Source organism: Prionailurus viverrinus, unplaced genomic scaffold, assembly GCF_022837055.1.
Source record: "Prionailurus viverrinus isolate Anna unplaced genomic scaffold, UM_Priviv_1.0 scaffold_73, whole genome shotgun sequence".
Taxonomy (NCBI): Eukaryota; Metazoa; Chordata; class Mammalia; order Carnivora; family Felidae; genus Prionailurus; species Prionailurus viverrinus.
The window spans coordinates 300,786-555,522 of NW_025927635.1; the positions used below are offsets into that span (position 1 = coordinate 300,786).

Genomic DNA, 254,737 nt, shown 5'->3' on the forward strand with positions numbered 1-254,737 from the left:
GTGGCCCCAGCCCGTGAGCAGAGATCGGCTGACCTCCGATCCAGGGGACCTTCCTGTGTGCCTCAGTCTCTGGCCCCTTCTTGTAACGTTAGACAATGCCTCCTTCTGAAGACATCTCGTAGAAACGACAAGATCCAAAAGCCATGTGAAGGCAGAGGTCCTCAGACACCCCGGCTTCCACGAACCGCGATCGGGAAACCAACTGGAAGCGTCAGCTTGGCCCCTGGGCTGCAGCCTGGGCGTCATGGGAACGGGCAGCTGAGGGCTGGCCCTCAGAGGGACCACCAGCCTTGGTTCTCAGAGGAACCCTTAGCCGAGCCCCTGAGGGACCATTCCTAGCTGGACTAGTCCTCAGGGGATGCGTCAGCAGTACTGCTGGTCCCTGGGGGAGTTTGAGGGCCCAATGGGGGGACTAATTTCCCTTGATGCCTCCTGGGGCCCTCCCGTGGCGCCGATGGGAACAGTGGGCCCAGAGTGGAGGGAGCGACGGTACCCGTAGCGGTCAGTGGACAGGCTGCTTCTGGTCTCCAGGGAACTCCTGAGGGTGAGAGAAGTGAGACAGGGTTACCGGTGACCCCCGACACACAACAAATGCTCCCGGGGGCCGTGCCGGCTCAGGCCACACTGGGTGGTCCCAGGACAGGTCCTGGGGTGGGTGAGCAGCCCCGGGAAGGGTTTGGTGCCCACATGCAAGAAACCATGTGCTTTGTCGCCCTCTGTCTCTCTCCCACAGCCCCGCTCAGAGAGCTCAGTTACAAAGCATCTTTAGCAGCATCAAGTCCAGCTGCTCTCTGTTCGCTGGGGAAGCCAAGGCCCGAGGTCCCCCAGGGAGTCTCCCAGGCCGAGGCTCTTTGTAGTCAGAGACCCAACTGGGGCCTTGGCCTGCTAGTGTGCAGCTCTGCTCATGGGCCCCCCCCCACCCCCGCCACTGACAAACCCTTGCCACGCAGAAGCTGGCCCCTGCGTCTGCACCCTCATCTCATCCTACCCCTTTTTACAGAAGTCGCTTGTTCAGGATTCTCAGCCGGCGAGCAGAGCCAGATTTGACCCCAGGTCCTGCTGTGAACACTGCCCAAGGCCACAATACACTCCTTGCCCCCGTGGACACACCTCCAACCAACCTGCCTCCTTGCTTGTTCCTGCAACATGTTCCTGCCCCAGGGCCTTTGCACTTGTTCCCTTTACTTAGGATGCTCAGTCCCCATCACTCACTTGCCAGAGAGGCCTTTCCTTGGTGTCTATAGTGGCCCCAGCCCCTTATGCTCTCCACTCATCACTCAGTTTTATTTCTTTCAGAGCCCTAGGTAAAAAGGGCTAAGCCATTTATCTGTGTGCTTGTTCACTGCCTTTTGGGTGTCCCTCCCCAAAGGCAGGGCCTTGTGTGCCCTGGACATTTTTGGCTCCACTAAGGGCAGGTGGGTGCAGTCAGATGAGAGGAGGGGGCCCTGCCTGAGGTCCCACAGCAACCTGCAAGGCAGCCTCTTAGCCCCCATTGTGGGTGAGGAAACTGAGGCTCAGAGGGGTTAGCACCATGCACAGAGTCTAACAGCTCTGAGAGGCTGGGCTGGGATTGGGACTCAGGTCTGTCCGGCCTGGGACCACTGTGTTCTGTCCCCAAAGAGGCCTCCCGGCCGAGTCCTTGCAGACCACAGGCCAGGCCTACGATCTCCATGCCCAGAGCCCAGAGGCCCGGCAAAGAGACTTGATGTCCAGCTTTGGATCTGGCCCCAGAGACAGCCCAACCTGAGGTCAGGGCCCGTTCCACCCTTGACTCACCATGGATTTGGTACAAGTCCCTTCACCCCTCTGTGCCTCAGTTTCCACATTTGCAAAAGGATGGTAAGTAACAGTAAGTCACTCACAGGGGGAAGTAATGGATGTGAAATGACTGTGGAGAAAGAAACAGGAGCCTCTGTTTGCTACGCACGGTGGCATGGCCAGTGTCTGAGGCCTTTGGGGTCTTAGGGTGTGCCTGTCACTACTCGGTGGCCTGGCTCCCCCTGCCCTGTCCCTGCCTTTCCAGGCAGCGGCTGCTATGACAGCCGACACAGCCGTGGAGGCACTGTCCCTGGACTCCACCTCTCCTCCCACGCCAGGCCGCCTTTCCTCATGGGACACCACCTCTCCCCACTGGGGTCCCCTGCACACCTCTCCCCCACCCAATGTCTCAGAAGCCCAGGTCCCCTGCTTCCCGTGGGCCTGTGCTTGGTGCTTGGGCTTTGCCATTCTGAGCCAATGCTGGGTGCTTACCACGGGTCATCCGAACTTCGGCCTCGGTTTACCTACTTGTCCTTACCACAGCCTTGATGGAAACTCTCCCTGCTGGAGGCTGACCCCCCGCCCCTTCCACATCCCCACTTCCGGTCCAACGGAAGCATCGCTGGTTTGCTGGGTCCCGTATTCAGCAGATTAGCTTCCCCAGAACCAAGCCCTGCCCCAGGCTCCGCCTCCTTCTCCATCCCTGGCTGAAGAGGCCAAGGACAAGCTTCCCTCCCCCCTGGAGACAGAGCCGCCCCAGGGCCTTGCACTGTGCCTGTGTCAACAGCGCCTTGCCAGAGCCCAACGAGAAAAGGGGACGTAAAGGACGGTGTCAGGATGCCACCCCGTCACTGTCCCAGACTGTTTGCTGTCCTGTGCCTGCCCCAGTGAGCGATGGCTTTTCTGGGTGGGAGAGAGGGTGGGGCTGGCGAGGCAGGCCTCACCTCCCTGCCACGCCAGGACCCTCACTGGCAGAGGCCAGCAATTCCTGCCTTTGGGAAGCCCCTAGTCCAGACAAGGGGACCCGGCCCTCAACGCCTGTCGCCCAGTGACTGGCCTCTCCAGTCAGGTGAGGAGATACCAGTACGAGAGCCCCCTAGTGCCAGGTGCATTTCTCATCTAACCCTTGCATAAACCTCATGAGGCACAAGGAATTTACAAACGCTACCAGTGCAGCTCAGAGGCACTCTATACCCGGAACACCACTCCACCCCCTGCCTCTTTATCCCGCAGCAAACTCCTATTCACCCTGCAAAACTTTGCTCAAATGTCAACTCCTTGGTGCAGCCTTCTTTGCCCACCCTGACCCCCCACGCAGACTACCGTCTCCCGTCCTTCCTCCTTTCCCCTCTCCCTCCTTCCCTCCCTTCCTTCTCTCTCCCACTCCCCCAATGACCATGAGTATATTTTGAGCAGTTCCTGTGTGCTACGAGGGAGGCGTTGCGGTTAACACTTTATGGCGATCAACTCATTCAGTCTTCGCCGGAGCCCAGGAGGGAGGTACAGTGACACTCTGCTATATTGTGACACACGGGTCCAAGATGTTGAAGGGTGCATGAGATTTTCCAAGCAGATAGTACTGTCACTGATGTATGCATGTGAAGATGGGGACTGTCTGTTGAGCACCACCTGCCCCCACAGGACTGAGGGGCCCTAATAGCCATGCAGGGCTGACCTGGCCTGCCGTGGCCCAACCCTAAACCCTGTGGCGGGTGGTGACCTCTGCTTGGGCTCTCCACTACTCCCCACCCTCTCTGCCTATCCCTGGGGTCCCCTCGGTGGCCTGAGCCCCTTGGCGGTCCCCTTCCTGCTGTCTCACTGACCCTCCATCAGCCCAGTGAGGACTGGCTCTAAGAGGAGAACCAGCCTCTGCCATGCACCCTGCTGGGTCCATGCAGCCTTCTGGGTCCATGCAGCTTTGGAGTCACAGATGGAGGCCCGTTCCGCTCACCACTGTCTGCTGCTCAGCCCAGCGGTCAACAGGAAAGGTTTGGGCCCGCGCAGGACAGGCCAAGGTTGAGGGTGCTCGGAGAACACGAGAGACCGCCTGGCTGAGCATACCTGGCTTTGGAACCAACCACCTGAGCTCACACCCCAGTCCAACCTTGGGGGCGACAGAAACTCGAAGCCTCGACCTCCTCCTCCGGTGATAATAAGAGCTCCACCTCACACGGATGATGCGAGATGAGGTGGTCAGCACAGAGCCCGATGCAGGGCTTGAACCTATGAACCGCGAGATCATGACCTGAGCCGAATCTGGATGCTTAACTGACCGAGCCACCCAGCCACCCTATTGGTTTATACATTTAAAGCACTTAAGACAATGCCAGATACAGAATCAGCATTCCATAAATGCCAGCTATCATTAGTATAGATAGGATTCAAAAGATTTGCGTATTACTCAATATATCTTATGTTATATAACATACGATATATAATATATTAATGCCTCACACCAACAGTATAGAAGTGAAATATTAATGTGTTACATTAACATTGATTCTACATTAGTAGATATTTGTGTTATTCACATATATAAAATCCTCATTTTATATGCAGGGAAACTGAGAGGTGGTTTCTTCAATGCCACCAGTCCTACGTGAGGACTGGTGCTGCTGTACCTCCCCCTGCTCAGGGGCCCCAGGATCTTTGGGGGACCCTGGACCAGGTTCATGGACACAGGGCTCTCAGTCAGCCAGGCAGGGCTCCAGCTCCTCTTCTGGTCTCCAGTTCTAGCTCAGGGCATAAATAGCCCATTCCGGCCACCCTGGACAAGGAAGACCGCCCCGGGACAGTCCTTCCACTGAATCCCCCACCCCCAGCCCTCCTTTATGGGGCTCCTGGGGAGGCCACTTCCTTTTCCTTCAGAATTAACTGGATGCTCCAGTCTCCCCTGGCACAGCTTCTAAACAGCACCCAACTATTTACACAAAGTTCAGGAACAGGAAAAACTCCTCTGTGTGTTGTAAGAAGTCAGGGGAGGGCTCCCCTGGGGGATGGGCCAAGACTGGCAGGGCCCCAGGGGGGCCCCAGGGGGCTTGATCATGAGTGGGGTTCTAGAGGGGGCCTGGGTCATCTTGGTTTTGGGGCCTTGGTGCTGATTACATGAGTGTGTTGTTTGTGACAATGCAGTAAGCTGTACACTGTATTTTAATAAAAGTTTACTTGAAAACAAACTGCCTGGTTCAGTCCCAGCCCGGGGCAGCAGGAAAAACCTTGGGCCGCTTGCAGCTGGATGCCATCCCCTTCAGTCACCCTGCAGCAGCTCTGTGGCCCTGGGAAAACCCCTTCCCCTCTCTGGCCTCAGTTTCCCTCTGCTGAATGAGGAAGTGGTCAGTGTGTCTATTCTTGGCTGTACAGCAGGAACGGAGCCTCTGAGAAACACTGATGTACGGATGCCTGGGCCCTAAGACGGACCAATTAAGTCATATAGCCTCTGGGGGTGTGTTTCTGCACCTTTGCTTTGTTCTAATTCTTTCCTTTGAAAAAACCATAGCTTCACAGGAAGCTGTAAAATACAACGTCCTGGGAGGTCCCATGAACCCCCATCCCCAGCCTTCTCTAGCCATAACCCGTTGTGCAACTGCAGACACCATCCAGACCAGGAAACTGACCTAGGTAAATCCGCCGAGGTTATTCCGACTTCACCAGACGAGCACATGGGTGTGCGTGCATGTGGGTCTCCATGTAATTTTACACCCGGGTCGCTTGCGGTAGTCCCCCGCCCGCCGTGATCAATCACACAACTGTTCCATCACCAGGCTCTCGGTGCTACCCCCCCAGAACCACGCCCACCTGTCCTCCGCAGTCCCTCCCTGCCAACAGCCACCAATCTGTCCCCGGGCTCCACCATTTTGCCCTTTCAGGAATGCTATACAAACGAAACCGTAGACTTTCACTCAGTGTCCCTGGAAGTTCATCATTACTTCCTGCCTCTTGACGGCTGCGGAATACATGCCCCTCGGCACAGATGCACCAGTTTAGTATCCATTCGCCCCCCGAAGGGCATCTGGGCACCTTCCAGTTTGGGGGCTGTTCTGAATAGAACCACGATGACCATTCGGATACAGGATGTTGTGTGACCATAAGTCTTCATTTCTCTGGAATAAATGCCCAAGAGTGCAATAGCTAGGTCATACGAGAAGCGTGCATTTACTCTGAAAGGAAACCGCCAAACTGTCTTCCGGAGCAGCTGGACCGTCTCACATCCCCAACAGGGAGGCAGCAGCCGTCCGGTTTCTCCACATCCCTGCCAGCGTCTCATGCTGCTACTATTTTTTTTTTTTTTTTACATCAGCCACTCTCATAGCTACGGGGCGAGAGCTCACTGTGGTTTTGGGGTGCATCTCACTGATGGCCCATGTTGTTGACCATTATTGTTACGTGTGTTTACCTGCCAGCCGCGTATCTTCTTTGGTGAAATGTCTGTTTGTGTGCACCTTCATTTTTAAAAGCTCCCCGGATGGGTTCGATGTGCAACCAGCTAATCCCCTAGGAGCTTCCGAACTTGGGAAGTTCTGTCAGTTTTAAAAAGAACATGGTCGCTGCTGTAAGAATTCTGGGCAGCCTGCGCTTTCTGGAAGGGCTACCTGCAGAGTTCTGTGGTGGGGTCCAGGCTGCTACAGGTGGCTTGGAGTTACTGTATCTCAGGCCAGAGGGGGAAGTTTGTCTGTTCCTGAGAAGGAATGGGGAGAAAACAGAGAGCAGAGACAGAGGGGAGAAGGAGGCTCTGGAGGCCACGTGGCATAGGAGGGGACCCCTCCCCCCCACGGGAGCCTCTACAGGTATTACTGTCTCGTACAGAGCAGTGAGTGGCTAAGTCCATGTCTAGGGCGAGGGCATGACCCAGGAGGGAACTTGAGGCAAGCCAGCTCCAGACTGTCGCAGGCCCCAGAATGGACCTATTTGTGGAGTTTACATCAGTCTCCAAAGGGGTGGGGAAGGCCGTACCCCTCCAGTTATAGGGCCCACTCCCTCTCATTAAATAAGCAATAAATGCCCACTGCACCAACTGTAGAAATAACAGCAGAGCACAACAAGGAAATAAAATCATCCGCCGTCCCAGCTCTCTAGGGACTAACCAGTGTAACTATTTGAGGGTACTTTCGGGCTGGGCCTTTCTCTAAATGTGTGCCTGTGACTGGGCATATATATGTTTTTTGGTTACACAGAAATACATTCTGTTCTATAAAATACATCCACCCTCTCACCCCACACTTGTCTCAAGCATGTTTTTAGGTCTTCAAACATCCCTCCACGTCACCCCTTTGGAAGCTGCCTGGAACCCCTGTGGGTTCCTCATCGCCCCAGGTGGGCGCTGGACTTAGGTCCATCTCTCCTCTCCTGGTAAACAAAGCTGTGGGACCGTCCCATCAATGCGGCCTCTGTGCAAAGGTTGGGATATTCTTCTAGGACCCATTCCTGGAATTTCTGGGTCACAGGGTGGGAGTGTTTTGATGTCTCTGGGTACACATAGACGCTGACCCAAGAGGTTGGGCCAACACACCTCTGGTGGCAGTGATGGTGAGTGTTTGGCCATCTCAGGGCTCCAGAAGTTTCTCTGTTGGGGCAGAGATGAGCTCAAGGTGCTGGGTGGCACTGTGCCCCACGCAGAATGCCCTTACTCGACGCCAGGTCCACAGGAATCAGCCGTGAGACATGCCGCAGAGGCTGTGTGACCAATGGTGCACCAGGTTTGTGCTTCTGACCCCTCCACTGGCTGTCGGGGAGAAAGTAGCTAACAGCCAGGGCCAGGTCTGGGGCTCGCCCCTCACCACTGGCCTCCAGAGTCAGTAAGCAGGGTGCCTCTCTGGGGGCATGGAAGCAGAGACACAGAGAAGGTGCCCTTATCCCTCAGGCGTGAGGCTTTTTGCCCACCGGCTGGGGTTCCCAGTTCTGGTCTCACAAGCGAAATGACTCTGCCCCAGTCTCTGCTTCCTCATCTATGAAACGGGGCTGATCTTCCCACCTCAGAGGCCGTTAATGAGGCTCCTGGGAGCTTACAGACTGGAGGTGCCTTGTAAACAGATGGATGTGAAGCGTTGCCATGCTGGCTCATGCCCGGGCTGTCCCGCCCAGTCCCCCAAACCCCACCTGGGGCCTCCCTATGAAAAGGCCACAGAGGGCTCCTGCCCGCCCACCCTCTGCCTTCCTGTCCTGGCTCTGGGCCCCAGACAGCCCTGCCTGTCAGCCTGAGGCCCCACCGCCCAGCAGCACAGTGAGACGATTATCTCCAGGCTGGCCTCTGTGCCCTTCTGTCCTGCCAGGCAGTTCTGCCCAGGAGCTCAGCCTGAGTCTGGAAAACTCCCTGCTGGCGGTGGGATGGGGGTGGGATGTGTCTCTTTGCAACGCCCCCTGGGCAGAGGTGTGGAGAGGGAGATCAGGGTGGCCAAGCAGGGGCCCTGGGTGAGACCCCAGGGCATCTAGTCCCTCTCTAGGCCTCAGTTTCCCTGCCTGCACCATGAGGGTGTTTGTCTAAAGAAGTGGTTCTTCACTCTGTGTGTGTGGGGGGGGGGTGCGTCAGGCCATCTGGGGACAGTGATTCATTCATCCCACTTAGTAACCATGCAGTCCCCACTTTGGGCCAGGCTCTCTAAGAGCTTAGGACTGACTCACATCACCCTCACAGCCAGCCTGCGATGTGGGATGTCCTTATCTCCACTTCACAGATGAGAAAACAGAGGCTCCAGGATGTGATCAGGGGGCATTATTCTGAGCACAGGACGATACGGAGGGAATAAGACAGACCCATCACTGTCCGTGTGGACGGAGGGGGCACACAAGAAAAGTAGATAAGGATATGTGCACAGACAAGGCCGCTTGGACCAGTACAGAAAGTAGGAGCAGCTGCACGAGACAGGAGAGACACCAGCCAAGAAAAGCCCCTAGGAAGAAGTGACCGGTGGCTCTGAAGGGCGGGGCTCCGTGTAATGGACAAGCAAGGGAAGGGCCTGAGGCGGGAGCCAGCTGTGCACGTTCAAGGTGAGGGTCCCTCTTGTGGCGCACGGGGCCAGGCCAGGCATCTGCTGCAGGAACGAAGCCTGGCTTGGAGAAGGAGGCCCACTGAGCCCCCCAGTACCACCACTCCAGCCCAGCATGGAGCCCAGTTCGGGGCTTGAACTCATGACCCTGTGATCAAGACCTGAGCTGAGATCAAGAGTCGATACTTAATGGCTGAGCCACCCAGGTGCCCCAAGCTTCTCAAGGGCTGTAGAGGGCCCCGAAGCCTTAGTGGGGGTAGGGGGGGTGGTGTCTGGATAAAAGGGGAGCCCTAACCTACACCCTCGGTTCATGGGATGGAGGGGCTGGGGAGGAAAGCAGCTCAGTGTGTGGGGGCTTCTATTTCAGGGGTGGCAAGATGCCATCACAGCTCTGTCCCCCACATGGCTGGTCTCTGCTTGGGACACAGAGCACTCTCTGGGCAGATGGCTACGGCCCAGGCAGAAGGCCTTGGGTGTCCTTGGCCCACGGGGTGGGCTGGTGGCTGCAGCAGTAGCAGGCAGAGTCCTTCTGTGGCTCAGCCAAGTGGGTGGATGGAGGCAGTGTCCCCACTGGAGGGTGAGAGTGGGGGTCCAACCCAGCCCCTGACCTCCCCAGACTCCAACCTACAGAACACCCAGCCAGGTCCTCCCCCAGCTCCCCTCTCTTACCAGCTATTCCCATATGGGGGGGCCCATTTTGGTGATAGCACTGCCACCCACCCAGACCCCCAACGCAGACCCCTGAGTACTATAGTCTGTGACCCCTTTGATGCCTTCCTCTCCCTCCCCGCCCCCTTCCCCTCCCCCCCCCCCCCCCGGCCTCGGGCTGACCCTCATTAGACACTCCGCTCCATGAGCTGCCTTGGCCTCCCCCTCGGACCACCTCTGGCACTTCCCATAATGCCTGCCCCACCCAGCCCAAGCCTGGCATGGGAGCACCCTCTGGACAGCGCTTTCTGGGTGAAAGAAAGAGAGACAGACAACAAACTTCAGGCTGAAGGAGACAACGTGGGACATCCTTCTCTCACCTGACAAACACCGAGAGCTGTTCTGCGTCAGGCTCTGGCCTGTCACTAAGGCCTGGCTCAAGTGCCACCTCCTGGGCATAGCTCCCCAGGGTCTCTGGTCCCTCAGTCAGTACAGAGATAGTTGCAGAACACAAAAAGGAGGGAGGTGTGGCTGGAGGGAGCAAGTAGGGGGAGGCTGGAAGGCTCCTAAGGGCCTGGCCCGGAGATCCTATGACCCGATATGTGTGCAATGTCAGTGAGACAGATGTGGCCCTAGGAGAGGGGGTGAGCAACCCTGCTGTCCCCAAGCCAGAGTCCACACCCTGGCTTTCCACTGATGGGCTAGGTGACCCTGGGGGAGAGCTCTGTCCTGTCAGGGCTCATGTCCCTGTCTGGGGCTGCCTGGTAAGGATACCTATCTGAGGCCTGATGACAGGCTAAGCGCGTGTCTACAGAGGCAAAGCCATACACACAGCGTGGCTGGGGAAGGCTGCTGGAGGGGAGGACGCCCTGTGTGTCTGGCCCGTGCAACACCCACCCTGCCCGTGGAGCTCTGGGGTTGGCAGATCCTCACCCCTAGGCTCCAGGAGGAAGCAGCAGCCCTGAGAACAGGAGGGGGAACCCACACTTGGTCCAGGGAACACATCAGCTGAGCGCAGGACCCGGACCCGGACTACCCAGGCCCGAATCCCCTTCAGCCCACAGGGCCCTTGAGGCTAGCTACGTGCCTCCTGGAGCCTCGAGCTCTTCATCTAAGGAAGAGCCTCCAGACCCTGCTCTGCCTCTCTGGTGGCTCTGAGCCTCATAGGTACCTCCTAGTGAGCGCTCTCTAACCTGGGAAACGCCATGGACGAATCTCGGGCCCTGTACATTCTGGCTGCAGAAACCCAGGCCATCTGAGGGCCTCACCCTTGCTGAGAAATTGCTCTCCCCTGAGAACCCTTTTGTGCCGCCAGAAGTCATCTCTGTGAGTCCTCACTCTGGCCTCAGGGGCTCGGGAATGGCCCATTTACAGATGCAGGGCAGGCCTGCCCCACAGCCCTCACTCTGCCTCTCCCCCAGGCTGCTCCCCTCCAGGGAGACAAGGCACAGACAGGATTTCCCCCTCCCTGAGGTGCTGGTTAAAAAGGGTGTGAGGTCGATCTGAAACACAATTTTTTTTTTTTTTTTGGAAATATACGGTGCCCCAGGTATAAAAAAAAAGTGTGTTTTTTTTTTTCTTTAAATACATACTACTGGGAAAAAGAGCAAAGATGAAACGGTAAGAAAAATGATTTCTTGTTTATATGTCCCAGCTTGGCTAAGAAGGATGGAGGTGCGGCAGCCTGGGGTGGGAGGTCAGCTGGTCCCGGGCATCGACATGGGGGTGGGGGGCGGTCCGGAGAATTTATGTAGATACACCCAGGGGTAAACCCTGTCCTCCCATCCGTAGAGCCCCTGGCACTCAGGGTCAGTGAGTCCAGGCTCTGTGCTGGGGCCAGAGGCCAGCCACCTGGGTGAAGGGGGCATCCTTGTGTGTACCTGTGGCTTTGGCAGCTGTGTGCATATGCCCACTACCCAGCTGAGGCTGCCAGCTTGGCCTATGTTGCCCTCTGCTTCCAAATATACTCAGTGGGCTGTCTGTAGCCTCGGTTTACTGCCCCGCCCCCACAAACACACACAAGTGAATCCTTCCCCTACATGGTCAGGTGGGGCTGACCCCACCCGCCCAGCTCCAGAGGCAGCCAAGTGACAGAAGCTAGCTGACTGGCATACAGCCTTCCCTAGGCCATGGAGGTGGTTTTGGGAGTGGCCATGAGCCCCAGGGCTGACCAGTGAGATGGGAGACCAGAACTCCCACAGGGGAACATGACCCCAGGGGCAGACAAACAGGATCGCAGAGTATTAGAGCCCCTGAAACCAGCCACACTGAAGCAGACCCCTGGGCTGTGCCCGGATAGTAACCATTCAAATCTCTTCTGACTCGAGTTTCTGTCCTTTGCCACCCAAGGGCTCCTGGGTTAAGTATGCTCCCCAGCCCCGGCCTGGCTTCCTTCCCTTCCCAGATGTCCATGTTTCTTAAGCCCCAGTGTGTCCCAAAGCTTCTTTCTGTGTGGTGAGAATCCAGAGAAGGCAGGGGACGAGAACAGTATTTTAGGTCACAGATCCACCATGTGCTTTATTACCTCACTGAATCCCGACGGCTACCCTGCAAAGCTGGAATTATTGGCCCCACTTGACAGAAAAGGAAACTGAGCTTCAGAGAGGTTAAGCCATCTGTCCCAAGCCCCACTGCCACCAGGTGACAGATACGGGGCTCCATCTGAGCAACTTCTTGGAGGGTGGCTGGGCCCTGTGGCAGGGGGTGATATTGGAAAAGCCCTCGAGAATGCCAACACAGTGCCCCCTCCCAGCTCTGCTGTCCCCCCACCCCCCGCCCCAGTCTCAGGGAGCTCCTCTGAGGCAGCCTGATCACCCAGCAGCCCTGGAGATTGTCGGGGACTGAAGCTGACCCAGGATGGGGGATTGAGGGACTTGGAAGGTGCCTGCAGCCATCTGGGTGACAACAGAGTGAAGCCGAGTGTTTCTCTCTTGTTCGATAATGAGAGCAAATGTGAGGAAGGCTCTCTGTGTTATCGCAGGGCCCAGCAAGCGTGGCGAGACACAGGCTGTGATTTTCAGTGAGGGCTGTGGTGATTAAAAATGCATCACTTCCCTTATTAACCATTCCAAACAGATGCCGGGACCGTCTTGACGAGGAATGGAACCGCCGAAACCAATAAAACATCTTGCAATTAGCCACACTCAGACGGGCTGCCCGCTAAGCTTTGAGGCTGCTCCAGTGGGACCCTGTCACAATTGGATGATTTGTCGCTCTGACGACAGGCCAATGCACCAGTGTCCAACAAGGTCAGGCGTGACCGGAGACTGGGAGACTTGGGGCATCTCCAGCCCAGGCCTCGTGTCCCCAGCTCATCCCCAGAAGGTCAGGTGGACGAGAGTGGGAGGCCAGAGTCCTCCATCTGGGGTCTGTCCAGGGAGCCCAGCCCCCGAGATCCCAGGTGGATCGGGCCCTGAGCCCACACCACACTCGGTCTGGCTTCAGCCCCACTGTCCCCAGCCTCACCAGTCTTGTCCTGGCTCTCCCTCAACCCATGACAAGTCAATTTGCCAAAATCCCATTCACTGAATAGTCAATTTGCAGGACGACAGGCTCATCAAAAACACTCGATTCCCTTAACCTTTTTGTGTTAGTTGGCCGGGTTACGTTTTTGCTTTCAAATGGCATTTGAACGAAGGTTTGATTTGTGTCTCCCTGAGAATGGGCACAGAAGGACAGAGGGGACAGAGAAAGAATGAGGTGGCTGTATTATCACCCACACAGGTGGCACTGGGTGGAGGCTGAGCGGGAGGGAGTGGACGGTCCACAGGCACAGGGGAGCAGACAGGCCCACTTGGGGGAGCCTCTAGGTGGGGCCGGGCCCAGGCTTTGGGAGGGTGGGGTGCTTTGGGGTTAGGGTCTCTAGGGAGAGCTCCAGACTCTCAACCTTCTTGCCAGGGCTGACCAGGCACCGGCTGGAAGCAAAAGGGGCCTATGTTGTCTTTCTGGGGTAGGGAAGGAAGCAGGTCCCCGTGCCCCTGGCTGGGGAGAGGTCAAGGGGTCTCACCTGTCAGGGAGGGGAGGGCGACAGAGGTCAGTGACCACACAGGCTTCTCCTGGAAGGACCAAGACAGGGGGTTGCTGGTCTTCCTGTCTCGTAGTAGCCCATCAGACCTAGCACCGGTCCTCAGCCCTTTTAAAAAGTCAAACCTGTTATTTTGAGACCCCTGTAGATTCACTGGTAGTTGCTGAAAGTAATAGAGAGAAATCCTACGTGTAGAGGACAATATCACCACCAGGATACTGACGTTGTACCGTCCATCATCCTAGATTTCCCGTTTTACTCCTACTCATGTGCATGCGTCTGCATGTGTGTGTGTGCCCATGTGTGCACGTGTGCGTTTGGTTCCATGTCCTCCCATCGCACGTGCAGGTTCACATACCCACCCTCCCAGTCAAAACACGCAACCGTTCCATTACCAGGAGCCCTCGTCCACCCCTCTCTTTTACAACCCAAACCTTCTGCGACCCCCTTCTCTGTTCTGAAACAGAGCTCACAAATAACGGATCTATCTACATGCATATTTTAAAACACAAGTCAACAGAATGCCCTCACTGTAACAACACAGAAAAGGAGCAAAGTGACCCAGAAGGAAGTGACAGGCATCAGGTGTGATAGCGGTGGGTCTGGCTGTCCCACAGGGCAAATGAGGAAGTCGGCTGCCTGCCTCTCTAGGCAACGGTGGCTCCAACCCAGACGGATGCAGGGGCTTGCCGGCCAGTCGGTGCCACAGGAGATGCTGCCCTCCATGATGGGATCCTTTGAATGGTGACAGCACTTGGCAAAGCTCTGAACATACCAAAGTCTGATCTGCCCTCGACTGTGAGAAGAGCAGTGTGTTCCTGGGAAACTCAATGTATATTAAAATCATATGAAATGCATCTTGTAGCTCGGATGTCGAATGGAGTGAGGTCCCAGGCTCGGTTAATGACGCACGGATTTTCAATCCCGTGAATCTGGGGTTAGACATTCGCAGGTTCTTGGCTGTGCAGGCCTGCCCCACACGGTGCACGGAGCTAGACCTCTGGCCCCTGCCAGCCAGACACCTTTCCTTGAGGCCCCCCTAATGCCTGCTAACATCTCCAATGGCCCCAAGGAGGCAGTGTGGCCCTGCTGAAAGTCCCCACAACTCACTCTCTGTCCCCACACGGACAGTTCCACCCGTATCTGTCTCCCCAGGGGCAGGGGCTGCGGTCCCCCAGGATCCAGCCCAGGCCCGGTGCTGGACAGGTGCTAATAAATGTGCCCAATAGGGCTGATCTGGACAGAGTCAGCCAAGGTGACAATGGTGAAGCTATGATGAACTGGCTCCCCTGAGGCCTGGTGGGTCAGGGCTTCCCATCAGGACACTGCTGCTTCCTTTAAGGGCCCGTTGGTCACCATGTCCTCCAAACTGAGCTTTTAATTGGCTCAAATACGGAACTTCAGAGCAGTGATTGGAAAGGAAACTGCTTTATGCAACTGGCTTGGCAGCTGGGGCATCTCAATAATAAAGCACATACAAGCAAATACACAGAACTTCCCTGAAGGACCCGAAGGAAGCAGACACAGCAGTGTCCCTCTAAGTAGAGGGACAAGGAGGGAGGAATTGATTTTGTACTGTGTACAGACATTTTGAAAAAATGTTTATTTATTTCTGAGACAGAGAGAGAGCGATTCTGTTGAGTGCAAGCCAGGGAGGGGCAGAGAGAGAGAGAGGGAGACACAGAATCCGAAGCAGGGTCCAGACTCTGAGCTGTCAGCACAGGGCCCGACGCGGGGCTCGAACTCACAAACTGTGAGATCATGATCTGAGCCAAGGTCAGACGATCAACCAACTGGGCCACCCAGGCGCTCTTGTGTACAGACAGTTGTGTTCCATGTGGATGAATTATCTCTCAATTATATGAATAAATAATCACCAAAAAAATCAGATCGAAGCAGGTATTACTTGTGTAATTAAAAATTGTTTGAGCACCTACTGTGCGCCAGGCACCCCCAGAGAGCCCATCCCCCTGGAATGCTTATGTTCTAAGGACTGGGTTCTGGATGGAGGGCCCAGAGCCCCCTGAATCTCCCCTCTGTCCTGGGACAGAGACCCCAGTGAAGGCAGTGGAGGCACTGCCAGGTGCCCAGCCAGTCCCACCCCTCCTGAGTCAACGCCAGGGGTCCCCGGAGCTAAGCGGTCCAACAGAAAGTGCGAGGCCTGCATCGCTCAGCCTTTATCAAAGAAAGGGTAGATCAGAACCACAACGAGAGACCACTTCACACCATGAGGATGGCTGTTATGAAAAACCCCAAGCACAAAATAGCAAGTACTGTTGAGGATGCGGAGAAATTGAAACATGTGTGCATTGTTGGAAGGAACGTAAAATGGTGCAGCTGCTGTGGAATACAATACACTGGTTTCTCAAAGAATTAAATATACAGGCACCTGGGTGTCTCAGTCGGTTGGGCGTCCGACTTTGGCTCAGGTCACGATCTCGCAGTTCGTGGGATCGAGCCCCGCGTCGGGCTCTGTGCTGACAGCTCAGAGCCTGGAGCCTGCTTCGGATTCTGTGTCTCCCTCTCTCTCTCTGCCCCCCCCCCCGCCCCTATTCACACGCTGTGTCTCTCTGTCTCTCTCTCAAAAGTAAACACTAAATTGTTTTTTTATTAATCAAATATAGGGGCGCCCGGGTGGCTCAGTCGGTTAAGCTCAGGTCATGATCTGGGCTCAGGTCATGATCTGGCAGTTTGTGGGATCGAGCCCTGCGTTGGGCTCCATGCTGAGTGGAGAGCTTGCTTGGGATTGTCTCTCTGCCTTCCCCCCCGCCCACCCCGGCTCTCAAAATAAATAACTAAACAATTTTTAAAAACTAAATACAGAATTACCAGATGATGCAGCATTTCCACTTCTGGGTATGTAACCAAAAGGATCAAAAGCAGGGTCTGGAAGAGATGTTGGTACACACATGCTCATGGCAGTGTTATTCACAAGAGCTAAACATGGATGCATCAAGTGTCCACTGATGGGTGAACTAATAAAGAAGATGCGGTCTATCCACACAATGGAATATTCTTCACCCCTAGAAAGGAAGGACATTGTGAGAGACGCTACAACATGGATGAACCTTGAGGACGTAATGCTAAGTGAAATCAGCAAGTCATGAAAGGACAAATACCCTACCTATGATCCCATTTATATGAGGTCTCTAGAGCAGACAAAACGTAAGTGGTGGCGGAAGCTGGGGGAGGGGAAAGGGGAGTTAGTGTTTAATGGGGACGGAGTTTCAGTTTGGGAAGATGAAAAGGTTCTGGAGATGGATGGTGGGGACGGCTGCACAACAGTGTGAATATATATATATATATATATATATATTTTTTTTTTTTTAATTTGGGGAGGGAGGGGCAGAGGGAGAGAGTGAATCCCAAGCACTGAGGGCCTGACCTTATGACCCTGGGATCATGACCTGAGCCGAAATCAAGAGGACGGTGCTCAGCCAACTGAGCCCCCTGGTTCCCCAGCACTGTGACTGTATCTCATGCCACTGAGATGCACCCTTACAAATGGTTAAAATGGTAAATTTTATGCTATGCGTGTATTTTACCACAACTTTAAGAAGAAGGTTGTCGGTGCCTTGCCAGGCCAGGGCCTGCAGGGCTGCCGAGAAACAAAGTGGGGCCCTGCCTGCAAGGGACGCCCCGAGTCTGGTGGGGGAGACAGGGAAGCGGGTAGTCGGTGACAACAGAGGGCCCTGTAGTGTGGCACAGGGGAGGCCCGGGGATCCAGGAGCCCAGCGAGGGGACCCATTTGCCTGGGGAGTCCAGAAAGAGGCACGAGCTGGATGTTGGGGCCTGAGGTGAGGGGTGGAAAGGGTATCCCTGGAAGAGGAGCCAGCAGGGGCCAGAATGTGGAGGCGTGAACTCTGTCTCCCAAGAGCCTGGGCAGGGGTGGGGTGCAGCGGGGTCAACGCAGGACAGGAGGAGCGGGAGGCGGTAGGGGCCCTGGAGCCAGAGACGGGGAGTGTGCGAGCAGGGCCACCCCACTGCTCCGCGGCGCCCGTCCCCTTTTCTTCCCTCCGTCTCTCCAGGGCTTGGGCCCCTGCGGCCTTGTTCACCGCCGCTCCGGACCGCAGCTGTTTGCTGCGAGCGCCCCGCCAGGGATGGCACACAGACCGGGTCGGATGAATGAATTGGCGCGTGGACGATGACCCCACGGTGACCACGTATGACAGGCAGACTCGGGTGTGTGCGGAAGATTCAGGGTGTCTGAATGCAGCTTCCCCTTCTTGGAGCCACCGGCCCCTCTCCTCCCAGCCACCCATGCGGCCCGGCACCCGGCAAGAGCTGACCCTGCTGCTCTGCTTCTGGGTGACAACACAGGCCCAGAGAGGGCGAGAGGCCTGCCCAGGATCACAGAGCCAGGCAGGGCCAGAGCTGGAGTGGAATGTCCTTCTCTTGTTCTAGAAGACCCTGGGAGGGCCTCAGAGACCTAGGGGCAGGGGTGAGGTGGCACAGAGACAACAGGAGCCAGAGTGCAGGTGGGGTGAGACACGCAAGGGAAAGTGGCGGCCTCAGATAAGCCTGGTGGGTGCTCAGTCGGCACCCAACAACAATGCCTCCTGGGCCCCTGTTGACCACAACAGAACCGGGGTTAGACCATGATCCAGGGCCATTCTCAGGAGCATCCTGGCTCCCAGCCCCTGCCATTAGCAGACCTGCAGGGAGCAAGCTGCACCCCTGCTTAGCCAGCCTCTGCCTCGCCAGCAGTTTTCCTGGCTGTCCAAATGGGGTGTGGAGGTCCGAGGCCCTAGGATGTCACTAGTCTCTGGGGACACATGTGCCCTACTATGGGCATGGGAAAAGGACAAATGAGAGCCCTGTCTGGCCTCCCCTCCAACTCCCCCCACAGTCCAGCCATGTAACCATGGCCACCACCCCTGATCAGGACCCTCCATGGCTCCCTCCCGGCCACTACCTGCAGAGAGAGTCTACTCCTGGCACTCCAGGTGACTTCTGCCTTGGGTCCTGCCCACATTTTCAGTGTCGTCTCTGTCTTTTCCCTCACGCTCGGGGCTAGGACCAGACGTAGCTGCTTTCAGTAAAAGCCTTTAGGATACGCACAGCACCGGAGCTGGGCTTTAGGGGCTGGCTGTGCAGCCTCAAGCCCTGTGCTACCCCCTCACCGGGTGCCACCTGGGACAAGTTATTTGATAACTCAGTGGCATTGTGAGCACAATAGGGATAATAAGAGCCCCACCTCCCAGGGTCACTGTGAAGGTCAAATGAGCTTATGCCTGCAAAATTCTTGCGATTGTGGCCTAACATTTGTGTACCGGGAGTGTTCTTCCCTCCTTGACCACCTGGAAAATTCCCATTCACACTACATGCCTGCTGTAGGATGCAGTGACCCTCCCCATCGCCGGGTCATCTTCCTGTCCCGGCCCTTGGCCCTGTGTATTGAGAGTGTCTGTTCATGTCTGTCTCGCCCACCGGCCTTCAGGCTCCCAGAAGGCAGAAACTATCTATTACTCAGCAATGTGCCCCACTGTTTAGGGCAGTGCCCACTGCAGATCCATAATTCATTCATTCAACAGAGATTTACTGAGCAGTTACTATATGCCTGTGCTTTTCTAGATGCTAGGGTAGCAGCAGCTAACACACTGTCAACCTCTCTGCACTGGTACATTCTAGCAGGTGAACCAATCAACCAACGGGAGCGGGCAGATGGAGACAGCGCTGGGCAGAGAAGGAATAGAGGAATGTCAGGTGAGGGGCCACGGAAGTTCCAGCCAGAGTGAATGAACGAATGAGCAGGAGGCGCCCCACTTCAGCCCCCAACCCCCCAGAAGCTGTGAATTTCACACTCAGTGCGAACTCCCTGTAGCCCCAGCTTTCCGTGTTCAAGCAGCAGGATGTGACGTGCCCGTAAGACGGTGGTTACCCTGTTAAGTGTAGTTACAGTCTGAAAGGGGCTCACCTTAATTAAGACACCATTAATTAAGCCGTCAGTATGGTAATGATCTCAGTTGTTAGCAAATTTGATTAAGGAGCTGATTCTGGAGGCCTCGCGATTTCCCCCCATTGCATTAATAAATCTCCCGCTCGTGTCATATTGCTGTCCTTTATCTTGTTCACTCTGCCACTGCTGTAAGTGACTGAGCGCCCACCCCCCCGGCGGGTACTCACCCTCGGACAGAGCCCAAATGTCATAACACTCTCTTAGGGTCTGCTCCAGGGGACACAGAGGATGGCCACCTGGACGAGCTCCTCTAAGCCACGGGGCACCCTGATCCTGCCACGCATGGGGACCCCGGAGCGAGTCGGTTGAGTCTGGCACGTGACATACCAGGGGAGGGACCCCACTGTCGAGGATACAGCAGGAAACAGCCACGTGACCTCGGCCACGCTCCTACCCTCCCTGAGCCTCAGTTTCCTCTTCTGTAAGATGAGATCAACAACACCCCCATTCTAGAACAGTTGGTGAGAACCAACAGGGCAACTGGGCGGAAAGGGCTCTGAAGCTAAATGGTACAACAGTATGTCGGCCAGACGCTCCCATGCTTGGGTTTCCAGCTGCCCTGAGAGTTAAACAGCCAGAGACACGCCGCTCCCCATCCCCATCCCCCCTACCGCATCAAAGCGCTGGGAACAAGGGTCGAGCAGCAGGTGCTAGGAGAGCCCTGGTTCTGGGCCACGGTGAAGCGGGGAGCAAACACACAGGGCTCTGTGTCTGCTGTGCAGCCTTGTCAAGCAGGCCTGCTCTGGGTCCCAAGTCTTTCCCTAAAAACAATGGGGCAATGGCTCATCTCCAGTCGCCCCCTCCCCAGCCTCTTTGCCACCTCTGGTAGCCATAGGTTTGTGGCAGCACCTGGGTGCTGGATGTCACGGTACCAGGCTGTAGGAGCCCGAGAGCCGGAGGAGCATAAAAGGACCCACACAAATGAGAGGCAGGGGGCACAGAGCCCCCCAACAGGCCCTCCCTCGGCACCAGCTCAGCCCCTCTCCCAGGCAAGCTGGGCAGGGCAGTGTGGGCTTCGTCTAGGAGACGAAACTGCCAGGAGCTTAAACTGCAGGTTCCAGGGCTCCTGGCGGACCGAACCAGTCTGTACTGGTATTGGGGCAAGTACTGGATGGCAACTGTGTCCCTGGCAAGACCGTGAGCAGATAGGCTTGGGCAGCTCCTGGGCCCGGGCAAAGGTGTGGCAGGAAGAAGACAGCCGCCCAGGGAGGGCCCTCTTCCCAGCAACGGTGGCGGATGCAGCAACGGTAGGGAAGGATTTACTATTTGTTTCCAAAAATACAGCTAGGGCCTTGTCACAGCGAGTGAGAGAGAACACTGGGGTGTCCTGCTCACATCAGCACCGCAACCTGTGGGCTTTTCCACTAAAAAAGCAGATGAACATCACAGCAAACCGTAGACACAGGCCACCTTCACCACCACCCAGGGCTCCTGTCGGGGCCTGCTGGCGCATGGCAAGAAGTATGTTTATTTTCCTTCACGCTCCATTAGCGAGAGAGCTGTCCCTCCACGGAGGGGTGGGGGTGCTGCTTAACTGGGAGCTCCACAGGTCCTTGTCACGGTATAGGGTCGTGAGGCCTTGGAGTGGCCCCCGAGATGGCCCCCTAAATAAGGCTCCAGGCTTCTCCTTTCTAGTCCTGGGGATGGAGCCCAGCCCAAGAGGCTCCAACTCTGTTCTCTAACCTTACAAGGTCTGAGGTCACTGAACAGCCCCGGAAAGCTGAAGTGTGGGGCAAATTGCCTAGGGCAGGTGGAGATGTGGAGCTGTGTCCCACCCTACAGCTCCGAGCCCTGGAGGAAGGATCCTGCAAGGCCAGAGACGGAAGGTTCCTCGCCCCAGAAATGCACGGTGCAGAGCCCCAAGACCGTGAGGCAAGCTGGCGTTCTAATCCGATGCCCCCCCCCCCCCGGGAAGCCTAGCTTAATGAGGCACGGACTTTGGTTTCCATAAATACCTGGACCCGTGATGTCACCACCCCGTGCAGAGTTTAACAGCTTCTGCCACTGGCTGTAGGCCCAGCAGACAAGTGGTCTGCCGCTAGCCCACAGAACACCTGCGTGGCCCAGAAGGACACCAACGCCCCTGCTCTTGATGGCAGGCCAGAACTTCACCTGTCCGTGGAGGACACGGCATCCTGTCCCCACCCCGACCTGCCTGCCAGCCTTCCATCAGGCACGGCAGAACTGCCGGTCACGGATGAGCTGGGCAGGAGAGGCTTTTTCCAAATAGTCATGCTGAGGGCTATACCAAAAGCCGAAATGGCAGTGGTGGCTTTGAAAACCCTGGATATGGATTTGGGGGGATTACTTGCCCTCAGCGATAGGGAATTTCACAGCCCAATGGAGACCTGCTGACTAACAGCCTTTTCCCCGTCTTCACCACCAACAAATACCTCCACTGCAGGGCACAGACGCTGACAACCTCTGCCCGGAGGCCAGCTCCCTCTGCAAGACACCTGCACAGCAACCCCCCTCCCCCCACCAAGCCCCCACTCTGGCTCCAAGCTCAGCTGGGGCCCCTCTGGCCTCCGGCCCGAGTTTCAGGTGTAAACCTGCCACATATACTCACAAGTAGCGTCTTCTGCAAGCCATCCTGTCTGGGGGCAATTTTCCCCTTCCCTCTCTCTCCAGCTGGGAAGGTTCCGCGTGGTTAGAGGAGGAGCAGGATGCTCAGCCCAGAAGTGGAAGGGAATAAAATTAAATAGAGGGGTGAGTCACATTCCCTGGGGGCGGCAGGCTCCTCCGCTGGGGCGGGAGCAGCGGGTGGGGTGTGACAGCAGCAGGCTCCGAGGGGCCCCGGGCACAGCAGGGCTCACACCATGCCCAAGAGCCTGCCAAGTCGTCCAGTCACCATGGTCGCCAGGTTGGGCGGGGGCGTCGGCCTCGCTGGTACCTGGGACCACCTCAGGTTTTTTCCCTCCCGCACATCCGGGGTGGCTGAGCGCGGGGAGGAGGGGGTGCTGGGGGGAATCTGCGCAGGCTTTGCTCTCGCAGCATCCGGAGGAGGGGCGGGCGCTCACGAGCCTCCCCCCCGCCCCCCCACCGCTTCTAGGCGCCAAGGAGCAACATAGTGCGGCCGCGCTGGACCGTGACAACTGCAGCATCAGGCGCGGCCACCCGGCGGCGCCCTCGCGGCAAAGCCACCCGCCCAACGGAGAGCACCCGCACAGCGGGAGGGTGCCGCAGCCTGCCGGGGCCCCTTCCTGGCTGGCTCTGGAAACCTGGAAATCTCCTTGCTAATATGCACGACGCTGTCCAGAGCCTGCGATGACGCTGCTTTCCAGGGTGGCTTTTCTGCCTTTGGCACGGAGTTGTGCAAGCCATGGAGCACAACAGGCTGGCGCCCTGGAGTCAGGCCCACCGGTTCCAAGGCTGGCTTTGACCCCTAAGGACCTCGAGGCTGTGGACAAGCCGCTTCCCTTCTGGGAGCCTCGACTGATGCTATCGTGAAATGGGATCATAATAGCTATGTCACAGGGGTCCAGGAGGGCTTGTCACACACAGTAGCTGCACAGATGCATAGCTGTTATGATGTGTGCTGGCCATGTCCTGGAGCTAGGGAGAATTTCTGCGGTAGCTGTGGAGCCCATTCATTCCTTCACCACTCACTCACTCATTTACTGTTTTTGGACTGGCAGCTCAGTGATGAATAAGGCGATGCTCTCATGGTGTTCACCTCTTAAGAGGGAAACAGGAAATCAACATGCAGTCAAATATATAATTTTACATGGTAAGGAGGAGGACAAAAAGTAAAGCCGAAGAGGTAGAAGGGAGGGGGACAGCAGGAAAGAAGGAGGAAGCCATCTACATCAGATGGGGTGCTCAGGGAAGGCCTCTCTAAGAGGGCACGTGTGGGCTGAATAATGGAAGATCCCGGGAAGGAGCATTCCAGGCAGAGGGAAAAGCTAGTGTCAAGGCCGTGAGGCAGGAAGGAGCGGAGTGGGTTTGAGCAACACTGAGGAGGCCAGAGTGGCTGCAAGTGGTGAGCCACAAGGATGTGAGGGTGTAAATCAGGAATCCAAAATCTACCTCGTATATGTACACACCTATAATTCTTATTTCCATTATAATCTTTACGACGTCAATGAGGTATAAGATTATCATCGTATTCTCCGGGGAGAAAACTAAAGCCAGAGGTTTAGCAGCTGGCCCAGAGCCACACAGCTGGTGAGTGGTATGGCAGGGGAGTCTGGCTCTGGAGTCCCGGCTCTTAAGCCCCTGCAAATCTTCCTCTTTGGGAAGATCACATGAGATAATGGCTGTGAAAAGCCCACCCACCCTGGGCAGCTGTGAGGGCCATTCCCTTTTTCCTACTCTCTCTGGATTCTCAGACTCACTGAAGTTAGGGGAAGGAGGGATCCTGCATCCTTAAGTTTCGTTCCTTCCTTTGGACAGTGGACAAAATGGAGCTCAGAGAGGGTGAGTGATGTGCCTGAAGTTGCACAGCACTGGGTGGCAGAAGTGGGACTGGGACCCAGTTCCTCTGGCTCCATGTCCCTTATGTGGCCAGGGTAGAGCGGAACATCTGAGTGACTGGTAAATGGCATCAGAACAGCACGATGCTTCCTGATTCACCTCCTATAACAAATCTTTGAATGACCCAGCTTCCTACACAGGGGGCTTCCCTCCCTGAGAATAATGCACTCATGGACATAACTGGTATTTCTGTGGGCTTAACATGTTACAGATCCCCCTCCCCTCTCCCCTGTCTCTCCTGGAGTTGGACAAGTTCTTTTGTTTTTTATTTTCGGACAAGACTTTAATAACAATACAAACATAGCAACAGCTACAGCCACGAGGGCTTCAGGAGGACCATTTTGCTTCAGATCTGATCTGATGTTCAGTGAATTCGTAGAGGCACTGTACCAAGTAGGTTGATTTCCCCTCCTACGCAGAGAGGTCTCACCTCTACACAGCAGCAGAGCAGACTCGAAGCCACCTCTCTGTGACTCCCAAGCCTGGGCCCTAGCAACTCCCCGCACAGCCTCCTCCACATGGGGATTATTTTATCACCCCCATCTTCCAGAAGAGGAAACTGAGGCTCAGAGCCCAGGCAGGCCCTGATTGCAGCGCCGGCACCAGCATCCTTTTCCTGGGTTTCCTCTCCTGCCCCAGTGCCCCAGGGAGCCTCCCCGGAGGGCCAGGACACCCCTCTGCATATTAACTGCTCTTTGGCATTTTCTCCTTATAAACAAACTTGCATGTCTGTTTCTTGTATGTTACGCTGTTATTTCGAAATAGGGCACATGGCAAAGACATGACATTCGGAAGCAAATGCCAAGAGCGTAGGCACCTGGGCTGTGTTACAGGACACCCGGGCTGTTTTTGATTTCTGATGGTGGGTGTCCACCACAGGGTCAGGCACCAGAGAGTCCCCAAAACTCGTGGATCCAAGGCCCAAGGCCCGGCAGGGAATCGGCGTTGGACAGCTGCAGCTGCCACTCACTCTCAAGGCCCCTCTGGAAATGCCTGCACACACAACCCCCCCCCAAACACACAGCCACACCTTGTACCTGTCTGTGGCCCCCTGCAAGCAACCCAGACTAGAATGAGAAAGTGGCTGACAAAGAGCAGGTGGGGAAATCTTCCACACCCAGGACTCCCCTCCTGGACTGGAAAATTCCAACCTGCAGGCTGACAGGCAGATTCACACAGGGAATGTCTGGCTCCTGCACCCTGCTGCCCATGTGCCCCCATCTGTCCCCAGCACGAAATGAGGCGCAACGGCATTTGGAAAGAGGCAGGACAGAAAGGGCTGGAACACACAGTCCACAGATCCCCAGGCCACAGCACCTTTCAGGCTGGCAGCCCGGGAGTCCTAGGGATTGAACCTCGTCCACGGGGGCAGTATGGAGCTCCAGTCCTTGTCCTCAAGCCACCAACCGTTCTAGCCGTGGGAACACAGAACTGTCAACATTCTGACTCTTCAAAGCTCAGAATCACAAATCCTTCAAATCCTGGATTTTTTTTTCCCTTTTAGCGTAAGCTTCACATTGGAAAGAAACAGAACCTTAATTGCACAAATAATCTGAAAATCTCTTCTCTTTCAACACAATGAAGTCCCCTTGACCGCACCCCTACATTTCACTCCCTTTGCCCACCTCCATAGAGGTAACTGCTGTCCTCTGTTTGGAGCACATGCTTCCAGAACTTTAGCGAAGTCTCTAGCTAGCTACATTTATATGCCTATAGAAAATATGAAGAATTACATGGACGGACCTTAAAAAATGGCATCATACTAAGTTATGAAAGTTTTAAAACTTTAAATACACCAAAAGTCATAAAGAGAGATACAGTGGGGCACCTGGGTGGCTCAGTCGGTTAAGCGTCTGACTTCAGCTCAGGTCATGATCTCACGGTTCATGAGTTCGAGCCCCCTTCGGGCTCTGTGCTGATGGCTCAGAGCCTGGAGCCTGCTTGGGATTCTGTGTCTCCCTCTCTCTGTGCCCCTCCCCCGCTCATGCTCTACCTGTCTCTCTCTCAAAAGTAAAATATTGAAAAAAGAGAGAGAGAGAGAGAGAGAGAGAGAGAGAGAGAGACAGTAAACTCTGTTGTCCGCAGGGCCTCCTACAAGAATCAGACCATCACGAAGCTGATGGAAGCCGCGTCGCTGCCTCTCTTCTGCCTCCTCCCCAGCCCTTCCCTCCTCACATTTACACAGTGAGTTCACTGCAGAGTGAATCATTCCTATACAGCGTTCCTACTCAGACAGGTGCCCACAAAGGGCAGGGATGCTTGCACATGTTTTTAAACTTCCCACAAACAGAATCACACTGCACGTCGCTTTCTGCGATCCTCTTTCCCCAGTCAACATTCCACTCGGGACACCGACTGATGGAATCTCTAAACCAGACTCTTCTTTGCTGAGTGGCCAAATCCTAGGCTTTTCTGATCACAGCCGTGGGCTGGGCTTTTGTTGCTGAGAGGGGCCTGGCAGGCTCGTGCACAGGCCTCATTTGGTTCTGAAACCGCCTCCCCCACCCATCCCACCCCTGCTCCTCACGTGCAGGCAGCGGAGGAAGGGAGGAGGCAGCTACTGCAAATATCTCAGGAAATGCGTGTGGACTCCTGGAATCTTGGCAGACACCCTCTCTGCACTGCACCAAAATACCAAGGTGCCCTGTCCCCTGTACTTGGGGAGAAGACAAGACCCTGGCCCCTGGACGGCTGTAGGAAGGGGTCCCTGACATGCCGCTAGAATGCAATGGCTGCTGCTTCTCAGGGCCATTTGGAGCCCCGACCGATGGAGATTTGGAAGCCCACAGGGCTGGCATCAGTCTCTGCCCTCCCACTGCTGTGCCAGGCTTGCCAAGGACGGCCCTGGTCTCCGGAGCTGGCTGAGGCCCATGAGAAGCGAGGGGGCTGTGGCCAGGAGGACGCTGCCTTCAGAAGCTCCTGCTACATCTGGGCCGTGCTGGTGCAGGAAAGGGGGTGCGGGAGAGGGGTGCTGCTCCATGTGTCCACTTCTGCAGGGGCTGAGCCTCTGTGTCCCGCTCACTTGGAGGGCAAGAACTAGCAGGAGCAGAGGGTGCTGGGAACAGCCCCTGCCTTTCTGAGCCTCCACTCGTGAGCCTTCGAGAGCCCCCCGGAGTGATGGAGGGCTGGCGTGGCTGTGAACGAGAGGCACCACTGGTCAAGTGCAGGCGCCCTGAGGCCCGTGTAGGATGGACCAACCACAGACCCTAAGCCAGAGCTGATGGGTCTGAGTGTGCCTGGGGTGTAGGCTCCCTCCCTCTCCTAATATACTGCTTCTCCACTCTCCCCCACCCCAGAACCTGCACCTGCTCAGCAGGCAATGTAGCCTGGTAGTCCAGGCTGGGAGCCACCTCTGCCACCAGCCATGTGACTCTGGGCGGGTGACCCAATGTCAGCCTCTGCATCTATGCACGGAGGCTCACAGGGCATCTCCTTCTGCCTCCAGGCAAGGTCTAAACGAGTTACCACGGGCAAAGCCCTTAGACCAGGGCCTGGTACTGCCTCCTTGCCCCAGAAGTGTCAGCCAGGCTGGTTATTGTTCTCGAGCTGGCCGGGCTGCTGGAAAGTTCACAGAACTGAAATTCGCAGGGAACTGGAGCTAGAAGATGGGCGTGACACCTCCCCACCACCCCAGCTGAAATGAGAGCCTGTGGTATACCCCAAACCAACCTCACAGCACCTCCCGTTTCTCACCCTCCTGACGAATTTGACTAATAGTTTTCTTAAATCTAAAAATAGTTTTTATTTAAAAGAGAAACTTCCTGTCACTGTGGTAAATCGTGTACTTGATGGGCTAGTTACACCACAAATAAATACTCAGATAAATAGGGTTATGAAAGAAAAATTGCTCACCTGAAGCCCTCCCTTGGCCTCAGGGGTCTGAATGTCCCTGGCTGGAAAACCCCGGGCTGATGCTGGGGACACCAGGCAGGGTGGGCACAGGGCAGACGTCGGGGCGGGCAGCGGGGATGGCCCTGCTCGTAAGCTGGGTCAGAAAAGACCAGGGATACGTGTGGCAGTGTTGGGGAAGGTCACAGGGCTATCCGTGGTCACTGTGGGGGTGGCGACTCACTTTCCTCTCCAGGAATCCGTCTTGCTTGCCTCAGCTGCGGGGTTCTGTGTGCCTGTGTGTGTGTGTATCCACCTGTGTGTGTGTGTGTGTGTCTATCTGTGTCTATTTTTGGTGATTGGCACCGCTCCTCGGAAACAGAGTGGAAAGGCCTCAGGCCCATATGAAGGGGACAGCAGTCCTCTATGGCCACCTTATGTCATTGCCACAGGCTGGTCTGCTGGGTGGTCTCCTCCTGGGTCTTCATGGGAATCTGCGAAGTCATGCTGGGCTGTGTGTGTGGCTGGGGACCAGCAAGTGTGCCCAGCCCCCAGCTCACAGGGCCATGAGCATTTCATGACCACAGAGCAGCACTAATTCTCTATTCGCTTGTATCTTCATCCATAGAATGCTGACTACTTCTTGCTTTGGGCCTGGCCCAGTCTAGGCAGTGGGGCTACAAGGTGAGATAAAAAGCCATGTGTCCTGCCCGGAGGAAGGGAACACATCTTGAGGCCTTGACAGCCAACACCTCTCCCTGCCCAGCTGCCTCCCCTCCTGGAAATCACCCCTGCATCCCTCTCAGTGTCTGGGGCTCAGGTGGGCCTGACTCTGCTCCCAAGAACAGGCATGGCACTCAAGCTGGGCCCAGGAGAGGCAGGCCCAGACTTCACTGACACTGTCACGAGAGAGAAGCTCTGAACTTGAATTCAAACTTAAATCTGAAAGGTATGAGCTGGCACTTTCCATCGGGCCCATTGAGGAGGAAGCCAATGCAGGGGGAAGCTAGACTCAGAGCAGAAGAGGGACAGGTCCAGGGTCGGGACTGGAACTTCTGGATCTAGCCATGCCTGAAGCTTTGGGGATATGTGAGACTCTCATTTCATTTAGGCCAGTTTGAAGTGGGCACTCTGTCACTTGCAAGCAAAAGTCCTAATACATGTACCTTCTAACAGTTATAATTCTGAATGAATATTTTAATATTGAGTGATTGTTTCAATAGAAGGGTACACAGAAAACTATATGATATGAGGGAAGGAGGGGCAAGTTCTTTGAGAAAAGGGATATAGGAAGGAAAAACGGAAGTTTCCATTTCCAGGATGTTGAAGCTGAGTCTAAAAGGATGACTAGAAGCTTGTCAGGCAGACAGTGCATGGAAAGGCATTACATCCATATGGAACAGCATGTGTAAAGGCGTGAAGGTGAGAAGCACAACAGCGAAAGTCAACTTACTGAAGGGCTTGGGCTTCTTCGGAAGGATGGTGAGGAGGGACATGAAACTAAATAAATCCCTTTGCGGGGTATGGGTTCAAGGGGGAGAGGTTAGAGGCAGGGGGACAGTGCTTCTGGAGAAAGGGAACGGCAGGTCTGGAGGCCTGTGGTGGACAGTCGGTACTTCTCTCTGCCCTGTATACAGCAAGGGGTGGGATGGGAGAGAAGAAATGTGTTGGGGAGACGTATGGGTGAGGTATGACGGCGACGCAGGGTCAAAGTCAACACCCAGATTCCTAGCTTGGGCATTGGATGGATGGTAGTGCCATTTACCTACCTGGGGACCCAAGAAGAGGTACAGGGTGTAAGGAGAGACGACCCAGCCCCTTTTGGATGTGCTGGGGTACGGAGCCTCGGGGATGCTCAGGAGAAGCATCCAGGAGGCTATAAGAGTCTGGCTGGAGGCCCGGCTCCAGGAGGGAGAGGTGGGGAGAGAGTGGGTTGAAGAGGGAAGGCTGGGCAGAGCCCTGGGCATGTGGATATTTATGGGCAGAAGCAAAGGCCAGCAAAGGAGAGGGAGAAGGAGCCACTGGAGCAGTGGGAAGAGGCCTGGCGAGCTCCCTGCCCACAGCTGCAAGCTGCGTTCCGCAGCCCCTCCCCTGCAGGTCCTTCCTGGGGATCTGCCATCTGCCCTGTCCTGCCACAGTGAGTTAGGACCTGCTCCTGCCTCCCCAAGGACCTGAGATAACAGAAGAACGGCACTTCTTAGCAAAAAGGAATCCCAAATGAGCACCAAGCTTCATGTTCAAAGATGTTCATCGCAGCATTATTTATGAGAACAATGAGCAAACCAAAACTCCAAACAAATATTAAGGTAAATGTCCAAAATTGGGAGCTGCCTAAAAATGCATGGCTTTGCATGTGCTACCAGGCAGCCTTTAAAGGACATGTTTACAAGCAATGATGTTAACATTTGTTAGTCAAGCAAAAAGTAGGTTCTCGTGGCACCTGGGGGGCTCAGTCAGTTAAGCGCTGACTTCGGCTCAGGTCATGATCTCGTGGTTTGTGGGCTCGAGTCCCGTGTCAGGCTCTGTGCTGACCGCTCAGAGCCTGGAGCCTGCTTCGGATTCTGTGTCTCCCTCTTTCTCTGCCCGTCTCCTGCTCATGTTCTGTCTCTCTCTGTCTCTCAAAAAATAAATAAATGCTAAAAAAGAAATTAAAAAAAAAAGTAGGTTCTCAAAGTATATATGTAGTATGAACCCTGTAATGTGAGCGCAACACACAGCTAGAAAAATGCCCAGGGGCGCCTGGGTGGCTCAGTCCATTAAGAGTCTGACTTCGGCTCAGGTCATGATCCCTCACGGTTTGGGGGTTCAAGCCCCACATCAGGCTCTGCGCTGACAGCTGGGAGCCTGGAGCTTGCTTCGGATTCTGTCTCCCTCTCTCTGCCCCTCTACCGTTCACGCTCTGTGTCTCTCAAAAGTAAACACTAAAAAATTTTTTTAAAGAAACAGAAAAATGACTGGAAGGACACATGCCAACATGCCACCATTAATTGTTGCCACCTCTGAGTGTTGGAGGTACGGGCCAACTTTATTTCCCTTTTCGTTTTGTTTTCCACAATTTCTACAACATGCTTGAATATAATAAGGGAAAATACCGTTTTCTGCAGGGCCCAGCACATAGGTTCGGAGTCACATGTGCGTTTGAATCCAGCTCCCTGCCCTGCCTCGGCGCTGGGCACCTTCTAGCTCCTTCCAGTCTGGTTTTCCCCCCAAAGGTTCATCCCAGCCCCTCGCACAGGCCTACGTGGGTACCAGACGGGTGGATGTAGGCAGCGCGCCAGGAAGAGGGGGTGCGCCAGACAGGTGTTGCACAAAGATGACCAGCATCCTCAGAGGTCACAAAATCAGGATGCTGTGAAGGCAACCCTTTGAGCACAATGTGTAACTGGCTGGGCGCTGGCCGCAGCCTGAGTGGGTCCTGCTGAACTGAGCGTCCGTGGTGCACAAAAGCGCCACCTTCGGTACCCTGGAAGCCTGGGAGCCAGACCCTGTGTTACCGATGGGGACTGAGGCTGGGCATGAAGCCCTGAGGCCACGTCTGGAGCCTCCCTACAAAACTCGTTCCTAGGCTGAAGGGCGTGTGGGAGTCTGGGCCTAGAGTGAGGCTCCGCTGGGCTCCAGAAGGGGGGAGTGGCTGTCCTAGTTCTTTCTGTCAGGACCCAGACCCGGAGGCCAGGTGGGGCCTGAGGACAGGACCACCGACAAGGCTGACCGTGGGAGCCCGGGCCCTGTGGTCTCCTCTCCCCATGTCTCCAGGTGGCTCTGGGCATGAGTTTTCCTGTCTGTCACCCGCTTGTCCTTACTGTAGAGGGGATTTGGAAGGTGATTCTTCTCTGGGCTGGCTGGGGCTGATCTGGCCGGTGAGCTGGGCTGCCAGTGGGGCCCTTGTGGGAGGGCTGGCGTCTGGAGTCACTCCGCCCAGAGAGACATAGTCTGTCTGGTCTGATGAGGGCTGTTCCCAGGGCAGACTGGGCTGGGGCAGACTGGGGACACAGCAGACACAGACTCTGTTCTCAGGCCTCAGTTCCTCAGTTCAGGTCTCCACCAACCACTTACCTGCTGTGTGACCTTGGGCAAGGGACTGCCCGTCTCTGTGCCTCAGTTCCTACCCTGGAAAATGGGAAAAGCAGACCCCCACTGGGAACAGACACAAGAAGGGTTACAGGAGATGTGCCTGCCACAGCACACACTAGGGGAAGCCTGGGCTCAGGGAGGGCATGCAAAATAGTAGTCCTCGGCCTTGAGAGGTCTGTCCCTGTCTCCATGCTGGTTCAGACTCGGGAGAGGGGTCTGGAGGAGGCTAGATGTGCAGAGACACCCCCAGGAGTGAGAACCAGAGGAATCTCTTCTGGGAGGGTCAGGATCTTTCTCTACCCTAGTCGGGATTACTACCAACTCAGACTGGCACATCATCTCGCACAAACACAAATCAGATCTGTCCTTCTCTAGCTTCCCAGCCCTCAGAATAGAATCCACATGCCTGGCTTGGCATCACGGCTCTGCCAGGCTCATTCATCCCTTCGCCCGCTCTGTTCCATGCCAACCTGTTCCTGCCTTAGAGCCTTTGCACATGATATTCCCCTTGTCAGAACACCCTCCCCGCCACCCCCCCCCCAATCTCTGCACGGCTCACTCTCTAGGTCTCAGCTCAGAGATTACCTTTTTGGGAGGCATTTCCTGAGCACCCTTGGTGAAATGTTCCTCACCCCCTGCCCTGGGCCCATTTTATTTCATCCAGAGTATTTTAAATCAATCTGTTTAGTTGGTTTTTTTCTTCTTCTTCTTTTTCAACATCTGTCTGCCATCAAGAGAATGTTGGGTCCCCAGGGACAGAGTCACTACCTGTCTTGGTCATCACAGCATCTCTCAGTGCACTGATGTTGCCTGGCATACAGTAGGTGCCTAATAAATGTTCACCAGCTGAAAACATAAATGGATGATCTCAAGCCACACTACCTGGCTCATCCCCACTGGATCCGAGGGAACATGGGTTCCCGCAGCTTCTCATTATTTCCACATGTCACAACCTCTGTGGGTTTGGTAAAAATCCCAGCCCAGACGAACGTTCTTCCCACAGTCTAAGTCTGCACAGGGCAATTACTTGCGCATCCGCACTAATAATAGGTCTTATGATTATAGTTTATTTGCTGCGATTTTAGTTAATAGACCGGATGGAATATTTGCATGTGGAAAGTTCCCCTGCTATTTCGGAGAGCTCCTAAATTCACCGCTCATGGGAGAAAAGGCTCTTGGTGCAGAAAGAGCCTCAAGTGCACGCAGGAGGCCTGGAGGCAAGCCCTTTACCTCCCTCAGTCTCCAGTTCTTCATCTGTAAAGTGGGGTGATAACACCTACCTCTCCAGGAAGGAGTCCATGAGCCAATCTCAACCCTCTGCCACCATGAACACTGTGCCCTTTGCACCAGTATCCATGTAATGGCTCACTTTAAGGTGATTTTTTTTTTAACTTGGATGTTTTTGGTTGTTTGTTTTAATTTTTTTAACGTTTGTTTATTTTTGAGACAGAGAGAGACAGAGCATGAACAGGGGAGGGGCAGAGAGAGAGGGAGACACAGAGTAGCTCTCGCTACTCAGCACCTCCATATGCCACCCTGGTCCCGGCCTCCCTCTGAGCTCCGGATGACCGTAAGCCTCCCTGTTCCCCGGGTTGGCTCTCAATAGCCTATCTACAGAGAGCAGCCAGATTGTATTCTTGGGCTAAAAGTAAGCAAGGCACGTTGACTGCTCTGCTCAGCACCCTCCAGGGCTCCTGGCCCTTTCAAGGTAAAAGCTGAAGTCCTTGCAATGACCCACAAGGCCCTGAGTGATCCCCCTGACCTGTCTCCCACCCCTCTCCCCCTCATTCACTCTGCCCCAAGCGTAGGGTCTCTTCTTCCCTCCAGCCTGCCCAGCCCTCTCCTGCCCCAGGGCTTTTGCATGTGCTGTGGACTTTGCCCAGGGGAATATTAAAACAAGGGCACTGACCCTGAGCACTCAGAAACACCTCCTGCTCTGCTAAGTACTAACTCCTTTGTTGCAAGTCCTGGGGATGTGTGAAGGGGCCAATAGTGGGGCTGGACAGCACAGCAGCAGCATGGGGACGTTCTAGGGGCTCAGGCATGGTCTTCAACTCACTGGCATGAAAGTATTTTAATATTTTAACAAAGGTACGTACCTGCTGAACATCAGCCCTGCCTTGGCCTGGCCGCTCCTCTCCCAACTACCTGCTTGTATCTTTGTCTCCTTTGGGCCTTTGCTCAGGGCCCCATCCTCAGTGAGGCCCTGCTGTATGCCCTCCCCAGTCCACACTGCCAGACCCCATCCTTGCCTTTTCTCCTTAGCGCTTATCATCATCAAAACTCTCCCTAGCCCCAAAGTGGAAACAACTCAAACATCCATCAACAGGTGAATGGATAAAGAAACATGGGCTGTCCATGCGATGGAATATTATGTGGCCATAAAAAATGAAGGGCTGACATGTTACAATGTGGATGAACCTTGAAAACATTGTGCTTAGTGAAAGAAGTCACAGAAGACCATGTATGCTTCTACTTATATGAAAGGTCTAGAATAAGTAAATCCATAGGGACAGAGTAGGTCAGTGACTGCCAGGAGCTTGGGGCCCGGGGAGGGTGAGGAGTGAGTTCATGGGTACAGGGTTTCTGTTTGGGGTGATGAGGATGTTCTAAAATTGATTGTGGTGATGGTCGTGCAACTCAGTGATTATGGTATAAACCATTGAGGGGCCCCTGGGTGGCTCAGTCAGTTGAGTGTCTGACTTCAGCTCAGGTCTGATCTCACTGTTCGTGAGTTCGAGCTCCACATCAGGCTCTGTGCTGTCAGCTCAGAGCCTGGAGCCTACTTCGGATTCTCTGTCTCCCTCTCGCTCTGCCCTTCCTCTGCTCACACTCTTTCTCTCTCTGTCTCTCTCTCAAAAATGAATAAACATTAAAAAAAATTTAAACCACTTAATTGTACACCTTAACAAAATTCATGTATTTTTAGTTATGGATTCTAGTGTCTGGCCTGTCCCCTCCTCCCATTACTGTGTCAACTCCACGCAGATAAGGTTTCTATCTGTTTTGTTGACTGCTATATTCCCAGTGGTCGCGACACAGTAGATGCTCAACAAAACACTGAATGAGCGAGTGGATGAAATTTGAGCTCACGGCACAGCTCCATGGTGGTCCCACCATTCAGGCACATCCCCCACATTGTCCCCCACATTGTCCTGCTCTGTGTCGGCATCTGCCTCCCCTGCTGGCTGTGAGCTCTCTCTGCAGGACACGCCCATGAGGCGAGGAGGGTGAGGCCACAGGCCTCTCGCAGGGTAGGTCCTGGCCCAGACCACAGGTCCTCCTCTGACCCACACCTCCTCCCCATACCACTGCAAGAGGCACCTTTGCTCAACACGCATCTCCTGGGCACCTGCTGGGAATTTGGCGATACAGGGCAGGACCTCACACCCAGAGACCAGGAGAGTCTCAATGGAGAGCTCGGATCTGGAACCCTGGGCCCACGAGGTTCACCTCCCCCCCCTCCCCATGCCACGCTTGCTTGGTTGATGACCCCCGGGGCAGAAGGGCTGGGACTATACCCACCATCCCCCTGGCTGCCTTGACCAAGAAGCCAGGCTGCAAGGGCAGCACGTGGACGATACTGTCCTTCCCCTTCTCACAGCCCAGGTTTCTATCTCCTGGGCCTGACGCCTACTGCCTTCCTCCCAGGTGGTTTTTATATAAGATTTAACTGAGGGGGTGTGGCAGGACAATGATCTGAATCAAGGGAGTTCCCTCCTGGCTGAGTGAATGACCCAGACGAGGACAACCTGGCGGGGACGGGTTGGGGGACCGCGGTCACCCACACCAGCCAGGAACCAACTGCGTTTCTGGAATCAAGCTTCAGCTATCACTTCCAGGGACTGCTGAGGGCTGGTCTGGATGACTTGGTGCAGTTTGCTCATGTTAGCTCTTTTCTTATTCTTTTTTTTTTTGGTTGTTAAAAAGGTTTTTTTTTTTTAAACATTTATGTGTTTTTGAGAGCGAGCGAGCACAAGTGGGGGAGGGGCAGAGAGAGGGACACAGAGGATCCAAAGCAGGCTCAGCACTGTGAGCGCAGAGCCCAACATGGGGCTCGAACTCACGAACCAGGAGATCATGACCTGAGCCGAAACTGAGAGTCAGCCACTGGACCGACTGAGCCACCCAGGTGCCCCACATTTGCTCTCTAAAACTGCACTTGCATAGTGTATTTGCAGGATTCAAAACCACAAGATATGAAAGGTTTATACTGAAAAGTCTGGTCCCCACCTCTCCTCCTCCCTTCTCAGCTCTGTGACTCCTATTCATAAAAGCAACCACTTCTATTAAGTTTTCTGCAGGCTTCCTGTGCAGGAAGTCATTTTGTTTTCACAAACAAGCAAATACGGGGCAAAGACTCTGAACGGACATTTCTCCAAAGAGAGGTCCGAACGGCCAAGAGGCACACAAAAAGGTGCTCGGCTTCAGCCCTCGTTAGAAAAACGCAAATCTAAGCCACAATGAGAAGCTAGTTCACACCCACCAGGACAGCTCAAAGGAAAACTGGATGGCAACAAGTGTTGACGAGGAGGTGGAGAAGCAGGAGCCCTCGCACACTGCTGGTGGGAACGTGCACGGTGCAGCCACTGTGGCAGGCGGTCTGGCAGTTCCTCAAATTATGAAACATGGAGCTGTCACCGGACCCGTGACTCCACCCCTAGTGCGCACAAGAACCAGAGACGTGTGGACGGAGAAACCTGTGCACGGATGCTCGCAGCAACGTTACCCAGAATCGCCCAAAAGTGGGAAAGACCCAAATGTCCACCGACTGATGAGTGTATCAACAAACTGTGTCACATACATCCAATGGCACGTGACTTTGCCGCAAAAAGGAGTGAGAGGCTGACACATGTTACAAGGTGGACGAGCCTTGAAGACATGACGTTCAGCGAAAAGAAGCCGGTCACAGAAGGCCACAGATTGTAAGATGCCGTTTATGTGAAATGTCCAGAAGAGGCCAATCCATAGAGACCGAGAGTAGATCGGTGGTTGCCGGGGGCTGAGGGGAGAGCGGGGTGAGGGAGACGGCTAGCGGATATGGGGTTTCTTTTTTAAAATAAATTTATTGTTGGGGTGCTCAGTTGGTTAAACGTCCGACTTCGGCTCAGGTCATGATCTCACGATTCATGGGTTCGAGCCCCGCTTCAGCCTCTGTGCCGACAGCTCGGAGCCTGGAGCCTGCTTCGGATTCTGTGTCTCCCTCTCTCTCTGCCCCTTCCCTATTCACGCTCTTTCGCTTTCCAAAGTAAAGAAACATTAAAATTTTTTTAAAAAAATTATTATTGAAGTATAGTTGAGGTGCAATGTTCTGTTTGTTTCAGGTGTGCAACACAGTGATTTGACACTTCTATGCATTACACGATGCTCGCCATGATAAATGTAGTGACCATCTGTCGCCATACAACGTTAATTCAAGACTCGGACCATATCCCCAATGCCGCACTTTTCATCCCTGTGACTTATTCTATAACCGGAAGTCTGTACCTCTTAATGTCCTATTTCACACCCCCCACCTCCTCCCCTCTGGCCACCACCAGTTTGTTCTTCGTACTTAACATTTTCTCTTCTCCAGCTTACTTTATTGCAAGAATACAGTATAAAGTCCATATAACATACAAGATGTGTTAAGTGCCTGTTTATGTTACCAGTAAGGCTTCTGGTCAACAGGAGGTGATTAGTAGTTAAGTGTTTGGGGAGTCAAGAGTTACATGTGGATTTCTGACGACACAGGGAGCCCTGGCCCTCAAGCTGTTCAAGGATCGACTGTGTACTTAGTACATTGCCCTGGATTTTCACCAGGCCCGTTCTTCTCAGCATGTAGGTGTCTTCTCACAGGGGCTTTTCCTGCCCACCTGTCCCCTGACATCATCCACCCCATCCCCCTCAAGCCACTATCTTTGGAGCACTTACCACTTTCTGAAAGCATCTCTTTGTTTGCTGACTGTTTCCCTCATTCAGGTATAGACTCCGTAAAGGGGAGGGGATTCTGCTTGTTTTACTCACCGGTATAGACTCAAGCCTCGGGACCGCGCCTGGCACATAGTAGGCACGCCTCACAGGTAGTGTGGGTTTGGCTCCAGGCCATGACGATAAAGCTGGTGTCGCAATAAAATCAAACGAATATTTTGGTTTGTGCGTATAACAGTGCATCTAAAAGTTACGTTTACATGCCATGGTTGACTCTCGAACAAGGTGGGCGTTAGGGGCTCTGACCCCCATGCAGTTCAAAATCTGCACCTACATTTTGACTCCCCCTAAACTTAACTGCTAATAGCCTACTGCGGACCAGAGCCTTACCGGTAACATAAACAGTCGGTTAACCCATACGTTGTGTGTTGTATCTATTATGTACTATATTCTTACAGCTATAGCTGTAAGCAGGCTATAGAAAAAAAAAACTTTATTAAGAAAATGATAAAGAAGGAACTAAATTAAAGCAAGCTATAGAAAAAACCTTTATTAAGAAAATGATAAAGAAGGGAAAATACACTTATAGTACTGTAAAAACTCCACACATACGTGGACCCACACAGTTCGAACACGTGTAGTTCAAGGATCAGTCACACTGTTGTCTATCAAGTGTGCAATTGCATTGTGTCCAAAAAAGCAATATATATACCTTAGCTTAAAAATACTTTGGGGGTGCCTGGGTGGCTCAGTTGGTTAAGCGTCCAACTTCGGCTCAGGTCATGATCTCGCGGTCCGTGAGTTTGAGCCCCGCATCAGGCTCTGTGCTGACAGCTCAGAGCCTGGAGCCTGCTTCGGATTCTGTTGTCTCCCTCTCTCTCTCTCTCTCTGCCCCTCCCCTGCTCACTCTCTCTCTCTCTCTCAAAAATAAAACATTAAGAAGAAATTTTTTAAAAAGTAGACAATAATGCATTGATTGAAGCTTCCTTTCACAAGCCATTTCTCTGTAGCCTGCAATGCTGTTCGAGAACATTTCACCCACAGGAGAACTTCGTTCAAAATTGAAATCAATCCTTGCAAACCCGGCCGCTGCTTTATCAATTAAGTTTATGTAATATTCTAAACCCTCGGTTGTCATTTCAACAATCTTCACGGCATCTCCACTAGGAGCTCATTCCATCTCAGGAAACCACTTTCTTGGCTCATCAGTCGGAAGCAACTTCTCATCTGTTCAAGATTGATCATGAGATTCCGGTAATTCAGTCCCATCTTCAGGCTCCACTTCTAATTCTGGTTCTCTTGCTCTTTCCACCCCAGCTGCAGCGACATCCTCCCCTCGAGTCCTGAACCCTTAAAGTCCTCTGTGAGGGTTGGACTCAACTTCTTCCAAATTCCTGTGAAGGTTGATATTTTTGCCCCTTCCCACGAATCACGAATGTTCTTAATGGCACCTAGAATGGGGGCGAATCCTTTCCAGAAGCTTTTCCATTTACTTTGCCCAGCGCCATCAAAGGAATCAGGACCTATGGCAGCTATAGCCTTATGAAATGTATTTCTTAAACAATAAGACTTGAAAGTTGAGGGGCACCTGGGTGGCTGAGTTGGTTGAGTGTCCCAACTCTTGATTTTGGCTCAGGTCACAATCTCGCGGTTCGTGAGATCGAGCCCCACGTCAGGCTCTACACTGACAGAGCAGAGACTACTTGGGATTCTCTCTCTTTCTCTCTCTCTGCCCCTCCCCAACTAGTGCGTGTGCTGTCTCTCTCTCACAGTAAATAAATTAATTTAAAAAATTTGTAAATGTTTATTTATCTTTGAGAGAGGGAGGGAGAGAGAGAGAGAGAGAGCGTGAGCAAGTGGGGGAGGGGCAGAGAGAGAGGGAGAACCAGAATCCGAAGCAGGCTCCAGGCTCTGAGCGGTCAGCACAGAGCCCGACGTGGGGCTCGAACCCACAAACCGTGAGATCATGACCTGAGCTGAAGTTGGATGTTTAACCGACTGAGTCACCGAGGCACCCCAATAAATAAATTAATTAACACATATACACATATGTAGGGGCACCTGGGTGGCTTGGTCAGTTGGGCATCCAACTTCAGCTCAGGTCATGATCTCACGGTTTGTGGGTTCGAGCCCCGCGTTGGGCTCTGTGCTGACCGCTCAGAGCCTGGAGCCTGCTTCGGATTCTGGTTCTCTCTCTCTCTCTGCCCTTCCCTGCTCACGTTCTACCACACTCTCTCTCAAAAATCAATAAACATTACAAAAATACTTAAAAATATATAAAAGGAATCTTTTTGTCTGAGCAGCAGGTCTCAACAGTGGGCTTAAAATATTCGGTAATCCACGTTGTACACGGATGTGCTGTCATTCAGGCCTTGTTGTTGCACGTAGAGAGCATTGGCAGGGCAGATGAAGCGTAATTGTCAAGGGCCCCGGGATTTTCTGCATGGTAAGTGAGCACTGGCTTCAACTTAAAGTCACCAGCTGCATTAGCCCCTAACAAGAGAGGCAGCCTGTCCTTTGAAGCTTTGAAGCCAGGCATTGACTTTTCTTCTCTCGTTATGAAAATCCTAGACAGCACCTTCTTCCACCAGAAGGCTGTTTCATCTACACTGGAAATATGGTTAGTTACTCCACCTTCATTCGTGATCTCAGCCTGACCTTCTGGATAACTCGCTGCGGGTTCTACATCAGCACTTGCTGCTTCACCTTGTACTCGTATGTTGGGGAGACAGCTTCTCTCCTTAAACCTCATGAACCAATCTCCGCTAGCTTCAGACCTTTCTTATGTGGCTTTCTCACCTCTCTCAGCCTTCACAGAATTGAAGAGAGTCAGGGCCTTGCTCTGGACTAGGCTTTGGCTTAAGAGAATGTTGCGGCTGGTTTGATCTCTTATCCAGACCACTAAAACCTTCTCCATATCTGCGTTCAGGCTGCGTGACTTTCTTACCGTTTTTGTGTTCACTGGCGGAGCACTTTGGATTTCCTTCCAGAACTTTTCCTTCGCATTCGCATCACAGCCACGTTCCTTGGCTATTTGTTGCACAAGGACTGGCTTGGGGCCTTTCTCAGTTTTTGACACCCTTGCATCGCTAAGTGGAATCACTTCTACCTTTTCACGTAAAGTGAGAGACGTGGGAGTCCTCATTTCACTCGAACGCGTAGAGGCCACTGTAGGCCTCTTCACTGGCCTGATTTCAATATTATTGTGTCTCGGGGAACAGGGAGGCCCGAGGAGAGGAAGGGGGGAAGGGGAGGGGCTAGTCGCTGGACACACACATCTTTCGATTAAATTCCCCATCTTTTATGGACGCGGTTCACGGCACCTCGAATCAGTTACAGCAGCAACATTCAACAATCTCTGATCACGGATCGCCAGAACAAATAGATTAACAACGAAAAAATTTGAAATACTGCGAGAATTACCAAGATGTGACACAGGGACGTGAAGCGAGCAAATGCTGCAGAAGAAAGGGTGCCGACCGACTTGCTTAAAGCAGGGTCACCACGAACCTTCGATTGGTAAAAAAAAAAAATAAATAAAAAAAAAAATAAAAATGCAGTATCTGCAAAGCGCAATAAGGTAAGGTGTGCTTGTACTCAAAAAATATTTGAGGAACGAGCAAATGAACGAGTCTGCTTACATGATGACGGATAAAGTCGCTGGGCTTTTTACTCAAGTGATCGGTCCTCTTCCTTCCACCACCAAGCCTGCCAACTTCCCCCTCCCCTCTCCTTTCTCCTTGGCCTCCCTGAGAATACCCTGAACTTGGGCGTGGAAGGTCCTGAGAGCCCCCTGTGGGGCCTGCCCATGATGCTCCAGAGAAGTCCCAGCTCCCGGCTGTGCTGCGGCCTCACCCTGGCTGGCCTCTCTGAGCCGGCCACTCACCCCTTTGTCCATATCCAGCCATTCCTCAACTCCTGGCCCATTGTCAGCCTCCCTTTGGATCCAGGGACACTGAGCATCTCTGGCATAGAAACAAAGACACAGGCACGTCTGGGAGATCTGCAGGGATTTTCCTGAGAAATCCTTACCCTCCAGGGGAGGGGGGGTGGTGCTCAGCTGTTTGGAGCTCCTGCCAGGTCTCTTTGGTCTGGAGCTCCCCCATGGAAGATGAACAGGCATAAAGCAGCTTGTGTAGGGCTAGGGTGGGCAGGGCCTGGAGGAACCGGACAGCCCGGTCTGGACCAGAGCAGCCTGGTGGAGGGCAGCGTAGCACCCCCAGGCTCTACAGGCAGTCCTGAAACCCAGAGAGCAGAGATGACACCAGGAGGGAGCCAACTGCAACGCCTTCTGGGCCAAGCTGATCCACGCTGTGCAGGGTTGAAGCTGACTGCAAAAAGGAGTGAGCTCCCCGTCTCCGTGACTAAGAAAGCAAGGGTCTATCAGGGGCAGAAGAAGGCCTTGGGAGCCTCTGCAAGCCCTGAGGACTCTGGACCCCAGGGATGTCCCCATGAAGTTCTCAGGGAAGCCCTGGTGTTGCCCCAAGCCCAATGTCATGGGGTGTAATACTACGATGTCCCAGCAGAGGGCAGAATGTGGCTGCCACACAGTCCTGGAAAGAGTTGCTGGCAAAACCCCAAACCTCTGGGATTCAAGGAGGTCCAGAGAGGCCCAACAGACCTGGCTCCCTCCCAGGCCTGCCCATGAGACCACTCACCACCTCCACACCCACGCCAGTCTCTAGCATCTTGTTTCTAGATTCGATCCTTTTGGCAACATCTCTGTGCGTGGGATTGTTTTAGCCCCACCCAGGTCCAAAGTCACCCCTCAGTGGCCTCACCCATGCACTAAGTCAGACTTGAAGGTCCCACTCAGATACTGTCACTTCTCAGTGACCCACCCAGGTCCTAAGTCACACGGTGTCCCTCGGCAGTCTGCTCTGAGAGCCCAGGGAGGTGGGCCACGCTGTGCCTGGTCAGCTGCCATATCCTACCTTGAGGACACTAATTTCGCATTTATCAATTTCCACTGTCCGGTTTTCTTATGTATTTTAATCCAAGGCATTTTGAGTCCTGCCTCCCACAGCCCTGTGAGGAGCTTATAGGCCTGGCCCTGCCCTGCCTGTGCTCAGGAAGATCCTCACCCCGGCTCTGATACCAGGTTCAGGGTGAACACAGCCTGCACGCGGTCTCCCAGGAGGCCACGAGCCTCTAAAAGCAGCTTCCAGAGGAGGAGCGATGTCTCAGGGAAGGGACTGCACTGTGTGACCCTGAGGACTGCCTCACCCTGACCCTCAGGCTCCTCGTCTCTCAGGTTTGCCATAAGGAGGTGGTGGCAGAGAAGCAGCCACGTCCACTGATGGGGGGTTGAGCATGAGTGGTCACAGCAGCCTCTTTCTTCTCCTCAGGCCCATAGTGCAGAAGTAGAAACTGAGGACAGTGAAGCTCGGGGTCTGTCTCTCGCCACACGGCTGAGCAGAGGGGCCCAGGAGCCAAACCCAGGCCAACTGATTCCAGCAACCACGTGTTCGAGAGGGCCTTCTCTCAGTGAGTCCTGCACCTGCTAAGCTGTGTGACCTGGGGTAGAGTGCATGCCCTCTCTGGGCTTCTACTGGAAATTCAGGGAGGGTGGGAGTTCAGTTCAATCATTACCTCCCCAGAAAGCAGAGGGGCACATTCAGATTATTCACGGACAAAGACTTCACTGATGTCAAATCAGACCCTAAGCGAGGTAGGTGTTCTGTACTTGGTGCACGGTAGGGGTTCAGAGGGGCCACTGCTGCTGTTTCACCATGGTAGTGACCATGGTCATCAGTGAGCTGGCACCAGTCAGATCTTGCTCTCTGAGCACCCTCCCTCTTCCTCACCTTGCTCTAGGCTTACTGCACAGGTGAATGAGCCAGAGACTGCCACCATCCCTGTCCCTGGGTTCCCCTGGGCTGCGTGTGACCCGGTCCAGATGGTCACTGCCTTCCCCAGAGGCGAGCCCAGCTGGGCAGGGTCTCGCCCTTCCTGAAGCCTCCTCATGGTTCCCCTAACCAAAGCATCAAATGTCCACCCCAGGCTTCTTGAACCAGAACCCCGGGGCAGGTCCAGCCCTCGGGGTGTTAACAGCCTTCCCGCCGACATCCTTGCAGCCCTATTAGGGAGACACTACCCCTCAAGAGGCAGGAACACAGGCTTTGGCGGCCGATGGAGCAAAGGATATTGTAATGCATGCCTTGTACTTCCCAGAGGCCAAGCTCCCTTCCTGCTCCATCACCCCTCCCTCCCCAGCCATCTGGGGCTTTTTCTGCCACTCCAAGGCTCCAGGTAGGCCCCAATGGGGATGCTGAGGACACAATCACCAGCCTTTTAGGAACGCGTGTTTGTGAGTGAAGCCTGGACGTCTTCTTGCAGAGAATTCTGAGTGAGCCTTTTGGGGCTGGCAATTTGCAGAGCAGTCCAGATGTGGCAGGACAATGGGGGTCTGATTGGCAGGGGAGCAGGAAGGGCCAGCAGCGGCAGAGCAAGGAAAGGTAGGGTGAAGGAGGGGGGTGGCATGCAGGAAAATCTGAAGGGAGGTAGGAGTCCTGCGAAGGGATGGGGCGGGCCAGGTCTCATTCTACAGCCCCAAATAAAAGCGCTGACCCGGCTGTACCGGTGAAAGGCCTGGGCAGGAGGCAGAGGGACTGGCGTGAGAGAGGAAGGAGGCAGCAGACTTCTCCTGAGAACTATGGAATTCATTGATTTATCTGTGTACTCATTAAGTCACTCATGCGTGCATGAACGCCTTTGGAAGGCATCATCATGAAACGGCAACAGCTCTCAAGGGTCATTCAGACCCTGTGGTTTAAATTCTGGCTCCTGCACATATCTGGGTCCTTCTGCCGCAGTACCCACATCTGCACTATGAGCTTGGTATGACGCTAAGAAAGGGGTCATACAGGTAAAAACGCTCAGCACCACCCTTGCCTCTTAGTAGGTGCTCACTAAGCATGGGCTCAGCTTTCCCGTCTCCCCTTTTCCCTCTCGGTCATTCTGACACCTTTTGAGTAGCTAGTATGTATCAAGAACGGACCTGGCCAGTGGGAGACAGACAAAGCCAAGACCCCTAAACCAGGCTCTGGCTCTTGAGAAGTTCACAGTCATGGAGGCAAAGGATGGCGAGGGACAGGCCTCTAAGTGACATCAGGGAAGGGGTAAATGGCCATTCATTTATTTACTCATCCCTTTAGTTATTCATCCAATTAAAGGTATTATGTCACTGCCTATGAGGCGGCACAAAGCAAGGCCCTTCCCACAAGGGATTCACAATCTAGCAAGAATCCAGTATGTTTGGAACACAGAAGTCAAGCAACTGACAGTACTGGCAAGGCAGCACAGAGGGGTTGCTGTATGAGCTAGGTTTTGAAGGATGTGTAAGAGTTCCCTAGGGGAAGGAGACAAGAAAGCACACTCCCAGAAAAGAAACAGGACAAGCAAAAACATAGCAGGCTTCTCGTACTTGGAAAGACTGTCCTAGCAGAGGGCAAACCTGCTTGGCTCTAGACTCAAAATACATCCTCATGCCCTCCGGAGACACAGAAGAAACACCAGCTGTGGTCTGTGACCAGTTCTGGGCCTTCAGAGATAGTTCTCACTTACTGAGCATCTATTCTCTGCCTAGTCTCCCAGGCCTTCGTATACGTGGCCTCCTTCCATGCTTGCAAACCTTTGAGAGTGGTCTGGTTTTCTCCTGGCTCAGGAGGAAGTTGAGGCTCCAAGACAGAAAGCGACTTACCCGCTAATACCACTGGTGGGGAGAAGAGCTGGGATTTGAATCCAGATCTGCCCAACTCCAAAGCAATGGTCTTCTCCTGCCCTGCACTTGGACCTAGATCCACTGCCTCTGGTCACTAAGTCCTCCACATGGGATCTTCGTTCTGTCTGCTGGCACCTTATGCAAGCTCCCCCCCCCGCTCCCCCCGCCCCCCCACCGCTCCTGGGCCTGGGGGCTCGAGCCTCTGGCCATGCTTCTGGGCTGGCATGAACCCTTCTGGATTTCACACCATCGCCCTTCACCTTTGAGGATCTGGCCTCAGCCCCTCCCTCTGTGAAATGGGGCCTGGCCCCTCAGCTCTGCCATTCCTGACACCCCTCTCCCCACCCTTTGCCTCCGCATCTGCAAAACCCTGATAAACCATCTCTGGGCCTTTAAGGGCTCCTTATTTCTCCAGTCACGCTTTTCTCTACATTTTAATAAGCTGCCTGCAAAATTGGTGATTGACGAGTAAGAATGAGGAGGATGCGGGGCTGAACATTTTTTTCCTCGGAATTGCTTCTGGCTGTGCACTCGACTTTAAATTGATTAATAACGTGCGGGTCCAACATTAATTATCAGCCATTTGTCACCGGGGAAGGCTGAGGCCTGAACCCTGCTTGCAGACCTTGTCCTCATGGCCAGCTCCATGGCACTGTGGGAGATGCCCAGCTGCCCTTCGTGGGCACCGAAGGCCCCGGACACTTAAGGCCCTTGCTGAGCTCGGCCCCTAGAACCCTGAGCACTGTGGCGGCATCTAGAGGCCGAAACTGAGCATCCCAGGGTGATAGAGCTCCTGATGCGTGCCTGCCCCCAGGTGGCTCATGGCCTCACCAGACCCGAGGCTGGCTCTGAATAAGGTTAAAAGGATCCCGGAAGACCCTGGAATTTCTTCATTCAACCAACACAGAGCAGCTATTACATGCAGCCATTTTCGGGGGGCACTGAGCAGTGAGACAAGGTCCCTGACTTTTGGGGAGGCTGATAACAGAATCTTAGGGAAGTGCAGCAATGTCGGGGAGGGGGGGGAAGCTAAGATCTCTGAAGAAAAGCAAAGCTGGTAAGGTTGGAAGGGCCAGGAAGAGGGCGAGAATTACCCATTTAAATAGGGGTTGGGGAAGCCCTTGCTGAGGAGGGGAGTGAAGGAAGGAGCCGCAGGGGTATCTGAGGAAGAACATTCACGGCAAAGGGAGCAGCAGTGCAAAGGCCCTGAGGTAGGGGGAAATGGATGATTAGAAATAACACTTTGCTCCATGAACGAAGTCGGTCACAAAAGACCACAGAGCGCATGGTCCCCCTTATAGGAATATCCAGGACAGGCGAGTCCACAGAGACAGGAAATGGGTAAGTGGTTGCCAGGGGCTTGGAAGATGGGAGTAATAACGGGGAATGACTATTAATGGGTATAGGTTTATGGGTGATGCAAACATCACAAAATTAGACAGTGGTGATGGTTGCACAACTCTGAATATGCTAAAACCGTTGCCTTGCATGCTTTAAGAGGGTGAGCTTTCTAGTATGTAAATTACCTACCGACGAAGCTGTTGCATAATGACTATGTCACATGTCAGGTAGCCAACAGTGCCCTGAAGGAGAAGGAACTGGGATAAGATGGGGAGAGGGGTTAGGAGGGGACACTTGAGCAGAGACCTGAGTGGAGTTTCAGGTCCAGGAATGGGTGCAGCTGGACTAGGCTGCCTGTGTCTGCCACCTGGGGAAGTTGATGCCAGAGTTGGGCACATGGGCGTGTCAGACTCCGGCCTGGGGGTGCTGGCAAGTACTCGGTGGGGTGGGAGGGGATGCCACTTCAGGTGTGCTGGATGGCATTTCATGAGAATCTGATGCTTTAAAACCACTAAGACTTGCATCCTCTCAGAGCTAGTGGGACAAATGCTTTTCAGGCTCAGGTCCCTCGGGTGGTCATGGAGGTCACTACTGTCCTCTGTTCAGAAAGAGCGGAGGCGGCACCAGGCAGGGCTTACGGGTAGTGGCCATTCTGTGCCTGAGTGCTGGTCCAGGCATCCGTAGCCCTTAGAGGCCCTGCTTAAGTCACGTCACTGGCAGAGCTCGATCTTTTGGGAAGCCAAAGTCAGTACTTACAGGAATGAAGCAGGCCAAGGTAAATGGGACTTCTCCCAGATCACCCTGGGGCTCCAGCTCTGGGAGGGCTTCTTGGCCCTAAGTTTTAGGAAAATAGCCATCAGTGTTCCCCAAAAGGTCTCCCTTGGGGCAGCTTTAGATACCAGGAAAGTCCCCTCAACCTCAACGTGCTCCCTGTTCGTGCCCACCTCACCTTGTCTCCCTATAAAAGCAGAACCAGCAATGAAGGAGGTGGTTCTGGGCTGAGGGCCCAGCACGTGCAAAGGCCCTGAGTGAGGTAGGAGTGTGCCTGGTGTGTTCCAGGATCAGCGAGGAGGCCGCTGTGCTGGTGCAGAGGGAGTGATGGGGACAGTTGAGGAGGGGTGGTCAGAGGACTGGCTGGTGCAGGCTTTGGATGGCCTTGGCCTTTAAGGTGGGAGCCTTGGGAGGGCCCCTCTGGCTTTGTGCTGAGAACAGATAGCAGGGTGGCAAGGGCAGGAACAGGGAGGGCAGGGAGGAGGCTGGTACAAGGGGCTATGGGAGAAGACTTCCCCATGACCTTGAGGGAAGCTCCACCGACTCCTCCTTAGCATAGAGTGGTGGGGGAGATCCAATGAGGCAGATGGAGACCACAGTCCTCCTTCCAAAATGAGGTTTGGCTGGCTCTTTCCTCTTCTGTCTTAATACCAGGCTCTTCCTACATCCAGGCCTTTGCACACACTGTTCCCTCTGCCCAGGACACTCTTCCCTCTCTCCTCATCTGCCTGGTGAAACTTCATCCTCAGGTCCTAACCCCTTGGGTGCTGGGGTGGTTTCCTCTGCTGGGGTTGGCAGCCCAGGGTGAGGCATTTCCCCTCAACACACACAGAGGGCTTGGACTTTCCGTGCAGACCGGCCTCCAGGACATCCCCTTGAGGCCCGCCTTCCGAGCAGGGACAGAGCCAGGGGCTGAGGACACCACAGGGTTACCTATCCTCAGGTCAGCGGTTTGGGACCGGTGGAGGGGGTGGCGGGCAGACCCAGCACAATGCCACCAAGTGCGGGTAAATCCAGCAAAGCCCAGAATTCCGGGCCAAGTCAGGTTGTGCCTCTGGCTGAATTTTTGCAGAACCTCACACTCTGTTCATTGATTAATTGTACAAATGCTTACCGAACCCCGGCCTAGGCCCTGGGGATTGGGCGGTAAGTAGGAAAGACAGCTCCTGCTACCATGGGGGTAGGGATAGACGGGAAGCTTGTGCACAGGTGCACACTCAATACTTGGAGAGGGCATTACGCACTGCGAAGGTGTGTGGGGATGGTCCAGGAGTGTTTCCCAAGGAGGTGACCTGTGAGCTGACACTTGAAGAGTGTCTGAAGGGGAGTGCCCCTTCAGAGGAGGTAGAGGGGGAGGCAGGGCAGGTGTGATGGGGAGTCTAGATTTTGGGCAAAGTGCGAAGCATCGGGTGTTCCAAACCAGCAACATGATGTGGTTTGTGCTTATAAAAGCTCCCCCTGCTGAGACAGTAGAAAGGAAATGAGACCCAGGAGGCCCTTGGGTGGATGGGCAGTGTGATGCCTGAAGGGCCACTGGTGCTAAAAAGCCTGGAATTGGGGGGGGGGGAGGCGGTGGAGATATAGGCTGGAGAGATAAATTTAGAGGCCATCTTTCAGTTTTATTGTTTCAGAGATAAACCCTTATAAAGTCCAGCGATCAATAAGCAGACTAACACTGGCCATCTTCCCCACCCAAATCCTGAGAGAGCACTTCACAAGTAAGTGCTTTCAAAATGACTCTGGTCTAGGGAGGGAAGGAGGGTAGCGGTGAGACAGGAGCCCAGGCACCAGCCAGAGCTTGATAAAGTCTGCCCACGCCTCAATGGCATCCACTCACCAGGGGCAGTGTGAACAGTCACCTGCCTACATTCTAGAGCAGCGCAGCCCAAGATGGGCCGGGGCTGGTGAGCCAGGCCCTGGGCCCAGCCCTGCTGTGATAGTGCGGGGACACCAAAGGAATACAGCCACGCCCGCTCCGTGAGCTGTGGCAAAGCACTGCACTGGAGGCTCGGTTTCCTAGCTGTGTGGTCTTCAGCCCTGGCCAAACGTCTCTGAGCTTTACTTTGTTTATCTGTGTAATGCGCATAAAATTACGTGTATGCTGCAGGGACTCCGTGAAAAGGAAACGAGCAGATCCACATCACTGGTTCTCTGCAATGGTGCCGCAGTCCCCTGGAGGTGCGGGGATCTGAAATTTGGGGGGTATTTGTGGATTGCTACGGTGATGTCTATTCACATCACAGGCTACTGTGGCCAACTGCAGGCCACCGGGTCCTCCCCCCACAAGGCCTTTGCACAGGCAGTTCTCCCTGAAACTGCATCTGCTCCTTGTGTGTCACACCCACTAGAGTGTGAGCTCCAGGAGGGGCTGAGACGTGGGCCAGGGTATTTACTACCGTGTACCCAGCACTGAGGCTGGTATTTGTCACAACCCACTTAACCTGACAATAATACCAGGGGTCAGGAGTTTCCAGATGAGGAAACTGACGCAGGATAGGAGCTCCTCTCATGAGGACCCCAAGCAGAAACGCAGCGGGCTCCCCAGCTCTGAGCCAGAGTCAGTACCCCAGGGCCCCACTGGGAGGCTCTGGGCAACTCCTCGGCCCCTCCCCGACCAATGTTCCCAGTGCACCTGGGGCCGATGAGCTCAGGGAAGGGGCCACATCGATTCCTGCCACCTGCCTGAGCCGGAGCTGTCTGCACGCTCAGATACCATCGGCTTCCCATTAGGCAGATCGATAGCTTCCACTGGTTTCCAATTTGTGTTTCCAGAAATTCATCTCCCAGCCACCTTTTTAATTAAACCCCCTCCACCACACCTGGGGCACAGATAGATCACCCGCCCTGGGCCGCCTCTGCAGACCGCAGACCACGAGGCTCCATGAGCCACAGGGGAGCTGCAGGTGTGTTTAAAGCTGACCAGCTGCTTCCCGGTCACCGCAGGAGCTGACCCTGCTGGCTGGATGCCATCCACTCTGTCCCCTGCTCCTTGCTGAACCCCCGTGGAAGGGGCTGGGTCCTCCCTCACAGAAAGAAAGCAGGCGATGAGAGGCCAAGGCAGTGTCCTGAGGTCCCCCAGCTGGCAAGAGCTAGGACAAGTGCACCTTTGAGGCAGGCAATTGGCAAAGCGCTCCCCAGATGCCACAGGACAATGGGGTCTGGCTGGCAGGTGAGCAGGAGGGGCCAGCAGCTGTAGGTTCAGGGCAGGGAAAGGTGGAGGGAGTGTGTGCCCCAGGAGCCTCTGCTTTCCCACACCTGAGGTCTCCTGGGTATTCCGCACTGCTCACCTATCTACCCCTCCGGGGCGTACTGCTGCATCCCTGGTGCCTGGCACATAGTAGGTGCTCAGTAATGGCCGCTAAATGAGCAGTAAATACTTGCCGCACTTTGCCCTGGGCAGTGTTCCCAGAGCTTCTCTAAATGACCTTATTTCAATTTCACAACTGTCCTCGAGGTGGGCATCACTAGTGTATGCATTTTATAGGTGGGAAGACTGAGGCCCCAAGAGGTTAAGTGACTTCCCCAAGGTCACACGGTGAGTAAGTGGTAGAGCTGCGATCTGAACCTGACTCTGGAACTGCACTCCACGCTCCCTTACCTATTCCCGGTGGCCTCAGCTCTGAAGGGCAGGAACTGGGTCCTGTGCCCCATGGAACCTCCACCATATATACCATCATGTAAACGTGTTTGTTGAGTGAATAAATGAGTGAATTATGTACTCCTTGTCCTTTAAAACACAGTACAGTCAACCAGTCTGCTGGCACAAATCTGGAGTGTTTCTGGTCAGGGATGAAGGGGAGAGAGGAGTGAATCTCCTGGGGGACCCAGAGGTGACAAGCCTCTCAGTAGTTACAACTCGGGGGCCATTACTAGGGACCCTCTGATCTCACCCCACCTCCTTCCTCACCAATCTGTTATATTGGGGTTCTCTGTCATCTATACAGAGGGCACAGAGCCATGATTTGGTTTTATGTGGTGTCATAAGACTTTCCAGTGAGATAAGTGGATTACTGTTGACCCAACATCTGGGCAAAAAGGGCCTGCTATGCGTGGTCATCCAAGTCACCTTCTGGAGGTGGCCAAAGTGAGACATGAAGGGAAGGGGGCCATGATGGACCCTGCACCTGTGGCCAGTGAGAGCGGGTGAGTCTGGAGCCAGGGCAGAAGGGAGGATGGGGGGAGGGTGGGGTAGGGAGAGCTGGGGCATCCACTGGCTGAGGTCTGGTCCCCAGTGGCTGCACAGGAAAGAGAGGGTGATATCCAGAGTGTTTCCACCCAGCTCATTCCGTCCCCACCAGGTGGGCAGTCCCTGGAAGGGGACCTGGGGCTCCCACTGCCCACACCCCATTGTGACCCACCCCCGGGGCTCCCGCTGCCCATACCCCATTGTGACCCACCCCCCAGGGACCCCGCTGCCCAGACCCCATTGTGACCCACCCCCCAGGCTCCTGCTGCCCATACCCCATTGTGACCCACCCAGGGCTCCCGCTGCCCACACCCCATTGTGACCCACCCCTGGGGCTCCCGCTGCACACACCCCATTGTGACCCACCCAGGGCTCCCGCTGCCCACACCCCATTGTGACCCACCCCCGGGGCTCCCGCTGCACACACCCCATTGTGACCCACCCCCCGGGCTCCTGCTGCCCATACCCCATTGTGACCCACCCCCGGGGCTCCCACTGCCCACACCCCATTGTGACCCACCCCCCGGGCTCCCGTTGCCCACATGCCATTATGACAAATAATGACCAATCTACTTCATCTCAACCCCCGCAACATATATGCTGGCAATCATCCTCCATGCTTATGGCCTGCCCAGATCCATCTAAAGGGTCTCATGGCTGAGGTTTCATTAAACAGCAAGAAATGGCGTTTTCCTGGCAACAGCTAGCCCCTCAAGGTCCTGGAACCTTGAGTCCTAGAGTAAATCTCCAAGGAATTCTGTCTCTCCCCCTAACCCCCTCCCAACCTGAGGGTATATAATGAGCTACCCGTCACGACACCAGTGCAGCTCTCCCTGCCCATGGACCTGTCCCCGTGCTTTAATAACATCACCTTTTTGCACCAAAGACTTCTTCACGAATTCTTCCTTGGCCATCGGCTCCAGACCCACGAACCCCCCATCACTCCAAAACTTCACCACCTCCACCTTGTGCTTCCTACAACTCCAAATCCAGCAGGTCACTATCCCACCGACACTCCTCCAGCCTGTGAAGCTGTTCTGGATCTGGTCCCACCCGTCGCCCTGGCCAATCTCCTGTGCCATGTCCCCGGGCTTCCTGGAGCTCAGCATCGTTCCCTGCACTTAAAACGCAGGGACGGGGCTCCTGGGTGGGCCTCAGTGGCCCAAACGTCCCACTCTTGGTCTTGCTCAGGTCGCCATCTCAGTTTTGTGAGCTGGAGCCTCGCGTCGGGCTCCGAGCTGATAGCACAGAGTAGACTTGGGATTCTCTCTCTGTCCCTCCCCCACTCGCACTGTCCCTTCTCTTTCAAAACAAACATTTAAGTTCCTTTAAAGTTAAAAAACAAAATAAAATAAAGGCACGGACACGTGGCTCGCTTATGGCTCTCATTTATTTGCATTTTTTTGGGGTTGTATTTTATTATTATTTTTAAATACATTTTTTAATTTATCAAGATGTTTGAGAACCTGATTTTTTGGCTCTAGGGACATCCTCCCTGGCTGCCTGTATTCACTGCTGGTGTCGGAGTTTGTGGCTGGCGAGTTGCATCTGGGCCCGCTAATCGTGGTCACTATGCGGGTCCCTTCGGGGGTCAGACTACTCCGCTTTGAGGACAGGCCTGTGCTGGAACAGGTTGCGATGGAGCTCCAGGAGCGGACTGTGCTTGGTGTGCTGATTGTGGGCTGGATAGTTGTCAACGTGTACCACATGTTTTCACTCTCCAGGGACATGAAAACCAAAGCACTGTGTTCCCTGTTTTCGATATTTCGTTCCGTGTCCCAGAAGACATCTCCCTCAAACGGCTCCAACCCGGTGGCCAAGCAGTACCAAACCACCCCCAGGCTCCAAGCTTTTGCAGAAGGGGTGTCCTCCCTTTGCTGCAGGAAGAGTCGTGGGGCAGAATAAGGGGGGCTGTCCCAGAAAGTGTTGAGTTTGTAGCCAGCAAACTGGATGCTCAGTCCAACACCCGTGCGTTTTACATTCAGCTCCTTGTCAAAAAGCAGTGTCTCTAGCTTCTGATACCTGCCGAGAATACCTTGTTGGTGGCAGTACTCCACAACTGATAACAGCCAGCAGAATTTGTCTGGAACCTCCTCCGTCACTTGGCCACGGTACGTAAAATCGTCACACAGGTTGTCTCTGCTTACATATTTTGAAAGGAGGACTAACATTTCCTTGGTGTTGATCACCTCGAGTGACTTGACAATATTTGGGTGACTTGAGGTCTTCATATTCTGGGCTTCACGACAAAGTCCCTGGAGGCCAGTGGGGTCCTTCTGGGTTTTCCTGATGAACTTCACATCAGACTGCTTCCTGGTTAGGATGTGCGGGGCCAGCTTCATCGTGGGGACGCTGCCCTCACTGGTGGTCTCAGGGATCTCATAAATACAGATGTCTTCCTCACCAGCGGTAATGGCCTTACGCCCCTGAAGCATGGTGACCTACTAACTATACTAACGCTAAATAATGCTAACTACACGGACTATGCTAACCAACAATACCAACCTACAAAATTTGCCACTACTAACAATACTATGCTTATGAACTATACTAACAATATGAACTACACTAACAATATGAACTGTATTAACAATATGAACTATACTAACAATATGAACTATACTAACTGTACTAAAACGCTAACACAAAAGAAACAAATGAAAAATACACACACGTGCACACACACACACACAAAGAAAATGAAGGGAGGAAATGGAAGAAAAATTGAGAAAAAGAAAAACTAAAAAAGGAGAAAAAAAGAAAAAAGTAAAAACAGAAAAAGGCAAAAAAAATTGGGAGAGAAAAGGAGTAGAGAAAAAAGAAAAATGAAAATAAAAAAATAAATAAACAAAATGAAAAAAAGAGAAGTCGAAAACAAACTAGCTAGGGTCAAAGGCCGACAGGTCACCAAAGCTTCCTGGGCTGTAACGACCAAACATCCAGCTGAGCCAGGGTCTTATATAGACAGGTCTTGCCATGACTTCACAATGGGGCTTTGTGAGGGCACAGCAAGAAATGGGCCAATTATGCAATCATGGCTGGGGATGTCTGAGACCACAGTGGTTTCCTCACTTTTTATTCCCAAAACCCCTTTACTCAATTAAAAAAAAAAAAAGACCCCCAATGGGCTTTTTGTTTGTTTGTGTGGGCTTTTCAAGATTGATATTTACTTTGTTAGAAATCAAAATCTATAAGATGGTTCAGTGGCCTTTTCACTTCAAGTTTAGAAAACTGTAATTTCGGCTTGTATAGCCCTCGTAATGTCTACACTTAAAATACTCAGTTCCTGGTCTCAAAATGGTGCTACAACGTATAAGGAAATGTTGTGTTGTGTAAAATACGATAAGGCTCATTATTAACATCTATAAAGCTCAGAGGAAGATTGCTTTTCATCATATTTTCACTGATAAGGTTGTGAGGAGATTTCCCATCAGAAACCTTGGAGGCTAGAAGGCATGGGTTGATGTGTTTAAAGCATTGAAGGAAAAAAGCTGTCAACCAAGAATCCTACATTTGGGAAAACTGTCCTTCAAAAATGAGGAAGAAATGAAGACATTCCCAGATCAACCAAAGCTGAAAGCCTTGCCCTGATGACTAGACTGGCCCTGCAGTGAAGGGGGCCCTTCAGGTTGAAATGAAAGGGCACTGAACAAGTAACTTGAAGCCTTCTGAAGAAATAGTCTCTGGTAAAAGTAAATAGACAATTATGAACGCTAGTACTGTTATGACTTTGGTCTGTAGCTCTACTTTTTGTTCTCTATGTTAAGAGACTGATATATTTAAAAATCTAATTATTCATCTATGCTTTTGGACACAAGATGCATAAAGATGTAATTTTGTGACATTAACAACTGAAAGAAGGTGGGGTCAGGGCTGTAAAGTAGCTGAGTTTTCATGTGTTATTGAGGTTAAGCTGGTATAAATTGACATTACAATGATGTAACTTTAGGATGTTAAAAGCAATCCCATGGTAACCACACACAACCACACACACACACACACACACACACGCCACAGAACATACACAAAAGGAAATGAGAAGGGAATTAAAATGTTTCACTACAAAAAAATCAACTAAATGCAAAAGAAGATAGTCATGCAGAAAATTTGAGACAGAAAGCAATTAAGGCATATAGAAAACAAAGAGCAAACCACAGAAGGAATTCCTTCCTTATCAGTAATGACTTTAAATGTAAGCAGATTAAACAGATTAGTGAAATGGATAAAAACATAGGATCCAACTATCTGTTACCTACAAGGGACTCAGATCCAAAGACACAAAAAAGTTGAACATGAAAGGAAGGAAAAAGATAATCCATGCAAATAGTAACCAAAAGAAAGGGTGGAGTGGCTGTAATAATACCAGACAAAACAGACGTTAAATCAGAAAATGTTACAAGAGACAAAGAAGGACATTTTATATGAATTAAGAGGTTCAGTACAGCAAGAAGAAAAAATGATAAACATTTACACACATAATGAGAGGCCATTATTGACAGAACTGAACGGAAAAATAGTTCTATAATAATCGTTGTAGCCTTCAATATCCCACTGTCAATAATGGACAGAACAACCAGACAGAAGGTAAGTAAGGACACAGATGATTTGAAGAACACGATAACCCAACCAGATCTAACAGACGGGCATGGGACCCCACCCAACAATAACGGCACGCGGGACCTTCTCTGAGACAGTCTTTGCATTAGGTCACGAGTTAAGTCTCAGTAGATTTTACAAGATAGATATCATACAAAGTATCTTTTCCAATCACAAGAAGATGAAGTCAGAAATCGGTAACAGAAGGAAGAGTAGAAAATTTAAAAATCTGTGAAAACTGAAAACACACTCTCAAAGAACCAATGTGTTGAAGAAGAAATCACAGTGGAATGCGAAAATACGTAGAGGTGAAGGGAAATGAAACAATACACATCAAAACTCCTGGAAAACAACAAAGCAGTGGTGAGGGGGAAATTTATAGCTGTAAACGCTCACAGTAAACATCAAGACAGATCTTAAATCAACACCATAGACGTGCAACTTAAGAAACTAGAAAAAGCCAAAGGTAGCAAAGGGAAGGAAATAATAAAGATTAGAGCAGAGATAAATGGAACAGAGGCTAGAAAAACGAAAGAGAAAATCAGTGGACCCAAGAGCTGGTCCTTTGAAAACACCAAACTGCTAGCCAGATTGCCGGTGGAGGCAGAGAAGACTCAATGACTGCATTGCCACTGACTCCTTACAGACGTAGAAAGGGTTAGAGTGCTATCAACAAATGTATTCCAACTAATTGGAGAATCCAGATACAATGGACAAATTTCTAGACCTAGAAAACCTACCAAGACTAAATCACAAAGAAAGAGAAAATCGGAAGAGATTCGTACACAACTAGGGAAGAGATTGAGGCTGTAATCAAAGACCACTTGACAAAAATAAGCCCCGGATCTGACAGCCTCACTGGTGAATTCTACCAAACATTGGAAGAATTGACACCAATCTTCTCAAACTCTTCCAAAAAATTCAGAAGAAAGGACACTTCCTAACTAATTCTATCAGGCTGGCATTGCTTTGATGCACCCTAAATATCTCTGGGCCACCTTCCAGACAGTCACCAGAGGAGTTTTCTAAAATATCCAGCCAGATTAGTTATTTTCTCAGTGACAAAAGAGACCTTTCTCTTGTCTGTGGAAAGAGAGGACCAGTAGTGTCTCCAGAATCAGGCTGAACATCTATGGACCTCTTCTGAGAGCCTCCGTCCACAACGGATGGGCCACACTGCAGACTGGACACAGCTGAAGCGGGGCAGGGGGTGGGGTGGGGAGGGGAAAATTCACGGAGGTAACCTGGGCTTCAATTGGTCTGTCAGCTGCTTTGACTGCTTTGGGCATCTTTGAATACAATAAGCCGTGTCCTCGTTGGACACTGGGCAAGGACAATCTATCTGCACATCCAGCCCTATGGGCTGGAGTCTCCCAAACGAGGCCATCTTTTTTTTTTTTTTTTTTTTTGGCAACTCTGCTCCACCACAATATTCATCAGACTCCTGAGAAAGACAACCAATGAAGGGATCCATAAATGGTAAGACCATCTTGCACTTAGCTGTGTTTTGTAAAAGGGGGATATTAGGAAACTGGGCCCTTAAGGTTTTGCTTGCACCCTGTTTGTGTAATGGTATGTGTGTCTATGTATGTTGTAAATGTGAGATAGTTTCTCTACCTCTGGGTGGTGTTTGTGAAAATTAATTTGTACAAGTGCTCTACTTAGCTGGTTTGAAGGCAAGTGCTTGTAAGAACTGGGTGTTCTAGGGGCGCCTGGGTGGCTCGGTCGGTTAAGCGTCTGACTTCAGCTCAGGTCATGCTCTTGTGGTCTGTGGGTTCGTGCCCCACGTAGGGCTCTGTGCTGAGGCCTCAGAGCCTGGAGCCTGCTTGAGATTCTGTGTCTCCCTCTCTCTGTAATCCTCCCCCATTCATGCTCTGTCTCTCTCTGTCTGTCTCTCTCTCAAAAGTAAATAAACATTAAAAAATTTAAAAGAAAAAAAAAGAACTGGGAATTCTAAAACTCAGAAAGATAGAAACTAACCCCAGGTGTCTTTCAAGTTCAAGTGATCTTGGAAAATATTTGGTATGAAAGCTAATGTAACGTTGTTTGTTTAGTTAAAATGGACATAAGTCTTTAGAATTGCCAACATTAAATATGGTAGTTTCACTCTGCTTGTGTTTACTATAAGTCAAACCAGCTGTTGGCGTTGTGACTGTCACAAAATGTGATGGAAAAGAAAACGACGTTAGAGCCCTGTCCAATGGCTTCTGAAGCTTTATGGGCAAGCGAAGGACAGACAGACAGATGTAAATAATTTTAATAAATGTAATTAAGGCTACTTGAAAAAATAAGGGAAAAATTCTGTATTTAATGAAAGTGTGACCGGTTATTCAAAGAGGGAAAACTTGGGGTACCTGGGTGGCTCAGTCTGTTGAGCATCCCACTCCTGACCTCTGCGCAAGTCATAATCCCAGAGTTGTGGGATTGAGCCCCGTGTCAGGCTCCAAGTGGAGCCTGCTTGAGATTCTCTCTCTGTGTGTCTCTCTCTATCCCCCTCTCCCACTTGTGCTCTCTCTCTCTCAAACAAAATTAAAAAAAAAATAAAGAGGGGAAAACGTAGGACAAAATCTGAAGGAATGCAAAAGGGAAAATTGCAGAAGGTTTGCGAGAAGGGAATCTTTCAAAAGAAATGCTATGCATGGTCAGGAACAAGATTCTGGAGTTTCGCATGTAAGAAACAAGTTTATGAGGGCAGGGATTGACACCCGGGGAAGAGAAGGGGGAGGCAGAGAAAGATGCCAGGCAGAAGTTGAGCAGTGACACTTCAACAGAAGCCTTAGCTGACTCTCTGAGCAGTCCCGAAAGTTGGACTGCCCTTTGGAAGCATCCAAACTTAGGTGAAAGGGGCTGGCGGGGCGCCTGGGTGGCGCAGTCGGTTAAGCGTCCGACTTCAGCCAGGTCACGATCTCGCGGTCCGTGAGTTCGAGCCCCGCGTCGGGCTCTGGGCTGATGGCTCGGAGCCTGGAGCCTGTTTCCGATTCTGTGTCTCCCTCTCTCTCTGCCCCTCCCCCGTTCATGCTCTGTCTCTCTCTGTCCCAAAAATAAATAAACGTTGAAAAAAAAAAATTTTAAAGAAAGGGGCTGGCTTTTCGTAAGCGTCTTTGGATGTGACCACCTGGGCAGTGGGCAATTCCTTGGCAAGGCCGCTGTCTACAGTCAAGGCGATCCCTGATGACGTCTGAGCGTCGAAGGCTGTAGGCAGCATTGCTATGGCTGGGAGACCTTGGTTCCTGCCGGAGATTCTGGTCAGCACATCCCAACACCCGTCACAAGAACTCAGACCCATGCAGCGTCCTGGATGTCCTTGTCCAAATAAGTATGTATCAACGTGGGCGGTGACACGAAGGAAGAAAGAAGGGACTGCATATCTTTTTAAAAATTCATCTTGTTGCAACGAATGAGTTTTAATATCCAAAGTATAGTGCTATAAGACTGGAATTTGGGTTTTCTCACTGTTAATGTGACAGAGGCTTCTTAGATGATGGGTCTAAATTATCAACAGAGGTTTTTCTTTATCTTTAATCTGCCTAGAAAAACAAAGTTTCTATGTCTTGTCTTTGTTAGGTCTTTGCTTACTTAAGAAAGTTGAATCTGCTCAGTGTTAAGAGAGCTAAGGTTTGCTCACAGCTCCATTTACCTTGCTGTCTGCATTTACCTTGAGAATCTCTTCTTGCCATCCTGGCTAAATAAGTATCCTGTTTTGTAATGATCTGTAATCCTATTTAGGCACCTGTTTTGAAACCTGCTGGTATTTCACCAACTTCCAAAAACCCAGCTTGTGAATGGAAGTCTTTTTGACGAATTAGGCTTATTCCCTGGTGTGTCAAATGACATGGGAGGCATCATCAAATAAGTGATGAGGAACCTTCTTAGGCTTTGTTGTATGGGTGATTGCTCTAAGTGTCCTAGAGATTTTATAAGATTCCTAAGGTTTTGATATGTCCTGGTATAATGTCATCGCTTGTAATACTAACTACTGAAGTATCATGTGTCACAGAATCTCCTTGCCAGCTGCACTGCATTGACAAATACAGCTCTCTGATCCCTTCAGGATCATAAAGCTAAGCTTAGTAAGAATTCCCAGAACTAATGGGGAAACTGCTTTCAAACAGACACTTGTGTAAACATTGCTGGTCCTCTAATGTTTGCTCTTCTGAATTTAAGTCTGCCTATGACATTTGGTAGATGTTTGGTAAATAATTTCTTCATAAACAGATAGGAAACATTTATCCCTTTCTCCCTACCTGGTACCACCAGAATTCAAAACTCTCAGGGAGTATTCTTGTATTTTCACGGCAGTGTATTTATTTGCAGAATTTCGATACGAATCCGTTCTCCTTGCAACAGGACGCCACTGGAAACATTGGTCATGTTGCCAAGGCTTTGACTGGAATGTCATAGTTGAGGGAGATATGCCTAGACTCAGCTACAATCAGAGAGCTTTAAGGAACTAATTAAGGTTGGATTTGCCGAGCCAATGAAGCCCCTTGGAAAACTTGCCTGGTACCTTGCTTACAAAGTTCCCAGCAGCCCTACCAGGTGAATAAGGAAGGTTGTCACTTCCTGGCAGGTGCAGGAACCTCAGGGTATTTGGGGGATCTCGAGAAGAGAGGGAGCCACCCAAATCTATAGGTATGGCAGGCAAAGGCTGATGGCCAGTATTTGGCTTGGCTTCTTTAGCTTGACAAGGCTGTTAAAAGTTCAATCTGACATTCCTTACGAAAAGTTCCAGCGAAGCAGATTGAAAAAAACAAACACCTATATGACCAATCACCATTGTGATGGCACTTGTGTAAACAGGCCCAGCTTCAACTGGACAATTTTACAAACAAATGTGTCCTAATTTGGCTATCTTTGGTGGAAATGAGGGTGGTTTCAGAGAGGGAGATTTTTCCAGTAACACACCTGTGAAAATGTAAGATCATAGTTCCGATGAACCGTCTTTGAGTGTTCGTTGGTTGTCTATACACCTGGGCTGGGTCCTGAATTCTTCTGGTCTCCTTGAATGTCTGACCCTGACTCTCCAAACTAAGGTTTCCAGTTTTCTCCCACTGTGTTGACTGGAAGCACTGAGAACGAAAACTGCTTTTCCCTGAAGCCCCGCAAACCGAAGCCAGGCCACCCGAGGTACACGTGAGAGAAAAGTGGCCCGGTGATCTAAGGGCCACTCAGAAAGATCACCAGAGACACACGGATAGCTGAACAAGCTGATCACAGCTTTCCCGACTGGACAAGCTGCCATCGGAGCATCCAGACGTGGACGTGTTCACGGATGGGGACAGTTTCACGGGTCAAAGACAAGGAAGAGCTGGGTGCAGTGGTGACCCATCAGCTATCGTCCACTGCGGAAGACACCACAAAGTGGACCGACTGCCCAAGGGAACCATGCTAGCAGCCCGTCGAAGACTCCAAGACCCTCTGGAAGAGCTTTAGTGCCAAAGATAGACTTAACTACATATCAACCCCAACGTCCCTTGGAGGACCAAAGAGGAGTTAAGTAAGGAGTGGGGGTTTGGACACCATGCTGGCATTGACATCGGCTGGAAATAGAATGAATCCTTACCCTAGAGCATCTGATGAAAGAAATAATTAGCCACATTCTTCGAAGCACCCTTTATGGGAAAGATGCCACTCTCCAGTGGATCCAGAAGTATACTGCAGGCTCCGATTTTCAGCGAAATGCTACAAAAGGCAACGCTTGTGCTACAAACAATCCTAAGACTGGGTGCCCACAAGTTCTCAAGGGTATACAACTGAGAGGCCCCAAACCTGGGGAAGACCGGCAGGCAGCCTTTCCCGGAATGCAAAGAACAATGGGTAATTCTCGGGGTTTGCTTGTATCTGTAGACACCTTTATCAACAGGGTTGAGGTTCCTCCCTGCTGTTCAGAGAAGGCCTCAGGAGTTGTCAAAATGCTTTTAAGTGAGATCATTTCTAGGTTTTGACTGCCACTAATAATTCAGAGTGACAATGGAGTGACAAGCACAGCGTCCAAGGCCTTGGGCATTCAGTGGAAATCACACGCTTCCTGGAGACACCGAGAGAGTGGGAAAAGGGAAAAAAATGAACTTTGGCAAAGCTCTGCCAAGAAACCCACTTCACTTGGGAACAACCCGTGCCATCTGCCCTGGTTTGGGAAAGAGTGGTCCCTAGAAGAGGGCTTGGTTTAAGCCCCTGTGGAATGTTATATGGAAGACTTTCTATGTTCTTTTCATGACCTAGGAGTTGCTGGTGGGGCTCCCACCAGCGATTTGGATAGTATCAGGTACATCCAGGGCCTGAATTTGCTTCCGGCAGGCTGATGTACCTCACAGATGTGTCTTCACGCTGCCTGAATCCCTTAGTGACATCAAAAGGTGTCACTAAAGATATCACTAAAGACCTGAAGAGCGGGAGCCCAGAGGACCAGCTCCAGCCTCACTGGACAGGTCAGACCCTGTGCGGTGCTGTTGACCCCCCACTCCTCCAAAACTACAGGGAATTGAGCCGTGGATTCACACTTGAATGACAAGAATCCATAGGTTCCCTACACCCTGTCAACAGGGAAGAGGTCGAAAGGGACCTGGCTCAGACCAGTGAGCCTCTGCCGGACCTGAACCTCCGACTCGGGGGAACTGGTCCAAGGGAATCAAGCCATGAGTACAACATGCTACCTGTTGTTCTCTAGTACCCCTAAAACCCTAGACACAACATGGTACAGGAACTATTGACCAAAGTACAAAAATCCCGGTAATGCAGAACATTCCTTTCCACCCCAAAGTTTCCACTTGTCTAACCCCAGTCTTCACCCCACCTCAGCAGGAAGTAATGGCCGCGGCCGGTCGTGGTCCCAATACCCACAAGAATGAGGACGGATCAAAAGACCCTGGGGACTGAAAAGGGTAACCAAAGGGTTAGCAGCCACAACTTTGTACCCAGACCTTTTTCCTTTGCTGCTAAGTACCCCTGGCTCTCCTCCTCTAGGGAGGTGGATGTGAGGCTCGCGCTCCTGCCTCTGGAATAAACTTTTGCTTTGCTTTATACTCCATGTCTCAGTGATGGTCTTTATGCGCATCAGGCAGATGAACTTGGGTTCACTACATATGGCAGGCACTCAGTAAAGACCGCTGAACCCACGTGGACTCTGACGCTTGGAGAGTTAAGTGTCTTGTCCGTGGTGACACAGGGTAGGACGAGGAGAAGGGTTTGATTTCAGAACTGTAGTGCCTCTACTCCCATCCACAGTGCTAAGAAGTTTCTGCTCTCCTCCCAAGGCCACCTGCTCAGCCCTCGCTCGGCACAGCACCTCCGTGGCCCCAGCCCCCATCCCTGCTTTGGAGCCAGCTCCCCATTCCGACCTGGAGGTGACAGACAGCTCAGCCCTGTTTACCCAGCTCCACCAACATCCCAGCCTCATCTGCCAACTTTGGCAATTTTCATACCACCTCGCACACAAAACAAATTGCATGCTCCCATTTTGGGTTTGGGGGGAGAAAAGGCCCAGTCAGTTAATTACAAAGGCTGCCTCGCCTTGGCGCGGAGTGGTGGGAGATGTTCACAGGAAAACGGATTAATTTGGACTCATTGCTTTCACTTCCACGTCCTTGTGCCAATTAAGACAACACTTGTAACCAAGCCCACCTTCTCCAGAAGCAGTCCCCACGCTCCCCAAACAAGCAGTCCTCAGGTTTCACTGGCTGGCTGCTCAGCGTCCCGAGAAGCTTGCTGGGACCTTTGGAAAATGCCAGTCAGGGTTTTAGGATTCTTCTGCCAGGGGTGGGGGGTGGGGGGACCTACGGGAACTGCTTGTTCGGTGTTTCTGAGCTCACACCGGTGAGCTGGGCACAGCCCAATACTGGACACCGGCCTGCTTGGACAGAGGCTAGGTGTCCAGGCTGCCTGCTGGGATCACGCGGGAAGGGGGCAAAATTCAGAGTCTCGGGCCCTGCCCCCCGACCCTACTGAGTCATACATGTCAAGGACAGGGCTTGGAAGTCTGTACCTTCCACAGGCACGAAGGACAGGACCTGGAAAGGCTTTGGGTGGGAAGTCTCAGATCTGCATTTGAAAGCCGTGGGGCGCACCATAACCCTCTTGAAAGGGTGGGGTTGGTTGCACAGGTGCGGTGAGGCCCCGACCCATGGCGAACACTCATCACGTGGCACTGATTCCTATCAGTGAACATGACTGAGTTCGTGTCAAGGGGTCGATGAGAAGCAAAAGGTGATGCTTTGGTGCTGCGGAAAGTCCTTGTGCCTTAACTACAGCATCAGCACTGGCCCCGGGCCCTCCATGCAGCTAATCATTCCTTCAGACTCCACACTCTGCATCACTCTTATTGTCCCACCTCCCCCCGCCACCCCCACCCCGAACCCCCTGAAACCAGTAAATCTATATCATTAGAAGGTTGAAAGTTGGGAGCCTCCACAGGCTCCTTCGGATTGGAGTGAAAACCAGACACACGCCCCCCGGGAACAAGGGAGCCAAGTCCTAGGTCCGCAACATGGTCAAAACCGAGTTGTTTCGTTTGTGGAAAATGAATACATCTGAGTTTGCACCTGTCTCGCCCGGGGGAAAAGTAGCGCGCGCCATCGCAAACGGGCGTCTCCCGGCAAAACCCGTCCCCTGCTGCTCCGGGAGGCTCAGACTGCCAGAAAGGCTGCGGCCTTCAAAACCTGTTTCATGCGGTTTGTCCATTTGTGGGGTGTTTCAGCTGTCCCATTCCGTTGGAAGCCTGGGTTTGAACATCAAATGGGTTTTGTTTCTCCAGCAAATTTCAAGGAACGCCAGGGGATCCTGGAACTGGATCCCACATTACAAGCAGATGCTCCCTTCACACCTGAATCTCCTCCCCATGACCCCAGAAAGTGTGGGTCACCCCTCTGCTTTCTGAATACAAAAACGGGGAGGGGGTTGGAGCTCTTTTTAGAGATAAGAAAATGACACGTGTTTCTCTCGATGTCAACATTGCCGTGGCCAATGAACTTGCAGTGCAGGGATAACACTTGGAATGTCTAACCAGATGGGCCCTTTAGCACCTGTTGTGACCAGAGGGCTGTGGCAATGGAGCAAAGGCTGGGAGAGCCATCCTAGCTGGCCAGCAGCCTTGCAACGGCCTCCCACTCTGTCCAGGCTGTTGCAAGCATGGATTCAGAACATGTACCCAGATGATGGAGCTGGAATTTGCAGGAAGCTAACTTCCTGTCAGTGTGAAATGTCTCAGGCAGCGATGAGCCCCCATCCCTGGGAAGGTGCAAGCAGGAGCTGATCCTCTAGCAGGGATGTAACAGGAGATGCTGAACTACACGGTGCGCTCTGCCTCTTCCATGTGGTACAGATCTCACGACCACGTGCTGGGAGTGAGAATCCCACTTCATGGACTCACAGACCCTTCTCCCTTCTGGAGTGCATTTCCACAGAAATGCCATGCCCAGACCGGCAGCACCTCCCTGCATTGTCCCCGTGGTCCTGGGTGGCTACCATCCACACCAGGCCTGGCACACACTGCTTCACTGAGGGGACTGGGCCATGCCTCACGCAGTCAGTTACATAACTGGCCGCTTCTGAGAAGGCGCTGTACCGAGTCACAAGGGTTAGCAAACTAGTTCAAGGTAATTTATGACTCTGGGATGCTCGGGTTTCTAAATACAACAGACCACTACAAACTGCAAAAGCTTGAAGCTCTCTCCCCAGGGGAGACTGCCCGGCCCAGCCCGGGGCAATGGTGCTGATGCCAGGTGGGCAGGACGAGCTGGCACACCAGCAGGCCTGGCTGGCTTAACTCATTATGAGCCCCAGGGAGGCAATCCTGGAGGCCTCGTGAAGACCGCCCCCCAACCAGCCTCCATTCTTCCCTCCCTTGTCTCTGGTATGCATGAGAAGGTGATGAAGATTTTTCTCCTGCACTGTGATGGCACCGAAACCACAGTGCATTCGGGGTTGCTACATCCTAGTTGGCTTGTTTCTCTTTTTCAATGCTAATAATATTGATTTTGGGTACAGTGGATCTCAGGGAAGGGAAACTCCAGTAAACAAAAGCTGACCATAGCCAAACGTGGCTGATGTTTCTTTTTTCCTCAGGATTGGCAGGCCCTGCCTGCCTTTCCATCTGCCCAGTGCTGGCCTTGAACACCCGGAGTGGCTTCTCTGCATGCTCTCCTGTGGGCTGCCTTCCTGCTTTGGTGCTGGCGCCCAGAGCTTGAGACCCATTTCTGTCTGCAAGAGGACGGTGGTCTCTGCCCTTGCTCCGCTGAGCTCTGGCTGCCGCCTGCATCCAGCATCCATTCCCAGCACCCCCCGTCCCGGCTCCAGGCCAAGCTCATCTGGGGCCTGCTACCAGGTACAGTGACCCTCCCCTTCCCTTGCAGACATCAACTGTGAGTCAGCACTGAATGCATGTCCCCAGCATACCCATACCTTGCCAGCCTCATCCTCAGTGCACACTCCCAGCTAGGAGTAGGGATTCGGGGTGAGTGAGACACAGCCCCATCCTCAGGCCTTGGCTTTTCTGAATCAGGAGGCTGACACACGTGCACCAATGAGGGACACAAGTACACTGTCTTCTGTGACAGGGGTGGGGGGGGGGTGAGCCTGGGAGAGCCCAGAAGAAGCCTGGAGGGTTTTCTGGAAGAGGTGGTGCCAAAGGTGTGTGATGTTCCATATGATCTGTGCAGTCCTTGGGTGTAAGCATCCCAGGGAAAGACACCTCCATGCGGACTGTTGAGTCTATCGCTACTGGCTAGGTGGCATTTGGTGACAAAGTAACAAATGGTCCGAGCTTCCTCTGCCTAGTCCTGGATTGTTGGGGGTCTGGTTTCTTCAGGGTGACAGAGACACAGCCATGACTGACTATTCTGGGGCCCTGGCTCCTGCCTTGCTCCTCTCTCAAGAAGATGGGACACTGCGGTTGACCCCTAAACAGCTCTGTTCCTCCACCCCCCTGTCTCCGTACCCTTTGCACTATGATGGGGCAGCTCTTCCCATCAGAGGTGGGGTCTAGATCCCCCTGCTTTGAATCTGCACTGGCTCCGTGACTTGCTCTGGCCGACAGAATGTGGTGGAAATGATGCCATGCCAATTTCAGGCATAGGCCTCAAAGAGCCTCATGGCCTTGCGTGCCCACCCTCTCGGGACCCTGGCACCACCATGTGCAGAAGCCCAGACGGCTTCCTGGAAGAATGGGACACATGTAGCCCACTCACCACCACCCCTAGTCGCCCCGGCCAACAGCCAGCCAGCAATGAACCGATCCCTGCCATTGACCACACATGCTTGAGGGAGCCCAGAAGACCTGCCCGACCAGCTAGCTGCTCAGCTAAGTCAACAGTTGGTGCAAGCTGCTACATTTCGGGGTGGTTAATCTGCAGCAGAAACTAACTGATCCAGGCATCCCAGCATTCTGGGCAGGATGCACAAGCTGCAGGATTTATAGGCAGGGGCCTGGCTGCAGACAGATGGACTGGCTGGCCTCAGGACCTTCACCTGGCCCTCATGTTTGCTGTTACCTGGGCTCTGCTCTACAGCTAGGACCTACAGTCAGAACGGTCAGTACAGTCAGTACAGTCAGTTACGACCAAGGTATAGTTGGCCCGGTAGTGGCTGCGCCTAAGCCATCGGGCCTCCTCTATGGTTTCCTGGACCTACCCAGGGCCTTCCAGCAGCTTTCCATGACACTCCAGGTGAAACCCAAATGCCTCACCATCCCACACGATGCTCCCTACTCCCACCCTGCTCCCAGCTTTGCGCCTCTCACTGCACTCCAGACACACCTGCCTCCAACCCCTAAGACCCAACCTGACCTCCGGGCCTTTGCATGTGCAGCTCTCCTGACTAGCATGCTATTCCCGGATACCCGCATGGCTCCCCCCCATTTCCTTCAGGCTCTGACCCAGTAGGCTTTGTTAAACAAACCGGAGATCACAGATCATTCTTACCAAATGGCCTGTGTCACTCCCTGCACACTCCTCCTGCTTTATTTCTTTTCAGAGCAATTAGCATGACTGGGTGCAAAAGTGTCCACATTGTGAGACATCCAGCGGGAGCCAGCAAAGGTTAGGAAGGGAGGGTGGGATGCTGAGAAAGATGTCGGTGTTGGGACCTTCATAGCACACAGCCACTGACTGGGAGCTGATGTGTTCTGAAGCACCCTGGCACCCCCCCACTGCCAGACAAACCATCAGAGACACTGTTGGCAGTGCTTCAGCCACATGTAGGAGCCGGTATCACACTCAGCAGCACAAGCCCAGATTTATGGCCATGGCGTAACTGCTTACAAGTGTCATGCAGGTGACACATGTTTGTCAAAAACACCTCGTCTTGAGGTGGCCACAGAGAGCAGTTCCCTGGAACACAAGAGGCTTCACAAAGCAAGGCGTCCCTGGGGCTCCTGCCTTCTGGAACCCCTTAATTGAGGGCCCACCATTTAGGGCCCTTCTCAGAGTTTCTAGAGCTTACAAAAGAGAGAAGTCTATAACTGGAGCTGGGACTCCCCGGCCACAAACAGGAGCAACACCAGCTGGCCTGGCTCAGCCTTGGAAGCTGGGGAGGGCACCCTCCAGGGCCAAGGAGGCCCAGGGCAGGCCCAGACCCACCATGGATCCAGGGTTCAGTGACAAAGCTCTTCTGCACTCCGTGAGGGGCCCCATGGCAGACCCATCCCCGGGTCCTGGACCAGTCACCAGGAGGGAGAGCTAGGGCCTGGTCGGGGTCCAAAGGGACCATGCAGTCTCTTAGAAAAGAGCGTGGAGTCTAGAGCCAGACCGTCTGGGATCAAATCGCAGCTCACTCCATCACTGACCTGCTGAGTGACCCCAGGCAAGCCTCATAAGGGCTCTGAGGCTCCGCTTCCGCATCTATAAGATGAGTGTAAAAACAGTGTCTCCTCACAGGGTGGCGAGGACCCCACGGAATGCTCAGACCGGGCCCCGGCACATCACAAATGCTGCAGAAGTGAGTTGTCATCCACATCATCAGAGGTCATGACTGCATCACTCAGAGCAAGGGTGGAGTCTTCCCGGCAAGGATTCGACTCTGTTCCAGTTTGAGGGTGCTGGGGTACTGCTCCCAGGGCTCTCCCTCCCCTTACCGGGCAAGGAGCCGGTGGGGAGTGAGAGGCAAGAGTTAAACCTCAGCTGCTTCATCATCAAAAGGACAGCAGGAGGGATGAGGCAGGGGTGAGAAGCAGAGGTGGCAGGAGGTTTTCAGGCCCCCAGGAACAATGTGCCCAAATGGCTTTCACACCAGCTCAGGGGAGCCCATGGGATGGAAACGGAAAGGCAGGCTGTGATATCTGATCCCTCCACTGACAGCCCCAGGGTCCTGGGTCCCAACCCACCAGCCCTACTGTGCACAGCCAGACCAAGAGGAAGGAACACAGAACCCACCTTCAGAGAATCGGAGACAGACTCCACGTTGGGGTCACCCAACACGGTCGTTGTGTGGCCGTTACAAACTCAACCCTCCTCTGTGCTCCTGTTTCCTCATCCTCACAAAAACATCCATGGATGGGGCGCCTGGGTGACTCCATCGGTTAAGCGTCTGACTCTTGCTGTCAGCCCAGGTCACGATCTCACAGTCAGGGGACCGAGCCCCACATTGGGCTCTGCACTGACAGCATGGAGCCTGCTTAGGATTTTCTCTGTCTCTGCCCCTTCCCCACTCTCTCTCTCTCTCCTTCTCAAAAAATGATAAAGAAAGAAACATAGAAAAAAGAATCCATAGATGGCTACACAGGGCCTCCTGGGGCACCTGCACGTACCAGGGATTGCAATGGTAAAAAGAGGGAGAGGGGAGAACACGCGGATAGCAGCATGAATGACTGCAGGTGTGCTAGAAATGATCAGAGATCTGAAGAGCTCAATACTTAGGAGTTTTAAAAAGGCTTCTAGACATGTGACTGGAGAAAGGCGGCCCAGTTAGTAAACGGTGCTGAGATATCGGAACCAATTCCAGACACATTAAAAATCTATATTTGAAAGAGAGAAGTTGAAGAGGGGGATATTCTGGGGGAATATCTTTCCAAACTTGGCGTTGGGAACAATTTATTTAACAAGGTGTTAAAAGCTCAGTAAGCATAAAAAAAAAAAACCGATAGGTTTGACTGCAGTAAAATGTAAATTTCCTTTCACCAAATGACGGGTGAAAAGACAAATCACTAAAAGCAGAAGGCCTCTGGCATATGTACAACTAGCAAAGGATCAGTACGCAGAATACATAAAGAAGTCCTAGAAATCCACAGGAAGAAGAGAGGCAATGAGAAAAAAGACCACAGCAGGCATGTCGTAGAGGAGGAAACGGAGTGCACAGATGAACACGGGAAAAGCCGCCCGATGTCACGAGGATGCAGGGAAGTGCAAGGTAAGGTCCCCGTGAGAGATTTCACATCCATCAGGCTCACAGTGAGGAAGACATGTGACATCTGACAGCACCGAGGGTCTGAGAGGATGTAGATCAGCTGGCACCCACGGTTGATGAGTGTGAAACCTGGTCTGGCCACACTGAAAACCACTTTGGCCTTTTCTTGTTAGGTTGACCAGTCCCATACCTTAGAACCCTGCAAATCCACTCCCAGGAGTCACAAAAGGCACACCCAAGAAGAGTTCGTCGCAGCAGTGTTAGCAAGAGGAGGGGAAGAAAGGAAATGACCCAGATACTCATTGACAGAGCAATGCAAAAATAAATTGTAGCACAGTCACACAATTTCTTTCCACACTGGTGACAGCAAACTCCAGCTACACAGCAGCACAGCTCAAGCTGAGAGAGAGGGAAGTGTTGAGAACAAAAATGCAAATTTTAGAGATCTACATACAGAGAGCAAGTTTTTAGAGCTTCAGAACAAAGAAGCAATCTAATGTTTAGGCTTATTCAGTCGGCCTGTGAGCAAGAGAATGGCAAACAAACAAACACCAAATTGCAGAGAGGGGTGACCTCCAGGCAAGGAGAAGATGGAAGTGACTGGGAATGTTCTAGTTCTGGAGTTGAGCTGCGGGCCCACGGATGTTCATTGTCCCACCATCCTTCATAATGCACGAAACACATGAAGTATTAAAACAGAACAGAGGCAAAGGAGAAAAACAAGAAGAGAAACATGGTGTGGGTCCAGACACATCCAGTATGATTTCCTTGTCACAACACATAGTTCACTGTTTTCACGTGGTGTCACGGGGGGGTACCAAGAGTCCCGTCGAGAGGCCAGACCGGGAAGTGAAAGGACAGAAAATTGGACGAGGGCATTCTTCCCTCTGGGCCTCAGTTTCTCCATATGCAAAATAAGGGGGTGTACCAGCAGTGGCAAATGGCTGGCGTGCATACCCCAGGTCTCCCCTTCCTCACCCGCTGCGGACACTACTCATGGATTGCAGCACTGTTTCACATGGAGCACAGACACACAGCGTTGGGCTCCGCAGCTGGGCCCTGCAGGCTGCCAGGGATGCCAGTCTGAGAGGGCACACTAAGTGATACCTACGTGCTGATCCGGAGAGAGTCCCTCCAGCTGTGGCCTCGAAGGTTCTGAAGCCTCACCAGCAGGCTTTAGCTAGTCTGAGAGGCAGGGGCCCTAGGGAGGAGCCGACTGGCTTTGGAACTGACCCTAGCCGGACCCTGGCAGTGTGCAGCCTCAGCATCTACACTGCTCACGCCTGTGGCCTCCAGTCCACCGCGGGGGAGCCCCTGCCCCCCCATCATCTGACCAGAGCCCGTGCTCCCATCCGTCGGGTGGGCAGGCTCATGTCTACGCTCTGCGGGTGAGCTCTGCTGGACCTGAAAACGGCAAGACTGGCAGAGGGCCAGGCAGGAGCTCAGCATCACCCTCTAGCCCAGAGAGCCCTGGAAGCGGCCCCGTTGTGCCAGATTCAACCAGCTCTCTGAGGCAGGAGGATGGCATTCTTTGCACCACCGCCTAGGCCTGCCTGGGCCTGCAGGCCTTTGCTCCTCTGCTCCCCTCCCTACCTGCCCCCCCTGCCCCCGCCTGTCCCCTCTTCCTCCCCTTATGGTCCCAGCTCACAAGACTCTTCCTTGGTTGTGCTATTCCATCTACCTCCCACCCCCCACCCCCTCAGTAAGTGCTGACGTCCCTTCCTCTAGACAACCAGCACATAGAGGTCAGCTTTTCCGAGGAGAGCTTGTGTGCTGGGTCTGGTCCAGTTTCTGTGGGTGTCTGTCCCCTCCAGTATGGGGAGCCCAGCAGGGTCCACCTCACAACCGGCATGAAAATAATACCATCAAACAGCCACAATTCCTTGGAATCAATTGGCTTCTTCGAGAACTGTCAACCTACTGCCTAAGCCACACAGCCAGTGACGTTGGCAGTTGGGGAATGGTACCTCCCTCCCTATTCCAACAGCGAGAAACTCAAGGGCCACAGAGGGGGGTGACTTTTCCAGCATCACTACCCACCCTCCAACCTTCTGGGAGGCTGAGAAGCTTTTCTGTCATGTCCCATCAGGGCCCTCAAACCCCAGGAAACACCTCATTTCCCCACAGCAGGGGCCTACTGAGTGACCACAGCCCCTAATCATGGAGCATCTGGTTTCATCCTGGTCCCTGCGGATTCTTTTAATAACAAGATCATGTGGAGAGACATCATACCCAGGGACGTGATGCTTCGGCGATTCGTCTCTCTTTCATTTTGTTCACCTGATACACGTTTTAAATGACTACTGGGATGTGTACACAGGAAGCCTTGATTCACTAGAAAGAACCGTGGTGGGTTTTCTTAGAAGACAAAGTCATGAATTTAAGGCATCCAGACTTGTCCAATGAACAGAGTCGAGACAAAGATGTCTCTCCGGCTGTTGTGTCTGGGAACACAGCTGCCCACACATGCCCACCACACCCTCGGATCAGAGTCTGCCACTGATATCCACGGTGTGAAAGGGCTTGGAACCCACTGTCATCTTTATCACCATCCCTCGACCCCAAGAAGCAAACACCATGAGCTTGCAATGGCACTCCAACAGGAATGCTCACTTGTGTTCCCAGGAATACACACAGACGCCAGATATTTACTTCTGGTTCCAACTTCTCCTGGGTTCATCCTCTTTCAAGTCCTGGAAACTCTGGGCACCACTTCTTGCTCTGCAATCCCTCCATCAGATCCCCCCATCGCCCACTCTCCCAGGAAGCTCCCCCCACCTGGACACCTCCAAATCCTCCTCCAAGCCATCTCTGACTCCCCCTCTTCCAGGCAGTCTCCTTGCCTTCACGCTGGCCTCTTGACACGAATTTCCTGCTAGAACAATCATAATGGGTTCAAATGCTGCTACTTGCACACCTATCTCCCCCGTCATGGGGCAGGTTGTGGGAGCAGGGCACAGGGCTGATGTACCCCCGTTACCTCCAGCCCCTCAGCATGGGCCTGGGCACATTGGTGGGGGGTGGAGTAGGGCCTCAAAGAAGCATGATCTAAATCCCTGGGCTCCGTTTTCCTCAAACTTAGAGTGTAGTGAAAGAGCTCTAATGACAAAGAAGGTAAATTCTAGGTATTCTGAACAGAGACCAGGCAATCCTTTCCTGAGTACTTCACAGCGAAGCCAAGACCTCATTGGTGAGTAACTGTCAACTGCCCAACAGTGGGAGTGAAGAACTTTCCCAGGAGAGAGAGAGTCACAGACAAATGTTGTAAGGTGGGAGGGAGCAACTTGAGTAAGGACCGAAAGGCCAGTGCCTCAGCAAAGCAATGGGGCGATGGGCAAGAGTTCATGGATTATGCGTATCTGTTAGGTTAGGATGGGTTACGCTGCATAACACACAATTCTCTAAATCTCAGTGGCCTACAATAAAGTTTATTTATGTCTCAGACTATATGCACATGTGACTCCCCTTCGTCTTCTCTCCCCTCTGGGCTCAGGTTGACAGAGCAGTCTGTCTCTATCTGGAATATTGCCATTGTCATGGAAAAAGGAAAAGAAAAGTGGTAAATTACTCACTGGTTCTTAACGCGTGTGCTCACATCTGTTTTCACTGTTCACCAGCCCCTCTGCCGTGCCTGAGGACACGTATAATCCTCCAACCGAGCAGGGCACTTCGATACAGGGCACCGAATGTGGGGGAGTGGTAATCCAGTTCCACACCTTGCTTATGATTTTGACGTCTTTCCTAGGATCAGTGAAATCTGTTGAATAAACTGTTCATTTCTAAAAATCCCTCTGGCTGTAGTGAGAGACACAGATTGGAAATGGGCAAGGGTGGGATTCGGGAGAAAATTCAGGAGGCTGCCTCAGTTTCCCAGGCACAAAAAAAAGAATAGTACTTTACACTAGGGTCATGGCAGTGGAAATGGAGAGAAGCCAAGAGATTTAAAAGATGGAAGGGTCTAGTGATGTACAAAGAGGAGCAGAGGTGAGTGAATGTGTGACCCCAGAATGGCGAAAAGATACAGCAGGCTTGGCTTCTCATGTCTTAAAGAGTTGCTGGCTCCCATCTTTGGAGAGGACCAGCTACTCTATTCTCTGCTTGTCCTTGGGCTCTCTATGTTCTCCTAAGAAATCTCCCTTCTTGCTTGAAAAAAAAGGCTGAGCTAAATAAAGATGGGAACACATGGATGTGGTGAGCAGCCGAGTGAGCTGACAAATGAGTGACCAGTGACCAGGGGAATTAATTCATGTCTCCAAGTGTTCAAAGAGTGAAGAGAGACTAGATTCAACCGGAAGAAAAAGAAAGTCCTCCCACTGGGCATGCCTCAAAAGGATCCCTCGCCTCCCTAGTGACACATCAGGCATCTTTCTTCTTCCACGGGGCTATAACCAATTTCGGCTATAACAGAGAAAGGGGAGTGGGTGACAGAAGAAGAAAGGAGGAACAGGGAGGCAGAGGAAGGATGGGCTCCATGGACATATAGCAACCTCTATAGAATCCTCTCCTCTCCTCCTTGTGGCCTCCCTCCCTATGCTTCCTTTTCAGAGTTCCAGACCTGACTTTCAGTGGTGGGAGGGCTTGGGATTCACAAACACCTCAAAAGAGAATTTCTGTAGCAGCAGCATTAGGCCACCTTACAGGAATTTAGAGCCTTGGGGTCCACACAGGCACAGAAAGCCGTGGTGTTTCCTCTACCCTGGGTGTTCTCATTAGCCAAGAAGTGGAAGGTTCAGACACAGAACTGCATGGTTGTGGACTCAGTTCAGCGCACCCACAGGGACAGCAACCACGATGCTGCCCGTGGCAGTAGAGGGGGTGTTGTGGTCACTGCCCATGTTGCTTACAGGCTGACTCAGCTGGAGAGGCTTGTTCCAAGACCCAGCCACACAGGAGGTCAGAGCTGAGAGGGCTCCAGGATTTCAACTTTCCCAGTGCCTCATTTTGCAGATAAGAAAGCACAAGTCCAGAGAGGGGAAAGACTTCCTTCAGGGCCACACAGTGGGTGGCACCGAGGGACTGGAAGCTAGCCTCTAGATGCTTGCTCGACAAAACTAATTTCCTTGGAAGGCTCCTGGGATTTTCCCCCAGAAACCCAGAATAATTAGACCCTGAAAACTCACGGGAGCACATAGTAGGTACTCAGTGGACACTGGTTGACTGAATAAACGATTATACCGGCACGCAAAAAAACAAATCTTGAAGCTGGGCTTGGGCCCCGGATCCTAAATTCAAACAGGAAGTCGTGTTCCTTTTTGGTACGGGTGAAATGGTACGGAAGAAAGCAGTGGGGGAAGGGAAGAAGTGCTGCCGCGAAGACAGTGGGGTGGCGGGAAGAGGATAAGAGCAGGTGCAACCCAGGATATTAAGCACAGAGGAGGGCAGCAACTGGACACTAACCTCTGTTCTCTCAGGTTCACTCCCACCCTGGAAATCAGGTTGAACGGCTGAGGAGTTTCCTTAGGGAGGGTGGTCACACGACCTCAATCTGGCCATCCTCCCTGGCCACAATGATTGGCTCAGCACTGGGTATGTGCCAGTCAGGTCCCAGTGGGTCCAGACCTTAGGGCTGGAATCATAGGGAATGAGGGGTTCTTTTTCTGTTGGGAGGCTGAAGGTGACTGTTGGGGGCCATCTTGCTTTCCTAACAGAAAAGCCCAGCTGAGAGTGACACCAGCACAGAGGAAAGTAAGCAAGGCCAAGAGGTTGGGAAAGATGATTGCTACTGATGTCATCAAGCACCCAGGTACGGCCTTGCCTAAAACTGTCTGCCCTTAGCCTTCTTAGGTACGTAAATCATTCTCTCCTGCCTCGTTTGATTGCTTGTTTAGGCCGCTTTGGTTTTTCTGTCACTCAGTGGTTATCAAACAACAACAACAACAACAACAACAACTCCAATTGCTCCTTGAAGTTGTCTACATGGAGCATCCTGGAATTGTGACAGTATGGATTTAGGCTAGGTTCAAGTGGTACTTTGAGATAACAGTGAAAAACTCCACAGTCTAACCTGGAGATCCAAATGGATTCAAACCGTATCTGTTGGCGGCCTGCCATAGGCTGAGCCAGTCACATTACCCAAATTAATCCTCATAGGACCGACCTTATTAAGGTAGCAACGGATGACCCCATTTTAGAGGACGTGGTGGAGGCTCAGAGAAAGGAGGTGACAGGGCTATAGCTTAGAAGTGTGGAGCCCAGATTGCACACCCGGATTCTGCTGTGTGCAGCCTGAGAAGCCTCATGGTATGGCCTGTCCGTGTGTCAGGGCACCCGGCCCCACGCCTGGGATTCTGTGGGTGCTGAGACTTGGTAACTGTCACGTGCCTGTTACAAGACTCAAAAAAGCAATGTGCACTGAAGGCAGGCAGGGACCTCCTTTCCCCAGCACTAACACACCTTCCCAGTTCCCCGAGGACCAGAATCCCTCTCTTTCCCTTGCTTTCCTTGGCAGAGTCCTGCTCATGTGACCACAGGGCAGTCCCCCATTCACAGCTGGCATTGGGAGCTGCTACAAGGGAGGCCAAGAGCATTCACCCTTCCACCATGCCTGGGGACATCTCTTTCCTTGGAGCCTTGGGGAACCTGACGCCCGACTTGCACACCCGAGGTCTTTTCCAGAACATGCAAGAGTCTCACTCGGTTTGGAATGGGATGTATCCATCACTGCACTTTCCATGTCTCACTCGTGCACTCCTTTCTGTGAACTGTGGCCTCCCGTGCCTGCCACAGGAGAGGCCGAGCTGACAAGAAATCAACAGCTTAGCACTTGAAGGGACACACGAGGCAAGAGCTGACAGCTGGAAAGCTCTATTTAGAAAAGACCTCACGCTTTACACTGAAGAGGCTGTCGAAGCCCTTGGGGTCTGGAAGCAGTGCTTGGGCCAAAGTGAACTGGAAGGCTTCATGATGGCTGGAGGCTCTGGCCATGATGGGAGAGGAGAGGGTGTGGTGAGGTCCTTGAGGTGACCCAAAGGCCCACTGTGTGCAGGCTCAGGTTGGCCAGAGAGGAAAAGGCAGAGGCTTGTCCCAGAGGTGTTCACAGACCAAACGTGAATGGGCCAACCAGACAGACAGCACCGTAGCTCATGGGTGTAGAGTACAGGGACAGGGGCAGAGATCCAAGTCTGTTGGGGAACTAGTTAAGAACAGAGAAATTTTAACTGACACTAGAAGGCTGTATCAGTTGGATGTGTTTGGCTGAAGTGACAGAAAACCCTACCAAGAGTGGCTTAAACTACGAAGGCATCTAACATTGAATGTTTAATGACGATGTGAGAGATGGGAGGTCCAGAGGTGGTCTGGTGGCCCACAAGGTCATCAGTGACCCAGGTGCCTCCTGCCTCTCCGTTCTACCCTTAACAGAATATTGGTGTCACTGGTTAATGGTTGCAGTGTGGCTGCCTCCACTCTGGCCGTCACATCTGCACAGTTAGCACTCAAGTCGGAAGCAAGGGGGCACCTTCTTGAACCTTGTCCACCTCTTCTCAGGAAGGAGAATCTCTCACAGAAGCCCCCAAAGACTTCCTCTAATACCTCATTGGCCAGAACTGAGTCCCGAACCCCTTCCCCAGCCAGTCACCAGCTGCAGGAAAAGTGGTTGCCGTGACTGGCTTGGACCAACCCTGATTCCTCCAAGTGGAACATCCACAGGAAGAAGGCAGGGCGGGCTGGACAAAGGCTACTATGTGAGCATCTGACACCATCCAGCTCTAAGGGACAAGTGGATAAGGGAGCTGAGGGCTCAAAGCACAGGGGATGGAGAGCAGAAGGAATGGCACAGAGGTGCAGAGGTGTGGGGACAGCTTGGGTTCTCGGGATTACTGCTGGTTCATTACCGTGGGAACACTGCACAGGTGGGAAAGGTGGGCAGGCCCTCATTTTCCAGTTTAGGCCTGGAGCGGGGCAGGCCTTAGGCTATGGGGAGCTCCTAGGAGACGCTGAGCATGAGAGTGAGTGCGGGAGCAGAGGGGAAATTGCAGTTTTGTACAGGAAATTTAGGAACAGAGTAGAGCCATTCTGTGACAGCCAATAATGTCACTAATAAAACTCTGGTGGCCTCTATTCAAACGGATGATTATAATTGACAAGAGAGAGCAAAAATGACCTTAACTCGTGCATTTGGTAGTGGCAGCTACCTGTTTCTGGATATTAGAACGCACACCCTCAGCCTGGTCCTTTAGACAGCTACTGTGTCACATCTGTGACCCTGTGGCCCCCACCGGTCCCACCTGCCCTCAGCCTGGCTTCCAGCCGGAGGCCCCAGGGGGCCTGAAATGACTCGGTGCCTGGTGTTGTCATGTACACGGGATGCCCCCAGCTTGAGGGTGGGGCTGACTGTGTCCCACTCTCCAGAAAAGACAGCAGAGGCTGCAAGTGAGTGGGGGCTTGCTGTGAGGTGTGGGGTAGGGTGTGACCCCAGAGCCTCTGCCTTTCCCCATCCACCGTGCTATGTATGACTTCAGGACTTCAGGAAGTTTGCTTATTGGCTAAACAAACCCAAGGGGGGCTCAGAACTCCTGCTGACTCCAGCGCTCCACCAGGGGGGTGCAGAGGATGGGAAGGGAGAGGACATGGGGAGGGGAGGGAGGAGGGCTCTACTCTGTGCCATGCTCACCCATGCAGAGGGGCACACATGTGACCCCATAAACGTGTCATCCATCCATTATGCCCTGGGGCCCTCTGAGCCGAGTGTGAAGAATGCCCTGCTCTTGCAGGGACCACACGGTCTGGGGGTGCCCAGGTGGGCAGGTGCACCGTGGGGGAGGCCCTCACGGTCCAGCCCGTGTCTGAGAGGGCAGCAGCCCTAATGAAGACCCTCTGTTCCAGGAAATCACATCCTGGGATGGACAGGTGCCCGGGTTGCCAGGTCAGCCAATTCTGGCCTTAAAGGGCAAGCTGGTATCATCCAGGGGGCTGATTTTTTAAAATTAAATGGCACATTGAGAACTCACTAGTCAAGCCCCAATCCTGCTCTCTTGTAGCCCTCAGCCTCAGCTTTGATTTCTTCTGGGGCCACAGCTTCTGAGCTTCAAGTTGAGTCCCATTATGCACATCAATTCTGTTCCCTTCCTGTGTTGACTTTAGTGTTAAGAGGTCACCCCAATAAACTCCCCCTCGCACACAGGCCAGCAGGCCTCTTTTCATGCAGTTCTGTAAAACGTTGAGCTGAGGGTTTAGAATCACTAGGCTGGGAGGGGCCTGTCTGACCAAGCAGGGCGGGTGGGCCAGCGCTGAGGATTCACCCAGAAAACCTCAGCCAGGAAAGTGTCAGGCCGCCAGGAGAGCTGCCGCCAGGGATTGAGTGGATTTAGAGGAAATCGATTAAGTGGATTCATCCAGCTGCCTCCGGGACAGCAGGCCCTGGAGGGTGGATGTATGTGTGAAAGATGGAGTGTCCCAGCCGCCTGGACCCGCCCCTTCTCCAAACCAGGTGGCGAGACATGGCTTTGAAATAGGAACACCGGCATTCAAAGCTGGCTCCATCACTTAGTCATCAAAAGGAAAATGAGCCTCAGTTTTCCTATCTGTAAACTGGGACTCTTGAAAGCCCTCCCTCTTAGGGTGGGGTGGGGGGGATTAAGCGAGGTAACACCGGGTTAGCTCGGAAGCTGGTTGGGGCTGAGTGTGCTCCCAGACACGCTATCATTGCTGTCATGATCCCTGTCTTCCAGGGCAGGGTCGGAATGCTTTCTCCATAAAGCATTTTACTCCGCCTTTGTGTCTGCCACAACTCCTCGGCTCTGCTGTTCTGATGCAAAACAAACCTTAGCCATAGGTAGTCCGCACTCTCCAGCTCTGCTTTCTGGGTGACGGGGGTTCAGGCACCTGGGACCTGCCATGTGTCACAGTTGCATTTTCAGCAGTGGGCAGGGCTGTTTTCCCAACAAGTTTCACTTGGCCTTGGATTGCTAACCTTGTTCTAGGAGGCATGAGTCCCCTGGAGTCCCCTAAAGTCCTTGGTCAGAGGCTCATGTGCCCTGGAATCCATACCTCCCGGCCCCCAAGCAGTGGGGCAATTAGTAAATCGTGCCCCTGGGGGCCTTGCAGCTAAGACCCGAGTGAGTGGCGCTCTGTCCCTTATTCAAACGACCAGGAAACCCAGTCATGGGAGACGGGGGATTCGCCCAGGTCACACAAACTCAGTTCAGACTTCCTGGGGCACTGTGACCTGCTCTTCATCACTGTCAGTGACAAGGGAAAGGCCTCAGGTGGGAGGGGTGTGTGGACAGGAGGACCTGTTGGGTCACGCTAGCCTCGCCTGTCAAGGAGCAGCTCTGAGTGACACATGGCCCACGTGTGTCACCTTTCAGCTCGTAAGAGAAGGTCCCTTTGGAAGCACTGGCTTCTGTCCTTCAATGGAGAGCCAACTGCATGCCAAGCACAGCAACCCTATGAGTCAGGTTGGGAAAGCAGGGCACAGAGAGGTCAGGGCAGTTTCCAGGTCACACAGCAGGTAGGGGCAGAGCTGGGGTCTGATGCAGACCTGATGCCCAGGCCCACACTCTCTACTTCCCCAGGAGCCATCATGACAAATGCCAGTGTCCCTCGGAGAGGTACCAGCTATCAGCCCCGGGAGCCATCCCTGCCCAACAACCAGGCAGTCATAAAAGGGAGGAAGGACAGGGATGTTTCCAGGGTGCCAGGCTGGGTTTGAATCCTGGCTCTGTCTCCAGGTGAGTCACCAAGTCCTCCTGTCCCCATGGTGCTGAAATCAGCAACTAATTTTTTAAAAAAATTTCTAATTAACGTTTTTTATTTAGTTTTGAGAGAGAGAGAGAGACACAGAGCATGAGCGAGGGAATGGCCAGAGAGAGAGGGAGACATGGAATCCGAAGCCAGCTCCAGGCAGTGAGGCGGCTCTGCCAGTGAGGCAGAGACCTAGCGGCCTGCAGGCCACTGCACCCTGCCCAGGAGGCTGGTTTTGGGGTGGTGGTGGTGAAGGGGTGCCCCTGCATGTCCACAAGGAGGCCACCAGGTGGGGGCACAGGGGCTGCACATATCCTGAATCTGGACCCTGTCTCGGGGCTCCTGGCCCTCAGCCCATCTCTAGTCAAGCGACTTTAACCAAGGGCCAGGAACTAGGCCTCAGGGGCCAAATCCAGACTTTGAAAGAATTAATTTTCACATTCAACATTGGGAGAGTTCAGATGGAAACCCAGGTGTGGCGATTTTAGCGGTGGCTGTGTGATCTGACATGAGAAGATCTAGCTGGGTAAGAGCCAACATGGAGGGAGAGCGTGCAAGTTGTTTTTGCATCTTGCATCCACGAAATACAGACAGATCAACTCGAAACCATCCTGCACACCTAGAAAACTGATTTGAGTATTAACACAACAACATGCATAACCTGAACCACAGAACTCAGCAGGTACACAACACGGAGAGGTGAACTGGGGGAGAGAGAAGCCGCGGAGGGCAGGGAGCTGTTTTTGCATGTAGAGAGAGGATGGAGACGTGGGCGGGGGGGTGAGGTACGGGAAAAACACTCCCCCCCCAAAAGCATTTGGAGAGAAAGTGAAAAAGTGGAAACAGCCACAGTGACTGAACTAAAAAGGGAGAAAGGAGAAAGGAGAGGGCTTAAATTCCATTAAGATGCTATAAACAGGTGGAACACAGAGCCTGGAAGTCCGCAGCTCAATACCTGGCAGTGCTCTGGTGGGAAGGGCAAATCCCCAGGAGCAGAGTGAAGTCCAGTGGGTCTTCGAGCCACAGGGGAGAGGCGGTTCCCCTGCTGGGAGGACATCTGGTAGAGGCGGTGCGGCCCCCACAGAGGCACAGGTACCAGCAGACCCCGGAGAACAACCATATTCGCCGGTGCTGGAACAAGGTTGTCAAGGGTGAAGCCTGGCGCCAGAATTGTGTTGTGATTTTGCATAATCCCTGAAATGCTGCCGTTATATGATTGCGTGAACTTTTTCTGGGGCGGGCTGTCACCCGGTCGCAGTCTCTGCGCAGCAGCAGCAGCACGGTCCTGTGAACGTTCCTGCGTGTGGTTGGCACCTGGCCATTGCTCAGTGAGACTCTCCCATGGAAAGTCTCAGCGGGTCAAAGCCACAGACCCTCAGAAGTGAGGGGTCGGGAAACACCGCTGCATCTGAGATAAAACTCAGGAGGGAGGTGCCGCCTGGCAACCTGACGGCTTGGTCACGGACAGTGTAAAAGCAGGCAGTGAATGGAAGCTGGAGACAAAGGACAGGTGTGTGACTGCTGGTTGGGGAGAGCAGAGTTCCCATACTAGAGACTGGGTAGCCAGGAGTCACCATTTTCACCCCTCCTGCGCATGAGCAAACATACCTATAAGCGCCACAACAATCCACCCCAGTAAGCTAAGCAGTGCCATCTAGTGGAGAATGGAGCTGTTACACTAAGCCCCACCCAACTGGGCCAACCTCGCTCTTCAGGAACACCACAAGTCTCTCTGCTTGCTTAGTTTATGGACTATAAAGTGCTTCATAGTTTGACTTCTAGGGAAAAAGGATGTAATTTCAACCATATTTCAGGCTGTTGGCTGGTCCATCTATTCCATTTTCTTTTTCTTTTTTGTTTCTTTTCTTTTTCTTGACTACAGGAAGAGAAAAAAATTATTTTTATTTTCAATTTTTATTAAAAATATTTTTCTTTAATTTTTATTTCTACTATACTTTTTACTTTTTTGTAAGTTTTCAAATTCTATTTTACTTCCATCATTTCATTTTATTCTATATTCATTTTTCATTCTATATTCATCTTTTTCAAATTTTCAAATGTTTTCCTTCTCCCCCCCTTTTTTCCCTCCAATCTATCAATCTCATTTCAAGAACCAGAACAAAACACACCTAGGATCTAGCATCATTTATTTGATTTTTGTGTGTGTGTGTTTAATTTTTAATTTTGTATTTTTTACATGATTAATTCTTCTTCTTCCTTGAAAATGACAAGACGAAGTTATTCACCCCAAAAGAAAGAGCAGGAAGAAACGACAGCCAGGGACTTAAACCAACACAGACCCAATCAAGATGTCTGAATCAGAATTTAGAAGCACGATAATAAGAATACTACCTGGAGTCGAAAATAGATTAGAACCCCTTTCTGCACAGATAACAGAAGTTAAATCTAGTGAGGATGAAATAAAAAATGCTATACTGAGCTGCAATCTTGAAAGGATGCCATGGTGGCAAGGATGGATGAGTCAGAGAAGTAATTCAGGGATACAGAGGACAAACTTATGGAGAATAATGAAGCAGAAAAATAGAGGGAAACCAAGGCAAAAGAGCACGATTTAAGAATTAGAGAAATCAGTGACTCATTAAAAAGGAACAACATCAGAATCATAGGGGTCTCAGGAGATGAAGGGGGGGGGGTTGAAGGTTTAAGTGAGCAAATCACAGAAGAAAAGTGTCCTAATCTGGAGAAAGACACAGACATCAAAATCCAGGAGTTACAGAGGACTCCCATTAGATTCAACAAAAACTGACCATCAACAAGGCATCTCATAGTCAAATTCACAAAATACTCAGGCGAGGAAAGAATCATGAAAGCAGCAAGGGAAACAAGTCCTTAACCTACAAGGGAAGACAGGTCAGGTTTTCAGCAGACCTATCACCAGAAACTTGGCAGGTCAGAAAGGAGTGGCAGAATATGTTCAGTGTGCTGAATTGGAAAAATATGCAGCCAAAAATTCTTTATCCAGCAAGGCTGTCGTTCAAAATAGAAGGAGAGATTAAACGTTTCTTAGACAAACAAAAATTAAAGGAGTTTGTGACCACTAAACCAGTCCTGCAAGGAAGTTTAAGGGGGACTCTCTGAGGGGGGAAAGGATGAAAAAGAGAGAGAGACCAAAAGCAACAAAGACTAGAAAGGACAAGAGAACACCACCAGAAACTCCAACTCCACAAGAAACATAATGGCAATAAATTTATATCTTTCAGTACTCACTCTAAATGTCAATGGACTAAATGCTCCAACCAAAAGACATAGGGTAACAGAACGGATAAGAAGACAAGATCCATGTATATGCTGTTTACAAGAGATCCACTTTAGAACTAAAGATATCTTCAGATTGACAGTAAGGGGATGGAGTACCATCTATCATGCTAATGGCTGACAAAAGAAAGCCAGAGTAGCCATACTTATATCAGACCATCTAGACTTTAAAATAAAGACTGTAACAAGAGATGAAGAAGAGCATTATATCATAATGAAGGGTCTATCCACCAAGAAGACCTAACACTTGTAAATATTTATGCTCCAAATGTAGGAGGACCCAAATATATAAGTCAATTTATCACAAACAGAAAGAAACTCATTGATAATAATACCATCATAGTAGGGGACTTCAACACCCCACTTACAATGGACAGATCATCTAAACAGAAAATCAAGAAGTAAACAATGGCTTTGAATGACACACTGGACCAGATGGACTTAACAGATATAGTCAGAAAATTAAATCCTAAAGCAACACGGGGTGCCTGGGTGGCTCAGTCAGTTATGCGTCCGACTTCAGCTCAGGTCATGATCTCGTTGTCCGTGAGTTCGAGCCCCACGTCGGGATCTGTGCTGACAGCTCAGAGCCTGGAGCCTGCTTCAGATTCTGTGTCTCCCTCTCTCTCTAATCCTCCCCCATTCATGCTCTGTCCCTCTCTGTCTCAAAAATAAAGAAACGTTAAAAAAATTTAATCCTAAAGCAACAGAATATACATTCTTCTCCAGCGTGCTCAGAATTTGCTCCAGAATAGATCATGTACTGGGACACAAATAAATCCTCAACAAACACAAAAAGATCGAGATCATAACATGGATAGTTTCAGACCACAATGCTGGGAAACTCAAAATCAACCACAAGAAAAAAAAATGTGGAAAGATAACAAATACTTGGAGACTAAAGAACATCCTACTAAAGAATGATTGGGCTAACCAAGAAGTTGAAGAGTAAATTTAAAAGTACATAGAAGCCAATGAAAATAACACCACAGCCCAAAACCTCTGGGACACAGCAAAGGCGGTCATAAGAGGGAAGGATATAGCAATCCAGGCCTTCTGACAGAAGGAGGAAAGGTCTCAGATACACAACCTAACCTTATACCTTAAAGAGCTGGAAAAAGGACAGAGAGGAAAACCCAACACCAGCAGAAGACAGGAAATAATAAAGATTAGAGCAGAAATCAATGCTATCGAAACCAAAAAACAAAACAGAACAAAACAAAAACCCAGTAGAACAGATCAATGAAACCAGAAGCTGGTTCTTTGAAAGCATTAACACAATTGATAAACCACTAGCCAGTTTGACCAAAAAGAAAAAGGAAAGGACCCAAATAAATAAAATCAGGAATGAAACGGGAGAGATCACAACCAAACAGCAGAAATAAAAACAAGAAGAGATTTTTATGAACAATTATACGCCAATAAAATGGGCACTCTTGAAGAAACGGACAAATTCCCAGAAACATATAAATACCAAATCTGAAACAGGAAGAAATAGAAAATTTGAACAGACCCACAACCAGGAAAGAAATCTAAATATTAATCAAAAATCTCCCCCAAAACAAGAGTCCAGGGCCAGATGGCTTTCCAGAGGAATTCTACCAAACATTTAAGGAAGAGTTAACACTGTTCCAAAAAAATAGAGGAGTGGAAGGAAAACTTCCAAACCCTTCCTATGAGGCCAGCATTACCTGGATTCCAAAACCAGACAGAGACCCCACTAAAAAGGAGAACTATAGACCAATTTCCCTGCTGAACATGGGTGCAAAAGTCCTCAACAAGGTATTACCAACAGGACCCAACAATACGTTAAAAAAATTATTCGCCATGACCAAGTCGGATTTATATCTGGGATGCAGGGCTGGTTCAATATCTGCAAACAATAGATAGGATTCATCACCTCAATAAAAGAAAGGACAAGAACCACATGAACCTCTCAATAGATGCAGAGAAAGCATTTGACAGCATCCTTTCTTGATAAAAACCGTCAAGAGAGTAGGGATAGAAGGATCACACCTTGAGATCATAAAAGCCATATATGAAAGACCCAATGCTAATATCATCCTCAATGGGGAAAAACTGAGAGCTTTCCCCCTAAGGTCAGGAACACAGCAGGGATGTGCACTCTCACCATTGTTATTCAACATAGTATTGAGAGTCTTAGTCTCAGCAATCAGACCACACAATGAAATAAAATGTATCCAAATCAGCCAGGAGGAGGTCAAACTTTCACTCTTTGCAGGTGACATGATACTCTATATGGAAAACCCAAAAGATTCCATCAAAAAACTGCTAGAACTGACCCATGAGTTCAGCAAAGTCACAGGATATAAAATGAATGCACAGAAATCAGTTGCATTCCTATACACCAACAATGAAGCAACAGAAAGAGAAATCAAGGAATCGATCCCGTTTACAACTGCACCAAAAACCATGAAACACCTAGGGATAAATCTAACCAAGGAGGTGAAAAATCTATACACTGAAAACTATAGAAAGCTTGTGAAAGAATCTGAAGAAGACACAAAGAAATGGAAAAATATTCCATGGTCCTGGATAGGAAGAACAAATATTGCTAAAATGTCAATGCTATCCAAAGCAATCTACATAGTCAATGCAATCCCTATCAAAATAACACCAGCATTCTTCCTAGAGCTAGAACAAAGAATCTTAAAATTTGTATGGAACCACGAAAGACCCCGAAGAGCCAAAGCAATCTTGAAAAAGAAAACCAAAGCGGGAGGCATCACAATCCCAGACTTCAAACTTTATTACAAAGCTGTAATCATCAAGACAGTAGGTACTGGCACAAAAACAAACCCTCAGATCAATGGAACACAATAGAGAACCCAGAAATGGAGCCACAAATGTATGGTCAACTAATCTTTGACAAAGCAGGAACGAATACCCAATGGAATAAAGACGGTCCCTTCAGCAATTGGTGCTGTGAAAACTGGACAGCGACATGCAGAAAAATGAACCTGGCCCACATTCTTACACCATACACAAAACTAAACTCAAAGTGGATGAAAGACCTAAACATAAGACAGGAAGCCATCAAAATCCTCCAGGAGCAAGCAGGCAAAAATCTCTTTGATCTTGGCCACAGCAACTTCGTACTCAGCACGTCTCTGGAGGCAAGGAAACAAAAAGCAAAAATGAACTACTGGGGTCTCATCAAAAGGAAAATTCTGCACAGCGAAGGAAACAATCGGCAAGACTTAAAGGCAACCAACAGAATGGGAGAAGATATTTGCAAATGACATATCAGATAAGGGTTAGTATCCAAAAGCTATAAAGAACTTATCCAACTCAACACCCAAAAATCAAACAATCCAGTGAAGAAATGGGCAAAAGAGATGAATAGACACTTCTCCAAAGAAGACATCCAGATGGCCAACCGAAACATGATAAAATGCTCAACGTCACTCATCATCAGGGGAATACCAATCAAAACCACAATGAGAGAACACCTCATACCTGTCAGAATGGCTAACCTTAACAACTCAGGCAACAACAGATGTTGGGGAGGATGCAGAGAAAGAGGATCTCTTTTGCATTGTTGGTGGCAATGCAAGTTGCTGCAGCCACTCTGGAAAACAGTATGGAGGTTCCTCAAAAAAATAAAAATAGAACTACCCTACGACCCAGCCATTGCACTACTAGATATTTATCCAAGGGATACAGGTATGCTGTTCTGAAGGGACACATGCACGCCAATGTTTACAGCAGCACTGTCGCCATTAGCCAAAGTATGGAAAGAGCCCAAATGTCCATCTCTGGATGAATGGATAAAGATGTGGTATATACATACAATGCAGTACTACTCGGCAATCAAAAAGAATGAAATCTTGCCATTTGCAACTACGTGGATGGAACTAGAAGGTATCATGCTAAGTGAAGTTAGTCAGTCAGAGAAAGACAAATTCCTATAACTTCACTCCTATGAGGACTTTCAGATACAAAACAGAGGGAAGGGAAGCAAAATTAATATAAATACAGGGAGAGAGACAAAACATAAGAGACTCTTACACCTGGAGAACAAACAGAGGGTTACTGGAGGGGTTGTGGGAGGTGGGATGGGCTAAATGTGTAAGGGGCATTAAGGAATTTATATTGTTGTACTATATGCTAACTAACTTGCATATAAAGTCAAAAAAATTAATATAAACAGAAAAAGAAGATCCAGACGCTGGGGGGACATTCCCTCCAGGCCGCTCTCTTCTGGGGCTCAGATGGAGCCATCCTGTGGACAGAGCTTGTGTCCCCAGACCTCCACAGTCCCCACTGCTCCCTAAGCTCCCCCTGCCTCTCCATACTCGGCCCCTGGAGTCATCTGAGTTTGCTGTCCTCCCTGCTGCCTCATGGAGCTTCACTTCCTCATCTGGGCATGAGCCACAGCCATGTCAGCCTGCCCCAGTCCCTGGCCAGGGGTCTCAATGGGCTGAGAAGGTAGCCCTCAAGGCCGGCCCTGCAGAGGCAGCTGAGAAGGGGAGGAGGTGGGCCAGGAGTTGGGAACAAGGGCTCTGGGAAGTGTCCCCAAGGTATGCCAAGGCTTCTGACTTCCCAAGATCCACCCTAACAGTCCCTCATATGGCCCTCCATCAGGCATTTGCAGACCCTAGCCAGCGGGTGTCTGTGGTCCCAAGGTCAACACTGAGGGCACACAGCAGCAGACGCCCAGCCCAGTGCTCCAGTTCTGGCATGTATAGCTCATGTATGGCACATGTGCTCATGTATAGCACAGCATCCTGTGAGGTGGCTGTGGCCAGGCCTACTTGCAGTGAGACAAGGGGCTTGCCCGAGGTCATGCACACTAATAGGGGTTAGAACCTCAGTCTGCCATTCTATAAAGCTGCCCCTCAAAAAGCAGACCATGTCCCCAGGAGACTGGTCATCAGGCAGTTACAATCAGGTGATTTGAGTATGGATGGGGTGAGTGTGTCAGGGTGGGGGGTGGGCAGTGGCCAGACAGGGTCAGAAGAGCAGAGTCCTGAAGGGGGAGGGGCTTTGCTAGGTGCTGAGGACCCAGCTTGTGCAAAGGCCCAGGGGTGGGATGCAATGGGGGCGACAGGGCTCGCATGCTAAGGCAGGAGCAGCGGGGTGGGACAGAAGGTGACGCTGGGCGCACTCGCCCCCATGTGTGGAAGCCCCCAGATTCCCCCCTCCTCCAGGCTCCACCCACGTCCTGGCAGCCCTGTCTCCACGTCTCCATCTGTCTCCTGCCCCGAGGCCCGGCCCCCTAGCCGTCTCCTCAGCGTCCTGAGCTTCCACACTGTCCTGTCTTGGCTCAGACACAACAGATGGATTCTCGCCCTTGAAGTGATAATTAGTTTCTCATTACTGAGAGGTACCATCCTGACATGTCCTCAAAGTTTAAAATAAATTAAAATTGGAAAAAAAAATCCAGACTGTTAATGGTGTAAATGAGCACAGGAGTAAGAGAAGGTCCCTCGGCTCCTATTAATGATGGAGCCCTTCTGGTCCTAGAGAGAGGGAGGAGGTGGGCTTGACCCACAGGTGGCCTGTGTCTATTCAGTATTCTATCTATCATCACATTTTTCTCAGCCCGTTTCTGCATCTGGCCCAGAGCCCTTAGAGAGCTCACGGACTAGAGAGGAACCAGGGTGATCATAGCCCTGCACCGGAGGGGGTCTCGGTGAGGCCAGAGGGGGCTGTGGAAGGCAGTGGGAATCAAGAAGGGCTTCGAGGAGGAGGGTCTCCCAGGATGAGCCATCATCTGGCCACAGGGAAGCAATGGGAATACCTGATGAATGAGTAAGTGAATGAACGAATGAACGAATGAACAAATGGGTGCCCATCCAACAGAGAGCAAGGAGGAGCAGCCAGACCAGGCCTGGGTGGAAATGCGAGGCACCCTGAGTGGGAGGGCTGTAGTGTGATAACTGCCACACACCTGTCCTTATGGCCCTCTCGCTGCCGCACCTAACCTGAGCCGGCTGCATGGGAGCCCTGCTCTGTCCTCTGCTCCAGGACACTGCTCATCATTCCTAGCAACATCTCCCAGGGTGTCCTCAGTATCCCCACACGTACTTGTACCTGCCCCCTGGGGGTTGGCTGAGTTCAACAGATTGATAACGCAGACTCGGGTTAATTAGCTAGAAAGGTGAAACCAAGGAGTACCGAATGCACAAAATACAGACTCGAGGCAAAGCTAAGATTCCACACTAATAATTAAGACACGGGCATCCCACTGCGGCCTCAGGGCCTTTGCACTTATTCTTCTCGCAACCTGGAACTCTGCCTAGTGTATCACTTGTTCCCAAAACACCTTTAAGAACTGCGTCCAACATCCTTCCTGATTTTATTTTTCTCCACTCTGTACACCGCCACCTGACTTTGTGTACACGTCACTTCTTTTTTTTTCCGTCTCTCCCACTAGACCTTTGGCTACATCAGAATGGAGACCCCTGCTGGCTTGAGCCACCGCTGTGCCCTGGTGTCTGGAATCAGCCCAGCATGCGAGGGCCTCAGTGAACGTGCCCCGGGTGAGTGAATGTTGTAGACCACAAACCAGAATGTCCTGGGTAGTGCTGAGGGCTGTTTATTCACCCTTTATTGACCCCCTACGTGTGCCTGGCACCGACCTAGGCATAGAGGCAGCAATGAATGAGGCAAAACAAACAAACAAACAAACAAACAACAACTCCCAGATACCTCTGTGCCCTGCTCCTGAGGCAAAGACACTGTGGAGGGTAGACAGTGAGCACACTGTGTTAGAAGAGGCATGCACGGCAGAGGAAAGGCAGGAGTCAGGAGGCTCAGAAGTGCCAGGGTGGGGCTGGAAGAGGCTGGGGGCCAACCACGGCTGGGGCGTGGGGGAATAATCATGGGAGAAGAGATTGCATAGGACCTGGTGCCCTTGTGTATGAGGACTCTTCCTCCAGATGGGGGAGCCGTGCCTGGGTGCTCGAGCAGGGGTGGAGCCCTGAATGCCCCGAAGGGATGAAGTTGGTAATGGCAAGGGAGACTAGGGGTGGGGGACGCTGTGACTGGGGGTTGGGTAGGCGGGGATGGTTCCTCGGAGAAGGTGACACGTAAGATGAGGCCGGTGTGCATGCATCTGTCTGCCTGACAGGTCGCATGCTGAGTCACTTTGACTTGACCTCTCTGGCTTGTCACCACCCCCTCCCGCCCCCAGGAAGAATCCTCCTTCTAGGGGCCCACTCGCCAAATAGAAATGACCAACGCAGAGCCCACACCCCCCCCCACTTCCTTTCAGGCTGCCAGACTCTCCGACTCCGGGCCACTGTCTACCTGGGGTAATCACCCCTGGGCCAGGTACCAGATCATTCGGGACAGCCCCCACCCAGGCCCCACGGTCCTGAAATTATCCACACTAGCCAATCCTAAGTGTGTCACCTGCCTTGCTTGTTCCCTCCTGCAGAAACCACAAGTAAGGCGCCTGTCACAATTGTCCCTCCTCCTGGGGTTTCTTCACGTGGCCCTGCATGGTGTGGCGTGCCCCTTCCTCCTGGGAACCGTGAGGAACAAACTCTTCTCAAAGGCATCGACTCCTGATCTGTAGGCCTTACTGAACCTCAGATTTTCTCTAGATACACTTTATTTTAAAGCAGCACTACCAGACCCTTTGTAGACAATTAAGAGTAACAAACAAAGGGACTGTATACGTTGTCATGACATCTTCAGCAAAGTTAATGTTATTAGAAGTCCTTCCCCCCCATAAAATGGCAGGTTCCGTAAGAGCAGAGGGCGTATAGGAAATGACCCTGAGCAGACCAGGCACCTGCGAAGTCCTTGGTATCTGTCTATCCAGACTGAGAGCTCAGGCCCAGTCGTCCCCAAGTCCCAGGCTCCACCTTCCTACCGTGCTTGCTGTTTGGTCGGTTTGTCAAATTCAGCTTTTAAGCTTGTCAGCTTTGCAGGGAACTTGTCAGCTCCAAACTCATCTTTCGAGCAATAATCAAGTTACACCGTGCGCGATACGGCCTATTCCCAGAGTTATTTAATTAGAATCCGCAGCTATTAGCAGGGCGAGAGTCAGCACAGCCTATTTCAAAGCCAGCTACCTCTCTGGTGGAGGGTGGGAATGCACGGTGTTGGAGGGAAGAGGATGAAGTCCCTGAAGATACGAGGTGGACTCCTTACGTTGGGAGCATGGAGCCTCTTGCATTTCCAGGGAAGCCCCTGGAGAGGGGAGGACTAGAGCCGAACTTGGCTGTTCACCCCATGGAAGGAAGGGCTGAGAATTTCGGAGGGCTGTGGTTCTGGGAGCAGCCTGGCCCAAAGGAAGCACACGGAAAAGTCTGCCCCAAGACTGCTGTCCTGGTTACGACAAGGTTCAGCTGCTGTCACGGAGGTGCCCCGCAAGAGTTTGCATCTCTCTCTGGCTCAATCTACAGGCCGACGGTCCAGGGCTGGCCTGGCAGGGCGGCCCCAGGAAGCTCCTCTCCCCAAAGCCCTGTCATCCCAGAGGAGCCACCCTGGGGCCAGGGTGGGAGTTTGCGTTCCCAGCAGCAGGACAGGGAGAGAAACACAAAGGGCCTGGTTCTCTGCTAGGAGACATCCCAGAAGGACAAATCACTTCCCGTCCCATCCAGGGGGGAGAGTCTGGTCACTCAACCGGCCCTGCCGCAGAGGATGCCAGGAACCCTAGGGTCTTGGGCGGCCACACGGGCAGTTCAAAGTCCGGTGTCTGGTTACTCTGAGTAGTGGATAATGCCACCAGGAGCCACATGGACACGTCTGCCACATCTCCTTTAATGTCCTCTCTCGGCACTGACCACTCTCTACCCTGAGTTCATGTTTTACGTGAGACTGTTCATCACACAAGCTGCATGAAGTAATTTCATAATTCAGGAAGCAGGTGAGAACCCACCAGGGGTGTCAAATCGCTGAGGGACGCGATGACTGTCTCTGAAGCTCCCCACCCAGAGCCCACTGTGCACCTGCAGCCAAAGGTGTCTTGAGTCGCGGAAGTCGTCATGTTGGTCCCCACTCTTTAGAAAATGAAGACTGTCCCCGAGAACCCACTTGGACTAAGGAGACCAGAGGCAGCCAGGGGCCCTGAGCTCACAGGAGAAAGTCTCATTGGTGGAGCATCCCATGCTCCCAGCAGACTGCTTCCCAGGCCCTGAGCTAGGGGACATTCAAGTTTGGGGATGCAGAGCAAAATGCACTAGTGGGCGTGGTCCTGGAAATAAAGGGTGCTGCTCCAAATGCCCACCCCTGCCTGCCTCCCCACCTCTGTCCTGTATGTGCACAGCTTCCTTTGGTGTGAAAACCCTCCAGGTTCCTGTGGTGGGGGGGGATCCCTCCCCATGCGGGACATGGAAAAGCTAGACTCCTGCATTACAGTGGAGACTCAGCTGCAATGTTTGGGACCCCTAAGCTACTTTGGGGGCCAACCCCCTCGCCATTTCCACTCCCACACAAGCTGGTTCTCAGGACTTTGTTACCCTGTTGTGAACTCTTGGTCATAAGCAACACAGGCCACAGGACCTAAATGTTCCCCTTGGCCCTTCTGAAAAAGTGGGGCAATGTTAGTGTAGGAAGGTAGGATACAATCTCTAATTGCTTTCTTTTTTTTTTATTTTTTAATGTTTATTTTTGAGAGACAGAGAGAGACAGAGCATGAGCATGGGAGGGACAGAGAGAGGGGGAGAGACAGAATCCGAAGCAGGCTCCAGGGTCCGAGCTGTCAGCACAGACCCCGACACGGGGCTCGAACCCACAAACTGCAAAGTCACGACCTGAGCTAAATTGGGAAACTTAAACAACTGAGCCACCCAGGTGCCCCACAATCTCTACATTTCTGTAAAAAAAATATTTGTTATAACATTTCTTTATTTTTGAGAGAGACAGAGACAGAGTGAGAGCTGGGGAGGGGCAGAGAGAGAGGGAGACACAGTATCTGAAGCAGGCTCCGGGCTCCGAGCCGTCAGTGCAGGGCCCGATGAGGAACTCGGACCCAGGAACTGCAAGATCGTGACCTGAGCCGAAGTCGGCCACTCACCGACTGAGCCACCCAGGCGCCTCCACAGTCTGCATTTCTGCCCTGCAATACTCCCACGACAAGTCCCTTAGGTGATTTTTCTATTTAGTTGTTCTGGTGAATTCCCTAGGACTACATCACTCCACACTCCTCCGACCGGGACATGCACGGCCCCAATTCTGTGTGGCGAGGATGCAAACAGAGTATCTGTGATACACCTTTCTGCGGCATCGACTTCATTACAAGATTTGGAATAACGGCCTCCCTCCACCCCATACAAAAAACACAAGAGCAGGGGAGGAGAGAGATGCCTCAGGAAAAGCAGCCCAGTCTCTAAAGCTTCACCCAGCTGGGGACAGAAGGACAGACCCGCAGCTAGGGTGGCCTCTCCTCTTGTAGGCCGCGGACATGAGATACCCTCTTGTTGGGAATCCACTGCAGAGAACTCTGAGGGGTGTGCACATTCCCGTTGTCCACGGGACCATATCTGCTTGCCCAGGCCACCATGTCCACACGGTGCACCCATGTTGCATCACACACACCTGCGTGGGTTTGGGTCCGATTCCTGGCCAGTGTCCTGCACCTGTCCCGGGGCTTCCTGGAGCTCAGCATCTTTCGCTGCACTTAAAATGCAGGGATGGGGAACCTGGGTGGGCCTCAGTCCCTCGGCATCCCACACGTGGTTTTGCTCAGGTCGTGATCTCACAGTTTTGTGAGTTGGAGCCCCATATCGGGCTCTGAGCTGATAGCACAGAGGCTGCTTGGGTTCTCTCTCTGCCCCTCCAGCACTTGCACTGTCCCTCTCTTTCAAAACAAGTATTTATTGAAGTTGCTTTAAACTTCGAAAATGAAACAAAACAAAACAAAATAAAATGGAGGCATGGAGCCGTGGCTCTCTCATTTGGGTTTTATTTTATTGTTTTGAAAAATCTTTTTTTTTCAATCTGTATGCAGTTTCTACACAGTGGTTTTCTGGCTCTAGGGACGTGCTCCCTGGCTCCAGCGTTCGCTGTGCGTGTCTGAGTCTGTGGTGAATGGGTCACACCTGGCCCTGCTAATGGTTCTCATGATGCTGGTTCCTACAGAAGTCAAAAGGCTCTGCTTTGAGAATATGCTGGAGCTGCAGAAGGCTGGAATGAGGCTCCAGGAGAGGGCTGGGCTCTAGGCTCGGTGGGAGACTGCCTGGACATTTTTCCTTCTGCTCTGTCATTACCTGAGGCAGCTGGGGGGTCCTCGGTGTCATGGCCTGGCTCCACATAAGGACTGAGTCCTTCCTCCTGCCCTATATTTTCCCATCGGTCCTTCATAATGGCTTTGAACTCTGCTCTCTTGCTTGGGTGGACGCTCATCAATTTCCTCCAAAGGTTTTCTCATTTGAGGGTCGCAAATACTAGAACATAGTTGCATTCCCCACTCGGTATTTGTCCTGGCGCCTCCCAGAAGACCCCCCTGCCCCAGATGGCTGGAACTTGGATTGGGGAAGGGCTGTGGCTCATGGAGTCATCAAAAAGGAAGGGCCTCACCATGATGGTGTGGCCCTCCACCTTGTGCTTCCTACAACTCCAAATCCAGCAGGTCACTATCCCACCGACACTCCTCCAGCCTGTGAAGCTGTTCTGGATCTGGTCCCACCCGTCGCCCTGGCCAATCGCCTGTGCCATGTCCCCAGGCTTCCTGGAGCTCAGCATCTTTCCCTCCACTTAAAACGCAGGCACGGGGCTCCTGGGTGGCCTCAGTGGCTCAAGCGTCCCACTCTTGGTCTTGCTCAGGTCTCTATCTCACAGTTTTGTGAGCTGGAGCCCCGCGTCGATCTCCGAGCTGATAGCACAGAGTAGACTTGGGATTCTCCCTCTGTCCCTCCCCCACTCGCACTGTCCCTCTCTAAGTAATTATTCATTTAAGTTTTTTGAAACGGTATCCCTTCCCACGTGCTATGTGTTCAGGGGTGTATATTTCTTCTCTTGACGTGGGCACTCGCCCAATGGGACAGGATCCCGTCCTTGGTGTTATCTCTGGGGCTCTTTTTTAGGAGTTGGGGGGAGAGGGGAGACCCAGGAAATAGGAATTGACCTAAGCAGGGGCTGGCATGGCTGGCTGCCCAGGCTTCTACCCAGATCCATTCCTGGCATTAGAACTTCTGTTCCCTCCTCTGCCCCGCCCCTGGGCCCCACTGTGCGACGCTGTGTCTGTATATTGTATACAAACGTACTTGTCTTTTCACTTTGTAAACTACAATGGGCATGGATTAAACCAATATAAACAGATAAAAAGAATAATCACATACAATAAAACCCAGGTAAAGTGAAAGAACAAAATAAAGACACGGACTGTGGCTCAGCTGCTTCCTTCGGTGCAGCTTCCTGTCTTCCTTCAGTGTAGGTTTCAAATGGTGTTATTTGATGATATTTATTAAGGTCAAAGGGGTATGATTTTATTCCCTTTTTTAGGTGTCACATAGCAAAACGCTGTTACTAAGAATCTGAATAACCTTCGTACCGGTCCCTTTTGGCTCGTGTTGCCAAATCGGGATCCTGGGGTCATTGTCCATGGCTCCCAGTATTCACTACTGGCGGTGGACCTTGTTCCCCATGACAGAGGCTGGGCCCCATTGGTTCCCTCTGGGGCTCAGCTTAGTGCTGGGGGTGTTGCTGCCGGATGATGTGCTCGAGCTCCAGTGGGGGGGGGGGGGCGGGGCTGAACTGGAGCTCGAGGAGAAGGCTCCAGGGCTCCGCTAGGGGGCTGGGCTCCCTTTGGGGATCCTGGACTCTAGGCTGGCTGGGAGACTGTCTGGCATTTTTTCCTTGTGCTCTGTCTCCTGGTGCCCTTCGGGCCTCAGTTTCTCTTTGAAGAGTTCGGCAGGTATAGCGGGCTCACTGGCAGTCTTTTGTCCTGCCACTGACCTGTTGTACCTCCTGGTTTGGGGAAGGACTGTGGCTGTGGGAGTCGGCAAAACAGGAGGGCCTTACCATGATGGTGTGCCCTGTGATGAGGGAGCATAAGGTAGGCTGAGGGCAAAATACAGGCCGGTACTGCACCCCTCCTGCCCCCCTGGTTGGAATATGTTTGATAACCCCAGACAGTCCTGGCTACCCAAGAAGAAAGGAAAGGGGTTTAAGTGCTTGCCATGGTGATGTGTGGAAAGTAAGGCCAGTGGAAAATAAATCCCTTTACTGCCTACATCCCATTGACAAGTCCTTGAAACAGGCAGAGTGGCCTCCCTGTGGGAGCTCAGATGCCCCAAGGATGACATTTTGGTGGGGGACAAAAGAGAACCTTAGCTGTACATGATCCCAACCTCGAGGATCCTCGAGGATCCTTCCCTTGAGGAAGTCTGCTTCCTTTATCTCAAGTCCCCTAAGATAGAAGCTGGCAATCATCCTGCAAGCTTCTACTTTTCTCTTTTCCTCCTTTACTCTCATTTCAGGTGCTTTTTGGGGAGTGTGGTCTTACTGGAACACTCTCCTGTCGATTGAGCAGGCTGCTACCCTCTAGCCCCGGCCACTCTGTGGGGAGGAGAGCGCCTGCCCTTTGGCTGCAAGTTGGTACCCTGGCCGGGATGGTAATGAGATCCAGAAACTTGATGTCCTGTCTTCACTCCTGTCCTTAGACAATGTTGTTTGTGTAGGGCACGGGACAGCCACCTAAGCCACGAAGCCTAAGACTCCCAAGTGAGGTTTCCTCTTCAGGGGTCTAATGCGATCCCCTCCACAACTCTGGACTAGCCACCTCTGGCCGCAACCGCTTCACTGGGAGACAGCAGGAACCAGTACCTGAGTGAATTAAAACCCAACTGGGGACCATTCCCTAGGGGAGTTGCTTGTGAAGACTCTATGGGTGGGACTGTCACTTGGACCATGATGGATTTCCACCTGTGCTGCTTTCTGTCAATGTCCTCTACTAACTACTACTGAAATTACAAAACTGGGCAATTGATTCCCCCTTGTGAAACTTTTCTAGTGTTTTCCGTGGGTTACAAACGGCAGGTTCTTCAAGAACCTGGAGCCTGGCCTCTGTGGCATGCTCTTCAAAGACCAGGGAATCAGGACATGACCATCAGGGCCCTTTTCAGGCATGGCCTTCGGGGTAAGGTATTTCAGTCCATTCGCCAGGCACCTGTCTGCAGTCTAGAATGCAATGGGGAAGTGGGGGGACGCTAGCATCCCTCCTTCAGGAGCCCTTAGTCGGCCAGTTGGTGGTCATGGAGATTTTATTCGAGGGACGCCTCGGGGCACGTTGACACCAGGAAGCTCTGACATACTGTGTGCATGGGGTGCCACCCAGGAGTCGGGGGCATGGTCAGCGGCAACGGAGCCTCTCTCTCTTTTCTTTCGACTTTTCTCTCTGGGAGGAGCATGGGGGCTTCTCCTCAGTCTCCAAAGATTCTCCCTTGGGATGCCTTTGTAACCCACTGGCAACAACTGGGCTTGCAAAATGCAGAAAGGACTGATCCTGTAACACTGTGTGGCCTTAGTAAACGGACAGAGGTACCCACCTCCAGGCCTTCATGGTTACCCGGACCCTGGGTCCCCTTGGGGAACGTGCTCAGGAACCAGGTCAGGAAACTCCCTCCTGATATATCGGATGATAATTGTCTCAACAGGCCTCCTTCCTCCTAAGAGAACCCAGGTTAAGGGAGGAAACACAGGCCATCCCTGACAAAGGGGACGCGGACTCTTTCTCTCTGTTCCTCCTCCTACTAGATGTGAGGGCTTCTCCCTCATTTATTTCCCGGCTTCACAGCTATGATTAGAGCCACGTGTGCTTAGTCTTCCTTGGGACGGGGACTTGAAGGAATATTCCCGAGCAGCTGCTAAAACTCCATTTGTTTCCCTCTTCTCTGGCCTGACCCAGATCGCCCATTTCCACTTTGGGGGAACAGAAAACGGCATCTGTGCCTCTGACAGAGCTGATGAGGTTGGAACCAGGAAATTGTCCTTGTCTGCCTTCTGCTGGCACCTCACCTCTTCTGCCTTCCCCTCCCCCTCCTCCTGTTTCTGCACCACCTTGGGTGTGGCCTGAGTACCTGGTTCCTATCCCATCCTCAGTGCCTCGGGCACTGCTGTCTCCTTCTCCTACCCTCCAGGTCAAGGAGCCCAGAGCACCCCTGGGACCACCCGCCCCAGATTCCCACCCCCCCCCCCCACTGGCATCCCAGGGGAACAAACGGATTTTCTTTTTTTAAGTGGATGCAGGTGAAACAATTCAGTGTTGAAACTCACCTAAGTTTGGCGGACCTGTCTTTAGACTTATCAGCATTAAATAGAAAACGTTTTTTCTACCAAGGTTTACCAAAGGTCAGAGAAGCTCATTTTATCTCGGTTGCAATTTGTTAGCACAAAGATGACTTAAAATAATGGTTAGTTGTGCCTGGTTCAAAGTTGTCACAGATTAAGATAGCTTTGAAAGTCTTTGGTAACATGAAACTTTAAGGTTTCGTTGTTGCTGTGTTTTTTTTTTAACATTTATGCATTTTTGAAAGAGAGCAAACGGGGGAGGGCTAGAGAGAGAGGGAGACACAGAATCCGAAGCAGGCTCCGGGCTCCGAGCTGTCAGCACAGAGCCTGACGTGAGGCTCGAACTCACGGACCAGGAGGTCATGCCCTGAGCCGAAGTCTGATGCTCAACCCACTGAGCCACCCAGGCGCCTCAGTAACCTGAAACTTTAAAGTTTTCTTTCAAGTCTACATGACAAAGGAGATGAAGTTCATTGGACATCTAGGTTTGTTGTTTTTTTTTTTTTTTTCCAAATAGGACCGAGTGCTCAAGCATTGATTCCTAAACATAAGGTTTGTCTGCTTTGGAAACAAGGTTCTTTTTCTCAGTTGTCTGCCAGGAGAACCAAAGCTTTCTAAAGCTTTCTAAAGCTTTCTAAAGATCAGGTCTTTGATGACCTCAAGTGAAAACGTGTCCTTGGTAAAGGAGCTAGGCTTTGCTAACAGCTCTATGATGCTACACGTTTGCCTGTAGGATCTCTCATTGCCACCTTCAACCTTGGTTGAATAAATAAAGTTGTAAGGTTTGTAATGACCTGCAATCCTATTTGGGACAGGCTTCATAACCTTCTAAGGTTTTAGCAGACTTTCCCAAGATTTCAATTGTAAATGAAGTCTTTCTGACCAGGTAGGCCTTTTCATTTGGTATGTTAAGTTACTCAGAAAAGCTCTATCAAATGATGGTAAACCTTGGGCTGTACTGCGCGGGTAAATGTTGCAACTACCCCCACTCTACACGCGATTCCTAAAGTGTTCAGTGTTTTGGCATAAGGTCCTCACTTGATATTCTGATTATTGAAGTGTTACGTGTCGCAGAAATAACTGAGTTTCTTCATCAGCTGCATCCTTAAGGACCTCTTGATTCGGAAAAAGGGCTCTGTGGACAAACACGGGTATTTGATGTCTTTAAGATGAACATGAAAACGGGTAAGAATGTCCAGAATTCAGAATTAAAAAGCTGCAATCAAACTGAACAAGAGTTGGGAACGTGGGACTGAACTAACTGAGGAAGATCAGAGTTTTGGGACTCTTGTCAGAGACTGCTGGTTCTCCGATGTTTGCTCTTTCTGGTGAAGGAAACTTCCTCTTAAGATAGCTATGATCTACGGAAATGTCATCAAGCATTCCTTTGTGAGCGGAAGTGTTTATCTTTTCTCTCTACCTAAACCCTCTGACATTCACACGCTCCCAGTGAGTATCCTTTCTCTCGTGACAATCGTACTCATTTGCGTAAGTCCTTGGAATGGGACACCATTGGAAATACTGGTTATTTTTACCAAGGCTTTGACTGGGACGTCCTATTTGAGACCCATGCACAGACTCAGAGGTGTGAGCATGTAGCTCCAAGGGACCAAGGTTGACTTTGGGAAACATGGAGCCATACAGCCCCTTGGAAATGTTGACCGATACCTTGCTTCCGGAGTTCCCAGTAGCCTCCCCAGGTGAGTCAAGAATGTCACTTCCTGGCAGGTGCAGGAACCTCAGGATATCTCGAAGACCTCATGAAGAGGAATTCGCCCAATTCCACAGATATTGCAGGCCTGTCTGACAGAAGTAACTGGCTTGGCTTCTGGCCTGGAGAGGCTACAAAAAGTTCAGTCTGGAGATTCCAGATAAAAGGTTCCGGCAGAGCAGACTTGAAAAGATCCTTATGATCCATCGCTATTCTTGCTGAACTTATGGAAACAATTGGGCCAAGGTTGTTAAAGCTGGACTTGTCCTACGAGCGAATTAATCTCGATTTGGCCATCTCTGGAAATGAGGGTTTTTACAGAGACAAACTATGTTTCAAGAACACATCGTTAGGGATGGTAAATCCTAGTTTTGATTGTCTTTAAAAATTTGTTGTTTGCCTAAGCTAGACAACTGGAGGTAAACTTTGTCACAGTAGCACAGGTATGGACAATCTTCTTGCTTGTTATTCTGCGGGAATAATAACCCCATGGGTATATGATTTAAATGACTGGAAGATGGGATGGATTTACCTACCAATAGACAAAGAGGCTAGTGGTTTATTCATCCTTCACTTGAGGCTGGGTTAATTCATAAATCTCTAAGCATGCAAACATGTCCCTCCTAAACCTGATCTGACAGTTACTAGAAACCTACCCCATAGAAACCCAAAAGACCTGGTTTATTCAAAGGATGGAAAGTCAAATACAAGAGGGGATTTGACTCCAAAATGAAAGGGCTGCAGTCAAGTTACAGGGGCATTTTTCACAGGCTCCCGTATCTCAATGAAACCTGTACCCCCTTTCGCAGGAAATCCATTAGCACACGAATGTGCCTTCTTCTTCCTGTGAACCTGTGGAACACTTGTTCACACCTCTTATGATGATGGCAACTTTCTTTTTCATTCTCTTTCCCCAAGTTCTACTAACAAGTCCTTCTTACAATGGGCCATTCAAAAGGACCACCACAGACATTTGAGGTACAAACCAGAAAGACCAACCTCATTCCTGCTGCCTCTTCCCACTCTCCTCTGAGGATGCTTCCCGCCCGACATCTAGCATCTCACTGGCAGCACTAGGAAACACTAAGTTTGTAATTTGCTCTAACCAGTCACCCCTGTTTTTCTCGGTTCCAGAAGAGTACCTCTGATTAATTAGCTGATTGCTTACTGCACCAAACAGAGTCTACAGGATGGCTGTGCATACATCACTTGTTACACAGTTAAGGCCTTAAATGACTCTCAACATACCATTATAGTGTTAAATATGAACATAACTCGAATGCAGAAAACAGTTCTACAAAATAGAATGGCATATGTGCTAACTGCTGCACAAGGTGTAACTTACACTCTCATCAAAACAAAATGCTGTGTGTACATTCCAGATGACCACAGAAACATTTCTGGATTTCTCACTGACATGAGTACGACATGGGATGACAGTTCCCAAGAGGAGACGGGTCCTGTGCGGGACCTCGATGCAACCGCGGTTAGGCTAACGTGTGCCCCTTTGTGGGTAAGAAAGAGGCACACGCCCCCCCTCCCACCTGTCCCTTTCCACCACCCTCCACTTGGCACTGATCCATCTCGAAATCTGTTCCCAGGATTATTGTTGTTATTGGAGATACTTTACAAAATTCCTCAGTTTTCAGGCAGGAAGAGTGATGGTATTTTACAACAAAACCGTAAGATGCATGCTTACCCGTAGAGACCCAGCTTTGCAGGGAGTGCTGAGTCAACACCTAGGTTCGTGTTTACCTATCTGCTGTCTTTTCAGCTCATTTTAAAGACAAACAAGAGGCTTCTTCTGCATGCATGCGTAATGGAAACATCTCTCTACACTGGGTGACTAAAGACATTTTTAAGCAAGATGTGCACATCATATTAGGATGAACTTTATTTTTACATTGTTGTACAATTCATTCATAAAATTAAAAAAAAATACAAACACATGATTTAATTGTTGTCCCAGAAAAGATTTTTGTGGTGCTACCTGCCGCTTCCTCTACTCCTGCTCATGTCGGAAATGACCGTTTCACTGGAACAATTTGCACGACTTGAGAGAAAGGTCCCAAGTGTGTCCTGATGGTGGGGAAGGAGGACACAAACGTCCTGCTCGGCGTCCTGCTGCCTATCCCCGGGGTGGGAGGTGGATGGCAGGCCCCCACAGCGCTGACCCTGTGGCAGGCTGGGGTCTAGAAAGAACAGTCCCACGAGAGCGCCACCCAGGGGGTGGGGGTGGGACACGGGAAAGCAATCTGTCGGCAGTTTTTGCTTCCCAAACGAAATTCCGGGCAGTGTGGCTCCAGCCTCCTTGGAAACACTCCCTGGAGACGCTTCCCACGGTAAGCGTGTAAATCAAAGAATGATGAAGCCTCGCTGACCTGAGCCCAACACACTATACAAAGTTGGACACATGGGGAGAAAGGGAATTGGTTCGAGAAGCCCCCTTTCGCTAGATTCGGCCGTGTGGCCACCAAACCATGCGTCAGGACACACGGACGGCAGTTTTGGAAGTAAGTGTTCTGAGTGGCCCGTGGTGCACGAAGGACGGCGATGGAGACAGCGCCCCCCAACCCGACCCCCTAGGCTTTGCTGTCCACCCTTTTTCATCAGTGGTCACCCCTTCAGAAAGGGCAACCTTGTGCTAAACACCCTGCATCTTTTCTGGAACAACCTCGAGTTTACAGGTAGACTCTACTATCGGTACAGAGGGTGAAGAAAGGCCGACATATTTAATATGTTATCACTTTACTTCAACTATTTGTCAACAGTAACACTGATATAGTTTGCAAATACACAATACATAGAGTGTGGCCTCACACGACTGACGCCAGATGGCATGCAGTACAATTCGACTTCTCCTGGTCAGAACAACAACCTTTAAACCGCAAGACAGAGAACGCCTTGGGGAGCCTGATTCTGCAGGAAAACCAAGGAATCTAGGAGCCGGTGGAAGCGGGGAGCCTCCCACCAGCCTGGCCTGGACCAGATCAGATGCACCCGTGCTTTGTACACGTCCCTCCTTCCGAGAAGGTGCCCGGGAGAGAAACACGACACAATGGGAAGATAAAAGGTGGGCAGGTTAAAGTCACACTTCTTCCAAAAAAAAAAAAAAAAAAAAAAAGGCTAAACTCTAGATTGCTGTATTTGCTCTCTGTGGAGATTAACAAAGTGCTTGGTTTGCAGATTTGCTGGTATGGTGGCCTCGATGATATGACAAAGGGGCGGGTGGGGAGGGAAATGGGCGGGGCCCCCGGCCGGCCAGCCAGGTGGGCTCCCCTCGGTCATCTTGCCGTCTGGCCAGGGCGCACCACGCCGCCCATGGCGTGCGGAGCCTGTGGCCCGCGGAGTCCAGCACTAGCTTCACCCTTTCTGAAAGGGCTCTCTGCCGGGGCAGGGACCTCGGGGCAGTCCTCTGGTCCCACTGCTTAGGAGCACAGCACTGGCGGCTGCAGTGGCTCGAAAGGCTGAAACTACAAAGTACTGCCCGTGGGTGACTCAGTCACAGAACCGGACGCATGCGGCACCCGGCCTCAGGGGAGCGGATAGTGTCACCACAACACAGAAGCGACAAGAGCACAGCTGAGAGTCATGTGATGCCCTGGCAGCTAACTGGACCATGAGAAGGCAGCGGGGGCTTCGCTGGCAAGGGCCGGCACTCGTACGCCGGGGGTGGGGGTCAGATGGGCCACGGTGAGGACACAGGGGTTGTGCTAGCCCATGGCCACATGGAATCACGATGATCGCGGGCTACCACTCAGAAAACAAAATGGGAAACACACACACCGCCCTGGGTTGCTACATGCTAGAATCAGCCTTCGGGTTTGGAGCGGTTCCCGGTGGAAACTCACTGGGGTGGGGTGGGGGTGGGGGTGGAGGTGGTGCCTGTGGCAGTTGGAGACAGGATGAGTTAGTTATGGTGTTGGGGAGGCGAGTATGGGAGCTGGCCGCCCTCATGTTGGAGATGAACACTTCTGCCGTGGATGGGTGCCCCCCTGAGAGGACTCTGAATGAGTGTGCATTAAATCATATGCATATAAAAGAAATACGGATCATGGAAATTCACAGTTATCGCAGCCATTAAAGTGTCTAAGAATCTGTGGAACCAATATCCTCAGACAACCAGTTCCTAACCAGTTGTCCTGAGTTGTTATTGTAGAGTTTCCTGCATTGGTACCTATTTGCTTACCTGAAATAACAGGGCAGTTTATAATACTGATTACTTATGATAGTTTTCTGTTAATAAAATAAGGATTTATACAAAGCAATATTGGACTTTTTAAACAGTTAGATGCTATGTTACTTGGCACAGTTAGTAATGATTGCGTGAAGATTTTAGCCAGTCCCTGGAGGGACTTCTCCTCTTTTTTTATGAAAATATGGAAGTATCTGAATTTGTTCCTAGCATTTACGTTTTTGGTTTACTCTCTCACATTCATGTAAGATACTGTCTTCCTAGCGGGTAAGTGGAGCTCCTTGGAAAGTCTATATTGCTAATTTTGTGGACTGAGACATTTGCTTTCACACACAAATACTACCTATACAGTATATATATATATATGTATATTTATATATATATTTATATATTTATATTATATAAAGTTTACTTACGTATTTTCATCAACCATATCAGGTCTACTTAATTTTTTGCCCATTGTCAATAAAAGAGCAATAAATGCAGCAAGTTTGGTTTGTTTTTGTTTTTGTTTTGTTTTGTTTTGTTCTATCTCTGGTTTTTGTGTCTCATTTCTTCTTTTCCTAGGCTGGGTTTTCATATGTGTGTACAGTTGGGGAGCAGAGCTGAGGGCTGCTTTGGGGTGGGGGACAGCTCAACATCTACATGGCCGGTGGCACCGTTTTCAAGGCTGATGGTGGCCGAGGCCCACCCCTTGGGTCCAAGTAGATGGAACCCAGGACACCAATGCTAAGTGAGATTGTGAACTTTGTTTCCTGTAACACAAGCCCCATGGGCTCAGAGGGCTCCATCCAGGCCGCAGGGAGCAGAGGGGAGAGGTGGAAACAGAGGTGCCCTGGGTCTGGTCTGAGGCCAGCTGCCCTCGGGCATGGCTCTGTGTGGTGTGCAGGTGTTCCGGGGCAGTCTGGGACCCTGCCCAGGCTGTCTACACAATTGTGCTGATGCCGCTGGGTTTGGCCTTGCTGCTGGTGGGGGGCGGCGGGGCGGGGGGCTGCCCGTGGTGGTGCGCTGCATGGCCGTGGCCCGTGTGGCCCTGGGTGGCCGTCATGGGTCGAGGGCAGTGGTGGGTTGGCTGTGCACGTGGGCCACGTAGGGTGGGTGCCCCCCGTGGGGGCCTTGGTGGTGCTGGTGTGCGTGCTGGATGTGCTGGGGGGGTGGTAGTGGTGGTGGTGGTGGTAGGGGGGCAGATTCTGCTGCACGTGGCAGTACTGGGCATGGTGCCCGTGCACCTGGGCCTGCGGCAGGCCTTCAGCAGGCCCCTGGTGGTGGCTGGCCCCAGAGTGCTGCGCGTGGGGCAGGCCCAGTGGGTGGGGGGGTGGCTGGGGAGGGCCTGAGGGCGGGTGGGCCTGGGGAGGGGGCTTCCCTTTCTTACTCCCAAATAAGGAGCCCAGGAGGGAGGATGAGTTAGGCATAGTCTGGTGTGGGCGAGATGGACACTCTCGTGTTGATGTAGCTCTCCGGCGCATGTGAGGACTGCTAATGATGGACCCCTAAAAAGGAAATTCATAGAAATCAAAATTAAAAGACCTTACAGCACTTATGTCAGAATGATTTTTTTTTTTTTTTGATGTAAAAAGTTCACCCACTGACTGCTAAGCCTTAGTTAACTCTCTGGCTGCAGAGGGTGGGGCTGGGTAAGGCTGGGTCAGTGCCACCTCCGCTCATGTGACTGGGGGCCACAGGGACCCAGGGTGGCCTTCCACTGAGAGGAGTGGGGATGGGGTAGGGGATGAGGGACGCTCCTGTCTGGTCAAAGCAGCAGCAGCAGCAGCAGCAGCACAAGTGTGACTTCTGCTGTTGTCCTGATATGGAAGGCGGCCTGAGCTTTCGGATCAGAACAACCAGCCCGGGGGTGCCTGTGAGCGCCATGTGCTGCGTGGAGTAGGCTGGGCTGACGTGCATGAAGAAGAACCCCGTTCCTGCTGAAACTGCGCCATCTGCTCTGCCTGTGTGGGCCCCGAGCTTTCTGGGAAGCTGGTGGTAGGGACCGGGCGGGGGGCTCGGGGAACCTTGTCCTTGTTGGAGGGGTGGGGGGGCTGCCTAGGCATTTCACTGCAGCTACCTACTGCAAACCAAACAAGGAAAAAGAAGGAAACAAAAAGGTCTGCAAGCTGAGGTTACGATGTGAACAGGAATATAGAAATGGTTGGCAGATGAATGAAATCTCATGAAATCCACACGGAATTTTTTCTTCCTCTCATGGCTTTCCTCCCCCGAGCTAGCTAAGCAATTCCATGATGTCCTGACTGGAGACACACAGCAATCGGAACTCCAGGAAGGAAGCGATGGGGATGGCGGAGCATGGAAGTCAAGAGATGGGGAAAACCCACCCTCCTGCCCCCCGCAGTGCGGGTGGAGGGTGCACAGATGCCTGGCGGGCGGTGTTTCCCACCCAGGAGCAGTGTCCGCAGGCGGGGGCCCCAGGGTGGGGGTGGGGGAGTGCCAGGAAGCCGGGATGTTAACCATGCTTGGGGGGCCACAGGGGACGGGGTTAAGCGGGAACTAAAACACAGAATCCAGAACCACCCCCACCTCCCATGGGTCCAGCCCAAACAAGCGGTGAGAGTCATGGGCGATTCTAGGAAGGGGGAAGCTGGCATGCCCTGGGGCTGAGGCAGGCATGGGCGTGTCTGCGCCTCTGTGCAGTAGGGGGAAGGAAGAGCAAAACAGAAAAAAAAAAGACTACAGATATAAACCAAGGATCGGGGAGGCAACACACGACAGCCAGCTGGACGTAGGCGCTTCCTACTTACTTCCACATTGCTCTCGAGTGATCCCGCACTGCTGCGACGCCCTCGCCTCCTTGCCCAGAACATGCAATACCAGAGGTTAGACACGGACACAAGGCCGGGCCGCCGCCTGCCTGGCCCTGGGTCACCACTGCCGCAGGCGGGGGGGAGGGTCGGAGGACTGGCTCCGTAGGGAAGCCCGTGGGAGGGCAGTAATGACTTTCAAAAGAAAAAAAAAAAAGGAGGGGGAGTTCAAAGAAAAAAATTTGTTTTCAACCAGCCCCAACTTGATACCCCTTCTCCTGGACTGGCAGTCTGTTGGTGGGAGGGGTGGGGGGGGGGGGTGGGGGGGATGCCTCCAGGAGGGCTGGGGCGCGTGCACGGCGGGGGCCAGATGCCCTGTGCTCCAGCCACCTGCCAACAGGGGATGGGACAGGGGCAGCTTCTCCAATGGCTCAAAACAAACAAGATGTGGTCCTGTGCGGCCCTGACTGCGTGGATTTCATATACATATGTATATGCATATTCACACATACATATACATCTCCCCCCTTGCAGACAGGGTGGGGTTGATGGTTAGGAGGAAACTGAACTTGGTGTCCTGTCTTTTCCTTCTGGGGAGCTCAAATGTGCTGGTGCCTCTGGAGCCAACTGTTTGGTTTGTGCAGTGCCCTGGCCAGGGGCAGGAGGCAGGGTCAGGGTCTGCTGGGAGAGCCCAGAGTCCTGCTTCCCTTCTGCGGGTACTGCTTGCTCTTCCAGATGCCACAAGTGCTCCCTCAGCTGTGAGCGCTGCCTGCCCATGGCTTTCTACTACCTCCCAGCACATGGCATATAGTAGGCACTCAATATATGTTGGCTGTGTTACAGGAAGGCTGTGTCTTCTTGGTTCTGGAGGCCTAAGGCTCAGCCTGGCCTCCAGGGTCCTTTTGGAGGCCCTCTCCATGGATTCCTGCAGGACACTGAGGCTGGCAAAAATGGTGGGTGCCCAAGCTTCGGGGTCCGGTCTCTGTCCAGCCCTCAGGAAAGCAGATAGGAAGAGGGGACAGAGAAGGGGCCGCCCACTTGATGTTCTGGAGGCTTCCACCTGTGCAGCCCTGGCCACGAGCCGAACACATTTGTTCTTGGTCAAGCCCCGCAGCAATGCAGTACAGGTGTCCCTTTGTGCCAAGGAGGAGGAGGAGGTGGAGGCTGAGGCTCATGGACCGACTGTCCAATTCCACAGTGAGCGAGCAGGACTCACACCCAGGTCTGCCTGTCCATCTCTGGGGCTGGGAAGCTTGGCCATGCTGCCTTCTGAGCGGAATGCAGGCTGAGTGAGCCCAGGAGCCTGAAAGATGGAAAGGCTGCTACGTGCCTCTCTGTGGCCAAGAAGGTGACCCTGTGTGGGGTAGAGAGTGGGTCTGTGGGTCCTTCAGGCCTCACCGTGGCATCTGAGTGTACTGGGACGGAGCCTTGATCTTGGGCATACAACAGTGGACTCGGGGGACATTCGGTCCCTTTGCTTGGCCTGCCAACCCCCAAACCTGAGTCCCAGCTGGGAACTTTGCTTGACCCTGGCATGTGTGAGAGGGCTTCAGAGCTCGCTCAGGACAGGGCCACACAGAAGATTAGGGCAAGAGTGTTTTCCACCAGTTGCTGAGGACCAGGGAGAACCACGTAGGACCTGGCCCTTATTCCCAGCTGGAAGAAAGATGAGGGTCATCACATATCCTCATCTTTCAGCTCGTATGAGAAGAGAGGCTGGCCATCTTCCCTTCCTGCTTTTTGTCCCAACACAGTGGTCCAGGGACATAGAGCAGAACGAGGCTCTTTGGCTGAAGAGGTAACCCCACCTGGCACTCCTTTGATTCTTTAGCACAGTTTCTGCATCTGTGAAATGGGTACGCGCCTTCCTCTGAGTAGGGTAGACGTGAGCATCAGATACTTGGGATCTTGTGGCACCATGCAGAAATGCTGAAGTCAGATCTCTGCTGTCTCTGCGGTTTTAAAATCAGCTCTCTGGCCCCTCGAAGCCTAGAGGGCTCCCCTAACTGAAAACCAGGGACACAGTAAGGCCAGCCCGCCCCACCAGTGCCCAGCAATGTCTTCTGACTGATGTGCTTCTCTCAAGGGGACTTAGGCCAGGCCTGGAGCTAGGTTTAGGGGCTCTGTGTGGTATCTGACCTGAAGTACAACAAAACCCTCCTCCTCCTGCCCCCAAGTGGGCCAAGACTTAGGACAGTTTTAACTTGGATGTCTTTGAGTGATGCTAAGTTTCTCAGAATCCATCTTTTCAACTTCACAAATAAGCATGAGATGTGAGGTATCCCTACCTCACTGCTGTCTGCAGTCAAGCCCCTAGTCATGGGCACACCCCACAGACACCTGCTCACTATAGACCTGTGTCCGGGTGTGTGCACACAGGTGCACATCATGTGCTAATGGAGGTGAAGCATGCTGGGAAAGTGGCTCTCACCCATGCACCCACACTATCCCTCACCTGCACTCTATCTCCTGCTACACTCCCTCTCTCTTGGTGGGGGAAGGGGTCCTGCACCAGCCACAGGTGAGCCCTGCCCCGCCCAGTGCCTCTCCCAGAACCTGATCAGGCCCTGCCAGGCCAACTGTGGCCAGGATCAGTAACCACGTCTGGAAGGAGTTCCCAGCATGGCTCTTCACAGCCTTCTCCTGCTTCTTGGTATCGGCACAGAATGCAGCAAGAGCTCTCAACCCAGGGTCCTACCCTGTGGTCCTTAATAATGCTGGAGGCTGAGCAGGTGCTGCTTTGGACACTGGCCACCAGGAGCCACCAAATCTCCCCTGAGAGGGCTTCCCGGGTTCCCTGGGGCAGAACATGGCAGGTCTCTGGCTAGGCCCCGGAGCAATGACAGGGGCGAGCAGGTCCCATGGCCTCTGGGAGACATCCTCTCTCTGGAGACTGATGTTGGGCAGCTTCGCTGGGAGGGGCAGGAGGACCCTGGGGGCTTGGGGATAGTGTCCATCATGACTTGACTGATCTGGGCCAGGGGTTAAGGCCGCAGTCACACCTGTGTCCCCGGTCCACGCAGGCCCTTGATCGCAGGCCGACAGGGCTCTGGTGCCACTGAAATGAGCATGGATCCCGGACGAAGGAAGACCATGTGGAGAGTCACCCGGAATGACATGTGATTGCAGGTCCAGGGCAGACGCCCCCAGAGCAGTGACGTGCCAACAACTGAGCGCTAGCTTTCCTGAAGGGAGAGAGTATCCCCGAGGCCTTGCCTCTTCTCCAGCAGCCCTCTTAGTGAGGGCCACGGTGGGGAGAGTGACGTTGCCTCCGGAGAGCTTCACTCTGACCCAGTCCGGGGCACGTCTTTGGGTGCTGAGCCCAGCATCTTTCTGGATGGCTGCTGACATTGGCCGGTCTCCCTCTGGAGACTGCACGTGGAGGGCTCCCAGTCTGGGGCCTTGGCAGCTGCCAGGACTCAAACACACCCTCCAGGCTTCCTGGGGACAGGGGGCTGCCTTCCCGGGGGATTCTTCACATGGTCTCCTGGGAAGACTCAATCCCTAGAGTTTTCCTTAGTTCGGAATGTCCAAACGACAATGGCAACGGCGACGATAGAAGGAAAGCAGCTGAACCTCAGCTCTCTGTCCCTCACACAGGCCTGGGGGTGCAGCTCTATCTGACCCCCAGGAGCTGGAGTCCTAGGTGTGGCTGGCCACGCTGGGAGCCTCGGTTTCAACAGAGCCACTGTTACCTGAGGGACTGGGCGGGACCCATCCGCCCTCCAGGTGCTGCATCAGGGAACAGAGAGGCCAGGCCTAACGCCACTGCACAAACCCAAACAGAGGTCCTGGCTCCCAGCCTGCAGAGGCCCAGAGCTGTCCAATTACGTTTAGCTGGGTTTAACAAGCCATAGGGAAAACCAGTGGTTCTCAACCCGTGGCACTTTGCCAACTAGGGGTGATTTTTGCCCCCCCCAGAGGACCCCTGGAAATTTCTGGAGACATTATTGTCTGTTATGACTGGGGGGTGGGGATACTCTTGGCATCTCGTAAGTAGAGGCCCGGGATGCTGGTAAATATCCTGCAGTGCACAGGACAGCACCCTCCAACAGCACGGAATTATCTGGCACAAAACGTCAATGGTGCTGGGGTTGAGAAACCCTGGGTAAACCCTCATGCTGGCAATGGATTTCTGATTTTTACTATGAAAAAAAAAAATGGCAGGACAAAATAAGGACAAAAAAATTCCAACTCAAAAAAAGAAAAAAAAGAAAAAAAATTTCTGGGAAATGAGTAAGCTGGAGGGAGGCAGTGCGGCCGGTGGGGCAGGTGTGGGATGGAGTCATGATTGGGCTCTTTTAGTAGCGGGGCCCAGGGCTGGCCACAAGGTAATGTCCAAGGCAGGGTGGGGCGGGTGAGGCCCCGAGAAGGGGAGGGGGCTGCCGGGCCCCTGGAGAGGAGGCGGCTGATCTTGGCCCGAGAGGGTCTTTTCCAACAACCCAGGGCCTGCAATCAGGCTCCTAGAGCCGGGACACCCGGAGCCGCGTGCCCTCTGTGGGACAACGTCCTGTAACCTCTGCTCCTTTGTAGCTGGAACCTCCTCCCAGGAGAAGCTGCCTGTTGAGACGTGACTGGGGGGCTTCAGGGGCTGTCCCTCCACAGCTTCTCTGACAGCACTGCAGGCAAAGCAGGCTGAACAACACTCACGGGCGGCTGGCCCAGGGGACCCGGCCGGGCGAGCTGCCCCCAAAAGCTCCCTGACACTCTAGACACACCTCCTCCCCTGGGAAATCTGGGAGGCTCTAGGGGTGCTACTTGCTTAGGGGTTAAGAGGCTGGCAGCAAATAAACACACACAGAAACAAAGAAACAGTAACAAAAACCACGGTTGTGCCAGGGCTCCCCCCGTCTCCCCACCGCCCCGACATCCAGGGGGCAGCTGCGGCCACTGCCTCTGGGCCGGATGGGGGCCCGGGTTTCCCAGGAAGGGAGACCTCCGTGAGGGAAATTAGACCAGGGACAGTGGGAGAGGGGGTTCTCCAAACACAGTTTCGAGGGCTTTACTCCATTTCATTCATCAGCATAAAACACAGGGACGCGGCAGCACAGAGGGCAAGGGACACATCCATCAGTGGGGCCTGGCTCACTCTGTGTGAGAGCAGTTTCTGGAAAATAAATAAAAGAATAAATAAAACCCCTAGAAGAAGAAAGGGAGAATAGGGGTAACCTCCTGGCTGTTCTGCCTTGACAACCGGATCCTGTTTCCTCTGGCCTTTTTGGGACGCCCTCTCTGTGTGGTCAGATGCTACTACGGTCTGGGGACAGTCACGGGAAACCCAACGGCATTCCGTCCGAGCCCTGCCGCCACCAGCCGCCACCGCGGTCCTTTCCCGGCACGCAACGTGTGCCCCAGCTGCCCGGTCTGAATCCTGCGTGTGCTGGGCTAGGAAGGGGGTCCTGGCCTGCTCTTACCCACGTAGGAACAGTCCCGCAAGGAGCTGCTGAGGGCGCTGCGCTTGAGGCCCTCACCGCTGGCGTGGCTGTCATCCAGGCAGGCTCGGCTCAGCGTCCCTTGCCGGACTCCGCTTTGAGGCTGGAGCACTGGGACATGCTGGGCCACACGACGCCTTTCTGCTTCTCGAGCTCCACTGAAACAGAGGGGGCGAGGGACCAGTGAGAAAACAAAGCCTTGAGGGGGAGGCCCTGGGCCCTCTGTGTAGGCTTGGCATCGCGCCCAGCTGCCATCTGTTTGGCCTGAGGAAAAGTCAGGGCCCACGGCTGTCTTGGGAAAGAAAGAGAAGGTGTGAACGCTGCCTTTGACAAAAGGGAGCCAGGAGGAAACTCTGAAAGGGAGGCTGGAGAGGCACGGGCCTTGGGCTCTGCAGGAAAGACTGTCACTTTGCAGGCTTGAGGGCTGGCAAGGAGACTGGCTGGCCTGGGTCTGCGGATGAGCAAGGGGTAACCCAACCTTGCCGTGGGTGGGGCCCAAAGGTGGGGGTAGTTGTGTGTCTCCAGGGAGTGAGGCTTGGAGCCAGGAGAGAAAAGATGATAATCAGGTCTGATGAAACCCACAGGATGGGCTTGGTGGTGACTTCCCTGACATGGAAGACGAAAGAAGAATAAGCACACCAAGGGGCAACGAGATCAGCTCCGGATCTCCAGGAAATCTCGTCTCGTGGGGCGACGGGGAAACCAGGCTCTCTCAGGGCATGCCAGGTGGTCCCACAGGCGGGATGGGCCTGGGCCGCAGAAGCCCCCACTCTCACGTGGAGGCCTCTGCTGCCCTCCCCACGCCACCTCCTCCGGCCCGGGTACGGGGGCTGCCCTGTCATAGGGCTGTGGGAAGGCCAGGTGAGACCAGGGCACCTCACTTTTGTGGGCCCCCAGAGTCCCTGGCACCAGATGGGAGCCAACGGCCGCATCCAGCAAGTCCCATGAGATGCCGGGGCTGCTGGCTCTTCCTCTCCAGGGGGCCTGGGACTTACACTGTATCCTGTGCTTCTCCATCTCCTGCACTTCCATGATGGACTCCCGCAGGTAGTCGGTGAACTTCTTCCGGTCTTGAGGATTGGGAGCGTTAAAGTTTATTAACACTTTGATGTCTGCTCCGGGGACAGCAGATGTGAGCCGGATGCCATTGGGGTAGTCTACAAAGGAGAAGGGGAGGAGAAGAACCCATGGATCCCTGGGTGCTCTCTGCACTCTCTCTGCTGGTCAAGGAAATGCTAAGTCTAAGGGTCCAGGCTCTCAGCAGACACGTCTAACCAGGGAGGAAAGGCATCCACAGGGAAGACCAGAGAGACTGCCAGGAAATCCCCATCTCCTGACTTGGGTCTGTGTTGTTCTATGCAGAAGTCTGGGGCAGATTTGGCCAATCTGAACAGAGGTCAGGGCCCCCATCCTTCCTCAACCTGAAGGTCATGGAGCCTAGACCCTTCAAGTCAAGGTCCTTGGTCATTGCCTGAAGCTTGAGAATGGCCAGGGGTGGAGTCTGGGAGTCACAGTCAGTGTCCTGTGCTGGGGGGGAGTCTTATCTGGTCTCCCTGGGCAATTCTGAGTGCACACTGAGCTCTGTTCTCTCACAAGTGGCCTCCAGACCCTCAGTTCCCTTGGGTGCTTCATGGGCACCCCATACCCAATGCACTCTATGCTGAGTGCTCGGTCTTTCTGGCCTGTGACCTGCCTGGTGCCACCTCCAAGCTCACAGAGTCTCTGTGGCTCTGGTCCCCTGGTAGCGCCTCTCTCCTCAGCGGGAATCAAGCATCAGCTACTGGATGTTTGGAGGTTCTTGGTCCAAACACCAATCCCACTTTTGCTCAGACCTAGGTCAAGGCTGGGAACTCAAATGCCTAGTGTGTTCCAATAAATGTAGGAAGTAAACCACATGAGACTGAGCAACAGAGTGAGTGGGGGGGGGAGGGGCGTGCAGCCCATGACAGCCACATGACGTGGGAATGTGGGCCTAGCAAAAACCTTCTCGGTTTTCAAGAAAACTCAAAAATATCTAAAATTTTAGTTATTTTGTTTTTTAATTAATTTTTTTAATGTTTATTTTTGAGAGAGACAGAGAGAGAGAGAGGCAGAGTGTGAGGGGGGAGGGGGCAAAGAGAGAGAGAGGGAGACAGAATCCAAAGCAGGTTCCAGGCTCTGAGCCATCACCACAGAGCCGGATGCAGGGCTCAAACTCACGAACTGTGAGATTATGACCTGAGATGAAGTTGGATGCTTAACGGACTGAGCCACCCAGGTGCCCCCAATTTTAGTAATTTTAGATATTAAGTATCAGCTCAACAAATTTTTTAAAATGTTTAAACCAAATACATAACTGGGCTGTGACTGACCCACAGCTACCACTTTGAGATCCCTGCTACGAAGGCATGTCCCATAGAAATGTCAGTGTTGACTCTTGGGCTTATGCCAGGACTGTGGGTTCAGGGCTGAGGGCTGAGCTCTGGGAATGTAAAAACGAGGAGGGCACAGCCTCTGCCTGCGGATTCAGTCTGGTCGGGCCCACTGCTGGGAGCATCACAACCACCGCCACCCCTTTGGAAAGAGGGCCTGCCGGTCAGGACAATGTGGGGTGGCACCATGCTCCCTGAGGCCACCTTCCACCCTGGTAGAAACCAAGGCAAGGCAGGGATGGCCCAGGCACAGGTCCCTGGTTCTTTTTCAACCTGCAGATTGAAAGCGGATCAGACGGTAGCTTGGCAACCTGTCTGAGAGGATGAGGGCTTCCCTGCTGCTGGAGATATCATGATGCTCAACTGGAACGGTCCTCCCCTGGGGCCGGTGCAAAATGGGCAGGGCAACAGGACCTCCCCCTCACCCCCCATCTCAGGAGGCCTGGCTCAGCCTACAGCTCAGGGACCTCCAACAGGGACGGGACAAAGAGGGAGAAAGGTAAAGGGAAGGGCTTGGGTATCAGAGAAAGACCAGGTCAACAGAGAAAAGTCAGTGGGGGTGTCAGCTCCTCCCCCAAGTCCTCAGGCCCCATGGCCCACTCATACCCAGAGAAGACTCCAATAACACCTAAGAATAAATCCTGCTCTAAGCACTTCATGTATGGACTCACCTAAGTCCCTGAGGTAAAGTCACCCCACTTTACAGACAAAGGGAATGTGGCCCGGGGACCGCTAGGTCCTGATGCATTTGCACCCGGGCTCTCTGCTCAGGACCGGGCTCCTGTCCTACAGCCCCCCAGGCCTTGCCTGCGCCTGTTTGTTTGCCTGTATTTGCACATCACCTGTGCCATTTACTTGGTGTCTTCCGGGCAACACTTTATTGGCATAAATCCACTCCGCCCTGAACTAAAAACAACCTTAACCACACGGTAAGAAGACGTAGGGGCAAAAGCAAAGGCGATCACCACCATGTACAATGTTATCAAATTCTCCCCAGGTACTGTCGCTCGTCAGACCCCTGGCCTGCAACCTTCTCTCTGCTGGCGAAGCAGGAATACGGAACACACGTGGGAGAGCTGGGGGAGATCCCCAGGGGGAGATCCTTGGGGAGCACAGCACTTCGTGACTACAAGGTGGGAGTTGTGACACCGTTTCCGCCACGTGGCACACGGCCACGTGTGGACGAGTGCTCCAGCACACACACTCGCGGCTGGGCCACGGCAGGCCCCCAGCACGGACTTAACACTGGTCCTCGAAGAGCTGAACCTGCATGTCGTACAGGGAGAAGGACTGTCGGAAGCTGTACATCACCGAGTTCTTCTTTTTCTGGAAGATCTTGGTCACCTGGGGGCCGCCAGAGACAGAGGCTGAGTCGTATCGCCTGCACCGCTCAGGGGCAACTCTGGGCGCTCGGGATTCTGACCGAGACTAACGTCAAAACCCTCTCGGGAGTGCAGAGGTCGGGAGGCCTCTGGGGCAGGGCAGGCCTGTGTGTCCAGGCACATCCTGACATGGATGCTGGCTTCCGCTCCCGTGAATCCCAGCTGTCGTCCTGGCTGGCGACGAAGCCCCTCAGCAGAGAGGTGGCAGGCGCCACGCTGCACATGACCCCGAGGGCGCCAGGCCGGGCTCGGACACCCAGGACCCCACCTGAGCTCTGTGACTGCCTGAGAGATTTTGGAGGCGGAAACGGAGGCTCAGGAATTTGAAGTCACTCGCTTGAGGTCAGGGACCCTTGACAAAGACTTGAAACCCACAGGTCCAGATTCCAACCTCAGCAGTCAGAGAGAAGTGGCTGGTCCTCAGGCAGGTAGGGGTCAGGGACAAGGGCCTCTAGCAAGAAAGCCCGGGGCATGCAGGAGAGACAAAGAACCAAGGGACAGTCTCCCCCCCGTTGTCTCCAGGGGCATCTTTATCCCCGGGGATAAAGCCCAGCATCCATGCCACCTTTTTTTGGGCAAGACCTCTGCAGTTTCCCTTTGGGGAACCCCCTCTTTGCCACCTGGCACTCCTGGGGGTGAGCAGTGACCCAGGTTTAGCCAATGAGACAGCACTGCACCTGCCTGGCCCCTGTGAGCGGCTCAAGCATGGGCATGGGAACCAGTGAGACCTCTGCCCGGACTCTTCCCAAGAAAATCCCCCTGGTGGCCGGGGATGCAGGGAGGGGGCAGGATTAAGCCTGCAACTGCCGAGACTGACTTTCTCTTTGTGGACAGAGCTCCTGAGAAGGGAGCCCACGCAGCTGAGAGACAGAGAGCCTAATAAAGGAGTCCCACTGACGCTGTGTAAGCTTCTATAAATAGTTGGGGCTGAAGACCCACACCCCCCTCTGGGCTTTTACATAAGCTGACGAAGCCCCGTTTTCGTCAGCCGCACTGTGAGTTAGATTCTGCCTCTTGTAACCCAAGACCGTGGGGCTGACTCCATCCCCTTCACCTCCACCCCACGCACGTGGGTGCCTTTCCCCAAGCACAGGCACACAAGGCCAGATGGGAGACCGGAGCTGCAGTTTAAGGCCGCCCCAAGCCACGGGTCCCAGCCATGACACGCTCTGGGGAACCACATACCACCAGGAGGTCATTAAACAGGAAGATTTCTCACTGGTGCAGCCCGAGCTTCTGGGGCTTGTTTGGGTCTGGAACCTGGAAGAGCCGGCAGTAGCAGACCAGCCGCTGGTGGGGCAGAGAGAGCACCTGTATGGGGAGGAAGCACTGCGTCAGCCCCCAGCCCCTCCGCTGCAGTCCCTGTGCGCTGGGAACCCAGCCTGTAGGCCTGGCCTTCGAAAACGCCTTCTCCCACCAACCGCACACAGCAGACATGTCTGGACTCCTTGCAACTTTCCCTGCTCTTCCTCAGGAGCTCTCCTGAAGGGCCATGGAAAGCGTCCCTGCCTCTCGCGACACCTCCTTTCCTTTCCTTTCCTTCAGGCAGGTCCCAGACGTCTTAGAGCATCACGTGCACACCGGAGACCCCACAGTGAGGAATTTGTGATTTCTCAGTCCCCATAAAGTGCCCATCACACACACAAGCCTGTTAGTCCCGGCGAGGATTTCTCCAGAGTGTCTACTTGAGATGAGGACACTGAGGCACAGAGAGGTTGAGCAACTTGCCTCAGCCACACAACTGGGAAGGTGCAGAGAGGAGAGAGGATTCCAGTCCCCTCCTAAAGAATCCCGACGCTTCTGATGGTTCCCTGCCCCAACTCCTCGGCTGGCAGCCACACCACCCCATGGGGCCTGGCCTGGGCCTCCACGCGGAGCACGCCTGCCATGAGTTCATGTGAGCCCCCACTCTGCTGAAGTCCGAGCCACTCGCAAGGCCAGGTGCAACCTGTATGGTGCCTAAGGGCTGTGAGGACAAGTCACTGGGGAGGCCCAGTGGTGGCTCTGAGAGCATCCAGGCTCACGCAGGACACAGCGGGTTAGTAAAGGGATGTGATGGCAGGGAGGGTTCACTCTTCAACGGGTGCCCTGGTGGTGGGAGGCCCGAGCTCAGTGCATCAGGAAGATGGGAGGAAGGGCTTGGCCCAGGCTGGCGTGCTCAGGGAGGGGCATCGTTTGGAATAAAAGTGTGAAGGGGAGAGGATGGCGGGAGGCGGGGCTGGAGAGGTGGGTGAGGGCTGGCCACGGCAGCGTCTATTGGTTTGTCTTTAGGCCAAGGTGGGAAGAGGGGGGAGCAGACAGGTTTGTGATGCTGACTCTTGCAGTGCAGGTGCCCGGTGAAGGGTAAAGACGGACACATAAGGAAAGTGCCACGTGACTGCAAGGCTAGCCTTGCTGCTCCTGGGGTGAGCAGGTAGGCAGACCTGCTCAAGGTGGTGACAGTGGAGTGTGGGCGGCAGAGGGCGGGTTGGGTGGGCAGGCCTGCAATGGCCCATCAGCCTCATCTGTTTTGGGCACAGTGCCTCGGGTCGGAGGCAAGCCTTGGCCTCTGTGCTCAACCGGGCCGGGTGAGAGGGAGGGACACCATCTGCCTTGGCCTGACGGTACACAACCCTCCCCAGGTGGCTGCAGTCTGGGCCTGCAGAGGTTCGAGGCTGGGAGAACTATGAAAATCAAATTTCTTATCACTCCGGAAAGGAACTCAAGCAGCCAGAATTGTGGATCTGGGAACCAGGGGATGCAGGGAGGTGAACACAGAACATGGTGGACCTCCCTGCTCCCACCCCAACCCCAACCCGGGGCGGGATATCAGCCAGGATGTAAAAGCAGAGGGATACCCACACAGCCAAGCCCGTGATGCAGGGATCCAATCTATATGGGAAACATTAAACAAACAAGAAAAGATATTAATGATCCAAAGCATGCACCTGGGACCTGAGAGAGCTAATGGGATGACATCCGAGTAGGTAAGCACCCCTCCAGAGGCACGTTCCCATAGCCTTTGTCCAGACATGCCACACACAGCTCAGGAGACCTCCTCGCTGCCAGAACTTGGAAAGGCCGATAAGAGCATTCCCAGGCCACCAAGGGACCACTGCGCAACTTGGGCTGGTTTCTTTTTTTTTTTTTTTAATTTTTTTTCAACGTTTATTTATTTTTTTTGGGACAGAGAGAGACAGAGTATGAACGGGGGAGGGGCAGAGAGAGAGGGAGACACAGAATCGGAAACAGGCTCCAGGCTCTGAGCCATCAGCCCAGAGCCTGACGCGGGGCTTGAACTCACGGACCGCGAGATCGTGACCTGGCTGAAGTCGGACGCTTAACCAACTGCACCACCCAGGCACCCCTGGGCTGGTTTCTTAAGAGCCTCAGGCTCTCTTTAAATATAACCCAGGGCCAATGGTTATTATTCCCCAATATTGGGCAGGAGCCACCCTAAACCTAAAGGAACCGCCCCCCCCCAACTATGCGCCGAAGAAGCCAGGTTCCAAATGGCATCAGGGCCCCTGTCCAAAGCTAATGCCAGTGGGGCAGGCCTGGGGTCGCATGGAGGGGGGGTGGGTGGGAGTGAGGGAGCCAGGGATGCAGGGCCACCACATACCGGCTTTTTCCCCACAATGAGCTTTTCCACCTTCTGCACCTGGGACACGTGGTCTTCGTTGGTTTTCAGTTCCCGCTTGCGAATGTGATCCTAGATCCCAATTAGCATCTCCCGGGGAATGTCCTCACCATCGTCCACACCTGGGCAGGAGACAGTAGCCAGGCATCAGGGCAGGCCAGGGTCTGGGTGGCTGTGGCACCACTCAGCTTCGGGGCCCCAGGCTCACCCCTGATTTACCAAGTTTCTAAACCCAATCAGAATATCAATCCCTTTCATCAATCCTCAGCAGAACCAAAGACCTTCCAGACCCACAGCCACTGAACACCTTCAGTCAATTATGAAATGCCCTAGGATCCTTCCACCAGGACAAGGCCAGCATAGCCACCCAGATCAGCACGCAGAGGGCTGTGCCAGCTTCCAGCCATGCTCCAAGGGCTTTGTAAACATCAGCTTGCTAATCCTGACCATGGCCCCGCTGGGTGGGTGTGACCGTCTCCATTCCGCAGCTGGGAAAGCAAGGCTCAGGGAAGGGTCCGGGGTTGGGGGTGGCTGTGAAGCTGGTGTTTGTGGCTTTCGGCTCCCACAGGCGTGGGCCTAAGTTCTTGCTTTGCCCCTCACGAGCTGTGGGACCGAGTCTCTGCGCTGGGGGTCCTCGGTGAAGTGGGCCACCAAGAGCACGTGTGACTTCACGGAGGTCTCGTGAAGAAGACAGAGCAGCGGTGTTGCGTTCCCAGAAAGTGAGAACTCTGTGCACCTGAGCAGCGCCACCAGCTGTTGTCCCACATCACGTGCGCAGAAGCTGGGGTCTGGCCTTGAAGCCAGGTTGTTTTGACGACAGGCATGCACCCTTTCCGCTATACCCTGAAAAACTGCTGCGAGGAAAACTCGGCCCCACTCAAGAGAGAAATGCAACCCCACGCCAGTCCTCAGACCACAGACTGGCAGAGGTCCAGAGGTTTGGTAACCTGCGCAGTTGGCGAGGCTGTGGGAAGGGGCCTCCCAGCCACTGATGGTGGGAGGGTCACAAATATACACTCAAAGCCCCTCTGGGCCACTGGTTGAGTCCGGGGGAAATTTATCCCATGGGCCATGATGCACAGACCAGGGCACTCATGGCAGCATGGTTTCCAAAGAGCGGAAGACTGGGATTCACCCATTTACCCATTAATAGGGGACTGGTTAAGTCATCCCTGCACGGGTGCAATGGAATACCACACAGCTTCCAGGAAAATGAGGACGACCACAGGGAACCGACACGGGAACAGTAAGGGGGAGGGTGTGGCCTTGGGCACACAGGTAGGGGTGGGAGGGGCTCTGCTACTGACCGTTCATACTTTTTTTTTTTTAATTTTACAGAGAGAGTGTGAGAGCGGGGAGAGTGGCAGAGGGAAGAGGGGGGGACAGAGAGAGAGGGAGAGAATCCTAAGCAGAGCCCAACACAGGGCTCAATCCCATGACCCTGGGATCATGACCTGAGCTGAAATCAAGAGTCGGACGCTCAACTGACTGAGCCACCCAGGCACCCCACACATTTTTTAAAACCAGACTATTTTTTAGAACTGTGTTTTAGAGCAATTAAGTTCACAGCAAAATTCAGGGGAAAGCCCAGAGATTTCCCTGTAACACTGGCCCCCACCCACTACCAACTTCCCACACCGGAGTCATATATTTATTAGAACCAGTGAACTCACACTGACACACTATCACCCGAAATCCATAATTTACATTGGGATTCACTCTTGGTGTTGTGCGTTCGATAATAAACGTTTACCGACACGTCTCCACCACCACGGAGTCAGGTGGAATAGTTTCACTGCCCGAAAACTCCCCCAAGCTCTACCTCCTCCACCCCTCCTCCCTCCAACCCCTGGTGACCACTGATCTCTTATGTCTCCATAGTTTTGCCTTTTCCAGAAGGTCATATGGCTGGCCTCCTATGGTATGCAACCATTTAAGACTGGCTTCCTTCACTTGGTGGTATGCATTTTTAAGGTTCCTCCCTGTTTTCTCATGGCTTCTTTTCTTTTTAGTGCTGAATAATATTCCATTGTCTGCATGGACTACCGTTTATGTATCCGTTCCCCCACCGAACAACATCTCTTGACTGCTGCCAAGTTTTGGCAACTATGAATAAAACTGCTATAAACATCCTATGCAGGATTTTGTGTGGATGTACGGGGTTTTCAATTCCTTTGGGTAAATACCAAAGAATTTGATTGCTAGCTTGTCTTACTTTGTGGTTTTTTTTTTTTTTTTGAAACTATGTGAGGATAATAGTCATTAAAAAGAAATCAATCTAGAAAACTTAAAAACAAACATCAATAAAAGAAAATCATTGCTCGTCTGGCTGCCATGCTGGTGAGCGATTCCTCCCCCGCTTACCCTCCAACCCCCCAAAGGCACTCCTGCTGAGAGTCTCCCCGGGGGAACCAGAGTGAGGAATTCCAGAGAAAATGTGCCCAGTGTGTGCAGGGGGAAAGGTCTCTTCTACAAACACCAAGCTGGACGTCTGCCTGGTGTGGAGCACCAGCCAGGCTGTGGGAGACCAGAGTCCTGCCCCCATGGACGTGACCTTGGGCAGATCCCTTCCCTCTGCCTTGGCTACCCTTCTGAACACAAGGAAGACTGAAGAGAACACTCCTGAGTTCCTGGCTTGAAAGGATGGGATTTGGAGGGAACGGTCCAGGCTTGGGAGACAGCCGACAGCTCAATCTCCTGAGAAGTGGGATGATAACTCCCCCAGACTGCTGGGATGGTCGGGTGCAAGGCTGGATACAAACGACAAAGCCACTGATGTGAGGGTGGCCGACTGGCAATCTGACTGAGCAACCCTTCCCTCCCCGGGACTTCTCTCCTCTGGGCTAATCATTTCAGGCTGCTCCTGTTGTTCCCCATACAGGGGAGTCCCAATTATGTGGGTGAGGTCTAAAGGCAGAAAAAAAAATCAGAGTCAAATCGCAAAGACCTTTAAACTGCAGCGCATGGGGTCACCAACAGCGTGCAGCACACAGCCTGCTCTCTGGGCAGCGAGGGAGCACAGGGCTACACGCTAAGGCCACGGGGGACCCTGTGAAGACCAGAATCAGGCTCAGCCCTGTGAGGAGAGACAGCCCCTGTCCCATCAAAGCATCTGCTGGTTGCACTCTCGTGCTCTGGTGCTGAATTGCCATTAAGAAATTTCCCAGACTCCTTAGCTTCCTGGGAACTGTAGCTAAGACCTGAACTCCTTGGGGTCCACAGCACCCCTGAGATCTAGCAGAGGGCCACACACCATGAGTGCTCTGGGCAGGGGATGGCCGTCTGGTTGGTCTGAACCAAGCCCTGCCCCTTGGCTTCCCTGACTGATCAGGGCCTGGAGCCCAGCTGGGAAAAGCGGGCAGCTTGGCACTCTTCTGGATGGGCACCCCATTAGCTGGCCTGTTGCAGGGTACCCACCACCAGGGGGCGCACCAGGACAGTTCAAACCCCGGTGGGCCTTCCTGCCCCAGGAAAGGGGACGACAGAGCGGTGGTTTTATAGGAAATTTAAATGGCGCAACAAAGATCAAAAAACTTAAAGTTTTGTCATCAGTTCAGAAGACTTAAAGAACTGGATAGGAAAAAAAAAATAGCTCAACAAGCTGACAAAGTTGGACCTGATTCAGACCAACTTTTTTCCTTTTTAAAAAAAAAATATGACACCCTAAGGGGATCTCAGCCTGCTGCAGTTTGGTGTTTCCCAAGGAAAGGGACATAATCCCTCCTCCTCCTTGCAGGGACTCCAGGTAAACGAGGACATGCTGTCAGCTAACATGGTGCCACTTGGGAGACAGCCATCTACTTTTCAATTCCTTTCCTCTGCAACGACACCAGGAAGGCCTTCCTTCCTGCTGCCCACCGTAAGCACCTGTCTAACATGGGCCACTCGCCCCGGCCTGGTGTTCTCGTCCACTGAATTCATTTTTACAATGGCTGCCTACGTGTGGCAAATGATACGGTCTTCCTGTTTACAGTGTGCTTATATAAGGTTCCTCTTAAAAATACACACAAGGGGCGCCTGGGTGGCTCAGTCGGTTAAGCGTCCAACTTCCGCTCAGGTCACGATCTCACTGCCCATGAGTTCGAGCCCCGTGTTGGGCTCTGTGCTGACAGCTCAGAGCCTGGAGCCTGTTTCAGATTCTGTGTCTCCCTCTCTCTCTGACTCTCCCGCGTTCATGCTCTGTCTCTCCCTGTCTCAAAAATAAATAAAAAACGTTAAAAAATTAAAAAAAAAATACACACAAAAGGCAAGTCAGGGAATGCCTGGGTGGCTCAGTCAGTCGTGTCCAACTTCAGCTCAGGTCATGATCTCACGATTCGTGGGTTCGAGCCCCATGTCAGGCTCTGTGCTGACAACTCGGGATCCTGGAGCCTGCTTTAGATTGTGTGTGTGTGTGTGTGTGTGTCTCTCTCTCTCTCTCTCCCTCTCCTGCTCTCACTCTGTCTCTCTCTCTCTCAAAAATAAAATAAACATAAAAAAAAGTCAAGTCAGTTTCATGAGGAACACGGAGTGTAGGAGAGGGCACAGCAGGGATGGTGGCACAGACTCTCTGCCCGGCCCCTCCCCTGCCTGGCTTCCCCCTCCTTCCCTGTTCCTGACTGTGCTCCCTCACATCACCCCATCCGCCTCTGTGGACCATGTCTGGCCTGGCCCTCCTGAGCTGGGCTGAGCTTGCCCACCTGTCAAATCCCTGTGCATCTTTGCGAAACAAGCTAAAACCATCACAGCACAAGACCCGGGTGTGGGTCACTCCGTCCATGCCCCCAGTGTGTGTCACGGAGCGTGACAGGAGTCTGCCCTCTTCAGGATGACTTGCGCCCTGTCTGTGGAGCCGGTGCTTGCCCAAGGCCCCTGTGTGCGATGGCTGGGTGTGCTGGAGCCCAGCTCCCTTGTGCTGCCCTGTGCCCAGCGCACTCACGTCCTGGCCCCATGCCCAGCCGGGTGTGTGTGCAGAGTGTGGGACGGCTGTATGCCACAGCCAGGGTCCCGGGGCCGCTCACCTCGCAGGTTCTTGACGAAGTCCTCCAGCTTCATCTTCTCAGGTTTGACGTTGGGGCTGTACATGTCTGTGCTGAGCAGGATGATGGCAAAGGCCAGGATGAAAATGGTATCTGGGTTCCGGAACTGCCGAACCACCCCAGGGTTGCAGATGCAGTACCACTGGCTGGGGGCCGGGAGAGGGAGCAGGGTCAGGACCACTTCAGTCAGGGCAGGGAGTGGGTCTAGCCCTCACGCACGGCAGCCACGATCACTTGGGCCCTGGCACCTAATGGCTGAGGCCGGGTGCTGCCTTACAAGCCTCAGTTTCTGCATCTGGTAAACGGGGGTAAATAACACCTGCCAGGCAGAGTGCCGCTCTATCCACTCTCTCCTTCTCACACTGGTTACATCTCCTACCTGTATTTAGGCTGGCAATGCCTTCTTAGGACGAGGACTGCATGCTCCAGTCTCCCTCGGGATTGGATGCAGCCCAGAAGGTGATTAAGTTCTGGCCAATGGGATAAGAGCAGATGGGATGTGGGCATCTTAGAGGCTGTACCTTAAAAGGCAGAGCCCACTCCTCTCCCCTGTGGTGATGGGTGTTGGCCCTGCTCCCTGGGACCCTGAGATGAAGGGAGCCCGGCTTGGGCCTCCTTCATGCCAGCTCAGAGGGAGATGCACTTCCATCTTGTTTCAGCCACGGCTGCTGGAGCATCTTTGTTACAGCAGCTGAAGCAACAGCCTCACTAATGTATTCTGCTTATTGTTCTCATTGCCTCAAATGTGCACCCCTGCCCCAAACTCCAAGAGGCCCCCATCCACTGGGAACTTCAGGGGGAGCTGGGTGAGGGGGGCAGATCAGAGAAGAAGAACCATGGGGTGCCAGGACTAAGGCAGTGGCTATCACAGCTCAGATGACGTGGGCTTCAATCCTGCCTTTTCCATTAGTGCCGCCACCTCCAAGAAGCCCTCCTGGAAGGAAGTGCCTGAACAACCCCCCGCTCAGGGCCCCAGAGTTGTCCTCCTATTGTGTCCTCATTCCCTACCTTGGCCCCACCAGTGGTGCTGAGCCTGGAGGGCTGGGTCAGTGGCTGACTCGTGTGTCCCATACCCAGCAAGGGCACAGAGGATCCCACCCAGTCACTGTGCACACAGTCCCAGGATGAATGACTGTAGGGTCGTAGCTGCCCTTGACTGTGGGCTCTGTCATGCTAGGCATGGGCTAAGCGTGCCCACACGTCCAAAGGGGTTCAGTCCTTCCACTCTGTCCAGGGTAGGTGCTTTCGTTATCCCCACTCTATAGGCAAGGACGGGAGGCACAGAGAGATGAAGTCACTAGGGCAAAGTCACACAGCTAGTAAGTGGTGGAGTGGGTGCTACAGCCAGGCTGTGTGGCTCTGCAGCTTGTGCTCTGGGTCACTGTGTGAGACTCGCTGCCCTCTGTGAATGGGCAGATGATGGGGACATGGGCTCACGAGTGAGTGACGCTCATGAGGACCTGGAGGAAGGCGGACTGTCCAAAAGTCTGCTTCTGGCAATAACCAGCACAGCCCCTGGCATGCAGAAGGGGCCACTGCCTCATCTCCCCAGGCAAGGGCAAGGTCACCTGACCCTGCTTAGGGGAGGGGGTGAAGGGGGATTTGGGCCCCGGCCCTGGGCCTCACGACCAGCAACCTTCCTCTTGCCCACACCCACCCACGCCTTGCCTCGCCCGCGACCTGAACGCCTCGATGAGCCGCTCCACCTTCTGAGCCTCCCCTTGGACCCGGATGTGTGCCTGGAACTTCCGGAGAGCTTTGTCCAGCTCCATGGCAGAGAAATCCATCTTGTCTACCACGCAGCTGGAAAGAGACACCAAGGCCACGTCAGCGCCTGCTGCCCGCAGGGCCTCTGCCGGACTTCCTGCTGGGGACGGAGCGCAAAGGGAGTCAGTGCAGGGGCAGGTGCTGAGCTGCCTGGAGCCGGGACGGCCGGCCGCCTCTTGTCCAGGCGGGTCCTCCGCCGGCTTCCTCCAATCAGCAAACACTTCAGATTATGTAGCCCAAAGACCCCCATGCTTCTGGGATGTCTACAGACCCCCCTGAAACTACGGGAATACATTAGTGCTTATATCTATGTGTGTAATTTTTTCTTTTTTCTAAAAATTATTTGAGAGAGACAGAGACAGCGTGAGTGGGGGAGGGGCAGAGAGCAACGGAGAGAGAGAATTGCAAGCAGGCTCCCTGCTGCCAGCGCAGAGCCCGACGTGGGGCTTGAAGTCACACAACTGCAAGATCATGACCCGAGATGAAATCAAGGGCCAGACACTTAACCAACTGCGCCACCCGGGCACCTCGTACGTGTGTGATTTTCTACAGAGGAGCCAGACAGAGCCTATGGCTGCTCCTGATAAAGGCCGCCGGAGCACAAACAATCGGCTCTTTGGTCCACAGGGCACAAAGCGAGACGTCCACAGGGCACAAAGTGAGACGTTACTGCTCCGGTCTGCTCGGGCTGTCTGCGAGGGATGCCAGGAGCACGCGCCCATCTTCTCCAGGAGGAAGCGGAGGCCCAGGGTGCTAACTCGCCGGGCAGTGACTCTGCCCTGAGCCGGTCCTCCCACGTGGAGGGTTTGGGGCGAGGTGCCTGGGTTTTGCCGGGGATTTTCGAGAGGCATCTTGGAGAACCTCTGCCATCCTCATCTGCCAATCCGCCGACTGGAGGCGGAGCTGACAGAAGGCACTGGTAACCGGGTTTTGGTTCATTCCACTCATCCCAGCTCTGCCCCCCAGCACAGCATGCTACGTTTCCTGAACAGAGAAGGCGGGGTCTGCACCAGGGACCCACTCAGCAGGCTCTGGTATCTAGTGTATCCATTTGCAACAAAGCCATGGCCACCTCAGGTGTGGCTGCAGAGGCCTCAGCCATGGGGGGCCTAGTCCTCACTTCCAGGGCCGCCCTCCCTCTGTTGGGTGCCATGGGCTTGGGCATAAACTGTGCTGCCCCCAACTTCTCTGAGTGCTCACGGCTCTCGGGGCAGCATCCTCAGAGGCTGGGGCAGAGCAGGTGGGGTAGGGGGAGGGGGCCACATGGAGTAATTTTGCTGACTAGCATCTGAGCTGGACGCCTGGTGTGGGGGGTGGGGGTGGGGGGTTGGGGGGTGGGGTTAGGATTGCTACTTCTTCAGGCTGCTGCTATTTTCTGATGGGGAAGAACAATGCCTGGATTTCCTACCACCAGCAGCCAGCTTGGGGTGTGTGGGGGGGAATGCAGGAATGGGGGCAGGGGATGGGGGGGCTGGCCCAAGACAGCCTAAGGCCCAATTCTCTAAGGACCTCATCTGCTTTCCCCTGGACTGTTTCCTGAGGCTGGGTTAAAGGGAGAGAGGGGCACTAGCCACACTAACAATGCAGCAGGCTTTTCCTGATGGGGGAACACAAATGCCAAGCAGGGAGAAAGCAGCCCAGGTGGGCATGCCCGGTGCCAGGCACAGCCAGCTGCCACCAAAGGCCTGGCTCACTGCATCCTGTGTGCCTGCACATCTACCTGTGTGTACAAGTGGGTGTCCGTGTGCCCAAATGAGGACAAACGTGTGTATGTGAGTCTGGGTGTGTGTGTGGGGATGGGGGGAAGCACCGAGGCCAGCCCCTCCCTGAGCCAAAAAAGAGGCCCCAGGCAGATGCCCGCCTCCTCCCAGGGAAGTGTAGAGATGGCGGGAACACGCATGGCCAGGCTCTTCCTTATTGCAGAGGCGCCTTGCCCCAGCAGGCCTGAGCCCGCCCCCCTTGCTTTGTTCGTTCATCCCATGGGGCAGAGCTGGATGGATGGAGGGCGCTGCCCTTGTTACTAACAGTCCGCTCTTTACCCTGCTCTGATTTCTGCTCCTGGCCTACATCTCTGTGCAGCTGCCTGGTCAGGAAAATCCTCAACGGGCTGGAGGTGCTCCCCCAGGCCCTGAGCCACCCTGTGCCATGCTATTCTGCAGCTTTGGCTCCTCTTCTGAGAGAGGGAGTTAGGGAGACCCGGCATCCCCCGACCCCTGCTTGTGAGGGGAAGACACAGGGCTTGTGCACAGTAACTGCACTACAACAGACCCAAGGGTCCAAGCGCAGGGTGCCTGTCTACTCAGGGTAGTCTCAAGGAGGAATGGAGAGATTTGGGGTCCGAGGTTTTCAAACTGTTGGCAGTTTCCAGGGAGTTGGAAACCCGGCTTTCTGCAGAGTTCCATTTAGCTGGGAGGGCTCTGGCCATCAGCCATGGTTGGACTCTCACCCTGAGATCTCCCAGCCAGGAGAGGCAGGAAAGAGGCAGGGGAGGGAGGCACCGGGGGTCTCTCTGGGCTCCCCACCCCTCGCCCTGAGGGCGTTTTGGGACAGCTGGCAGCCAGGCTGGGGAAGGGAGCCCAGAACTCCAACCCCCCAGCCCTGCAGTGGCTCGGCTCTGCTGGAGAGGGATGGAGGTGCTGAGGGTGTGTGCCAGGGGGCCCGTGGGGTCCATGTGTGACAGACGGTGCCCGAGGGTGCAAGCACGCACGTATGCGGTAGGGTGTGATGTACGAACCCGCGGGGGGCGTCCATCTGTGTCTCAGAGCAATAAAGAGATAAGGGGAGGATTGGGTGTATGCTCCAGCAAGCAGGCGAATCTGACGCTGCTTGCGGCGCAGGTCCCTGCCCCCGCCCCCCCAGCCGTGGAACTCACTCCAGCACATCTCTGTTGAACTGTTTCTGTCGGTTGCCCAGGAACTCGCCGATCATCTGCCTGCTGAGGCCCTTGCGCTGCAGCAGGAAGTGGGCCACCCCCACTGGCGTGTCAGGCACAAAGCCACGTTCGATGAGGTACTGGACACCCTTCTCAGGCTTCCTGGGGATGGGACGAGACAAAGGCTTAGCCCTGGCTGTCCCAGCCCCTCCTGGCTTGCCTCTCTCCTCCCTGGGTACCCTAACTGCCCTATCCTGTTCCGCCTGGAGCCCGCAATATGGGGGAACCCGGGAGTGCCCAGACTGTGCAACGGGCGTGGGCTGGGACTGGGCCACTGGCAGGAGTGTGGGCACGGGTGCTGGAGCAGGGACCCTCCCCGCCCCCCCACCACTCTGCACTGCCTGTACTTCACAGCCAGGCAGACTGGAACCCCCTGCCCAGCATATGCTGGCCTGCCCTCCACCCACCGAGAGTAAACAGTCTCTAATAGGCGCTGAGCACTTACTCTGAGCACCAATGTCCAAGCACCTACACATATTAACTTACTTCTCACACTCCCCCTGCCGGTTGGTACTCTTGTAACCTGGGCTGTTTAGGAGCCTGACAGCCCCGTCACCTCACCAGGGGCCTCAATCACCCTTGTAAGGACTTCCTGAGTTTGAACAGAGTCAGGTGCCTGGAATGATCTGTGCGGTAAGCACCGTGGAAGGTTCTCGTGACTAGCTCCAACTTATGGGAGAGGAAGCAAAGGTGCAGCATTGACCCCTCCTGGGCAAAGGGAGTTTCCGGGAAGGGCTGGGCTGGCCCTGCAGGGCTGAGTGTGTCCACCTGCACTGGGAGCCATGGGGCCCTGGTGGGCTGTGGTGGAGGGAGCCCCCTCAGGGGCTGGGCAGGAGGCCCAGGACAGGCTTGGCTGACCTCACAGGGTGGTGTGACGGGGCCGCATGTGTGACCCTTGGAAAGCAGGTGTCCTCTGACAACCCCCGAGCCTCAGATGGGCCCGAGGAGCTGTGGAACCGCTGTGGTGTACCTGGCACCGTGCAGGGGTGAGGTCAGCAGGGCTACCCGCTAACTGGGAGCCGCCCCCTCCCTTGCTCCAGCAGGTAGAGATCCGTGTACTGCTGTCCCCCAGGAGCCTGGAAGGTGAGAGCCAGTGTCCACCTGTCCCTGTAAACCACGCAGCTCCTGGCTGACAGCAGCGTCCAGCAGATACTGTATTTCCACCTGCCAGCGAAAGCAAACTTCCTGCTGCAAGGTGACCTTGCTATTTTTACCCCAGGATGACCACACACCCTAACATCACCTTCAGGAGTTTTGGCAGGGAGCAACTGCTGGCCAGCTGGGCCCAGCACAGAAGTGGTGACAGAGTAGCATTGCTCCCCCACCCCTGGTGGGACCCCACCTCCACCCCCTGCCACATACCCCATTCCTCCCCATGACTCTGGTGTATCCAACCTAGAACTGCTCCCGTCCCAGGCCTCCCCAGCCACTCAGCTGCTCATGCTGTGGTCAGGGCAGGCCATGCTCCCTCACAGCCCTGCTCCACGCCAGCCCCTACAGGACCCCAGCCCTGTGGCAAGGGGTCACCGTGGCAAGCCCACAGATGGGCTTTCTTTAGCTCATGCGACATTAGCGGAAAGAATTCTAGTTAGTCGCCAGCATTTAGAAATTGGGAGAGCTCAACACAGAATCCAGATTTCTGGCTTCTCTTGAAAAATCAGGCCGTCTGGCACCCCTGGGCCTGTGCTCCCGTGTGGCAATGACTGGAGAGCTGGCCTGGACCTCCTCGCTCAGGCACCCTGCATCAGCCACCCACCCTGGGGCCTGCCTGGTCCCTCCCCTGAGTCCCCAATATGGGGCCCAGATCCAGGCCCAGCCTGCCAACATCACACAGCATGTCAGACTTCCAAGATTGGGGCTCCTCTACCCGGGGAGGAGCAGAATGCAGAGGGAAAGTGGAATGCACTTTGGAGGGAGAGTCTTACAAGGGGCCATGGGAATGCGGATTCTTCAAAGATTAAGGACAGAGAGTCTACTTTTCACTAGGCCCAGCTCAGGATGAAAGCAGTGAACAGGGCTGGTCATGAACGAATGCCTAGCACAAAGGCAGGCTCTAACCCTTGGTCTCAAGGACAAAGGGACAGAATGATGGCAGGAGGGTGTAGGGAAGGTCTCCTGCGGGTGAAACAGAGGACATCTCTGAGCAGGTGACATTGGGCACCTAAGTTATTAAGGAGCTTCCTAGGTGGAGGCAACAGTGCATGCAAAAGCCCTGAGGCAGCCATGGGTTTTGTAGAATTGAGGACCAGGAAGCTGCTTGAGGGTGGCTGAGAGTGGGGTCGTGAGGGGAGGGGCAGAAGATCAGCAGGGAGGGTGGGCCAGACCCCACAGCACTGTGGAGGCCACAGGGGGAATCTGGTTTTCCTCTGAATGGGCCCTGAACCCAGAGTAGGCTTGATTTGTTGTTGGGTAAACCATGCATTAAATCCAAATGGATACGAGACTCAGGGCAGATGGAGTTTCAGGACAGGACCATGGTAGGGGGTGGGGAGTAAAGCCACAGCTCTGAAAGGCCCAGGACCACATATATGGGGCACATTTCAGACTCCGGGTTCCTCAGACAGACATCAAGTAGGCACTGCCCATGGGCACCTACCAGCCCATGCTCCTTAGGGCAACAGGTGAGGTGTGGTGGTCACTGGTATCCTCGTGTCCCACTTTGGGCTCTGTGCCCAACCTCCGGCTTCTGCATCCTGAGCGACTTCAGCCTTCTGTATGGACTGCTCTGCATAATGGCTCACTTAGGCCACTGGTTCAGGGGCAGAAGTGCTTGCCAGGTACGTCACCCCCAGGGCACCCTGAACCTCTGTGTGGCTGGCCTTGGGGGATGCAGGAATTACTTCTGCCCAAAATTCTGCAGGAGCAGATGGTGACCATACAGGACACAACCTCTTTGCTTTGCAGGTGGATTTGGAGGCTGTAAGGGAAGTTCTTCCAGCCAGGATGGCTGTGAGAATACTGAAGACACAGCATGAGGTTGGAGAAGTCTCTGTCTCCAGACAAGACAGCCCAGGAGCAGGCATGTCCCCATGCCTCAGGCATTCAGCTTCCCTCAACACAAGCCACTGAGCATAAAAAGAGCTTGGGATAAAAGTGGGCGGAACGGTAGGTTAACTGGCTTCTCGCCTCTTGAAATCAACAGGTACCTATTTTAACTACTCCAGTGCCTTTTTTTATACAAGTTGAATTTCCCCTCCCTGTCCCCATATCTGCTCCTACATCTCTTCAACCAAGTGATCATTTAAGAAATGTCTTGGATGCCCTGTGGCTCTGCAGCCTCAGTGGGGCTGCGACCAGGCAACTATGCAGCTGTAAGTGAGGAGTTTCTGTGGCGGGGCAGCCTGCTCACATACTAAGATGTGCACTGTAGCCTCTGGCTCCTGCTGTCCTCTTCTAGAAGAAAGGGATTGTGGCAGCACTGAGCCAAAATAAGAGGCTCACACGCCTAGAACCAGGTTTGTCCTTTACCCCTCATCACTCCTCCACCTACAGCACCCCCTAATACACCCAGAACGGTCCTTGGGGAATTTACAGCACAGTCAGCATCAGCACCAGGACCTGGACTCCTTGCCCTCAGTGCAGTCAGTGAGGGGCCAAAGGAAATCTCAGGAAATAGGATTTGGAGATGGGGTGTGGTGACAGCTATCGACCTGTCCACCAGCATGGAGACTCCATTCTCAGGATGAAAGATATTTGGCTATGACCAGGGCTCCAGGGAACCCATGGCTTCCTCAGGGCTCTAACAGTTCTGAGATTTCAGAACCGTAATCCCACCACGGCCAAGCATGCATGAGGAGAAGGATCATGGAGGAGCATCATGAATTTAGGACCTTAGCTTTCAGCCTTGTCTCTTCCTCACACTCAACCGTGCACTGCTGGCACAAGGCACAAGGTGTCCTTGGACTGAGGTCCCCAGAATTAACTGCTAAATGAAAACCCAGTCCCTTTCTCCTGACACCTTGAAGAGCAAACATGTCACCTGGGGTTATGGTGCAGGCACAGTGGGCAGAGGGAGCAGGTGGCTTGCTGCTGAGTCAGAGTTAGCTTGATTTTTTGTTCCTGATTTCCTTTCCCACTGTTGTCTCTGCAAATTACTGATTTTGTGCCTGTGGCTTCCATTGAGTTTTCCAGAAAAAAGGAGTTATTAACGTAAACAATCTTGGCCACAGCAACAAAATGTCCTGAAGTGTTGAATTGTCATTTTATCAGCAGGGCCCAACCTTTGCTTTCAGTAAAAGAAAAGAAGATGCACTTTTTCTTGAGGAAAAAAAGAAGTAATTGTATCCTAAAGTAATGTTGATTATTTAGTGAGAGAAAACTTAGGGTTGCCTGGGGCGCTCAGTGCATTGGGCATTCGACTTCACCTCAGATCATGATCTCGTGGTTTATAGGTTTGAGCCTCGCATTGGGCTCTCTGCTGTCAGCACAGAGCCCACATAGGGTCCTATATCTTCCTCTCTCTCTGCCCCACCCCCACTGGTTCTCTCTCTCTCTTCATAATAAATAAAGAAAGTAAAAAAAGAAAGAAAGAAAGAAAAAATGAGGAGGGAAAATTTAGGACAAGAGAGAACTCCAGACTCAAATTCTGTGACAGATCGTGACCCTGACGTGACTAGAAGTCAACGTGATTAGAAATGAACATGGCCAGAAGCTGACACAACTCAAGGACAGCAGAACTCTGCAGAATGACTAAAGATCTCTACAAAAAAATGCGTCAGACCTCAATCTTTCCCTGACGAGGTCAGAGAAAAGTGAAACTATATTAGGATTTGCTGTCATGGGACTTTTGAGAGAATTTTTATGGGAGAATTCCTATCCCCAGAGCAGAAATAATAACATTCATATTTTACAATCATTGGGATAGGTTCACCACTGTACTCAATCAGAAAGCACTCCTTAAGTTATAAATGATTAACAAGCAACAATGCACTTGGTTCCCCAAACAAGGAACTTATGATCTGGATATCTGGGAACGAGTACAGAAAACATTAAAAGCTCAACATTCTGAGGGGGCTAAAGCCCTCAACCCCGAGGTAATCCTCACTCAGTCCCTTGTCCATTCTGCCCTTGTCCCCTTGAGTTCAGACGATGTATATGAAGATGTAGAATTACCCAATAGAGGGGGGAAATAAACTAAGCTTTTATAGTCAGCCTGTGCCTTTGGTGCCTTTACAGCCAAAAGATACTCCTCCCCCAACTCAAAAGGGTTAGAAGATATTGAGCGTCCAGAAACCTCACCAACTAGTTCTGATAAAGCCCTCACCCCAATGCAAAAGTACATTAAGGATGCCCATAAGGCCGGTGACTTCCAGCCATTTCACACTGTCAGGCAAAATGGGCAATATGTCCATGAAGTCCTGATCTGCCAAATAGAAAAAGAATTGCAGAAATCAGTTCAGTTGAATGGTCTCCACAGCCCTTTTAAAATCATCAGTTTATTTGTAGCAACGTGGATGGAACTGGAGAGTGTGATGCTAAGTGAAAGAAGCCATACAGAGAAAGACAGATACCATATGGTTTCACTCTTATGTGGATCCTGAGAAACTTAACAGGAACCCATGGGGGAGGGGAAGGAAAAAAAAAAAGAGGTTAGAGTGGGAGACAGCCAAAGCATAAGAGACTGTTAAAAACTGAGAACAAACTGAGGGTTGATGGGGGGTGGGAGGGAGGAGAGGGTGGGTGATGGGTATTGAGGAGGGCACCTTTTGGGATGAGCACTGGGTGTTGTATGGAAACCAATTTGACAATAAATTTCATATATAAAAAAAAAGTCTCTAAGAGCAAAAAAAAAAAATTAAAATTAAAAAAAATAAATAAAATCATCAGTTTAGAACCTATTTGTGGCACTTATTCCATGTCTGCCTGTGATGGGGGCTCTCATGAAAATCATTTTGACCCCAGCCATCTATGCTGTGTATGCCCAAGAGTTTTATATGCTTGCTTGTGTGACTCATGCCATGCATAACGTTGATGCTGCTATTCTGGTGTCTTTTGAACAATTTTCTGGCCAAGGACACTATTCCCAACTAAGGCAGCTAGCCCAGCTTCAAATAATTGTCAAACAACAATTCACTAAAATAGTGTGTCATATTCTACACAGGCCATCCCTATTGAAGGGGACTCTAACTGTCTATCCCCGTTTCTCCCAATATCTAACTTTCTGTGGGAGCTTCTCTCTCATTCATTTCCTGGGCCAATGACTATAATGAATAGAGCCAATTGTCTCTGATTAGTGTACTTCGGGATGGAGACTTTAAGGAATATTCCCTAGCAGCTGCTGAAACTCCTTTTGCTTTGCGGAATGTCCCTGTCTTCTCTGGCCTGACATGGACTGCCTAATCCACTAGTGCAAAACCAAACCAAACAAAACAAAAATCTGTACCTGCTCATCTATCTGAGCTGACAGGCTTTGGGACCATGAGAACTCTTTCTCTACCCTCTGTGCCTTTGTCTGCCTCCAGGCTACTTGGTGGCACCTCACTTTTTCTGCCTTCCCTTCCCCCTCTTACAATTTCTGCACCACCTGGGGTGAGGTCTGCATATCTGGCTCTTCAGTGTCTCAAGCAACATTACCTACTACCTCCACATTGTCAAAGAGCAAAAAATTTCCCCCTTAGACTTTCACCACCCACTTCAGATTTCCTCACTGGTTCCACAGGAAAAAAATGACAATGGTAAACTTTTAAGAGGACACAAATGAAATAAAATTAGGATAGACATGCATTTTATTTATTTTAATATAATTTATTGACAAATTGATTTGCAGACAACACCCAGGGCTCATTTCTTTTAAATGATCAGAATTGAATAATAAATATTCATTCATTCTACTAAGGTTTACTGAAGGTCAAATTAGCTCATGTTATCTGTGTTCCAATTTGCTAGCAAAAAGATAACTTAAAGCAATCGTTAACTTTGTCTATCTCTACTTTTCATGGGTAATTGTTTAAATGCCCTTCAGGGACTTTGGTATCCTTACACTTTAGTTTTTATTTAAATGATAAATTAAGTTAAATCCATTGGACATTGACGTCTCTTCCACAACAAATAGAATGCTGAAGCATTGCTTAGTAAATATAGATTTGTGTTATGGGTTTCTATGGCAAAAAAAAAAAACTAAGGTTACTAAAATCTATTAAAAATATAACTTGTGCTTAATAAGTCTGCCACCTACAAAATTTCTGATATAGCAGAGTTCACAAATGTTACTACTAAGTTTTCACTAGAGACTTAGGTCTCTAAGCTTTAAAATTCTGCTAAATGTAATTAGGCTAATGTAAATAAAGAAAGTCATTCTGTGTATAAAAGAGTAAGAGATATGGAAAAGTAGATATGAAAATAAAAACATATTTTTGTTAAAGATATAAATAAATAAAAACACAATCTTAACAAATAGGGTTTAAAAAAACAGAATAGCATGACCTTTTGAGTTGTTTACTTAAGGCTTGGTCAGAATTATGCATTCCTTTTAATCTATAAGGCGAAGCCATTGTAAAATGAGCACATAATAAGCTCAAATATATGTCAGAAAAGGGGGGGGGGATACCTTGGCTGTCTGCATAACAACCTCAGCTCCTTTTTGTGCTGTGATTATTCTTAACTTCTAAAATCTTAATCCTCAAGGACTAACCACAGCTATGCCACATTCTTCAAAATCATATAAACCTTCTCATTCTATGGTGCTATACAAAACCCCTGGAGGGGGGCCCACACAGACTGGGCCCACTAAACTTCCACCTGGGTTGAGGATATGCTTGTGTTCTTTTAGGATTTTGTTCTTTCTTGGACTTCTGTGGGTTCCCTCTCAGTTGGTAAAGCTGTACCATGGCATGGTGGAGACCACCATGATATCTTCCAAATGACCAGGACTTCCAGAGAATGAGTCTCAATGGGCATCCACGCCCCCCTTTTTGGAAGAACCCTCTTCAGTGACTCTTCACCCTGAAGCCACTTCGCAAATGCAAGTCTTTGTCCCTGATATAACATTGGGAAGCCTCAGATATCTGTCTAACCAGGCAAGCATCCTCTTACAACACAATGGTATTGCATATACTTCTGAAACGCATCTGATAGCCATGATCTCAATCACTGACAGGAATTCAATACAGGTAACCCTGATTCTCCTCCTTGCTTTCATTTGTCCAGGCCAAGCTCAATATTTATATTATGCTCATCTACATAACACACCTATATGTGACAAGCTTAACACTCCTAGATGGGGATATACCTATTAGCAATAATGACATGGAGATCATGGGAGGAGCCAATCTTAACCCACCCTTCCAAGCTGAACAAGAGCACTGGCTTTATATGACCAGACCACAATTGTGGCTTACTTCAGAACCTCCTTAGGTGTGTTACTAAACTTAGTAACTTATGTGCTTGTCTCAAATGAAGAATCAACTGGCATTTACATGTACAGCCCAAAACCTCTACAAGGCCAAACAATTTAAAATTTTTCTCAGCCACAAATTTTGATATACCTCAAAAACAAACTTATCTCACACTCCTAAACTTCTAGCTTGTTCTAGTCTCAAGTATTCATACCACCGCTGGAATAATATTCCTTGGACAACCTGGTATGGAGAGACTGAGCATAATATTCGCTAGGTCACTTGGACTTTAATTGACTGGGGTCCCAGAGGCCACCTTGTAACAAAATATTCGAATAAGACCATATCCTTCGACCAACCTAGTAAGAATAATATATTTTTTTTTGGAAAGACAGAGGTTGGTATGGCCCTATATTTCTACTCATAAAGGAAAATGTAAAATGGTTGTTAATCTTTGAGACCTAGGCCTTCCCTTCTTGACGCATAGTGTTAGCCATGATGGAATTTATATAAATAAACATATTAACAAAACATGGGACTCCCTGACCCATTTGCATTGGCTACTATTTGCATTCCTTCTACTTAAATTCTCTTTATTACCTCCAATTTGCAAACCCAACCAATAGAAAATAAGTATAACATTTCTACCACCATGGGTGTGTTTATGTCCTGAGTAAATAAATATAACATCTACCAATTAAATTTCTCCTCTTTATTAGTTCTTAGTGTGTCTCAGCCTGGGTTCCTATTAATAGCTCTGATCCCTATATGCATCCATCAGGATGAGGCTCACTTTCCAAGCATGTTAAACACTGGTATTCAGCTTTAAGGCAAAAATGATTTGTTGGCCGTTTAATCATGGGCACCTTAGCAGCAGTAAGCATTATCCCCTCTGCCAGTGTCACTGGAATCGGCCTGCATCAAACAGCCCATGTCCTCGTTAAATTTGTGGTCAATACTACCAAAAAATTAATAAACCAAATTTCTATTTATAGACAAGCTTTGGCCTGCCTTGAAGCTTTTGAAGCTGCAGTGGAATTTATTGGAAAAAGACCTTGTTCTTCCACTGTAAACTGCCCCGTGACCTTAACGACCAGCATATTTGCATAACTGCCATTCCTTATAGTCACTCCCAAGCCTGGGATGCTTTCCAGACACACCTTTACAGTGTTTTTTTTTTTTTTTCCTTTCTATGCCTCTAACATTATAAGAAATTTGGTTGTGACATTGAGCCAACAGCTACAATATACAGAAGACCAAATTAGAAATGAATGGCCTGATTCGTGGGCAATGTGGCATGACTTAAATCTTTTCTCACTTACAGCCAGCACACATGTGAAATTCTGGATAACTCTGGGAAGCAGAATACTTATACCGTGTCTCTTTTTATATCTTTGCAGAGTCACCCGCCAAGCCACCCAAAAACAAAAGAAGGACCAGGAACTTGTCATGACGGTCTGTGAACAAAAAACTAGAGAAAACCAAGAAAAAAAAAGGTGGGACTGTGGGAATTGAGTATAGGAATCCCTGAGCTTGTACCAATGGGTTAACAAGGCTAAGGATGAAAGCATCCAAGTTTAGGTAAGCAGGGCAAAAGCGTCCTGAGCATGGAAAAAGACAGAGGAATAGGAAGTCACAGGATGAAAGCATCCAGAAGAGGTAAGCAGGGCGAAAGCACCCCCAGCATAGAACAAAGACACAGGAATAGGAAGACACAGAGTGAAAGCATCCAAGATTAAGTAAACAGGGCGGAAGCACCCCCAGCATAGTATAAAAGCAGAAAGCTGCTTTCAGAAGATGGAAGCTCCAGAATAGGTATACATGTAAAGAGGGATAAAGACAGCCTCAACAGGGTGAAATCACCTGGAGCAGAGCTAACCAGCAACAGAAACCTGCCTTCTTAACTCTGAGGTAGCATTCTCTGTCTTATCCATAGGCAAATTAAGATAAACAGACAATGTGTCTCATGCCTGTCATGAACAGCCATCTGCTGGATGCCAGGATTTTTTTTTATATTGACCCAAACCCTAACACCACGTAACATAAAAAGCTCCTTTCTCTCACACACATAGGTTAATAATCACCCTTTTATTCTTTCTATACATCCATCATGTTGGTAAGCCTTCTGATGCTAAAAATACAGAGCAAGGACCCTTACTCAAGGATCTTTTCTCCTTCCTGACAGTAGCCACTCTTTTATTCAGTTCTGCATCCACTCTATTTCTAGACAAGAGAAACACTGAGAATCCAAATCTGCACAAGGCAGGATCCTCCATGTTCCTTGTTTATAATCTTATCACACAGAAGAAGGACCCCACCTCCCCAAGTCGGGACAGAACATGATCAAATGCAAAGAGAGCAGGCTGCAAGCAGGGACACAGGATGGGGATTGTCACTTTGACAGCACAAGGGTGTATGGCAGGTGCTGTTAGGGTATTGGTCCTGGATTTGGGAAACTGAAGCTGGCAATGCATTAGGACAGCACTGCAGTCCTGCTGATGACACCTCATGCCCCCAGAGTCCACCCAGAGTCCACCTGCTGATGACACCTCATGCCCCCAGAGTCGCATCTGTGAGCCTGAAATCTACCAGAGGATTCGGTCCTTCACCACAGTCACAGGCACATCCTCTCCTGGCAGCCTGGGAGCACAGATATCCTGAGGATCTCAAGCCCTGGGGACAGAGCTGGTCAGGGGGACATGGTCACCCAGCAGACTTGAGCCTCGTCAAAGGAGGCAGAGTGCAGGAAGGCGCAGACACTGCAAAGGAAGATGCCTCATGTGGTGACCCCTTGGGGTCATGCTCATGGATGGAGTCAGTGTGCTGGGCACATGGCAGGGACCAGAGATCACCTGCTTAATGAGGAAGAAGTGAGTGAATGAGGGAGTGAATGAGAGAGGGAGTGAAGAAGTGAATGATGGAGGTCAAGTCCACATAGCAGGGGAATTTTTTGGGGCTGAGGTCAGAGGGTGTAACAGCCTGGGTCCTAGAAGGTGGCACAGGCTGTGTCCTGCTTTCCTCCTATGGCTGGCCTTCCTTCGTGTAGCACCTGCTGACATCCGGGATCATCTCCATCTCCTCAGACAATGCTGAATGTTCCCAGGAGTGGGAACCAGGCAGAGACCTGAGCAGGGTCTTCCAGGAGTGCCCTGCCCTAGAGGATCATGTGGCATCCTGCCAGGTGGCTCTTTATGTCTTGTAGGCACCAGGCAATGATTCCACCACATCTCTCAGAGAATCCAACAGACAACCCATCAAGAAGGCCAAGTTATGTCCTCCAGTCACAGATGTGGAAACTAAAGCTAACATCACAGCCTGGGTTCACTAGTAAAACAAGCTAGGTGAGCATCCCAGTACCCTTGATTTCGATTGTCATAACATCAGGCCTGTATCTCAGCATTCTGGAACTCAGATCCCCCCTCCTGGAGCACCCCACTCTCCTGCCATGAGGCCCCTCTGAACTCAGGGGAGCAGAGCTGAGCCATCAGCCTGGGACCAGACATGGTGGCTGGGAAAGGGAGGACCCTGGGCACCGTAGGCTCTCCCAGTACGGGACCACCAGGGCTCTGTGGTCTCTCTTGATACCAGATGAGTTGGGCTCCATGAACTCTCCTGGTACTGAACAGCTGCTCCCCTTCAGGTCAGGATTTCTCACTGTAAATCTCCTGGGGCTTGGTTTCCTTATGTTGTCAATGGACCTGCTGCTCCCCAGACCATAAACCACCATCTGAGGGCGATCAGCACTGCCCCATAGGGTTTAATTTGCCTGAATTCCTTCCAGGAAAGTCCCACATCTCTGACAACTGCTCCCCATGGAGGTCGCCTCCCCTTGGACCTGCATGTGTTTGCTCTTCATCCCAGGAACACATGGACTTTGGAGTATTTTGGGAACAGAGGCTTGGGAAACGTTTCTCTGGAGTTGGGTTGTGAGTAACACTTTTCCCCTATGTGGTGCCACTGTCCAGCTTTCTGCATTTCCTTCTTTAAGTTTTCACCAAAGGGGCAACAACCATATCTTCTCTGGCATCAGGCTATGGTGTCACAGAAGGAACAGGAGCCTCTACCCCCAAGGTAATGACCGATTTTACCAAAGGGGTCTAATTTTTTCACATCCAACATTTAATTCTTCGGGGATTTCAATATCAAATGAGAAAAATTCTCTTTCAAATAAACACAAAATACAGAAATTAATCTGTTGCATCTTAGAATGTGTGGGCAGACACAAAGGCATCTATTGTGAGGTTCCAATTATAGGAAAAGATACAAAGTAGCTGAGACCTTCCCTCATCTGGGGAAGGAAACAGGCATCCAAGTCCTGGCAGAACAGAGAATTCCCTTCCAAATCAACAAAACCAGGTCAACACCACGACATGTCAAAGCGAAACTGGAAAAATACAAAGATAAAGAGAGAATTCTGAAAGCATCTAGGGACAAATAGGTCTTAATCGACAAGGGAAGACACAAAAGGGTAGCAGCAGACCTATCCAATGAAACTTGGCAGGGCAGAAGGGAGGGGTAGGAAACATTCAATGTGATAAATGGGAACATATGCAGCGAAGAATCCTTTCCCCAGCAAGGCTGTCATTTAGAATAGAAAATGACAGAAAGGCTTTCCAAGACAAACAAAACCTAATGGAGTTCATGAACACTAAACCATCCCTGCAGGAGACCCTAAGGGGCGAGTATGTGAGTGGAAAGCAGCAGAAACTACAAAGGACCAGAGGCCTCACCAAAAGCATGAAACCTTCAGATAACACAATGACACTAAATCCATATCTTTAACTAATCACTCTGAGTGTGAATGGACTCGATGCCCCAATCAAAAGACACAGGGAATCAGAATGGATAAAACACAAAACCAAACCAAAGAACAAGATCCATCTATATGCTGTCAACAAGACACTGATTTTACACACCAGGACACCTCCAGATTCAAAGTGAAGGTATGGGCAACCACCTATCATGCTACTAGAAGTCAAAAGAAAGCTGAAGTCACCATACTTCCATCAGACAGACCAGATTTTAAACCAAAGACTGTAGTAACAGATTCAGAAGGGCATTATATCAAAATTAAGGGGTCTATCCATCAAGAGGAGCTAACAGTTGCAAATGGTTATGGCCCCAAAGTGAAAGGCCCACATATATGAATCGATTAATCACAAACATGAATAAATGTATACATACAAATACCATGATTGTAGACGACTTTAAGACTCTACTCATGGCAATAGGCGCATCATCAAGGCAGAAAATCAGTAAGGAAACACAGATCCAATGTGTCATTGGACCAGATGTATTCAGATATACATAGATATATATTGGCCTTAATATATACATTTATATACATGGATATCAACACCGATATATTGAGATCTTTTCATCCAACAACAGTAGAATGCACATTCTTCTTAAGTACACATAGAACATTCTCCAATATAGATCACATCCTGGGTCACAAAACAGCCCTCCACAAATATAAAAGGACTGAGATCATACCATGCATATTTTCAGATCACAACGCTCAGACACTTGGAATCAACCACAAGAACAAAAATTGAAAACCTCCAAATGCATGGAGGTTAAGAACTTCCTACTCAAGAAAGAATGGGTCCACCAGGCGATTAAGGAAGAAATTAAAAACCATATGGAAGCAAATGAAAATGAAAACACGCAAACCAAACCCTTTGGGATGCAGCAAAGGCAGTCCTTAGAGGAAAATACATTGTAATCCAGGCCCATCTCCAGAAGCAAGGATGGTCCCAAATACAGAAACTAACTTCACTCCTAAATGAACTAGAAACACAGCAGCAAAGAAAGCCCAACGTCAGGAGAAGAAGAGAACCAAAAAAGAGTCGGGTAGAAATAAATCCTATGGAATCCAAAAACAAGGTTGCACACATCAATGAATCTAAGAGATGTGTTTTTTTAAAATAAACAAAATTGATAACACCCTAGCCACACTTCTCAAAAGGAAGAAAGAGAGGCCCAAACAGATAAAATCACAAATGAAAGACGAGAGATCACAACCAATACCACAGAAATACAACAAGAATCTGAGGATACTATGAAAAAGTATATGCCAACAACCTGGACAACCTGGAAGACATGGAAAAATTCCTAGACAACCACACACTACCAAAAGCCAAACGGGAAGAAATATAAAACGTGAACAGACCCATAACCCGTGAAGACATTCAATCAGTTATTAAAAATCTCCCAACAAATAAGAGTCCTGGGCAGGATGGCTTCCCAGGGGAATCCTACCAGACATTTAAAGCAGAGTTTATCCTTCTTCTTCTTCTCAACAAGATACTAGCAAACATAATGCAACAGTATATTAAGAGAATGATTCACCAGGATCAAGGGCGATTCATTCCTGGGCGGCAGGGCTGGTTCAATATTCAGAAATCAATCAACATGACACATCCCATGAAGAGAAGAAAGGATAAGAACCATACGATCCTGTCAATAGATGCAGAAAAAGCATTTGACAAAATACAGCACCCTTTCTTAATACAACCCTCAAGAAAGTCAGATAGAAGGAATAGACCTTCAAACCCTAAAAGCCACATATGAACGGCCCACAGCTAATAGCCTCCTCCATGGAGAAACACTGAGAGCTTTTCCCCTGAGATCAGGAACATGAAGGGATTTCTACTCTCTCCACTGTTGTTTTCAACGTTTATTTATTTTTGGGACAGAGAGAGACAGAGCATGAACGGGGGAGGGGCAGAGAGAGAGGGAGACACAGAATCGGAAACAGGCTCCAGGCTCTGAGCCATCAGCCCAGAGCCCGACGCGGGGCTCGAACTCACGGACCGCGAGATCGTGACCTGGCTGAAGTCGGACGCTTAACCGACTGCGCCACCCAGGCGCCCCTCTCCACTGTTGTTTAACATGATGTTGGAAGTCCTAGAATCAGACATGACACAACAAAATGGAATAAAAGGCATCCAAGTTGGCAAAGAAGAGGTCAAACTTTCACAGTTTGCAGATGACACGATACTCTATGTGGACATCCTGAAAGCCTCCACCAAAAAACTGCTAGAACTGATACGTGCTTTGCTGAATAGCAAAGCTGCAGGATAAAAAATCCATGTACCCAAATCGGTTGCATGTCTACACACCAATCATGAAGCATTAGAAAGAGATATCAAGGAATCGATCCCATTTACCACTGCACCAAACCATAAAATACCTAGCATTAAAGCTAACCAAAGAGGTAAAAGATCTGTATGCTGAAAACTATAGACAACTTATGAAAGAAACTGAAGAACACACAAAGAACCTGGAAAATATTCCATGCTCATGGGTTGCAAGAACAATCATTGTTAAAATGTCAATACTACCCAAAGCAATCTGTACATTCAATGCAATCCCAATCAAAATAACAGCAGCATTCTTCACAGAACTAGAACAAACAATCCTAAACTTTGGAAAGAACCACAAAAGACCGAGAACAACCAAAGTAAGGTTGAAAAAGAAAACCAGAGTGGGGGAGGCATCACAATCCCGGACTTTAGCCTGAACTACAAAGCTGGACTCCTCAAACGCACGGTATTAGCTCCAAACAAGCACAGAGGCCAATGGAATAGAATAGAGAACCCAGAAATGGGCCCACCGATGTGTGGCCAACTAAGCTCCAACAAAGCAGGAAAGAGTAGCCAATGCAAAAAAGACAGACTCTTTAGCTAATGGTGCTGGGAGAACTGGACAGCAACATGCACAAGAGTGAACCTGGACCACTTTCTTACACCTTACACAAACATAAACTCCAATGCATGAAAAAGCTAACAGTGAGACAGGAAACCATCAAAATCTTAGAGGAGAAAACAGGCAACAACCTCTCTGACTTCTGCTGCAGCAATTACTTAGTTGAGACAAAGGCTCAAATTACTTACTTTCAGAGGCAAGGGAAATAAAAGCAAAAATGAACTTTTGGTACCTCATCAAGATACTAAGCTGCCACATAGCAAAGGCAACAATCAACAAACCTTAAAGGCAACCGATGGAATGGGAGAAGATATGTATTTGCAAATGGCATATCACATAAAGGGTTAGGATAAAAAAGTCTATAAAGAACTTGCCAAACTCAACACCTGAAAACCAAGTAAGCGAAGAAAGGGGAAGAGGACATGGATAGACACTTTCGCAAAGGAGACATCCAGATGGCCAACGGACACATGCAAAGATGCTCAACATCACGCATCATCCAGGACATACAAATCAAACCCCACTGGGATACCACCTCAATCGGTCAGAGTGTGGTGGTGACATTCACAACTCCGGAAATAACAGATGTTGGCGAGGATGTGGTGAAACGGGAACCCTCTTGCCATGTTGGTGGCAATGCAAACTGGTGCAGCCACTCTGGAAAACAGTGTGGAGGTTCCTCAAAAAATTTAAAATAGAATTACCCTACAACCCAGCAACAGCACTATTAGGCATTTATCCAAAGGATACAGGAGTGCTGATTTGTAAGGGCACATGTACCCCAGGGTTGATAGCAGTTCTATCAACAATTGCCACATTATGGAAAGAGCCTAAATGTCCATCAACTCATGAATGGCTAAAGAAGAGGTGGTGGTCTATATACAATGGAATAATACGACTTGGCGATGAATAAGAATGGAATCTTAGCATTTGCAACACTGTGGAAGCAACTGGAAGGTATGATGCTAAGTGAAATAAGTCGGTCAAAAGAAAGATATCGTATGTTTTCACTCATATGTGGAATTTGAAAACTTCACACAAGACAATAGGGGAAGGGAAAGAAAAAATAGTTACAAATACCTAGGGGGAGGCAAACCATACGATGCTCTTAAAAGACAGAGAACAAGCTGAGGGTTGATGGGGATGGGGAGTTAAAGGGGTGGAAAAAAGGGATGGTGGGCATTGAGGAGGGCACATGTTGGAATGAGCCCTGGGGTTATCCGGAAGTGATGAATCACGGGAATCTACTCCTGAATCCAAAACTACACTGTACACACTATATATTCCCTAACTGGACACTAAATTGTAAAATAATAAAAATAAAGAATAAACAAAGAATAATAATGAAAACAGGGGAGGGGCGCCTGGGTGGCTCAGTCAGTTAAGTCTCCGAATTTGGCTCACGTCATGAGCTCTTGGTTCATGAGTTCGAGCTCCGCATCAGGCTCTCCGCTGTCAGCACAGAGCCTGCTTGGGATCCTCTGTCCCCCTCTCCCTACCCTTCCCCTTCTCCCTCACTTTCTCTCTCTCAAAAATAAACAAACACTAAAAATATTTTTAAAGAGTAAAAATAATACAATACCTAAAGCAGGGGGGAAAAAACCATGAGATTCAAGATTTCAACTCTATATTTCAACATTAGTTTTAAGGATGTAAAATATGCTTTTACTAATATAGACAAATATTCATTTCTGTAATGAATGGCATTAAGAGTCATAAAATGTTTTAACTGTGAAACACTAATTCAGGATTTTATATGAATACTGCTTTTAAAAATTAATCTTGGGACACCTGGGTGTCTCAGTCAGTTGGGCGTCCAACTCTTAGTTTCAGCTCGAGTCATGATCCCAAGGCCGTGGGATCAAGCCCTGCACCAGGTCCACACGAAGCATGGAGTTGGCTTGCAATTCATATGCTCCCTCACTCTCTCTCAAGAATCAACATTAAAAAAAAATAGTAAAACAAACAAAAATATTAATCTTAAGGCACAAGATTTAAAGTATAGAAGAGAAATACAGGATTACAGAATTTTGAGCCATTTTCCAGAACTACCATGAAGTCTAATAAAAATATAAAAACCGATTTAAAATTTCATATAGTTTTATTATTCCACTGGGAACAGCATATGAAGAGCTCTAATTTCCTATCTACACCATATTGGAAGGTAGTTAAGGACCCGAGAAGGAATCTAGCATTAAGCAACTAATGTTTATGATCATCCAATTCGAAGATTTTAAAGTCTTCAAATACATGTGTGATTATCAAGCAGGACTGAACATTCCCAGGAGGAAAGAAGAAAGGGACTAAAAAAAAATCAACTCAGCAGTCTTTCTCAGTTTTAGACATGAAAGAATTTACATGCTAAATTGAACAACTATGAATACTAAAGTTTCCCCTGAATAATATAAAATGTATCTTGGGGTGCCTGGGGGACTCAGTCGGCTAAGCATCTGACTTCAGCTCAGGTCTTGATCTCATGGTTCCTGAGCTCGAGCCCCACGTGTCAGGCTGTGTGCTGACAGCTCAGCCTGAAGCCTGCTTCAGATTCTGTGTCTCCCTCTCTCTCTGCCCTTCCCCCGCTCATGCTCCATCTCTCTCAAAAATAAATAAATATTCTTTTAAAAATGTATCTATTGTCAGAAATCTTCAAAAAAGTAAAAATCATCTCCTACAAAGAATTTTGCATACTCTCTTGGAAACTTTCCTGCCTTATGATTCTGTCATGACAAAGAGTTCATATTAGACAAAAATTTATACATGTTGAGTTCATTCATTTGGTATGTGTGCATGTGTCTATTCTATGCAGATACTATTAAAAAAAGAGTGGCACCTGGGTGGCTCAGCTGGTTAGGCGTCCAACTTAATTTTGGCTCAGGTTATTCAAGCTCTGTGTCAGGTTTGACACCAGCAGCACAGAGCCTGCTTAGGATTCTCTCTCCCTGTCTCTGTCTCTGTCTCTGTCTCTGTCTCTCTCTCTCTCTCTCTCTCTGCCTCTGCTCACTCTCTCTCTCTCTCTGCCTCTGTCTCAATCTCACTCTCTCTCTCTCTCTCTCTCAAAATACATAAACAGTTGAAAACTTAAAATTTAAAAAAGATAATTCAGAATGCAGAAAACATATTTTATATATATATATTTTTTCAGAGTGTGGCAGCTTAAGTGGCACCTGGGTGGCTCAGGCAGTTAAGCATCTTGATTTGGGCTCAGGTCATCATCTCGCAAACCGGTTTGTGAGTCTGAGCTATGCGTCGAGCTCTGTGCTGACAATGAAGAGCCTGTCTGGGATTCTCTATGTCTCTCCCCTTTCTCCCTGTCCCTACCCTGCTTGCTCTCTCTCTCAAAATAAATAAATAAGCTAAAAAACAAAAAAAACCAAATTCAGTGTTGCAGCTTCAAATTTAGTTTTTCATTTCACGGATAAAGAACCTTATTTACATCACCAGAAATTTTACTTAATGAAAAGAATAAATGTTTATTTCCTCTCTTTCTACTCAAAAAGACCTAAAATATACTAAGATTATACCACACTGTAAGTTACCTTAGAAGCCCCAAAAAAACAATAGCCAAAAATTGAAAATTCGCAATCAACCTGGTATGGCCTAAAACAGATTTCACTTTGCATTCCTTAGAAACAGGTTTTGCTAAACTAAATCTAGGATATCACCTTTATTAAACTGAAACGTAAGGGCAAAAATTTCTTCCAGTTCTTCACAGAAATCAGCTGTAAGTCATTCAGAAGAGTCTAAGCATATATTTTTTTTGTTACCTGGCTTTTTTTTCTTAATTTTCACTTAATATTTTCTCCCACATTTTATAATTTAAAGAGCATCTGCTCTGCCTTAATCCCACTATTGCTGCTGTGATTTTATGATACTTTCTCTCAACTCTTCATACTTTAAGTTCCTCTCGCCCCTCTAAAATGAATTCTTCCCCTTCACCCCCCTCCTCATCTTCATATGCATCGAGCTATTCTTTCCAGCTGCCTTCTCCTTCTTTGCTTCCATAAAGGCATACCCGAGAATTGTCTACTCCCACCAAACTTTCTAAATTTCAATCCTGTACCTTCCTCTCTGTTGTCATTACACTGATTTCTATTACGATCTTGAGGACATCCATTTCTTCCTAAGATCCTTTTCATCATTATAAGGAGCAAGAGGATGGTACGGGGTGGGGCAGTATAAAACAAAACAACTTACCTTTGCAAGACCAAGGACAGCTAACGTCTTGGAGAAGGTTTCAGAAGAGATTTAGATGATGGTAAAACAGGAAGAGGATCGCCGTAAACTCTGACTGGTGGTTTGGAAAGGGTTTCAGCCATATCTTTATTTTCAGAATCAGGATTGTTGTCCTCAGATAAGGTTCCCCCTTCTGGTTTCACAGTGCCACGTTTTGCTCTCTTAGTAGAAAACAAAGTAAAGAGGACATGAAAATATCTGTAACTTCAAAGTAGTGAATAACACAAGAAGGGACAAGAATTAGTGAATAATACAAGTCTTCCAATAGCTTGCCGTTTTTAATGAATTGCCAAGAAGAATGCAGTAGCTTTGCTACGTGTGGTTTTGGGACATTCTAGAATAGAATTAATAGCTTTAAGGATTATAAGAATCCAATTCAATAAAATCATTGTAATATTCACCATTACCAAATGAGCACCATTACACAAGGAACACAGGCTTTGGAATCATTCAAATGTAGATTCACATCTCAGTTATGCCATTTACTATTTATTACCAGTCTCCATTTTTTCATGTGGTGAGGGATCTCATAGGTAGTCTCAAAATGTTACTCGCCGTACCTGTAACTGATTAATATCGGGTAAATGCTTTACCAAAATAATCTCAGATAAACATTGAACCCTAGGTAATTGAAAGCATGTTGAAAAAACTAACACTAAGAAATTTAAATATGTTATCTTGTGAAGTGTTTGCATGATTTAGACTGGCATGAAGTACCTCTTGTAAGAGTAAATATAAAAAACTTACTCTTCAGTGGTATCTTATGTCGGTAAGTTGGAATTGCAAACAGTTTAAGTGGCTTCTGTTCCTCAAAACACTAAAGACAAATATGACCGTTTAAATGTAGCTCCTTACAGGACCACTGGGTGGCTCAGTCAGTTAGGTGACCCACTTTTGATTTCAGCTCAGGTCATGAACTCACTGTTAGTGGGGCTCAAGCCACACAACAGGCTCTGTGCTGACAGTGCAGAACCTGCTTGAGATTCCCTCCTTCCCTCTATGTCTGCCCCTCCCTACTAGCACTTGCTCATTCTCTCTCTCTCCCTCCCTTTCCAAGAGAAATACAAACACTACAAAAACATTTAGCTCATCTCCTTCCAAGAAAGAGGAAAAAATAATAAACCTTGTGGGGCAATAAGTCATGGATGAAAACCACACACAGACAGTAGAATTCCATAACCAATATGTTGAAAACGGAGTTGACAGAAAGTGATGTACTAAAAGAACAGACACTAAAGAAATGTTTTCTGCAAGGAAACCTTATTGTGGGGGTAAACCATGAAAAAAAAAAGCATGGTGGGGGGAACACGTAGGTGGCTCAGTCAGTTCAGCGTCCAACTTCAGCTCATGAGTCATGATCTCACGGTTTGTGGATTTGAGACCCATATTGAGCTCTGTGTTGACAGCTGGGAGCCTGGAGCCTGCTTTGGATTCTGTGTCTCCCTCTGTCTCTGCCCCTACCCTGCTTGCACTCTGTCTCTCTCTCTCCCTCCAAAATAAATAAACTTTAAAAACATCAAAAATGCCTTACAAAGCATGGGGGGAGAAGAGGAAAAAAGGAAAAAAAATAAAACATGAACAATCAATCAAGCATGAGCTTAAGACAAGGAAGAAAAGGAGAAATGTGAGCAAAATAAGGTAAGTGGAAACAACATACACTTTTTAACGGGTACATAAGTAGGATTGGGAATATACTATGAACAATAGTCTTTTTTAAACCTTTTAAAGATATATATATAAAACTATATGCAAAACAGAGGCTTCGATTCAGTGTGTCTCTAATAATACTGACTTTTATCACTCTACAGTTATCTGCTTACAAATACTGTAATAAAGAATTTAAGTTTTTTCAGTATAAACAAATGTTCACTTCCTGGCATCTATCCCTTCCGAAAAGCTATAAACTATTACTAGACTAACAAAAGAATGGAAAAAGGAAAGGTTCTTAACACATCAACTTTCACTATGGAAAAAGAATTGGGAATGAGAATTCTAGGAAGATATGGGAACCTTCAAAGGATGTATGTAATGGGACACAGTTGGGGTTACACAAACAAAGGCTGAGGACTTTTTCTCTGCAATTCTAAGCTCACAATGGGAGGATACTAAAAATATACTGTAACCTTCTTTCGTATGTAACTCCTGATTTCCTCAATAGAATTCATTTGCGTTTATACGTATTAAACACTAAAACGGAATATAAACTGAAGCCTGACTTTTTAAATTCACATATTTAATTGTGATATATCATGCGTATTTCGTTGCTTTTCAAACTCCATTCTATGGAATTGCATTTCCCTACTCATTTATTCACATTAAAAAACTATGACATTGCTTCTTCCAAGCAAGACTTTATTCTAGCAGCTCCAGGAGTCAAACAATTGTGTTTCCTAACCTCCAGGAGCTTATAATGATTTAGGGGTTTTGAAATGAATATTTAAATAAATATCACATGTCTGAAACTTTAAATTTTAGAATCTGACACAAGAACTAGGAGGAGATATTTTTAAAAGCTAGAATATGAAAGACTTCTGAAATTATAAATTTGACAACTGGGCTATGAAGAGCCTCTGCTCATAGAGCTACTCTTTTCAGCAAAATACGTATTCTTCGGGGAGATGCACAATTTTAACTTACTCTTTGTGGAGTTATTTCAAAACTACAGGGAAAAACCTTTGTAACGTAAATGTTGAGAAATAATGTAAACATCTAATTTTCTACATTTCTAATATGATTTTAGTCTAAATGTAGAACAAAGGATAGAGCCAAAGAAAATCCTGTATCTCACCAAAATAAAACTTGCCCGGGGCGGGGGCAACCTACAATAGATACTTGGACCCAATAAGATTTCATTTAGGCATGAGTATTATCAGTCATGTTACTATCACAGTAAGAATCTTTATCCTTAACCAAATGTCATATTGCCTCCATTATGGGAAAGATTTTCCCAATATAATTTGACGGTCATTATATATTTTCCAGCCCATTCTTTTATCAGCCTCCATCTCTAGGATACCAAAGTAAAACAAAACAAAACAAAACAAAACAAAACAAAACATTCAACATGTCATGTATCTGTAGAGTGGTTTGTTTTTGCTAACTTTCCATGACACACATAAAATGATGATACACAGTCTCCTCTTAAATTTTCAGAGTAAATAAGGGAGAAAACTCTATTCAGAGCAGGAAAGTGAGTTTCACAGGAGGGTACTTTACCTTGGTACCAAAATCTAAGTCTTGGCTAGCTGATGTAGACCATGAATCATCAGGACCAGGTGTGTCGCAAATCCTTTAGAGCAAAAATATACAACAAAAACATGTTCATTTATTTAAAAACAAAATTTCAAAAATTAAGTGAAAGTTCAGCTGTTTATTAAATAAAATTTCTTGGTATAATTAAAAGGTGGCCACTGGTTTTTTCATTAATTTTTATTTTAATTCCAGTAATAGTAACATCCAGGGTTATTTTAGTTTATTAATATAGTGATTCACCAAAAACGTACTCACCCGTGCTCATCATGACAAGGGAACTCCTTCATCCCCATCACCTCTTTCACCACTCCCACCAATCACCTCCTCTCTGGGAACCATCTGTTTGTTCTCTGCAGTTAAGAGCCTATTTCTTGGTTTGTCTCTCCCTTTTTTTTCTCCCTCTGCTCAATTGTTGTTTCTTTAGTGCTACATGAGTAAAATCATATGGTATTTCTCTTTCCCTGAATTTGCTTACCATACTATTCTCGGGCTCCATCCAGGTGATTGCAAATGGCAAGATTTCATTGTTTCATGGTTGAGTAATATTCCTGTGTGTGTGTGTGTGTGTGTGTGTGTGTGTGTGTGTATTACGCATACACACATACATACATATATACAGGACAACTTCGTTCACTCATTTGTCAATGGACACTTGCGCTGGCTATTGGAAATAATGCTGCAGTAAACACAGGGGTGCGTGTGTCCCACCTATTCGTGTTTTTGTATTCTTTTGGGTAGTATCCAGTAGTGCAATTACTGGATCATAGGAGAGTTCTGTTTTTAATTTTGTGAGGAAACTCCATACTGTTTTCCACAGGGGCCGCACACATTTGCATTTCCACCAACGGTGCAAGAGGTTTCCTTTGTATCCACATCCTCGCAAACCCTTGCTTCTCATGTCTTGGAGTGTAGCCATTCTGACAGGTGTGACATGGTATCTCGTTGTAGTTTTGGGGAACATCTTTTCATGTGTCTGATGACCATCTGTATGTTGTCTTTCGAAAAATGTCTGGTTATGTCTTCTGCTCATTTTGAACTGGGCTTTTTTGGAGGGGGGATGTTGACTTGTATAAATTTTTTATATATTGTGGATACTAACACTTTGCTGGATTTGCAAAACATTTTCAAATATGTTCTCCTATCCCAGAGCTTGCCTTTTAGTTTTGACGGTTTCCATCACTGTGCAAAAGCTTTGTGGGTTCATGTAGTCCCCATAGTTTGTTCTTGCTTTGTTTCCCTTGGCTCAGGAGACAGAACTAGTAAAATGTTGCTACAGCCACAGTCAGAGAAATGACGGCCTGTGCTCTCTTCAAGGATTTTTTATGGTTTCAGGTCTCACACTTAGGTATTTAATTCATTTTGAGTTTATTTCTGTTATGGTAAAGAAATTGGTCCAGGTTCATTCTTTGGCATGTGGCTTGTCCGGTTTCCCAACACCATTTGGTGAAGAGACTGCCTTTTCCTCACTGGTTAGTCTTTCCTGTTTGTGGAAGATGAACTGACCATACAGTGGTGGATTTAATTCTGGATTTTTGGTTCTAGTCCACTGAGCTATGAGTCTATTTTGTACGCCAGTACCCACCATTCTGTTTGTATTACTACAGCTTTGAAATAAAACTTGAAAGCTGAGATTGTGATACCACCATGTTTCCTCTTTTTCAATATTGCTTTGGCCATTCAAGGCCTTTTGTGGTTCTATACAACGTTTAGGATTGTATGTCTACCTCTCTGGCAAATGTTGTTGGTATGTTGACAGGGCTTGCATTACACCTGTAGATTGCTTTGGGTAGTGTAGACACTTTAAAACTATGTATTTTTCCCATCTATGAGTATTGTATGTCTTTCTCTTTCCGTCACCTGCAATTTCTTTCATAAGTGTTTTACGGTTTTCAGAGTATAGGTCTTTCAACATTTGGACCTGTTAAAGAAATTGTGCTTTATATACACAATGGAGTACTATGTGGAAATGAGAAAGAATGAAATATTGCCCTTTGTAGCAACATGGATGGAACTGGAGAGTGTTATGCTAAGTGAAATAACCATACAGAGAATGACAGATAACATACGGTTTCACTCTTATGTGGATCCTGAGAAACTTAACAGAAACCATGGGGGAGAGGAAGGAAAAAAAAAAAGAAGTTAGAGTGGAAGATAGCCAAATCATAAGAGACTCTTAAAAACTGAGAACAAACTGAGAGTCGATGGGGGTGGGAGGGAAGGGAGGGTGGGTGATGAGTATTGAGAAGTGTACCTTTTGGGATGATCACTGTGTGTTGGATGTAAACCAATATGACAACAAACTTCATATATTGAAAAAAAAACTTTAAGTTCTCTATTTTGCCTCCACCTCTCCTAACCTGTGAAATCTCCAGAAAAGACCCAGTCTGAGTTTCCATAACCAAGTGTGACAGGCAGAGAATTCTCTGAAATGTTGAAAATTGTATCTATAAACATTACCAGAATGACTTCTCACCTCACATCTGTCACAATGGCTCAGTTTCAATACACAGGAAACAACAAGGGTTGCTCAGGGTGTGGAAAAAAAAAACTGTGTGCGCTGGTCATGGGATGTAAATTGGTATCGCCACAATGAAAGCCAGTAAGGAAGGGCCTCAACAAATTAAAAATACAAATACCATAGGATCCAGTAATTCCACTACTGGGTATTTATTTACCCAAGGGAAATGGGAATACTAATTTGAAAAGATATATGCACCCTATATTTATTATAGCATTATTTACAATCGGCAAGATATGGAAGCAACCCAAGTGTCCACCAATACATGAAGAGACCACACACACACACACACACACACACACACTTACACACACACACAATGGAATATTATGCCGCTATAAAACAGAATGAGATCGTGCCATCTGAAACATCATGGATATACCTAGACGGTAGGAGGCTAAGTGAAATAAGTCAGACAGAGAAAGACAAATCCTATATGGTTTCATTTCTATGTAGAATCTAAAAAGGGTAACAAATGAACAAACAGAGAAAAAGCAGAAACAGACCCATAAATGCAGAGATTTGACTCTTGCCAGAAGGGAGGGGAGGTGGGGGGATGGACAAAACGGGGGTAGGGGAGAGGGAAGTTCAGGGTTCCAGTTATAGAATGAATAAATCACAAGGCTCAAAGGTACAGCATAGGGAATCAGGTCAGTGGTATTGTAATAGCACCATACATTAACAGATGGGAGCTACGCTTATGGCGAGCATGATGGAACATCCAGAGTACTTGCATCACATATTACATTGTGTGTCAGGTAGACCTCCATTTAAGTAAATATATCCAAGTAAAATTTCTATGTTATGAATGGCAGTACTAACTAGAGATTAAGATTACAAGTTCCCAAGGCCAACTTTGTTCCTACACTTGTCTTGCCTTATTTAGGTCCATAATAACTAGCAAGACATTCCAAGCCGTCAGGGGCATTTAGCTACCCAAGGACAGAGACTGCGATCAAAATGGTCCTGGTAGTTGTGCCTCTATTTCTTTATACACTGCCTGAATATTTTCTTCCCTATGAGCTCCCACTCCTACATCACTCTTCCACACGGTTCTGTGGCATTGCCCAAACTTTCGATCTTTAGCCTATGAAGGCACAGACTCCTACAACAAGGATGGGCTCAAATGACCGAGGGTAGGAGCCATGTCCTGCTCCTGGAGAACAAGCGAATTGGGAGTCTCAGTCATCCACACAGTCACCTCAACCTAGGCATGTTATCACCGATCCAGATGAAGCTCCCTTACTGATTTGACAAGTCAATCCTAGCCCTGCCCAGCCCTACAGGTACATGGGAAGGGCATCACAGATTTAGGAAAAGAGGTGGAGTGAGGAGACAGCTTGTCTTGGGCCATACATCTCTGTAGTTCAGAATCTCCACCCCCCACCTCCAATTCCTTGAGAGCATCTAAGCTATCCTCCCTCAGTTGGGGTGGAAGTAGGGGATATCTTATTTCTATTTGCTGTAAACAGACACTTCCCAGCAGCTCAAATGATTTTTAATCTGTCTCATCAGAAAATCTGAGGTATGCTCGCACCTTCAATGATACCAACACACACAAAAGCAGAAACCTGGTCAGGACACTCTTGAACTCTCTATTTGAATATGCTATTCTAAACAACTCCCCTAATCCTAGGACCTTCATTCCTGTCATTCACCTTTATCTCACTTGGCATAAACCCCCATATTCTGACATCTTCTTTAAAAGTCTTATTCCTATACAACTCAGTGTTGTTCTTATTGAAACCTGATCTCCTCTGCTAATTCGATTCTTACCCTCTGTCGTATTCATTATACCCACTTCCCAGCTTTCTATTATTAAAACATTTGCCTACAAGATGAACACAAAAAACAAAGAAAGAAAGGAAGTAAAGAAAAAAAGAAAAGAACCCAAATTTAAATCTCATTTCTGTCACTTATCATATCCCACTAGGTGACTTCAATCTCTCTTGAGTTTCAAATCTCCATGGGTACAACCATTGGGCAAGGAGGTTAAACATAGGTTGAAGTACCAGAGGGTATTGTGATGAATTAATCTCTGAGGTTCACTAAATCTTGAGATTCTAAGTGCTTTTGATTTGGCCTCTGGAAAAATGGAGAGTCCTTAGCTGGCACAATTGGAAAAATTAATGGAAAAAAAATACCAAGAAAACCAGAGAAGAAAGTAAAAAGGCAAAAACACAGTATAGAAAAATCATGGGGAAAAAAATCTCCAAAAAAAGAAAAAGCTTCCTAGAACTGGTTAAGCATACTAGCCCAAAGGGAATCATATAGCAATATCCTCGAAATAGAGGCTGAATTTAATTAACATAACGTAACAACTAGATATCCTTCCCTTACAGAAAACTCATTTGTCTCAAGAATAGGAGATATTACAACATCTAAGGATTTGCCTGACTTGATCTTGCTTATTATGTAAAAGCCATGACACCATGGCCGTAGCTGACATCCACCCTAAAATCTCGGGTGGTAAAAACAAGGGATTTGTTACCACTGCACTGATTACTTTTGCTAGCACTACTGGTCAAATATATAAGGCCAAATGCTTGGACTAACCTGGGTTCTTAAGAAAACCCTAAATTAGAGTTCCGACATCATTAGCTTTGACATTCTGAGTTGATCTGCCCTAGGATCTGTGTCTTCATCTTAGTGCTGCTGAGGAACCAGAGAATGGATGTGGAAGCTACACAAGCTGACGGGCAAACCCCTCAGTTACTCATTAACTATGGAATCATGGTCGAGTAATCAACCTCCGTGAACAAGAGTTGCGATAGTAATAAAAAGTAGGCTACAATAACATAGATACTTTGCAAAGCTATGCAATGACTGTATAACTTAACAGATGTTATGTATAGGATATAGTGTTTAGTCCAGGGTAGAACACTCACCAACTGCTTTTGTTCTCTGTGTTCCCTTAGGAAACACATAATTTTCAGTTCATTCCTTTCCTTTCCTTTCCTTTAATTTTCTGTTTCATTTCATTTCATTCCTTTATACTTTGAGAGTGAGTGCACACAGAAATCGGGAAACATATCCCAAGGAGGCTGTCAGTGCAAAACCCGACGTGGGTCTTGAACTCACAAACCTGAGTTGAAATCAAGAGTCACACCCTTAACCGGCTGAGCCCCCAGGTGCCCCAACAAATGTCATTTTTACAAATCCATAAAAATCCTACCTGGATATAGAGTCTTCCTCAGGATTCTTATCTGCTCCTAAAGAAGAAAGCAAAAGACATGGTAAATCAACAATTGAAAAATAGAGGAAATTACAAGTGTATGGCTTATGATTTGTCAAAAAGTATTGCTTTGGGACCACACCTGGAAACCACACTACACTGAATGGTTATTATACTATTGGGAGGCTTAAAGCACTAAGAAATCTTACTTTCTCCTCTATATTGACCAAAAGCAAGAATAGGTTTTATCGGAATTTGACACCTACAGGTGAATGATGTTTACAATGACCATCACTGACTGACTCTATGACACTGGAGGAAACTGGTATCGTTAGGAGAATGATGATCATAAGCTAACAATGTCAAACTGAAACTAGCATGATTTTTCTGGACCTCCACTATGAGAGGAGTTAAAAGAGAGTATGTTTACTTTGCAGTCACACAGCAGAACTTCCCCAGCCCTTCAGTAGAGACTGTTCAGATTTAGGATGAAACACCCCCTCACAAAGTGGGCTCTATAGAGCTAGAGCTCCATAGCTATTGTACTTTGCAGCATGGCCAAACCATAGCAAACAGACTCTCCCTGGCCTTATTTCCAATGGCAAGGTAAGTAAGAAGACATTGGCATTCCAGTTTGATAAAGTTCTAACCTCTTGAGACTATCTCCTTCCATTGCTAGAGAGTCTAACTAGACCCACCGCACAACACAGAGGAGGATGATCCTAATGTGAGTGCTATGTAGTGGTTCACGATGTCATTTTTCTCAACCCTCCCCATTAGGTGACACACATCTAGAGAAATCATGCTTTTTTCATGGAAAGCAGAGGTCATCAGATCCTCTACTGATGATCAACTAAACAAAACAAAGGGCAAAGAATATCTTGAATGCCTACATTCAATTGCCGGGGAATTTTAATTTTCTAAACATTCAACGATATCCACTGTATGATTCTTACTATATGACACTCTGGAAAGAGCAAGACTATGGAGGTAAGGGTTGGGGTGAATGTAGGGATAAAGGGGCACAGCACAGAGGACTTTTAAGGCAGTGAAACTCTTTCACACGATACCACAAAGGTGGTTTCACATCATTACACATTTGTGAAAACTCATAGAATGTATAACACCAAGGCTGAACACTAATGCACATTAGAGACTTTGCCTTAAAATGATGACTTAGTGTCCATATAAAATGTATCACAGTTCTCAGGGTTCCTGGGTGGCTCATTTGGTTCAGTGTCCAAGTCTGGATGTGAGCTCAGGTCATGATCTCACTGTTCATTGGATCAAGTCCTGCATCAGGCTCTGTGCTGACAGCACAGGATTCTTTCTCCCCTCTCTCTCTGCCCCTTTGCTGCTCACACACATGCATGCTCTCTCGCTCAACATTAAACAAAGGAACTGAAAAAAACATATACTACTAAAATGGACCACTGTCGTGCAAGATGTTGACAACAACAGGGGAGGCTAGGCATGCATGGGAGCATGGTATGGTATATGGAGACTCTCTGTACTTTCTATTATATTTTGCTGTGAACTTAAAAGTGCTGTGAAAAATAAGGCTTATTAAATGTATAAAACAACAGCAACAACAAAACAGGGTGTCCGTTGAAGCTACTCTTTGCATATATTAACACATGATACAGTCACCTTAAAAATTAAGATAGAGATCAAAGTAACACAATATGGAGACTCTCTCCCATATGAAAGTATATGAAAATACATAAAGCAATACACAAAAATACAAAAGTTATTCATATACTTAGGCAAGAAAACAATTGGTGAATAGGATCAAATATCTTATAACTATAAACAGGGATTGAGCACTATATGAATCAAACCTGGGTTTTCCATATAATTAAGAGATTTTATTCTAATTTTAAATCCAAAATCATTATGTTGATTGTATCTTAGAATCATAATGAAAACTTAATCACATAAAAAAAGATTATAACGACCTAATATTGCCTTAGTAATTTTTGTACAAATACCTACTTCATATGGATGATGAAACTGAAACCAGTACCATGGTAACCATCATGTTACTTGCTAGTAAAATAAAACTTGAAGACACCACCAAAAATGACGTCAAGGGTATAATTCCTATGAAGTACAGGTTTCATTCAGCAGGCCAAAGATGGCTACCCTCAGAACATCCTACTTGAATGACTGGCCCTTGGTGGTTCCCTGGGATCTTGGATTTAAGGAGGGTTCCCACCATTCCCTAGCTGCTTAAGAGTGGTTCACTCTGCCTAAGTGCTGGTACAATCAATGTGCTTAAGGCCGTACACTTGATTTCCTTCTGAAAACCTGGAATTTTGGGACATGCTAAGGAGAAGATGCCTATGTGATTAGCATTTGATGAGAACTCGGGCACTGAGTATCCATAAGCCTCGTACTGGCAGACAATATTTTACCTGTGCTGTCCTAATCTGATGTTGGAGGAATTAAGCACATCCTGCTAACTCCATAGAGAAAGGATTCCTGGAAGCCTGTGCTTGGTCTCCTCTGGCCTTCACCCCATGCACCTTTTCTCTGTGCTGATTGGCCTTTCTATCCTCTCCCCATACCAAACCACAGGCATGAGTACAACTATATGCTGAGGTCTGGGAGCTCTTCTGGTCAATAATCAAATCTGGGTGTTGTTGGGATGCCTCTAACACAACGGCGTTATATGAATTTTTTATTATTTGGGTTGATGTGTTACACATGGTTACAGTCAGAAGGCTATGTCACAGAATATCTTTCTTGGAAAATCTTTTTCTTGGTATTTGCCTTGAAAATTCCTACATTCCTATATATCCATTTGAAGAAAGGTTTAAAAAGAATAGATGAAATCGTGATGTCAGAATGTGTGAAACAAGCAACAATCCTATTTTACTCAGAAGGAAAAAAAAAGAGAATCCTGGTGGTTGCCACTATGTTCTACCATATACAAGTTCCTCTCAAATATGAAAAATTAGTTAATTTTCTCCAACTAACTAGGACTTAGTTCACTTTTCTGGCAGATAGGAATCAAAAGAAGTAACAGGGATAGTTCTAGAAAAAACAGAACTATCAGACCCAGTATAAAAAGATACTACTGATTATAGTTTTTTGTTTGTTTGTTTCGTTTCCTTAATTTCTTAGAAAACAGAGACAGGCGCAAGGTGGTATCTCAGTGTGGTTTTGATTTGTATGGCCATCTGGATGTCTTCTTTGGAGCAGTGTCTATTCATGTCTTTTGCCCATTATTTCACTGGATTACTTGTGTTCCGGGTGTTGAGTTTGAGAAGTTCTGTGTAGATTTTGGATACTAACCCTTTATCTGATCTGTCATTTGCAAATACCTTCTCCCATTCTGTCGGTTGCCTTTTAGTTTTGGTGATTGTTTCCTTCACTGTGCAGAAGCTTTTTATTTTGATGAGGTCCCCCTAGTTCATTTTTGCCTTTGTTTCCCTTGCCTCCGGAGACGTTTTGAATAAGAAGTTGCTGTGGGCAAGATCAAAGAGGGTTTTGCCTGCTTTCTCCTCGAGGATTTTGATGGCTTCCTGTCTTCCATTGAGGTCTTTGATCCATTTTGAGGTTATTGTTTGTGTGATGAACACCTTTTTATGTGAACATGTTTTGATTTCTCTTGGGTATATACCTATAAATACAGTTGCTAGTTCATATGGTAACTCTGTTAAATAAACCTTTTTTGTTTGTTTTTGTTTTGTTTTTTCAACCTTTTGAGGAGGGGCAGGCACGTGGGTGGCTCAGCCGGTTGAGTGGCTGGCTCTTGATTTCAGCTCAGGTCATTATCTCAGGGTTGTGGAATCGAGTCCTACATTGGGCTCTGCTCTGAGCATGGAGCCTGCTTGGGATTCTCTCCCTCCCTCTCCTCTGTTCCTCTACCCTACTTGTGCACTCTCAAATAAGTTTAAAACAATTGTTTTTCTAGTTTAACCTTTTGAGGAACTGCCAGACTGTTTCCAAAGTGGCAGCAACATTACATTTTCATCAGCAGTTTTTGAGAGTTCCCATTTTCCTGATTCTTGCCAATGTTTGTCATTATCTGTTGCTTTTATGGTAGCAATTCTAGTGGCTAAGAAATGGCATCATGTGGTTTTTGGTTTGCATTTTTACAACTAATAATGTTGAACGTGTCTCTTTTACTTTTGAGAGAGACAGTGTGAGCAGGGGAGGGGCAGAGAGAGAGGGAGACACAGAATCTGAAACAGGCTCCAGGTTCCCAGCTGTCAGCACAGAGCTCGATGAGGGGCTCGAACTCATGAACCGTGAGATCGTAACCTGAGCCAAAGTCAGAAACTTAACTGACTGAGGCACACACGCACCCCAAACATCTCCCTTTTAACGTGATTATTATCCATTTCTGTATCGTCTTTAAAGAACTAATCCATTCTTTTTCCATTTTTATATTGGATTGTCTTTTCATTATTGGAAGAGTTATTTAAATAGCCTACATACAAATCACTTAGCAGATACAGGATTTTCAGGTATTTTTCTCCTATTTAGTCACTTGCCTATTCACTTTCTTGATGGTGATATTTGAAGCATAGTAGTGTTTAATTTTGATGAAGTAAACTTAATCTGCTTTTGTCTTTTGGTGTCATGTCTAAGAAATCATTGTCAATTCCAGTCACGAACATATACACGTAAGCTTTTTTCTAAGAGTTTTATCGTTTTAGCTCTTAGATATTAAGTTAATTTTGTATATATGCTATGGGGTAGAGGTCTGATTTTATTACTTTGCATGTGGATATCCATTTGTCCCAGTACCTTTTGTTACAAAGACTAGTCTTATTCCATTTAATTGTCTGGCACCCTTGTGGAAAATCAGTTCACTATAATGTGAGAGTTTATGTTTAGATGCTCAATGTTAATACATTGATCTATATGTCTGTCCTTATGCCAGTACCATATCAAATTTTATGAAAACTTTTTCCTAGTTATCTTGCAAATTACCAGTCACTTATGTAATAATAAAAAGTCAATGTAGTAGAACTTAACTTTGTTCCTATAGAGATTTTTGCTTCTTGAAGGACCCTTTCGCAGCCTATGCCTTGCTGACCCCATGACTCAATGTGAAGTCAGGCTCAAAAAGATAAAATGCTCTTTCTTTAGTGTGTTCAGACATTTATTTATTTATTTATTTATTTGTGCGTGCACAAGCAAGACAAGGGGGTGTGTAGGGAGAGAAAGAGAGAGAGAGAGAGAGAGAGAGAAGAGAGAGGAGAGAGAATTTTTAGCAGGCTTCACACTTAGTGTGGAGGCTGACAGGGGTCTTGATCCCATGACCCTGGGATCATGACCTGAGAGGTTGAGGCTCAACTGACTGAGCCACCCAGGTTACCCGCCTGTGCAAACTTTTGGTGTCTCAGTCAGTGCTGCCCACTTTCATTTCCATCAAATCTTGGCCATAGGATCTCTTGACTCAGTCTACCATTTACTTCATTATGTTTTATTATCTCTTTATAATGCATAGACTCATCCATAGTTTTCACCATCTAGGAAGGAAAAGATTAACTCTGAGCTATTCCTCTTTCCTCTTAAACAACTTTGCTAACCCATCATCTTGCAATTCACAATGAGATCCTCTTCTGTCTTGGTTCTTGTGTGTAACACTAGTGTTAATCCTGTTCTTGGCACAGATCCTACATTCTTGGAAAACACAGTAGCCTGTTTCCCCTTCTTTCACTTAAATAGAAAGATATGCATAGCTATATTTTATAGCTCAGCGTATAATTAATGGAATAAACATTACATCATTCAAATAATACAGCTGTACAAAGTGAGGTACTATTAAGTTGATTTATCAGAGACAAATACTAGATTGGTAATTTGAATGACAACAAACTTTTGAAGCCAACTTGTATGATATGGAGAAGCATTGTGGGACAACACAAAGATGAAATGGTCTTACCTCCCCACACAAAGAAGGTTGGAATAAGGTAAAGGAGAATGTGCAGTTAATTTAAGTAGTGCTAAAGGACAATACATTTGTTTTGCTACTTAAAAGATGAAAAATGATTCCATGACATTCTCTTTATTTCCTCACTGAGGAAAGGAGAATGAAGATTGAGTATTCAATGGATTAAAAAATACTCAAAGCTGCCTATTTCCTTTCATTGAAATCAGACCAAAGGCCCAATTTTGGTTATCAAATTGACTCTTTCTAGTTTTTCAACTATTGTGCTTCAAATCGTATGTCTCTGTGCTTCTACCTTAACTTGAGGGGACATTCTAAAGAGGCATTCCTGCCTACTTGTAAGAATTGTTGGAAGTGAAGGGAATCTTAGAAAAAGATCTTAGAGACAGGAAGATGGCAGAGGAGTAGGAGGACTCTAGGCTTGCCTCGTCCCACGAATACAACTAGATAACAATCAGCTCACCCTAAATACCCCAGAAATCGACCTGAGGACTGACAGAATAAACTCCACAACAAAAGGGAGAGAAGAGGCCACATCAAAGAAGGTCCTTGATGCAGAAATGTCATCTAGAAGACAAACAGATTCTGGCTTCTGCAGAGGGGAGGGAGTCGAGGATTTGGGTAAGGGTGAGAGAGAGGAATGCACAAGGGAATGCACAAACAGAACATTTCCCCATACCCACTGGCTTGGAAAACGAGGGGCTGCATTTCGTGAGTTCTTGCAACCAGTAGTGCATAAAGTCTGGAGTTTTAAAGGGCATCCGATTTAGCTGGTTTAGAGCCCTGAGGTACTGCACTGCTCTTGGACAGAGGGCAGGCAAACAATGTGGGAGCATATAGCATGGGTACAGTGGTATGAAGAGTGCCTGGGGCACACAGTGGGGAGATAATTTGCTCTTCTCAGAGCACGTTCTTCAGAAGCAAAGTTCAGAGAGACCTGTCTGTAGGAACAAAGCTGCTGGCTGGCAACATCTCCTTCTCCTGTCCCTCACCACAAACATAAAGCCACCTGCAGGAAGCAGTGCATTGCTAACACTGGCTACCTAACTTGCTTACACCAAACACCACCCCCTTGCACACTGGTGGAACTACCTTTCTCAATCACTCTTGCTTGAGTTCCAGCACAGCAGACCCCTCCCCCAGAAGACCAGGACAAATGCCTGCCCACTCCACATCTCCCAACCAGAGAGTTTCCCTTGGCCTCAGTTCCAGCAGAGGTGGTGACAGGTCTTATATCATAAGCAGACCAGATCACATCTAGTTAAACTCGCTACGTTCAGGCCAGGGACCAAACACTCACCAGACCAGGCAAGGAGAGCCTCTGCAGACGACTGGCCTAAAGGATAGCATAGCCAGAACACAAGAGCAGAACACATGCAGCACACACTGGTGACACTCCCTGAAGTGCTAGACCCTGGGCATTACACGACGTCTTTTTCCTAAGTCCATTACTTTCGGGAGCAGGTGACATAACTGGCTTCTCTAACACACAGAAGCTGGCAGATACATAGAAAAAATGAAAAGACAGAAGCATTTATCCCAAATGAAAGGACAGGATAAGGCCATGGCCAGAGACCTAAATGGAACAGATATAAATAACATGCCTAATGGAGAATTTAAAACCATGATCATAAGGATATTCACTGGACTTGAGAAAAGAATGGAAGACATCCGAGAGACCCTTATCACAGACATAAAAGAGCTGAAGAATCAGAGATGAAGAGTGCAGTAAAAATGAACAGCAAGCTGGAAGAAGCAGAGGAACAAATTAATGACCTAGAAGACAAGGTAATGGAAAACAGGAAGACAAAGAAGAATTATCCAATGCAAGAATAGACTTAAGGCACTCGGTGACTCCATCAAATGTAAAAACATTCATATGATAGGAGTCCCAGAAGAAGCAGACAGAAGGGGACAGATAATTGATTTGAAGACACAATAACTGAAAAATTCCGTAATGTGGAGAAGAAAACAGACATCCAGATCCAGGAGGCGCAGAGAATTTCCATTAAAATCAACGTCCAAGACATGTTGTAATTAAATTTGCAACATATACTGCTAACATCTTTTTTTTTTAGTGTTTTGTTTTTTGCTTTTTTTTTTTTTTTCTATTTCCGTGACAAAACTCAGACACAACCGGGGAGGGGAAGAGAGAGAGAGAGAAAGAGAGAGAGAATCCCAAGCACTCTCTGTGCTGTCGCTGCAGAGCCCACTGGAGGGCTTAAACCCACGAACTGCGAGGTCACGACTTGAGCTAAGATTAAGTCATGCTTCACCGACTAAGCCACGCAGGCGCCCCACTGCTACAAATCTTAAAAGCAGCAAAACAAGTCATTCACTTCCAATGGAAAACCCACAAGGCTAGCAGGAGATTTTTCAACAGAAACTTTGCAAGACAGAAGGAAATGGCATGATATATTCAAAGTGCTGAATGAGAAAAATCTGCAGCCAAATATACTCTATCAAGTAAGGCTATCATTCATAATAGAAGGAGAGATAAAGAATTTCTCAGACAAACAAAAATGGAAGGAGTTTGTGACCACTAAATCAGCCTGTAAGAAATATTATCGGCAACTCTGAGTGGAAAGGAGAGATCAAAAGTGACAGTATAAAGGCAGGAAATGTAAAAGCAGTAAACATGTGTATTTCTGTAAAATAAATCGTCAAGGAATGCCCCAAAAAAGGATACACAATATAATAGCTTATCAAAACATGGGGAGGAGAAAAAAAATGAGCTCTAACTTAAGTGACCATCAACTTAATATAGACTGCTACACGCAGAAGAGGTGATATACAAATTAATGCTTATCATATACCAAAACCCACTAATAACCATGCAAAGAATAAAGAGAAAGAAATCCAAATATATCATGAAAGCAAATTAGAAAGACATCAAAGCGAGAAAAACAATAAAGGATTTGAGAAAATCTCCAGAAACAACCACAAAACAAGTAGTAAAATGACAATAAATACATACCTGTCAATAATTACTTTGGATATAAATGGAATAAACACTCCAACCAAAAGACCTAGGGTGACAGGATGGATTAAAAAACAAGACCCATCTGTATGCTGCCTGTAAAAACCTCATTTTAGACATAAAGACAGCTGCAGATTGAAAGTGAGGGGATGCTTGCACTGTTGGTGGTAATGCAAACTGGTGCAGCCCCTCTGGAAAACAGTGCGCACGTTCCTTAAAACAATTGAAAATCGAACTACCCTACGACCCCTCAATAACACTACTGGAAATTTATGCAAAGGATACAGGAGTGCTGATTCATAGGGGCACATGTACTCCAGTGTCTATAGCAGTGCTTTCAACAATAGCCAAATTCTGGAAAAAGCCTAAATGCCCATAAACTGATAAATGGATAAAGAGATGTGGTTTATATATACACTGGAATACTACCTGGCAAGGAGAAAGAGTGAAATCATGCTATCTCTTGCAATGTGGATGGAACTGGAAGGTATTATGCTACATGAAATAAGTCACAGAAAGACAGATATCATATGTTTTTGCTCCTATGTGGAACTTGAGAAACTTAACAGAAGACCGTGGGGGAAGGGAAGGGGAAAAATAGTTACAAACAGAGAAGGCGAGGGGCAAACCATAGGAGATTCTTGAATGCAGAGAACAAATAGAGGGTTGATGGGGGGCGGTGAGTGAGAAGGGAAAGTGGGTGGTGGGCATTGAGGAGGGCACTTGTTGGGAAGAGCCCTGGGTGTTGTCTACAATTGATGAACCACTGGAATCTACTCCCGAAACCAAGAGCACACTATACACACTGTATGTTAGCCAAGTTGACAATGAATTCTATGAAAAAAAATGAAAAGCGAGGGGATGGAGAAAAATTTATCACGTTAAAAGAAAAAATAGCGATACTTTTGTTAGACAAAACAGTCCTTAAAACAAAGACTGTGGGGCACCTGGGTGCCTCAGTCATTTGCGCAACCGACTAGGTCTTGGCTCAGGTCATGATCTTATGGCTGGTGGCTTTGAGCCCCATGTTGGGCTCCAGGATGACAGCATGGAGGCTGCTTGAAATTTTCTCTCCCCCTTTCTATGTCCCTCCCCAACTCTGTCTCTCTCAAAATAAATAAACAACCAAAAACAAAGACTGTAGCAAGAGCCAAAGAATGCTACTATATCATAATAAAGGGTACAATCCAATAGGAAGATCTAACAATTGTAAATATTTATACACCCACCACGAGAGCACTCAAGTACATAAAACATTAACCAAATAAAGGAACTAATTGATAATAAGACAGTAATAGGGTACTTTAACACCCATTTTACATCAATAGATCTTAACAAAAAATCACCAAAAAATACATCTTAACAGAAAATCACCAAAGAAGCAGGGGCTTTGAGCCATACAGAGAAAGACAGATATCATATGTGTTCACTCTTATGTGGATCCTGAGAAACTTAACAGGAATCCATGGGAGAGGGGAAGGAAAAAAAAAGAGGTTAGAGTGGGAGAGAGCCAAAGCATAAGACACTCTTAAAAACTGAGAACAAACTGAGGGCTGATGGGGGGTGGGAGGGATTGGAGGATGGGTGATGGTTATTGAGGAGGGCACCTGTTGGGATGAGCACTGGGTGTTGTATGGAAACAAATTTGACAATAAATTTCATATATTTTTTAAAAAAAGAAAAAGAAACAATGGCTTTGCATGACAGAGTGGCTTTGCAGACCAGATTGGACTTAAGAGATTTTTTTCAGAAGGTTCCATCTTAAAACAGAATACACGTTGTTTTCAAGTGTACATGGAATATTCTCAAGAATGGATCACAAACAAAAAATAGGCCTTAATTATTAAAAACAATACATGCAGGTTAAATAACGTGCTACTGCACTGGAACGGCTTAAGCAAGAGATACAAGAAGAAACTTAAAAACGTGTATACAAATGGAAATGAAAAAATAATGGTCTGAAATCTTTGAGATGATGTAAAAGTGGTCCTAAGAGGGAAGTACATAGCAATATAAGCCTACTTCAAGGGGCAAGAAAAATTTCAAACAACCTAACCTTACACCTAAAGGAGCTAGAAAAAGAACAACAAATGAAGCCTGAAGCCAGCAGAAGAAAGCAAATAATAATGATCAGAGCAGGGGGCCCTTGGGTGGGTTAACTGGTTAAGTGTCTGACTCTCGATTTTGGCTCAGGTCATGATGTCAGAGTTGTGAGATTGAGCCCCATGTTAGGCTCTCTGATGGCAGCATGGAGCCTGTCTGGGATTCTCTCTCTCTCTCTCTCTCTCTCTCTTTCTGCCCATCCCTCACTCATGTGTGGTCTCTCTCAAAATAAAATTTAAAAAAAAGAGATTAAAGCAGAAATGAATGATAGACAAACAAAAAACAGATAATACTGGAACAGATCAATGAAACCTAGAGCTGGTTATTTGTAAAAATTAATAAAACTGATAAGGTGTTAGCCAGAATAATCAACGAGAAAATAGAAAAGACCAAAATAAATAAAACCACAAATGTGAGAGTAGAAATAAGAACTAACACCACAGAAATACAAACATTTATGAGAGAATATTGTGAAAAAATGTATGCCAACAAGTTGGACAACTGAGAAGAAATGAATAAATTCCTAGAAATATATAACTTACCAAACTAAAACAAGAATAAAGAGAAAACTTGAAAAAAATCAATAACCAGCAAGGAAACCGAATCAGGAATCAAAAACTCTCAACAAACACAAGTCTAGGACTGGATGACTTCAGATGTAAATTTTAACATGGAAAGAACAGGTAATACAAAAAAAAAAAAAAAGAAAAGAAAAGAAAAAAGAAAGTTTAACCTATCCTTTTCAAATTGTTCCAGAAAAACATGAAAGAAAGGGAAACTTCCAAATTCATTCTATGCCAGCTTTACCCTGATACCAAAACCAGATAAAGATTCCACAAAGAGAATTACAGGCCAGCATCTCTGATGAACATGCAAAAATCTTCAACAAAATAAGCAAACTTAATCCAACAATACATTTAAAAATCATTCACGGGGGGCAAGGGAAGCTGGGTGGCTTAGTCAGGTAAGCATCCAACTTCAGCTCAGGTTACAATCTCATGGTCCGTCGGTTTGAGCCCAGTGTCAGGCTCTGTTGACAGCTTGGACCCTGGAGCCTATTTCAGATTCTGTGTTTCCCTCTCTCTCTGTCCCTCCCCTGCTTGTGCTCTTTCTCAAAAACAAATCCACATTAAAAAAATCATTCACTATAACCAAATGGGATTTATCCCTGGTTTGCAGGGGTGGTTCAATATTTGCAAATCAATGAATGTGATACCTCATATTAATTTTCAAAAAAGCATAAAGTCATATCATTGCAATAGATGCAGAAAAAGAATTTGACAAACTATAACATCCATTCATGATATAAACTTCAACAAAGTAGGCTTAGAGGAACCATACCTCAACATAATAAAGGCCATATATGGAAAATGAGCAGTTAATATGATCCTAGCTGGGGAAAAACTGAGAGAAAAACTTCTTAGATCTTGCTTCTAGTTATCTGCTTCTTCTCATTAGCACCATTGGTTGTTAATAAATTAATCTTAACATTTATTACATCCTACTTTAATGGAGACCAATTTCTCCTATACAAGTTTATGTATCTTATCTCTTTTTTTTAATCCACATTTCAATTTATCATTTTTGTTTTTTTCTTAACACACTCCCCAAAGGTTAGATTTCTTTTGTTCACAAATCTGTTAGGAAAAGTGTGGCCAGGACAGCTAGTCTCTGCCCCGCTCAGCTTCAGGTGGGGCAACTGAAAGGTTTGGGGCTGGATCCACTTGAAGATTTGTTCACTAATGTCTGGTGGTTGATGCTGGCTGTTTCCTGAGACTTCAGTTCAGGACGAAGCAGAAACACTTAAACTGACACACCTAGACCCTCTTTGTGGCCTAGGCTTCCTCACTAGACGGGGAGCTAGATTCCAAGTAAGCAGCCTGAGATACAGAGCAAGGCAGAATCTGTATCGCCTTTTGTCACCTAGACTTGGAATACACACAGGATTATAGTCACATATTCTGTTCATTAGGAGCACGCCACTAAGGTTGTTCCATGGCCTTTTTAAAATGGAATTAATATTTAAAACCTATGGACACCTTTAAAAAGTAGTATAATTTATCCACTGGCCACAAATGTTTGTGTTCCTCCCACCTGAAAAATACATTCACTCCCCTCCCCCTCCAATACCTCCTGCAAGTCTCAGTTATCATGGCATCAGGTTCAGGGCTTGAGTCCAAGATCTTACCATCTTAATCAGGTGCAGTGGGGATAAGCTGCCTGGGTTATGGTATCTCAAGTATAGCCCCTTGAGTGGAAGTGTTCTCAATATGAGGACTTGAGAACGAAAGAGACAGTTATTTACCACTCACAAATGCAACATTCTAGTCAACTGCTGAAGACTCACCCATTCAGAAAAAGAAGATGGGAAGCACCTTAGTCCATAAGAGTTTTGAAATATAGCCTGATGCATGCTGTCAGTTCTTAAGTTAGGACTTAGTCCTAACCACGGGAATACTTTCTCCATGTCTCTTCCCTTTCTTTACTCTTTGAGCTCTTGGTTCCTTCCTTTTCATAAGGAATGACCTGTATTTGCAGCTGTTTTTTCATCCTGCTTCCTCCCTGTGGGACTTGTAAGACCCAAAGGCCTCTTTTCATTTTGCACTATTTGGTCTCTTTTAGTCCAAGGTAGCAAATAGTATGTTTGCTACTATAAATCTCTTACCTTTTTTAGTTTTCTGTGAATATTACTGGATTTCATGCCGTGTTTTAGCAAAGCGACCCTCCCAAGTCCTTTTGAGATAAACTTTTCGCTTCAGGTTTCCTGTGAAGCTCTTATAGGACAATGCCTTTAAAATTCGTCTACTCTTGGGGCTCCTGGCTGGCTCAGTTGGTAGAGCATGTGACACTTGATCTCTGGGTGCTGAGTTTAAGCCTCATGTCGGGTGTGGAACCTACCTTAAAAAAATCTTATACTCTTTTTTTTTCTGTTTTTTTTTTTAACGTTTATTTATTTTTGAGACAGAGAGAGACAGAGCATGAACAGGTGAAGGGCAGAGAGAGAGAGGGAGACACAGAATCCGAAATGGGCTCCAAGCTCTGAGATGTCAGCACAGAGCCCGACGCGGGGCTCGAACCCACGGACTGTGAGATCATGACCTGAGCTGAAGTCGGATGCTTAACCGACTGAGCCATCCAGGCACACCAAAAACTTATACTCTTAAGATCCTTAAAGAAATTGGAGGCATACCTTAAATCTTTCTGTTTTCCTGGTAGCACCCTGGAGTTTCTCTGAACCCAAAAGCCATTTCCTTATTTTAACATTATTTGACAGTTTAACATGTAGAGAGGCTGTAAATGAGAAACAGATACTTGAACCCAGTAAGTCCTGGTTCCTTTCAGTTGCATAGTCTTTCTTTAGTTTCTCTTTCCTATCCGTTTTACTTTCAGGTATTTTGTAGCATGACTTCCCTTTCCTCCAGTGTCATTGTCTTCACTTGCATAGAAACCCTTGCTGTCAGCCACTTCACAGGCCATCAGGTTTCCACTAAGAGTCTTGTGCAGGCCCTTTTTGGGTCTCATTGTTACGCTTTTCTACATCTTTCCAGGTTCCACCTACCTCCTGGTTCAAAGGAAGTTTAGTTTTAGGTTTTTTTTAATAGCAGCACACCATTTTTAGTATCAGTATCTGTGGTAGTAATTTACTGCTGCATAATAAGCCACCTCAAAACCTAGTAGTTAAAAACAGCATTTCTCTGTTCACCAATTTTAGTTTAGGCACAGCAGAGTAGGGCAACTCATTTCTTTTTCATTTGGCATCAGCTGGCATAACTGGAAGCTGGAGACTAGAATCATCTAAAGGCTTGTTCACGCACGTGTTTGGCTGTTGAGGCTGGCCTTTGGCTAGGACGTTGGCTAGTCTCAGCTGGAGTATCTACATGAAGACTCACTAGGTAGCCTGGGATTCCTCACCACGTGGTGGCTGCGTTCTAAGGGTGAGCTTCCCTAGAGAAAGAAAGTCAGATGGGAGCTGTATCACATTTTCTAAGCTGGCCTTAAAAATCACAGCAGTTCTGCATATTCTGTTCACTAGAAACCAGTTACTGAAGCCAGCGTATATTTAAGGGCAGGGATTTTCACAGAAGTTTCAACGAATTTATAAAACCACCACATCCACTCACCTTGTCTTACCAATCATATAGAATGGATGGAAGTCGTTCCCAACTCAGCATCACTGAAACTCCATCCAGTTTTGTTGTTGTTGTTTTTGTTTAATATGATCTCTTATTTTCTAGAAAGTAACAACGGATTACAAGATAACAGTATTGAATTAAATTTTTTTTGGCCTCAAAAAAGTATGTGGATCATCCAATTAAAGTTTTATACTGGGAGATGTGATTTCTTAACACATCCTGGAGAATTATTTCTCCTGGGAATGCACTTCAAATTAGCATAAAACATTTGCAGTTCAGAAACAGGCCATGGCATTAGAATCATTACTTATAGATTCATGAATTAGAGTCTTATTTCCAGAGTCTTATCTTGGGACATATTTTTTGACTTGGGCATACATAAGTCAATATGATATTGCTAAAACTTCTTTAAAAATTATGGAGTGTTAAGATGGGGGAAGGGCTAAGAGACTTTCTCCTAAGATGGGACTTATTTTATGAAAGAAAGATATGAAAAAATCATAGAAAAATAAAAGTATAGAATCAAGTGCAAATGTTGTGTAATAAAGAGAATGATAGCAAAGATCTATTTCAGTAACACCTGATGACTATAACTTGGCTCTTGATTTTCTGAGTTGTTTAAGGTTCCACATTCTTTTTTTTATTTTTTTAATTTTTTTTTCCAACGTTTATTTATTTTTTGGGACAGAGAGAGACAGAGCATGAACGGGGGAGGGGCAGAGAGAGGGAGACACAGAATGGGAAACAGGCTCCAGGCTCCGAGCCATCAACCCAGAGCCTGACGCGGGGCTCGAACTCACGGGCCGCGAGATCGTGACCTGGCTGAAGTCGGACGCTTAACCGACTGCGCCACCCAGGCGCCCCAAGGTTCCACATTCTAAGACAGGTAACATTTTATTGCAAATCAGTTTATTCAAAAATTTGAGTGCCTGGCTGGCTCAGTTACTCTTGATCTTGAGATTGTGAGTTCAAGCCTCACACTGGGTGTAGAGATTACTTAAAATCTGAAAAAAAAAAAAAAAAAGAATTTCATAGTAGTTTTGAGTTAGACTCTTCTCACTCCCTTCCAAACTATAGTGTTTTATTCATGCAGGCTGATGTCCTTACAACAGAACTGGAAACTACATCTTCAAAATGTCTACACCTGGATGCAAAAAATCAAGTTCTTCAAGAGTTATTATCAATGAAAGCTTTCGAAGAAGAACGTGTAAAACTAGAGAGCAACAACAAGTTACAGCAAGAAGTAGTAAAATTGAAACAATTTATGGAAATGAATATGGTAGAACACAGTCACATGGAAAGTATAAACGGGAGATTGAAGAAAGAGCACGACTGGAGATAGTAGAAAAGTTACATGAAGTCAACCTGTTTTTACAGGTTAATTGATTGATCTGTAATGTGCTTTAACTCATTTTACTGGAAATTACATTTTGGATAGATGTATTGTAGGGGTTTCCTCTACTTGCTTTATGGTAGTTTGTAGATTTCTGGAGGCATTTGTTCCACCCTTTAAAGATTTCAGTTTTCATCATTATTCCTACTAAATCGAGAGGATAAGAAAAAATGATGATTTAAACAACTAGTCTCACTATGAAGAGGAAAAGAAAAATTATGATTTCAAAATTGCACTGTACTTGGATTATTCTTAAGTTTATTGTTGACCTTTAAAATTTTCTCATTGATTCTATTATTTGAATTATCAGATTGCGTGAATACTAATACAGGAATGTTTGAACTTTAATTTTATAAATCATGTTTAATTCAGTTGACATTGATGATAGATATTGTACACTTGAGCTTTTTTTCATTTACAATTTCTCTCTGAAACATTGACTCAGAACTAAAGGAAACAGGTATAATTAATTATTCAGATTATACCTATTTTGAAACTATCGTGTTAATTTTTTTTTTCATTAGGCACAAGCAGCAGCTCGACAAAACTTGGACCAGTTAAGAGAAAATGACCATGCTTCAATGAGAAATCAAATGGAACTTAGAATTAAAGATCTGGAATCTCAGGTCTCTACAATGAAGACTTCTCAAGATTCTACTAAAACAGAGTTGGAAACCTACAGGCAACTCTACCTAGAAGAATTAAAACTTATAAAGTCCTTGAGAAATAAGCTGAACAGGTAAGTCAAAACAAAATCATAGACAAGAAATTTAGCTTATTAATTTGCCTCTAAAGCATAATTTCTGTGGAGCCAAGATCATGAGATGAGTAGGAAGTGAAAGCCAACTAGATGGTGTTATTTTGGAAAATGAGGTTTCTAAGTGAACTTACCTTTGAAATGTTAGTCCAGGACAGTTTGCATCCCTCTTCTTTTTTTTCGGTTTTACAGGACCTCTTCCCCCCACCCCACCCCTGCACCCCCCCCTGTATATTTTCCATTGATCAGATCTGCTAGTCTTTAAGTGCATTGTTCGAAGCTTTCTCATTTAGAAGCGTATTATTATAAAATTGCTTGTCAGAATTACCCTAAATAGAAATGTCGGTGAGTTTCTTTTTGGAAGATTACATCTTTAACCGAAAAGATCAAGTACTACTACTACTCATCCTGGCAGCTTGGTACATTTATTCTCTTGATTGTGACCTTTGGTATGATTACTAGAGTGGGCCTTGAGAAAAACTATCCTTTATGCTTTTTTCTACTTTACATAAAGGCATCCAGGTGAAATACAGAAAGACTCACACAGGGCTGAAGGGTAGTATAATTCCCAAAGTGGCTAAAAGAGCACCATGGTGGGAGGGAGGCATGTGGAAGACTGAAGACAGAAAGGGCAGATTCTGCCTCCAGTGCCTTGGTAACTGTTATGAGCTAATTGCCTCTGTAGCTGTTTTAGTTCTTTCTGATCACACGTCTGTCATCTGCTATCTCCCCTAGAGATTGTTGGTCTCAATGATTCCTCAGTGTCAAATGCTGAGTTTCTTTGAGATAATAAGTGAAATGTACAAGAGTGGTGAAAGCAAACGCTTGAAAATGTCTTTGAGGGATGGTTTAGTTTTACATCTGTAAACAGGTTTACTAAATATAAGTATGTATATATAATGGCATCCTAAAGGATCCTGTCAGTACAGCCATTCCAGAAGACAGCAAGTATTATTTGTTAACCCATGTACATCACTGATAGCCACTTCTCTCCCTTCCCTAACTTGAATTGTTAGTTAGGAATGCCCCTGGAAACACAAGTATTTCTTTAGAACAATTTTAAAAGTATAATTTTAGATACTAGGTGTGCTCCGTCACATGTTCAGTGTTAAAACACTGTTCAATGGCAAATGCTATTTACTATTATGGAAACCTAAAAAAAAAAGTATGTCATTTAGGAATGATTTAGGGAAAAAGAAAATGTATTTGTGTTTTTTAATCTTCACAGGGCTAAGGAGAGACTGTCAGAGAGCAATACAAAACTTCTTGTGGAGAGACAGCAGCACCAAACTTTACTCAGGACCCTTACTATGAGTCCAGGCCTGGAACCACCTTATTGTGGACATTTTGAAAATAATTTAGTGCTCAATGGAAACCTTACTCCAAGAGGAAACTTAGTGATTCCTACCTTAAACCCACGGCCGTCATATGACGACAGGGAGGCTTCCTTGTGGAAGGTTAGTTATATTATCTGTTTAGTTTAGGTTTCAGATATCTGATGTTGTTGCTTTTAATTTGGGGAAATTCTGAGTTGTTTAAGGAACTAACACATAAGAAGTAAAAGTCAGCATTATATGTGCTAAGAAAGAACTGAGGTAAATTATACATATATATATAATATTATATAATATATAATATTATATATATAATATTAATATAATAAAATATAATATATAATATATTATAATATAATATATAATATTTAATATTTAATATAATATTAATATTAATTATATAATATTAATATATTAATATATATAATATATATAATATATATATATTAGTCCCTTGATCTCTCATTTTTTTTTTATATATGAAATTTATTGTCAAATTGGTTTCCATACAACACCCAGTACTCATCCCAAAAGGTGCCCTCCTCAATACCCATCACCCACCCTTTCCTCCCTCCCACCCCCCATCAACCCTCAGTTTGTTCTCAGTTTTTAACAGTCTCTTATGCTTTGGCTGTCTCCCACTCTAACCTATTTTTTTTCCTTCCCCTCCCCCATGGGTTCCTGTTAAGTTTCTCAGGATCCACATAAGAGTGAAACCATATGGTATCTGTCTTTCTCTGTATGGCTTATTTCACTTAGCATCACACTCTCCAGTTCTATCCACATTGCTACAAAAGGCCATATTTCATTTTTTCTCATTGCCACGTAGTACTCCATTGTGTATATAAACCACAATTTCTTTATCCATTCATCAGTTGATGGACATTTAGGCTCTACCCTATGACCCAGCAATAGCACTGCTAGGAATTTATCCAAGGGATACAGGAGTACTGATGCATAGGGGCACTTGTACCCCAATGTTCATAGCAGCACTCTCAACAATAGCCAAATTATGGATCTCTCATTTCTAAGAGATACTTTATTTTATTTTAGCGAGAGAATGAGTGAGTGCATGCAGGGGAGGGGCAAAAGGAGAGGGAGAAAAGGAATCCCAAGCAGGTTGCGTGCTCAGCACAGAGCCGAATGTGGGGCTCAGTCTCAAAACCATGAGATCATGACCTGAGTCAAAATCAAGATTTGGACACTAAAAACAACTGAGCCACCCAGGTGTGCCACAAGAGACACCTAGCATTAACTGTATTCTGTAAATATAAGTAAACTTACCCATGTTAAATTTCTTGAAAGCTTTCATTTAAATTTGATTTTAGAAAGTAAATGTTATTGCCTGGTAACCACAGGAACACTTAGATGCTTGGACTTATTTTCAGTTGGCAGTGGTTCATAAACATTTGAAAGTTTTGCTATAATCCAGTTTTTGCACCCCTGTATGTCAGTGAATGATCGTCCTCTGAACACTTAACGACATATGAATGTTTACTATTTAAAAGAATCCAGGGGGGTGCCTGGGTGGCTCAGTCAGTTCATCATCTAACTCTTGATCTCAGCTCAGGTTTTGATCTCAGGGTCATGAGTTCAAGTCCTCATTGGGCTCTACACTAAGCATGGAGGCTACTCTAAAAAAAAAAAGAATCCATGGTAAGTCCTTTTTATGAATTAAATCAACTTGTAACACTAAAAAGGTTAATTTCTCCTTTAAGTTAAAAGTTTTGCTATTTTCTTACACGAGAATACATCTTTAATTGCTTTCTTATTTATGGCACTCTTTTTCTTTTTCCTTTTTTTTGACTTATACCACCTTTGTTTCTATTTTTATAAAATATCTTGATGAGTGATTGTAGAGCGTTTTATAAATAGCTAAATCAAGCAAATATTTGAATTTTTAAAATGAAGCTTTTATTTCTTCAAATGAGTTCTTTGCCCCTTTGTCTTTTCTTTTTCTGGAACCCCTTGAATGCAAGTATTATTACACTGAATGTTGTCCCACAGGTCCCTTAACCTAGCCTCATTTTTAAAATTCTTTTTTCTTTTTGTTTTTTGGCTTGAATGATTTCTACTACCCTGTCTTGCAAATTGTTGATCTGTTCTTCTGCATCTTCTTATCTGCTGTTGATTCCCTCTAGTGTATTTGTCATTTCTGTTATTGTATCCTTCAGCTCTGATTGGTTCTTTTTTATATTTTGTATCTCCTTCTGATGTTATCACTGGATCCATTCTTTCTTCTCCCGAGTTCACTGAGCATCTTTATGACCGTTACCTTGAACTCTTTATGAGGTACATTACTTATCTCTGTTTCACTTAGCTTTTTTTCTTAGGTTTTGTCATGTTCTTTCATTTGGAATGTACTCCTCTGTGTCCTCAGTTTGTCTGACTTTCTATGTTTGTTCCTAAAATGGTTCCTTTCAACTTTTTCTCTCTTTCGAGTGAGCGATGCTTTTGAACAATGTACATTAATTATGAAGTCAAGGAAGAAGAGAATGTTTCTGTAAGTGTTGTATAGTCATTTTTCTTGGTGGAGCTGTGACAAGTGACACTGGGTAGGCGGCAAGTAACCCTGCTCTTCTCTTTCTAAATTCAGAACACAGGAGACAAGGAGATGGAGAGAAACTTAGTAGCTTTATTACTAATACACACTAACAAATTGGAGGATATGATTTAGGTTATGTTAGCCACATTGGGCTTCCTCCCAAATTGGGCACTTCCCCACACAGTTGTAAATTGAGAAAACAAATGCTTGACCCCCACCCCGGGGGCCGGGTGCTTACCACAGATCTGAGAGCAGACCCAAATTCATGTTACTGTGGGCAGGCACATCTTTTCAAAGAGGAGATTCAGAAACACGTAAGCACTGCTTAGCTCCTTCTCCCAAATTCACCCGTTAGGTAAGTCTCCCTTCCCATTGGGAGGGAGTCAGAGATAAGTCCACATGTGAGAAGTGAAGGTTCACCTATAATTTCCAACTGGATTTAAATTATAAATAAAGTGAATTGTGTCTTTTGTACATACCAACAAATGATGAGAGGTTAGGCAGAAGCATTCTAGAAGTGAAAGAGAAATCTGTGTTGGGTTTTAAATTTTGCTATAAATAACCACACCATGGGTTCACTCATTTGTTGATTGATTTTGATAAAACAAATTTTCTTTGGAAGGAATAAATAATGCTTTCAGGAAGAATTTCCTCAGTTTCAGCTTACTTGTTTCACCTAAAGATTTTCTCTCTCAAGTTCTCTGTCCTGTGGTTTAAAAAAATTGTGCTTGCGGTGCCTGGGTGGCTCAGTTGGTTAAGTGGCCGACTTCGGCTCTGGTCATGATTTCGCAGTCCGTGAGTTCCAGCCCCGCATCGGGTTCTGTGCTGACAGCTCAGAGCCTGGAGCCTGTTTCAGATTCTGTGTCTCCCTCTCTCTGACCCTCCCCCGTTCATGCTCTGTCTCTCTCTGTCTCAAAAATAAATAAACGTTAAAAATTTAAAAAAATAAAAATAAAAAAGTTGTGCTTAAAAATTGACTGCTACTAAACGGAGTTAACATAATTTCTGTTCCTTCATTTTCATTCATGACTTTAAAATTTGTAATTTAGTTAGAGAGCTACTATTGTGTGCCTCATACCTAAGCATTACTGAGCCATATGACAAAGTTTTATGTATTCATTTTCTCTGAGTTATACTTAAAATACACGTATTTTTCCTGACTATGAGGAAGTAACTGGCATAGAACTCTAGGCTTGGTAAGACCACAAGTGTATTCCTGGTCTGCATCTAGTTGGTTTCATGACCTCAGGCAAAGTACACTCTCTCTGAGCCCGTTTTGTCTATTAGGCAAATTCGGGATTTTGACTAAATTAGTGACTTTTATACCTTCAAAATAATACTTTTCAAAGCATAGAAAGTAGTTTTTTTTTTTTTTGCATTAAACTGTATTGTGTAAAACAGAGAGAAGTAGAGCTGTGTAACTAAAGGAGAGATGGAGACTATGGCTGTGACTTCCTTGTCCCTCAATCCTGCAGTGTCCCCAACCGAACCCTAGATTTCTATGGGCCATATTTGAATGCTAACAGTTAATGAGAAAATCCTTCTAATTAAAAATCCTTTAAAAATGTTCTTTGAATTAAAATTTGCTGATATATAGTTTTTCTGTGTATAATTTTCTCACCCTCTTATATTTCTGATCAATGGAAAGGAATACATAAAAGTACACATGTGTTCTTATTCATGGATTTAAAAGCTATTTTCACCATCTAAACACAGTTTTTACCTAGATATAAACATAAAGGTCACAGAGGTAAATATTTAGGAAAAGAGCTTTTGGGGAAAAGATGCAACATTACCTTGGTAGCTCCTTAAGTCATGTCATATAAAAAACGTGGTTTATATCTTATATTGTATTTATTAATGGTAACATAAAATCGTTTGAATACAGCCTTCCCCCATCATCTGGTATTGAGTAATTAGTTTTATAAGTCTGGTATAGTCATGTTGTCCCATTCATTTTATAAGGCCTGAATATAATGCTATTGTCAAAAAAGTGTTATGGTTCCTCAAAAACTTAAAAATAGATATTCATTAATTCCACTGCTGTGTATTTACCCAAAGAAAATGAAAACACTAATTTGAAAAGCTATATGCATCCCTATGTTTATGGAAACATTGTTTGTGACAACCAAAATAGGGAAGCAACCTAAGTGTCCATGGAGAGATGAATGGATAAAGACAATGTGTAATATGTATACAATGAAATATAGCTCAGCTATCAAAAAGAATGAGATCTTGCCATTTGTGACAACATTGATAGACGTAGAGGGTATTATGCGAGGTGAAATAAATCGCAGAAAGACAAATAAATACCATCTGATTTCACTTACATGTGGAATATAAAAAAAACAAAACAAGTGCACAAACAGAATCATAACTACAGAGCACAAATTGGTGGTTGCTAGAGGGGCAGTGGGTAGAGAGGTATGGGCAAAATAGATGAAGGGGAGTAAGAGGTACAAATTCCAGTTGTAAAGTAAATAAGTCACAGGAATGAAGAATACAGCATATGGAATGTCGTCAATAATATTGTATTAATGTTGTATGGTGACAGAGGGTAATTACACGTACGGTAGCAAGCATAGCATAGTGTATACAATTGTCCAATCTGAATTTGTATACTGAAAAACTAGTGTAACATTGTATGTCAACTATACTTCAATTAAAAAAAGGTATTAGGGAAAACAGTCTCTGAAAATATTGGGAAACATGTCACCCAAAACATTTGTCCTCACACCCAAATTTCTAAAGACATTGGAATCCTTATCACCACAGTGTTGATTATGTTCTGTACACTATTTTGGAGCCTGTTTGGGGCATTCAGGGAGAGGCTACCTTGTCTAAGAAAGATCTAAATAAGTACATTCTAGACAGGAACAGTTGTAATATACAGTTGACCTTTGACCAACATGGTTTTGAACTGTGTGGGTCTACTTTACTTACACATGGATTATTTTTGGATACTCTACAGTACTCTAAGTGTATTTCCTCTTCCTTCCGTTTTTCTCAATGTCATTTTTTGCCCTAGCTTATTCTACTGTACAAAACATGTATGAATCGACTGTTTATTTTACCGGTAAGGCTTCCGGTGAACAGTAGGCTATTAGTAATTAAGTTTTGGGGGGATGAAAAATTATATACAGGTTTTTGACTGTACCCCACCCCTGTGTATTCAAGGGTCACCTGTAGTTGGAAATATTCGTACACATTTCATAAGTAAGTGGATAACCATAACTTTAATAAGTCAAGTGTTTCAAAACTTGGTCCTAATTTGGAGAAAGGAAACAAAGTTACAATTGAAAATTGTATATTGTTTTCCTTATCTCTAATGGAGAAAGTTATAAATCAGAAGCTAAGTTTGAAAACTGTTGTAACCCTCTATTTTTCCTTTCTTCAGAGATTTTCTGAAATCTTTGTGTGCATATGAAAAGAAATAAGTGTTTTAGTCCTAACACAGATAGCAAAATATTTTTACTCAATCAATCTTTTGCCAGTAGAATTTCCACATGACAGTAAGACAGTCCCACTTTCTTCATTTTATATGTGTTTAAGAGTCAGTCCTGAAAAATTAATACCAAAAGTATTCCTTCAAATTTTGTTTTTCTAAAAGTGAAAAAAATGGAAAGCCCATTTTAAGGAACAATTCATTAAGGTAAAAAACTGATTAAACTTTCATAAATGGCAGTTTTTCTAATCATTTCCAAGTAATAATTCAGTATGCAATATGATTCTTGTTTAAACTTTTTTGTACCACAAAGATCAAACATCACCTTTCAGAGATTATACACATTCAATAGATCAATATTAATTGTGCTTTTTATCAGATTCACTTAAATAGCATTATATATATAATATACACATATTATATATATTAATATAATACACATATTATATATAATATACACATATATACACGTATACACACACACGTATAAATGTATATATATACCCGTGTGTGTGTGTGTGTGTTGTGCATGTATATATGTATCTGTTCTCTGTTATCTAAAAATAAATAAAATAGGTAGGAATTTATTTTATTCATGTGATAGGTTTTCTGTTTAAGCAAACCCTAACTTTGGTTTAATCTCTACAAGTATTATTTCAGGACCACATGTCCTAAGCTATATATAATTCCTACCATGTCTTATGTTTACCTTACACATTCTAAATAATTTTTGGCTTATTTCAGATGCAGCGGGAGTTGGAGGAAAGAATAACCAGAGCACTAGAAGAAGGTATGTTGCCAAAATGTATGAAGTTAGATACCATTGATTTCTGAAATAAACTATAAATAGTAAATGGCATCCCTTTCCATTGTTTGGATAATAGATACTACATTCACATTTTTTTGTACATATCTAATAAAAAATGTAAAAGCATGAGTATAATGAAGAACACACTTCTTCCTCATTTAGTCCTCATGTGTCATAGCTCTTTTAAAATCTCCCACAAGTCTAGGGGCAAGCAGGTGGCTCAGTCGGTTGGGCGAATGATTTCAGCTCAGGTGGGTTCAGGCCCCACAGAGGGCTCTGTGCTGAAAGCTCGGAGCCTGGAGCCTGCTTCAGATTCTGTGTCTCCCTCTCTCTGTGCCCCTGCCCGCTTGTGGTTTGTCTCTCTCTCAAAAATAAATAAACGTTAAAGAAGTTTTTTCAATCTCCCTAAGTCTATATATCTGTTATTATTTCTGGCGACAATCTTCCTTCACTGGTGCCATCTCTATGGAACTGTCAACCTGCACAAGTCTCAGAAAAGGTGTGCTTTATCAAATTGTTGTTTCTGCTAGTGATAGAAGACCCAAAAAGCCAAAGTCATCTTAGTAATGCTTGGTTAAATAATTAGAGGTCATATAGCTGCCATTGACAGGTAACGGGTTTCAATCTTCACTCATTGATTTTGTCATTGCTTTTGCCCTTGGGTAAAACTTCAAATTCCTTAGCATGGAATGAAAACACGCAAATCAGTTTGCTTCTTGCCAGATGATTCAGCCTTGTCTCTCACTATTTGCCCTACTCTGCTGCTTTGCTCTAGCACCTTGTCAAACTAAACTACTCATAATTGCACAAGTGTTCTTCCTCACTTCTAGCTCTTTGTATGTGCTTCTTCCCTCAACCTAGCATACTTTTTCCTTGTCCTTCAGGACACAGTATTGCTGTGTTTTATACCTGTCACTTACATCTGTATAATTGGCTCTGTTTGGAAATGCCTGTTTGATTTTTCCGTTTATAGTTTATGATTGTTCAGGGTGGACTGTGTCCTCATCTTGTAATTTCACCTTGTAATGAAGAAACCAGAAACTCTGACATTTATCCACAATAGCAATTAGTTCAGTGTGCAACCCTGAGCAAAATATATTTAATACTAACCTTGGGTTTCATATTGCAGTTGTACGTAGGTATTTTTCATTTTTCTTAACACTCATAAAGGCCCCAACTTTCTTTTTTTTTCTTTCTTTTCTTTTCTTTTCTTTTCTTTTCTTTTATCCTTTTTTTTAATCACTTGTAGTGAAAATTATTTTGGAGAAAGAAGATAATTCTTTCTTTTCCTTTTCAGGTGCTACCAAATTTGAATGAGGATCCTGTAGAACGCCTTTAGTATCTACTGATGATTCAATTCTAAATCAAGATCCAGTATGGAAAGTGTCACGAGAATATGTACAGATTTTGAACAAAAATTGTATGATTTGAAAAATAAATAGAAAAAATTTACTGGATGCTTACCAAACATTTTCATTGTTTCCCAATTGAACACACTATACGGCAAAGTCTTGATTAAAGGAAAATGTTTCTGTATCATATGTGTGTAATGAAAATCTTTATAATATTTTAAACTATGTTTCTTGGCATCTCATTAACTTTTAAGCACATTTTGTACGTGGAAACCAGCACTAGAGGGTTTTACATACATCAGACTGCTCCACTACCAGCAGTTTGAACAGCACCCAAACAACCAAGTTGTCATTAATACTTCAGTACTGTTCATGGATGGCTTTTTGTATTTTCCAATTTTTATGACTATATGTGGGCCTAAAGATTTAGACATTATTTTGATGTATTCCTGCTATGGCTATTGCCAATGTTTGTACATATTACATTTTTTTATAGTGCCATAAAACCTATCTACAATTTTAATTGTTAACACTGACTCCTAGCTCTTTCCACATGGAGAAATAAGATTTGCCTAAGGCTTTTCACCTTTTCTATTTATTTATTTTGATTTGCTTTTTAGAAACAAAGAGAGAAGAAAAATTAGAGAGAAAAAAAAAAGAACTCCCCCCCCCCACCCAGAGCCATTTGCAAGTAAATTGCTAATGGGATGCCTGATTCCTGTAGCATTTAAATCCTACAAGTCAGTACATTCCACATAACTACCATACAACCTTCACAATAAGAACATTAACTCTTATACACTCGACTCTTAAACAATGGGGTTAAGGGCTCTGACCCCGCCCTCCACAGTCAATAAGCCATGAACAACTTTTGACCCCCAAAGACTTAACCACTACTATTACCAATAATCTTTTGTGTATATATCATACTCTATTCTTAAAATAAAGTAAGCTACAGAGAAAAATACCATGACAAAAATTATAAAAGAAAATACATTTCCAGTACTGAAAAAAAAAAGAATCTATGTGTAGTCAGTGCACCCATTGAAACTGTTTTGTTCAAGGGTTCAGTATAATTCTATCATTTATTCCTCATAATTCTTTTTAAGTTTGGTCACTTATCTGTAGTATACGTTATACCAAGGAAGGTCCTGCTCAGAGCCATGTATTGAATTCAGTCATATGTCTTAGTCTCTTTCACTCTAGAACAGTTCCTTTGTCTTTCCTTGACTTTCATGATTTTTAATCTTTTGAGGACTAAATTCCAGTAATGTGGAATGTCTTTCAACGTGGATTTTTCTTAGGTTTCCTTATGGTAAAATTCAGATCATACATTTTTAGCAAGAGTATCACTACAACCTACACTTTGCATCCTATCAGGTGACCTACAATTTTGATTTGTCCCCATACTGGTGATGTTAATGTTGGCCACTGGAGGTACCATCTTCCAGGTTTCCACTTTCCATTTATTTAGTATTTTATGGGGAAGTACTTTGAGACATGTAAATATCTCCTTTCTCACATACCCTGTGCCAGTCCACCTCTTCTGCAGATGATTTGCCCCCCTGCAGGTTCTGAAAACCCACGCTGGGCTATTCTTCCCCTGTGCAGATGCCTCCCTACCTTGTTCAGTCTGTGATACTTCATTATTCTATACCATTCACCTTTCAGGGATGCTCTCACTTGAGCTCGAACACTGTGCAGGGTGACTGTCCCACACTAATGCCTTCCCCATTCTGTCTAAGCTTCACACCTCACTCTGGACTCCAACTCCATGCCTCTGTTTCTAGGACTGGGAACTAAAATGTTGGGGATGAGAAAGAAGAAAGGAAGGAAGTGCTCCACAGGTCTTTTATAATCAACTTGGCAAGCTCTCCAAAGCCGTTTCTCATTGGAATTGCATCGAATCGGCCAACAGTTTGTAAGGAAAGACATTTATTATACCGATTTTTCCAAACAACTAGTCTTTTAATTGTCTAAGCTTATTCCCCACAATATATTGTTTCTTACTCAAGTGTTTTATCTGCAGATTCCTTGCATTTGGTACATGCAGCGACATAAATCTATAAATAGTGGCATTTTTGTTTCCAATTCCTAGAGCTTTCTTTTTTTTTCTTTCCTACTACAAGAATGACGTTGAGTAAATGTGAGGATAGTGAGTGTTCATGTCTTCTTGAAATTGCAACATGTAACAGTAGTTTTCTATAACTATGTAGATAGTGGGTTTTTTAAAAGTGTATGTCTTTTATTAGTCTCTTAGTTTTCTCTTGCCATTTACAACAGATCACCATCAACACAGTGCCTTAAAGCCACACGCATTTATCTCACATTTTTATGGGCCAGAAGCTAAGCAATGGCTTAGCTGGGTCCTTTGTTCAGGGTCTCACAAGGCTGTAGCCAAGGTGTCCACTAGAATGCGCTTCCCCATTTGGGTGCTTCAACGGGGAAGAATCTCCTTCCAAGCCCATTGAGTTTATTTTTAAGAGAATTTCCTTGTGACTGCATGACTGGACTCATTTCCACAGCTCTTTGCTAGCTGTCGGCTAGTTGGAGGCTTAGGTCCTAAGCGTTCCCAGACACTTGTCTTAGTCCTTTTGGGCTGCTCTAACAAAATACCATAGGCTTATGAAAAAAAAAAGTTTTATTTTTCACAGTTCTGGAGGCTGGGAAGTCCAAAATGAAGGCACTGGCAGATGCAGTGTACAGCAACGGCCTGCTTCCTGGTTCGTGGATGCTGGTCTTCCTGCTTGGCGCAGGGCCAAGGGAGCTCTCACAGCCCTCCTTTATAAGGGCATTAATCACATTCATGACGGCTCCACCTTCGTGACTTCATCATTTCCCAAATCCCCCTCTTCTAAATACTATCACGTTGAACATTAAGAGTTAACACATGAATTTGGGTGAGTGGGGACACAAATATTCAGCCTAGAGCAAGGCTGTTCCTTGTTCTTGGCCACGTAGACTTCCTCAATATGGCCGCTTAGTTTAGGAGGCCAGCAAGGAGAATGTCACTTCAGAGAAGGCTCAGTCCTCCTTCATGTGAAGGGTGTTCACGTGATTAGATCAGGTTTGCCTAGCATAATCCTCTTTTGATTGACTCTGAATTAACTGAATTATGTCTGCAACATTCCTTTATATTTGCCATATTGTAATAGCTAGAGTCAAGTCACAGATCTTAAGAGAAAATAATTATAAAGAAAAGGTGACAACACTAAAGGGCAGATATTATGGGGTCACTTAGGGTCTTTCTGCTACAAGTATATTAAGGAAGTTCCCTTATAATACTAGTTTTCTAAGTTCTGTCATGAATGAATATTGAATGTGAAAAGATGTTTATTTCACATCTATTGAGATAATTTTTTTAACTGTTTATTTTTGAGAGAGACCAAGCAAGCCAGCAGGGGAGCGGCAGAGAGAGAGGGAGACAGGATCTGAAGCAAGCTCTGCCCTGACAGTGGTGAGCCCAATGCGAACCCCACGTGGGGCTTAAACTCACATACTGTGAGATCATGACCTGAGCTTAAGTTGGATGCTTAACCGACTAAGCTACTCAGGTACCCTGAGATAAGGTTTCAAAATATTTGTGAATGGGGGGAGGGGCCAAGATGGCGGAACAGCATGGAAGTTTTGTGTGTGTCTCCCATCCATGAAATACAGCCAGGCCAACACAAAACCATCCTACACACCTAGAACACTGATCGGAGGACTAACAGAACAATCTGCACAACCTGAACCACAGAATTCAACAGGAATTTACCCCAAAAGAAACAGCATGAAGAAATGACAGCCAGGGATTTCACCAACACAGATACAAGCAAGATGTCTGAACCAGAATTTAAAATCACAATAATAAGAATATTAGCTGGGGTCGAAAATAGATTAGAATCCTTTTCTGCAGAGATAAAAGAAATAAAAAATAGCCAGAATGAAATTAAAAATACTGTAACTGAGCTGCAATCACGGATGGATGCAGGGGCGGCAAGGATGGACAAGGCAGAACAGAGAATCTGTGATATAGAGGACAAACATATAGAGAATAACGAAGCAGAAAAAAAAGAGGGAGATTAAGGCAAAAGAGCATGATTTAAGCATTAGAGAAACCAGTGACTCAGTAAAAAGGAACAACAGCAGAATCATAGGGGTCCCAGAAGTGGAAGAGAGAGAAACAGGGGTATTAGGGTTATGTGAGCAAATCATAGCGGAAAACATTTACGAAACCTGGGGAAAGACACAGACATCAAAATCCAGGAAGCACAGAGGACCCCCCCCCCATTAGATTCAACAAAAACCGACCATCAACAAGGCATATCATAGTCAAATTCACAAAATGCTCAGGCAAGGAGAGAATCATGAAAGCAGCAAGGGAAAAAAAAAAAGTTCCCTGACCTAAAAGGGAAGAGAGATCAGGTTTGCAGCAGACCTATCCACAGAAACTTGGCAGGCCAAAAGCAGTGGCAGGATATATTCAGTGTGCTGAATCAGAAAAATATGAAGGGGCGCCTGAGTGGCTCAGTCGGTTAGGTGTCCGATTTTGGCTCTCGTCATGATACTGCGGTATGTGAGTTTGAGCCCCATGTTGGGCTCTGTGCTGACAGCTCAGAGCCTGGAGTCTGCTTCAGATTCAGTGTCTCCCTCTCTCTCTGCCCCTCCTCTGCTCATGCTCTGTCTCACTGTCTCTGTCTCTCTCTCTCTCTCTCTGTCAAAAATAAATAAACATTAAATAAATAAAATAAAAAAATAAATGCAGCCAAGAATTCTTTATCCAGCAAGGCTGTCACTCAAAATAGGAGACACAAAAAGTTTCCCAGACAAACAAAAATTAAAGGAATTTGTGACCACTACACCAGCCCTGCAAGAAATTTTAAGGGGGACTTTCTGAAGGAAGAAAAGTTGAAAAAATATATATATACATACACACACACACATATATATATATATATATATATATATATACCCAAAGCAACGAAGATTAGAAAGCAGAGAACACCACCAGAAACTCCAAGTGTACAAGCATAATAATGGCAATAAATTCATATCTTTCAGTACTCACTCTAAATGTCAGTGGCCTCAATGCTCCAATCAAAAGGCATAGGGTAACAGAATGGATAAGTAAACAAGGTCCATCTATATGCTGTTTACAGGAGACCTAGTTTATACCTAAAGACACCTTCAGATTGAAAATAAGGGGATGGAGAACCATCTATCATGCTAATGGTCAACCAAAGAAAGGTAGAATAGCCATACTTATATCAGACAATCTAGACTTTAAAATAAAGACTGCATCAAGGGATGCAGAAGGGCATTATGTCATAATCCAGGTGTCTATCCACCAAGAAGACCTAACAATTGTAAATATTTATGCGCCAAATGTGACAGCACCCAAATATGTAAATCATTAATCACAAACATAAAGAAAGTCATCGATAGTAATACCATAATAGTAGGAGACTTCAACACCCCACTCACAGCAATGGACAGATCATCTAATCAAAAAAAAAAAAATCAAGAAGGGAACAATGGCTTTGAATGACACACTGGACCAGATGGACTTAACAGATATATTCAGAACATTTCATCCTAAACCAGCAGAATATACTTTCTTCTCCAGTGCACATGGAACGTTCTCCAGAATAGACCATATACTGGGACATAAATCAGCCCTAAGTAAGTACAAAAAGATTGAGAGCATACCGTGCATATTTTCAGACCACAACACTATGAAACTCGAAATCAACCACAAGAAAATATTGGGAAAGGTAACACATACTTGGACACTAAAGAACATCCTACTAAAGAATGAATGGGCCAACCAAGCAGTTAAAGAGGAAATGGAAAAATATATGGATGTCAATGAAAGGGATAACACCACAACCCCAAACCACTGGGACACAACAAAGTCAGTTATAAGAGAAAAATATATAGCAATCCAGGCCTTCCTAAAGAAGGAAGAAAGATCTCAGATACACAACCTAACCTTATGCCTTAAGGAGCTGGAAAAAGAACAGCAAATAAAACCCAAACCAGCAGAAGACAGGAAATAATAAAGATTACAGCAGAAATTAATGCTATTGAAACAAACAAACAAACAAAAAACAGAAAAATACCAGTAGAACAGATCAATCAAGCCAGAATCTGGTGCCTTGAAAGAATTAACAAAATTGATAAACCACTAGCCAGTCTGGTCAAAGATGAAAAAAGGAAAGGACCGAAATAAGTAAAATCAAGAATGAAAGAGGAGAGATCACAACCAACACAGCAGAAATAAAAACAATAATAAGAGAATAGTATGAGCAATTTGCCAATAAAATGGGTCATCTGGAAGAAATGGACAAATTCCTAGAAACATATACACTACCAACACTGAAACAGGAAGAAATAGAAAATTTGAACAGACCCATAACCAGTAAGGACATCGAATTAGTAATCAAAAATCTGCCAAAAAACAAGAGTCCAGGGCCAGATGGCTTTCCAGGGGGGATTTCTACCAAACATATAAGGAAGAGTTAGCACCTATTCTCTTGAAACTGTTCCAAAAGATAGAAATGGAAGGAAAACTTGCAAACTCTTTCTATGAAGCCAGCATTACCTTGATTCCAAAACCAGTCAGAGACCCCACTACAAAGGAGAACTATAGACAACTTTCCCTGAGGAACATGGATGCAAAAATTCTCAACAAGATATTAGCCAACCGGATCCAACAATACATGAAAAGTATTACTCACCACGAACAAGCGGGATTTATACCTGGGATGCGGGGCAGGTTCCATATCTGCAAAACAATTAACATGATTCATCACATCAATAAAAGAAAGGGCAAGAACCATATAACCCTCTCAATGGATGCAGAGAAAGCATTTGACAAAATACAGCACCCTTTCTTGATAAAAAGCCTCAAGAAAGTAGGGAGAGAAGGAGCATACCTCTAGATCATAATGCTAATATCATCCTCAGTGGGGAAAAATGGGAGTTTCCCCTCTAAGGTCAGGAACAAGACAGGGATGTCCACTCTCACTACTGTTACTCAACATAGTATTGGGAGTCTTAGCCTCTGCAATCAGACAACACAAAGAAATAAAAGGCATCCAAATCAGCCAGGAGGAGGTCAAACTTTCCCTCTTTGCAGATGACACGATGCTCTATATGGAAAACCCGAAAGATGCCACACAAAACTGCTAGAATGGATTCCTGAATTCGGCAAATTTGCAGGATATGAAATCAATGCGCAGAAATCGCATTCCTATACACCAACATGAAGCAACAGAAAGAGAAATCAAGAAATCGATCCCATTTACAGTTGCACAAAAAGCCACACAATACCTAGGAATAAATCTAACCAAAGAGGTGAAAAATGTATATACTGAAAACCACAGAAAGCTTATGAAAGAAATTGAAGAAGACACAAAAAAATGGCAAAAAGATTCCATGCTCCTGGATAGGAAGAACAAATATTGTTAAAATGTCGATACTACCCAAAGAAATCTACATATTTAATGCAATCCCTATCAAAGTAACACCAGCATTCTTCACAGAGCTAGAACATATAATCCTAAAATGTGTATGGACCCAGAAAAGGCCCCAAAGGGCCAGAGCAATCTTGAAAAAGAAAACCAAAGCAGGAGGCATCATAATCCCAGACTTCAACCTATACTACAAAGCTGTAATCATCAAGACAATATGGTACTGGCACTAGAACAGACACTCAGATCAATGGAACAGAATAGAGAACCCAGACATGGACCCACAAACGTATGGCCAACTAATCTTTCACAGAGTAGGAAAGAATATCCAATGGCATAAAGAGAGTCTCCTGAGCAAGCGGTGCTGGGAAACTGGACAGCGACATGCAGAAGAATGAACCTGGACCACTTCCTTACACCTTTCTTACACAAAAATAAACTCAAAATGGATGGAAGACCTCAATGCAAGACAGGAAGCCATCAAAATCCTCAAGGAGAAAGCAGGCAAAAACCTCTTTGATCTTGGCCGCAGCAACTTCTTATTCAACACGTCTCCAGAGGCAAGGGAAACAAAAGCAAAAATGAACTAGTGGGACCGCATCAGACAAAAAGGCTTCTGTACAGCGAAGGAAACAATTAGAAAAACGAAAAGGCAACTGACAGAATGGGAGAAGGTATTTGCAAATGACATATCAGATAAAGGGTTAGTATCCAAAATCTACAAAGAACTTCTCAAACTCAACCACCCAAACAACAAATAATCCAGTGAAGAAATGGGCAAAAGACATGAATAGACACTTCTCCAAAGAAGACATCCAGATGGCCAACTGACACACAAAAAAATGCTCCACATCACTCATCATCAGGGAAATAAAAATCAAAACCACACTGAGCTAACCCCTTCTGCCTGTCAGAATGGCTCACATGAACAACTCAGGCAACAACAGATGTTGGCGAGGATGTGGAGAAGGAGGATCTCTTTTACATTGTTGGTGGCAATGCAAGCTGGTGCAGCCACTCTGGAAAACAGTATGGAGTTTGCTCAAAAAACTAAAAATAGAACTACCCTACAACCCAGCAATTGCACTACTAAGCATTTATCCATGAGATACAGGTGTGCTGTTTCGATGGGACACATGCACCCCATGTATATAGCAGCACTATCAACAATAGCCAAAGTATGCAAAGGAGCCCAAATGTCCATCGATGGATGAATGGATAAAGAAGATGTGGTATCTAGATACAATGGAATATCACTCGGCAATCAAAAATAATGAAATCTTGCCATTTGCAACTACATGGATGGAACTGGAGGGTAATATGTTAAGTGAAATTAGTCAGAGAAAGACAACAATCATATGACTTCACTCGTATGAGGACTGTAAGAGACAAAACAGATGAACATAAGGGAAGGGAAACAAACATAATATAAAAACAGGGAGGGGGACAAAACAGAAGAGACTCACAAATATGGAGAACAAACTGAGGGTTGCTGGAGGGGTAGTGGGAGGGGGGATGGGCTAAATGGTCAAGGGCACTAAGGAATCTACTACTGAAATCATTGCTTCACTCTATGCTAACTATTTGGGATGTAAATTCTGAAAAACAAAAAATTAAATTAAAAAAGTAAAAATAAAAAAATAAAATAAAGTATTTGTTAATGTGGGGAATTACATCATTTGCTCATGTTAAACAAACTTTGCATTTCTCAGATTAACTGAATATAGTTGTGATTTCATTCGTTTTTTTTTCTTTTCATTATTTTATTTTTTTATGTTTATTTTTGAGAGAGAGAGAGACCGAGCGTGAGCAGGGGAGGGGCAGAGAGAGAGGGAAATGTGGGATCTGAAGCAGGCTCCAGACTCTGAGCTGTCAGCACAGAGGCTGACACAGAGCTCAAACCCACGAACTTCGATATCATGACCTGAGCTGAAGTGGTCAACCAAGTGAGCCACCCAGGTGCCTCTATTTTATTTTATTTGAGAGAGAGAGAGAGAGAGAGAGAGAGAGAGAGAGAGAGAGAGAGAGAGTGTCAGAGAGACAGAGAGTGCACACAAGAGTGGGGGGGCAGATGGAGAGAGAGAGAGAGAGAATCTCAAAAAAGCTCCAGGCTCGATGCGGAGCCAGACGCAGGGCTCAATCCCATAACCCTGGACTCCTGACCTGAGCAGAAATCAAGAGTTGTATGCTTAAACCACTGAGACACCCAGGCGTCCCTTGGGGCCTACATTTTCATTTGGCACTGGGCCCCACAAATTCTGTCACTGCAAAGTCCCCACCAGGGCACGTCTCCCCTCCCCCCACCCCACCCAACCTCCTCCCACAAGACCCTCCCCTCGACCCCACCGCACACTAGTCTCCCTCAGAATGAAATCCAAACTCCTCTCTGGGCCCACAGACCCCGCCATTCTAGTCCTGGAATCTTTGCTGCCCTCGCCGCCCTCGTCCACACGGCTCCAGTCACAGTCCCCACCTGTCCGTCTCAGGGTCCTCCCACTGGCTGCTCCTCGGCCTGGAATGTGTTTGCCTGCTCAGAGGAGCCCACCTGGCCCTCCAGCTACAGCGGCTGTCCCCTGCCCATGTTTTCTTCTCCCCAGCACTCACAGCGGAAGCTAGCCATCTCCTTGTTTACCTGTTCATGGTTTGTCTCCCCCACCCACACCCTGGCACTCAGAATGTCAACAGGAGAGCAGGGTCATCTTAAGCCTGCAAGCCTCAGTCACCGGTCACCAGGCACAGTGGAGCCCCACCCCCTAGAACAAAGCCTGGCCTGGAGCAGAAGCTCCCTAAACAACTGGTGCCTGAGGACACACCTTGCCAGAGAAGTGATGACAAGTACCATCTAGTGTGGGGCGGCAGGCCCGGCCAGTGCGAGCCCATACATGGCAGGGTGTTCTCCCCTGATCCAAGGCCCAGTGAACCACCCCCCCCCCACTCCCTGCACTCCCCACCTGGATCCTCAGTGCCCCTGAGATCAGCACATGGTGTCGGGCAGTGCCAGTCCCTCCCACCAGTCTCCCCCATCCTCCAGGGGGACAATGTACAAAGGGCCACTTCAGCAGGGAGCTTCAGCTCCATCTCTAGCCCACAGGCCTGAGGTGGGGGAGGGCAGGGGAGGGTGTGCCCCAGCCCTCTTCTGTCCTCTTGGAGCCTGCTCTAGCACAGGGCCAGGAGGGTGACAGATTCAAGCTATAGTGCAGAGAGGCTTTGTTACAGGAGCTGCGCCTTGTGGCCTGGGGGAAATGCCCTTGCACAGCGAGTGGATGAGACACATCAATGCACAGGGTCTGCGGTGAGCCAGTGCAGAGGGCGGTCCCCGTGTACCCAGGTAGCAGGAGTGGAGTGGCGCTCCCCCATGTGTACAGGGCACAGTTGCGAGGTGCAGCCGTGCACTCAAGAGGCTAAAGTGCTGTAGGGTGAAGGGAGAGAGATGAGCAGACCCAGCAGGGTCTGGGCCAAGGTAGAGGGCAGAGGCCTGGGCTCAGAGTTGGCTCCCATCCTGCCTGGTACCCTCTGCCGCAAAACCAGGCACAAAGAAATTGCTCAAATTGTGGTTCCGGAAACCTGAGCTGATAACCCGAGATATGACCATCCACCCAGTCTCCCAGGCGAGGAGCCCGGCAGTCATCCAGAATCTGGCTTCTCGCTGACCTCGAGCTCCCCATTGCCAGGCACATCTATTCAATGCCCAGGTACTCGTCATCCCACATGGCCCCCTGTGCCACTGTCCCACGCTGCCTGCGCCACCATCCACGCTCACCTGGACAACAGCAGCAGCCTTGCCAGGGAAGGGGCTCCTGGCTTGAGCCCCATGAGCCTAGCAAAAGCCACATCTGATGTTGTCCCTCTCAGCTTGGAACACCTGCTCCCAGGATAAAGTCCAAATCCTCTAGGAGGCTCCAAGTTTCTGTGTAATCTTTCACTCCCTGCCAAGGTAGGCTCAGCTGAACTGCACTTCCCCCAGACTGAGGAAGGACTGAGCTGCCTCACCCCTGGCCTGCCCCCCAGGGCTCCTCACCCTACACTGGACGGTGCTGACCAACTCTCCTGGGGCCCCAGCACAGAGCCTGATGCAAAGGAGGTGCTGACGACAGCCCCCCTCCGCCCCCAAATCCACACACCTGCAGCTGCAGTCAGTGCTGCTGGGCTCTCACAACTGGTCTGGGGTTGGAAAAAGTCTAGTCCTGACTGGGCAAGGCACACCCCGATGAGGTGGCTCATGTACAGGAACTCGATGGGTCCCCCACAATGGGAGCGAAGTGGTGGAGAGCAGAGACACGGGGAAGGGCTCCAGCCTTCAAAGCGCTCTGAGCAGTATGGCTGATGGGCCGGAGGAGACCCGGCAAGGAAGGAGGGGAAACAGGAAGGGATCTCAGTTCACCCCTGGGTGCTCAGTTCACCCCTGGTTCACCCCATCAGTGCCTGGCACCATGCCCGGCTGCTGCCTGCTGGCTCAAAGGAAGGGCTGGGACCCTGGCTCTGCCCCCCGCCCCCACCTCTGGAATCCTACTCTCTTGGAGGCAGAAAAGCGGGGGCTGGTAACACTGCCTCACGGGGATCTGGGGAAGTGACCAGGCTGCTCCTGGCCCAGATCCTACAGCTCCGGCTCTCTGGGAGCCCAAGCAAGGTCTTCCACCTCCTTCAGGAGAGGTGGCCTGGAGCAGGTGCGCCTGGGGAGCCTCTGTGGAGCGGGAACATAGAGCCCTTTCTCTTTTCCCTTTCCAATCCAACTCTGCCCACCCCTGCCTTCGAGGGGCCGTGGCGCCCTCGGCTCAGGACCCGACCGTCTCCACCGGGGGACACTCAAGAATCCCTCACCAAATGGCACAGGGCACCATGCAGGGCTGTAGGCACCGGGGGCTGCTCCTTCATATGGAGCCGCCAATCTGTTCTTGCTCCTCTGATTAGTCTTTTCCCTCTGCTAGATCCCGAGAGCATTCCGGAAAAGGGCTGCAAGTGCCCAAATGTCCCACTGAGTGTGAGAAAGAAGAGAAAGGAACAGCAGTGACCAGACCATCACCACAAGTGGACAGAGTCATTCAGGAGTCAAGTGGAGGCGGAGATGGAGGCGGAGGGCCAGGAGGAGGGCGTGGATGGAGGGGCTGCGGAGCGGGTTCCCTGGGATGCCAGGGTCAACTTACCCATCTCCAGCCGGGTCTCAGCAGCGCAGGCAACAGCGGCGGCGGCGATGGCGGCGATGGCTGCCCAGTCCTCGAGGCCCCGGCGGGGAGATGCTGGTGTCTGCTGCAGTCTGTGACCCCATCTCGGGCTCGGGCAGAGGCTGAGGCATGCGCCCGGCATCGCGGGCATCGCGGCCCCGCGCCCGGCCCATAGCCCCGCGTCCCGGCCCCACCTCCACCCCTTCCCACGGTCCAGGCACGGCGGCCAGGCTGCACCCTGGGACGCGGCGCGCGGAAAGGGCCCCCCGGGAGGGGCGTGTGGGGTGAGAGGGGTGCCAAAGGCAGGCCGGAACGCGGCGAGCATAGGTGCTGGCTCCCGCCTGGCTTGGCAGCTCCGGACCCCGCCCCACCCCCCACCGGAGCCCCCTCCCGTCCGTTCACAGTGCCCAGCTGGGCCTGGGCGTGGGAGTGGGAGCCCAATAGTCTCCCTGGTATCCGGCCCCCACCTCCCTGTCTCGAAGCCCCCAACCCCCGGGCCCGGGGTTCCCGCTCCCGCCCCTAGGGTCATGCTCAGGGAGGGAAGGGGCTGTGGGAGCCCTGAAGGCGTGAGGGTGGGGGGGATTGTGCCGGCAGCGCGGAGTTCAAGGCGGAGGGCCAGGAGTGCGTGGATGGAGGGACTGTGGCGCGGGTCCCCCGGGACGCCAGTGTCAACTCACCCATCTCCAGCCTGGTCTCAGCAGCAGAGGCAACAGCGGCGGCGGCGGCGTTGGCTCCGCGGCCCCCGGAGCTCCAGGCTGGGAGATGCTGGCTTCCTCCGCAGTCTCTCGTCCCATCCCGGGATCCGGTGGCGGCTGCAGCGGGCTCCAGGCTTCGCGGGCGTCGCGGCCCCGGCCCCGGCCCCTATCCCCGCCTCCCGCCCCACCTCCACCCCTTCCCGCGGTCCAGGCAGGGCCGCCTGGCTGCACCCTGGGCCGCGGCGCGGGGGAGGGGCCCCTCGGGAGGCGCGCGTGGGGCGAGAAGGGTGCCGAGGCGAGACCCGAGCGTGGCGAGCAGAGGTGCCGGCTCCCGCTGGGTTCCGCGGCTTGGGACCCCGGCCCACCCCCCACCGGAGCCCCCTCCCCTCTGTTCGCTGCCCCGCGCTGGGCCTGGCGAGGGGGGCGTCGGAGCTGTGGGTACAGTTGACAGTTAGGCCTCTGTGCGCATGCGCAGTGGTTGCCTCTTCTGAAGTGCGCAAGCGCGCTTGTGTCTGGCGGTATTGCTTGCTGCCGGTGACTGAGAAGTGGCAGCTACCCAAACGCGGATCCTCACTGCTGGCGTGTTGTGGCCAGGCGGGTTTGGCCTGTCTCCGACGCTAGTGTTGGGCTCCGGAGGTAGTGGAAAGGGAGGGCGGGGTGAAGTCTCTGTGGAGCCCGCCGGCTTCGCAATGAAGAGGATTTGGGGGTTCGGGAGGGAGAAGGGCATGTCGCCCTTGGGCTCCGCTTCTGGCTTGCAGAGGCAGGGCAGGGGCGTTGGGCAGAAGAACAATACAACTGACAACTTGCTGCTGGGTTACCATGTCCAAGACAGAGATCTCAGAAAGATCCACAAGGCTGCCTGCGTGGGCACCGCAGCGCAAGCGCAGCAGATTCTGTTCTTGGGGGGAAATGGCGTGGATGATAGAGACAAGATGAACAGGTAATAGGGGCTTGGAGGCTGGCAGGGAGGAGGTGGGACGGACCTGGGAGAAGAGCACACCTGGCCTAGCTCTACCTGTGCATCCGAGCCCTCCCTCGGGGGGCTGGGTTCTCTTCCCTCCTGAGGTCCCGCTGCCCCTCGGTCGTGGGAACCCTACGTGGTCTAGCACCAGGCCGACAGCGTGAGCGGCAAAAACAAAGTCTTCAGCTGCCCTGGCACGTACCCGGTAATTCCTGAAAAGACCACTTGACTCTCAAGTTTGACGTGATTTACCCAAATTTCAATAGTAATACACACGAAATTAAGTGTCGACAACATGTTGTTTTTAATGGATTCATTTTTATACCATAACGTCATAGAAGAGTGCATAATGAAATAATTCCTGTAATCAACTTCTGGGCTAGAAATTCTTGGGACAAAATCCAGTACCCAGTTTATGTCTGTGTACACTTAGGTGTGTGTGCTATTTCCTGAGGGACCTTGGAAGGACATTTTGAAGTGGAAGATGGCTCTGAATAGGAGGACTCCTTTGTCTCAAAATGTGTACCCTTCCTGTATTTGTCAGTGTTAGGTAAAGCAAATGAAAGCATCCTGGTTTTAAGAATTTTGAGCTACACATGCTCTTCTTGTGATGTCATTAAGGAAATTTTTGGACTCACTGTCTTGTACATCTGAAACTGATAGAAAACGGTATGTTAACAAACTGGAATTAACCTAAGAACTTATGTTTTTATATAGGAGGTAGATTTGCCCTTCCAGATATCAAAATGTACCTGAAATTTCCACAAATTATTCATTTACTCACAGCTGAAAAGACAGATAAAGGAGTGGTGCAGAGTAGAACATGACCAACGCTCAAATATACTTAAGACTTTAGAATTTCATACTGGTGACATTTCATATTAGTAGGAAAAGGTGAACTATTCGTAAGTAGTGGAGAAACAGCCTATTTGGAGAAACCTTGTTAGAATTTTATCTCCCTAAAATAAGTTCCAGATGGGCTATAAATTTAAAAATTGTAATATGCAAAATAAGAAAAGTAACAGAAAAAAATCCCACAAATGCCTATTTACCCATCCTAAGAATGACTTGAAAAGCAAGACTTTTGGGGGGTGCCTGGGTGGCTCAGTCAGTTAAGCCTCTGACTCTTGATTTCGGCTCAGGTCATAATCTCAGGTGTTCGTGGGTTCAAGCCCTTCGACGGGTTCCCTGCTGTCAATGTGGAGCATGCTTGGGATTCTGTGTTGCCTCTCTCTCTCTCTCTCTCTCTCTCTCTCTCTCTCTCTCTGTCTATTTCTCTCTCAAAAAAAAAAAAAATTGGGGCCCCTGGGTGGCTCAGTCGGTTAAGCGGTCTGACTTTGGGAGTCATGATCCCGTGCTTTGTGGGTTCGAGCCCCGCTTCAGGCTCTGTGCTGACAGCTCAGCTTCTGTGTCTCCCTCTCTCTCTGCCCCTCCCTTGCTTGCACGCTGTGTCTCTGTCTCCCAAAAATAAATAAATATTAAAAAATATTTTTTAAATCAAGAATCCTGGAGATTGATTTAGCAACATAAACAACTAAAAGCCTCTATCAGAAAATATTATTAAAATAAAAGACAATGCACTTGCAAATATTTACAACATATTTGTATCAGACAACAGAATCTATCTTCGTTTTACAGGGAAGTCTTTGAAATCAAAACGAACAAAAACCTGTAATTTGAAATCGTGCAAAGTATTTCTTTGCATATCTACAAGGGACCAGTGGACACAGGGAAATATAGTGTCCCTGGGAAAAAAGAAATTTAAGTGAAAAAGGGACTGAAATACAGTTTTCCATCTACAACCTTTGTGAAAATAGAGTGATGGTGCTTATGCTGCCGCTTAAAGTTTAAGTTGTTTTTGACTTTCCAACAGACAATTTGGTGTAAGTACCACATTTAAAAAATATGTATTCATTTTACCCATCAATTTTATTTCTAGTAAAATATCTTTAGGAAATCACTAGAGATAAATGACATACATTTTGCTTTTCTCAGCACTATTTAAAATAGCAATGTATTAAGAAGAACTCATATAATGGCTTTTATAAGTAAATGTCATTACATCCATAAGATGGATATGTGATCATTGAAAGTGGCATAGATAATAGATATACACAGAGGTGCAGAGCTGTGCTTTAGTGGATCATTAAGTGAGAACAAAAATCAGTGTGATCATAGGTACACACAAGCAGACTAAGGTTTTATGTAAAGCCCAAAAATGCACAAAATGTGACGACATTTGTTATTTCTGAGCCTTTGTATTTACATGCATTTTTCTTTGCCTTCAAAGAAAATCTGTGCTTTCTACAGGAAAAGGTGTATAAAGGTCCTATTAAAAGTTTATTTTCGACAGAAAGGGTTTATTGTTGTTGAAGTAATCCTAGAGAAGAGCAAGAATATTGATCTTATATACATAAAAATAATTTCTCACTTTGTGTTAAAAATATTTTCAGATGTAAAATAAGAAAAGTTAGTTAATTAAAATGTTTTTTGAGGATTGGCATATTTGGACAACTTTTGGCCTCTTCAGAAGTAAAGGGAGTATTTTTATTTGCACTTGTAGATTTTATTATGCATATATTAAGCATATACATATGTTTTCTGTTATAGGTAGCTTTATTACGTGTAATAGGTAAATGGTTTATATTAATCATGAAAATAAAAAATATTAGTTGTGTGCTTATGAAAAAAATAAGACCTAGCAAATATAAGTGATTATTTACTGTTTCAGAAGTATGCTTTCCTTTATATACCTTTCTTTAAAAAATATTGAACTCTCCAAATGTATTTATCCACTCTTTCCATCCATTTATTTATCACCTAGAACCTGCACATATATTATTTAGCGGACATACTGTACCCAAGATCCTTTTGTTCTCAAAGACTTCATTTTGCACAGTATGAGCAAGATGAGGAATTTTATTTATTTATTTTCTAAAGATTTTATTTTTTTAAGTTTATTTATTTATTTTTTGAGAGGGATGGGGTGGGGGTGGGGGTGGGGGCAATGGAAGGACAGAGAGAGAATCCCAAGCAGGCCCCATGCTGAAAGCAGGAACTTTTCCAATACACTTTTCAAAGAGTCCCAGCATGGGGCTTGAGCCAGTGAACATGAGATCGTGACTTGAGCCCAGATCAAGAGCTGCACGCTTAACAGACTGAGCCACCCAGGTGCCCCAGCTTTTATCTTGTTTACTTTATGTTTTAAGTGTTATGTATTGTTGAGGGTGAAAGCATGAGCAGGGGGAGGGGGAAAGGGAGAGGAGGGACAGAGCATCTAAAGCAGGCTCTGCTCCAGATTTTATTTTTAAGTAATCTCTATACCCATCGTGGGGCTCAAATTTACAACCCTGAGATCAAGGTCCTATGCTCTACTGACTGAGCCGGCAAGGCACCCCTAAGATGAGAAATTTTACATTGAAGTATTAGGACTTAATCTCAATGGGAAGTTTTCCTCCTTCCTTTCAAAGTTTCTGAAGATAGGAAATTGTAAAAGATAAGCTTTACCTGACCTTCTGAAATTTATGAGAGTAGTAAGTACTAATATCGATCGCTGGAAATACTTGATTTTCGTACAATCTGTAGACCTCAATATTTAATAAAATGAGCTGTTCCTAGTCATTGGAATCCTGAGTTTCCTGTGGCTTAAAGTTTCTTGAGAAGCAAAGTAAGAAGTCCTTAAAAAATGTTTTCCTTTTGTTAATTTAGTCCTCTTTTCCTATAATGCTTTTCAGAACTAAAATTTATTTAAGTGCCAATCATATGACTAGAACTGCAATAGACCTATTGTATATACCATCATTTCACATAATGGAAGACACCAAGATTCTATGGTGTCCCACTATTTTATATGCCAATTATTTTTTTAAAGTCCTGCCATTTACAGTTGTAAGACGTTTTGAGTTATAAATTGCATTCCAATGTCAGTGTTTGTATTAAAATGATAGTTATTACTAAACTGAGGTTTAAAATAATTTAACTATTAACTTCGTATGTAACAGATGGGGTTTCGTAGTTTGGTCAGGCAGTTTTGGAATGGCAGTCGGTTAGTCCACAACATTAGCCAGAAATCAAGCAAAGGACTAGACTAGTTGGAAGTAGGAATGGGTGCAGGATTCTTTATCTCAGGACTTTTGAGACCTCTATCCTCCAGGATCCTAACCTTATCCATTTCATTTCAAGTATAACCCCTCTGCATGGGACACAAATAATGCTACATCTCTGTGTTTTCTAACTAGTAACTTGGGTCTTGACATGTTCAGTTTTGTAGAAGACCCTCTGCTTTCCTTTGAGGGCTATCTCCTGTACTCTGTCCCTTGAATTTTCCAAGAACCTAAGGAGCACCCTAAGACCAAAGAGACAGTCCTCTTTCACAAGTCATTTGGAGGGGGAAAAAAAAGGACATCCTGATCATTCTACAGTTTCCTTTGATTCTGTTGCTGTGGCAATGCTGTTGAAACTGGTGCTGCAGTCAGGTCGTGATTGACCTTTACTCCCAGGATTCCCTTGCTGATCCAGAGTTTTCAGTCTTCATGGTGTTCCACACTTAGATTTCAAAGCTATAAAGTTTCTTTGTTCACTGCACATGCACATATGCTCAGCAGCTATCCCAAAGCACCAGCACCCTGTTGGGGCAGCTGGGCCTCCTTGCTTTTGCCATACACCCCTGTCCCTCCACACTCAAAGACCTTATGTGGAACCCATATCTTAGCCTAGACTTTCCTTATGAGTTACCCTTTGAGGATCTTGTTTTTTTTGTTTTTTTGGGTTTTTTTTTTTTTGCCAGAAGATGTTAGTTGGGACCATTCTAAGCTGTCAGAGAGGTTCAAATGATACTGCAGGAAGAGATCGTCCTTCCCTTTCTCCTTTGTTAGCAGATCTGTACCCCTGCCTTATTTTTGAGTAGGCTCCATGCCCAGCGTGGAGTCCAACATGGGGCTTGAACTCACGAGCCTGAGATCAAGACCCAAGCTGAGATCAAGAGTTGGATGCCCAACGGACTGAGCCACCCAGGTGTCCCTGGACCACCGCTTTAAATCCTGTGGAGCATCTTTTCTGAAGTCACGGAAGGTCTCATCTTGCCCTTCCCAAAGTAATGAGCATCACCTAAGAGGCCATGGCCTGAGAGGCCATGTTTTGGGTATAATATCTCATTATCCTCTTATCAACCTTGTAAAAGAAGGCAGTAATTTCCCTTGTTTTATAGAGGGAGATTTTGAGCCAAAGAGAAGTGGCTTCTCCAAGAACAAAGAGCTATAGGTTATAGAGCTGGGACTTCTGGGTTCCAAACACTTTCCATTCTGGCAAGCGAATTCTAATTATTCTCATTTCTATTTGATGTGTATTTACTTTTGATAGAGGGAGACGGAGTACGAGCTGGGGTGGGGGGTGGTTGCAGAGAGAGAGGGAGACACAGAATCCGAAGCAGGCTCCAGGCTCTGCACTATCAGTACAGAGCCCGATGTGGGGCTCAAAGCCATAAACCGTGAGATCATGACCTGAGCTAAAGTTGGATGCTTAATTACCCAGGTGACCCTGGCAAACTAGTTCTAATTTACTAAGCTAGAATGCCCTCAATTCATGTCTGGTTCATCTTCCTGTTTTTTTTCTTCTTTAAGTACAGACTTAATGAAAAGCTTCTAGAACGTACAAATTTGAAGTATATGGGGTAATTAAAGTTTTGATATTTGCTCTGATATTATTTGAAATACTCTAAGAATTTGATTTATTTGGTCAATGTTTTTCATATCAGCGTTAAGATAGTAATATTATTTATCACCCTTTTTTATACATAGCAATTACGAAATAATTTGCCGACATAAAGAAGAAATCATGCTTAAAAATTCTTTGCAAAACAGCAATCCTGGTAAGACTTTACATAGTGAATTGCTCTTGGTGGTCCTAACATAAGTAAAGTCAGAGTAAGGGTGTTTTGATAATGAAAGAACAATGAAGAAAAGAACACCAATGTGTAAATTGCATGTATATTTTTTTCTTTCTTAATTTCTTTCTTTGTAGTCTAATGTTCAGAATTATTTAAGAAGTTAACTGTAGGTAATTGAAAATATGAGGCAGTATTATCTGAAAAGAAATTCATTATTTTAGTCATGACCCCTAAAATACCATGTGACATCTTTGTGTAATAAATACGAAAATGCTTTGTTAACTGTTTATTTAATTTTGAGAGAGAGAGAGAGAGAGAGAGAGAGAGCGAGCAGGAGAGGGACAGAGGAAGGTAGACAGAGGATCCAAAGCAGGCTCCACCACTGACAGCAGAGAGCCCAATGTGGGGCTCAAACTCGTGAGCTGCGAGGTCACAACCTGAGCCAAGGTCAGATGCTTCACCAACTGAGCCATCCAGGTGCCCAGAGGAAAAAAGATTGTTAAGTTAGTACGTTTTATGTTTCCTCCATAAACATATTATAACAAATTTCACTTGTTATAAAAATGGATCTTTTATAAAATGTTTACAAATGGAGTATATTTAGTGATTTGTCTCATTAAAAAATGAACCAGCCCTCAAACTGGGAATTCTACAGTACTTTTCTGGTACCATAAATAAATGGCAAATAATAAGAACTGCAAATCTTAGCTAGTGTGCAGCACTGCCAATGAGATTGTTTTTTACAGATAGCTTCCAGGAGTACCGAAGAAAAGCAATGCCTTGTTGAGAGGCATAGGTTATTTCACATATTGTCTCAACAAGGTCTCACCATTATCAACTTCACTCCTCATAAATCAAGACAGAATGAGAGGGGCGCTTGGGTGGCTGCGTCGGTTAAATGTCCAACTCTTGATTTCAGCTCAGGTCATCATCATCTCACAGTTGGTGAGTTGGAGTCCTGTGTCAGACTTCTCTGTCGGGCTCTTTGCTGACAGCTCAGAGCCTGTGTGGCATTTTCCCTTTTCCTTCTCTCTCTGCCCCTCCCCTGTACATGCATGCTCTTTATCTCTCAAAAAAATAAACATTTAAAAACAACAACAACAAATCCAGAATGAGATATGTTGACTTCATTAGAACAATGTTTTCTTCTGTTTGTTGAAGAATTGTCGTGACACTGTAATTTTGTTAGAATAAGATACTCTGTTGCCATTAGTCAAAATTTTATCTTCATAAGTATTCAAATAGGGCAACTTGGGCTCCAGAAATTATAATAACAGCACAAAGATGTTTCACAATCACACACACACACACACACACACACACACACACACACACACATGCTACTGTTGCTCCCTAGTGGTGGCACCTAGTGCACTGTACAATCTGAAAAGTAGGAAGAAAGCTTTAACTTGGCAGACTGTTACCAAAGAACTTCTGTAGCTTAGTTTTGGAAGTTACAGGAAAGGCAAAGATAGAACAGACAGTGTTTTGATCATTAAGCTGCTCATAACAGAATAGAGCTGTCCCTGTGGTTTTTGAAACAGAAAAGTTTCTGTGGTTTTTAAAAATAATTTTCAAAGGAATCATTTTTATTCATGTCCATTTGTTCACTTCACAAGTAACTCTTAAGTGCCTGTTAGCTACTAAGTTGTATCCTATTGTTGTAGAATACAAACATCCAAAAACCAGTCTCTGCACCCCAGGAGTTGTTGTTACCACTGCCATTTGTATTATTTACTCTATTTAGTGCTTACTAGGTGCCAGAGTCTCGTAGAGCTTATAATTATCATTGTTATTTTGTATTGGCATTTGTTCCAGTTACCGTAAGTTCCCGGTGAGGAATCCGAGTTTTCAAGGACTGGGTAGAATCTACGGTAAGCATGCAGAGTGAGGAGTTCAGTTTGCCAGGTAGAGAGGCAGAAGGACCAACATTTGTATGTTTGACAATGTTTGTAAACTATCACGATTACGTGATTGGCGGAGTACACAGCAGTGCAGAGGCGAAGGTGTACGAGTGAACTTAGCAGGATTTATGAGCAGTTGGGTTTTGCTGGTAGAAAACGTGTGCTATGGGAATGGTTGGGAATGAGGTGAATACCTAGGTAAGACAAGCTTATGGAAGTTTCTTAGTGCTATAGAAAGGAGTAGATCTTCCCCGATAGGCCTTGGGAAATTTCTCTGGTAGAATGCTTTTAGCGGCAAATAATAGGTGACTTCTAACAGTGACTAAAACTGCAGGAACCAGAAATGATTTGATGGTTCAGTGATGTCATCAGGATCCCAGTCGTCTCTTGTTCAGTTTTGGAGTTGGTGGTATTTTTATTTCTCCTTTCCGGGGTGGCTACTTAGCAACAGCTCCAGGTATCATATTCTCACATGGCAACATCCAGTGGGTGGGAAGGACTGCTTTTCTTTAGGTGTTTCTTTTCACTAGGAAAAGGCTTGCAGTAGACTTCCTCTAACATTTTAAAGACTAGGTTACATCACATACTCATTCCTAAACTGTTCCCTGGTAAATCAGGTTCTGTGATTGGCTTAGAATAATCCTTTCTCTTTTTGAAGCGGGGTGAGGCCACCTTCTCTGTGTATGGAGACAATAAATATCCAAATAAAGTTGTGATTCTCTAGCAAGAATGAAGAATATGGAATGGCTCTTAGGGAGGGAGCCAGCAGTATTTGATGCAGGGATTTTGGAGAATTTGAAGCAGAAGACTAATAAGATTAGATTTGAGTTAGGACACTCTGGTTATGGCATAAAATACAGATCACCAAGCCTTTTTCCTAAAGAGCCAGTGAATATTTTAGGTGATGTGGTTTCTCAGCTCTGCCCTTGTAGTGTGAAAGCAGCTATAGCAATATGTAAGTGAAGACATGGGGCTATGCCCCAATAAAACATTATTTACAGAATCAGATGGCAGGTTGGATTTGGCCTGTGGCCGTAGCTTGCTGAACCCTAATATGGAGGATAGGTTATAGGAAACCACATAAAGAGACTGGGAGGCAAAGGAAGCTCTTGTTTTGTTAGCCTAGTATTAGTCCATTGTGAAACTTTCAGGTGTGTAGATTGAAAACGTCAGGGGGTTGAATTTATTCCATTAATATTTTTTTCAGGGTCTTGTGTCTTTCTCATTTATTTTGCTTATTTTTTATTCATTTAAGAAATAACAATAATATTTGGTGGCTTTTTTTTTTCCCTCCGAAAATCATCAGTTAAGAACTCATGTTTGACTAGGGCACAGGCAGGGAAAAGATAAAGCAGAGACCGAAACAGTATAGTTAATACAAATTTGTGATTCCTGAATATGAAAAGTTAGGGGGTGAGAGAGAACTCTCAGAAGACTCAGAAGTTTCCAGGTTGTGTGCCAGCATTTATATTGGACATGAAAAATGTGTAGGACTTTATCAGATGAACAGAGGAGAGCAGCCGGAATGAGGACACAATAATTATGACTTTTTGATTATTTTGGCAATGACTGCCTTTAATAGGTGTACTATATTTTTAATTGTCTAAGAAATTAAGGAAAAGAAACAAATAAAAAACTATAATCAGTAGTATGTTTTTATACTAGGTCTGATAGTTCTGTTTTTTCTAGAACAATCCTTGTTACTTCTTTTGATTCCTATCTGCCAGAAAAATGAATTAAGTCCTAGTGTGTGGGAGAAAGTTAACTGATTTTTCATATTTGAGAGGAACTTGTGTATGGTAGAACATAGCAGCAACCACCAGGATTCTCTCTTTTTTTTTTTTTTCTGAGTAAAATAGGATTGTTGCTTGTTTCACACTTTCTGACATCATGATTTCATCTATTCCTTTTAAACCTTTCTTCAAAAGGATGTATAGGAATGTAGGAATTTTCCAGGCAAATACCAAGAAAAAGAGATTCCAGGAAAGGTATTCTGTGACATAACCTTCTGACTGTAACCACGTGTATGACATCAACCCAAATAATAAAAATTTCATATAATGCAGTTGTGATAGAGGCACCACAACGACACCCAGATTTGATTATTCACTTTAAGATCTCACAGGACTCAGCATATAGTTGTTGCCTATGGTTTGTTATGGGGACAGGCTAGAAACGCCAATCAGCACAGAGAAAAGGTGCATGGGGTGAAGTCCAGAGTAGACCAAGCACGACTTCCAGTAATCCTATCTTTATGGAGTTAGCAGGATGTGCTTAATTCCTCCAGCATGAAATTAGGACAGCACAAGTGAAATGTTGTCTGCCAGTACAAGGCTTATGGATACTCAGTGCCCGAGGTTTTCATCAAATGCTAATCACATAGGCATCTTCTCCTTAGCATGTCCCAAAATTCCAGGTTTCCAAAAAGAAATCAAGTGTACGGCCTTAAACACACTGATTTTACCAACACTTAGGCACAGTGAGCTTCTCTTACCAAGCTAGGGAATGGTGGAAACCTTCCTTAAATCCAAGATCCCAGGGAACCACCAAGGGCCAGTAATTCAAGTAGGATATTCTGAGAGTAGCCATCTTTGGCCTGCTGGATGAAACCTTTTCTGCATAGGAATTACAGCCCTCAATTCATTTTTGGTGCTGTCTTAAAATTTTATTTTAATAGCAAGTAATATGATGGTTACCATGGTACTGGTTTCAGTTTCATCATCCATATGAAGTAGGTATCTGTACAAAAAAGACTAGGGCAATATTAGGTCATTATCATCTTTTTTTTATGTGATTAAGCTTTCATTATGATTCTTAGATACTATCAGCATAATGATTTTTTATTTAAAATTAGAATAAAATCTCAATTATATGGAAAACCCAGGTTTGATTCATATAGTGCTGAATCCCTGTTTATAGTTATATTTGGTCATATTCATCAATTGTTTTCTTGCCTAAGTATACAAGTAACTTGTATTTTTGTGTTTTGTTTTATGTATTTTCATATACTTCCATATGGGAGACAGTACCCCTATTGTGTTACTTTGATCTCTATCTTAATGTTCAAGGTGACTGTATCATGGTTAATATATGCTAAGAGTAGCTTCAATGGATACCATGTTTGGTTGTTGTACTTTGTTTGATTGTTTTTTACATTTAATGAGCCTTCTTTTTTCAGCAGCTTTAAGTTCACAGCAAAATATAATAGAAAGCACAGAGAGTCTCCATATACCATACCATGCACCCGTACACACCTAGCCCCCCTGTTGTTAACATCTTGCACGACAGTGGTCCGTTTTTGTAGTAATTTTTTTTCAGATCCTTTGTTCAGTTTTGAGTGACAGAGCATGTATGCGTGTGAGCAGCCAAGGGGCAGAGGGAGAGCGGGGAAAGAATCCTGTGCTGTCAGCACAGAGCCTGATGCAGGACTTGATCCCATGAACAGTGAGATCATGACCTGAGCTCAAATCCAGACATGGACGCTGAACCAATTGAGCCACCCAGGCACCCTGACAAGAGTGGTGCATTGTATATGGACACTAACTCATCATTTTCAGGCAAAGTCTCTAATTTGCATTAGTGTTCAGCCTTGGTGTTATACATTCTATGAGTTTTAACAAATGTGTAATGATGTGAATCCACCTTTGTCGTATCGTGTGAAAGAGTTTCACTGCCTTAAAAGTTCTCTGTGCTTGGGCGCCTGGGTGGCTCAGTCGGTTAAGTGTCCGACTTCGGCTCAGGTCATGATCTTGTGGTTCACGAGTTCGAGACCCGCGTCAGGCTCTGGAATGACAGATCGGAGCCTGGAGCCTGCTTCCGATTATGTGTCTCCCTCTCTCTCTGACCCTCCCCCCATTCATGTTCTGTCTCTAAAATAAATAAACGTTAAAAAATTTTTAAAAATAGTCCTCTGGGATGAGCCCCTTTTTCCCTACATTCACCCCAACCCTTACCTCCATAGTCTTGCTCTTTCCAGAGTGTCATATAGTAACAATCATACTGTGGATATCATTGAATGTTTAGAAAATTAAATTTCCCCACTAATTGAATGTAGGCATTCAAGATATTCTTTGCCCTTTGTTTTGTTTTGTTGCTCATCAGTAGAGGATCTGATGACATATGCCTTCCATGAAAAAAGCATGATTTCTCTAGATGTGTGTCACCTAATGGGGAGGGTTGAGGAAAATGACATCATGAGCCACTACATAGCACTAACATTGGGACCATCCTCTGTGATGTTCAGTAGGCCTAGATAGACTCTCTAGCAATGGAAGGAGACAGTCTCGAGAAGTTAGAACTTTATCAAATTGGAATGCCAAATTCTTCCTACTTACCTTGCCATTGGCAATAAGGCCAGGGAGAGTCTGTTTGCTATGATTTGGCCATGCTGCAAAGTACAATAGCTATGGAGCACATTTGTGAGGTGTTACATCCTAAAACTGAACAGTCTCTACTAAATGGCTGGGGAAGTTCTGTGTTACAGCAAAATAAAAAAACTCTCTTTTAACTTCTCTAGGAGTGGAAGTCCAGAAAAATCATGGTAGTTGCAGTTTGAAATTGTCAGCTTGTGATAATCATTCTCCTAATGACACCATTTACCTCCAGTGTCATAGAGTCGGTCAGTGATGGCCATTGTAAACATCAGTTCACCTGTAGGTGTCAAATTCCGTAAAACCCATTCTTGCTTTTGGTCAATATAGAGGAGAAAGTAAGATTTCTTAGTGCTTTAAGCCTACGAATGGTATAATTACCACTCAGTGTAGTGTGGTTTCCAGGTGTGGTCCCAAAGCAATACTTTTTAACAAATCATAAGCCGTACACTTGTAATTTCCTCTATTTTTCGATTGTTGATTTAACATGTATTTTGCTTTCTTCTTTAGGATCAGATAAGAATGCTGAGGAAGACTCTATAACCAGGTATGATTTTTATGGATTTGTAAAAATGACATTTGCTGGGGTACCCGGGTGGCTCAGTCAGTTAAGATTGTGACTCTTGATTCAACTCAGGTTTGTGAGTTCAAGCCCCACGTCGGGTTTTGCGCTGACAGCCTCCTTGGGATGTCTTTCCCGATTTCTGTGTGCACTCACTCTCAAAGTATAAAGGAATGAAATGAAATGAAATGGAAAATGAAAGGAAAGGAAGTGAAATGAATGAACTGAAAATTATGTGTTTCCTAAGGGAACACAGAGAACAAAAGCAGTTGTTGTGTGTTCTACCCTGGACAAGACACTATATCCTATGCATAACATCTGTTAAGTTATATAGGCATTGCATAGCTTTGCAAAATAGCTGTGTTGTTGTAGCCTAATTTTTATTAGTTTGGCAACTGTGGTTCAGGGAGGTTGATGACTCGACCCTGATTCCATAGTTAATGGGTAGCTGAGGGGCTTGCCCGTCAGCCTGTGTAGCTTCCACATCCATTCTCTGGTTCCTCAGCAGCACTGAGATGAAGATACAGGTCCTAGGGCAGATCAACTCAGAATGTCAAAGGTAATCATGTCAGAACTCTAATTTAGGGTTTTCTTAAGAAACCAGGTTAATGCAAGCATTTGCCCTTATATATTTGAGCACTAGTGCTAACAAAATAATTAGGAAGTGGTAACTAGTCCCTTGTTTTTACCATCCGAGATTAGGGTGGATGTCAGCTATAGCCATGGTGTCACAGCTTTTACATAATAAGCAAGATGTCGTCAGGCAGCTCCTTAGATGTGGTGATATCTCCTCTTCTTGAGACAAATGAGTTTTCTGTAAGGGAAGGATATCTGGGTGTAGACCATGTTATGTTAATTAAATTCAGTCTCTATCTCAAGGATATTGCTAGGGTATTTCGAGGATTCTCTGTTGCCTAAGTTCCCAGTCTGGTTTCTCTTTGGACTAGTACCCTTGACTAGTTGTAGGAAGCTTTTTCTTTTTTTGGAGATTTTTTCCCCATGACATTTATGTACTGTGTTTTTGCCTTTTTACTTTCTTCTCTGGGTTTCTTGGTATTTCTTTTTTTCTCCATTAATATTTCCCCTTCTGCCAGCTAAGGACTCTCCATTTTTTCAGAGGCCAAATCAAAAGTACTTAGAGTCTCAAGGTTTAGGGAACCTCAGAAATTACTTCATCAAAATACCCTCTGGTAATTCAACCTCTGTTTAACCTCCTTGCCGAATGGTTACTTACATGGACAGTTTGAAACTCGAAAGAGATTGAAGTGACCTAGTGGGATATGATAAGTGACAGAAATGAGATTTAAATTCGGGTTCTTTTCTTTCTTTCTTTCTTTCTTTCTTTCTTTCTTTCTTTCTTTCTTCTTTCTTTCTTTCTTTCTTTCTTTCTTTCATTTCTTTCTTTGTTTTTTGTCTTCATCTTGCAGACAAATATTTTAATAATAGAAATCTGGGGAGTGGGTCTAATGAATACAATGAAGGAGGGTAAGACTCGAATTAGCAGAGGAGACCAGGTTACAAGAAGAACAACACTGAGTTGGATAGGAACAAGAGTTATAGGAAAGATGTCAGAATATGGAGGGTTATGCCAAGTGAGATAAAGGTGAATGACAGGAATGAAGGACCCAGGATTCGGGGAGTTGTTTAGAAAGGCTTATTCAAATAGAGAGGTCAAGAGGGTCGTGACCAGGTTTCTGCTTTTGTGTGTTTTGGTTTCATCGAAGGTGCGAGCATACCTCAGATTTTCTGATGAGAGAGATTAAAAATCATTTGAGCTGCTAGGAAAAGTCTGTTTACAGCAAATAGAGATATGATATCATCGACGTCCACCCCAACTTACGGGGGATGGCTTAGATCCTCTCAAAGAATTGGGGGTGGGGGGTGAAGATTCTGGACTACAGAGATGTATGGCCCAAGGCAAGCTGTCTCCTCACTCCACCTCTTTTCCTAAATCTGTGATGCCCTTCCCATGTACTTGTAGGGCTGGGCAGGGGTAGGACTGACTTACCAAATCAGTAAGGGAGCTTCATCTGGATCCGTGATAACATGCCTAGGTTGAGGTGACTGTGTGGATGACTGAGACTCCCAATTTGCTTGTTCTCCAGGAGCAGGACATGGCTCCTACCCTCGGTCATTTGAGCCCATCCTTGTTGTAGGACTGTATGGTTTCATAGGCTAAAGATCGAAAGTTTGGGCAATGCCACAGAACCGTGCCGAAGAGTGATGTAGGAGTGGGAGCTCATAGGGAAGAAAATATTCAGGCAGCCTATAGAGAAATAGAGGCACAACTACCAGGACCGTTTTGATCACAGTCTCTCTCCTTGGGTAGATAAATGCCCCTGAAGGCTTGGAATGTCTTTCTAGTTATTATGGACCTAAATAAGGCAAGACCAGTGTGGGAACAAAGTTGGCCTTGGGAACTTTTAATATTTTAATCTCTAGTTAGTATGACCACGCATAACATAGAAACCTAAACTTTGATACATTTACTTAAACAGAGGTCTACCTCACACACAATGTAATATGTGATGCGACAACTCTGGTGGTCCACCATGCTCGCCATAAGTGTAGCACCCATCTGGTAGAGTGTGATGCTATTACGATACCACTGACTAGATTCCCAATGCTGTACCTTTGAGCCTTGTGATTTATTTATTCTATAACTGGAACCCTGAACTTCCCTCTCCCCTTCACCCATTTTGTCCATCCCCCCACCTCCCCTCCCTTCTGGCAAGAGTCAATTCTCTGCTTTTATGGGGCTGTTTCTGCTTTTTATCTGTTCATATATTCCCCAATTTACATTCTACACAGAAGTGAAATCATACAGGATTTGTCTTTATCTGTCTGACTTATTTCACTTAGCCTCAAACCATCTAGGTATATCCATCATGTTGCAGATCTCATTCTCTTCTATAGCTGCGTAATATTTCATTGTGTGTGTGTGTGTGTGTGTGTGTGTGTGTGTGTGTGTGTATGTGTGTGTGGTCTCTTCATGTATTGGTGGACACTTGGGTTGCTTCCATATCTTGTCTCTTGTAAATAATGCTATAATAAAGATAGGGGTGCATATATCTTTTCAAATTAGCATTTCCATTTCCCTTGGATAAATAAATACCCAGTAGTGGAATCACTGGATCCTATGGTATCTGTGTTTTTAATTTGTTGAGGCCCCTCCATACTGGCTTTCACTGTGGCGATACCAATTTACATCCCATGACCGGTGCACAAGGGTTGTTTTTTCTCCACACCCCGAGCAACCCTTGTTGTTTCCTGTGTGTTGAAACTGAGCCATTCTGACAGATGTGAGGTGAGAAGTCATTGTGGTAACGTTTATCCATTTAATATTCAACTATTTCAGAGCATTCCCTGCTTGTCATACTTGGTTATGGAAACTCAGACCGGGTCTTTCCTGGAGATTCCACAGGTTAGCAGAGGTGGAGTCAAAATAGAGAACTGAAAAATTTTTTAAAACAGGGTCCAAATTGTGAAAGACCTGTACTCTGGAAACCGTAAAACACTGATGAAAGAAATTGAAGGTGACAGAAAGAAAGAGAAAGACATCTGATGCTCACAGATGGGAAGAATACATATTTTTAAAGTGTCTACACTACCCAAAGCCATCTACAGATGTCATGCAATCCCTGTCACCATACCAACAGCATTTGTCACAGAGCTAGACAAACAAGCCTACACGTTGTATAGAACCACAAAAGACCTTGAACGGCCAAAGAAATATTGAAAACGAGGAACCCTGTAGGTATCGCAATCTCAGCTTTCAAGTTCTATTCCAAACCTGTAGTAATCCAAACAGTATGGTGGGTACTGGCATACAAAATAGCCTCATAGATCAGTGGACTAGAACCGCAAACCCAGACATCAATCCACCACTGTATGGTCAGTTCATCTTCCACAAAGAGGAAAGACTATCCAGTGGGAAAAAGGCAGTCTCTTCACCAAATGGTGTTGGGTAAACCGGACAAGCCACATTCAAAAGAATGAATCTGGGCCAATTTCTGTACCATACACAAATAACCTCAAAATGAATTACAGACCTAAGTGTGAGACTTGAAACCATAAAAAAAAAATCGTTGAAGGGAGCACAGGCCGTCATTTCTCTGACTTTGGCTGTAGCAACATTTTACTAGATATGTATCCTGAGCCAAGGGAAATAAAGCAAGAATAAACTATGGGGACTACATTAACCTACAAAGCTTTTGCACAGTGAAGGAAACCATCAAAACTAAAAGGCATCCTCTGGGATGGGAGAACATATTTGCAAATGTTTTGCAAATCCAGTAAAGGGTTAGTATCCACAAAGGATAAAAAATTGATACGAGTAAGTATCCACCCCTCCAAAAAAGCCCAGTTTAAAAATGAGCAGAAGACATAACCAGACATTTTTCCAAAGACAATATACAGATGGTCAACAGACACATGAAAAAATGCTCCCCAAAAGAACAATGAGATATCACGTCACACCTGTCAGAATGGCTACACTCCAAGACACAAGAAGCATGTGCTTGCGAGGATGTGGAGACAAAGGAAACCTCTTGCACTGTTGGTGAAAATGCAAATGCAGCCCCTGTGGAAAACAGTATGGAGGTTTCTCAAAAAATTAATAACAGAACTCTCCTATGAACCAGTAACTACTGGATACTACCCAAGATAATACAAAAACACAAATTCCATGGGACACATGCACCTCTGTGTTTATTTCAGCATTATTTCCTATAGCCAGCGCAAGCGTCCATGGACAAATTAATGAACGAAGAAGTCCTATATGTATGTATGTGTGTGGATATGTACACACACACACACACACACACACACACACACACACTCGAATATTAGTCAACCATGAAACAATGAAATCTTGCCATTTCAATGCCCTGGATGGAGACTGAGAGTAGTATGTTAAGGAAAATCAGGGAAAGCCAAATACCATGTGATGCTAATCATGAGCACTTAAGAAACAAGAAATGAGCAAAGGGATAAAAAAAAGGGAGAGACAAACTAAGAAATAGGCTCTTACTGCTGAGAACAAACAGATGGTTCCCAGAGAGGAGGTTAGTGGTGTGAGGGCTGAAAGAGGTGATGGGGATGAAGGAGTGCCCTTGTCATGATGAGCACGGGGTGAGTATGGAGTTGGTGAATCAATATATTAATAAACTAATATAACACAGGATGCTATTATTACTGGAATTAAAATAAAACTTAATGAAAAAACCAGAGGACAACTTTTAATGATACCAAGAATCGTGGTTTAATAAACAGATAGCTGATCTTTCACTTAACTTTTTAAATTTTCTTTTCAAATAAATTAACATGTTTTTGTTGTATATTTTTGCTCTAAAGGCTATCTAACAAACCTGGTCCTGATGATTCATGGCCTACATCATCTAGCCAAGTCTTACATTTTGGTACCAAGGTAAAGTACCCTCCTGTGAAACTCACTTTCCTGCTCTGAATTGAGTTTTCTCCCTTATTTACTCTGAACATTTAAGAGGAGCCTGTGTATCATCATTTTATGTGTGTCATGGAAAGTGAGCAAGAAAAACACCACTATACAGATACATGACGTGTTGAATGATTTGTTTTGTTTTCTTTTCTTTTCTTTTGTTGTACTTTGGTAAATCCTACAGGTGGAGGCTGATAAAAGAATGGGCTGGAAAATATATAATGACCGTCAAATTATATCGGGAAAAGCTTTCCCATCATGGAGGCAATATGACATTGCTTAAGGATAAGCATTCTTACTGTGATAGTAACATGACTGATAATACTCATGCCTAAATAAACCTGATTGGGTCCAAGTATCTATTGTAGGTTGCTCCCCGCCCCGGGCAAGTTAAATTTTGGTGAGATACAGGATTTTCCTTTGGCTCTATCCTTTGTTCTACATTTAGACTAAAATCATGTTAGAAAATGTAGAAATTTAGGTGTTTACAGTATTTCTCAACATTTACGTTACAAAGGTGTTCCCCTGTAGTTTTTGAAATAACTCCATGAAGAGTAAGTTAAAATGGTGCATCTCCCCGAAGAATACGTATTTTGCTGAAAAGAGTAGCTCTATGTGCAGAGGCTCTTCATAGCCAAGTTGTCAAATTTCTAATTTCAGAAATCTTTCCTATTCTAGCTTTGAAAACGATCTCCTCCTTGTCCTTGTGTCAGATTCTAAAATTCAAAGTTTCAGACATGTGATATTTATTTCAGTATTCATTTCAAAGCCCCTAAATCTTGATAAGCTCCTGGAGGTTAGGAAAGACACTTGTTTGACTCCTGGAGCTGCTAGAATAAAGGCTTGCTTGGAAGAAGCAATGTCATGGTTTTTGAATGTGAATAAATGAGTAGGGAAATGGAATTGCGTAGAATGGAGTTTGAAAGGTAACAAAATACGCATGGTACATCACAATTAAATATGTGAATTTAAAAAGTCAGGCTTCAGTTTATATTCCGTTTTAGTGTTTAACATGTATACACGCAAATGAATTCTATTGAGGAAATCAGGAGTTACATAAGAAAGAAGGTTAGAGTATATTTTTAGTATCCTCCCATTGTGAGCTTAGAATTGCAGAGAAAAAGTCCTCAGCCTTTGTTTGTGTAACTCCAACTGTGTCCCATTACATACATCCTTCGAAGGTTCCCATTTCTTCCTAGAATTCTCATTCCCAATTCTTTCTCCATAGTGAATGTTGATGTGTTAGGAACCTCTCTGTTTCCGTTCTTTTCTTAGTCTAGTAATAATTTCTAGCTTTTCGGAAGCGATAGATGCCAGGATTTGAACAATTTATTTATACTGAAAAAAATTAAATTCTTCATTACAGTATTTATAACCAGATAACTGTAGAGTGATAAGAGTCAGTATTATTAGGGATATACTGTGAATTGAAGCCTCTCTTTTACGTACATATTAGATAGATAGATAGATAGATAGATAGATAGATATAGATATAGATAGATATAGATAGACATAGATACAGATATATATATAATATACACATATATACGCATATACATTTACACTTATATATGCACACACTCACACACACATATATATATATACATATATATACACATACACACACATATATAAATATATATATATATAAATATATATATATACACATATTTGGAGACATATATCTTTACAAGGTTTAAAAGAGACTATTGTTCATAGTATATTCCCAATCCTACTTATGTACCTGGTGAAAAATGTATGTTGTTTCTACTTACCTTCCTTGGCTCACATTTTTCCTTTTCTTTTTTGTCTTAAGCTCATGCTTGAGTGATTGGTCACGTGTTATTTTTTTTTTTTCCTTTTTCCCTCTTCACCCCCCCATGCTTTTTACGGTATTTTTAAAAATTTTTTAGTTTGTTTATTTTTGAGACAGAGAGAGACACAGAGTGCAAGCGGGGTGGGGGCAGAGACAGAGGGAGACACAGAATCCAAAGCACGCTGCAGGCTCCGAGCTGTCAACACAGAGCTCAACGTGGGGCTGAAACCCACAAGCCGTGAGATCATGACTCATGAGCTGAAGGTGGATGCTGAACTGACTGTGCCACATACGTGTTCCCCGCACCAGGCTCTTTTTCAATCGTTTACGCCTACCCTAATCTGTCCTTGCAGAAACTATTTCTTTAGTGTCTGTTCTTTTAGTACATCACTTTCTGTCAACTCCATTGTCAGCATGTTGGTTATGGAATTCTACTGTCTGTGTGTGGTTTCCCTCCAGGACTCATTGCCCCACAAGGTTTATTATTCTTGTTTTTCTCTTTCTTGGAAGGAGCTGAGCTAAATGTTTTTGTAATGTTTGTATTTATCTTGGAAATGGAGGGAGAGAAAGAAAGAATGAGCAAGTGCTCGTTGTTGTGATCTGAAAATAGGCAAGGTATGATCTCAGTCCTTTTATACCTGTGGAGGGCTGTTTTGTGACCCAGGATGCCACTTGGAGACATTGGAGAATGTTCTATGTGCACTGAAGAAGAATGTGCATTCTACTGCTGTTGGATGAAAAGATCTAATATATCGGTGTTGATATCCATGCATATAAATGTATATATTGGGCCAATATATATCTATGTATATCTGAATACATCTGGTCCAATGACACATTGGATCTGTGTTTCCTTACTGATTTTCTGCCCTGATGACTCACCTATTGCCATGAGTGGAGTCTTAAAGTCGTCTACAATCATGGTATTTGTACGTATACATTTAATCATGTTTGTGATTAATCGAGTCATATGTGTGGGCGTTTCACTTTGGGGCCATAAACATTTGCAACTGTTAGCTCCTCTTGATGGATAGACTCCTTAGTTATGATCCAATGCCCTTCTGAATCTGTTACTACAGTCTCTGGTTTAAAACCTAGTCTTTCTGGTGGAAGTGTGGCGACTCCAGCTTTCTTTTGACTTCTGGTAGCATGACAGGTGGGTCCCCATAGCTTCACTTTGAATCTGGAGGTGTCCTGGGGTCTAACATCAGTGTCTTGCTGACAACATATAGATAGATCTTGTTCTTTGGTTTTGTTTTGTGTTTTATCCATTCTGATTCCCTGTGTCTTTTGATGGGGCATTGAGTCCATTCACATTCAGAGGGATGAGTTAAACATATGGATTTAGTGTCATTGTGTTATCTGAAGGTTTCATGTTTTTGGTGAGGCCTCTGGTCCTTTGTAGTCTCTGCTGCTTTCCACTCACAGACTCGCCCCCTAGGATCTCCTGCAGGGCTGGTTTAGTGGTCATGAACTCCATTAGGGTTTGTGTGTCTGGGAAAGCCTTTCTCCCTCTTTCTATTCTAAATGACAGCCTTGCTGGGGAAGGGATTCTTCACCGCAGATGTTCCCATTCAGCACACTGACCGTTTGCTACCCCTCCCTTCTGCCCTGCCAAGGTTCTTTGGACAGGTCTGCTGCTACCCTTATGTGTCTTCCCTTGTCGAATAAGACCCGTTTGTCCCTAGCTGCTTTCAGAATCCTCTCCTTATCTTTGTAGTTTTCCAGTTTCGCTATGGCATGTCGTGGTGTTGGCCTGGGTTTGTTGATTTGGAAAGGAATTCTTCTGTGCCGCCAGGACTTGCATACCCGTTTGCTTCCCCAGATGAGGGAAGCTCTCAGCTATACGTTGTTCAAAAAAACCTTCTCCCCCTTTCTCTCACTCTTCTTCTTCTGGGACTCCTAGGTTATGGCTAATATTTCATCTCACCGAATCACGTAGGTCTCTAGTACCTGCCTCATGATCTAGTCATTTCCTTCCTTTCCTTTCTCTGCTCCATCTTTGTCCACAATTGTATCTTCTGTTTCACCGATTCTGTCTGCTGCTTCTCCCATCCTTGCTGTCACTGCATCCAGTTTACTTTGTATCTCCTTTACACCATTTCATTTTCAGCGTTCATCGTGACGATTCCTTAGGTCCTTGATCTCTGAAGCAGTAGATTGTCTGCTGTCTTCTATGCATGGTTTCAAGCGCAACTATGCGTCTCATGAGTGTCATTCCAAAAATGTGCTCACATATATTGTTTCTGTCTCTTTTGAGCACTTCACTGGCTGTCCTTTCTTCCCGGAATTTTTTTGGGGGGGGGGGGGCAGAATTCCTCGATTTCGTCGTTTTGGCTAGATTCCTGCCCTTTATGTGTTCTAATAGCTTGTTCTCTGTCCCACACCTGCGAGTACTACTATATTAAAAAGAGCTCCTACTCTTTCCAGGGCCTGGCAGTTGAACAAATGTTTTTGGAGTGTGTTGTGTGCACTCTTTCGGTGCGTCTTTGGCTGCTGTTCTCGCTACTTGGAGTGGCGGTTTGGGCCTTCCACCAGATGGGCTTTGATTTGTTTGTTGAAGTAATCCTGGAAACGAGGAGAAGAAGGTGGTGAAGAATCCTTAGCCCAAACAAAACGAGAAATGACTGGAGTGGAAAAAAAGACCAAACAGTGACTCAAAGGAGCTATAGGGCTTAATCCAGAAAGAGAGGGAGGAAAATGAAGAAGGTGATCTAGAAAACTATAGCGAAAATGCACAATCAAATAAACAAAGAACCAGAACAGAGGAACAATGTAAAAAAAAATATCTATATCTATATCGATATAGATATAGATATAGATATAGATATCTATATATATCTAAATGTAGATATATAGGTATATATTAAGATATATAGATATATGTAGATATATAATTAGCTTTGACCCACGTCAACTCGAGACTACAAGGCTGTTTCCAAAGGGAGAAGAGGAAAGAGGAGAGCTGAAAGAGAAAAAAGGGAAAAGGGAAGAAAAGGAAAGCAAAGGAAAGAAAAGATGTGGGCCTGGGTGGCTCAGTAGGTGAAGCGTCTGACTCTTGAATTTGGCTCAGGTCATGTCTCGCTGTACGTGGGTTCTTAACCCCCATCAGGCTCTGCAGTGAGATCATGGATCTTGTTCGGAATCTTTCTCTCTCCCTCTCTCTACACCTCTCCTGCTTGATCACTAACTTTCTCTCTCAAAATAAAGAAATAAACATTAAGACAGAGAGGAAAAAGATAAAAAGAATAATAATTCAAATGAGAAGGAAGAAACAAAGATAGAAAACCAGAGGAGAGTTGTCTACTGGTGCCTGTGACAGGTGGTTGTGCTGGTCTACGGGAGGGGCTGTCTGGTCCCATCAGTGTCTGTCTCACTCCCATAGAGAGCAGTTATGAGGCACAACGAGACAGGGTTTTGTGTAATTGGCCTGCCTCCACTGAGGCTCACTGTCTGTTCCCTGAAGCCCCACGATGTTGGTCATGGGGAGAGAAATGGCGACACCCCAATCTCTCCTGCCCACACGAGGTGTCTCAACGCTCACTGTTTAGGCCGTCCTCACCGAATATCCTGGGGGCCCGGCTTGCCTTGCTGCAAATTCTCCTGTGCTCCCTGAGCACTGAGCTGGGATTCAAAACCCTGTAGGATCCCGCTTTACTCAGACCTCGTTTTGGAGTAGGACCACTCTGCCCCGTTGACAACGGTCCTCTGGCTCGTGCCTGCAGAGTCTTTTTCCGTGGGCAGGGCAATACCTCCCCTTTCCACCATACTCAAGGTGTTCTCTCCCAGTGTTTCACTGAGAGCCTAGGGACGGCTCCCTCCCCACCAGGCATGGGAGATGGCAGCTCTTTTCTAGAGAAAGTCTGGCAACCTTGAAAATTCTGTTTTTTAGCTTCTAAGGCTGTTTTGCCAAGTAGAATTGGCTCTCTGGACCTCTCCTTGGTCTGTGGTCCAGACAGGTTTTATCATACCCAAATACACTTCCCACAGCCTCTATCTCTACCTTCCTTTCGTTTCTCCACCAAAGGGCTGCCCCCACTCCATGCCTGTGCAGACCATTTTATTTCTCCCAATCCGCATACACGCCCTTATGTCCCGCCAAGTTGTGTCTTTGCACCTGTGGAGATTTTTCTGTCCCTCTGCAGCCTTTATTCCTGGTATTCCGAGGGTTGTGACCTCAATACTGCTGTGTTTGAGGGTCAAGGGAAATTCTGGTCACTCTCCTCTGCCATCTTTCCTCCACCGCCTCCTTTTATTTTCCTTTTCACAATTTCATACTTCTGTGTAGGTTTGCATTATTATATCAGTTTAATATGTTTTATAGATATTTACAATGGGCTTTTCTTACAGGAAGTGTTTTGATCTGAATTTTCTGTCCTTTTCTTTTTTTAAAGTTTATTCATTTATTAATTGCAGAGAAAGACAGAGAGAGCATAAGTGGGGAGGTGAAAAGAGACAGAGGGAGAGAGAGAAAATCCCAAGCAGACCCTGCACTGTCAGCGCAAAACCAGATGGGGGGCTTGAACTCATGAACTGCGAGACCATGACCTGGGCCAAAATCAAGAGTCAGGTGCTAACTGAATGAGGCATTCAGGCGGCCCTAACATTTTCTTTGGTAGTCCCCTGGGTACTTTTAATTTAATATGCTTAAAGACAGTGTTTCTGACCCATTCCCTTTCCTCTTCCCTGACTCTTTGTAATCTGCTCTGTCATTTGTGATCCCTAGCCTAATAAATACAGCCTTTGAACAGGAAACGTCCTGGACTCCGAACTTCCCTGAAATCACCGCATCCAGTCACACACCACATTCGATATTTTGTACCTGCTTACCATTTTTCATATGTTATTCCTGTAATTCACCTGCTCACCTATAATTTTGAATGCACTCTTCTGGTTTTGCTTCCTTTACATTCATCCTACATTGCTGCCAGAGTGACCTTTCTAAAATATACTTGTGACGATGTCACTCCTCTGCTTATTCAATGGATCCCCATTACCTGAAGGTGAAAATTCATGTTCTAGCATAACACTGTTCTTTTATTTTTTTTGTGGTTTCGTCCAATTTGACAACATATTTCAAATTAAAGAAAGAAAGAAAGTAAATCAGACTTTGAAAATGAGAACAAACCAGACATTGAGCATCTTTTTAACAACAATGAGGATTTTTAAAATGATATAGAAAATAAAAAAGCAAGGAACCCACTAGTTACATTTAAAGTGAAAGAACGCCAAGAGAGTTTGACATGCTAATGGCAAAAAATATGGACCAAAATACCACCGATTGTATATGTGCTGCCGAAGTGAGCACGACCACCGATTGTAAATCAGACCTCAGTCTAGTGATTCAGAGAGACTTTTTGATTTGTGGCTTGCCTGCTGCGATGTGATGAAACACATGGTTCAAACAAAAAAGCATGATATTTCTGTTGTCACAAACACGAGAAAACAAAACCAGTACAAGACTTTTTTCCAGAAGCCATTATATGCAGATAATGACAGTACTCATAACTATAAAAGTATTGATTCTGAATTAGAAATTGTGAGTTCTTCTTCAGCATCTAGTTTTCCGGCATCTGAAGTACATCTAAGTGAAGAATTACATCAAGATATGCAAAGGTTTAAGAATGAGATAGGCATGTCACAAGTAGAGTTCCTGTCTTTGGAAAGAGAGAAAGTTCAACCTCTAAAAGAGAAGGAGGTCCGCCTTGCTGTTACTCTTGTTTTTTTCTCTTTAGCAATTATCTGATCGATTCTGATTTTCCACTCAAGAGAACAAGAGTGTGCATACAATGGAATTGTCTAAATAAGTAATTGTGTCTGGAAATAGATTATTTCTGCTATCTAACAAATAGGAGTTCAGGGAAACATTCTTGTGATTTGTTTTCCTTAAAGTTTCTGTGTCAGTCTTCCAGGTAGTATATGAACTGGGAAACTAACTTAGCTACATAAGTACCATGTGACCTCACGAACCAGAATAACCATAAAGAAACTGCTTAAAAAACATAATAATCTCCAGGTTGTTTTTTTTTAATATATTGGCTTAAATATAAATTGCATTTCCATAAACAATAAAATGAGAAAGAAGCAATAACTAAGAGAAGGAATATAAACAAACGTTCCCAGCTAAAGCAATCTACTTATTGCTTCAGTATGCGTCTGTAGACTCTGGGTCTAGGGTTCTTGCTTGTCTAGCAAGACAGCAGCGGGATGCAGGATTACAATGGGAGAGACAGCTAGTGTCCCGGAGAACACACGAGCCTGGATTAAGGGTCCTTGCTCTGTTTTTAATAGGATCAGAAGGCTTCCAAACATGGTGATGGACATGCACAAAGAGACAATCAATCTGTGAACATGAACTCATGGGCATGAGGGAAAGGGGGTTTCAAGATATAGGGTGTTAGGGGTTAGGGTCAATATAGAACAAAATCCTGGTGCCTGGCAGATGGTTGTTAACAGCTGACCTGAGGCAGCTTCTCTGTTTATCTTAGCTAGTCTAGGGGAGAAGACAGATGCTACCTCAGGATCAACAAGGCACCTTTCTTTTGCTAATTAGCTCCCCTCTGGGCATCTTCACCCTGCAGCCTACAGCCTATAGCCCTATTTACCTGTTTACCTCATTTGGTCCTTCCTTCCTGTGAAAGCAGCTTTCTGCCATAGTACTAAATTGGGGAGTGTGTCCTCCTGAATATCTAATTTTGTTTACCTTTCACACCTTGGTCTTGGAGCCTTTGCCCCTCCCTCTCTATACCTAGATACCTAATATTGTTTACCCAAACTTGGGTGTGAGCATCCTATGGCTTTGTAATTTTCTATGCCTGGTTAACCCATCAGTGCAGGCTCAGGGAATTCCTAAGCTTATTGCCCACAAATATAGGCAGTCTTGTCTGCTTTACTCACAATCTTGGAACTTAGAATTTCAACATGAACCCTTTGAGATAGGCTTAATAACAGCAATTTGTATGATCACCCCTTTTTTCACATTTTTTAATCTCATTCTCAGATGTTTCTGTTGAGTCAAACCTTCACTTTATGTTCAATAGAGTATGATACCTTTGGGCCTGTATGATTTTTACCATGTAGGTAGCATAAACCTTCAGCAAACTTTCGGTATTTAACTCCAAGGGAGAAAACTGAGTTTTGAGATGTGTGGACTTTAGAAATAGACAAAACCTAGAGATACCCTCCTTTAAAAGAATAAGTAGCTAATCTCCTCGTCCCCTATCAAGGTATTAATTTACTCTGCCAAAGTCACACTTTTCATGCATCTGACTAATTTAATGAATTTGTGGTCATTTCTCTGATTCAGCATTCAAGAACTGTATCGTCTCTTTTGGTGCCATAAAATGCTAGGGAATGCCACTTTAGGAACTTGGGATGAATCATTTAACCTTTTTGAGTTTTACTGGCATTATCAGTAGCAAATGGGATTAAAGGTGATCATAACTTTTATACCCTCTCTCTATAAAATTTTATGCTTATTGAATGTGAGATTCGGAGAGCATTACTAATTTCCCAGAATTCCACCCTAACATCCGTTTCACTTTGTTCCTTTTGTGTTGTGGCAAACTTTGGTTCATAAATTTTAGGGGACACTGTCACTTTTTTTGAGAACCTTAGGATCCAAAAGAAAAAGAATTGTAAAAGGCAGTCAGGGAAAGAATAGCTCCGTGCAGAAAGAGGAAAGCTTCCTGGTTTTGTTACAGGAGCACCTCCATGTCACATGTTTTAAATCTGGCTGTGGTGTAAATCCCAGGTGGTAAGGATAGAAAAGGACAAATTTTGTCTCTTGTCTTTTTATGTCTTTGTATCTCTCGGTCAGATGGGGAGGCGTAGGTGGGTAATTCTCGGTAGCAAAGTGTGGATATGAATAAGAGTACAAAATTAAGAAAGCCCTTTTAGAAATTTTGGTAACTTCTGCTTTTTTTAATTCCAACAGAAATGAAGCAGAGTTTATAAAAATTACAATTACTTGTAATGATAAAGTAAACACAAAATATTTTCCTCCATTGAATTTATGACAAACTGTCAACTGATAAAATTAATGAAAAACTTCTTTTTATTGACTAAAGTAACAATTACCTTTAGTATCAAGTTCCATTAAAGGTTGAAGAAAAAAAGAAGCACAGAGGAAGTGACATGGAAGTATCAGAAAACATACATGGTGCTGCGGCTGCTGGATTAATTCCACAAAGACAGAATGGAAAAACTGATAACCATCAATTGCCTATTACAGAAAATAAACATTCTGATAGGTAAGCCTATAGCAATATTTAAATAGTAGGTAATTGTTATTTTCCTATGCAACAAACTTTTCTAGTTTGAGCTAATGTTCACGATGAACAAATTTTGTATTTTTCGTGGAGATATTTCATCCTACGTGCTAATGAGAAAAATGTAAATACCAATGAGATACCATTTTTTGCAGTCATAGTAATAAATATTTTATTTAAAAAAATAACCAAAGTTAGGAAATATGAGGAAAATGACATTCTTAGACACTGTGGCTGGATGAAATTGGTAACTCCTTTCTGAAAGGTGATTTAGCAGTGTATTTCCAAATTTCAAATATGTCGGGGCGCCTGGGTGCCTCAGTTGGTCAGGCGTCCAACTTTGGCTCAGGTCACGATCTTGCACTTCACGAGCTTGAGCCTTGCATCACGCTCTGTGCTAACAGAGCAGAGCCTGGAGCCTGCTTCACATTCTGTGTCTCCCTCTTCCTCTGCCCCTCCCCTGCTTGTGTTCTGTCTCTGTCACTGTCAGAAATAAATAATATAACATGAGAAAAATATTTCAGGTAGGTCATCCCTTTATTCTAATGGTTTCATTGCCAGGACTGGGTCCTTCTGAAATACGTGACTTCTATAAGCAAGCATGTGCGCCTGCACGTGCAAACACACACACACACACACACACACACACACACACACACCACACTATAAGGGCATTTATTATATATTATTACATATACAAAATAGGACAGATATATTAAGGTTACTTATATAAATATGTTACATGTATATGTGAAGGATATTTATTATAGCATTCCCATATCAAACATTTGGAGATAGTCTAAATGTTTATTGACTTATTTTGAGAGACAGACAGAGAATGTGCACACTCGGGAGCCCAAGCATTGAGGGGGAGCAGAGACAGAGAGGGAGAGAGAGAGAATCCCAAGCAGACTCCACGTTAACAGTGCAGAGGCCAACACAGGGCTCGATCTCACAACCACAAGATTATGACCTGAGCCAACATCAGCAGTCAGATGCTCACCAGACTGAGCCACCTAGGTGCCCCAGAGATAGGCTAAATATCCATTCATTAATAAGGAACTAAAGTTTCACTTCTATAAAGTAATGGGGCATGTGACCATTTTAAAAAATGAATTTAGGTCTATGTGTACTGATGGTTTAACAAAGTATATTTAAAGCATTTGGATTGGTTTGATGTCATGTCTTATGCACATTTTGTTAGAATACTTTGAATATCTCCTGAATTGCAAACGGAAGTTCCCTGCTACACTGGCAGTCTACCAACAAAATTGCTAATTATTAGATTTTTGGTGTTGTTTCCCAGTGTATGAGTGCTCCAATGTTGGACCCTCAACTTAATCTGAATATTGCCAAGAGGATTCACGTGGCAACATGTCTCATATTCTATATAAACATTTCATGGCCCCTGTGCTATAAAGCAAGATGCTGGTAATGCAATGAATCGTTTTCATAAAGGTACCTTGCTTGCATGCCATCATCCTGCCTTTTTAGAGAATATATTTCAACATGAACCACACCAAATTTTTCAACAGTGCCTTCATGTTATACCATTTGTGACAATTCAGTTTACAAAGTAGGACTATTTTCTGCATTCCCAACCCCTTTTACTTCTGTGTATAAAATTTTAATATGACTAATTACTTTGGATAGTATAAAGTATCCTAGAGTTGGGTGACTTTTTAAAAATATTTGTTTATTTTGAGAGAGAGAGAGAGAGAGAGAGAGCACGCACGCATGAGTGGGGGAGGAGCAAAGAGAGAGGGAGAGAGAGAATTCCAAGGAGGCTCCGTGCTGTCAGTGCAGAGTTCGATGCTAGAGAACCTAGAGATCATGACCTGAGCTGAAATCAAGAGTTGGATGCTTCGTGGACTGGGCCACCCAGGTGCCTTTAGAGTTCAATAATTTTTATCAAGCACGAAATACTGCCCTTGAAACTTAGTTTTTCTGTGGTCTTTCTAAGCATGAGAAAAATGGTAATCAGCTTATATAATATTATATATCTAGAAAAATTTTAAGGAGTCTTGTCAGTGTATAATTTTGTGAGTTATTTAGTACTTTGGTCTGACATTTTAAAAAGGCAAAAAAAAACCTAGTGCTACATATATGCAATTTTTAAGACTTCCAAATATTACAAAAATACTACCTAATCGTTATGTAACAATTGAAAACTACAGCAATAATAGAAAATTAGATCAACAATGACCATTCCACTTAGCTATGAAATCCTTCAAGAGCCTTCTTCACTCTTTGATTCTGATTTCCCTCCCTCCCATCCACTCTTGAATTCATTGTAGCAATTTTCCCTCTCCTCCAGAATTGTTTTTTCAAGGTTACCACCGATTTTCACTTCAATAAATCTAAACATAATTTCATACATCTCATTTTACTTAACCTTTCAGCAATATTTGACCCAATGGAAAACTCTCTCCTCCAAAATTCTGTCTCCATGTTGCTTGTAGGCTATCACTCACTCACCTGATTTTCCCGCTGCCTTTCTAGTCTGTACACCTCAGCCTGATTTGCTTGTTTCTTCTCGTCCCCCACCTTTTAACCCATTGATGTCTTCCAGGAATTTTCCTTTGATTTTCTTTCTCTTGACTTTTACTATCTTGTATAATCTAATGATCCTCAAGTTTATATCTCCAGCCCGGACCTCTCTCCATAATTCCAGGCCCGCATATCAAACTGCCTACTTGATATCTCTAACTGGATAGCTATTGCAAACTTAACATGTCCTAAATTGAACTCCTGATATGCTTTCTTAATATTTGACTTTCATGTCTTTCCTAATTGAGTTAATAACAGCTCTATGAGTTGCTCTGCTAAAAAACTTGGTGTCATCTTTGACTCTTGTCTTTTTTTCTTTTTCTTTCACTTTTTATTTCTAGTTTCTTTTTCTTTTTCATACACATCACATTTCATCTGTCAGCAAATCTCGTCATGTCTTCCTTCAAATATATCGAGAATCCAAACACATCTTCCATGACCAGTAGACTGTCATCTGTTGTTTATATTGATGTAATAGGTAACTAAATGGTCTTCTTGTTTGTTTGTTTCTTCTTTTGTTTTTCCTCTGTTTCCGTTAATTCTAAACACATTGGATATAATAAAACATAAGTGGGATTGTGTCCTTCCTCTGCTCCAAGCCTAATTGCCTCTCATTTCACTCAGAGTGCATGCCAAAACTCTTCCTAAGGCCGACAAGGCCTGGATATGATCAGGTGTCTCCTTCTCTCTCTCTGATTTGAACTCTTTTCTACCCCTTTCATTCTGTCCAGCCATACTGATTTCTCACTACTCTTTAAGTACTTTGGACATACTTCTGTACTTCCTGTTGACTCTATATGGAATGCTTTCCCTCATACACCTCATGGCTTGATTTTTCCTTTGTTGCTTGTTTTTCCTTTCAGGTTTTTGCTTAAAAGTCACTTTCTCAGCAAGGCCTTTCTTGGCCATCCTGACTAGTACTTCAACTACCCTTTTCCCTATAACACATCAAAATGTGATTTCTCTGCTTTAGTTTTTCTCCTCTAATACTGTATATTTTGCCTGTGTAGCTTGTTATTGTATGTTTACTTCACTCATCAGTAGGATTGTTATCTGTTCATTGCCATGTCCTCAGTGCCTAGAAAATGTTCTAGTCTATATAGTACTTATTGAATAATGTTTATTGAGTGAACGGAGTTTAACTTGTGTGTAATTTTTTTAACCTAATACTAGTCCCCACTTTGACTAAGTTTGGCGTGGGTTCATTCTGACAACTATACCTGCCAGTTATATACAGTTTTTGGAATATTGTGTTTACTTGCTACTTATTCTTTTAGTTGTATTTATGTTATTTTTCATTATGGTGAAATGTATCAAAGGAATAGCAAACTTCCTTTATATTTATTAAGGAAACTAAAATATGGTGGCAAATTTTTATAGGACTTTAAAAATTCTTGCCAAAGGATTATGAGCCCTCAATATCTGAAATACAAAGATGAAGTTGGAATTGATCACTTCCAAATAAGAGCGAGCTATGCTGGTTAGGTATAGTCTTTTCTAACAGAGCAGTCTGCTATTCTTATACAGGGTTTGGGGAAGAGTGGAGTTTAAGGATTGGGAGACTTTCAGAAAATTAAATGGTTTGTCATCATCTGAAGCACCGTGCTTATTTGGGTGAGACTATTGTGGATTGGTTGGCACGCTGAAGCATGTGTACTGGAGTGATTTTTGTCCTTTATTCGCTGTCTTTCAGAAGGAAGGAGCTGAAATGGATTGGTTGGTGAGTAGGGCTGGTGGGCATTGATTAACACATTTAAAACTGATTCTGGTGGCTTCTTGTTACCATGGCTACGTGTTAGGGTTTCTTTTTGTTTTGTTTTGTTTTGTTTTGTTTTGTTTTGTTTTGTTTTGTTTTTTTCTAAGTTTGAGGTGGCTTTCACGAGGTGTTTTCTACTTAAAAGTTGCTTCTATTGACTGGGTTCAAAATAAAAGCTATTTCAAATTCTATAATTACAGATTCATTTTTGAAGTTTGAGTCAAGAGGAATTGTTTGATAATTGCTTTCAGAAAGATTCTTCTTTTCTTGGATGTTATTTCCATGAGAAAAGTTATCTGTATAACAGGTTTTTTTTGGAAAAAAACCCACAATTGTTAGTTTTGTTTTTGTTTTTGGTGCTCTTCAGGGCTCATGTTTAAGTCCTGAATAATCTGTGGGAAATTTCATTATTTTTTGGAAATGTACATAGCTGTATGGTAATACTATTCTGTTGCATGCATTTAGTCCATGAAAACAGAATTATAATTTTCTTTTTGGTGAATCCCCCATTTTTTTCTATTAGGATTAGATTTAGGCTAAAAGTATACAAAAGTTAACAAATCATTTTTTTTTAATTTTTTTTTAATGTTTATTCACTTGGAGAGAGACAAAGTGAGAGTTGGGGAGGGGCAGAGAGAGGGGGAGACAAAGATTCCGAAGCAGGCTCCACACTCTGGGCTGTCAGCACACAGCCCGATGTGGGGCTCGAAGCCACAAACCCTTAGATCACAAACTGAGCCAAAGTCATACACTTAACGAACTGAGCCATCCAGGCACTGCAAACCATGTTTTTTTAAACAAAAGCATAACTAATTAGATGATTTTTATTTTTGAGCGATAGACAATGACATATGAGTACTTTTGAATTTTTGAAGTTTTTCCAGATTTATGAGATATAAGTAACATACATCTGTGTAACTCTAAGGTGTACCTGTATTAATTTGATACACTTTTATATTGTCAAATGATTACCACAATAGTGTTATTACTTCCCTCATCTCACATAAATATCATTTCTTGTTTGTGATGACCTAGTCTTTTAACAACTTTCAAATGATAGGATACAGTATTGTTCACTGTAATCACTATCCTGCACATTAAATCCCCAGAATTTATTAATCTTGTAACAGGTGGTTTGTACCCTTTGACCAATATCTACCCATTTCTCACAGCCTCCTAACCCTGGCAACCACCAGTCTGTTCTGTTTTTCGTGCAATTTTTTTCTTAATTCCACATATAAGTCAGATCATACAGTGTTTGTCTTCCTGTGTCTGACTTCTTTTCACTAAGCATAAAGCCCTCAAGTTTCACTCATGCTGCCACAAATGGCAGGATTTCCTTCTTGTTTGTGGCTGAAAATATTCCATTGTAACTGTATACCATATTTTTTAATCCATGGATCCACTGATGGATGCTTAGGCTGTTTCTTGACTATTGTAAATAATGCTGCAATAAACATAGGGCTGCAGATATGTCTCCAAGGTAAGGATGTCATGTCTTTAAGATATATACTCAGTAATGGGATTATTGGCTCATATGAAGGTTCTAGTTTTAGTTTGTTGAGGAGCCACCATACTGTTTTACATAGTGGCTGTCCCAATTTACAGTCCTACAGGAGTACAAGGAATTCCTTTCCTGTACATCCTTGCCAACGATATCTCTTGTCTTTTCGATAATAGCCATTTTAATAGGTCAAAGTGATATCTATATACTATAGTTTTGATTTGCATTTCCCTGATGAATAGTGATATCGAGCACCTTCTTGTGTACCCCTGACCATTTGAATATGTTTTGAGGAGAGACGTCTTTTAAGGTGCCTTGCCCAGTTTTTAATTATATTTATTTTTAGCTGTTGAATTGTACGAATTCCTTACACATTTTAGATATTGACGTTTTTCATATTTGTAGCTTGCGAATGTTTTCATCCTTTCCATAGGTTGCCTTTCCATCATGTTGCTTGTTTCTTTTGCTGTGCAGAAACATTGCTGATTGCATTGGTTGGTTTTGCTTTTATTGCTTGTACTTTGGATGTCCTATCCTAAATCATTTTAAGATCTATGTCAAGGAGCTTTTATCCTATGTTTTCTTCTATGAGTTTTATGATTTAAGATTTTATATAGAAGTCTTTATTTGCATTTGGGTTGACTTTTGTGAGTGGTGTAAGGTAGAGGCACAGTTTTATTCTTTTGCATGTTAATATCCAGTTTTCTCACCATCATGTATTGAAGAGAGTACCTTTTCTCTTTTGAGTATTCTTGGGTCTCTTAACAAAGAGACTTTATTCATGGGTTTTTAGTTGACTTTATGCATGGGTTTATTTCTGGGTTCTTGATTCTGTTTCATTCATCTTTGTGGTTTTTTTTTCTTGTGCAACTTCATACGGTTTTTATTACCATAACTTTGTAATAGTGTGACACCAGCAAGTGTGATGCTTCCAGCTTTGTTCTTCTTTCTTAGGATTGTTTTGGCTATTTGGGGTCTTTCTTGTTCCTTACACATTTGAGGAATGCTTTTCCTATTTCTGTGAAGAACATCATTGGAATTTTGACAAGGATTGCATTGACTCTGTAGGTGGTTTCAAGTAATGTGGATATTTAATGATACTCATTTTTCGAATCCATAAACAATGGGGTATCTTCCCGTTTGTTTGTGTCTCTGCTGTTTCTTTTACCAATGTCTTGTAGTTTTTACTGTACCTATCTTTCAGAAAGTACTTGATTAAATTTATTCCAAAGTATTTTGTTCTTTTTGATGCTTTGGGGAAGGGGATTTTTTCCTTATATTTTTTTTCAGGTATTTCATTGTTATTGTTTAGAAATGCAACTGATCTCTTGATGCTGATTTTGTAAATTTTTTTACTAAATATAATCTATTGTCAAATTGGTTTCCATACAACACCCAGTGCTCATCCCAACAGGTGACTTCTCAATACCCATCACCCACTTTCCCCTCTCCCCCACCTCCTATCAACCCTTAGTTTATTCTCAGTGTTTACGAGTCTCTTATTGTTTGCCTCCCTCTCTCTCTGTAACTTTTTTTCCCCCATCCCCCCCCCACCCATGGTCTCCTGTCAAGCTTCTCAGGATCCACATATAAGTGAAATCGTATGGTATCTGTCTTTCTCTGCCTGACTTATTTCACTTTGCATAATACCCTCCAGTTCCATCCAAGTTGTTGCAAATGGCCAGATTTCACTCTTTCTCATTGCCAAGTATTATGCCACTGTATATATAAACCACATCTTCTTTCTCCATTCGTCAGGTGATGGACATTTAGGCTCTTTCCATAATTTGGCGATTGTTGAAAGTGCTACTGTATATATTGGGGCACATGCGCCCCTATGCATCAGCACTCCTGTATCCCTTGGGTAAATTCCCAGCAGTGCTATTGCTGGGTCATAGGGTTGTTCTATTTTTAATTAGCTGAGGAAGCTCCACGCTGTTTTCCAGAGTGGCTGCACCAGTTTGCATTCCCACCAACAGTGCAAGAGGGTTCCTGTTTCTCCACATCCTCGCCAGCATCTGTAGTCTCCTGATTTTTTCATTTTAGCCACTCTGACCAGTGTGAGGTGGTATCTCAGTATGGTTTTGATTTGTATTTCCCTGATGAGGAGTGACGTTGAGCATCTTTCCATGCGTCTGTTGTCCATCTGGATGTCCTCTTTGGAAAAGTGTCTATTCATGTCTTCTGCCAATTTCTTCCCTGGATTATTTGTTTTGTGGGTGTGGAGTTTAGTGAGTTCTTTACAGGTTCTGGATATATGCCCTTCGTTTATCCGATATGTCATTTGCAAATATCTTCTCCCATTCTGTCCATTGCCTTTCGGTTTTGTTGATTGATTCCTTTGCAGTGCAGAAGATTTTTATCTTGGCGAGGTCCCAATAGTTCATTTTTGCTTTCCATTCCCTTGCCTTTGGAGATGTGTCAAGTAAGAAATTGCTGCAGCAGAGGTCAAAGTAGTTTTTTTCCTGCTTTCTCCTCTAGGGTTTTGATGGTTTTCTGTCTTACATTCAGGTCCTTCATCCATTTTGAGTTTATTTGTGTGTATGGTGTAAGAAAAGTCGTCTAATTTCATTCTTCTGCATGTTGCTGTCCAGTTCTCCCAGAAGAAAGAGACTGTCTTCTTTTTCCCCATGGGATACTCTTTCCTGCTTTGTCAATTTAGTTGGCCATACATTTGTGGGTTCACGTCTGGGGTTTCTATTCTATTCCATTGGTCTGTGTGTCTGTTTTTGTGCCAATACCATACTGTCTTGATGATCACAGCTTTGTAGTAGAGGCTAAAGAGACAGAGTGTTAACAGAGGAGGGGTAGAGAGAGAGAGACAGGGAGAGAGAGAGAGAATCCAAAGCAGGCTCCAGGCTCTGAACTGTCAGCACAGAGCCCAATAGGGCGCTTGAACCACAAACCACGAGATCATGAACTTAGCCGAAGTCAGAAGCTTAACTGACTGAGCCACCCAGGCACCCCTGCATCTTTATGTTGATTTTGTATCATTCATCCTTGGAACAACTTTTTGGTGGTATCTTCAGGATTTTCTATATATAAGAATATGTCATCTGCAAACAAAGACAGTTTTATTTCTTTTTTTCTGATTTGGATGCCTTTTATTTCCTTTTCTTGCCTGACTGCTTTGGCTAGGACTTCCTCTATCCAGTTGAATAGGAGTGGTCAAGTGGGCAACTTTGCCTTGTTCTTGAACTTGCAGTAAAAGCTTTAAGTTTTTTACCACTGCATATGATGTTGGCTATGGGCTTATCATCTTGGGCTTCATTATGTCCAGGTGTGATAATTCAGTACCCACTTTGTTGAGAGTTTTTATCCTGAAAAGATGTTGAATTTTGTCAAATGCTTTTTCCTCACATGCTGGGATGATGATATGATTTTTTTATACTGTTAATGCGGTGTATCAAATGTATTTATTCAATTTGACTTCTGAAGGATAATTTTGCTGAGTAAAGTATTCTTGATTGGTTGTCTTTTTTCTCTTAGCACTTTGAATATGTAATCCCACTGCCTCCTGGAATGTAAGGTTTCTGCTGAGAAACTCCTAATAGCCTTATGAGGGTTCACTTGTAGTCACATAATCTTTCCTCACTCTTTTTCATTCTTTTGAATTTGTTCTCTGCTGACTGGATAATCTGAGAGTTCCTTTCTTTCAATTCACATTTTTTTTTTGCTTGATCCATTTCCTGTCAGTGATCACTCTTGCTTCATTATACTCTTCAGCTCCAGGATTTTTTTTAGTTAGCTTTTACTATTTCCAGCTCTTTGTTAAGCTTCTCATTTTATTCATAGAGCGTTTTTCTGATTTTATTGAATTGGCTTTTTGTGTTTTTCTTGTAACTCACTGAGTTTCCTTAAAACTGCTATTTTTGAATTCTCTTTTGAATAAATTACAGATCTCCCTGTGTTTCCGATTGATTACTGGAAGATTATTGTGATCCTTTGATGGTATCATATTTCCTTGATATTTTATATTCTTTGCAGTTTTGCATTGCTGTCTTTGCATTTGAAGTAGGAGTCACCTCCTCCAGTCTTTAATGACTACCTCTTCAGTGTGTCCACACCTGATTCTTTGCTCCAGTGGGATGCTGGAAATTCTCTGCAGGACACCTGGTTTTCCAAAAAAGCTCTCTCATCCACGGGTGATTATCTTAGACAGTGTTTTCTAGCTAGGGACTCCCCGATGTGGCTGAGAGGGAGGGGCTGGAGGCACTTTATGGGCTATTGCTAGGTCCACAGATTAGACTGTAGTATGTCTGCCTGTTACCTGATGCACGGGTAGGCAAGACTTTTCCTCGGTCCCTTGGAATATAGTGCTAGATTGTCACAGCTCCTGCAAAGGCAGTTTTGCCCATGGGTGGATAAGATGCCAGTTTGTTGTAGGTGGGGAGTCGCAACAACGTACATCTTGTTCAGCTATGATACTGATATCGCTCTGACATATGGGTATTTTAAAAGTAGTTTTTCCCCTAAGATATTTCCCTGATTTCTTCTTTCATGTTATATGGACCTCATGCTACTTTAAAACTTTGTTGAAAGTAAGAATTCTTATATTTCAAAGCAAAGCCAAAAATAGAGCACACATCTAGTTATTACTCCCATGTCTAAGAGTCACTGCCTTTAGGAAATGAACTCTAACTTTTTAGTGTAACCTTCAAGGTTCTTCAGCATTTCTTTCCTGACTGATCTCTTACTACTTGCTTCCATGTATTTTATGTTTTTTTTTTCCAAGTTCCTATAAGCTTATAGTTTTTCCTTTCAAGGCACCTAGATGCCATCTGTGTAATCTTTGTGCTCACATTCTAATCTCTAAGAAAATGGTTTTCTTCCGTTTCTTTCCCTGGTGACCTCTGCTGTTTATTTTCCCTCTTCAGTAAAGCCTTTCTTGTACTCACTTACAGCTTTTCACATGTCAATTCTTACAAATCACATTGTATTCTAATTGTATATTTACCTGTGTTTGAAGCAACAGATGAGTATTTCCTTTTGTACGGTTGGTACTTCAGCACTGTTCTCTGAATTAATCAAATTAAGTCAGATGGGTAAAATTCAGAACTTGATGAAAAATGTCTTTTTATTCTTTTTCAGTAAAATTATTAGAAAACATTGGCTTTTTATGGCTTTTTAATGGCTTTTTTTTAAGGAGGGAACTTGGTTTACATATGAAGAAGTTAAAGAAAGGTGAAAATGAAAAAGGGACATCAAAAGGATCTGTGATCACACCAGTGTTGCAGAAGGCAGATGCCCTAACTGGTGGTCCACTACAAAAGAATGATGGCAGCCATTTCAGTGAAAAGGATCAGCATGAAAGCAGGTAAAATGTATAAATTTTTTATGTGCCTGTGAAGGAATTTTAGCAGTGATTACCTTTTGTGGAAATAAAATGCTGTAGTGTAGGTAGGTCCAAGCTAAGGCAAGAAATACTCAACATATCAAATACACTGCTTGAAAAGTTGTGATGAGGGTGTGACTTTGTCAAGGAGCAGTTTCAGTAGTCACCATGGAAGCATGGAAGGTGAGTAAGTGTAAACAACTCCTTAGAGCATTTTAATTGGGAAAGGTAATAGAGAAATGGATGATAACTGAAAAAGAATGTGAATTACAAAGGCATTTTCTTTCTCTTTTTATTTTAAGATGGGAGCTTTTAGAGTATGTATTCTGTTGGAAATGATCAATAGAGATAGACATGGTTAGTTAATTTAATTTTGTTTGCGTTTCCAAACATTAGGAAGTTTGTTGATTGTATTACATTATCTTTTAAAGATTATAGTAATTGTTTTTAGTACCCTTATTCATGTGATTTTGTGCAAGAAGTTGGTTTATTCTGAATTGGTTCCACAATGGGGTATTCTCCTACAATTGAATGTGCATATTTAAAAATATATATGTATGTATGCAAGTATGTGTATATATATATATATATATATATATATATATGGCTATATAATTTCTTATATATATGTATATTTATTATATGTATATATGCATAATATACATATTATATGTATATGTATATGCATAAATACAAATTATATGTATAATTTCTTATATATGTATATATAAGTATATGTGTATAAGTTCTATATGTATATATTTGTATACACACACACACACACACACACACACACACACACCCTTATCATAAATGTATGCAACCACTGAGGCCATTCTGAATAAAACTAATCCTTCCTTGATGCTTTTAGATATCCAGTGCCTTTGATAATATCACAAATAGCTATGATTTTGTTAGGGACTTTAAAGTTTCTGGTTCTATTAAGTTAATATTATTTAGGTTCTGGGGAAAGGGGAAGATTTTGTTTATTTACAATTGGAAAAGAAACTAGTAATCCATAACGGATTATTCCTTTTGGACTAGAGAGCTCTAAATGACCAAAACCATGCTTCCTGTACCAACAGTGCCATTGACACAGATTGTATGCTCAATAAGTATGTGTTGAATGTGGGAATAAACAGTGGAATGAATGAATGAATGAATGAATGAATGAATGCCTGTTGAGGAAATTCTCTAGAAGAAGCAAATATTTAGTTTATTGAATGTAGATTTCCCATCTTGCCAAGTATAAAGTCTCTTAAAAAATGTGTAAGATTCAGAAATTGTTATGTATCACTATAGCTAGAAATCGAATCATAATATAGATTCATTTGCTGTCATATTAGTTAGAAACACTAGAGTATTACTTTAACCACATAGTATAAAACAGATGCTTTGAAGGCACATTCCTGGGTTTGAATTCAGGGTCTGTTCTTGGCCAGCGACGAGGGCTTCTTGGGCAAGTCACTTCGACTTTCTGTGCCTCATTTTCTTCCTGTGTAACATACCTAATATAATAACCTACTTCATAGGATTGTTGTGGGGCTTCAAATACCTTGAAGACATGTAAAGTGCTCATAGTAATGCCTAGAGAGTAGTTGCATAGTGAGTCTTCAACACGTTAATATCATGATTGTTAAAAAGGAGTCTTTCATATAGGGAGTTAACTTGCACTTTCCAAGTAGGTTTTAGTGCCAGTAAAAGCTTATTTTTAGTAAAATGACAACAACACAAACAATGGTATCATTCCTATCAAATAATGCAAGTAGCATTAGGATTTTCCTTTGCTTTTGTTAGTTTTTACCTAACATTAGTACTTTGTTGTGCTTGCTTCAGCAGCACATATACTAGAACTGGATAAACCTAATCCTTTGTTAATATTAGCAGTAGTATGTTTTCTATGTTGTTTAATGTTACTCTGTTGTTTAATCCCATTTGTAGAAAATTAGTTTCAAATGCAGAGATTTTATATCAGAAACAATAGGTTTAGATATGCTTTGTATTTTAAGTATTTAATATTTGCCTGAAAAGAATTGTTGTTTTTTTTCAGACCTGCAAAGAAAATTTCTAAGAAAAAGAACAAGGTAAGCAAAAGAGACAATGTAATTTTATTTTATTTATTATTTATTTTATTTTTATTTTATTATATCATTTTGATACATATTTGTTAGGAATATTGTTCAGTGGCAAAAAATTACTTTATGAAAGATGTAGTGAAAAAATAGAAAATCTTCCTTTGTTGTAGAGTCATTTGCTGTGAAAAAGTTACTTAGAAATACTAGCTATGGATAACAGTGTCTTCTTGATAAAAATCTGTTCTTTTAAAAAGTCTCTGTGGTTTCGCTTTTAAATGTTCATTCACTTATTTTTAAAATGTATTTTGAGAGAGAGCACGCACAAGTGGGGGAGGGGTCGAGGGAGAGGGGGAGAGAGAATCCCAAGCAGGCTCCATGCTGTCATTGTGGAGGTCAACGTGGGACTCAAAGTCAGGAACCCTGAGGTCATGACCTGAGCCAAAATGGAGTCGGATGCTCAATCGACTGAGCCAGTCAGGTGCCCCTGTTTTTGCTTTTATAAAAAGATGGGTATTTATCACTTCTCTACACCTAGTATATTTTATAAATATTTGGGGGACATTTTGAAATGGTATTATTCATTGGTAGGTCAAAAAGCAAATTACCTCTATGGATGACCTTGTTGACTTCATTCAGTCATCTGAAACAGCTTCAGAGCATTGTGAGTTGCCTTACTCTAAGAATTTCATGTTGCTGATTGAACAACTTGGCATGGATTGTAAAGGTAGGAAGTCTTTTTATGTATATTTCTGTAGTAATATGTGCACACCTGCCCCATAGAGCACTGCTGTATTATAGAGCCGCTCATCTCAGAAATATAGTTTATATTAAAATAAAAGGAGCACTATTGTATCCTCTCAGCCAAAGAGTCATCATTTCTACTGTACCTTTCTTAGTGGGAATGGCACATCTAATGTGTTTGTTAACTCTGCTTCTCTTCTGTGCCTTCACCCAGGTCAGGTCATTATTTTTCTCCTAGATGACTGAAATAACCTCAGGACTGTTTTCCCTGCTGTTCTACCTCCCAGGACCTTGGTCTACACTGCAACCATAATTAGTATATGTTTTAAAAAATGTGTCTTTCATCATCGTACCCCTTGCTTAAAACGTAGCTATTACTTCTCATTGCTATTAGGTTAAAGGCCACAGTCCTCTGGCTTCATCTTGTATGGTTTTACATCCTTCTTTCCGTCTGTGTCTTATCCACTGTTTTAGACGTTCTTCCTGTGAAAGAGCTTTTTGTTTCCAACAGCTTTAGTTAGGTAAACTGCACATATATGAAGTGTGTCTTTTGATAGTTTTGACATATGTTTACACGTATGAAACGATAACCATAATCCAGACAATTAACATATTCATCACCCTTAAAAATCTCATGTCCCTTTATATTCCCTTATTATGAAGCTGCCAAATTGTTTTCTAAAGGAGTTGTATGGTTTTCCATTCCCACCAGCAGTCTGTGAGAGCACCAATTCCTACACACATATTCATGAACACTTAGTATTGTCAGCTTTTTAAATCCTAGCCATTCGGATGGATATTTAGTATGTACCTCATTATGGTTTCAATATACATTTCCCTAATAACGGATGATGGTGAGCATATTTTCATGTGCTTGTTTGCCATCTGTGTATCTTCTCTGAATTGTCCAAGTCTTTGGTTGTTTTAAAAATGTGTTTGTTTGTTTTCTTAGTTGTTGAGTTTTCAGAATTCTTTTTATATTCTAGACACAGTTCCTTCTTTGTTTTCTTTTTTTTGTGGTTGTTGTTGTTGTTGTTGTTTCCACTGAAGCATTTTATTTGCACATATGTATTACATCCCTAGAAAAAGAATCCCAGGATTTCTCCTTCTGTGTGTTTTCATCTTCCTTCTTCATGGTCTATGACTGTAGCTGAGGTGGTCAGTATAATGAAACCAAACTGAGCAGATTATTCTGCCATTTTTCTAGATCTTTGCATTGTCCATCAATTCTGGGGCCAGTCACTCCATGCTTGCTTAACCTGCCTGTGAGTTTCACAACAATTTTCCCAACTCTGTGATCATCAATGATTTTAAATTCACCAGTGTAACCATGCTGCTTCATCATCACAGTTAGAAAGTGGACAATGTCTTTGGAGCATGGCCTAGTAAGAACCTGGAGTTTGCTTCTCTCTTCAGTATTGTTATGCTTTGGGGAGCATCTGCCACGACATTCACATGCATCATGATGGTGGCACAGAAAGATGGTGGAAAGAGCTAGATACAGTTCCTTTCTCACTTCTCCTTTTTTTGCAAGGTTTTTCTTCTCCCACTCTGTGACTTTTCCTTCTCTCAACAGTGTTTTTGAAGAGCAGTTTTTCTTTTTGGTGAAGTCCAGTTTACACATTCATTTGTTCTTGTATGATTGTTGCTTTTGGTTTTCATATCTAAGAAATAGTTGCATAGCACAAGGTCACAAAGCTTTTATCTCATGCTTTCTTTTAGAAGTTTTATAGTTTTAGGTCTTACATTTAGATCTATGACCCATTTTATATTCTTTTTTATTTGTGATACAGAGTATGGATACAAGTTCATTCTTTTGCATATGGATGTCTAGTTGTTCCAGCACCATTTATGGAAAAGGCTGTGTTTTCTCCACTTTATGCCATTGTTCCTTTGTCATAATCAGTTGGCCACATATGTGTGGGTTTAAGTATGGGCTCTATTCTTTCTCATTGATCTCTTTGTCCATCTTTGTACCAATATTATGCTGTTTTAATCACTGCCAGTTTCTAAGGATTTTTGAAATCAGGTAGTGTTTGTCGTCCATCTGTGTTCCTTTCAGTGTTCTTCCCCTACTCTGGATCCTTTGCATTTCCACGTAAATTTTAGAATCAGTTTGTCTGTTTCTTAAACAAACAAACAAACAAACAAACAGAAACCAACTCTGGTGGTCTTATGGAATTTAAGTTTAGATTATGTTGAATCTACAGATTTATTTGGGGAGAATTGACTTCTTGACAATATTGAATCTTTTAACCCCTGAACAGAGTATATATCTCTCCCTTGATATAGGCCTTTTAAAATTTTTCTCAGTAATATTTTGTAGTGTTTAATGTATAGGTCTTTCTGTCTTTTATGATATTAACTGTGATTGTTTTTTATTTTCAGTGCAGTTGTAAATAATATATCTTAAATTTAATTTTTTTTTAATGTTTACTCTTGAGAGAGAGACAGAGCATGAGTTGGGGAGGGGTGGAGAAAGAGGTAGACAGAATCTGAAGCAGGCTCCAGGCTCCAAGCTATCAGTACAGAGCCCGGCGTGGGGCTTGAACTCACCAACGGTGAGATCATGACCTGAGCCTGAGCCCAGTGCTTAACCAACTGAGCCACCCAGATACCCCGACATTTTAATTTTTGATTCTTTATAGCTAATATATAGAAATTCAGTTGATTTTTGTGTAATGATTCTGTATCCTCCAACCTTGATAAATTTATATGTATAGATATATTTAATATTAGAGTGAGTACATGAGCAGGGGAGAGGGGCAGAGAGAGAGAGAGAGAGAGAGAAAGAGAGAGAGAGAGAGAGAGAGAGAGAGAGAGAGAGAGAGAGAATCTTAAGTAGTCTCCATGCTCAGTGCGAGCCTGACATCGGGCTCCATCCCATGACTCTGGGATCATAGCCTGAGCTGAAATCAAGAGACAGACACTCAACCGACTGAGTCATGCATGTGCCATGATTAATTCACTTATTAATTCTAGTAGCATTTTTCTTAATGCTCTCAGATTTTCTACATAAGCAAAGGTCATAAAAATTCATTTTTAACTACTATTTTACTAACAATGGTAAATACTGTAGACTTTTAGCCAATACATTCTCTGTCACAACTAATCAGCTTTTCCATTGTACTATAAGAGCAGCTAATAGATACTGCATAAATTAATGGGCAACGCTGTATTTTGATAAAATGTAATTACCAAAACAAGTAACGTGGCCCATAGGCTGGAGTTTGCCAACTTCTATTTTGTGACCATGTGATTGCTAATAGAGACAGTTTCACTTCATTTTCTATCTGGATGTCCTTTGTTGCTTTATCTTGTTTGATTCCATTGGCGAGAACTGCTAGTATAGTGCTGAACAAAAGAAGTCATTCAGTGAATGTCATTCCTGTCTTCTTCCTGATCTTATAGGAAATGCATTCAGTTTTTCACCATTATATATAACGTTAGCTGTAGAGTTATCATGACTTGTTTTGTTTTAAATCATATTGAAGTTCCCTTGTATTCCAGGATTGCCGAAAGTTTTTATCAGGAGTGGATGTTGAATTTTGACAAGGAACATGTTTTATCTACGGAGATAGATACGGTTTTTGAATCTTAAACTAACTCTGCATTTCTGGGATAAACCCCATTTGGTAACAACAAATTATCCCTTAGTGTATTGTTAGATTTCACACACACACACACACACACACACACATACACACACACACACATACACACACACACACACACGGCTGTAGTTTAATTAATTAATTAATTAATGAAATATAATTTATTGTAAAGTTAGCTAACATACAATGTATACATCGTGCTCTTGGCTCTGGGAGTATATTCCCATGATTCGTTACTTACATACCACACCCAGTGCTCATCCCAACAAGTGCCCTCCTCAATGCCCATCACCTACTCTCCCTTTCCCCCACCCCTCCATGAACCTTCAGTTTGTTCTCTGTATTTAAGAGTTTCTTATGGTTTGCCTCCCTCTCTGCTTGAAACTATTTTCCCCCTTCTATTCCCCCATGTTCTTCTGTTAAGTTTCTCCACATATGAGTGAAAACATATGATATCTGTTTTTCTCTGACTGACTTATTTCACTTCACATAGTACCCTCCAGTTCCATCCATGTTGTTGCAAGTGGCACGATTTCATTCTTTCTCATTGCCAAGTAATATCCATTGTACATATAAACCACATCTTCTTTACCCATTCATCAGTTGATGGACATTTGGGTTCTTTCCATAATTTGGTGATTGTTGATAGTATAAACGTTGGGGCACATGTACCCCTATGAATCAGCACTCCTGTATCCCTTGGATATATGCCTAGTAGTGCAATTGCTGGGTTGTAGGATAATTCTATTTTTAATTTTTTGAGGAACCTCCACACTGTTTTCCGGGGCAGCGGCACCAACCATGCATCCCCACCGACAGTGCAAGAGAATTCCCATTTCTGCACATCCTCACCAATGTCTGTTGTTTCCTGAGTTGTTAATGTTATCTACTCTGACCGGTGTGAGGTGGTATCTCAATGTGGTTTTGATTTGTATTTCCCTGATGATGAGCGATGTTGAACATCCTTTCATGTGCCTGTTGGCCATCTGGATGTCTTCTTTGGAAAAGTATCTATTCATGTCTTCTGCCCATTTCTTCCCTGGATTATTTGTTTTTCGGGTGTTGAGTTTGGCCAATTCTTTCTAGAGTATGGGTATTAATCCTTTATCTGATATGTCACGTGCAGATATCTTCTCCCATTCTGTTGGTGCCTTTTAATTTTGTGGATTGTTTCCTTTGAAGTGCAGAAGCTTTCTACCTTGATGAGGTCCCAAGAGTCCAATTTTGCTTTTATGTCCCTTGCCTTCAGAGATGTGTTGAGTAGAAGTTGCTGTAGCCAAGGTCAAAGAGGTTGTGGCCTGTGTTCTCCTCTAGGGTTTTGATGGTTTCCTCTCTCACATTGAGGTCTTTCATCCATTTTGAGTTTATGCACAGTGTAAGAAACTGCTCCTGTTTCATTCTTCCGCATGTTGCTACCCAGCCCTCCCAGCACCATTTGCGAAAGAGCCTATCTTTTTTCCATTGGATACTCTTTCCTGCTTTGCCAAGGTTTAGTTGGCCATACATTTGTGGGTCCATTTCTGGATTCTCTATTCTATGCCATTCGCCTTTGTGTCTCTTTTTGTGCCGATAGTATACTCCCTTGATGATCGCAGCTTTGTAGTAGAGGCTAACGTCTGGGATTGTGATGCCTCCAGCTTTGGTTTTCTTTTTCAACATTACTTTGGCTATCTGGGATCTTTTGTGGTTCCATACAAATTGTAGGATTGTTTGTTCTAGCTCTGAGAAGAATGCCGGTGCAACGTTGATTGGGATTGCAGTGAATGTGTAGATTGCTTTGGGTCGTTATCGACATATTTACAATATTTATTCTTCCAGTCCATGAGCATAGAATGTTTTTCCATTTCTTTTTGTCTTCTTTAATTTCTTTGATATGTTTTCTATAGTTTTCAGGATAAAAATCTCTTATAGCTTTGGTTAGGTTGATTCCTAGGTATTTTATGGTTCTTGGTGTAATTGTAAATGAGCTCGGTTTCTTGATTTCTCTTTCTGTGGCTTCATTATTGGTATATAGAAGTGCAATCAATTTCTGTGTGTTGATTTTGTATGCTGTGACTTTGCTGAATTCATGTATCAGTTGGAGCAGCTTTTTGGTGGAGTCTTTCAGGTTTCCCATGTAGAGTATCATGCCATCTGCGAAAAGTGAAAGTTTAACTTCTTTGCCAATTTAGATGTGTTTTATTTCATTTTGTTGTATGATTGCTGAGGCTAGGCCTTCCAACACTATGTTCAACAACACTGGTGAGAGTGGACGTCCCTTTTGTGCTCCTTATCTTCAGCGGGCAGGGTAGGGGGGAAGTTCTCTGTTTCTCCCCATTGAGGATATTCGCAGCAGGCTTCTCACATATGGCTTTTATGATGTTAAGGTATGTTCCTTGTATCCCAACTTTCTTGAGGGTTTCTTATTAACAAAGGATGCTGTATTTTGTCAAATGTATTTCTGTATTTATTGACAGGATCATATGAATGATCGTATCCTTTCTTCTATTAAGGTGATGTATCATTTTGATTGATTTGCGAATATTGAACCAGCCCTGTAGCCCAGGAATGAATCCCACTTGATCATGGTGAAGAATTCTTTCATATACTGCGGAATTGGATTTGCTAGTATCTTGTTAAGAATTTTGGCATCCGTGCTTATCAGAAATATTGGCCTGTCATTCTCCTTTTTAGTGGGGTCTCAAGGTAATGCTAGCTTCATAGAAAGAGTCCGGAAGCTTTTCTTCCATTTCTTTGTTCAACAGCTGGAAAAGAATCGGTATTAACTCTGCTTTAAATGTCTTGTAGAATTCCCATGGGAAGACTTCTTGCCCAGGACTCATATTTGTTGGGAGATTTTTGATAACTGATTGAATTTCTTCGCTGGTTATGGGTCTGTTCATATTTTCTATTTCTTCCCATTTGAGTTTGGGTAATGTGTGGTTGTCTAGGTATGTGTCCATTTCTTCCAGGTTGTCCAGTTTGTTGGCATATACATTTTCATAGTATTCTCTAATAGTTGTATTTCTGTGGTGTTGATTGTGACCTTTCCTTTTTCATTCGTGATTTTATCTATTTGGATTCTCTTTTCTTTTTGAGAAAGCTGGCTAGGGGGTTATCAAGTTTATTTATTCTTTAAACAAAAACAGCTCTTAGATTCATTGATCTGTTCTACTATTTTTTTTGTTTGTTTTTATGGGTTTTTCTTTTGGATTCTATAGTGTTTATTTCTGCTCTAATCTTTATTATTTCTTCTAACGGTTGTAGGGTTTCTTTGCTGTTCTTCTTCTAGTTTCTTTAGGTGTGAGGTTCGATTTTGTATTTCGGATTGTTCTCATTTCTTGAGAAAGGCCTGGATGGCGATATGTTTTCCTTTTAGGGCTGCCTTTGCTGCCTCCCAAAGGGGTTGGACTGTCATGTTTTCATTTTCATTTGGCTGTATGTATATATTTTTTTAATTTTTCCTTTCATCGTCTGGTTGACCCATTCTTTCTCCAGTAGGATGTTCTTCAACCTCCATGCATTTAGAGGCTTCCCAAACTTTTTCTTTTGTTTGATTTCAAGTTTCATAGTGTTGTGATCTGAAAATACGCATGGTATGATCTCAGTTCTTTTATATTTATGGAGGGCTGTTTTGTGACCCACTGTGTGGTCTGTTTTGGAGAATGTTCCACGTGCACTCGAGAAGAATGTGTATTCTGCTGCTGTTGGATGAAAAGTTCTGAATAGATCTGTCAAATCCATCTGGTCCAGCGTATCATTCAGGGCCTTTGTTTCTTTACCGATTTTGTGCCTAGGTGATCTGTCCATTGTTGTTAGGGAGTATTTAAGTCACCTACAGTCTCCATATGATTATCAATAAGAATGCTTCGGTTTGTGATTAGTCTATGTATATATTTGGGGGTTCTCAAGTTGGGGGCACCAACATTTACAATTGTTAGCTCTTCTTGATGGATAGATCCCTTAATTATGATATAATGCCCTTCACCATCTCTTGTTAGAGTCTTTGGTTTAAAATCTCATTTGTCTGATCTAAGTATGGCTACCCCAGCTTTCTTTTGACTTCCAGTAGCATAATACATGGTACTCTATCCCCTAACCTTCAATCTAATGGTGTCCTCCTGTCTCAAATAAGTCTCTTGTAGACAGCATATAGATGGATTTTGTTTGTTTTTTAATCCATTCAGATACGCTATGTGTTTTGATAAGGGCATTTAGTCCCTTCACATTCAGAGTGATTATTTAAAGATATGGATTTCATGTCATTGTGTTGTCTGGAGCTTTCATGCTTGTGGTGATGTTTCTGGTCCTCTGTAGCCTTGACAACATTCCACTCACAGAGTCTCCTTAGGATCTCCTGCAGGGCTGGTTTAGTGGTCATGAGCTCTTGTAGTTTTTGGTTTTCTGGGAAAGCCTATCTCTCCTTCTATTCTGAATGACATCCTTGCTGGAGAAAGGATTCTTAGCAGCATATTTTCCTATTCAGCACATGGACTTTTTCCTACCATCACCTCCTGGCCTGCCAAGTTTCAGCGGGCAGGTCTGCTACTACCCATATGTCTCTACCCTTGTAGGTTAAGGCCCGTTTGTCCCTTGCTGCTTTCAGAATTCTCTTTTCTCTTTGTAACTTGCCAATTTCACTATGATATGCTGTGGAGAAGACCTATTCTTGTTGAATCTGAAGAGAGTTGTCTGTGCCTTCTGGATTTGGATGTCTGCTTCCTTTTCTCCAGATTAGGGAAGTTCTCACCTATAATTTGTTCAAGAAAACCATCTGCCCTTCTCTCTCTCTCTCTCTCTCTCTCTCTCTCTCTTACGCTGGAACTCTTATGATCCGGATATTATTACATTTCATTGAATCACTTAGTTTTCTAATACTCCCCTCATGGTCTAATATTTTCTTATCACCCTTTTTCTTGGCTTCATCATTTTCCATACTTTCATCTTCTATGTCACTTATTCTCCCCTCTGTTTCCTTCATCTTTGTTGTTACTGCATCTAGTTTATTTTGCATCTTATTTACAGTATTTCTTAATTGCTGTCACTATTTCTTAGTTCCTTGATCCCTGCAGCAATAGATTCTCTGCTGTCTTCTATGCTTTTTTGTAAGCTCAGCTGTTAATCTTACAACTATTATTCTAAATTCTTGAACCGATATATTGTTTATATCTGTTTTGAGCAATTCTCTAGCTCTCATTTCTTCCTGGAGTTTCTTTTGAGGAGAATTCTTCCATTTCCTCAGTGTTCAGTACTTATGTGTTTTCCTAGTTGTCATGTGTCCTGCACCTGTCAGCACTATTTTAAAAAGGGGTCGTATACTATCCAGGGCCTGGCCCTTCAATAGGTATCTTTGGAGTGTGTTTCATGCTCTCTGTTGTTGTGACTCTGGTTGCTTTATTTCCCTACTCATATTTGTGGGTTGGCCATTCCAGCAGGTGTGCTTAGATTTGTTCATAATGTAAACTTGGAAAAGAATTTAAACACAGGGGGGGGGGTGATGGAAGATGCCTTATCTCATACAAAGGGAGAAATGACAGGGGCAAAGGAAAAGAGAAGAAGACAAAAAATTGACCAGGCAGAGAATCAGAGAAACTATACAACTTAATCCAGGCAGGGAAGAGAGGGAGGGAGGGAGGGAGGGAGGGAGAGAGAGAGAGAGAGAGAGAGAGGGAAAGGAAAATAAGAAGGAGATACAGAAGAGGTGCAGACAGAATAGATTAAAAATCTCCATGACCTGGCCAGTTGTCCCCATGGGCCCCTGGAGATGTTTGTGTCACGCTGTAGCCCAGATTCCTAGATTTCCACATCTTCTTGCCTCACTGCTGTGTTTGAGGGATGTGGTCATTTCAGGTACCCCTACTTCTCTGTCATGTTGACACACCCCCCACTTTAATGTAGTGTTAGACTTGATTTGTGGATGGTTTCTTCAGAAATTGTGCCCCCATGCTTATGACAGAATTTTATTTCTTACAGTATCTTTGTCTAGTTTTGGTTTCAGATAATGCTAGCCTTATAGAATGAGGTGAGACATATTTCTCCTCTCCATTTTGGGGGGAGACTTTGTGTAGAATAGATAACATTTCTTCCGAAAATGTTGGATGAATTTACTAGTGTAGCCACTTGGCCCTGGAATTGTTTTCTGTGGAAAGATCTTTATCTAAGACTTTAGTTTCTTTTATACATACAGAGTTAGTTAGTTTATCTGTTGTTTTTTTCCTTTATTTTATTTTTTTTTTATTTTATTTCATTTCACTTCATTTCATTTCACTTCATTTCATTTCATTTCATTTCATTTCATTTCAGTAATCTTTACACCCAACATGCGGCTTGAACTCACAATCCAGAGATCAAGAGTCACATGTTCTACCAACTTAGCCAGCCAGGCACCCTTCACTCTTGATTGAGCTTTGATAATTTCTGTCTTTCACGGAATTTACCCACTGCATCTGAGTTGTCAAATTAATTATATAAAGTTCATAATATTACTTTGTTATTTTTTTAGTATCTGTGAATTTCCAGTAATGTTAGTTACATTACTAATTTCTGATATATTGTTAATACTTCCGTTGTTTCTCTTCATTTTGGGATCAGTCTTGGTAGAAATTTCTCCTTTTTTCACCTCCTGAAAGCATTTGGTTTCATTGATTATTCTCTATCGTTTTTCTGCTTTCTTTCATGTGATTTTTGTCTTTATATTAGTTCCTTTCTTCTGCTTGGTTTGGGTTTAATTTGTTTTAGTTTTCTAGTTTCAAAAGGTGGAACCCAATGTCATAGATTTCAGACCTTTCTTCTTCCTCATCCTCTTCTTCTTTTTCCTCTCCTTCTTCCTCCTCTTCTTCTTCCTTCTACTCCCTCCTACTCCTCCTTTCCTCCTCCTCCTCCTCCTTCTCCTCCTCCCCCTCCCCCTTCTTCTTTTCTTCTTCTTCTTCTTCTTCTTCTTCTTCTTCTTCTCCCTTTCCCACTCTGTCTCCCTCTCCCTCTCCTCCTTCTTTCCACTTCCCCTTCCTCTTTCCTCCTCCTCCTCCTCCTCTTCTTCTCTTCTTCTCCTTCTCCTTCCTCTTCTTCATCTTCTTCTTCTTCTCCCTTTCCCTCTCCATCTCCCTGTCCTCCTTCCCTCCTCTTCCTCCTTCCTCTTCCTCCTCTGTCCTCTTCCTCCTCCTGTTTCCTCCTCCTCCTCCTTTTCTGCTCCTCATCCTTCCCTCCTCGTTCTCCTTGTTGTTGTTGTTGCTCTTCTTCTTCTTCTTCTTCTTCTTCTTCTCCCTTTCCCTCTCAATCTCCCTGTCCTCCTTCCCTCCTCTTCCTCCTTCCTCCTCCTCCTCCTCTGTCTTCTTGCGCCTCCTCTATGCTCCTCCTCCTCCTCCTCTTCTTCTCCTCCCCCTACTTCCCTCCTAGTTCTTCTTCTTCTATATACTGTAGAAATCTATTGGCATTATTTTACCAAAATTTTTCTCACTTGTGAAAAATTAAAATCAGTTCTTCAACCTTTAGAAAGAAAAAAGAAGAAAATCTCTTTACTATAATACACCATGAAAATAGGCTATCTGCTTGCCACATTGTGTGTGTGGGGGGGTGTGGTTTTTTTAAATTACACTATGGCCACAATCCATTTCACACAATTTTTCAGACAGGTAAATAAATATCAAATTATTTCCTTTCAGGCCAGCCACAAAA

The 254,737-nt window shown here is 46.7% G+C and overlaps 3 protein-coding genes and 2 long non-coding RNA genes across 7 annotated transcripts; 3 read left to right on the top strand and 2 right to left on the bottom strand.

Annotated features, from left to right (window-relative positions):
• The first annotated feature begins 76,244 nt into the window (after positions 1 to 76,244).
• Positions 76,245 to 103,353, top strand: LOC125159865 (uncharacterized). Of its 2 annotated transcripts, none has more exons than XR_007149949.1 (3): positions 76,245 to 76,345; positions 90,965 to 91,070; positions 103,257 to 103,353. It is a non-coding gene; the product is annotated as an uncharacterized LOC125159865 (long non-coding RNA). The 2 variants fall into 2 exon arrangements; XR_007149948.1 differs by lacking the exon at positions 103,257 to 103,353 and adding an exon at positions 97,962 to 98,599.
• Positions 103,354 to 106,468: 3,115 nt separating this feature from the next.
• On the bottom strand, positions 106,469 to 133,595 carry LOC125159860 (IQ motif and SEC7 domain-containing protein 1-like). The gene is given in 17 exon segments (XM_047848523.1): positions 106,469 to 106,734; positions 106,737 to 106,825; positions 106,828 to 107,167; positions 108,431 to 108,557; positions 109,469 to 109,563; positions 109,647 to 109,699; positions 113,845 to 113,946; positions 113,949 to 114,020; positions 114,858 to 115,019; positions 117,518 to 117,617; positions 118,841 to 118,966; positions 120,497 to 120,526; positions 121,257 to 121,396; positions 126,275 to 126,438; positions 127,973 to 128,095; positions 130,932 to 131,093; positions 133,588 to 133,595. Coding segments are annotated over 17 exon segments (2,025 nt in total). The 3' UTR covers positions 106,469 to 106,602.
• On the bottom strand, positions 131,010 to 200,437 carry LOC125159862 (uncharacterized). Of its 2 annotated transcripts, XM_047848525.1 has the most exons (5): positions 199,575 to 200,437; positions 160,216 to 160,252; positions 154,487 to 154,559; positions 151,232 to 151,431; positions 131,010 to 131,093 (listed from the first exon to the last, which is right to left on the bottom strand). In XM_047848525.1, exons 1-4 carry the CDS (start codon positions 200,119 to 200,121, stop codon positions 151,252 to 151,254), a joined length of 837 nt encoding a protein of 278 aa, XP_047704481.1. In that variant the 5' UTR covers positions 200,122 to 200,437; the 3' UTR covers positions 131,010 to 131,093; positions 151,232 to 151,251. The 2 variants fall into 2 exon arrangements, with proteins under 2 accessions (XP_047704481.1, XP_047704482.1); XM_047848526.1 differs by lacking the exons at positions 131,010 to 131,093; positions 151,232 to 151,431 and adding an exon at positions 151,767 to 151,836.
• On the top strand, positions 176,672 to 185,589 carry LOC125159864 (uncharacterized). The gene is made up of 4 exons (XR_007149947.1): positions 176,672 to 176,719; positions 177,260 to 177,474; positions 178,721 to 178,949; positions 185,561 to 185,589. It is a non-coding gene; the product is annotated as an uncharacterized LOC125159864 (long non-coding RNA).
• On the top strand, positions 196,054 to 243,456 carry LOC125159861 (ankyrin repeat domain-containing protein 26-like; the record flags this gene model as incomplete). The annotated part of the gene is made up of 9 exons (XM_047848524.1): positions 196,054 to 196,059; positions 207,044 to 207,114; positions 213,917 to 213,953; positions 219,324 to 219,396; positions 229,328 to 229,494; positions 233,756 to 233,782; positions 240,469 to 240,639; positions 242,708 to 242,741; positions 243,321 to 243,456. Coding segments are annotated over exons 2-9 (679 nt in total), but the record flags the coding sequence as incomplete, so codon positions are not given.
• Between the last annotated feature and the right edge of the window lie 11,281 nt (positions 243,457 to 254,737).

Bases quoted from the DNA above. Each gene is read 5' to 3' on its own strand.
- LOC125159862 (XM_047848525.1), bottom strand. From the start codon at position 200,121: ATGACCCTAGGGGCGGGAGCGGGAACCCCGGGCCCGGGGGTTGGGGGC. The intron at 160,253-199,574 runs GTAAGTTGACCC...TTTCTTCTTTAG, and splicing joins TGAGACCCGGCTGGAGATGG to GAGCAGATAAGAATCCTGAG. The intron at 151,432-154,486 runs GTAAAGTACCCT...TTTTCTACTAAG, and splicing joins ACTTAGATTTTGGTACCAAG to AGAGCAAAACGTGGCACTGT.